The sequence below is a fragment of the Molothrus ater genome, chromosome 6 (assembly GCF_012460135.2).
Source record: "Molothrus ater isolate BHLD 08-10-18 breed brown headed cowbird chromosome 6, BPBGC_Mater_1.1, whole genome shotgun sequence".
Taxonomy (NCBI): Eukaryota; Metazoa; Chordata; class Aves; order Passeriformes; family Icteridae; genus Molothrus; species Molothrus ater.
In genome coordinates, this window is record NC_050483.2 from 5,472,067 (window position 1) to 5,760,424 (window position 288,358).

Sequence of the window (288,358 nt, forward strand, 5' to 3'; positions counted from 1 at the left end):
AATGCTGTAAATGGTGTTCATAACATAAATTATTAGAAATGTACCAGTGTTTCTACTTCTGCCAAACAACGCTGTGCATGTTTGGTTTGGTGGGTTTTTTTTTTGTTTTTTTTTTAGTTTCTCAGCCTCCCCCAGCTGGCTGAGTTTCCAAAACCCCTGTGAGTGCTGTGACGGGCGGCAGGGAATTCCCTCTCAGCCCTGCGGTGTGGCTGCCTGAACCAACAGGTCTGCTTTGTTTTCAAGGGCTGCCTTGCTGTTCCTTTCTGTCGTTGTTTGTGATGAATCTGAGGTGACCATCAGATAGCATTGTTGAGCTTGTACTGTTCAGGTCCTGTTTGTTCCCACGAAGCAGAAAGACAGCATCAAACCTTATCACCTAACTTAACATATTCCCAGCACAGCTCCCCTCCCCCAGGGGCTGCGCTGCCTTTGTGTTAAATAGCATATTGATTACAAGATTACAGCATTTTGTACCTAGAAAGTGAGCGGTCATGGGCTTTTACATTTCAATTGCCAGTTTATCTCTGTGGAAAATTGTACACGTTCACAGAGGAGCTGCTTGGGGTGGTTCAGCACGGCGTGGGGGGAATGACAGGGACAAAGAAGCAGAGCTGTGCTCTTTGGGATCCTTGTCCCTCCGTGTATGACCCTCAGTGGCTGCCGAAAAGGTGTCAGGGCTATGCCTGTGTTGTCACCCTTGCGAATCTTATTTCATATTTAACTCTTAGTTAACCCAGCAAGATCTGATATTTATTTTGGTGGTTTAAATGCCCATCTTACGCATTTCAAACACGGGGAGTGAGATTTGTGACGATACCTTAATTATTTGGTGTTCTTTTAATCAAATACACTGTTTTGTGGCATTGTACAGCATTTTATTCTCCTTTTTAACTGCTGGGCTTTTTTTGCCATCTGATCATATTGTTTTAGACTTACTCTGAATATACACCCAAGCAGTGCACAGCACTGTTGGATCTGTTCTGGTCTCCTGATTCTGGATTTGTTTTTTTTTTTTTTTTTTCCTGATTCTGGATTTTTTTTTTCTCCTCCTTTGATGTGGAAACCACGAAGGGTTTCTCAGTTCAGGATGCAGTATGTTCAGTTGTGAAGCATTGCTGCTGTCCTGTGCAGGGCAAGTGGCACTGTGTCTCCAGGGGTTGCTGACATTTCCTAGGAGGAAAAACCATGCCAGGGGTTCAGGTCAGCTTTAGCACAGCATGTTTTATCATGAACTGCATGGAGGTATTTCCCACAGGCTGATTGTCAGGGGGATCGCTCACTCCTGGGTGTGTGGTGGGTGTGTCAGCTCAGGATCACTGCAGAGCCCTTTGGAGTACCGCTCCAAACTGCAGTATCAAAATAGGAAAGGGAAATTACTGCCCAGACGGTATCCACTGCGTTAGTGACTTCAAATGAAATTTAGGAGTCCAACTGTTTGTGTAATTAGTCTGCAGAATTGATTTCTAAGATTTGATATCCTGGTATCAACACCAGGGATTGTTAAAAAACAATTGCTGGTCTTTGATGCAGCTCTGGAGTTTTATTTGCATTATAGCAGCAGTACCTCTCTAGAGAAAGGCAGAAAAGTCACTGGCTATTGACATACTAGAAAGAAAAGCTTCATTAAGGTATTTTGTGAGTGAGAGAAATTCAAAGAATGTCCCAATATCATTCAGCCCCATTACTGCTTTGCCACAGCTAGAAGTCTGGAGAATGTAGAATTAATTGAGTCTGAGCTAGGACTTTGGGCAAAGTCAAAAAGAGAATTGGGCACATTAAAATCCTGATGCTGACCTTACTTAGGAACTCAACCTGCTCAGTCCACACTGCCTCGGCATTGAAAAGCTGAGCTTCTTCATTATGCAAAATTTCTTTTAATTCTCCTCGAATTTTACATACACTGTGATTACATAAAACAAAACAATAAGTGCATCTCTGAGATAATGTTCCAAAAAAAAGCATCTATTTGTAATGTTTTGAAACATCTGAATTCATAACAACGCATCTCTCCAGACATCATCTGCTGATTTACAGAGCAATATTAGTAACAGAATATTTTTGAATATCTCAGATTACCAGTTCAAGTCAGACCAAATGTGAAGCAGGTACTTGACAATATTATATCGAGATTCAGCTGGGAAGTTAGCAAAGAAAGGGAACTTGAATTTCCTTGGCAGATGCTGTACTAAAATCTTGATTGGTTTTCATGCATATAATGCCAAAAAAAAAAAAATCCCACAACAGGCTGATTATAAAACAAAATAGCTGAAAGTTATACCATTATTGTGGTTTTACATGCATAATCCATGTCATTGGCTAACTTGTGCAAAAATCAAGGCAGAGGCAAAGGAAGTTTCACAGAATCATTAAAGCAAAGAGCTGTGTTCTGATTGCACTGAATTACCTGGATGGCAGCGTGTAAAGATTTGGGGTGTTTTTAAATAAAGTATGTTAAGCCAAATGCAATCCTTTTCCTGCTGCAAGGTGGATAAGGGTATTTTATTTTGGAAGGACTCCACAGGGTAATTATTATCCAGTTCTGTAACTGTTCTAGAATGTAGGAAACTCAGAGAAAATAATAATTAAAATTTTAAATGTGTGGATTTTGGGAGGGTTATTTTTCTTCCCTCTGAGAAAATGCAGTGGTTCAAATGCCTGTTAATTAGACTAGGGAGGTTCTATATTAGATTACCTTCTCCCCCTTTCTGATGTATTTGGAGAGTGTGTTTCAAATTATTTACAGTCTTGAATTGGTGAGATATTCCCAAATGTTTCTCTGACTTTTTTTTCCTGCTGTTGCTTCAGATTTAATATAATTAGTTCTCTCATTTTCATTAGGTCACTCAGGCTGATGTATATACCCTGAATGAAATCTTATTTTATATTTAACTATTATTTAACCTAGCAAGATCTGGTATTTATTTTGGTGTTTTAAATCCCCGTCTTGTGCATTTCAAACATGTGGGGTTAGATTTGTAATGATACCTTAATTATTTGGTGTTCTGTTTATCAAATATATTGTTTTGTAGCATGGTACAGCATTTTGTTCTACTTTTTAGCTGTTGTTGGGCTTTTTTTGCCATCTGATCATATTGTTTTAGACTTATTCTGAATATACACAGCAGTGCACAGCACTGTTCAATCTGTTCTGTTCTCCTGATTCTGGATTTGTGGTTTGTTTTTTTTTTTTTTCCAGAGGATTCCCTCTTCTTCTCTGTCCTTTGTCAGTCTGGTTCCTCTCACACCTTATGGGGAGTAGGAAATAATCCTACCATTAAGATGAGGATATACAATCTATTATTTTTCCTCCCATGATCACAGCAGTCTCCCTTAGTAACTAAATGTTTTGTCCTGTCAAGTCTTTTGCAGATCAGGTTATTAAGGAGTAGAATATTGATTATTTAGGATGAGATTTTTAAAGCTTGCCTAGAGGGTTGCGGTGTCCAATTAGAAATTAATGACTTAGAGGCAGCTTTGAAAATCCCACCTGTAGAGTTGAAGCTTTCAGATGAGTCTGAAGTTAAGGGCCATAATGAGTGCACAAATGGTGTGATATTTTCTGTGACTGGAAGAAGTGTTAAATAGCAGCTCTCTATCTTCGTGTCAAACAATTAAGGAAGTTAACAGAAGTAGACTTCTGAGGAGTCAACTGCTCCTGTTTTCCTTGGAGCAGGCTAACAGGCTGTTATTTAAAAATACTAAGGCACAGTGCAGCCCTGGTAATGACAAGTTTTGTCCAGAAAGTCACGTTATATTTGTTTGCTGAAATTGTTAATCACAAACTTTGACATAAGCCTAGGGCAAGAATAAAAGCAGGGAACTTAAATGTAGATGGAGAAAGTGAAAAAATAATTTAAAGTTATTTTTAGGATGTACAAGTAATAGTACATCAGCCATAAGAATAAAACTAAAGTACGGGTCTGTGTGCCAAAGTCTTTTTTTTTTTCATTTTTTAATGATTCCAAGGGTATGGCAGGTGAATCCATTTAGCAGGTCTAATGACTGGAAAGTGGAATGTTTTTCAAATAGCATGGATGAAACGATCTGTAGCCCATCAGCCTACAGCTGGAATGATGTCATACACGGTTATGCTTTAATTCTTCCTGCATTGCTAAAGGGGGAATGGGGTCTGTAATATCCCCTGACTGCCTTGGTGAATGCAAATCCTTGAGCTGGAAGTGGAGAGTGTTCTCTTTCTCCACATGACTAATGTTAATTTCTTTAGCAGAAAAAAATTTAATAAGTCTCTCTAATGGTAAATTACCATTTATTGTAAATGTGCCACATAAAGGAAGTAATAAGTCATTATTATTGACCTATTACTGGTCTTTCTGTTTTACCTCTAATTAAATAAAAATGTGCACTTTGAGTTAATATGCTTTTTGTTTGAATATCCTTTTTTCAGTCCAGAACTGGTAATGATACTCCAACACACTGTAGGAATCACAACTTCTTCTTAGATTTTGCTTAAGCTGGGGGTGAAGTTTTCTCTTTAGCTGCTCTCTAATTGGATCCCCCTCCACCACATTTCTCTCTTTTGGAGACTTCTACTCCCAATATTTTATTGGACTCTTCTAATCACTCGTTTGCCCCTCAAGCACAAAAGTGGGAGCTCTTCCTGTGGGGAGATGATGCCCTACTGAGATTCCAGCTTCAAACTGATAGCTTCAACTGTGTTAGTGCTGGAAAGAATGGGTTAGAATATAGCAAACTGAGAGGAGTTCTGAAGGAAAGCCAGAAATGTGCAGGGTGTGAGTGGATGTTCTGGTGTGACTGGTGGAACAGCTGAATGATTGAGGTGGGGGAGCCGTGTGTGTCATGCAGTATGAGAAAGGAGCCTCAGTTCTCTGGGTTTGGCACACCTGTGCATGTACAGAGAACTGCCAGGAGGGTAGGAGCTATCCCAGAATAGGCTCAGGGGCTGACATCAACATCTGGGAACCCAGAGGCAAAGTATTCTCAAGAAGTCATTAAAACCAGCTATGATTCTTGCTTGTGTTTGGGTTGGTTTGGCTTTTTTCCCCTCTGAGGTCAGAATTTCTTTCTGCATGTCGGGACAGGGCTAGCAGGAAGAATCACAGGAAGTGCTGTGTCATTTGATACACAGCCTGGGGGAAAGGAGCTGGAAAAACCGGGCTTGAGCCTTGTTAGGCGAGGATAGCATTGACCGTGACCTCGTACACCCTCAGCAAAGGTGTGAGAGCTGTGGTTGAAGGTGAGCAGTGTAATCACCCCATCAGTCATGTTTAGCAAGCCCAGTGTCAGACCACATCAGCCTGCCTGAGGAAGGAGGTGCCCAGCTCTGTGTGCCAGAACTTGTCTGCAAATGTTTTCAGTCCGGCATTTTAGGTGCTCTCTCTGTGTGCTCAGGTTTTTCTCTGAGCTTCAAGCGCATTACTTGTTTTGAATCCCACTGTGAAATGTTGAGCTCCTCCATGCATTGCAGGCACCAGCAATCTGAATTCCTTCCTTGGGATCAGAAGCCTAGGAGTTAAATGTCATTGCCTGTCCTTTGTAGAGCCCTGTGTCTTTTATTGGCCATCCCTAATCCCAAGGGAGTAGTCAGAGTGCAAAGGCAATGTGTTGCTCGTGTCTCCTCAGTGATCCTGGTGCAGTAATTGTCACTGGGGATACTCCAGGGTCACCCTTGTTCAACCAAACAACACTGTCATGGAAGTGGGGGCAAATCTTTGCTTTGTACCTCTGCTAACTCCAATTTCAATATGCTGGTGTGAAATAACTGCACCAAATTTATTCTAATATGATGGAAATGTACTCACTGAAAATTGATATTCAGCTAATTATAATTAATATATTAATAGATGTTGATGCTTTTTAAGTAAAAATGTAAAAGCAAGGCCAGTCTTTGTTCTTCAATGGACATGACTAACTCCACTAAACTTGACTCAGTAGTAGCTCTCTAGTTCATTGGGCTTTTTTTAAGAATAGATATTAAGTTGAGGAAGTCAAAAAACACTGCTGTTCTTGAAAGAGCATTGCTAAAGGGTGTTGCTGCCCGAGACCTGAAAATCCTCCCAGGCTGTTGTGATGCAGGCCGGGGACGTTGCTGAAGGAGTAACCAAACCTGTTGAACCACCTGTCATTAGGGATTTCTCCTGGCATGTAGGTATTCTTCTGAGCTAAGAAGTGTCATGAAGTGCAGAACTCGTTTAAATTTTGTTTCCAAACACCTCTGACCTTGACCTCCCTTCCCAGAGTTCAGCCTCTCCCTTCCACCAGTCCACTGGTACCCTTTATTCTGTGCTGCTGTTCTTAGCTCCTTTCACCCTACCTGGGCTTCATGTGAGGAACACAGCTAGCTGAGGGCAGATGGTCATGGGATAATGCAATTTACCTAATTGCCTCTGTCCAAGGCAAAAAAAAACCCCAAAAACCTTATCCATTCTGGTAGGAGTGGCATTGCCCCACAGCAGGAATTCTTAGAAGATAAGGAAAATTTCCTAGAATTCCTAAATGGCTGATCTATTTAGCTCAAACTTTTAAATCCCTGGTGACTCTATTGCTAGTCTTCAACAATGGTCCTTAATAAGGTGGAGAAAAAATAGGAAGTCTAATTTCTTTTTTAATGCTCTTTGTAGAAGAGTTCTGATGTAGAAAATCAATACTTCTATTCAAAGGAAAGCTATTGAAACAAATAATATTACTGGTTGGCAGGCTCAGCAGGCTTTTTGCTTTGATTATGTTCTTGCTGACAGTACTGCACTGGTGTTTAGAAAATCCAAAAAAACCCCCAACTTTTAAGTGCTTTTGCTATGGAACAATTTAAGCAGTTTAGTGTTTGAGATATAATTGAAATAAACTTCAAGAGCAAAGGAAAATATGTTCTTATTTGTGCTAAAAAATATTTGTATTAATGAGCAAATAGATTCTCAAGGACAGCTGCAGTCCCACATTTTGGGACCCCTTGTTTTGGTTGTTCATGTTTGGAATTTTTTTGAAGTTTGTACTTCACTGAATTCTTGAGATAAAAATATAATACTTGGAATTTTTTTAAAGTTACCTTTTAGCCCATACTTAATCAGAGGCACTTTCCTTGTTATATCTGGAACACAGATTACTCAACAGTCTTTCTTTGTCTGTGCCAGCTCATATAATTCACATTTTTATTACCCTGATCAATTGAAACATTTTATTAAAGGTCAAAAGAAAAGAAAAATTGTAAAATTAGATATGGAAATGGATTTGATTAATGATTGAAAGGAAATATGGGAGCAAATGATCCAATTTATTACCTTTTTCTATTTGATAAGCATCTTTGATTCTAGCTCTGTGTTTTACTCCAGCTGCTTTGACTATACAACTATCTGTTCCTTTTTTCCCCAGCCATGTACAAACATGGGAGGAACTCAAGCTGTGAGTGGGTAAAATGAGTGGTAACAGGGGCATATGTCACAGTATTAAACTTGGGCAACTAAACTCTGCCTGCAGGAGGTTTTTCCCCAAGACGCTGATTAAGGCCAGGAATTGGCCTTGATGATCCTGATGGGTCCCTTGTAACTGAGCATATCCTGTGAGTATAGGAGAATATAGATATATATTCTCACCTATGAGAATATCCTATTATCTGAGGGCAAAAAAGTTATCAGGTGACTTTTAGCTGAGGAGGTTGTGCACCTTCTAGATCAGCTTACCTACCAACATGTGCTTCATGTGGTGTCCTCCTGGTCCCTTACAAACAAAATGTTGGGGTTTTTTCCCCAGCAGCCAGAGTGGGTGTTCCTTTAGTTGCAGCTCATTTCCCTCCCCACAAAGGACTCCACCACATACAGTGAATGTGTGAGCCTAGAGACTTGTTTGTCACCATCATATTTTCTGAAAAATCCTCTTTGTCCAGGACTTCTCTCCTGGGAAGCTGAGAAGCTTCAGAGAAAAAGGAAAACAATAATTATCTGATTTGCTTCTCCTGTGTTTTGCTGCTTTGGAATATGGTTGGATAATGTTTATCCAACATGTGAATTGTTTTTACTTAATGACCAATCAATGCCAAGCTGTGTCAGACTCTGAGGAGAGAGTCACAGGTTTTTAATTACTATCTTGTTAAGCCTTCTGTAAGCATCCTTTCAGTATTCTTTAGTATAGTATTCTTTAATATAATACCATAAAATAATAAATTGGCCTTCTAAGAACATGGAGTCAGATTCATCATTTCCTTCCTGCCACGGGGGACCCCAAAAATACCACACTTGTCAAAACATCACTGCAGTCTGTTTTGTACATGTTGCATCGTTCCATGTGAGGGAGTGAATGGAATTGCATGGTCAGCCCTGGTTTGAGAAATCTCAGGTTTGGAATTCTGGGTTTTTACTAGCTCCATTGTAACAGATTGGAACACAAGGAGGGGTTTTTTTGTGTGCAATTATACAATACTCCAAATATGTTAACGTGCAGTGCTTGAAAGATGGATAGATTCTAAATATATCAGCAGGGAATTATTGAGGGTGTCTCAAGGGGTTATTTTAGAGACAAACAAGACAGCTATTTTGAGCAACAGTCATATAACTCCTTTACATGGACAACTCTTCAAGACATGTCTGATTCACTGATAATTAAAATTATAAATGAGTCTTGTTTGGCCTGAGTGATTAAGTTCATGCTCCAATGACCATGGCCTCTAAGTACTAAGGCATATAATTAGACCCTTCTTTGACCTTTCAGTATCATGTTGACCATATCAAGGCTCTAACAGATCCACAGCCCAGAGAGTTGTTCAGGGCCAGATGGTGTTTTCAACAAAATTAGTGCAGGAGTTTGCTTCCAAGCTCCTTGCTCCATGCCCAGCAGAAGAATAGATGATTGAGGCAGGGGCTCTGGTGGGATATGATAAACTGTGACTGAGCTTCCTGAGGGTGGGCTCCTCGTGTGCATCATCATCCTCCTCCCTGTCCAGCATGCTCCATGCCATTCTAGGTGCTTTCACTTGGAATTTCTGTAGCGTTTTCCTCTCAGTTCAGCAGCAAGATGAAGGTTTTAATCTGACTGTAGGAATAATGAATGTATTTTACCAGTAGCAAACTTTAATGTATTTAGCTAAGTAAGACAACTCTGCTTATGAGAATTTGCATGAAGTATCTATGTACTTCATACACAGAAAGCATTACCTTCCCAAACAGCAAGAAGGACAGAAGTTTTTCATTCACATGCAATTGTATAGTGTGGGACACTTTCCTATATAAAATCCAATTAGTAATTCCTTTTCCTGAATTTTTAGTTTGGCTGATCCCACTTTAAGTGTTTTAAATGTTGATGATTTTTGTAGTATAAAGGGTCACACTAAGGGAGATGACAAAAGACAGATGACAAGAAGTCTGTCAGAAACTGATGAGCATTTCACCAAGGTTGAAGAAGTCAGTCAAGATAAACATTCCCTTGAAATATCCTGATGAGCCTGAACTTTCAGAAAGTCGTAAATGTTCAGTGTATGAGCACAGCATTTCTTTCAGGTGCCCATGAATACAAATACTCATTATGTGAATTATAATAATTATGTAAATTATATAATCATTATGGAAATAAAATGAATAAATAGAATCTAGGGAAAAGTTCCTCTCAGCTCCACATTTTGACTGCGGCTGTTACTTAACCTTGCCTACTTAGTAATTCATCAGGAAATAATTAAAGAATCTCTAATATTCCATGCAGTATTTAAATCTGTGCATAGGAGGGGATGAGACACAAAAGTTCATTGATTCCATGCCAGCAAGTTGACAAGAAACTGGACCAAACTGTACCCTAGTGTACCTTTAGTACTGCTTTACAGAGAATTGCTATTGCCTGGGGTTTTTTCCCAAAGTCAGCCGTGAGGATTTCTCTGCATTTTCCCTTTAACGCACTCAGGCAGACTTTGGGAATGAAGTCCAGCAGTAACATTTTCTGGCAGTGCCTCCATTTTCCACAGGTTCATTTAAATGATTTACATCATCTTCTGCCCTGAGCCCAGACAAGGTCTGCATTCTGTACCTACTGCTGCAGGTAACAGGCCCAAGAAGTATTTGGAAGCCCAGAGGAGGAATTATTGAATTTACATTCTTCGTGCATGAGGAATGCAAAAGTCATATAAAATAATTAACTGATGTCAACAATATGAAGGAGTACAATATTTTCCTGTTATTGATTTTAGACTAGTCTTTTGGTAAACATGTTTCCTTCTGAAGTTCCTGACTTTTAACTGTGAAAGAAATTGATGTGGATTTTAGTTTGGTTTTTTTGTCTTTCTAGTTGGTTTAAATTGGGCTGCTGCATATGATGTTACACAGTGGCAAATAAAAGGTTTTCTCCGTCCTTTTTTGTTGGCTTTACATATAAGTGGGAGAAAGCCACCAACTTAATAGATTTGTAATAGCTTTGTGTGGTTATAAAACAGATGAAGATTTGTGCTCTGTGTTAAGTGTCATTCAGTTTTGTGGGGTGTAATTACATAAATACTTATTATGAGGTCTGACTTGCTCAGAATGATGTGCCTGCTCAAGGCATGGGATTGTTTCATCAGTCCTCTACCTCCTGTGCTGTGATGATTGCTCTGCCAGAAAAGCACTTGTAGGCTAAGGAGGTGCTAAAAAGGGCTAAATATACTGTAAATCCTCATTTCTGGGGCTTCAGGTTCTGGAAACTAGGATCTGATTTAGAATCCTATTTTAATTACTAAGAAAGATTGCTCCCTGTTTTTGCTTCATGACACCTTTCATTCCAGGCCAATGACAGGTTTTGTCACCCACTGCTGAAATGAATTTAATGCTTGTGTTTAAGCTGTGTTAGCAGCAAGAAAAGGAAGTTGGTAGGAGAGTGTTAAGTTCTTTATTGACCCAGAGATGGGGGAACTGAGAGGTGTTTTAAAAACTTTTATGCTGTTTTTAGTCTCATGTGAAGGGTGAGACAATACAGATGTTACAATTCACACCATCACAATCAGAAGCCAACTATTTCCTAATTACAATACACTATAAATGTTTCTTGGCCTATCAGCTTTAGTCACACTGTGCTGTAAATGCCTTATAGCCAATTATCTAAAACTACCCCTCATGGGTCCCACTACAACGCATCTTTCATAGCTCTATTTCTCCAAAATATCCAGTCTTACTTGTAATGCCATCTTTCAAGACTTGTTTGTGTTTCCATTTCTCTCTCAGCAATGCCTGTCCTACTCCATGGCATTTCTAAATCACCATCTCTTATCTCAAAGTTTACATACAGATGCACACGGTGTGGACTTTCTGTCAAGCTTTGAGATTTCTCTACAAATGCATTTCCCACAGGAGAGCAGCAGAGAGTTGACCCTTTATGTACCTGGATCTTCTTCTTTTGGGGGTCAGCCTTGCTAGGAAAGATGTGATGGGCAAAGGATGGATGGAGATTCAAAAACAAGTGTGTTCCTGAGGAGCTGGGACATTCTGGGGAGCTTCTGGAGCTGCAGGTGCAGGGAGCAGAGTGTTAAAGACATTTGGGCTGGAGTTGCTCAGTGAACACCTGGGGAGTTGTTCAGGGCTTGGGGTTTGACCCCATTCCTAAAGGATGGGTTTAATCCTCATGTGTTTCTGGTTCCCTTTCTGTCACCTCTCACGACTCCAGTCAGCTTGCCTGGCTTTCACTTTGGAAGGGACAATTCCCATTTATTCTGCTGTTGCTCAGGGAGGAGATGTGGCTCAACATGGTAGCCAGGAAGTTATCAAGCCACTCTGAGAAACAGAAGATCCGGTACAGGTTTCCTGTAAGAAACCTGAGGAGGACAACTTCAAATATCTTGTTCTCAGATTATATTTTTTTTTAACCAATGAAGAATCTGCTTTAATTACCATGTAGTTTCTGTTATACTATTTCATCCAGTTGTACTGTCATTCAGTTTTTCCAAGTATGACTATTCCCTTTCTGTTGCAAAAAGAGGATTATAAGAAGATACTGCACAAGTAGAGAGTGCACACTTGCTGTGTTAAGTCCTTGCTGTCTTTGTGGTTACTTGGGAGAAACAACCTGTCTTCCAAGGCAAGCATATCATGAGCATCTCCTTTCAATTGGTTGTATTTTAACTATTAACTATGAAATCCTGATTTAAATATGAATAGATTTTTTTTTTTTGCTGAAGTTAATTTTTCTATTTGATTTTTCTATTTTCTATTTGGTCTTTGCTTATGTATTCTCATTTTCTAAGGCAGCTGCTTAGACTTATGCAATACCAGATAATGCTGACTGAATCTCCCATGTTTGTTTGCATTATGCTTTTGTTTCACTCTGCAGCTCCAAACCATAGGTTGCAGTAAGTGTTCAATTTCCTGATGAGGCTTAAAAGAACTTTGGCTCTCCAATGCCTCAGCACACGACTCCTGTTTTACCATGATAAGAAAGTATTTGCCTTTAGGGAAAAGGAAAATGATTGAATGCATGTGTTTTACATTACTTGAACCATGATCATTTTACTGAAACAGGCCAAGACATTAACAAGGGTTTGGCCACGAGGGAATTAAGAGTCAGTCGTGTATCTTACATCCTAGTCAGATGCACTTTATTTTAGCAAAATGAATTCAGAGAAGAAAATACCACTTTAGCATTTATATTGTGGTCAGAAGTAATAAAGAATGAGATGCAGTCATACCAAATTCAGTGCTATTATTCATACAGATTTGAACTTAAATCAAGGGCGTGTAAAATGTAAATGTGAAATTCTGTTCTTTGTCATGTATTTATTGTGTTATAATTCCTGGGTGATTATTTTAGCCTCCATTTAGATTTGAGATTTTTCAGACCTTAGATCACACCTCTTCACTAGTTGTCAAAATTCTCAAATTTTGGGTTTTATCTCCGAGGTGTGCCCTGGGCTGTGTCTGTTGCTTATCAGTCTTTGAGAACCCATGTGTCACTCTGCTCCCTGAAAGGTTGGGAAGCCACTTGCTTGGCAGTTCAGGTGTTAACCTTGATATTGCAGCATGGTCCTCTATGCTGGATCGGATGGTCATCCATCCACTTCCCTTCAAACAGCAGCTGAAATGATGCCCTTTCTTACAGCATGATGCCAGGGGCAGGTTCTGCACCCTTTGCTGATATTTTGTGAAAGGATGAGAATTGTTTGCAGCACTACTTCATAACCAAGCTGCTTCCATAGGCTAAACCATGCCCGTGGAAAATTCTGAAGTCCTCCTACCGAAAAAAGAGAATGGCACAATTCACAGTTGCCTTATTGTTTAAAACAATACAAAATAGAAATGAAATGATAAATGATAAAAATGAGTCTTTAGGAGATGCGATTCAGTCTTTCTCCTGAAGCTGGTAGGGCACTAGTGGTTAATCACAGAATCATTTGGGTTGAAAAAGACCCTTAAGATGGAGTCCAACGTTTAAGCCAGCACTGCCAAGTCTGCTGTTAATTGGAAATTGTTGCCTCATTGTTTAGAGAATGGGGTCTTCAGCTGGTCAGAGTTGACCCTGAGATGTGTTAGAAAGTCTCTTTTCCCAGCCCAGTGCTCGAAGAAGGAGTCAGAACTCTTCAGTTCTTGGTCTCAAGGTTGTTTATTGTTTATTATCTATAAAATTCTTTCTCCTGGCCTGATGAGGTTCATTCAGCAGGACAGACAGAGGCACTCTGCCCGTCCTTGGAGGCAGTGTTATCTTTTTATACTAAAAACTATGTGTACAATATTTACAGTTACTTTCCAATACCTATTACCTGTGTTAGACAGTCTGTCTCTACTCTAAACCAATCTAAAAGTGCCAACATCCCAGCAGAAGATGGAGGCCAAGAAGAAGGAGAAAGGCTGGACACACCCAGATCCCTCCATTTTGCCCCCTGAACCCCCATTCTAAAAACCCCCCAAAATCTATTTGTCACCCTGTGATAAATTCACTCTCATTCTACTTAAACTTTCATGGCTTGTAATTCTTCATCTAAAGGTTGCTAATTGTTTTTTCCAAGGGCTAAATCAAAGGCACAGGGGTCTGGGGCTCTGTGCCAGGGTCTCTGAGCCCCCTGGGCAGGGGCTGGAGCCCTCCAGGGCAGCCAGAGGAATTTCCTGGGTTCTGACAGTCCTGCAGCCTCTTGGAGGCTGCCCTGGGAGTCTCCATGCAGAGTGCTGTGTTCCTGGACATCTCTTGGCTTAAGCCCTGGGCCAAGCCCTATTTCAGCATGGATGCTGCTGAGACACAGGGAGCAAATGGTTTTTAGGAGCTGAAACACTTGCAGTCTGTGTGTTTGCATTCATTACCTGTATGGAGCAGAGCCTTTGGCTGTTCACATCAGTCTGTGCTGATCTTGCATCTCTGATGGGTCTGTTGGAGGCTTTCCTGTTCATTTTGGGTGAAAGTTTTGTCTCTCTAATGAGAGACCCTATGGGACCACAGCTCTTGGGATGTTCCCTCATAAGTGCCCACAGTTCCACACGTACCTAAAAGAGAAACTGTTTAAAACTCCAGCCAGGCTTTCTGGTGGTGGATTTTGGAAATTTCCAAGGCCTGTCATTTTCCCTGTGGTGTCAGGGTTTCCTGGCAGGGACACAGGAACTTTGGGCCTCACAGAACATGCAGCATTAACCTGTGAAATTGAGATTTTCACTGCAACATAAGCTGTCACCCAGGAAAACAGTGTACAATGCATTTGTGAAATGTATGAAAAGAAGTTCAGGAATTCAGTTAATTAACCACATCAGTTTCTTAACGTGATCAATTTTAATTAAACTGAATTTTAATAGAGATCTGTGTAGTCTGTAGAGAGCAATTGCTAATTCTACAAAGCATGTGCTGCTTTTCACTTCAGATTTGCTCCCATCTAATTAATATGGATAGGGCATTAAGCCTTTTTGGACTCTGGTGGTTTTCATTTCATGACTATTAATGATTTTAATGAACTAGACTAATTCAGTAGTTTTCATCCTAGTGTTTCAGAGCTTTGTTCATCACAAATTTCAGGTTTATAATTGGTTTCCAGGTCTTAACAGTGGTCATTGATCAGCTTCAGCAGTTTCTTTTACAACCCTCTAGGAACATAAGAAAAGGTTTTAACCCTTTGCTAGCACAAGGGCACGTCAAGACTGCCTCACTATCAGAGAAAGAAGATGGGATCTGGGAGTTCACTGAACATTTTGTGTCTGAGTGCCAGTTGTGCAGAAATGTTGCCATTTGAGGTGTGAAATGAGCTGAACACATCATTATGTCACACAGTTTACAAGCTAGAGGACCTGATTCTGGCCTTGTGGCAGACATTGTACCAATACAGAACCATCTCAGGGCACATCTGTTCTAACCCGTGTGAAATATGTGCGGCTGGGAAAAGTGTGGAGACTGCCTGTTCATTCAAAACTTCACCAAAGGACCTTTTTAACTTGTTAGGTACCTTGTTTGTGCAGCTCAGAAACCCGTCAGAGGTTCACCTCTCTGACTGGCCCAAAGTGTCCTGCTCTCAGTGAATGCCTTTGGTGCGCTGTGTTATTGCTAATAACAAACCCTTCTTTCTGTAGGATTTAACTCTGCTGTTGACAGAAATAAAAATGCACATAGGTTGTTTCTGCCTTGCAAAATAAAATTTTCAGTAGGGTTTGAGCAAAATACCTTCTACTTGTCAAACAGGTTTTATTGATTCCTGCACAAAGCGTTTCTGCTGGCAGTTCTCATTCAACAAGTAAAGCCCCTGTTTTTATTCATTCTTTTGGCTACCTGCACTGCCTTTGTGGCCCCTGGGAACCTTAGGACAACCAGTTCTGAGGAAGCAAATTATATCAGGGCTCAGTTTTGAGGCAGCTGGTTGTCTTAGACTTGGGAAAGTGTTTTTGTTTTATTTTTTTTTTTAAACTGCAGTTTTGTTTTAGATGAAACACTTTACCAGCTGCACAGAATGCTTTGCTCCTGCTGCAGACACTGTGCTGAGCCATGGAAATAAGCAGCAGCCACAGTGTGCTGGTGTCATGGTGATGGTATTGATGTTTTGTGTTTTTGAACATGCTGGTCACTGCCCAAGACTGAGTGTAGAAGGCAGGAGAAAGCGGTGAGGCTGCTGCAGAGTGTGCTCAGCCATCCCCTGGCCATGTGGGTGGACTTTGCCTCAAATGAGCCAGGCAGAAATTGTGCTCTGTGAGTCTCTTGTGCATTTGCATGGCAGCAGTTTAATGTCTCTTTCTCATGGGCCATGCACATTTGGAGTCAGTGAAGATGAAGCGTTTGACACCAGCAGTTTCCTAAGGTTTATATACAATTCTAGTCTTCAGTGATGTGATTTCTAAGTGTTAATGACAGCCTGGAATAACTGGCAGTGATAAATACTGGCAATGTGAAGAAAAAAAGAAGGTGTACATCCTTTCTAGAGGTAGATCAGGCACCCCACACATGAATCTGCAGTAAAGCCTCCACCCAGCAGGCTGTGAATTAAGGCTGATAAATAAAGTGTGCTGGGGTTTTTTGCATCCTCATTTGAATTCACCAGAAGCAATAATAGCAATGTTGATGTAATACTAGAGATATGTTTTGTGTGCTTAGTGCAGAATGGAGCTGGATTTGTGCTGCTTCATCACTCTGGGGTGGTACCATTTGCCCATCATGTAGCACTGCACACTGGATAATTGTGTTCGAGTTCTGAATGGATAAGAGCAAGTTACAGGAGAGAGAGGCTTATTATATTCAGAAGATTAAACAATGATCATAACTATTCCTACTGGCCCTATAATCTCTGCAGGCATTAGCATAGGGTTCCCATCCCTTCAGAAAGTCACTTTGCTCTCTGGCAGAAGGATCTCCTTCCTGTTGCTGCCAGCTGTAATCTCTGTGCTTGTAGCTCAGATGAGAAGATTCTTATCCAACTGCACAGTGGTGTGGAAATGTCTGTTCCAGCACTGATGTGTGAGACTCTATCAGCTGCACTAAAGATCAATGGTGCTCTCCAGCTGCTAACCCTGCTCCAGTCTTTGACAGCATTTGGTTCTTAGCTGCCCTCAGACTGTGGCACTTTTTAAAAATATTACAAGAATATAATGTATGGATGTATAAGACCAAATTGTCGGATTGTTAAGCAATAATGGTGAAAAAAATGCTAATGACTTCCATTATTCTCTGAAACAATGCTCTTTTTTACTTGTTTTATTCATTCACCCAGCACTTTTAGCATTTTTAACATGTCTAAAACAGTGCTGTCACAATTAGAGCCAAGAAACTTGCAAGTACCAAGCTCTAGTGAGTAAGGTAGTGCAAGATGGTGAATGGCATTTGACATTTAATAGCTCAGTATTTTCACTGAGAAGTGAACAGAAACTCTCATTTTATTTACTTGCTCTTGGTGAGGTTTGAGCTTATCTGTAACCCAGCAATCTTCTGTTTCAAAATGCTCAGATGATTCCTTGAAGGTGAGGGCGAGTTTTGCCCACAGGCTGATGAAATTTCAAGGAAGTGGAGTTATCCTTGGGCTCCCACTGAATAGATTTGCAGACCACTGTAAAAATGCATAAGAAAATCCTTGTGGACTGAATTAACCAAGCAGAATGCTTCCAGCTCTTGGTGCCTTTGCCTGTTTCTCTCTGTCTGTCTGTCTGTCCTCCAGATGGGCTCCTGGGAGGTGAGGAGCATTCTGACTTTGTGGTGACCTGCAGCAAGGTTTGCATAACACTATCTCCGTGTGTGTGTGCCTCAGGCAGGATTTATTCATTCCATGTGCTGCAGTGCTTCTGTAAAGTCAGGAATCCTTCTAAACTGGGAGGATTAACAGCTGGAAGAAATACAGACATGTAACCATGGTTTATAATCTATTTATAATTCCCTTTCAGTGATGAGTGTAAATGTTAATGTGCTGGCATAAAACACATGGACACCGAGGCACCACTAAAGAGATATATATATAGGATATATATATATAGGTTTTATATATATATATATATAATAAAATATATATATTATAATATAGGTAAATTTTCAATCCTATGGTGTGCTCCACAAGAATTGACAGAAAGGTGAAAAGAGAGTGTAAATAAGGATATGAAATATTTTTATTAGAAAGAGTTTTAACCATTATAATTGGCTGGCTGTTGCCAAGTCAGTAGACCAAAATTATGTTAAAAAGCCAGATTGCAATTTCTTTCAATTAAGTCAAAAGTGCCTCTTTCAGCTTGCAGACTCTCCCTTTGATATAATGGGAATGCTGCTGAACACAGTAGAACAAAAGGGACAGCATGATGGGGACATATAGAAAATATTTTATAGTATTTTATAATGGTTTATATTATTTTATTATTTTTATCCTTTTTTTTTAATTCAACAAACTGCAGTCTGCTATATTTAAGAACTTGGCACTGGGATCAGAGGGGAGGGAAAATGTTAAAAATTGTACCAGAAATGGACAGAACTATGTTATATATAGATATAAAATATATAGTAAAATATTTATATATATTTATAGTACTATAAAATATGTAGTAATATAGCTTTGTGTGTATAATACATATTAGCTATATATATGTATAGCTAATACAGTTCTGAACACAGTGCTGCTGCAACAGAAAAAGCAGCTGTGATTTAGAAAATGGTCACGTTTGAAATGTCTAGATCCCAGTTTTCCTTTTTCTTTTATCATTGCAGTCAGCATAGTCACAAAAAATAGCTCTTATGATGTCATAAACTTTACTGAAGAAAGCAGTGTCTTTCTTGAATTATTTATTTTACATAAAACATTTATAAAGTGCTACTAGACAACATGGAAGAGCAGTATAGTAAAATCAATAAGCATTAAAATCAGAATGAATTTGGGCACCTCATACATTCTGTGAGATTATTCTTCAACTGTGCCTTATATGTGATTACAAAACACCTTTGTTGCAACCCTTGATCCCGTGGCCACTCTGGGGAGGCTCCCAGCACCTAATCAACGCTGCTGGGCTGTCCTTAGCCATTGCCCAGGGACTGGTTCTCCCACCTGGGAGCTGCATGCTGTGGTTTGTGCTGCCTTTGCTGTGCTCCCCTTTGGCCTCTGCCGTGCTGCTGAGCACTGGGATTCTTGCAGAAGCTGGGAGTGTGGCACAGCGTGGGCTGGCACTGTCCCCATGGCTGGGCATCCCCCAGCTGCTGCTGTAGCAGAGCTTTAGGTCCCTAAACTCCCTTGGAGCAGCAGAGGAAGGATCCAGGACATGACCCATTGAAATGAGCAGTGGTTGCTGATGTCAGGTTTGGAAAGAGGATCAAATTCTCAGTGTAAGAAATAGAGAGCAGCGAAGGAGTTGAAATAATGTGGAAACGAGGTTATGTAGTTTTTGTTCTTACAGGGTAAATCAAATTCCTCTGCAGTTATCTGAAGTAATGGCATCACCCAAACATGGGATTTCTATCAAATAACAAGTGCTCACAGATGACATCACTGTTGAAAAGCTGAGGATCTGTGTGTACAGGACAGGGGCACTGGATGTGAAATGCACAGTTTGGCAATTGAAATGAGAGAGTGTGTTACACACACAAAAACTCTGCAGTGTCCACTCTGGTGTCACTGATGCCTTGGGAATTCTGCCCTAGAGCAGGGGCTGGGCAGAGCTAAAGAATCAAGCAGGGATTGATTCAAAGCATCTCCTCCATGGATCCACCTTGGGCAGCACCAGAGCCCAGCCAGGCCTGCACCCAAGATGAACCAAAATGGCCCCAAAATGCACCAGCGCTCCCGGGCTCTCTGCCTTGGATCAGTTCTGCTCCATTTGCATCTTGCAGTTCATTGTCCCATTCCAGCTTTAGCCCCTGCAGTCCCACCCTGCTTGTTTTTCTCTCTCCAGCCCACGGGGTTTGTGCTCTTGGGCTGAGATTGGGATCATTTGTCCTTGGTGCCCAGCTGGAGCAGGAATTGTTTTGTCTCCCTGCTCTGTGCACAGAGCTCACCATCCCCTCATGTGAAGCCCAGACCCACCCACTAAAGCAGCACAGAATGGGAAAAATAGAAAAGCTGAAACCTGAGGCATCATCTCCCCCCTAAGGCATCATCACAGTTCTGTCATTTTTTAAATTGCTGAGTGGTTGTTTTGCTACGAGGTGCTGCCAAATTCCTCTTGGAGAGTGCTCCTTGTCCCTTCACAGGTCTCAGGTGCTTCTCTTCACTTCCTCTGTGCTGAGCTGCGTGCCCTGGTGATGTTTTTGTGCCCTCAGCTCTTGCTGTGTGCAGCATTCCTCCTCTGCTCTGCTCTGCTTTGGTTCAGGCTGATGTCCCTGGGGTTCCTCACTCAGCCCGGTTCCCCAGAGGCACCATTGGGAGTGCTCTCAATAGGCTTCCCAATCATCACCTGGCCCAAATCCTCACCTTGCCCAGTAATTCCCTGACAGATGGGATGTTCTCTGGTGGCATCTCTTGGCATGGGATTTGTTGGTGGGGTATAACTGTTCCCTCCCAGTGTCTCGACTATCAGCCAGCAGATGGAACTCATACCTCTTCTTCTTGGTAATCCTGTTGGCTCCAGATTGCAATCACAATTAAGCATCTGAAAATAACTTTTTTATTAGGCTCTTCAGGTCAGCTGCCAAGGGGAAAAAATGCTAGTAAAGAACTTATTTTCATTTGGAGCAAATCTTAACTATTTATTGTCTTGTCTCGTCTCAATGGAAAAGGAAATTTGAACAAATCATAGGATCACAAAAAGGGGACTGCTGCTTCACTACTTTTCCCATACAAATTTGAGCTTGGATCTCTGAGAAAATTGACTGTAAGACTAGGCAATAGACTCATTTTCATTCTGACTCTGGAGGTTTTATTTTTGTTTGGTTTTGTCTCACTAAATATTTCTATATTTTGTTCTAACTGAAGGAGCATCAACAGCAGAAACTGAGAGCACACAGGCAGAGGCTGGGTGTGAGTTTGGTTTGTGGAGTGAGAAATGAAGGTTCAGGTTTCCCTAAGGAGAGAAATGTCTTGAAATGTATTGGCCTTGCACTGCAGTTACTGGGAAATTCTGCTTGTAACTGACAAGTAAGAATTTTCACCTTCAAAAATGGTTTTTCCCTCTCTAAGACCGTTTTGATGGATTTCTCACAAATTCCCTATTAGATTTGTCCATGAAGTTTTGGATGCCCCAGATTAAACCTCGTGGTATATTTGATAATTATTTCAATTTTGCAAGTGTGTCCTTGCTTGGGCTTTGTTGGTATGATGTTTGTTTTCAAAGAGCATTCTCTGCAGGACAGTCCCTTCCAGCACCAGGCAAAAATGTGGAATTCAAGTGATGTTTTGCCGGATTTTGCAGTTTGTGAGTGTATTGAAGTCTCAACTGATAGAAATTTTTCATTGTGGAGGAGGTGTTTGCTTTTAGAATTGCAAGGGGTTTTCTCCCTTCTTGGAGAATCATGGGTATTACTGGTTTCTGTCAAGCATTCTGAGGACCCAAAACTGGTTTGGGAAGATTGTGAAGAAAAAAAAAAAAAAAAGACAAAAAAGAAATCCATCTCTCCAAAAACCAAACCAAAAAACCTAACCCAAACCCCAGATTTCATCATTTTTATAAAAATAACTCTTTTCTTTTAGAGTTTCTGTCTTGAGTTCTGATTGCTGTGATATTTCTGGACACATTAGCCTGTTGTGTGAGGGTGAAAAGTGGTATTAACTTGTAGAGCAAACTGAAGAGTTTGTTGTTATTTTAGAGTATTTGCTCTAAATAATGTCTTGCTATTTTTAGAATTTGTTCTTTCCCAGGTTCTCTGGTTTAGTTATAGCCTGCTGACTGGTTGCAAGGCAAATACTTGGAAATTTACTGAAATAACATCTAGAATAAGGAAACCAGGTTGTGGACTCTGCAGAGTTTATTGTCTGAGTTCGGTTTGAGTTTTGTTGATTTTTGTTATTTTTATTTTTAAACTAAGCATGTCTGTTCTCTGAAATGAATGCACAGTATAGGTTTATTATCTAATTAAAAGAATCATCTGGCTAAATGTTAAATATATATATAAGCAAATATATATATATATATAAGCAAATATTTATATAAGATTTGCTTTGGGGAGCAGAATAAAGGTGATGCTTTGTGCCTGAAAATACACAGAAGCTGTGGATTCTGTCTTGGAAAGTGTTTTATGCTTATTCTCAAGGTGGCAAAATCTGTTTTTGCATGTGCTGTGTGGAGCCAACCACATGATGATAGTTTAGATTTAAATTTAGTGACTCAGGGGGAATGTGGAGGTGATAACTTGGAAAGAAGTGATCACAAGTGATTCAGTTTAAATTATGTGCAAGAAGGTGCCCGAACATCAAAGTGATGTCAGAAGGGAAAAATTCAGAAATTGTATCAGTTAAGGGTGGATCAATGAAATGAACTGCTCTGAAGAGTTTAGGGAATTGAGCTCATGGAATTGAAAAGTGCTCTGGAACTTCAGTTTAAGGATATTCCAATAAAATGTGCAACCAAGTACCCAGTCACAGAGCACTGGCCAGAGTTACAACAGAGGTCATTTAGGGCCAAAATTAAGGGATGCAGCCCATAAACAATCATATTCACTGCCTACCCCAAAACAATAGTTAAGCTAACGGAGATCTGGTGGGACAAGAAATGGGCATAATTTTGCATTGAATAAATTCGGGTTGGAAGGTAGTTCTTGAGCATCTGGCACAGCTCTCAAGAAGAAGCACCAGGAGATGGAACTCTTGGGTGGAGCCCAAGGTTCTTTTCAAAACTCTTACCCGAAAAGAGGGTGCAAGCTGAGGGTGTACACCAGGTATGGACTGTATGCTGCCTCTGGTGTTTTTCTGCACAGTTCATGCATTGTATCTAAAATATGAAACATGAAGGTGTGCTGGAGCTTTTCAAGGTGTGCCCTCAAAAAGCGTTTGCTTCAAACCTGCTGTGCATTTCCAATTGTCCACAGCCAGGCTTTGAATTCTGTCCCAAAGCAGCAAGTGGGGCTTATTTTGACCTCAGCTGAAGGTGTTCCTTATTTTCCATTTCTTGCATGGCAAAGCCTAAGAGGAAGCCAAGTCTGATTACCAATATTTTACAGGAAATAAAATAAATATTTTTACAAAAAATCTTTATTTCAGCTGAAGCTGGGACCACAATGTGAAAACCAGTACCAAACTGGACAGCTCAGCCCTAGCTGGGGCTGTGTGTGTAGGGGGGACAGGGAAAGGAATTTACATGAAGTGAATAATAATTTAAAAATGTGCCCATTATGTTATGTGAAAATAAGCCAAGTCTAGAAGTGCCTAGTCCTCTCTTGGGGTATTTTTATTTTAAAACCTGCTTCATCTTAAAAAAAAAAAAAATCCATTACAATAAGCAGGAAGTCATTGATTTAAATTAAATAATTTGTTTAGTTGATGCATAGAAATGGCCAGTACCTAGAAAATCAACGTAATAGATCCAGCATGCCTTCATGTTTTATATTTGGGGAACCCAAGGGTTGTATATTTTTTAAAACATACTTGAAATCAATAGTAGCAAAGCTACTATAGAGCACATAATACATAAAAGAGAAAATATTGTCTACTGTAGTACCCAAAATATTTTAGCTAGGTATATGAGAACTTTGAAATTCGCTTTAAGGGCTGTGTGGTTAAACACTTTTTAAATGTGCTGCTTAATTTTTCCTCGCATTGTAATTCATTGTTGGCCTTTTCTGCAGTGGATTGTTGGGATTAACCAATAAATCAGCAGAAAAGACATGCCAATTTCCTCAACACTTGACAAATTACAGTATGGGCAAAGTACTGTATGTATTATTTATTTTTTAAAAATTTATTTCATGAGGAAGGCTAACATTCAGATGCCCCAAACCCATGCTTGTTTTATTTGTTAATATTGCATTTAGTTATGCTCCACTTTTTCTCAGGTAGCATTTGTAAATGTTTTGCTAATAGTCATTATCAATATTAAAGTAATACAAGTCATAGATAAATGCATATTTACTTAAAAATAGTATTATTGGGGAATAGAAGATTTGTAATTAAAAGATTTTTCTTCCTAGAACTTAATTTTAATACAAGACCCTTGAATTTGGTGTGTTTTTTTGGAAAACATAAAGCAAAATTTTCGATGTGAATACCGTAGTTCTGAATTATTTAAATACTTGCATTCTGGTTTCCACACATTTATTATTTCCTAGTGCTCTGGGATTGTAGCCCTGCAGTCAAACTAAGCAGGGTATCTGCTGTGCACAAATCCTGTATCTGTATTTACAAATAGGTATTTAGCAAGCCATTCGTAAGTAGCACTTGATATGTGTGAGAAATAGTGACAAATAATCATGTAAATTAGCCCCTTAATTGTGCATTACCTTGGATTTCTCCATTCTTAACTCTCATTGCCTGCAAAGGTTAAAACAATAAACACAATCCCTCAGGATTGTGGGCTCTTTGGTCTTTATCATAACAAACCTATTGTTTAAGGCAAGCTTTTGTGAAGTGCTCAGAAAGTGTGAGTGCAGAGAAAATATCCCTGACCTTGGCCATGTAGTACAGCTCCTGGAATTGTGTTAGCTTTTATAGTGCATGATGTATGAGCAGCCTTCCGAGGAGGCTGCAGGCTGAGAAATTCCTGCCACCCCTTCCGTGGCTGAGCTCAGGTGATGCCTTGGGAATTCTGCCCTAGAGCAGGGGCTGGGCAGAGCTAAAGAATCAAGCAGGGATTGATTCAAAGCATCTCCTCCATGGATCCACCTTGGGCAGCACCAGAGCCCAGCCAGGCCTGCACCCAAGATGAACCAAAATGGCCCCAAAATGCACCAGCGCTCCCGGGCTCTCTCCCTTGGATCAGTTCTGCTCCATTTGCATCTTGCAGTTCATTGTCCCATTCCAGCTTTAGCCCCTGCAGTCCCACCCTGCTTGTTTTTCTCTCTCCAGCCCACGGGGTTTGTGCTCTTGGGCTGAGATTGGGATCATTTGTCCTTGGTGCCCAGCTGGAGCAGGAATTGTTTTGTCTCCCTGCTCTGTGCACAGAGCTCAGCATCCCCTCATGTGAAGCTCAGACCCACACACTAAAGCAGCACAGAATGTGAAAAATAGAAAAGCTGAAACCTGAGGCATCCCAGGGAACTCCCAGAACTTTGGGTTTGTAAGCCAAAGCTTAGAATTAAACACAGGACTTGATCTGAGACCTTGGAAAAGGCTTCCAAACTCAGGTGCTAGGAGTGAGAATGTGAATTTATAGTTGAAAGCAGAAAATATAACTCTGAAAACATAAAAGCTGAAACCTGAGGCATCATAGGCACTTCAAGAAGGTGGCAATGCTGGAGCCTATTGCTACATTTGGGGACTTCTCACAGCTCCAAAGCTGCAGGCTCTGCCTTGGGAGCTCCTCTGGGGCCAGGGAAGTTCTTGCACAGCAGCTGCCTTGTAGGTGCTGTTATAGTTTTGTATTAGAATATTGACTTTCTGCAAATATTTAAGTGGATACTGTATGTACACTCTTAAAGTAACTTTGCTGTAGCTTTTTGCTGGATTAAGCCCTTTTCTGACCCAGAGATAGGGTAACTGAGAGGTGTTTTAAAAACTTTTATTCCATTTTCAGTCTCCCAATACAGATGTTGCAATTCACACCATCACGATCAGAAGCCAACTATTTCTTAATTACAATACACTATAAGTGTTTCTTGGCCTATGAGCTTTAGCCACACCGTGCTGTAAAGCCTTAAAGTTAATTATCTAAAACTACCCCTCCTGGGTCCTACTACATCTTTCATAGTTCTATTTCTCCAGAGTCTAGTCTGATTTGCTGAACCATCCTTGGAAACTTGTTTGTATTTCCATTTCTCTCTCAGCAGTGTCTTTTCTATTCCATGGCATTTCTGAATCCCCATTTCTTATCTCCAAGTTTGCATACTGATGCACCCTATGGGAGCTTTCTGTCAGGCTTTGAGCATTCTCTACAGATGCATTTCCCACATTTCCCCCTCTCTCTTGAACAGAAAAAACTTTTTTGATGGTTTTGTTTATTGTTTGTGGTGCACGGTAAAGTACACAAGGCATAATTACTAACATTGTTACCATAACAATAAATGCATATAAACTTATTTTGTCAAGTTTATTCTGCCAACTCAACTTAGACATAGTAGTGAAACAGCGTTAAACTCCCTGCTTGGTTGGGATAACAATCAATGAACACAGGATGAGGTCCCTGATATTGATGTGCCAGTTATCAGCACTCACTCTTGGTAGAAATTATGGACCAAAGCCCAAAAACTGGAGGTGATGAGAATGGACTAAAACCACAGTCAAGAAATAGGGCATGCTCTAAAAAGGTGGAATGGAGGAGGAGCCATGCTGAACAGTTCTTGGAACATGCCAACTAGTCTGGGGGAAAAGTTTAAAAATGCATCATTGTTTATGAATATGCAACAGGCTGATGCCATAGAAATGATATCTCAAGGAAATTATGTTTCCAAAAGGGAAATATTGGAAATGATATTTCCAAAATAGCAGGTGTGCTCTTGGTGGAACGCCAAGAAGCCCCCTGGCTGTAAATCTTTATTGTCCTTGTCTCCTGTTGTCCTTTAGCAAACTTTTACATTTTCCCAGGAGAGTGAACCTTGTTTTTCACAGTGCCATGGACGTTGTCCTTCCCTGAGCGGTGGGAGGGGGCTCATGTGAGCTGAGGTCTGTAGGAATGAGGGCAAGCAGAGAAAATGCCCCAGAACCACAGGCCTGACCCCTGGGCACTGGTGCCACCCTGCCATCAGGGCAGCCCCATGTCCCCATCACCCCTCACTGCCTGAGCTCATCTGGGGAGGGATGGGGCTCTGGGGACACTGTCCCCCCCTTTTGATGCTTCTTGCTGGAAATTATTTGAACTTCAAGTTTGATTTCAGTCCAAAATACCCTAATTTCTCTGTGGTGGTGTGTTAAAGCCTTAGCTTTGTTCTGGACAGGGAAAGCTCTGGGAAGGGCAGAGGCCCTGTGGGAGCCAAAATGGAGATGGAGCCATGGGGAAGTACTTAGAACAGCCAAAAACGTTTTCCCCCCTCTTTTTCTCTTTACTTATTTAAAGTCCTTTAGAGAATGTGGTTAGGTAGGTATTACTTTGAAACTCTGTGTTTATTTAGCTGTGACAGATATGCTCTGGGTTTAAAACCAAACTGCACTTCCTCCTACAGAGAGGGGTATTTTTACTTGGTGCCTAAAAAAGCTGGCTCCAAGTAAAAATACCCCCCCTAGGTGGGTAGAAGAGGAGCTAATAAAAGCTTTGTTGGCTGTGGGAAGGTGGCTGGTGTGCTTCTGAAGCTGCAAGATCTTTGTGGGCACACTCATGTGGACAGCAAACAAACCCTTGGGGGATGAATTCATCTGCCATGCAGGCATTAATTATAGCTGTGGGTAGGACAGTGTGAATTAACAGCCCTTGGGCTTTACATCCCAACTGCAAGTGATCAGCTCAGCTCTGCTGTGAGGAGCTGGAGCTGCACTTCTGTGTCAACATCAGGGCGTTGGCAACTTGGCTGGATGTGTCTGTGACACCTTTTAAAAGCCGGTCTGCACACATAGTCTGAGAAGCAGGGTAGCACCAGTCAAACTTTACATTATACCCTCTGCAGTCTGTAAGGCTTTAGTTCCTCTGCCACTCCTGCCCTGACTCGTGTGTTTGCCATTGAATTAAATTTATAAAAATTTAAATATTCAATCATTTAAAAACTTATATATCCAATTATTTTAAAATTTAGATTTTCGATTATTTAAAAATTTAGATTTTCAATTATTTAAAAATTTAGATTTTCAATTATTTAAAAATTTAGATTTTCAATTATTTAAAAATTTAGATTTTCAATTATTTAAAAATTTAGATTTTCGATTTTTTTTAAATTTAGATTTTCGATTTTTTTTTAAATTTAGATTTTCGATTTTTTTTAAATTTAGATTTTCGATTTTTTTAAAATTTAGATTTTCGATTATTTAAAAATTTAGATTTTCGATTATTTAAAAATTTAGATTTTCGATTATTTAAAAATTTTGATACTCAATTTATAAAACCATTTTCTTTGTTTAATACGACAGTGTTTCAGCTAACAGTTCCTGTTTGGTTTTCCCCAAAGTTTCAAAATCAAGCTTCAGAAAACTATTAGGGAAAAGGAAGTTTGCTTTCTCTGTGTCTGTTTCTGTAGGCACTCTACTTTCTCCATAACAGAAGTATTATTTACCTGTCTTAAGGAGATTTTAAGGGAGAGTCTGAGAAATTAGTATTTAAATATATATTGCAAAAATAAAAAAGCTTCTTTAACTTTAGTTTTGGTGGCAATTTACAGAAATTGCCAATATTCAAATATTTCTGAATACAAAAATTGTATACAATTACCAATATTGTATACAATTACAAATACAAATATACAATAAAATATTTTTGAAATCACTCTTTTGGCAACACTTCTTTCTTCTGTAAACAAAAAAAAAAAAGGCATCACCCCAAGAAAATATAGGAATATGCAATAGATATTTTCTCTTTTGCACCACTAGTAATACATGATGAGGAATGCAGTTTGTATAAACAGTCACAGATGGAGCTTCAGTCTTGCTATTAGGATCTCTCATAAAGCACTAATTACTTGGCTTAAAGGAAAGCACAAGGGGGAAAAAATGGGCTTTGTGGATCAGAAAGCTGGAATCTGATTTGAAGTTTCTGTTTCATAATTACCTGCACCTTTATTTTGCTTTGGGTCATGCCATGACCCAAAAGCCTCTGCAAATAAAAGGTTCCATTTCCAGACTTCAAAAGCTGTATCTGACTTTATCTGACTTTATCTAAACTTACAGGAGGCACTAATTTAAATAACCTGCCAATTTCAAGGCAGCATTTGAAGGTTTTTCTTAGTGTGACTATTACTGTCAGAAAAGAGATGATTTTTCTTGCCCCTTGTTTCCCAACAGGCACATGTCAGAAAGGACCTCCTGACCAAAATAAAACAGAGGGCTGTCTCCCCAAAAGTGTGCATGTTAGGACAGGACCCAGGTTTGTGCTCATGCTGGGTGAACTCAAAGATGCAGCTGCATTTATTGTGCTTTTGGAAGTCAACAGCCTTTTAAGAATTTAGAAGTAAGGTGATAAAACGTTAGTCTCCAATTGTGCAAGTTTTGTTTCTCTAATGAATTTCTCCACTGATGGTACCAGCAGTCTTTTCCGTGTCTGAAAAAGGACACACAAAGCCTGCAAGTCGTTGCTGTGATGAAATCATCTTACAGAGTGGGTCACCCTAAAACACCTCAAGCATTTTGCATTTCAGTTCTCAAGCTGGGCATGCTTAGTTGCAGGTGGCAGGAGCAAGCTTCAGATGTATTTCAAGGCTCAGCTGTGTTTTCTCTGCCTGCTGAAGTTTGGATACCAAGCCTTAGAGTTCCAAAAATTCAACATGCTTCTGGGATTTGTCCTTTTGTGCTTTCGATTCCCAATTGCGTGACTCTCTCCATTAGAATGATTTCATATGTGTGTCTGCTCATCATTTATTATTAGGCATTAATAATTGCTATGGAGGTTCATCTAGGAATAATGATGATTGGAAAAACATTAATTAAACTCAGGTCGAGAGCACTGGCTTAGCAGCATTAGATTTCCAGGCCTTTGATTTCATGTGCTTTGTTTCTATGGGTCTACATTTTTCTGCATCTGTCTCTAATCAGATTTTCCCTAATTTTTAACCCTCTGGTTTTAAAATTCCATGGTCTTGTTCAGTGTATTAAATAAAGGTTGCTTTCCATTTACAAATGGATACTGAAGAAAATTTAATAGAGTGCTTAGAATTAAGTGAATGTTGCAATTTTAGGGTATTAAATTAATACTAGAGCACTTGAAACAATATTCTGAATTGAATGGGGTTTGCTGATGAGTTAGTTTATTTTTTTATTTTACCCTTCTTCTCCTAAGGGGAAAAAAGCTTTTTGTTCCTAGACCAACATTTATCTGAAGAATAAGAGTAATGAGCCTCTGAGAGTAGAATGTGGGTGAAATAATGTGACATACCAATGACATTTTCATTTAAAAATATTTTAATGAGAACAGGAAACAAAAGAGGGAGGAAAAAGCCTGTGGGCTCGGATGCATTGTTCATTACCAGAAAGTACAAATATTTACTTTGGATTGTGGCTCTATCTAGCTAATCTATTTAATATATCTATCTACCTAATATATCTATCTACCTTTCTATCTGTTTTCCCAACACAATCTTTAAAGAGGTAATTTTTAATAATTTTTAATTTTTTTTTAATTTTTTTTAATGGGATATAACAGCACAGAACCTAAAGTGAGCCTTTGGCTTAAGTGAGGTGATCTGCTCCTATTCTTTGTTCTGCTGGAGACTCAATAGTAGCAGTTTTTAGCCATTTTGACAGTTTGTTGAAATACCGTGCCATTGAAAGACGCTGGGAAATGTCATGTGCAAATGCACATTTCAATATGCATTTGTATCACCTTTTTGTTTACAGCAGCAGAAGCTGTGTCATTAGAATGAAAATAAAAAGACAAAAAATAAGTCAGAAAGGAGCAGGCATTGGTTGATCTATACTGTTGGCTGGAGTTTCTGCACTCTGCATTTTGGTTTGGCATCAGTCAAAATGTTCTGTAAGCTTCTGCAAAGTCATCTTAGCTAACAAGAGCCTGGGAGGGTCATTCAAACCAGGGAATATTTGTTGTACATCTCAGAGCACTTACACAATTAATCATTCCCTGAAAAATGTTTTGAATTTCTGCCAGTGCTTATTTTGGTGCAGAGCCAGCGTAGAAATAATCTAAGGGTCCTGATGTGTAAAAATTGGAGTGTGTAATAGTATTTGGGAATCAGGGAAAGGTCTGGGTTTACATTCAAGTGATATCATCCCAGAGCCAGATAAGAAGGGGGGGGGGCAGGCTGGAAACAATCTCTCCTCCTTCTTTCTCTTTGCAGCTGTCACCACGAAGGCCCAAAGCCCTCTATTCCTTCACACTGGAACTGAAATCTGAAACCATTCATGTTCCTGTCTGTAAATGCAGCCAGGAATGAGATGTGCAAGTGCCTTGTGTGGGGCTGTGTTTAAACCGAAATAGCACTTGATCTTTGGCTTGCACTCTGGCTGTCCAGGTGGGTAAGGACACCTTCCTTCACTGATATCCTTCCCACTCGCAGTGCAGGGGTCCTGAGGTTCTAGCAAATATCAAAACCCCCACTGGAGTCTGTCCCTGACAGTAACAAACAATTGAAAATAAGCAAGACCTTCAGAAATCACTTGAAGCAGCACCCACAAAGGCAACTTTCAGACACCTCTCTGTGTGCTGCCTCAGCTTCCTCTGCCAGCTCAGTGTCTTGGTGCCTTCCTGACTTGTGCTGTAGAGTCCCCTCAAATGGAGCCAACAGCATCACACCCAAGTATGTTGGGGAAAAAAAAATAAAAGGGCATGGAGAATTTCAGCCCAGAATAATTTTGATTTCTGGCTTTGGGTGATTATATAAGAATAAAATTATTTCAGGAGAATTACAGAAGAATGCACAGAGTTATTACAGAAGAATAACCTCATAAAATCCTGCCTGAGCAATATATTGCTTGCTCATTTTGAAAGAAAGCCCAAATGTCATTTTATCTACAGAGAGAGACAGAAGGGAATAGAAAGATGTGCCTGGGTTTTAATATCCTTAGTCCAGAATTTAGAGTTCTGTTGGTTTTTAATATTTTTTTAACTCAGAAGTATATTTAAATGAAAATCTATTAGCTAGACCAATTTTCCTAACATAAATAATGACATGTTTTCTTCTGTGGCTGACCACACAAGTTGTGCCACAGGGAGAATTTACCTTTCTAAATCAACCAAGTATTTCTGTGCAGTGAACTAGCTGTGAAGGGCTGAAGTTCATAAAACATAATTGTTGTGGAAGAGTTAAAGGCAATTTATTTTATCTTCTTGGCAAGTAAACACCAGACTTTATTAAACATACGTGGTGCAGGGACAATGCTCCACATATGGAAGAAATGACATTTATCCTGCAGATGCAGAAGATGCATCCTGCACCCTCCTCAAGCGCTGAAGTTCACTGCTTAGCAATCAAAACTGTAAAACCAGAAACTGTAGGACAAGATGTCATGGCATTAGTCAAAAGAGAGGGGAAAAGAGAAAAAAGAGTAAAAATCGATGAGTTACTCTCTGTGTGTAGAGGGTAAGAGGAAAAAAAAACACCAAAAGCAAACTAAATTTACTCTATAGGGGTTTATATATTATGTGGTGTTAGGGAAAGGTTCACAGTACTAAAGAATTGGAATTTCTTGATCCTTAAGTCTTGGACATGTCAGGACAATCACTTTGTTCCCACCTTGACATTTAGGTTGGCTGAAATCTTCAGAATCAAATTTCAGGCTTGTGCTGTTCCAGTTCAAAGCAGCAACATGTGGTTGAGTTTGGAGTGAGTTTCTGTTTTGTGGTTGAGTTTGGGGTGAATTTCTGCTTTGCTGTTGCTTCTTTTGCATGGAGTCAATATTTTCTCCAGAGGTCATTCCAAAAAGTTCTTACAGTGGAGGGAGGGGAGCTTTGCTAGTTTGTTGCGGTTGAAAGCAGTTTCTGCATAATGGCTGATGAAATTAGGGCATTTTAGAACTTATTCTTCTAGAATCAGAATATTTTACTGACATTTCCCAGTTGCACATGTCAGTTGAGTTCTGGTTTGCAATATAGATTTGATATTGCAGTATTGATGGTGCTGCAGTGATGATCTTCTAGCAGACAAGGAATTCAAATAACCTTGGAGCTTGCAGGCCTGAGCACCAAAAGTGTCCCTGGGTTGTCCAGGAGATGAGATTGCAGCTATGCCAGGCAGCTGATGCTTTCCAGCAGAAGGCTGTAATGGTTTTATCCAAGGCTTCAAAGGGGAAAGATGAAAAAAATGAGGAGATGGAAAAAAAAAAAGCTTTGGTGCTGCAGTCTTGCTGTCATGTGAGAACTGCAGCAGTGTGCTGCTCTGGATTGAGATCAGAGAGTGACTGGAGACTGTCTGATTACAGCCTGGACACCTGGTTTAACTGCATGGGTCTAGAAACCCATTCAGATCTGTAAACCACATCAGGCTAAATTGATTGAAGTTTCTCTTAAACTGATTTAAGATAGACTGCACCATGGACTGGCACAGATTTAACTAAATCTATTTCTAAACCACTTGAGTTAACTCAGTGCTCAGACTGATATAAATCAGCCTTTGAATGCAGAAGTTACAAGGTCCATATTTTATGGTTGTTCACTTGGTTCATTTGACTCATCTAGGTACAAATGTCCACTGTACACAACTATTTCATTAACAGTGAGCAGAATGGAACAGGAATCATCATTTTCTCTTCTTTAAATTGAACTAATATTTGAAAAAGGAGATCTTGGAGATGCATATGGCAGTGCTTTCTGCTGAAAGCCTGAGAAGGCAGAAAAGACACTGGATGATAATGAAATTGTATTTGGAGCTTTTTTCCATAAAATGAAGTAGTCATTCTAGTGTGCGAAGTGCTATAATTATAAAGCAATTTGCCACCCTTAATGGGAGGACTTTTATTTCATAAAATATTAACAAAATATAATATCAGTGCAATAGGTTAGGAACAGTCTTATTTTCCTCCATAAAAAGTCAATTTGTAACCACTGCAGACTGTCTTTCTCTGAATGACTATATTAGGGTAGCTGATCCTTTTATAGAAGTATTGAAAGATAAGCATTAAAATAATCACAACAGCTATCTCATTTACCTTTCTACTTGGTAATCAAATCTTTTTCACTGTCTGCCTCCCTAATTTAGAGGCTGCTGTTGTTTCTGCAGATGATCAGCCAAGGGAAGCAGCATTTAAACAGTGCCCAAGAAAGGTAAAAACATTTGAGGCAAAACTACATTTTAGGAAGGGTTCTCAGCCAGACAACGTGGCCCCATTTCCTGGCTTGCTTAAAAAAGCATTTGTATTCAGCAATCAAGTAAGGAAAAATTAACCTTCCTTCTCCACAGTAAAGGGAGAGGGAAGAAAGTCAGGGAGCTTCTGTAATTATGGAATAATCAGGATTTCAGCTCTGATCTAGGCAGCTGCAAAGCATATCCATCATGTGAAGAAGAAAGGACTGGAGATGGCAGAATTAACCAAGCCTGAATGGATTCACTTTCGTTTCCTCTCTTTGTTACTATTTTTAATTAAGCAGAAGATTTAATTTTTTTTTCTTTCTTTTTTCTTTTTTATTTTTTCCTTTGCTGCTGTTACTTGCACCATTCCAGTGTCTACTCAAGCAGCACATGATCAACTCCTAGGGAAGTTGTTAATTGTGTTAATTTTGATGGTGCTTCAAGAAATGGAACTCTCTAAATAGTTGAGTCAAATCTCACTTGAGGAGGAAATTACTTGAGCTGAATAAGCAACAAAATTTTCTCCCAAAATAAAAGTCACTTTAATGTGTTTTAATGTGTTAGGTAGGGAAATGTCCCAGGAGAAACAGAACGGGTTGGCCAAGGAGGGTCAGAAATTAAATGTGAGCCACCTCTGCAGTATTTTATTCTGGAAATAATGACTATAAATTAGTTGTTCTCTAAAGTCAATGCCTATATATTAATAGTTTCCCTCTGTATTTAACAACCAGTCAGAAAAAAACATAGGCTATCATTGGTAGGAGCTGTAGAGTTGTGTCTATGAGAGAACATTCACCCAATTATGTTTTCAAAGTGCAGCCCCAAATCTGTTTGACAAAACCTATCTGTAAACATTACTAAGTGGAGTGCATCTCTGTTTTAGTGATGATTGTTGTGTGTGTGTTTGCATTTTAAAACTAAAGCCAAAACAAAAAAAGGGACAGCATCACAACAACCAGTACATGTATTTTCTTTCTAACTGAATTTGGAGAGTTTGTTTTCTAAATAGCACGAAAACACCTTAAGGAAATTGCACTTTTCTGATTGAGGATCCAATAGAGATAAATAAAATACTGAAACACCAATAAAGATAACTGGTATTTCAGTCATGCCAAGGCTGCCAGGTCCTGTTTCAGTGTCCCTTATGCAGCAGAGCTTCCACTGATGTCACATGGGCTCACTTGGGACATCAGCTGGGGTTCAAACCAGAGGGTGGGACCCCAGCAGGGCACTTAGCAAACGCGTTTGGCCCCTCAGAATTCAGTGTACAGTGCGATTATTCACTAAAATCACTGTGAGCTGGGTGTTGAGTCAGTCTGACAGAGCTGCTGGTTAGGAAATCTGCCTCCAGAGAAGCTGCTCGCACTGGAAACCCGTGGTGCATCTGTTGTGGGCAGGAAGGGTGGAAGCAATCTTGCAGTGGATGTTCACAGCTGGGTGTTCTGGCAGGCAGGGGTGGTGCAAACACAGAAGAAGCATTGCCTAAACTAGTTGCTTGTGGGTTGCAAATGCGGGGTGTTGCTATTTATCCCTGTCAACAGCAGGCCCTATTAACTATTTTTAATGAATCACCACTGCTTTTACTTTTGCCATCAGCCATGACCTTCACCATTTAGAAACACACGGTCTCTCATAAATGATAGTCCGTGGCATATAAACTTGAGAAGGATTCTATCAGGGCTCAAACTACAATATCTATCATTAAAACAAACTGCTCATTCCAGCTGAAGAGACACTCATATATATCATGGAACCAGCGTTCCATATTTTGAAATTTACTGCCCTGCATTGGTGTTTCTTTTTCTTGGCTTTTTTTTTTCTCCCTCTCTCTTTTTTTTTTTTTTTAAAGGAGGCCATGCAACCTTGCTCACTTAATACTTTTGATAAACTTCTGCTGACAAGGAACTTGATTAATGATGGTTAAAGGAATTGAATCAAGAGTAGGAAAGACAGGGCCAAAAAAGCAGACTGCTGGCCTGATGGAAAGGAACGTCTCTACAGAAATATATGATGGACCCTCCTTTTTGCCATGCCAAGTAATTACTTGCACAGGCCTGTTGTAATAATTCCTATTACAGCCAAAACGGAAAAGTCAGTAACTCACAGCCCTGGGACAAGGTGAAGGCAAGGCCAGAGTAGTGTGGATCAATATTTCATTTACTCACTTAGGTTAGCTTCTATCCCTGTATCAAATTCTTTTACAGAAAGCCATGAAAGAAATGAGGTTTGCTGAAAAACACCAACACGGGGCCCTCATTTCCTTGGGGGTGCTCGTAGAGAACACGGAGCAACAAAACCTCTCAGCAAAACAATATGCACTCAAGGTCACTCATTACTTGCTACTGTTGGAAAATAAAGTGCCATTAGCCTGATATGAGTAATGTACATCAATCAACTGCAGACCAGCAAAAGTATGTTTTCAGCATGGTATTGCAGAAAATGAATGAACCGTGTTAACACTTTCCGAGCACTTGACAACAGTGAAGAATTTTTCCTTTGGCATTATCATTTATTTCAGAGTTTCACCGCAGCTCATCCTCGTGAAATCCAACCACAGCACCTCAGTTATTTGCTGCACTTTACAATGATTGAATTAATTCTCAGGAAGTAAACATCCCAGTTTTGAGGGGGGGGGAACAGTTGAATACTGTCCAAAAAGGATCTGTGGGTGCCTGACAGGACCCTCAGCCTAAGAGTGGAAACCCAGATGTAACAAGAAATAATCTGTTGGGTTAGTAAAATGATTTAAATAATACTTGTGAGCCACCTCTGCAATATTTGATTCTGGAAGTAATGACTATAAATGAGTTGTTCTCTAAAGTCAATGACTATATATTACTAGTTTCCCCCTGTATTTAACAACCAGTCAGAAAAAAACATAGGCTATCATTGGTAGGAGCTGTGGAGTTGCGTCCATGAGTTATTTGCTGCACTTTACTACAATTGAATTAATTCTCAAGAAGCAAACATCCCAGTTTTGAGGGGGGAACAGTTGGATGCTGTCCAAAAAGGTCCTGTGAGTGCCTGACAGGACCCTCAGCCTAAGGGTGGAAACCCAGATATAACAAGAAATCATCTGTTGGGTTAGCAAAATGATTTAAACGCTTGCTTAGAATAACAAGATGACATCAAAGCACACATACTTGTACTTGGCTGCATCCCCAATGTTTTCCTTCCATACAGAAGTTTTGAGGGAAGGTTTTGAGGAATGGTTCATTCATGGCTTGCACAGTGCTGATCTGAAGGGCAAATGTAGTATGTGCTTCTGCAATGGCTGATGGACACTGTGGTGTATTTTTCTTTGTTTCCTCTCACAGGGCTCTGGAAAAGCAGTGTTTGGTGGGTTGTTTGTGAATGCTCATATAGTTGATGAAGTTTTAGATCTTTCCAAAGCTTCTTGATTGCCACCTTGGCGGAAAGTTATGTTTTCTGCTAGCAGAATTCAGAATTCTCTGATCTTACCTGCACCATTGGAATATTTATATAATGGTCATGAAGCAGTACCTTGCCAAAAACTTCCATGTTATCCTATTCAAAAATAAAAACATTCTGTAGGCATAAAATAAACTGTCACAGAGTAGGAAGAACTACTGTGGGAAAAGCACAGTTCTTTTTCCTACCAGAAAGAAAATTTTCTCTGCCTCTTTTTTCTTTAGCAGTATTCTCTTTGTTTTTCCTGAGCATTTTGAAATCACTTACTAAATAATAATGTTAAGTCTTTGTTCCAGAATAATACCCTGAAGACTGACTGAGGCATGCAAAAATAGTTGAAGTGTTGAGGATTGTTCACCCTTTCTGTGTTTGGTAGCGGTGAAAGTGAGTTATTTTCTCTTCTAGCCTCATCTCCTGATATCAGGCTTCCAACCATTGTGAGTGTTGAGATCCTTGTAGCACTGAGCTCATTTAACCAATATTAGTTCCATGCAACTGTAAAGTGTAAGTAAACACAGCCCAGAAATTCTGGGCCAGGAGGAAAATGACAGATGAAAGGGCACGTGCTAAGTCAGACATGACTGTGGCCTCTCATGTTCCACACTTTGAAAATTCATGTTAAATTTGCTGCTGTTCAGTAAAGGCTGGGGACATGGACTGAATTAATTTCACATCGTTAACAACCTGGATAATGCTTTTCAGTTTTCTGTATCTGTGATATTTTTTATTTTCGTTTACAAATCTCAAGTATTGGCAAGTGAGCAGCTCTGGTTTTAATTCCATGCAGGCCATGCTGGTTCCTGTCAAGAAAATCAGCTGAAACTCTGACAAATAGGAGCTTGATTATATTTTGGAGTGTTTGAGTTGATTTTTTTCCTACGGATTTCCTTATTTCAAGCTGAATTTTATAGTAACTATAGGGGGGAATGAATGCACAATACTTCACAATACTGCACAATACTTGCTGTTGCTCTTCCTGTGTGCTGTTGCTTTCTAATGATTTAATGGAAAATGATGTCCAGAGCATGAGTCCTGAGAGTGCTGCTTCTCTCATGTCTGCAAGCAGGGAAGAGGGATGAGCATTTCGAGCTGCCCATCCCACTAAACAGATCAGTTTGAGGAGAGTCTGTCTTGCTGGTCACGTAGAGAGGCTCTCCTGGATTAAAAGGGTCCACTCCATTTGATTTGTTCTGTGCTTTAGCTGTGCAGTCAACTTTGTAAAGAGAGTGCAGTTCAGTCACATAGAGTCTAATAATTCCTTAAAGAGATTCTTTGAAAGGCACAGAGCAGAATTAGAGAACCTGTCTCCTCTATTCCTTAGAATCACAATTTCCTTTTTTTTTTTTTTTAATTCCCAAATCCTTGTTCTTGTGATTAAATTACTTTTCAAAATCTCATTCACTGCAGGTAGTCAGGCTGCTCCATGCCTGTGATTGAAGACTGAGCCCCAAGTCCTAAGAATTGTTTAGGTGACCATGTATAATTTGAAGTGACTCAGTGATGTTAGCAGTTTGTTCTCATTAACCATCTTTGAAGCAGGGAGGTTGTATTACCATCATGTACTGGGAGGAAGAGGGGTGGTAAGGCAGAAATCAGTGTCAAGGCATTTTGGCCTAGTTAAACCAGCAGAAAGTGAGCACCTAAATACCTGTGGGAGGTCTAGGTGTCACTGACTGCAGGGAGAACCAGCACACAGGTATTACAAAGCTCTGAAGGTTCCCTGTGCTTCTGGTTGCAATGAAAAAATCTTTGAAGAGTGCCTCCGCCAGGGCAGGAGGGTCTTGTGATGGGATGGTGAACAGCTCTGTCTCTTGTAAGACAAGATGAAATCACTCCTTTGCCCTTACTTTTCTCTGGTATAAAGGAATCAAAGGTTATTTTTTTTTTCTGTTTGCAACTCTGACTTTTGGGTTTGCCTTTTTTTTCCTATTTTGCATGAAAATACCCTGGTGGTTCTCGGTATCTCTGAGAACTTGGAGTCATTACCTTGAGTGTGGGTGATTGTTCTGGTGTAGCTTTCATCCCAAAGAAAGCTGCATGCAGCAGGATTACTCTTTGAACCAGAGTGTTAACTGGGAGATTTGGGTCACATCCCTCACCCAAACGAGAGGCAGTCTGCTTGCACTTAGAATCAAGAACAAATGTTTGGTCTGGAGGTCAGGATTTTTGGATTCATAGTGCACTTAGTTGGATCAAGGTCTCATCTGGGGTTAAAATCAATATTGCAAATTGCAGCTTAAATGGCAAAGAATATGTTTCCATCCATGTAATATTTTAGGTACAGTAGTCTTAATGTAGAACTAGGTCAGCTCCATTAAGATGTAATTTCATTAAGGGACCATAACTGCAACTGGAATTTGGCCACTAGATGATTTTTTTTTTTTTTTTGTCTAATACAACTGTTGAGACATGCATCACTCCAGGATGCTGCTCACTTGGGTAGTTCTGCTTTAGCACAACAGCCCAGCGATCAGGCAGTGCACTCTGCCAGCAGGTTTGAAGGAAATCAGGAAAAAATATTTGTCTGCAGGGAATGCTTCTGGTTTTCAGCTGTCACAAGAATGAGCACCTGTCAAAGCAGTGCAGCAAAGCACTTGAACATTTAACTTGGAGACCTTCAGTTTAATGCACTTGTACAGGTACATATGCAAGTGGCATGTTCAGCAGCAGAGCCTTCAGGCTCTCTTTCAAACAGGATATGAGACAAAGCATCTGACTTTGAGGAGCTTTGCTTCACTTGAAACGTGGCAAATCTAAGCAGAGTTGGCCATAAAAGACTTTTAAAAACTCTTGGAATAAGGAGATGAAAGCATTGTTCAGAAGAAGGCACTTTTTCTGCATTCCTGCTGCCTAAGGAACACGTCTGTCCCCAAGCATGTGCACATAGGAGCGGCAGGCGAGGGGGGAAGGGAAAGCAATCTCAAAATCTTGAAAAAGGAGGAAGACTGTGGGATGGCTTTTATGTAATCCTCTGTGAGGATTAATTTCTTGTGCACAACAGCCACACTGAGCTCTGTAGCTGAGCGTGGTGCTGCTCACACAGTGGGTCTGTGTCTGCTGCTGCCTGCGCTGTGCCTTCAGTCCCGTGCCTCTCCTCACTGCTGAGCCACAAGGGGCTGTGCACAAACTGGAGAGTTTATTTTGTCTCTCATCCCCGAGGGCATCACCCAGCACTGCCATGCTGCACAGAGCACAATCTGCTGCTCTGCACTCGCAGCACAGAGCTGGGGAGGACAAACAGCCAGAGCTGGAGGCAGGCACAGAGCTCCAGCCCTCTCCTGGCTCTGGGGGCCTCAAAAAGCCCCAGCTGGCCAACAAGGATCTGCTCTATGTTTGTGGAGGAAGTCTGGGGAGAGAGAGGAGATCATAACTGGGCAGCAGCTGCTGTGGATGACTTGCTTCCCTGGAAACCTGGCAGCTCTCCAAGTGCAAATGTGAATAGGAGTTAAACTGCTGGGAGCATTCATTCCCCTTGCAGCCACCAGCCTGCTCCCAGCACAAGTGAGGGATCCTCTGGCCAGGCAGCTCTGGAGGGTTCCTGCTGCTGGCCAGGGGTCTGTGTACAAATCACCAACAGGACAGGACTGCTGGGAACGTGCCTTGAGCTGTTTGTTTTCCAGCATCATTCTCATTACATGGTTATGACAATGGGAAGGTGCCAGCAGCTCACATCCCAGGCAGCAGACCAAGAACTTAATGCTACAACTCACTTTATAAGTTTTTTGACCAATCACACAAAGCAAAAGCACATTGACAGTAGTTCCATCCAACCAGTATAAGCATGTGTACCTTTGGTTAAAGTAATGCTTATTTCAAACACAATACCTGCTTGTAAGCCTTAAAACAGGTATTGTGTTTGACTTGTACTTGACTATTTACAATGCACAGAGCTCCATTATTAAGCTTAATAATGCTTAGTTAATAAAGCTTATTAACTTTCCAATATCTCACTAGATATACTGTTCTGCAGCTTAGGGATTAATTCTAGACCAGTGTTAATACACAGACCATTGTTTTAGTTGTTCTTACTTTCTACATCTTACATAATTTTTCTGCTGACCAATCTCATGGCTGCTGCTCAGCTCTTTTCCCAGTTCTGCTGTCTCTGAGGCCTGCCTTTTGCAGCTTTCCCAAAACCCTTGGATTTTAAGGATTCCCACACAGGTTCCTGCTGGCAGCAGAGGCAGGGCTCTGACACACCCAGCATCGTGGGCTTTGTCCCCAGGGCCTGCTGCTGGTGGCAGCAAACAGGGACCAGGGTGCTGGGAACAGCTCTCCCATCTCCTGTGTGCCCTGGCACTGCACACAGCCTGACCCAGGCAGGAGTTGAGCACTGCTTTTAGAGCTTTTTTTGGTGGCTGTATTGATATTTGGGGATTCCTGTTTACATGGAAGGCTTTCCTGTGAATTTCCAGCCATGTGTAAGCATCCTAGGCCAGCCTTCTGCTGCCACTGGGTGGCTTGGATATCCTCCCCTCCCTCTGCCCCTGGTTTTCCACATGAGCACAATTTTCTTGGCAGCTTTTCAGGACTCCCCAGGTCATTACTGGGTCTTCTTGAAGACCCAGTCTTCATGAAATCAGTTTTATGTCCTTTGAATATTTATACACAGAATGTTTTAAATCTTCCTGTTTTAAACACGATTTAATCTGGGAATTTTTTTTAAGTACCTTTTTAAATTGTCCTGTTTACTTCTTGCTGCTTTTTGTAACATTTTTATTTTCACTTAATGTAAAACGAGACTCATATATTCCAAAATACTGCAAAGAGGAAAAAATAAAATTTCTACCTGTTGGCAAGTGAGGAGGGTTAACCTGGATATGCATCAATACCTGCTGAAGAGATGCTGGTGTTTATTTTGTCAAGATGCATAAAAAAGCAGTCTAAAAATGAAACCAGAGTGAGTCACACAGCTGCTCTGTGCTTACAAATTTTCTGCCTATGGAGGCAGCCACAACAGCAGCCCAGACAGGTTTTTGAGGGTTTTCCTGCTCTTCTGTGCCCTCTCTCTATTTTTGATTATCTACCAAAGCTTGTGAAGAGTGCCAAATCAAACAGTGCAGCATCTCCATAAGTCTGCTCTTGGAAGCCAAGGAATTCAGCAGTGCAATGCCAGATATGAAAGAAGCAATTATAGTGGGCTTCCAGGAGTTTGGGTTTCATAACTTTAATATTTGTGTAATGTATATTTTGAGGCTTCTTTCAGAACTGTGCTTCTGCTTTTTGTATGCCTGGTCCACAAAATTTTAATCTATATGATCTTGCAAAAAACATGGGGTTTTTACTCGTTCTCTCCCTTTTTTATTGCTTTTCTTTTTGTTTTTGTTTGTTTGTTTTGGGCTTGTATGTTTGCTTTTAGTGTATTTCTTTTTGGTTGGTTGGTTGGTTTGGGGTTTTTTGTATTTTTTTTTGTGGTTCTCAAGTGCCAGCACAGTTGGAATCCTATTTCTGTGCACACAGGCTCTGGTAACTGAAGCTCAGTGCTGGGTGGTGCGGGGGGAACCTCTGCAGAAGGAACCACAGGGGTGATTTTGAGTACAGAACACCAACTTTGCAAATATTTCTCATCCTTCTTAAGCATGTCCTTCTTAGTCAGGAACAACTAAGGAAATATCTGATGTGAAGCCCTACAGGTTTTCATGCTTTAGACAATGAAATAAATGGATGGGGTAATGGCATTGTTTAGGATGACAGTAAGAAAGCTTGAATTTCTCTCATTAATTGCACAATTGTGGGCACAATGTGAAGTAAAATTCATCTCACAGTGATCAGCCATGGAGAATCTGCTCTCCATCTAATGTTCAGGGGCACAAAAAGGAGCTTTGCCCAAAATGAAGCTATTTTTAGACACACATTAGTGAACACCACGCTCTCTTGGGGTCTAGAAAGCCAGAGTCCATTTGCAGTGATTTAACATCTGCCTGCTTAAATTCCAGGTGAGGGGGGCAGGGAAAATCTAACTTGAAACTCAATTACAGCATGACAAGATTAGGGAAATAAATGAGCAAAATTGATTTTGCATTTACTGATCTTCCTTGTAAAGTTTGCCCATTTAACTTTTCTAATTTTCTTATCATTCTTAATTTTATTGTTTATTCATTACTTCATTATTTCTTTTTATTGCTATTTCTTTTTTATTTACCGTTTCTTTATTTCTTTTTTATTTGTATTTATTGACTATTTATTTTTTATTTATTCTTTTTTATTTACTATTGCTTTTTATTGCTATTTATTTTTATTTAGTTTATTTACTATTTATTATTTTTATTTACTATTTGTTTTTTATTTAGTTTTATTTTTTATTTACTATTTATTTTTGATTTAGTTTTCTTTTTCATTTACTATTGCTTTTTATTACTATTTATTTTTTATTTGCTTTTTTCTATTTACTATTTATTTTTATTCACTATTCATTTTTTAATTATTTTTAATATACTATTGCTTTTTATTACTATTTATTTTTATTTACTATTTATTTTTTATTTATTATTTTTAATTTACTATTGCTTTTTATTACTATTTATTTTTATTTACTATTTATTTACTATTTATTTTTATTTACTATTTATTTTTGATTTCGTTTTTTTTCATTTACTATTGCTTTTTATTACTATTTCTTTCTATTACTATTTATTTTTTATTTTATTCTTATTCTCAATTTTTCTTATTATTTTTAATTTTTTTATTCTAATTTTATTTTTTAAAAATTCTAATTATTTTTTAACATTCTCTTATTTCTTATTATTTATTCTTGCTAAGGAAGCTCTGATTTATTGATGCCCATGTGAGGTAGACCTTCCCCACTGTGCCTGTTTGTTACATTCACACCACTGCATGCAGGAGGGGAAATCTTTTCTTTGAGTAGCTTTAATAAGACAAAACTTCTGTCAGTTGTCTGTGTTGCTTCTTGTAAAGAAACAACATTTTGTACCTTGTGCCTTGGGGTTTTGAACATTTGTACCTCGCAATACTTGACTATCATGATAAATGCAAAAATGGTTGAAGGTTTCCACTTTTATGTGAAATTTGCTGAAGTAGCTTTTGATGGCAGCGAGCTGTAAGAACCACTAATTCAAACCAAAAAAAAATCCTTTTTTTAAATGGCACAGGGATTTTTCCCCCTTGTTATTTCCCTGTGTAGGCTCAAGTCTTCCCTAGAGCAGATCAATAAAGAACTTGTTTGCATTAACAGGGCTAACATCACATTTGATGTAGGTGCCTGCCTGTATACAGAGGTCACTTGCACTGGAAATTTGTGAAAGAAATCAAATATTTCACTGGCTTTGGTTGAATCTAAGGCCAGCTTCAATATGTAAAAAATTCCTCCTTTTCCCTCCAGGGACATAGTTCTTAATTGTAGCTACAGCTCCTGTGAGATTTGTAGGAGGAATAATAATAATAATAATAATAATAATAATAATAATTATTATTATTATTATTATTATTATTATTATTATTATTATTATTATTATTATTATTATTATTATTATTATTATTATTATTATTATTATTATATCCTATATTTCATTTTATTTTTAGGCTTACTGCAGAAAGTCAGTCTATTTGTCTTGGAAGTTTTCCTTCACATCAGGACAGTCAAATTTATTTCCCAGTTGTTCATTCAGAAGCGTAGGAGAGGAGGGGAAGGAACTGTTTAGCTCCTGAGGTGCTGTCAGAGGAAAGCTCAAGAGCACAGGTCATATTTGGGATGCAGCTGCTGGATTTAGGGTAGAATGCATTTTTAACATTTCATTTTGCAAGGCTCACTTGAACATGTAAAAAATAGCATTCTGAGGAATCTTTCTAGTTCTGTGGAAACCCAGTGTATTTTTTACTCAAGTGCTTCTAACAGGTGGGAGAGGGTTTTTTTTCATTTAATAGATTTATGTTTTAGCTTGGAGTTTTGCTAAAAAATAAAATCTACCCACATGCACACATGGGCTGTGAACCAGGTGATATTTTCTAGCCTTTTCCAGACATTTTCTCTCTGTCCTGGAGAACTAGGATATACTGAAAAGAGAAGTAGAAGTAAAATAATTCTACTTTGCTTTGGAAAGCAACCTTTTGTAATGTGTAATCCTATGTTACCACTTCCTTGGGAAAAAAAAAAAAGCTTTCTTTTACCTAAAATAAACTTTCTGAAATAGCTCTCACCATTTGGGAAGCTTTCAACACATTGTGGGACAGAGTTTTTCTTTTTCTCTTCCAATAATGCTTTGCACCACGCTGTGATTTGAACTTTATTTTCACATGTTGTGGGAGCATCTGAAACCCCTTGCCAATCCACCTTTCTCTCCAAATCCTTGGAACAAAATTGGCAGAAAAGCAGGATATCCATAAAAGTGTCTGTCCTGGTGTCCAGCTGGGCTTAGACCCATGGCAGTGGATTAAAATACATTTATACAGTAATTTTGTATTTATACAATCGTTTTATACTTATACAATAATTTTATATTCATTTAAAATATATTTGTACAGTAATTAGAGTACAACAATGGTAGATAGCAAGAGAATATGGGCTGCAAATGCAGTTTTTTGATATCATTTCCATGACAGAAATGCTGGTTTTTTTACATCAGGTTTACACGAAACTGGTGAAAGTTGCAGTGGTGAAGGGACAGATCAATTGTATTTTATGGTCTAAAATATATTTTGGGTTTTTTTGATTGCAAGCTGGGTAGGAACTCATGGGCTTAGACCCATGGGAGTGTGTTAAAATACATTTATACAGTAATTAGGGTAACAAAACCAATGGTAGATAGCAAGATAAGTTGGGCTGCAAATGGAGCTTTTTGATATCATTTCTATGACAGAAATTCTGATTTTTTTTTTTTACATCAGGTTTACAAGAAACTTGTGCAAGTTCTGGTAGTGAAGGGACAGATCAATTATTTTTTATGTTGTAAAAAATATTTTGGGTTTTTTTGATTGCAAGCTGGGTAGGAACTCATGGGCTTAGACCCATGGGAGTGTGTTAAAATACATTTATACAGTGATTAGGGTATAACAGTGGTAGGTGACAAGAGAGGACAGGCTGCAAATGGAGTTTCTTGATATCATTTCTGTGACAGAAATGCTGAGTTTTTACATCAGGTTTACAAGAAGCTGGTGAAAGTTCTTTTGGTGAAAGCACAGATCAATTACATTTATGCTATAAAATATTTTGTTGGTTTTGGGGTTTTTAATTGCAAACTGGGCAGGAACTAATCTAGGGGGAAATGCTTAGGAATGGAAGGAGAATGCAGAATCCAGGCATAAGTCTAAGCTGTGTGTGGTGAGGATGTTTGATCCACAGTCTATGTGTGGAAAAAATCTGTTGGGTTTAATCTGATTTGTGATAAATGCTAATGGTTTCTCCACATTGTGCAGTTGTTTTGGCTGAAGCAGTTGAGGTCTAAATACACAAAATACTTAGCCCAGTGTTTGTGAATTTAGCAGTTCATGTGAGCAATCCAAAATAAGCTTCCTCAATGGAGATGTTATGGATTTTTTTTTTGTCCTGAAATTTGAGTTCATATTTACCCTCATTATGTTCAAAGAGGGGAAAAAAAATAAAAATAAAAGCCTGATCCTACAGCTCCAATTTCTTTGGATCAAGAACTTCATGGTTTGGTCTTGATAGAGCAACAGTTAATGTTATAGGTTCTTGCATTCACCTTGAGCAATTATATGGTTTAATGTTTATGCAGCAAATTATTAGGTTTGGCAGCGACTCAGTCGTCAAGATTAGCTTTACACCAAATTGCTTGCAGATACCAAATGACAGGTTTTGTAATGAAAGGTTGCAATTATTTCTAATTTCCTCAATAGTAGTCACAAATCACTGATGCTGATTCTGCTGTTTGTACGTGGCTTTCTAGAATAAGCTCCTGGTGTGTCTGCCTTACCAGTCTTCTGTTCTCTTTCCAAAATTGAATAAATCAGGTGGAGTTACGAGTGTGCAGGAGAAAATTTCAGGTAAATTATTACTGCATGATCAGGGTGGGTGTTTTGGGGTTGGCTCTTTGCAGCTTATTTAGAGCTTATTATCTATTTTCCCTTGCTTGTTGATGATGTTGGTTATTCCACATGCACCCCCTGTGCTGAATGTTTGCAGTGAGCTGCAGAAATGAGTAGTTAGCCATGGGACAGGGTTGCCCTGGTGTGAGCTTTCTGCCCCTGGTTCTGCAGGTAGCTGGCTCATGGCTCTGTGCATTCTGTGCTGCTCAGTGCAGCAAAAGCCCTTCCAGTCTTCCCAAGCTGCTGAAATTATTCAATCCACAGAGACTTATCACTTTGCCAAGCTCAAATAATCTCCTTATCGCAGTCAGTCTCACACAAGTAACACCATGACTTATCCTTATGCTGTCCTGGCCAATATTAATGCATTCTTTCCAAAGAAAACAGCTTCTAATTGCCTAAGCTGTGTGTGAGCTATTGAGCACTAGGTACCACTGCTATTGCAAGTATTTAATGCCTTTCTAATACCATGAGTATGGAAAAAGAAAAAAAAAAAAGCCACAGAAAAACTCCTTTGGTTTATTTTGGGTTTGAACAATTTGCAGCAGCAGCATTACCTGCAGCATTGATAACTGGGATTGTAATGCAACTTTCTGATCATTGCTTTTGTTTATGGTGCATGTCCAGCTGCATTTTGCCAGGGACACAACTGCTGCCAGAGAAAGCACCTAAAATCACACAATCTGCTCTTTTCATTCAATACTTGTTTGACCTTATCTAAAGGTTCTGGTCAAAGCTGTGTTAGCTGCTTACACCTGTGTGGGTGGATGGTGAGGCTCTTCTGGATGGTATGAACTTGTGACAAATCTTCAGTGTGATCTGCCCAGAGCAGGGCACAAAGGTGCTGGGAGGGCTGGAGCACCTCCAGAATTGGGGTTGTTCAGCCTGGAGAGGAGAAGGCTCTGGGAGGAACCTTCCAGCAGCTTTCCAGTTCCTAAAGGGGTTACAGGAGAGCTGGAGAGGGACTCGGGCAAGGGCATGGAGTGACAGGACAAGGGGGAGCAGCTGCACACTGACAGAGGGCAGGGTTAGGTTAGATTTTGGGAAGAAATTCTTCCCTGTGAGGGTGGGGATGCCCTGGCACGGGCTGCCCAGAGAAGCTGTGGCTGCCCCTGGATCCTTGGAAGTTTTCCAGGCCAGGCTGGATGGGGCTCTGAGGAACTTGCTGCAAGGTGACCCTGGCCACGGCAGGGGAGTTGGAACTGGAGGATCTTTAGGGTCCTTTCTGGGGCTGATCCTCTTTCCCCAGCAGAGCAGGGAATCAGGGGATGGGGGCCATCACACATTGTTCCTCCCTCTGCTCAGAAGAGGTTCCTTCCCTGGCTGCAGCCTGGGGTCCCTCCCATGGCAGAGAGCTCTCCACAAACTTCTGCAGTGTGAGTCCATTCTGTGGGTCCTGCAGAAATTGCTGCAGTGTGGGTCACTCTCCCATGGGCTGCATCCCTTCAGGAACAGCCCACAGAAGTCCCCCAAGAGGTCACAAACCCTGCCAGGAAATCTGCTCCAGCATGGCCAACCCAAAACACTCTGTGGTTTATCTCAAGTTCTTTCCTATTTTGGTTCCTTGCAGGGAGTAGTGATGGTGGTCACAGGGGTCTCAGGTTGAGGGAAGAGACGAGGATCTGACTCCATGTTTCAGAAGGCTTGATTTATTATTTTATGATATATATTACATTAAAACTATGCTAAAAGAATAGAAGAAAAGATTTCTTCAGAAGGCTGGCTAAGAATAGAATAGAAGGAATGATAACAAAGGCAGCTGTCTCAGACTCTCTGTCCGAGCCAGCTGGGCTGTGATTGGCCATTAATTAGAAACATCCAACATGGACCAATCACAGATGCACCTGTTGCATTCCACAGCAGCAGATAACCATTGTTTGCACTTTGTTCCTGAGGCTTCTCAGGAGGAAAAATCTTAAGGAAAGGATTTTTCATAAAAGATGTCTGCAACAGGGAGTAGCATAACTAATGACACTTGGTACAATATTGTAGAGTTGAAGCAAAATCTCATGTGGAAAGCACACTCAGGGAGCCTCCATGAACCTTTTGAATGGAATTGCCTCTTTTCTCACCTGAGAATTTTGTGATGCTTCTCCCACTGCCCCCAGAGAGGGAATGTTTGCACTGCATTTGTCTGCCCAGTACAGGTATTCTTCCAAATGAAAAGTAGAAATTAAGACTGCTGCAAGTCTTCCAAGTCTTGTTTTATGATTCTTGCAATATGTATCAATATATTAAAAAATTTCTATTTTCCTCAAAAATTTGTCGGTGAAAAACGACACCAGTGTTATCCTTGTATAAATCATAGTAATTCTCTTGGGGTCAAGCATCTTTAACTTTCAAACAATTCTCAGATGAAGAATAATAGAAAACAAGGTGACAACAGTGAATGTTCAATAAAAAATCTGACTGTCCTCACTCAGTTTGGGTTTCTTTGTGCTCAGCTTTTATATTTGCGAATATGGCCGATGTTAATATTATTTGGTTGAAATAATTTGAAAAGGCTTTGATTTTAAGCAGTGCTTTTTAGTTTATTTTTACATGTGCACTGAGTATTTTCTCAGAAATTCACAGTTTTTCTGTTGAGAGGGAAATTGTTTGTACCCTTAAGTAAAGGGGTGGTAGAGTAGAGAAGCTGAAGATAGGTGTGACCTTTCTCTGTGATGCAGTTTTTCTCTCAGATTTGGGATTCTCAGAGGGGAAGGTGAGACAGCCAATTCCTTCCCATCTGTGACCATCACTTAGAAGCAAATATAAACTTTTATCAGCTTTGGTGTCTGCAATGCAATGCTGCTAGACTGGAGTAGCATGGTCAGAAAAATCTGTCAGTACCCTGGAATTGACAGTGGTAGGCACTGATGACCAGACTACAGCCAATAATGATTATCCATTATCTATTGTTATCTATTATTATTATTATTATTATTATTATTATTATTATTATTATTATTATTATTATTATTATTATTATTAACAACAACAACAACTATTATAATAATAATTATCTCTTCTGAGATATAACAAAGCCAGCAGTATGTGCTAAACATGGTAGTGTAAGCAATCTGGCTCTTTAGCACCACAGGATGAATTTTAGGAATGCATTACAGAACCTGCCTCTTCCTGATGGAAAAATAATCCCTTATTTCTCCCTGGGAAGGGAGAAAACAGCAAAGCATTTAAGAGAATATTTTGGGGAAGCAGCAACTTTATTTCTTCAGCATATCTTATTTGCCCCAGGCTTGCAGTGGCAGTTTCACTCCAAGGCACCTTGGTGCTGTGCAGCTGATGTGAGACAAGACATTAAACATGAATAGGTATAAATATATATATAAAATAAATATAAAACAGGCAGGAAGGCTTGCAGCTGCTTGCAGGTGGGCTACATCTCCATGTAGGACCACACTGAGTCAGTATTAGCAGGCTTTTACAAGCATTTCAGACCCTTTGGTGTTTTCATTTTTCTTTTTTTCCACTGTTGCCAGCTGGTTTCTGCTCCTACCTGCATTTCCATGTACAGTGCTCTAGCAGACAGCCTCTGCTGAGGGTCAGGATTGAGTGTATTTATCATTGCACTGCAATGGGGGCAGTTTTACTCTCAGGTTTTTGCAATGTGGATAAGGTATAAAGCTGTCCAGTGCTATATTCTTTCTGTATTACTGTAATTTCATTTTTGGGCAAGTACTTTCCCACTTCTCTCTGCAGTTTCAGTCAGTTGTTTATAAAACAATTTCACTTCTAAGTAAATATCACCAGTGGGTGAGATGACATCTGTATGATTTTGAAAGTGTATACAGTAATCAACAGATATTTAATTACCCTGAATCTAATTCTCATTTTAATTACTTCTCAAATGCTATCTTAATTGTTGCCAGCTTCTTTTTGATATCTGCTTGGGTCAGGCAGAAATAGAGAGGTATCAGAAGGGAACAAAGCAGGATGCTGACTTTGTCCTTCCCATCACTTTGCTGTGTGCAGGTTTTGTTGCTGAGGATGAACACCTGTCACACAGCAGAGCTGTAAATACTGCAGAATTTTCTCTCTTAAAGCTGCATGGTTTCAATTATATTATTTTGTTTGAGATGTTCAGTGGCAAGAGGACTGTGTCCTCCTAATGAGACTTCCTTTTAACAATTTTGCTCGTCTCCAGAAACACTAATCCCAAAGACTTGTCTTAATCCAGAGATAAAACAGCTTTCTGAAAGGCAACCTGCAATTAACTTTTTTCTTTACTTTTATATTTTTGTAGAAGAATCAAACTTTCTAACATACTCTTGACAGCCTGAGTCATTTGATGGGGTCCTTCAAGGTAAAAGGGTCATGAAACATCACAGAGAAAGACTTCTTCAAAAACCCTAAACCTTAACCTTAGCTAGAACTATACTTCTTTTACTTCCCAAGAAGAAACACGTGCTTCAGAATGAAATATTTCTATCATGTTGTTATAAACTGCTGTCAAATAGGGAACAGGTGTAAATTGCTCAACAATTCTGTTCTTTTTTAAAGTCTGCACTGGGGAAGGTCCATTACAAAAATGTTGTTTGGTTGTTTCCTTTTTTTCTGTATTCTATTCTTTGATCCACATTGTTCCCAAATCTCTCCTGTATAAGAAATACTACTCAGGGCTTTTAAGTAGTAGCCATAATATCAAGAGGATTTGTAAAGGTGGCCTTAATTATGCAATTATCAGGGTCCACTAGCTGACAATTAAACACACACTAATGTGTTTGATTTCAAACACCAAACCTGGCAGCAGATCCCAATGCTTCACTGCAGCTCTGGCAGGAATTAAATCTTGATCCCATTGCTGTGAGTGGGGATTGGCTGCATTGATGTCACTGCTCAGACTCTGAGCTAATCATTATCAGCCATAGCATCTGCTGCCTTTTCAAGCAGAAGAAGAGTGACAATTACAGAAGTTCTTTTAATAAAAGGGAAATTATGTGAAGAAAATCTCTATGACAACTGTGGCAGCTCACCTGAGTGTGCTAATATACATATCAAGAACTATTGATGACTGTGTGAAATAATATTGCCCTTAAATGGAAACTAAGGAGATGAGAAGTGTACTAATCTATCATTAAAGGCAAATGAAACTTCAGAAGAATTTATGACAGCTCCCCTAGCTCAGTGTAGCCTTGTGGCACCTGTTAGGAGCATTAATCAGGAGAGGCATAGGGCAGGTGGCAACAATGATCAGGTGTGGGGCAAGGTCAATGAGAAAAATGTCTAATTCAATTAGAGAGCTGGCAGGTGACATGAGGAACCTGAGAAGGGTTTATGGGCACAGCTGGCATGGACTGGGCACCAGGCAAAGTGGGCAGGCAGCAGTGGGCTCTGGAACCCTCTAGAAGGGTGTGAGCTGTAGGAAATGTTGAAAATAAGGTGAGAGGGGAGACTCTGTGCTCATCAGCCTGTGAAGTGACACAAAATGGCAGAGTGGCTAAAACAAGGGGTTTGGGACTAAAATGGCTCACTGTTAGCTCAAGAATGATGGAGGAGTGTCTTGGGAGGGTTTTTGAGCAGGATGGGACTGCTGGGGTACAATCCTTGACCTTCATTGCTGCATCAGCCTCATCACAAGGCTGAGACAACAGAAAGATGGCAAAGCTCACATACAACCAGCAGCAGCCAAAGATTTCTCTGTTACAGAGCATTTTGAAAACTTTCTATCCAGTGGCACATTGCTAAAGCTTACAGACAGTTGTTCTAGCCAGTCACCAAAAGCACAGGTACACCTGCTGCACACAGTGCTGGCTTGTCTGCCTTCTATTAACAATACAATAACCATTATTATTACCATTACCATTATTCTATTATTATTACTCTTACCATTATTCTATTATTATTACCATTACCATTATTCTATTACTCTTACCATTATTCTATTATTCTTACCATTACCATTATTCTACTATTATTACCATTACCATTATTCTATTATTCTTACCATTACCATTATTCTATTACTCTTACCATTATTCTATTATTATTGCCATTACCATTATTCTATTATTCTTACCATTATTCTATTATTCTTACCATTATTCTATTATTACCATTACCATCATTCTATTACCATTACCATTATTCTATTATTATTAATATTACCATTGTTATATTATTATTACCATTGTTATATTATTATTATACACAATATTCCATTATTAAGCTTATAACCTTCTACTATCTTGCTGAGCACATTTTCCTGCAGTCTTAAGGTCTGTCTAAGCCAAGCCTAAAACTCAAGCTGTTGTTTCATGTCCTTGCTTGCTGTGCCATTGTAACTTTTTCTCCTTTCAGACTTTGCAGCTTGCTCTCTGCTCTTTCTGTCTCTAAGGCCTGCTTTCCCAGCTTTCTAAAAATCTTCTTATTTTCACTGTTTCCCCCAGAAAAGTATCAGCAGTGAGCTGTGTGCCACCAAGCTGAGAGCTGGTTGGCAGGAAATAAACCTGTTACATGGTCTGACAGTGCACTGTGAGAATTGGTTGGTGGTGCAGAGATTTAATGTTCCACAAAAAAATGGGTGAAAAATGGAGAAATTGGTGGTAGGGCCCAATTTTAATTCAGTGTGAGAGTGCTGGTTTTCTTTAGCAAGTTGCTACAGAAGGAATAAAAGGCAATCCTCTGCTCTGGTAAGCTGTGAGTACATAATAAGGAGCTGCTCACAGAGGAAACTTTTCCTTGCTTCATCCTTTGATTAATTTCAAATTAAAGAGAAATATATCTCAGACTGGTTTTGAAGAAATGATTTAAAGACATCAAAGTAAAGAGTTATTCATTGGAGTCACTTGGACTGTAAAACTCAGAAACCTCTCTACTTTTGGTCTAAAAAATGTTTGAAATTTGCATCTTGAGCCAGAGGGTATAAACTTGTAAGGGTGGTTTTGAGGCCCAGTTTTGTGGTGTTAATCTGGGTAATGGCCTGAAGGATTATGAAAAATAAAAAGCCACTAGAATTTAGGAAAGAAGCCAGTGAACAGAGGAAGAGGTCTGGTGTGGGTAGGAAAATTGTCTGGTAAGTGTGATGTGACAAGTGCCAAAGCCAAGACGTCTTAGACTTGAGGGGAAAAAAAAATCAGTGTCAATCAATGGTAAATAGTTCCTTTTCTTGTATTTTTAAAGAAAATGAGTTGCTTGAAAGAAATGGGACTTGTGTTTAATTTAAGTGAGATAGAGATCAAGGGTAATCTAGTTTTGGCCAAACCAGCTGGAGTTGGGTGATTGGTGGTGGGGGTGTCAAGGAAGCCACACATTTCTTAATGAGAATAGAAAGTATGAAAATATGATCTGAGTAAAGCCAAAATGAAATGAAAACTTGGAAAGTATGATATGAAAAGTTGGCAGGGAGAAAGAAGGGAAAAGAAAAACCTGAAGGAGTCTTTAAAAAGGGGGGCATGTGAAACTGTGGTTCGTGTAGTTCCCTTTTATTTTTACAGACCAGTAAAATTGCATATGGTGCCAAAAGCCAAAACCTTGAAGTTTTGTGTAGTAAGTGCAATGCATTGAGGTGAGGATTTGCCTAGGGAACTGTTTCTTTTTCAAGATTTAGTAATCAGGATGTAAGGAAGATATTTAGAATAAACAAAAACTTCTGGAGATTGATTTAAAATTGGATAGCACACACTGAATTTACCAAAAATAAATGATGCCACATCTCTCTGATTAATTACATTATTCTTGTGCATTATTATTATTTATATCTAGCTTCAATAAAGGAAGGAATAGAGGCAAGTAAGAGAAATCATGTAAAGTAGCTGAAGAATTCTGTAATGTTCTAAAAGTAGAAACTTTGATTGGAAATTTCTTTAAAGGCCACCCATGAATCACTGTTAGAATAACATTGGAGGAAAAAACAGCAGGTACAGCACAATTAAATTATGATGTCATTGTTATTAAGAGATTGACTTCATAAAGAACAAACTTGATTGAGGATAATGGAAATGGGAAGTCATTTAATGCCACAAAGCATGATGCCATGCTTTTAAAACTAGACATAAGGATTTCTTTGGCAAGATCTGGGCTGGTCAGTTGAACAAAACAAAAAGAAGGATCCCAGGACAAGGGGGGGCTCCCACTGTGATGCAGCTGCTGGAGGAAAGCAGGAGTTGGGTGCAGCTGCAGAATTATTTCCAAAAGAAGCTCTAGGAGAGCAGGTGAGCTCTTTGCCAGTTAAAGAAGTGAACACCAGGCAAAACAAAACCCCTTTCCTGCATTAGAGAAGGGGAAATAGTGGCACAAGGGCAAGTTGTGTATCACCTGGTCTTAGATGCAGATATCTGGGCTGGAAATCTCTGAGGAGATCTCTATCCGTGGAGGAGGGAGATGCCAGAAATGCTGTTTGATGATAGAAAAGGGAGAAAGATGCCAAGGTGCTATTAAAATGAAATATGATTAATTTATAAGCCAGATTGGATGATGATGTGGCTTGTGATAGCAGGCAATTAATTTTGATTTAGGAGGTTCCTTCCTGCCCTGTGCTTGGGATTCATTAGATGGGCTCTCCACCTGTCTCAGGCTGCATTTTGAGCACGATGGCATGGCACTGAGGGAACAACAACAATGGCACTTTCTACTGTGCCACAAAGCCAGGGGACACAGCAGCTGAGATTTTTAGAGATCCTATGACTGTTTTCCTGAGCTCTTCCTTACCTGGTTATGACTTTTCTGCTCTGTTGCTTCTACCTTCTACCAGGCCCTTGCAGTTTTGCTGGTGTGGGTCAGAGTGTGTGACCAGCTCCAGCCTTCCTCAGAGCCTTGAGGAGCAGGTCTGGATTCCCTCATCCTCCTCAGGGTGGATGGGCTGGCAGCCTGCAAACCTCCTGACACCTCTGGCACTGCAGGAGAGGGTGTGTGGGATGTGCAGGGCAAGGAATGAAGGGCTCTTGAACTTCAGCATCCCTTTGGGGAGCACAGCTAGGCAGATGTGGCTCCTCCTGAGCCAGGCTGAGACACAAGCCTGGCATCAAACTGGTCTCAGGATGTGTTCCTGATTCATTTCTGCAGCTTTCTGCTGGGAAGCCTTCAGTCTTCCTGCAGTCACTGGGCAAACATCAATTCACCCTGCTGCTGTGCATTAGCAAGCAGTGGCTGCATCCCTGTGCTGAAATATGTTCCAGTGCTTTTATATGGTTATGAATGAGGGTACATTTATACAAAAACTGAAAAAAAAAAAGTAGAAGTGAATATGTATTACAAAACTGACAACTAATATTTTTTACTGCATTTAGTAAATTAAAAGTGTGTATGCTGGTGGTAGGGGAATTAACACACATGCTTCAGCCTCAGGGGGGAAAAAAGACAAACCAAAAAAACCAAGCAGAAATGAGGTATGAGGAATAACCTGGGGTGTTTTGGGGTGATGTTTTAGGAGGCTGAATATTTATCATGAGAATTGGATCTCCAGTGGGATTTGTGAGTGGGGTAAGAGTTAGGAATTGCCTGTGAAGCCCCATGCAGCTGGATTGTTTGTCAGTGTACCTTTGTAAGAAATCTTTAAAACAAGGAACCCATCTACCAGAAAGTCTTTTCATGTTTCTTTGCACGGAATTGTCACGAAGCTTTGACTCTAGATAAGGGAATTATAATGAAATAAAGGAAACTTTGTTTAGATGTCAAAATGGATTTGAAGTGTGACACGTGTGGGAAGAAAGAAACCACAGAAAATTGGATATTGGCTCCTTGAAATTTACCTATGTAATGTGATGACTGTGGATTGTCTAAGAGAATCTATCCCTTTATGGCTGCTGCAATCAACTGTTTTATTGACCTTTCTGGTTTTCTGCTTTAAAGAGTATTAATATTAATGGCACATAAACAAATACTGCAAAAAGAAAAAGAAAAAGCTTAGGAGGTATTTCTTTGTAATTAAGTTGATATTCACTCTTTCTGCTTTTTATTATCATTCTTGCTCAAATTTCCTATTAAGTGTAAGAGTAGATATGGAGATATTTCAAAGCACCCATGAAATAAAACACTTTTAACATTATTAACAAAATATCTAGTTTACTTAGATGATTAGGATTTGCTTTTATACAAATAAGAACTTGTCCCATACTGTGTCTGTGAATCAATAGTGAAATATTTTGGTGTGACAACATTTAATGATATTTCTCCTAATTGCTGGCCCATAAACAGAAATATATCCTCTGTCTCTTACACACAGATTTATGTATGAAAAGGGTTAAATATGAATGAGCATATTTTAAAATACAGGTACAAATTGAATGCATTGTGCTTATCTTCTAATATAGCCAAGCATTTGCATAATCAGGATCGTATCAGCTTCACAAGCAATTAATCAGAATGGTATCAACTTCAGAGGGAATGTATGGAATCATGATGTCAGTTTTGACAGCTGCAGAACTGGCTCAATCTTTTGGGTTTGATGTGCCTTTGTGGAGAATTCCAGAGTGTGATAATGACAGTGAAAATCAGCTCCTGTAACTCCACTTGTTCTCTCAGTTATCTTGTTCAGTTCTGCATAAGCTATCAGTAATTTTTTAAGTTTTTTCTAACTCTCCAAAGCCTTTATAAAATGGTTTAGGAGTATGCAGATGTATAAAGTGGTTTAGGAGTGTGCACACATGTTTGTGCTGACAAGGCTGAGGACCTGAAGCTGGGCAGATGAGGGTCTGGGTTACCACAGCCATGGCACTGCAAAGCCAAACCTTTATTTGGTCTTTTTTTTTTTTTTTTTTACCATTTTATGCTCAAAAATTATTGCTCAAAATCAGGATCAGCATTATCTTCCTTCACAGACATTAGCCAGAAGCAAAATGTTCCTTTTCCCAGAGGGTTCACAGGGACGATGTGCCAATACTGAGCGATCACAGCGTGGGCATGGCCTGCCTGGCTGGTGACAGGCAATGTGTCACCACTTAGAGCCTGCTGCAGGCTGGCAGTGACTGAGGGAGTCATTCTCTGGCAGCTGACAGTTGTGGAAACCAAGTTCATGCTTTGCTCAGCCCTCGACAAGAGCCTGGAATTCCAGAAGCCACTGTGGTGGTTATCAGCAACTGAAATGCTGCTGTGGGTAACCTTGCACTGAAACTCAAGAATGAGTGAGCCATAAGGGCTTAGATGTTCCTTTGCTGCTACAGCTGTAATTGCCCTCCTCTCTGCAGCTGAAGGCACCCCAAATGGATTGATAAAGACCCATGGAATTCCAGCTTTAGCTCTGTTAGACTCATGGGAGCGTCTCTCCCTTTCTGATTCTTTTTCTTGAGTTTTTTTAACGTGAGCTCGCTGGCCAAAGGGAGACCCTCATGAGGCTCCATGGTGATGCAGGAGCAGACCCTGAGTGAGCTGTGGGTCAGGATAGAAGGATCTGCCTCCAGGCCTGGTCTGAGGGAGAAAAATCTTTCCCTCTGCTGTGCTTGCTTGTGAGAGGAAATAATCCTCCTTAGCAGAGGACCCACCATTATAGGACTCACCACACACACACACTCTTCCTACACTATGAGGCGACTGAAATGCTAAAGAAAAGCTTGAATTCATTTCTTTCACTCAGCCCTGGGCCTTATCTGCGTGAGGAAATGTGAAAGGGCAGCTCTAATCCCCTCTCTCCAGGTGTGCATTGCCATGGAATGAAATGATGCCATGCAAGAGCATGGCCTCTGCAGGGACACCCAGAGACCCCCACCCCACCAAAACCCCAGGGCCCTTGCAGGAATGGCTCACACCAGCAGTGTGGGAAACGTTCCAGCAGCAGCAATATTTGTGCTTAAACAGCAACATTTGTTTTTAAACAGCAATATTTGTATTTAAACAGCAGTTTACCAAGTCAGCTCTGCAAGTGAGAACTCAGAAAGGAAGAACTCAGGAAGGGCTCAGTAAAGACGTGGGTTTTGATCAAATGAATAATAATTTGAGATGGTTGTAAATAATTTGGAGCAGAATGTGCTGCCAGTGAGCGAAGCCTGCTCAGGAAGAGCTATGGTTGCACTTCGAGGGTGATTCCCCACAAGCCCTGTGTCCTGGTTTAGGGCAAATTTGGGAGAAATCCTGTCACTCCCAGGACCCCCTGTCACACAGCCCAGCTCTTTTTGCCTTCCCTGTGCCTGGCTGTGGCAGGGATTCAGCCCAGGCTGTGGGGCCCTGCCTCTGCCCTCCCTAAGAGCTAAAGTAGCTCCGTGTGCTTTAATGGTGTCAATCCTGATTTACTGTGTCACAGCTGAGCTTGTAATCTGCCTCTGAAATAATAACTTGATGCAGACTTGAGTGAAAAAAAGGTCTTGTGTAAAATCAGGGACGTGCTTTTGGTAAAGAAGAACTGTGAGATTTTTTTTTTTTTTTTTTAGTTTTTCTTTTGATTTTTTTTTTTAATTTCTGGTTAAAAAAAACGGGGGTTTCATTTGTAAGGCAGGTTTGTGACATCAGAGTAAAGTGAAAAGAAAAACCAGCACATAATACTTTGGGCATTGTGGAGCTAAATGTAAACAGTGTATTGTTTGTACCAGTGAAATGCGTGTCTTTTTCAGCATCAGGCCACTTCTGATACACTTGTGTTGGCATCATTATCCTGGGCTAGGAAGTAGTCATTTATTTATTCCCTTTTGGCATCCATGGGATTTAGAGATGAGCTATTGCCCTTCTGGATACCTAATCCAATTCTGCAGCTTTTGGTTTTTCCAGTAAAACATCAATAATTTTATATGCTTCTATTGTCTGAGGCGGTTTTGTCTTGATGAAAGACATTTTAAGTGGGCAGTGTTTCAGAACGAGACCTCTCTTATGTAGCTTGTCATTACGTGTACAATACGTAAGTAAATCTTATCTATTAAATTAATGAGAATGTGGGGAGAAGGAAATATTTTTGATCAGTGGTAACCAAACTCTGAGAACGGGGAGGAAAAAAAAGATGTGCAAAGAGCTTCAAAATACAGCACGGCATTGTTTGCAAAAAGCCTGCTGTTTCCTTTATGTCTGACTGATCCGTGCCAGAAGCCCTCTTGAATTTCTACAAGAATAGAGCTTCAGATCATCTGCATTCAGTGCCAGAGTCATGGCCCTGGAACCGATAATTGCCTCTGACAGGATTTAATTACCTTCTGCAGGACCTTTTCTCTGTTTGATTGGAGACCACCCCCCGCTCCGATCAAACCAGACAGTAATAACACGCCGTGGCGCCGGAGCCAACCCCGCCAGCGGCCGCCGCCGTGACCTTGGCGAGCCCGCGGCGAGGGGCGGCCACCGGGGCCACCGGAACGGGGCTGGGGCTGTCCCCGAAACGGGGCTGCCACCACCGGAACGGGGATGGGGATGTCACCGGAACGGGGCTGCCGCCACCGGAACGGGGATGGGGATGTCACCGGAACGGGGCTGCCACCACCGGAACGGGGCTGGGGATGTCACCGGAACGGGGCTGCCACCACCGGAACGGGGCTGGGGCTGTCCCCGAAACGGGGCTGCCACTACCGGGATGGGGATGGGGATGTCACCGGAACGGGGCTGGGGCTGCCACCACCGGAACGGGGCTGGGGCTGTCCCCGAAACGGGGCTGCCACCACCGGAACGGGGATGGGGATGTCCCCGAAACGGGGATGGGGATGTCACCGGAACGGGGCTGGGGCTGCCACCACCGGAACGGGGCTGGGGCTGCCACCACCGGAACGGGGCTGGGGCTGCCACCACCGGAACGGGGCTGGGGCTGCCACCACCGGAACGGGGCTGGGGCTGCCACCACCGGAACGGGGCTGGGGCTGTCCCCGAAACGGGGCTGCCACCACCGGAACGGGGCTGGGGCTGCCACCACCGGAACGGGGCTGGGGCTGCCACCACCGGAACGGGGCTGGGGCTGTCCCCGAAACGGGGCTGCCACCACCGGAACGGGGCTGGGGCTGCCACCACCGGAACGGGGCTGGGGCTGCCACCACCGGAACGGGGCTGGGGATGTCACCGGAACGGGGCTGGGGCTGCCACCACCGGAACGGGGCTGGGGATGTCCCCGGAACGGGGCTGCCACCACCGGAACGGGGCTGGGGATGTCACCGAAACGGGGCTGCCACCGGAACGGGGCTGGGGCTGTCACCGAAACGGGGCTGCCACCACCGGAACGGGGCTGCCACCACCGGAACGGGGCTGCCACCACCTAAACGGGGCTGTCACCTAAACGGGGCTGTCACCGAAACGGGGCTGCCACTGGAATGGGGCTGGGGCTGCCACCACGGCCCGAGGGACTGGAGCTGTCGCCGAAACGGGGATGGGGCTGCCACCGGAGCGTTGCTGTCACCGTCACCAAAACGGGGCTGCCACCACCGAAACGGGGCTGTCACCAGCAAAACGGGGATGTCGCCGCCACCGGAACGGGGCTGCGGCTGCCACCGCGGCCAGCGGGATTGTCACCGAAATGGGGCTGCTACAGCCCAGCTGGGGTTGTCCCCGCAGAGTCGGGGTTGTCACCGCTCCAGGGCTGCCACCGCAGATCAGGATTGTCATCGAGCCGGGGCTGTCCCCAGGAAGCCAGGGCTGTCAGCACCGAGCCCAGGGCAGCCATCCCCGTGTCCCCTGGTGTCCCTCGGGTGGCACGGCAGGCTCAGGGGGCCCTCCCGGGCTGCCCCTCTGTGTTTGCCGGGCTGGAACCCACCCGGGTTGTGTGAGCTTGGGGACAGCCTGGTTGTTTGCTGTGCATCGAGCTGGCCCTGTTTGGAATATTAACTTAATGCCTGCAGTCCCTATATTGTTTAGATTTAATATAGAGCCTAAATGTCCGCTTCCATATTAGTTAGATTTAATATAGAGCCTAAAAAGTGTACTCTATTCTTCAGGAAAGAAAATCTAGCAGTGGGCTCTTGGAGACCTTTGGAGTTGAAATAGCTGCAGGACTTAAAAGAGTGTGGTAGTTTTTAGTAAGTGTTTTCTCCTTCTCAGAAATTAAGCACTTTTGCCTGTCTCTCATTCAGCAGCTGAATGTCTTGAGAGCTTTGAGAGTTGAAGCTGGCCCATCAGGTGTGCAGAGCACAGTCCCTGGCCTTGGTGCAGGCAAAGGCTGGGCCCTGCTCCGGGGATAGGTCCGGCCTAACTTAGCGCTGTGTCCGCTGCTTTCTCCCTCTTCAACCCGTAAATGGCAGGCGGTGGGATGGAAGGCAGGGGTGGTTCGGTGTCATGGTAACTTGCCCGGCTCTGGCCGGGCTGTGCATGAAAGGCAGGGCCGGAGGAGCTGCGTCCCTCACACATCATCACCTCCGGCAGCAGCGGGGCGGCTGCTGCGGGGCCGCTCCTCGAGGATGCGCTGGGAGGAGCAGCATCCACCGCTCTGCCCTGCATCACAGCTCTGCCCTGCATCACAGCCCCTCGCAGTCTGGAAAGGAAAAACGGGCAAAGGGATGGCCGACAGAGCTGCAGGAGCGGTGTTAGTTGAGGAAACAAAAGCGCAGAGGTGGGGGGGAGCTTGTACAGTTCTTGTACGGTTCTGCACCCCTTTGTGCAAATGCCTTGTCTTCATTTTGCTGCTTACCCTGTTTTACCCTTTTCCTAAGTTTGCATATAGCTGATGTTCCTAGATGTTTTCATATGCTCTCAACAGGAATTGTGATGATGTGAGGCTTTCCTGATCTCCAGGCTAATATGCTTGTATAGGAAGGCACTGTTTGGTGAAAATAAGTAAATAAGTGTTTTTACAAGGCAGCACGTGTGTGGGACTGGTCTAACCAAAGGCCAGTTTAACTGAGAGTGGTTTCAGCTTTCTGTGGATGGTCTGGCAACAGAGCAGCCTCTGAGGTGAAGAGACATTAGAAAGAGAAATGTGAATGTGTGATTTTTTAAAATTTTCTTCCAAACCCCTGCTAGCATCTAGCAAAGCGTGCAGGCTGCTTGCATAGCCTGAGATGGCAGAAATGCTCCCAGCTGCAGTGCCAAAGCTCTTCCCTGTTCCCAAAGCAAAGCTCTGAGAGGATCAAACAGACAATGATCTCAGCACAGGTCCCCACAGAAACGTCCACTAACCCCAACTCTGGGAAATTTTCAATTTCCAGAATGGGCAAAAATAGTAAGAGAATAAACCAGAGAGAGAGTGTGTGTGGGTGTTGGAGGAGGGTGGATGGAATCTGAGGCAAGTTGCATTTTATTTTTTTTTTTTTCATTTGCCCAGACAGATTCCACTGTGAACATGTAATGGTTTTCACTGAGGCACTGTGTTATTTTAAGGTAAATCTGCTGACTTCAGAATGCATAATCAGTTTCATGATCGTAATAAATTCTATCACAGTCATCTCTGGTGGGAAAATGGAAGGAAACACACAAAGCAAGGCTGCCAGGACAGCTTGCTGGTTAGGATGCTAGCTTGGAAACCATGTCTTTCTGGCTTTTTAAGGAAATAATTTCAAAAGCATCTAGGTCAATTAAAAGCTCATTCTGAAAGCTTCGTAGGCACTCACAATTTAAATCTGTCTGAAAGATACTTTTGAAATCACTGCAGTTCAGATCTACAGCTGTAAAATTGGCAATTGCAGTACTTCTTGCAAAGGTGATGTGTGAATACAATATATTTGAAAGCAGCTGAAGCCAAATAGAAGCTCTCTGAGGAACTGGGGTAGACAGCCAGCCAGCCAGCCTGCACAGGCTGTGGCACTGGGAACGCTGATTCACCAGCAGCCACAGCTTAGGCAGTTCAGGCATCTCCCCCCTCCTGGCAGGTTGAACCCAGCTCTTGCATGTGCTGCCACAACTGTTTGCACAGCAGTACAGAGAGCTTGATCAAGGAACAGATCCAGCTGGTAAAAGATAAAATACACGCTGAGTGCATGGCAACACAAACGACTGCGCCAGCCAAAACACTGCTTGGCACGTGGAGCCCAAGGAGGGAGGATGGGAGCTGCTTCAGCAACCTGCTGCCAAATGCAAAATCTCAGTCCCTTCTTATTTTTTTCAGGCACCTTAAATGTTAATCTAGAAAGGTAAAAGTGATGTTCTAATGTGCAAAAAGACCATGGTCTGATGAGACAACTGCAAGATTTTTGTTAGTGATTTCTATATGAGGAAAGCTGGCTCTGTGATTTATGTATTAAAAAAACAGAGGTAAAATGAAACTGAAGTTTTTTTTAACAAGGGAATTAGCTCATAAAAAAATATTACTTAGAAGTCATGCTGTTATATTTTGATTTTTCTAAGTAATATAATAGAAAAGTTAAAAATGGACCACTGCCTGTAAAAAAAGGCAGCTATAATTTTTTATAACTTTCCTTAGAAACTTGTGTTATGTATCTTTTCCAGTATTACTTTTTAATTACCACTGCCCAATTGTGAGATAAATCATTGCTGCATTGCCCTTTTCTATTTGAGATAAAGATCCTCATACTGTAGGTTTGTCTTTCCAGGCTTCAGTGGCGGTACACTAAAAATGAATTTCATCTATTCCATGTGACACAGGTTGTTTAACAGGAAAATGTTTTTATTAGAAGAACTGGGTTAAGGGTCCATCTGGAACCAATTGAATCCTCTAATGGCCTAACCCTCTATTTCTAGAGGGAGAGAGGAGAAAAAGCAGAGAGCAAATCCAGGCTAACAGTGTAGTTGTGCAGTGTGAATTTAAGAACTTTCCCCTTTGCTCCCCCCCAGCCTCTCATTCCTGCTCTCTAGCTGTAATTTGCCACGTCTTCAGCTTTGTGCATACAGCTATTTCCGTGACTTGCTGTAAATTACACTCTTCAAATCACGGCTGTTAAAAGTCATCATGAAAAAAGGACGAGGGGGGCACTTAAATGGGGCAAGTGAGGGAAGAGTGAATTGTGCTGGGAGAAAGGAAATGGGTCTGAGGGAAGCCCAGGGCTTCCTCAAGCCCCTGTCACTTGAGGCAGGCAGCCCATGTGCCATTTAATTACAGGCTCAGCCGTGGGCTTGGGTGCTCAGCAGCCCTCTTCAGATAATCCAAGTAGCCCTGCACCTCCCAGGCCAGCATGCTTTGGATATATATGGATATATCCATCCATATAGGAAGCACTGGAAAAATGGAAGGCCTCTTAATGAAGCTGGGTTCAATGTCCAGTGAGGATCCCAGATGTATTTCTGTTATTCCAAGTGGCTTTGGCTCAGATAAAAAAGAAAAATAACAACCCAAAGGGAAAACATTTGCAATAACATTGCTTTAGAAAGGAGTTCGTATCAAAAAGGCATTGAGGCAGCAATTGTCCTGATGTTACATTGTTTATAAACCCAGAATTTAGCCTTATTTATTTTCATCTTCTGGCACAATGTTAAGCAATTTCTTTCTCAAGTGCAGAATGGCCTTTTAGACATCAAATGCCTGCTACTTGTCCAGGACAAAAAGGGCTGCAGCACATATATTAATGTATGTCCTGGGATTCTCCATGCTTCTGATTATATTACTTCTTGAGTTTCCTAGCAGAAAGTTAGGGTCATTCTGGATGTATATTACTGTACTTGTCTTGGCCAAAAACCACCTTAAATGTTTGTTAGTGATAGAGGAAAAAGTGAAATAGAAAAAAAAAATTCTCCCAAAGGAAAATAATTTTCATTTCTGAAGCTGGCCATTGAAAACATTTTATCTCCAAGTCAGGTTGCATTATTAACTTGTATCAGTTTGGACTGATAGCAAAATGTGGAAAAATAATATTATGTTTCTAATAGAAAAAAAAAAAAAACAGCTAGGAAGTCTGAAGCTGTCTGAATTTTATGTAGCTCGTGTTCCTTAGCACCACATCTCTGGCAGAAACAATATAGGGTAGAGCACAGTGAGAGGAAATGAACATAAAAAGTGTTAATTGTGTTAATATTAGTGGATGTATTCATGTGTGTGTGTTTGGGGAGGAGATAACTGTGCAGTTCACTGCTAACCTCCTCTGCCTAAATGCACTGTGCAGTTATTTGAAATAGCTTGTGAAAAAGATAAAATCCTAAGTGCAAAGAACCTAAAAAGGCATCCACATTGAGAAACTGTACCCAGTTGATTATTCAGCTGGCAAAATGGGAATTTCAAGTTGCATAGACAGCTAATTGTGGCCTGCCTGTGGAATGACAGGTCTATAATTTTTAGTTTTGTGCACATTCAAAGCCAGTCACCTTGACACTTAACAGTCCATTATCTGCTGGCCACCGACCATATGATGATATTCAAAGAGTGACAGGTCTTTTCCATTACAGAATGATAAAATGCACTTTGCTTTATTTGGATAAAGCTGTCTTCAGAGACAGCACAAACCAAGTGCTTATCTGATCCTTGCATGCAACAATGACACTGAGACACCTTTTACTCCACAGGGCTAACCTGGTTTTTGTTGGGTTTATTTTGTTGTTGTTGTTGTTGTTCTTTTGGGATAAAGATGAGTGAAATTGCTATTCCCAGCATTGTTTTGTAGGAGAACAGACAAGCTGGCATTCATATCTATGATTTCTTTCAGTATTAAATAAGACAGATTGCAGGAAGCATTGGGACACAGGTCATGCAACTACATGATTCATAATCTAAGGAGAAATGTTTGGGGTTTTATAAAGAAACTGTTTTCAGCATGAATACAGAGAGAGGTCAAAAAAACACGTCCCAGGATATTTTGCTATCAAATAACAAAAAACCCCAACAAATCAGGCCTTTGACTGCAGCTCAGCCAAGGGGCTGGATCCCATAGCCAGGGGCTCTGGGTGAGGTGAAGGTGTCTGTGCCTCTGTCCCTTGAGGCTGGGGGCTGTAAGAAAAGCACAGCTGGGAGGGAAGGCAGGGTTTGGAGGATGTTCCTCAGCTGAGGAGTGATGCAGGGAGGGTAGGGAAGTGTCAGAATTCAGAACATCCGTCTGGCTGTCCTGGATTGCCAGGACCCCTGCCAGGGGGCTCAGAGACCCTGGCACAGAGCCCAAGATGCCCCTGTGGTTTTGATTATGACCCATAGAGGCAAGTTACCAACCTTATATGAAGATCTGCAAGCCATGAAAGTTTAAGTAGAGTAATAGTTAGTTTGTCACAGGGTGAGAAATAGATTTTTTGGGTTTTTAGAATGGGAGTTCATGGGGCAAGATGGAGGGATCTGGACATGTCCAGCCTTTCTCCTTCTTCTTCTTGGCCTCCATCTTCTGCTGGGATGTTGGCACTTTCAGATTGGTTTAAGGCAGAAGCTCACTGTCTAACATAGGTGATAGGTATTTGTCGGAAGCCAGGAAATTCCTCTGGCTGCCCTGGAGGGCTCCAGCCCCTGCCCAGGGGGCTCAGAGACCTGGGCATAGAGCCCAAGATTTAGCCATTGGAAAAACAATTGGAATCAAGCCCATTTGATTTAGCCCTTGGAAAAAACAATTACCAACCTTTAGATGAAGAATTACAAGCCACAAAAGTTTAAGTAGAATAATAATCAGTTTGTCACGGGGTACGAAATAGGTTTTTTTGGGGTTTTTAGAATGGGGGTTCAGGGGGCAAGATGGAGGGATCTGGGTGTGTCCAGCCTTTCTCCTTCTTCTTCTTGGCCTCCTGCTGGGATGTTGGCACTTTCAGATTGGTTAAAGGTAGAAGCTCACTGTCTAACATAGGTGGTAGGTATTGGGAAGTTATGGTAAATAATGTACACATAGTTTTTAATATAAAAATATAACATCACCCCAAGGACAGGCAGGGTGCCTCTGTCTGACCTGCTGAATGGATCTCAGCAGGCAGAGAAATAATTTTATAGATAAGGAACAATAAACAACCTTGAGACCAAGAAATGAAGAGCTCTGACTCCTCCTTTGACTGCCAGGCTGGGAAAAGAGACTTTCTAACACGTCTCAGAGTCACTGTGAGCAGCTCAAGCCCCAAGAGGGAAGCTGTGCAGAAGCCACAGTGGGCAGGGGGAGCCTCTTCCTGCTGTCCCTCTGGGCAGGGCAAGCCGTTCCTTCAATTGGAGCATATATATTGACAATTTGAGCGTATTTATGTGAGTATATCACAGACAATGGGAGCACAGGAGCTTGCAGTTCTCCAGAACCTCACGGGAGATGGGCCAACAGCAGCCATGAGCTTTGTTTTGGCCTCAGCACCGGTTTCTGTGCCAAACCCTTCTCCCTGAATTTCGTTTATTTATTGCTAAATGTCGGTTCTTAGCTGTGAATTCCGAATGTGCCTTTTGAATAGCTGCTCTTCAAGTGTTCTTGGACTTTGAGCAGAGAGTCAGGATTGTTTTTCTTAGCCAGCAGGGCCTGCTCCAGCTCCCAGGGACATGAGTGGGGAGATGCTGACTGATTCATGATGTGCTGGAGCAGGGTCTATAGGAGTAACCCTGCAGAGATGGGCTTTTCCAAGACATAACTTTTATCAGCACTTCATTTTGTAGTGATCTTTAAAATGATAAAGATCCTGCGAATTACGAATTCACAGAGCACTTTTCTTGAGCTTTTGGAGTGAGCAACGGTGACTTTTGCCACTGGAAAAAATGATTTGGGGGTTTCCCAAATGATACACAACTGTCAATTCAATGTTAAATACTATATATATATATATATACACGTACATATATACATATACACACTTACAAATATTATATGTAGTAAATATATTTCAATATACTATAGTATATATAATAAATAATAAATGAAAATAATACATAAAATATATAATGATACAAAATATTTATATATACCATAATATATCATATTTAGTATATTAAATATATTTTATATCATGTGTATTATAATATATAAAATATTATGTATATAGTATTATATATGCTATATTATATTATGATATATAAAATACATATATTATGTATTTATATATACTATATAAATACTATATACCATATATAAATACTTAAATTGTTATAAATACTTTATATATAAGTATATAAATACTATATATATCTATATATACTGTATACTTGTATTTATATATAGTATATTATAAATATAGAATGTATTTATTTATACTATAATGTAACTATATAATATATATTTATCATATATGTTATCTTATAGATATAAAATATCTATAAGATATACTATAATATATGTTATATTTATAATTTAATATCTAGAATAAATATATTTATAAATACTGCTTTTTTAGGTCCTTGCTTTCTCAAAACTACAATATTTTTATGATTTTTTTCCCCACAAAAATATACTTTGCATGCAAACTTTGAGTCTCCTGTGTTCTCAAGTATACATAAGATATACTATAATATATATTACATTTATAGTATAATATCTATAATAAATATATTTATTATATAAAGTAGTATAATTATATTTAGTAGTATAATTATATTTTATTATATAAAGTAATATTTATATAGAATTCTATATTCTATATAAATACTACTTTTTTATGTCCTTGCTTTCTCAGGAGTGATGATAAAACTACAATATGTTTACGATTTTTTTCCCCACAAAAATATCCTTTGCATACAAACTTTGAGTCTCCTGTGTTCTCAAAGGTACAGAAGATATACTCTAATAGATATTATATTTACAATATAATATCTATAATAAATATATTTTTATATATTACTTTTTTAGGTCCTTGCTTTCTCAGAAGTGAGTGATGATAAAACTACAATATGTTTATGATTTTTTTCCCCACAAAAATATCCTTTGCATGCAAACTTTGAGTCTCCTGTGTTCTCCCATGTGCAGTGCACTGCAAATATTTCTGCACAGCTGTGGAGGAAAGGCTGATGAGCAGAGCACAGTCTGAGAGAGCAGTCAGGAGCCTTCATTTGTTCCCTACATGCTGCAATAATACTAATACACCTTTTACTCTGTAGAATGGCTTCTACTTGGGGAACTGTGCTTTCATCCAATTTTCTTGCAAATAATGAACAAGTTCCTCCAGGTTTATTGGCGCTACCCTGTGCACGCTTTTTTTTTTTTTTTTTTTTTTTTTTTTTTTTTTTTTTTGGTGTAAATTATTTATTCTGCTAATTTAACAGCAAACAGTCCTGGCTAGTGAGCTTAGTGAGGCAATTTCATATGTATTGGTTGTAGGTTAATTATTTAGGGATTGAGATATCTCTGATAATGCCAAATAAGTACAGACTTCATCAGAGAAAGCAATTGAATGTGTCCAGCTTTTCCAAATCTGAGATCATGCAACCATCGTTTGATGGTCATTAAGTTTGGTGTTTTATTGCAAAGAACACGAATGTGTTTGTTTGAGGTTGCCCACAAGTTAACCCTTGTAGCTCCTTTCCCAGGAGGTTTTTTGTTTTCCCCCAGAAGCTCCCAATCAACTTTTTGATCCCTTTGAGCTGACCAGAATGTTCCAATCCACACATTGTGTTCTTGTGGAAATGGAGGCTGTTAAGGATGTTTTTGGATATGTGTCTTGTGGGATACCTTAGTGGTTTGGAGGCTTTAGACACATGAATGCTGAGGAGGCCACAGATAAATCACGTTTAGGACCACAATAAACACCCTCTGCTGATTTTTCTCTAAGGTGGTGTGCAGGGACACAGTGCACCTGGCCTCACTGCTGTAATTGTCACTGTTTTTAGGGAGAGATTTGGATGCCAATCATTTGTAAGAAACATGAAATATCTCATGTCCTGTAGCATCACTCTCCAGTTTAATGGGTGTTTTGTAATTTCTTTAATTCAGCGAGGAAAGCATTATTCTCATGAGGACTTTTCAGCTGACATGCCATAACTGGGTGATTCATTTGAGGGAGCAGAGCCTGGGAAGACCATGTCAGAAAAGCAGGGTGAGGAGAAGGCTGTGAGCAGGGCTTGGCGTGGATAACATGTTGAGGCATGGTTGTTTCTATTCTGCCATCTCTATTTCTGCAGCAAAGTTACTGCTCTGTGCTGCGCTTGGCTCCTTAAAAAGCACTCAAGAAAGCCCCGCAGAAGGGCAAGAAACTCTCATGTTCAGGTTCTGACACCTCTTCAGTAGCAGCTGGAGGGGTTTTATTTTTTAAAATGGGGTAACCTGCTCTGTAGGCTGGTTTCTGGGGGGCAGTGGGTGTTTGGGCTTTGTTTTTCCTTCTCTTAATGCTTGATTTGGGGTGTTGTGGTTTTGTTTGTGTTTAATACACGTGTGGATTCGTTTTTCATGTGAAATTTAAAACAAGTTGCAGGTGGTGGGGAAGATTTGAGATGCTCCTTTCCTCTTCCTAAGGCAGTTCCTCCTGCAGCTGTAGGTCAGCCTCCACAGAAGTGCTTGCTCCCTTGGAGATGAGCTGAGAAGATGCCCTCAAGGATGGGTTTGTTGAGGTCTGTCCAGGGTTCCAGGTGGCTGTGGGGTGGGAATAAAGAGGTGCTTTGTGCAGGAACTGCTGTTGTGTTTGGGATGCAGAGCAGGTGGTGCACAATTCCCAAGCTGCATTACCAACTCCCAGTTTACTCCCTGTTGTACCTGGTGGCATGGGGGCAAAGCTCACAGCCCATCTGCCTGGAAAGGAGGGCACAGGGCTGGTTTGGATGTGCTCAAACTGATCAGGGAAACCTGAAATGAGGACACTTGACAGATTCAGGGGTTTCTGGGTGGAATGTAACCTTTAAAAGGCCCAAGAGAATAGCACATGGTCTTTCAATGAGTTCCCTCACTTTCACATTGTTCTTTGGTATGAAATGTTTGACAGAGATTCCACCTGCCTGTTCCACAAGTAGGTCAGCATTTGATAACTGCATTAAAATTGTAGTTTCCTAAATCCTCTCTCTCACTATAATCCTGCCTGTCCCTCTCAATTTTCCTATGTTCTAACGCGCCGTAATGGAGAAAATGTGGAGCCTTTTTTTGAATTATTTCCGAGTTGTCACCCACAATGAAGCTGTTTTGTTTTAGGTTTGGGTCACATCTCTTCCCCAAAAGCCTCTGAAGACAGACATCACAGCTATGATGCCACAGAGGAAAGGTTTTGTCATGTAGAAGGCCATGTCTTTTTGTATTGTTCTGGAAAAAACCCACCAAGTGTTTGGGCCTGTGAAAGGGACATAAAGTATATATTTGGAATATTTAAATATATTTGGTAATTTAACTCTTCAGCCTGACACTCAGCTCATTTTCAATGTAGCCCGTCACTTCTGGTGTGACATTACTGCAAACCTCCTGATTAAAGCCAGCTCTCTTATGCATACTTTACCTCTATGACCTATGAGTAGCTTGAAACCATTTGAACTCTGTCTAAATTGGATCCCCCTGGTTGTAAGTGTTACTGCATGTCAGTTCTGTGTCAGTTGGATGGAAATCTTGCTGCAGAGGATGAAAGTTCACAGCTCAGTATTAATCTACTGGGCAAGCTACATCTAATGCCTTCAGTTTTCTTGAAATATAGCTCCCAATGACCTCTGACAGGTAAAATACAATGCAGGATTTTCTAATATTCATTTTCAGTGTAGCTATTTAAAATAAGGCATGGATCATCCTTCTGTACCAAATAAATGCTGTGAGAGACAAAATTAAGAATAGTGACAAGTGGATTATTGGATGTGGAGACTTTGGTTAATAAAATATGTCTAGGTCCATTACTCCACAATTGTCTTGGAATAGGAAATGCAAATCCTGGCTGTGCTAGAGGAGGGTGTGTAGGGATGAGCTGCTGGCTGGGATTCCCTTGGTATCTCTTGGATGAGACTTTCAAACTGCTGTGTGAGCTTGGGAAAGAAAAATAAATAAATTCCTGAAGCTGCATGGCTTCTGGAGCAGGCAGCATCAATCACTGAGTGGAGCCTGTCTCCAGCTCACAACCAGGAACTTGGGATTTAGCACCAGCTACTGTTTTAGAAGAGAATCTGTGCAGATTTGTGCAGCTTGGATGACACCATTATCAACATCCTGTGCTGATACACAGTGACAACTGTGACACCTCTGCTCTTGTCGTTGGTAGGGAGAATTCCAAGTACATTACATTTGGGTTTGCTTTTGAAGGGGCCTCTTTTGGGCTCAAAATCCAAGCCTAAAAAAGGGAAAATGCACTGATAAGTGCAGGTTTGTAAGTCTGCAACTTCCTCTCGCTTCTGTTTAAACTAACAGCAAAACTCATACCTCTTTCATGGCAGCAAGTTTGACTTCTAAATATTTATTTAGAGTCTGAAAGGAAATTCTGCATTCATTGCAAATCCCAAACTGTCTCTAAAAAGAGTGGGATTTGGTGGGAAGGAGGAAATCCAACCTGAGCTCTGCTTTGCAGGGGGATGCTGCTGGTGCTGGGAGGGAGGGATGCTCCTCAGGCACTAGACAGGAATCAAATCAATATTTCTCAAAGCCCTGCTGCAGCCCCACTGAGAACTGACCAAGTGTGCTGTGCTGGGCCTGGAAGGAGCCTGGGGCTCTGCAAGGAGCCTGGGCTTCAGCCCTGTGTTTAAAGAGAAATTTCAGTCTAGTGAGAGGGTACCTACTCAACAGCATCTTTGGAGCCCTTCCAGCTCCTCTGGTTCTGGAGCTACAGTTTGTCTTTACAAACAGAGAAGTCAGATAAAATATCCCATCTGATGACTCTCATCCTGTCACTCCTCTCAGGGAAGCACAAAACAATGGTAATAAATCAGTACTGCTATGGCCAGAGGTATTTTAAGACAGTGACAGTCAGATCAGTTCTTGGACAGTTCAGGAGCATATTTTCCTCTTGCTTCTATTTTTAAACTCAGGCTTCTAAAATCCTGACAGCCTGGCTCTTTTTCCTGTGACTCACACAAAGAAATAAATTTTTGATTACAACATGTGCAAGGGCCCAGAGCCCAAAACTTTCAAGTTAGCTTCTGTCAGGGGCTCTGAGGCCTGGAATTGAAGGATAGGTATCAGATGTTGGAGGAGCTCCCTGTGGGTGCAGAGCTGGGGTCACACTCATCTCTGGGAGACCAGAGCTCACCCAGAGGCAATGCCACAGGACTTCTCTCTGAGTTCCTGCACACTTTCTGACATAAATATAGAATTACAGCACCAGGGACTCTTGCAACAATGTAACCAGAGCAAAGTATTTGAAGAAATGGAAATTCAGCGGCATCTTGCAGACTATGGCAATCTGGTGGCTGGTGGGCTTTAATCATTGATTTTTTGCTGTGTTAATTTGGCAGTATTGAACGTTCAGACCCGACAAATAGGTGGAAAAGAGCACTCTAATGAAAATCCATCAGAAAATAAGGGAATGCTTCAAAGTACCAGGAGAGTGTGCAGCTGGATTCTGGGCTGGAGGAATCAAAGCAGGGACTGACAGCAGTGAGCTCTTCCCTTGCTGTTCATTGGCTCACACTCTTCATTTTGATAGAGACCCCCAGATATGGAGGAGTAATTTGCCCTTTGTAGAACTCCCATATGTGGGAAATTTTCTTCTTAAGCTTGCACAGAGGGCTTTATGACAGGCCAAACTTGAAAGAGTAGAAGGAAGCCAAGAACAGTGAATAAAATACTATGGTTTCATGGTTTTTGCATATGAAACAGCTGGCTGGAAAATCATGTATACTTAAATTTTTTTACATCCACAGCTAATGTCTAATCTCAAAAATAGGAGCTTGATCTCAAGGCAGGGCAGCATGTGTGCTCTTTTCAATTTTATCAATTTAACTGGAAGTGAAGCCAAGGATTTCAGTGGCATGAATGTGATCCTGTATTGTCTGCTCAACATCAAGTACAGCCTCAGCCTGAAGCTTGGACAGAAGCTTAAGTATACATTTTATTCTAGATTTGCCCTCCTTAAGGCTAGCAGGTTGTTCTAAATGGGAAAAAAATCACTGTCAGATGATTAGTTTGTCTTGCTGGTGGGTAGAGCCACAAGCTGATCTGGAGAAGTTTTGTGTCTGGATTTGTTTTAAAAGCTGGAGCGTTTTGTATGCTTGGCCCTATACTGGATATGGGCTTGTGGAAAGCTGGAACTGAACCCCTACTTTTTCCTTTGTCTTCTGCATCGCCATATTGGTGTTTTTAATGTTTTCCTTTTGCCTTCTCCCTCCCCGAGGTGGGACATCTAGTTCTGTAGACACAGTTTGTCTTTACAAACAGATAAATCAGATAAAAGGTCCCATTTTGGGACATCCCAGTGGGCGGGTCACTGTGGCAAGGAGGGTGGTACAAACAGAGCCCCTGCCCAAGGCTGTGCAGGTTTGAATGCACAGCTGGAATCCACTGAAGCCCTCCCTGGGGGCACACCAGGTTTAACCACACACCTGGTTAAATTCTAACTGAGGCTTAGAGCTGATTTCATGAACTGGTTTTCTCTGAGAAAGCAATTTTCTGAGCGTGGTCCCAGTTTGGGATGGATCACAGAAGTCACAAAAGATGGAATTGTGATCAGTGGGTCTGAGGGGGCAAAGGAACACTGAAAAACTCCTCACCTGCATGGTCTGGGTTAGCTGGCAGGGAAAATGACTTTTTAACACGAAGGTTTTGAGGTCACCTCATGGGAAAAGAGATCAGAACCCACACCTAGATTAGTTTAGAAACCTGAATGTATTTCCAGCAAGTCCTCTCAGGATTCCACTTGGCATTTTTCTACTAAGCTCCTATCTATATATTCCCTAGTAGAAAGGAATCTTCAAGATAATATCTTCTAGATATTAGACATTATGAGATATCAGCTTTCTAATTAGGCTTATTGGTAATTAATCTGCATAAATCCATATGCAGAAACGTCTCATTACAATTCTTTGAAAACATGATACAGGACATGCAAGAGATGTTTGTGTCTGCTCATTTTCCATTTCATGGTTTCTGCCATCCCTGTGTCATGGTGGGGTTGAAGGTACAGTTTAGTTAAATTTTCAAATTTTAGAAGCTCCTGCTTGGTATCCGCTGCTCAATCTTGATATTGTCTTTTGTACATGAAAATGTTGATGACTGTACTGAGGGATACATATTTGAATTGAATAATAACACTGTTTCTATAATTTCTGTGTGTTTTGTTGTTTAGTTGTGTGGGTTTTTGGAGATTTTTGTGTTTGGTTATTGGGGTTTTTTTTGTTACTTTGCAGTCTTTGCTCAGCTCTGCAAGCACACTGAGATGTGTCAGGAGGAATAACATATAGCTGCAGTCCATCATCTGCATTCCCTTTGCATTAGGTGTAACACTGGCATGAAAATCAGAGCCCCTGCTCCAATTTTTCCAGCTGTCTCTGTCTCCCTGTGATCTTTTTGTACAAATTTTCTGGCAAGTCTACGAATGTGCACGCTTATATCCCTTTCTTGGGCATGCATACACTTTTTTCTATCTCAAAACATGGGTAGAACTAAATAGAATAATTCATTTTTTCCCCCAGTAATATGAGTGTGTGTTTACTGATGTAGGTAAACATCAGTAAACAAAACATACATCTAATATACAAAAATTACAATATCTTCTTTCTTTGTCCTCTTGCTCTCAGATCTCTATGTAAGTTTGGTTTGTTTTCATTCAAAATGTATGAATAAAGCAATATCAGGATATTTTCACTGCCATCATCAGGCCTTATTTATACTTTTACAGCTTCAGGAATTGTTAACTTTTAGGCAATAAATGTCATCTTACTTCTGAGGTCGTAGTTATTTTATTCCCCTCAGTAATATTATTGCTTTGAAACTGTAATATGTTTTCTATTTTGGTGTTTTCCTGTTGCCCCCAGGGACCTGAGCTCTAACTAGGATTGGCCACGGTGCTGTTCTTATTCTGCACATGGTTCTGGGTAGGCAGGAGAGAGTGCCAGGACTGAACATGATATTCCATTGGAGCAGCTCCTGCCAAGCTTTTGGGCTTGAACAGTTTGGAGGAGACGTGATGTCACTGTCTCCATCAAAGTTGTACTGTATGTTTGTTTCAAAAATAACAATTAACTTAATTTCTTGTGGGTTTCCCTAATTTTTTGTATGTGCTCTCTGGTTTCACAGCCTTTGCACTGCGTTGCTTGTGTCCCGGTGGTGTTTCTGTTTCATTATTTTTCAAGCCGAGTTTGATGACACTGATTTAGCAGTTTCTCACAGTTCACTGCTCCAGTTTCCATCAAATTATACTTGTAGTTATACTAGACACTTTCATCATCAATTTCCATATGCCTCAAAGACATGCAGGGCCTGGTTTGCCAACACTGAACTCAAATTCCAGACAATAACTGGAATACAGGATTTCTGTTCCGAGGGTGCCTGAAACAAAGAGTGTAACATCCCTCAGTTCTTAGCAAGTGTTTTCAGCCTGGATGCATTCAAAATCCACACAATAACTGGTAAGGAATATTGATTGTTTTCAAAATGCCAAATCGAGGGATAAAAATGAGCATTGACCAGTACTGATACTGTAGGACCTTCACCATTCCTTCCCAAAAAGCTGGCTTACATTAGAGCACTGCCTGTGCATTTCAGGTTTGCTCTTTCCCCTCAGAATGGGAGGATTCCTAAGCAACATGAGCTGTGTTTTCTGTACAGCAGAGTCTGATAATGATGATAATTAGCACATAGTAAAGATTTTGGCTTCAGGCTCTTAGGTTTAAGTGTTACCTTCGGATCAGCAGTGTTACCAGGACATTTCAAGTGACAAGGCTCCTGAGAAAGTCTTTTCCTTCATTTAGAGAGCTCAGATTGGAAAATATGTCCATATAGGAACACCTGAAACCTTTAAAGGCTTTCTGTTATGGTTATCCTGCAGTTTTTTGTCAGGGCACCACAGTTCTGACCCAGAGGGAATCTGGATGAACCAGAACTAGCTGCAGATTTCCTGGAGAGCACAGTTCTTCGTGTCTGTCAAAAGCATGAAGTTAATTATGCAAGGCATGAAGTGAAGCTCTATTTGTTTAGATGTAAAGAGGTTAACTCTGAGTAGCTGTTGACAATAGTCATCATCATCATCAGATTAATTTGCCAGTAAATCTGTAGCCTTCAAAAAAAATATGTATAGAAGATAACACAGGAGTAATACTCTCTCTTCTTTAATACCATGTAAAATGCTTTTCTTGCACGGAGAAATAAGATCAATTTCAGGTTTTCCATTTGCTTTCCGTGTGGAATTTTGACTGATTTGGAGAATTTCATACATAACTTTCCATGCAATAGGAGAGAATAGCAATATTCTCTCAGGAGTAGTGAGAAGAATTTTTCTCTGTCTGCAGGAATTTTGGTTTGTGGAGCCTGACATTTGAAAAATGCAAAGGAAAACCACTTGACAGAATCTTCTGTCTGAAGTCAGAGGGACAGGGGTAGAGTTAGAGTGTAGACAGGAGGGCATCTGCTATCAGTGTGACTCCTCAGACCCATGGGGACACAGTTTGTGTTACACCAGGAGCAGAAGCAGTGTGTGACCAGGGTCTGCCACAGGACAGAGAATCTCTGTGATGAACAGGCCAAGGAGTTGAATAAGTTAAAGGTCAAGGAGAGGAGAGGTTTGTGAGACACTCTTCTGTACTAGCAATGCCTGTTTTCTCACACATCATCAGATTTTGGTACAAAATTGTTTGGTACAAAATGGGCTTTCAGTGCCTGAGCTGCAGGTGAATTAAACTGAAGGTTTTCCCATGCCCTGGCTTAGACTCAATTGAATAATCGAGTCAAATAATAAACTAATGAAATGATAAAGCAATCACTTGGGGATAAAAGGCATCCACCTTCTAAACAGGCAAATTGCAATGCAATGAATAGGATGTTAAAGCACCCACAGGTGTGTATTCCCTGCCACAGCTCACTGACCAGAGTGTGAGCCCCAAAACCTTTCCTTGAAATGTGCCCTGAGCCTCCAGCACCTGGGAGTTCCTGCAGTGATGCCTGTGCAGGAGCTGCTCTCCATCAAACAACACTTGCATCATAATGTACATACAAAACTGCCTTCTCTGTTGTGAAGAAATAAATCACACATGGATCCTTCTTAATTCTGAAAAACAAAATGTTCAGGGAAAATTATTAATATTTATAACATATGCTATTATTATATATACTAAATATAAATATATATATAATATATTATATATATATTATATATATATATATTATACTATAATAATATATATAATACTATAATAATATATAATATTATATATAATATATAATATATACATTTTATATATATAAATATATATAATATATATTTATATATGATAAATATATAATATAGAAAATATATAATACATAATATTATTAATATTATATGATATATAATATTAAAAAGATTAATGTTATTATTTCTTTTCCAGGTACCATGACTATCAGTTACACTGGGAGTTCTTAGAAGGACAGACACTTCTCCTCCAGCTGGGTGTTATTTTTGCATCACTTTATTTTTACAGAGGGTAAGTAGGAAAATTCCAATCAAATATTGAATTTTATTTAACCTAAAGGGGCGCAGCAGCAGACAAGCATTATCCTGTGACAAAGTTCTGGCCCATCAAATGTAAAAAGACTGTCCAGAGGGCAGCTGGTGATATTTCCTTCAGTAATCTTACCTGATGCTCTATCAGCAGAATAATGACCTGCTCTTCTGTATCTCCAGGTTCTGACAGAAGGCTCCAATTTCAGTTCCTTTTGGCAATTGTCATTTTCCTCCTCCTTCCTTTTCTATGGAAAGGCTGGGGGTTCTTCCTGAAGTGTTTGCTGGAGTACTGAACAGTTTATAGGCCTGTTTGTGAGGGGAAAAAGTCAGCTAGAAATTCATGATGGGACAGGTTATGAAAGTCCAAAGCCATGAGGTTTGGGGGGTTTTTCAGCTTTTGGGTTTCAATTAGCTGCTAGTTCCAGCCTGCAATTTTGTTAAGAAGCCCTAAGAGCTAAAAAACCCAACTTGCAAAATTGGAATCCTGTTGCTCTCGAGTTTTTTTTTTCCCTGTTTGTTTGTTGTTTGTAAGTAATGCTCTGTTTTCCTGTTGTTTTCATGTTGTTGGCCAGCATGCACACCAAGTGCCCTGTGACTTATGGCCTGCACGTGAAAGAACAGAGCAAGGGAGAATCTATCCAAACATATTCAGCAAATTTGGAACCTCGTGGGGCTCAGTGGGGCATGAAGCCCAAACTAATGCAGTTTTCTTCTGTTCCACAGTTAGGGAAGAATTTCTGCTTTAATGGGGGGAACGAGCCTGTTAAGATGCAGTTTTTGGTGGAATTGCACTGGTCTCTGCTGACATGTGGTAAATCCAGTGACTTTTGGTGAAGATTGCTACCAGTGGCCATCCACTGGACCAAAATCCACTTTGTTAAAATGTCAGGAAAATGAAAAAAATGTTAGGAAATTAAAAGATGCATTGTCTAGTACTGCACCAGCGTGTCCCAGTCTTTGCAGGCTGAAACTGAATTGTCTGCAGTGCAAATGAGAGCCCTTGGTGCTCTGATCTTAAAATGGCTAAAAAAAAATCCAGGAAATTGAAACAAACAACCCAAACTCCTCTGGTACTGTGTCCAAAGGAAAAATAGTGTGAAACCCTGGCCTGGCTCTTTCAGGAGGTGCAGCACATGCTGTGCCAGCCTTGGTCCTGCACTGCTTTGTGCCAGCACAAGGATTCATGACACTGCTGTGGGTCTGCCTCAAAACCCCTTCTGCCCTTTTGGAAGGAGCCTTTTTAAAATCTGATTTTTTTTCTTCATTTTTTTCTGTAGTTTGCCTGTGTTTGAAAGGTTTTTTTTTTTTTTTGGTTTGGTTTGGTTTGAATTCCTCTCTGTGCAAAAGATCTCTGAAAAAATCTGATTATTTAAGGAATGACTGCTCAGAGGTGGGCTTGAAGTTATTCATATATATATGAAGTTTCTTGTAATGCTTTACAGATAATTGGGAAATTTTTTTCCTGAAGTAAAGAGCAAAAATAGGTAGGTGTCTGTTGTTGAGGGTGTCTGAAGTACCCTGTGTGTGTCTCATAAGCTGTTAGCTCTGTCCTGTGCTTGGCAGAAACTGGAGGCAGTGATACCTATGAAATGTATTAAAGATGACATTATAGATTGTGAAGAATGGGTGTGCTTTTCTGGATTCTATAGTGTTTTATAATTTTGAACGTGCATCTCCTCAATCTGTGCATTTGATGATAATCACTTTGGATTCATACACGTGTAAAAAAAAACAGCATCCAGTGCCAACTCTGAACAGAACTAAAGTTTCATGTATAACATGTGTTTCATTATCATCAAGAGGCAGTATTAAGGTAAAGAAAAGCTGTTTGTTCACTGTTTTGAATTTCACCCAGCTAGAAAAATCACTCCTGTGACACTCAAACTCTGCATTTACTTTTTGGGTTTCTGAATTTATCTCTGAAATCCTTTTGTCATGTGTTTGTTAACAAATGCATGTTCCAGCCACAATATAGATATTTTATTTTTGTGTGCTTGCATTTTGATGCTGCTCTTGTGAATTAGTGAAGAAAGGCAGCAGGATTCTACTCCTTCCCTCAGAAAAACTCTACTCCTTCCCTTTACTTAGTAAAATATTTTTTCCTTCCTGTAGCAACTCTGGGGCCAGCAGGTTTCTAAGGTGAGTACCTCATTGGAAAGCATACTGAAAACAAGCAGTTTGTAAAAGGGAAAAGTTCTGCTGGGTGCCCTTAGCAGAAAATGTTCCAGAGTTTGTTAAGTCATGTATGAACAGAAATGCTCCTGATGACTGTGTTACAGCTTGCTGCTGTTGGTGAGCAGGTGTTACTGTGAAAAAGCTGCGAGCTTAGAAGCAGGTCCCAGTCTGGGTTCATACAAGCAAAACCCAAACAGCAGGAGCTTGCTGTGTGTAAGGACTAGTGAGGCAGGGAAGTGCCAGGGAAATGGCTGATCTCCTTCTCTACCACAGACAAGGTCTGCGAGCTTCCGAATTCCAGTCCCCTACGCTGTTCTTCCCTGTTCCTCTGTGCTAGGAGCTCCTTTTGTAGTGCCAGGGGCTCCAGATGTGTAAAGACAAAACAGGACAAGTCCTGGTGCTGTGAGTGTGGAGGAGGGATGCAGCAGGTTCAGGGTCAAACCTGCTCCCTGTCACCCCCCCTTGGTGTTCCTGGGACCAGGGGAGCTCTCCTGTTCTCTTTTGCCCCTCAGCTGCTCATCTCTCTCCCTGGATAGTCCCAGCAGGAGCATTTGTGAAGCGGACTGGGTGAGGAGGCTGACCCACACCAGAGCAGAAGGTTTTTCCTGGTGCTGAGTGGATCAGTTTCCCTGGTGGGTTCCCTGTTCCCACCAGAGTGCAGGGATACGGGTGGGATGCTGGATTGCTGGTTTTCCAGCTGGGTCACAGGAAGCCAGCTAAAAATACTCGTGCAGACTCCATCCCAGGAGAAGTTTCCCTGGAAGTGTTGCTCTGATTTGGTCAGGAGGACAACTCATCTCTGGGCCTTTTTGTCTGAAGGAGGAGTTTTCCTGTGGTGGTTCGCAGAGCTCACTACTTTCAAAAGTTATAATGACAACTGTAAAAAAAAAATCACAGTGAAAGGGAAAATTTGAGGAAAAAAGTCTTATGCCATTTAGTGTTTTTCAGGTTGTTTTTTTTTTACTTTGCCATGTTTCTAAACAGGACACTCCATCACAGTGGATTTCTGCCTGGCAATACAGGAGACCCTTCTCATGGCTTTCAGCAACAAAGGAAAACCTGCCTGCTTGCCATGCATATCTGAAGGATGGCTAGAGTCAAAATTACTTATTTAAAATATATGTCACTTATACTCACTAGTAGAGGCCTGCTATTTATTTTCTGTCTGCTCAACTATTCAAAAATATTTGGGCTTGCTCCTTCTGTCTTTCTTTCCTTCTGTCTTTCTTTCCTTCTGTCTTTCTTTCCTTCTGTCTTTCTTTCCTTCTGTCTTTCCCCTCATTGTCATATATTTTTGGAAGTCTCCCCTTTCCATTTGCTGTCTTGAAGGTAAAAGAACAAACACGTCAAATCTTTGTTACTGTTGTGGCTTTTGACACAATTGCTGTGATTTTGGCGGGGGTGGGAGGGGGAAGAAAAAAGTGGGGAAAAAAAAAAAAGACAACAGCCACATCCCTGATTTTATTTTCCCATAGGAAAGCCCCAGTTACCCTAAGACAATGCTCGGCCTGAAAGGCGAACCCTGGTGTTTCTGGTCGCTGAGGTGAGCTTACCTACAAAGGAGAAGGGCACCGCATCAACACCCGCTGACGAAAGGTGCGGCGGAAGATGCGAAAACCCGTTCTGAGGATTTGGGGGTTTTTAATTGTTATTACTTATTTATTTTGTCATCTCGGTGGGCAGCGGACGAGCCGCTCGGCGATGCGGGATGCGGGGCGGGTCGGGGGTCCCGGGGGGCTCCGGCTCTGTGACCCCGGCAGGGAGAGCGCAGCTCGGGGAGCCTTGTGCGCCACTTGGGAAATGCAGCAGCGCTCGCTCGCTCTCTCTCCCTCCCTGCCCGGGGGGGCGAAGTGCGAGGCAGCGGGAGGAGCCGTGCGTGTCTCTGTGTGTGTCTGTGTGTGTGTGTGTGAGCGAGCAGCGCCGTGGCCGCCGTGTTTCCTGGTGCCTGCTCCCTGACCCCAGTGGCAGCCCCGCTCACTGCACCGCGCCCGCCCTCGCCGCCGCCCCGCCGCCGCTCCCGCAGCCGGACCCGGAGCCGGAGCCGAGCCAGGGCCGCCGCCGCCGCCGGGCGCCGCCGCGGGGTCGGGCGCAGGCTCTGCCCCGGCCGCGCCCCCGCAGCCCCATGGAGCGGCCCCGCTGCCCGCGCTGAAGGCGTCCCCGACCCGCCCGCAGCGGCAGCCGGCGGAGGGAAGGAAGGTGAGCGGCCCCGGGCCGGTGTCGGGCGCAGCGGGGCACGGCGGGGGCAGCGGCGCACAAAGCGGCGGGTTAGAGGTGCCGTGTCATGGGCGGCAGCGCGGGGGGGCCGGGCGGCAGCTCCGGCGGCGGCGCCGGTCCAGCCTCCCGCGAACAATGCTGGGGATGAGCGCGGCCGCCCGCGCCCCCGCCGTGACCGCCCGAGCCCGCCGGGTCGGGTCGGGTCGGGTCGGTGCGGCGGCAGCGGCGCTTCCCCGCAGCCCGGGCGGCGATGTCGGCGGCGCTGAGCGAGGCTGCCCTGCCCTGCTCCGCTGCCCAGGCCGTGCCCCCGCTGCCCTCCGCCGCTGCCCGGCCGGGCGCGGGGGCGGCGGCGCGGGGGCGGCCCGGGGGCGGGGGCGGCGTGCGGGGCCGGCGTGCGGGGTCGGGGTGGGGGTTGCGGCGGCGGGGCCGGGAGGGTAGGCCGGGGAGCTTTGTGCTGGCTGGGGCCAGCGGGCGGGCGCGGGGACGGGGCTGCGGGCGCGGAGGGAGCCGGGCATGGGGGCGAGGGAGAGCGGGGGGGGACACGCCGCAAAAGTAAGGAGGGAAAGGCGGGTCGGCTCGGCGTTCCCCGCCGGAGTTGCCCCTCGCCCTTTCGCCGGCAGAGAAGCCGCTCTGAAACCCTGATCCCGGAGGCCTCAGACACTTGGAGCCTTCGGAGGGGTTGGGGCCGCGGCGCGGGGCTCGGCGGGGCCGCAATAAAAAGCGGCGGGCATCACCCCCCGCTCGCCCGCGGCTGCTGAGGAGTTCATGGCATCCCTCCCCCGAGCCGAGCATCCTCCCCCCGCAGCCCTTGGGGTGCGTGGCACCGCGGGGACGGGGGCCAGGCGAACTTTGTGCGGCGCGGCACGTAGGGCGCAGACGGGGCAGCGATGCCCCCCGGTGCCGCGGGGCGGGGGCAGGGGGCGCGGGGCGGGGGCTGCGGCGGCACACGCCGGGACGGGGCCGCGCCGGAGCCATTGGCCACCCGGAGCCATCAATCACCGGGGGGCGAGCCCGGCGCCCCGCGGGGCCGCGGCCGGGGCGGCCCGGGAGCCGGAGGTGGGGAGCGGCCGGGGGCCCAGGTACCGGGGGGAACGGGGCGGGGGAGAGCCGGGGTGCGGAGCCTCCGCCGGGCCCGGGGGGGAGCGGGAGCGCGGAGTTGTGGGCAAACTGCAGCGCAGCATCTCGGGGAGCCGGGAGCGCTCCGGGAGCGCCGGGGGCTCCGGGGGCCGAGGCGCGGCCCCGGTGGGTGCAGCGTGCCGTGTCGGTGGAACAGCGCCGGGATAGCGCACGGAGCACCAGAAGGTGTTGACACGGGGTTAACCCTTCCCAGCTCCTGCCTTTCAGCGTTTTGTGCCACAGCCCGAGCCCAGCTAGAGGCGAATTTTTGAAATTCAGATGAGGAAGGCGTAAATATTTTATTTGGGGAAATGGTTTTTTCGCGTGCCTTGGTGTGCACAGGCAGGGCTCGTGTGAGTGGCTCTCTGGGCGATGTAAGGCTGCATTGAAATGGACTGAGCTGGGCAGATTTCGTGGCAGTTTTTTGACAGGGTTTACAATTAGCTGAGCTCGCCTTTGGGCCAGCCCCGTTCCGAAAAAGCGCCGGTTTATACCTGTAAGGCTGGGCAGAGCGTACAATGGCACATCTCCTGTCTTGCTACAGATACACGCTGCGAAAGGATAACAGCCTGTAGCTGGGAAAAGGCAACGTGCTGAAAAAGCATCATTTGGGGTTTTAATATTGGCGTTCTTACTTAAAACTGCCTCGAAAGGCGCAGAAGATATTACACGTTGTTTTTTCCTTGATAGATGAGAAGATAATCCAACTTTTATTTTTTCGTACTCATCTCCCGTGTGTAACCTTCAAGTAGTGCTCATAGTTGGAGAAAGAAGAATGGTAGCGATTCGAAGAAGTCTCTTTTAATGTCTTTTTTTTTAATTTTGGGCCTAAGATATGTTCGTTTTAAAGTTTTGAAGTGTTCAGCTTCTTTCTTCTCTTTTCTTCAGAGACGTTCACAGTAAAGAAGGTAATACTTAGATACTTCTGATAGTTGAGCTGTAGTACTCTATGGAGTAGAAAATGAAATTAAGAGAATTGATACAGAAGCCACCTTCAAATTATATACATATTTTTTTTTTTACCCCCAATCTGGCATTTGTTGTTGAATTTCATTTTAAAAGGATGCTTTGTTCAGCTTTGTCTCAATTTAAGTACAGATTTATTTTTAAGATTAAAGATTAGAACAATGGGAAGCAATTGCGGCTTATACACTTATAATCTGAGAGTCAACTTGAAAGTATTTAATGCAGCTTTTTAAGTGTCCTCTTGTCATTTGTTTTATGCCAGTTAGTTGTAATTTCTTTCTGTAACATGGACTGTTACAAACATTGTAAAAAATGCCTATTATCTTTATGTATAATTCATTCTTATGAACAAATTAGATTTTTCTTCCATGAGTGAACTATAATATGAAATTTAATGTTCTGACCTTTCTTATGCTGGGTTGTTGAAAGCAGTGTCATTTAGCTTTTTTGAAAGCCCAAGCATATTTTTGTTGTTGGTTTAATGCATTGTTTCATATTGTTGCTTTTAATTGCGGAAAAAAATAACATTATGTATGTAATTTTCACACTACTTCTTAACATATGAAGGCTCTAAAGTTCTTGCAGTGTAAAAGAAAAACTCTGTATTTTTTTTTTCTGGGCGCTCTGATGGCCTGTCTTGTTAATGACAGTCATTTCTGTGGCAGGAAGATGTTTTCATTTGTATTTACTTCTCAGTGCAGGGCAATTATGCTGCTCTGCTGTTGCTCACTCTTCCTAGTTTCTATCTCAAAAGAACTGCAGCGCTTGGAATGGGACCGCAGTTTGAAGCAGGTGTTGTGTTTTACTGTTATGCAAAACAACACTGAAATATAATTGTAAAGGAAATTCAGGAAACAGCTGCAAACTTGGCGTGGTAACCACTACGTTGTGTGAGCAGTTCTTGCAGCATCTTCCACCGCATCTAGCAGGGCAAAGATGTGTTCCAGCAAAGCTCACCCTTGCTGGTTTTGGCTGCTGAAACCTTGCTCTCATGAGAGAGGTCCACCAGGTCTCACAGGGGAGAACCAGGCTGTGACCACAGTTACAGTGCTCTACCATCTCTAGTGACAGTTTTGAAATTGCTGCTTTTCCTTTTCTTTTCATCTTCATCATATTTTTTTTTCCCTTTTCATTTTTTCCTTTTGCTTTTTTTTTCCCTTCCAATGCTAAGGAGGATGAAGGTTAGAATCCAGTTACTAGAATGAAGGCTGCAGAATGTCTCAACCCAACCAACATATGGAAGCCTACATAGGCCTGAGGTGGTAAAATAGTAAAATAAATGGCCTATAGCAGGCCATCTGCCATTTGCAGAGCTTTTTCATCGAGCCTCTTGCCAAACTGGAAATTAGTCTTTGTATTAAAAATATATTTTGAATACAAATCAAAGATTTCAAATGCTCAGCGTTACACATGGCAAGCACATTTCTATGTGGGAGCTAGAGAAGCCCAGGGAAATTGCACTGGAAAAATTGCTTGGTTGGATGCTCAGGGCTCTTCTCTTTCCCATCTCTTTGTCTTCCCAGTAAGCAAGGATTTACTTTTGCAAAATGCTCTCCAGATAGGGGAAGTCCACTCTTGCAGGTGGCAGCTGAAGGGAGGAATTTCAGAGAGTGGTGATTTCACCCAAGTCCTTGCAGCTGGCACAGCGTGTCCCAGCTGAGGACCTGCCTCTAAACGGGGCTTTTACAGAGCTGCTCATCTTGGAAGTACCCTTCGACCATGGGCTGACCCATTTCCACAGATGCCCTCAGAAAGGAGGGCAGCTTTTTTATGTAATAACCTGAGGTGTCCTCAGTTACCGACCGCAGAAATCCAAGCTCGGATTTTGCGCGGGAAGCTCAGCGGGGCGCGTTTGGGAGGTTCTGGCTGTTGGGTTGTGCTGATAGCACAGTACACATCCAGCTCTAGCTCAAAGTATGTGTAAGAACTCTGAAGAAGCCAAAGACAGGGATGCAGAGAGAGGGAAGAGCCTGCTTCTTTCATTTTAGGCAGAAATGTTTATGCGTGAAATCACGCTAAAGTCAGATAAATCATTGCTGTCTGCTAACAGTGAGTCCAAACCAGTTTCAATGCTATAATACGGATATTTTGTTAACGTTGCCTCGATACTCGCCTTTCTCTGGGCACTCGGACACCTCGATTCAAAGGTATTTGGGTGTGCCTTTGGCTGTGCAATTGTAACGTGTTCTTTACATCAGTTTCTTCTAAGTTTCTCAGCTGTTTGTGTACCAAAGCCACAGCAGTGGCTGGAAAACAAGTGTGCATATTTGTGGAAAGTCTTTTGTCCTTCAGGAAGCTGGGTCCGCTTGCGAGTTTTTCGTGGTTGCCATTAACAGGAAAAATGGCAGGAGATGTACAGGAGATGTAATTAAAATCAAGGATACAAAATGGGGAGTATTTAACTGGAGCTTTCAACGCAGATACTTTATTCCCCCTTCCCCCACCCCCTGAAGATAAACCCTTACTTTAAGCATTCATCCTTTGGATGTGTCTAATGATGATGGAGTTGGATGATGAGGTAATTAAAAAAACCCAACAAAACAAAGTGAATAGTAATGCGTGGAGAGGGGTGATGGGTACATCAGGAATATAGAAAAAGATCTCAGATCTGAATGGAACTCGGGAGAGCTTGGGAGCAGTAGGTCAGTGTGTGTTTACATCTCGTGGCTCACGGCAGCGTGCGCTGTCTGTCTCTCCTGGCAGAGGTCACGGAGTTGATGCGGAGCTGCTGGGAGTCGGGATCTGCCCGGAGCACAATGCCCTGCCCTGCCCCTGGCCTTGGGAAGCTGTGAGCTGCTCATGTCCATAAGGAGGAAGGATGGCTCATGGAATTCCTTCACAAGGCAAAGTTACCATAACGGTGGATGAGTACAGCTCCAACCCAACGCAGGCGTTCACGCACTACAACATCAACCAGAGCCGCTTCCAGCCTCCCCACGTGCACATGTGAGTATCCCTGACACCGGCACCGCTGCTCCGCGAGGGGCTGGAGAACTGGGAAATGGCCTTGGGAGCTGAGAGGCAGAATGGTTAGCGGGTTTTTGACCCGCTGTGTGCCAGCTGCGCTCCATCCTCTCCTGGATGGAGGTGCCACCACCTCGGGGTGACTCAAGCTTGTCACCTCACTGATGTCGCTTTCACTCGCCTGAGGGACCCGTTGCTGTAAGATTTAAGCTCCCTTCCCCCAGCGCTTACACTCAGCTGCGAAATAGGCCTAATTGGGACTAATTGTCCCCCCCGATCAGTGAATCCTTTGTCCTGGCGGTTGCGAGCGGAACGTGTGCCGCATTCCACATTCCACCCGCAACCTGCCGCACAAAGGAGCCGGGGCTGCCCCGCGGCTCCTCCGGGGAGCTGCGAACCCTTCCAGCACCTCCCTGCAAAGTCCAGCCCTGGCCCGAGCTCAGGGAACACCGTGGAGAGAGGGGAGATGGAGGTTCCTCCTTCCCTCACCTCCTTCTTGCTGGCTGCTGTGGCACCCAGGGTCGGCACCTAGGCACAAAGGGCTGCTCGCTCAGCAAAGCACCGGTTCCAAGTCTGAATTTCCTTCCCATTGTTCAGTGGGGTTTTGATCTTTATCGGTTATTTATGCGAAGGTTCTTTTTTTTTTTTTTTCCCTTAGCATTAATAGACTGAAAAGCACGTGAAACTAAAACAAAGCCGACATCCCTGGACATCCTGCGAGCCATTGTCAGGCAGGATTTTGAACCATGTCACAGTATTGAATTTGATAAGGATTTTGCATAATAAGGGGGGAAAGTTGTATGGTACTTCATTGCATTTTTGTTATGTAGAAGCCTGCCGGAAGAGTGACAATGTAGGAGTTCAGCACCTTCTAATAGGATTTCGTGTGGTTACAATGTTCCTAAAGGCAACTTTAGGAAGGATGCTGACGAGTGTCTGTGGTAATTCGCTTTTCAAGGTGGAAAACTTCCCATTAACTACATTTGATTTGTTACTACCACGATGATGATGTAACTTTGATTTTTAGAAACATTTCCGCGTCTCAATTCACTTTTCAGACCTTTTGCCAGCAAATTTCTGTTGCGTGTTTTGCACTTCAGGCTGGGCTTCTGACTGGCGTTAAGTACAAATCTTGTTTAGAGAAGGAATTCAAAGCAAACAAAAGAAAATCAGAAAGCAGTTTTAAAGAACCCCTTCCTATGGCTATTGATTTCAGCGGGAGCTGAATTTAGGACTAAGTGTGGTGTTCAACACTGTAAAAATTGCTCATGCTTTGTTTAAAAACCTCACAAACATCCAGGCACTCCTCTAAGGGATAGTGTAAAATGATATTAACTTGATGGATGTCGTGAAAGATACTTGTTTGGAAAAACCCTGTGGTTGAAATAAACACTGAAACTTCAAAGTACCGACAGAATTTTAAATATTTTTAAACTTAAATATTACAACTTTCTTAAAATCAGAAATTCTGGTTCAGCGGAGGGTGTGGCACATGAAAGGGAGATGAAAATTTGAAAAACTGGCAATGAGTCAGTCTCAGATTGCCAGAGGAGGCAGAGACAGAAATGTTCCAGTGCAGGAGCTGAGTTCAGGTGCAGGCCTGGATAGCAAATGACAGATTTTAGACAACTTGTTGAGAAAGGACAGAGGGGATCCTTCACCAGGTGGGCAGAGGCCAGCAAGGAAGGGAAGATCTGGGTGTGCTGAGGGTTTGTGTGATGTGAGAAACAGAATTATTACTGGGGGGGGAGACTGGATCATGTGGTAGCCTCAGATGGAGCCTTTATTTGGCTTCTTAATGCATTGTAATGGAAGTTTTGTGTGTTCATCTGAAAGAGGTTGTCATCAAGTGAGAAATCTTAACAGAAAATTGGTAAAAGCAGTATTAACAAAGAAACCATCATCTTTTTACCCTGTTCTGGCTCTGTTAGTGCTACATTGCCGCAGCTGCCAGGATTGATTTGATTTGGTTTTACAGTCTGCTTTTCTTTGTTGCTGTCTTTTAAAGTAATGCATCTGTGTGGTTTGTTGGTTTCTTTTTCTTCTTGGTTTTTTTTTTTTTTTTTTTTTTTTTCCTAAGAGGGAGTTTGAAGAGGCTTTATTCTCTAGCGAAAAATTTATTTTAAAAATCATGGGATGAAGAGAAATGAGTGGAGCACCGTGGGGGCTGAGTTTTGTGCCATGTATGTGAACAGCAGGGCAATCTGCTGCTGCAGGACATCAATCAGGAGCTGGGTGCAGCTTGAAGGCAGCGTTCTTTGCTAAAGGAAATAGTGGTTTTAGAAGTAATTTCTGCATGGATATGCTGTGCAAAGGTGAGAACTGGTTTCTTGGCCTACACTGAGCCATTTGCAAGGTCCTGTAACCTCTGGGCCTAACTCTGATTTTACAGAGTAGAGGAGAACCCATGGAATATCACCAGCATCAATCTGGTGAGTAAGGCACAACTTTGCCACTTCACATGTCCTGGGCTCCTTCTCCCACTTCTGTTTTGTGCCTTTCATGTAGTTCAGGCAGCTGGGATAGAGTTCTCTTATCTTTACATGTATTTTTTATACTCCTTAGTCAATTTGTTTAAGCATAGTGTCAGTTAAAAACAGAGAATTTATTACAGCTCCCTTTGCTTGGGCCAGCAGCAATAGCAGGTTTGTCTGTGTAACTTTTGAATCAGTTTGTCCAACCATTTAATTTCATTTAATTTAATTCCATTTCATTTCTCTACTAATAAATGTTTGAACAGGTATTCTAAAGGCAATTTTTGCTGCACAATTGTTTTGCATAAAGGGATGTAATCTTAAATATTATTTTGTCGTCCTGAAGCCATGCTCCCACCCCCAGGTTTCAGTTACTTAGTTACAGTCAGATTGTGACTTACATTTGGACTGTAACTTTTAGTTACTTAGACTGTTACAAAGTGCTTGTATTTGATTGCTTTGTCCAGTTAGTGTTTACTTTCTGTTAGTTTTAATTTACAGCATCACTTCAGTTCCCTGTTTTCAAGGGCAGCTGTAAAATAATAAAAAATAGCTAAAAATATAGCTATAAATAGCTATAATACAGTGATTAATATTATAACACCTGTAATATGCTTCTCTGTGCTTTGTGTTGATTATTATTATTATTTTGAAAGTTTTCATACTTTCAAATTTTTTGGCAAGCATTGTGATTTAAAGAGGGAAGTGCTTCTTGCTCCTTAGGTGTATAAGAGTATGTTTGAGGGGGTTTTTGGGTGTTTGTTTGTTTATTTTTTAAACTAAACCAGCTTTTAAGCACATTGAGACTTTTAAATATTCTGTATGAGGCTGCTAGCAGTGGTACCAACAGTACCAGGATGCAGCCTGAGGACAAATCCAAATGAAAAACTCCTTCCTTAATTTTTAACCAGACAGAAAAATCTTCCTGTTTAGGTACAACACCCCATTTAATTGCAAGGGGGGGAAAAAAAAGTCAAGAGTGAAATAAACCTGGTGTTTCTATTATGGAAAATACACCTTTGGACAGCCTGTCTGCTGAGGATGAGGGAGATTTGTGAAGATGAAATAATAAAATAGCTGTAGGCTGAGCCTTTTGGAGTAGTGGTGGCTTCTTTTTTTTTAGGATACTTTGACTGCATGTTCACACTTTGTTAGGGTTTAAATTCAATAATAGGGGAGTGAGAAAAATAGGGGTTTCTGTGCCAGAGCAGAAGTCCTCTAAATAAGTTTATTCATACCTGGAGATACATTTTTCAATCTGTAACTATATAATTTTACTGCCTTTTCTGCACTACAGCAATCCCCCATGTGAATATTCTTATTTTAAAGAGTATAAGCATAGTTTTATATTGGCAGAAATATATGGCTGGTTGAATAAAGTACAGAAATGTCTGTGTGTAAATATATATATATAAATGTATATATAGATATATATATCTATACATATATACATATATATATTTATACTTACATATTTATATATATAAAAAACAGAAACTTCAATGTAAGGTACAGTGACAGAATTTTAAATAATTTTAAACTTTAACACTACAACTTCCTTAAAATCAGAAATTAGGTTAAAATTTTGCTTTAAAATCAGAATATAATAATAAAAAAATAAAACCACTGTTTGATCCTAGAAGGAAAAACTTTCAGCTGTGATGAAACCTTACATTGTTAGAATCTTTTTAGACTACTGACCTTGACAAGAGAGGATCTTGGTTTGTTGTTTTTTTATTTTCCTTTTCTTTTCTTGGGGAAACCATCCTGCATTTAAAGGGCTTTATAAACTCCCCCTGAGATTAGTGGGAAATCATGGACTTGATTTGCAGCAGCCTGGATTTTTGTTCCTTGTAAGGTGTGTGATATTTGGCATTAGCAAAATATGAACTCATTTGACATTTACAGAAAAGTGGAGCTGGTACTTGTAATGTTTTTGGTTGAGAGAAAAAGAGATTCAGTCTGACAGCAGTCAGCTGTACCTGTGTGACTGACTGGGCAGGGCTGTTTCAGCTGCTACTGATGTGATAGGATTGGTGTGGTTTTGCTGGAAATTGTTGGTCTGGCCATTAATAACACTATATATATATATATAAAATATATATAGAATATATATATAAAATATATATATATATATATATATATATATATATATATATATATATATATAATATATATATATTTTATATATAGAAGATATATATATCTTAAATATGTGTATTTTATATATGTATGATATATATATATTTTTATATATATATATTATGTGTATATATATATATTTACAAAAACATACACAGCTTATAACCATTCAGGTTTCTTTTCACTACTGATTTTTCCAAATAAATAAATATTTATTTATTATTAAGTAAATAAATATAGAATTACATATTTATTATAAATATATCTAGTATAAAATTTATTTATTGTAAAATTTATTATTTAATATTATTTATTATAAATACATATATATTTATATTATTATATATGTATATAATATATATTATAATAAGTGTGTATTTATTATAAATATATTAAAAATAGTCTGTGAAACAATCAAGTGACATTTAAGTTGTGGGAAGAGGAGTGCTTTGAATGAGTGCACTTAAGCCAGGGATTTTTTCCTGGGGTCCTGGCTCATGCTCAGCTCACCTTGGTGCAGGTTTAGTCACTAAGAAAACTCTTACTGGTGCCTGTGGAGGTCTGTGTGAGTGAAGATCTCTGCCATCTCACTGATTTTTACACTGTTCAAAGTTACTTGTGCAAAAATCTAAGCAGCACCTAAGTTCTAAACTTAAATTTTAGGTTTAAAATGAAAACAACTTTTTAAAGAAGCTGCACTTATTTGGGATGCTGGAGTGTGGAGCGTACTTGGAGTGTTCATACAGTGGTGGTGTAAGGCTCAGTTTTGTAATTAAAATTCAAATTTAGGCCCCTTGTATTGAGTTTATACAGTGCAGTCATCATGTGCTAAGCACTCTTGAAAATTTGATTAAATTTCTGACCTTTCTTTTTGTCATTGTAAAAAGGAGTAATACCAACCTACCTTTTAAAAAAATGGCCTGACATCCCTGGAAGGCTAATGCTGTAAAAGTGCCAATATTATTATTATTATTATAATAAATGTAGGACAGGTTTAAAATAATTTATTTTTGTCACCATTGCCCTGTTATTACTGTCTTGGCACATCACCCTGCCCTAAGACAGAAGCCAGGTGTGGTTTCAGGTGGGGATTAACCCCTCCTGTGCTGGGGGACCAGGCTGCCAGAGCGGTTTGTGCCCATCCAAACCAATCCATCAGTCCCTGCAGTTACTCAGGGGGGACATCCCTGCTACAAGGAGAGGCTTCAGGGCTGCACCTGCTGCTCCTGCCTGCCCCTGCAGAGCTGGCAGAGCCTTTGGGGGCTGCTGGATGGACACTGAGACAGTGTGTCAGAACCCAGGACATCCCTCTGCCTGTCCTGGATGGCTCCAGCCCCTGCCAGGGGGCTCAGAGTCCTTGGCACAGAGCCCAAGACCCCCCCTGTGCCTTTGATTTTGACCCATGGAAAAAATTACCAACCTTATATGAGGATTTACAAGCCACGAAAGTTGAAGTAGAATGATAGTTAGTTTGTCACAGAGTGAAAAGTGGAATTTTGGGGTTTTTAGAATGGGACTCGTAGTCCCAAGATGGAGGAATTTGGGTGTGCCTTGTCCTTCTTTCTCCTTCTTCCTAGCCTCCATCTTCTGAGGGATGGTGGCACTTTTAGATTGGTTTAAAGTAGAGACAGACTGTCTAACATAAGTGATAAGTGTTAGAAAATAATTGTAAATAAAGTACTGGGAGTTTTTAGTATAAAAAGACAACTCTGCCCTGAAGGCAGTCAGAGTGCCACTGGCTGACCTGCTGGACAGACCTCAGCAGTCAGGGAAAGAATGTTATAGATAACAGCAAATAAACAACCTTGAGAACCAGAACAGAAGAATCCTGACTCCTCCTGCAGTAGCAGAGCTGAAAAAAGAGACTCTGACACATCTTGGGGTCAGCCAGGACCACAGAGACCCCTGAGAACAGTCCAGGGTACGAATGTCCTTCTAGTGGGGTGGGGTTTTTGTTCAGTGGGAGTTTTGTATTGTTTTGGTTTTGTTTTTCAGTGAGCTGCTTCCAGTGATCTCTCTCCTGGTGTAGCCTCACCAGTGGAGGGTCACAGGGGCAGCCAGGACAGGGAGCTGGCTTAGTGTCATCTTAATTTGCTGCATTTTTTTAATATCTTTAGCATTTAACATACTGGTTTATATTGTGGTGAGCCTGGCAGTGCTAGATGAATGGCTGGAGTTGATAATCCAGCCTCAACAAATCCATTCTTCCTAATTAAGAACAACCACACAAAACTTAAGCTACAGCACACCACCTAAAAACTGCAACCTTCATGGCCCACACCAAAACTGAGAATAAATGGGGAAGGCTTGGGTTTCCAAACCCCAGCAAGCAAGCTGTTTGTATCTGCTGAAATACCTGCCATGAGTTATGTGCTTATGGATCCACCAGTGGGCAGGCAGAGGAGGAAGGGGGTATTTGTTCACCTTTGGTGCAGAAATAAGACTGAGGAAGATTTTCATTGATGAAAATGTGCTGTTTAAACACCTTGTGGAGTCAGCCTGGCTGCTGTTGCCAAACCCTGAGAGGGAGGCAAGAGAAGTTTTTTGGTGTTCCTGTGTGTTGGTGTCCTTTTGTGCTGCAGAGGAGCCTTCAGGTCACAAACACTTTATCTGTAAGGCCCCACTCGGTAGCTAAGCACTAAAAAAGGAAATTTTCATTGCATGATCTGACTCTGGTGTTGGCTGTAGGGTTCATTTTGTGGTCAGTCACACTGAGACACGGCTGAGTTGCACTTCCAAGTTTATGTACAGCACACAAAAGTGTGTGTGTGTGTGTGTGTCTCCCAAAAACCTTTTGGGAGAAGTGTGACGGGATGTGGCCAGGAATGCTGTGTGCAGCAAGGGCTCCTGCCACAGTACCTTGTGCTCACCCAGGAAAATCTGCTGTGAAGCAGTTTGACAAAAGAGATGGAAATACATTGCAATCAGGATGTTGTGCTGTCTCTGGAAACTTGTGAATTTCTGCTTTTTGAAATACCAGGGCAGTAGGGATATTGTTGTGGAGTGATTCTTGCAGAACTGGAGCAGATTCTTGCTTTTATTTAGTGCTTGAAGGGTGAGGCACAATCTGTCCTGTGAAACAACTTCTAGAGGGTGGATTTCCAAACAGAGAGTTAACAACTGAGTCTGCAGGCCCCACACTGCAAATCCCACTGGAGAAATTTTGGCTCCTGGTTTTCTCCCAGTGGCAGGATGAGGCTGCTCTTCCTGGCAGCAGTGATGAGGGAGCCTGCACCTATCACACATCTGACTTTTCTTTTGCAAACCCTTGCTGGATTTTTTTTTTTTTTTGGCAAATAAGCAGAAGGAAAGCCCTGTAAACAATGTGAATGTAGATGTCTGTGTTATATGTTAAATTTTTATATGCAGCTTGCTTATGCTTGATGCAAGAAGTTTAGTGGTGCAAGAAGTTTATTTCAGAAGTGAGCAAGTGCTGGTTGTGGATGTTAATTTTTTTTTGCACTCAGTGTTGGCATAGTCATTTTAAGTTTACATTTCTGATCTTGAGCTCCTAGAGGTGGCTTAATTTTGGAGTCAGTTACCTAACATGGAAAAATTCAGAAATGGAGGGCTGGCGTGTCTCCCTGTCAAAGGAACACTTGAACAGCTTGCTTTTGAATTCTGTGACATGCCACGATGCAGCTTGAGAAAATAAATGCTTTTAGGCCCAGCAGAAGTACAGTGAGGCAGGGACATGCCTTTAAAAGATCTCAGAATGAATTCAGAGCATCTCTGGGGGCAGGGAGCTTGGGAAGCTGCTGCTGGGAAGGCAGAGCCCAGCCTGGTGCTGGGTGGGCAGTCCCCCCTGTCCTGCATGGGGAAATCATTCCCTGCATAATTCACAATTTCCTGAGTCCCTAGGAGTGGATTTTCCAGCAAGCTGTGAGTTTTGGTCCTTGGAGCAATGACTTCTTGTTTCCAGTGGTTTGACTCATACTTGGCACGTGCAGCTGCAGTTTTATGGCATTGAGGAGGTTGTTCCTGCTTGCAGAGGGCCTGAGAGTGGCTCTGAGCTCTTCCCTGTGCTGTGAGCGAGCATCAGAGCAGTGCAGAAGAGGCTGCATGCATGCACACCTCATGGCAGCTCCTTCAGAAGGCACAACTTGGTTGCTGGGGTGTGGAAATTCAAGCCTTACCCATTTCCTTTCAGTTTTGGTGTGGGCCATGAAGGTTTCAGTTTTTTAGGTGGTGTGCCGTAGCTGAAGTTTTGGTTTTGTTCTGTTTTTTTCCAATGAGCTACTTCCAGTGATCTCTCTCCTGGTGTAGCCTCACCAGTGGTGGGTCTGTATACCTGTATATCTGTGTGTTTGTTTTTAATTAGGAGGAAGCTGTGACTGAATTATGGATTTGTTTAGGCTGGATTATCAACTTCAGCCATTAATCCAGCACTGCCAGGCCCACCACAATATAAACCAATATGTTAACTAAAAAAAAAAAAAAAAGTTAAAAAATTAAATTTAAATGTTAAAATTTTTTTAACCAATATGTTAAAAAAATCCAGCAAGTTAAGATGACATAAAATAAAACAGGGAACATGTGTGCATTTAAAATACTGAAGTCAAACGAATTCTGTCCTGTGGTAAATGAGACTAGACCCCATTTAATGGTTTTTATTTTGCTGCCTTTTTCAGACAAAAAGTTAGGATAGGATAATCTTGCACCCAGTAATGTTCCTGGAACAGTACCAAGTGGTTGGAGCAGAAAACAGCAAGTTTGAGTTCCAAACAATAAAGTTTAGGTACCTGGCATTGCAGTCATTTTATTTATCTCCTGAAGAGTTGGCCATAAAGCCTGCTCAGAACCTCGATAAAGCTGGAGGTTCCCCCAGCCCTGGGAGCTTGTGTTGATCTATTGGAAGGAAGGAAAGCTCTGCAGAGAGACTTAGATCTGTTGGATGGATGGGCAGAGTCCAAGAGCATGAAGTTGAATGAGTCCAAGTGCCCAGTTCTACATTTGGCACAACAATCCCCTACAACGTCCCAGGCTGGGGACAGAGTGGCTGGACAGTGCCCAGGCAGAAAGGGACCTGGGGGTGCTGCTCCACAGCCGGCTGGACAGGAGCCAGCAGAGTGCCCAGGTGGCCAAGAAGGCCAATGGCTCCTGGCCTGGGTCAGGAATGGTGTGGCCAGCAGGAGCAGGGAGGTCACTCTGCCCCTGTACTGGCACTGGTGAGGCTGCACCTCGAGTGCTGTGTCCAGCTCTGGCCCCTCAGGCTGGGAAGGACATTGAGATGCTGGAGCACATCCAGAGGAGGCAACGAGGCTGGAGAGGGGCTGGGAACACAAACCCTGTGAGGAGCCACTGAGGGAGCTGGGGGTCTTTAGCCTGGAGAAGAGGAGGCTCAGAGGTGACCTCATTGCTCTCTCCACCTTCCTGAAGGGAGGCTGCAGACAGGTGGGGTTGGTCTCTGACAGAACCAGAGGGCACAGGCTCCAGCTACATCAGGGAAGGTATAGGTTAGATATTAGGTAAAAATTCTTCACTAAAAGAATAATAAAGTACTGGAATGCTCTTCCCAGGGAGGTGGTAGAATCACCATCTCTGGATGTGTTTAATAAAAGACTGGCCATGGCACTTGGTGCTATAGTCCAGGTGAGGTGTTAGAGCATAGGTTGGACTCCATGATCTTAGAGGTCTCTTCCAACCTCATCATTCTGTGATTCTGTGTTTGCTGCAGGATCTGCTGCTGCTGCTGGCACCCAGGGCTGGCCATGAGCATGCTGGATCTTTCAGAGTGGGGCAGAGCATGGCTGCAGAGCAGCTCATCGTCCAGAATCCACCATCCCCAAATAGTTGTCCTCTTCATAGCTGATAGATCAGGCCCTTTTTATTTCTGCTGCAAGTTCACCTGTGTTCTCCACTGACAGAGAAATGCTTGCCCTTATTTTTCTATGCCCTATTTTATAGTGGGCTTATTTTCTAAATTTAAATCATTATGTGGAGAGGAGTGACAAATAAAATCCCAACTGTCTCCTGTTTTCCCTAAAAGATTATTTAAATTACTGTGCAGTGTAGTATCTTTCAAGGCTTGCTTTTGTCGCAGGTTGTGAATTTCATATTCCCAGACCCTCTCTTCCTTGCACCCTGGCTGACATTAGGGCTACAGAGGATTCTGCTGGATGTTGACAGGGAAAAAAGCCAGCACCAGAGGCTTCCTTGCAGCAGAGTCTCCACTTGGAGCAGCGGGCATTAACTTATATCCAGCACATTAGACTTGAAAGCACACAGCCATTAAGGGGAGCTCTCCCTTCCCAGGGGGGCAGCAGATGGAGGGAGGGCAGGAGGAAGGAAGGAGGGTGTGAGATGGAGGGGCTGGCTCTGATGGAGCTGTGAGCCAGCAAACTTGCTGTTTGCCACGTTTCCCATTTCCCTGGGATAAGGGATTGAGTGTAGTGGCTGTGAGCAGGAAGGTCAGCACATTACTCCTCAATGTTTGGCTATTCCATCACTTGATGGGAAGGAAAAGGTGCCAGTCCAGTCCATCTTCCCTCCTGCTCCTCTCATACAGGGAGCACAAAGGAGAAAAAGTCATTATTTTTTAATTATTCCAGGCTTCCTCCTTTCTTCAAGCCACTTTTGGCCAGCAGTGAGCATTAGCAATGGGTTATTTGCTTTCCTGTGAATGGTGAGGTAGTAGTTTTGGGGAAAATAACGTTCAGAATTAAAATTTCATGTCAGCCAGCATATTTAATCAATAGGAGCCTTGTCCTATACTTGTGAAATGCAATGATTAGTGACATCATTATTGCTTCCAGTGGGACAGGACCTGCCACTTAAAAATACCAGATTAAGCAGCTCTCTCACTTTTAAGCAATGATTCTTTCAAGGGCTTATTTTCTCTGGCTGTTAGCAGTGTGCATATAAGATTATGGTAATTGACAGATATTAAGGAAGAGGGAAATTTCGTCTTTGTGGTGTGTTTATTTTGTAAATTTAAAGTCATCCAGGCATTCACTTTTCCTCTTGGTGCAAAGCAAGTGAATAAATTCAAACGAAATAAATTCACAATCATATATATATATGTGTATCTATCTATCTATCTATCTATCTATATAAATAACCCAGGTGTAATCTTTTAATTTCTTGAAAATTTATTTATATAATTGTTTCATTTTGATAATGTCTCTCTTGACATTAGTTTGATTTTTTTATCACTTTGTTTGTTAAACAGGGATGTTTACAAGAATTAATGTTGTTCTGCTCTCACTGCTATTCTATACCTTGAAAGTTTCCAGTTATGGGAACTCTTTGGGTTTTTGAGAGAGAGTTATGATTCATATTGTGACTTGTTAGGTGATTTGGAGGTTAATTTAATTGTTTGTATCAAGTTCTCAGGAGCGTTTTTCTCCTACAAATGCCTCATGAGACTGCACAGATCAAATGCTGTAGCAGGAATTTCAGACACCCTCAGAGAATTAAAATGCTGATGGTAATGCCAGGGGTGGGATGTGGTTTTTTCCCCCCTTTTATCATCTCCACTGTGACCTTTGGTGGTGTTCTGCTCAGCTGCTGTGCATGGCTGCTGCCTGGCTGGCAGGATCACACACACACTGCTCCTCTCTGGACCTGGCACATCAATGGCACAAAACACAGGCTTTTAATGCATGGACTTGTCATTTCTTTCTGGTAATCTGTCACCACCACTTGTGTGCCTTGGTTGGTTTAAAAATGGGTGCATGTAGAATGAAGGCTTCATTTTGGAGTGAGGACAGGAAGGAAATCCCTGGTCTCAAGGAGTTAGAGTGGTCTGAATTTGGAGGGGATTTTGTTTTGCCTTCTAGCTCATTCATTTCCCATATCATTATTACAGAGCTTATTTTCCTGAAAAGAATCCTTGCATCCGGTCTAGATTGTCAAGAGAAAAATATTAATTGAGGTTGAAAATGAGTTTTGGATCACCTGGCTTCCTTGAGAGTCTGTTCATACCATCATTTCATGCTGTCACTGCTTTCAGTGGGTGCTCCTCTCAGCAGCTTTTACAGATGTCATTCCAGGGCATGAGGAAACCTCTTGTGAATCATTCATTCAGTGGAGAGTTAAGAGGTATGAACTGAAACTCCTGGAGCCAGGAAGTTGGTAGAGGGTTTTTTTTTTATTAATTAGTTCAAATTAAATTATTAGTTCTATTAATTAGTTCAGATTAAATGGGGTCCTGTAGAAGATTTGGAATAGATATGGCAATTTTCTGTATATCTGTCTATAAAGAGACAGTGCCATTTCTTTGGGTCCAGACAATTGCAAAATAAATTACAGGAGGAATGTACTGGAGATGACCAATAAATGGAAGTAGAGAAATGTATAAATGGTCTCAAATACCCAGAAATAACCTGAGATAAGCTGTTGGCCTGAGGTGAAACTCTTATCACACCTTGGACATATAGCCATATTTATTTATTACAATTTTACTGTTTGCATATGAATTTAAAGACTTTGCTGCCCTAGCATGAAGTGCAGCAGTGTGAGATATATTTATATATATATATGCTATATTTTGCTGTCTTGGAATCTGTCTTTGGTGTCTTTGAATGTGTTTCATTATTTTCCTAACAAAAAGGCTTTTTAGATTTTGAACTTCCAGACTTATGCCTTGTAGTTGTTTGCACGAAGCACAGTCGTGCTGAGCAAGAGGGTGTTTATAGGAATTAAAGAAGAATATTTTCTTGTGTTGTCTTGGTTTTTGTGGGGTTGTTTTTGGCTTTTTTAAGGCACAAATGGCTGTCAGTGGGGTAGAATTTCTGTTTGTTTAGTGTGTTATTAGATAATGAGCTCTAAATGAAAAATCAAGCATCCTGCTAACTGTCCTCTGAGTCATCTAATCCTAAACAGCATGCTCTGCTTTCATACAGCACAGACACTGCTGACAGGTGTGCTCCAAGAATTTAGGGATCTTTTTTTTTTTTTCCCCTATTTTCCAAGCAGAAAAAGGCAGAAATTTAAGAATTTAAATGTCGATTCTCTGCTGGTATAACCAAAGTAAAATATAACATATAACATAAGAACATATAAGATATAACATAAGATATAACACAACATATATAACACCTATAATATATAAAAATATATATATATATCTAATATATATAATATATATAATTATACATATTATATAATTATATATATAATTATATATAATATATATAATAAATATAAAATATAATATAGTATAGAAATACATAATAATACTTATATAATATAACGTATATAATATCTAATATAATGGATGGCTCTGCTTGGGAGAACTATGGAAGAGAGGGTAAAATTTAGGCTGTCACAGGTGGGTGGAGCAGTGACCACACAGGGCACAGCAAAAACCTTTTCCTATTTGCCTTGCTGCAGTGGTTTTTGGTTTGTTAATTCAAGATTTCTTTAATTTTGAGATTTTTTTAAGTAATGTGTTGATGAGTGTGGTGGGTTTTAGTGTTGGTTAATTACTTAGGTACTTATTTGTATTGGGAGGTAGGATGACAGGATTAGGAGAAAGGTAAAGTAGGCTTAAAATTTTAAAAGAGGATAAAGAAAATTTTATTAGATAACCAGTAAATGGAAGTGGAGAAATGTATAAATGATCTCAAATACCCAGAAATAACCTGAGATAAGCTGTTGATAAATAAAAGAAGAAAAAGTAGTAAGAATTAAAACAAATTTTTAGAATCCTTTTCTTCTCTTTGCAGCTTTTTTTTTTTAACTGATAATCTAAAAAGAATTTATTGTTAGTTTACTGCATTTAAAATAGTCTTTTTTTTTTAGTTTACTTAGGGAGAGAAGTCTCTCATGTAAATGTTATGGAGATTTCTCTCCAAGATGAAAAAAATAGGTTTTGTGGGGTTCTTTTAGGAAAACTGTAGCCTCTGGGGGAAATTGGTTATTGTGAAGTTTTTCACAGTGTGCTGCTGCCTGTGTTTTTGAGATCCAGTGCAGGGCTGCGCTTGTGTTTTCTCAGGGGAGCCTTGTGCCTGTGGTTTGGGTGTGCCCTCTGCCACGTGTGATCCTGCTGCCAATTGACCTGGCAGCTCCACCAGCTCGGGAGGGCAGCAGTACAGGGGGGATAAAACCACCTTCATTAACCCTGAGCATCTCCTGGTCCTTGGCAGAGGTGGGCTGGTAATTACAGCAAAGGCTTGAAGCTGAGTGGAGACATTTTAGGAGGTATTGCCCCCACTGTGAGATGGCACAGGGAGGGGACAGCAGTGCACGTGTGCAATTTCAGTAACTCTGGATTCTGCATCATAAATATGCACCGGATGCAGGGGAGGGATGGAAAAAAAAAACCAGCACGTTCTCTCAGGATGCTGTTAGGGCCAAGCAGCATCTCATTAGGGACAGCTTCAAAGATCAGTTCCTCATGTCCATGAAAACAAGTGTAAATTATCTTCTGTGAGCCTGCTGTTAGCAGTTGCACTGTTACATTATGCATGTAGCCTAGACTGCACGTGGTATCAACAAACTGCACTGGGTTTCATTAGGGTTTCATTTTTATGCGAGGCTGTTTAGCTGTTTATTAACTTTGCTGTTTATTTGTTGCACTTTTGGCTAATCCAGTATTTGACTTAAAATTTAGCTGTTAGTGGTGACAGAGTGCCTGGAAAGGTCTCTGAGGGTTCCACAGTGCCTGTGTTTTCAGAGAGGAATGGCATACAGGCAATTATTCCCTCTATTGACAGCTCTCTGGTTCTTCTGCTTCCTGCACTCAGTGAGAGGGTGGCTGATCCTGACCCCTCTTGGAATGAAACTTGAGGGAGCTTTCAGTGATGAAATTCTTGGAATTTCATTCTTGGAAGGAGCTTTGAGTGATGCTGCCTATGCAGCACCTGACTAAAATGTTTATAGAAATGGTAAAGAGGGTAGAACTTCAATGCTGTGTGCTTTCACTGCCCCATCACACACATTTGAAAGGCCAGCTGGGGAAATGTTTTCAAGTGGTGAAATGCAGCTTCTGTGCATGGAAGTTTTGTGGCAATTTCCTATGGGATCAAGATTTTTGAGATTGTGTTCACTGTCCTTGCAGAAACAGCAAGATGCCACGGAATATTCTCCTAAACTAGTGCTAAAAAAAGGAAAAAATAATATTTTTGTATTTTTCTTTTCCTGTGGTACTTTTGCCTTTTTTGTAAGGCTTAATCACCGATGAAAGGAAGCATTCACTCGCACACCTAGTCAAGGCCTGGGTGTGATGCTGAACTCTGGGCCAGCAATCTGATCTGCTCAGTGATTCCTCAAAGACCTGCACCTTGGGGCTTGCCTTTGAGTTCTCTTGTAACATCCAGCATGGCTTGAGCGCTTCCAGCCACTGTTGTTGCACTCACAATGCCAAGAGGTGTGTGAGGAGAGGTTTTAGGAGATCCCTTTTGCCCTGCTTGCTTGGTGGTGCTGCTGCTAGCTGGAGCAGCCCACGTGCCTGTACTGCACAGCAAAGTTGGGAATTCAGAGAAAGCCCTGGAGTCTGGTGCCCAGTTCAGCTCCCCAGCCCTAGTCACCATCTGTGCCTGTGCTGGCACAGCAGCCTGGAGGAGGAGCTGGGCACAGCAAAAAGGGGCCTGGGAGCTGCAGGGGTTGGCCCTGTTGGTAGAAGGTGAGGTTATTGATCTGTATCCCTGCACAGATGAGGGATTCCCTGTGTTTAATGCGTGCCTGAGGGTTTGCAAAGGTGCTTCCTTCATCAGAAGGGCTATGAAATGGCTGGGTTGGGCTGTCCTGTGGTTGTGGTGCTTCAGAGGTGCTTCCTTCATCAGACAGAGCTATGAAATGGCTGGGTTGGGCTGTCCTGTGGTTGTGGTGTTTCAGAGGTGCTTCCTTCAGGAGACACAGCTGTGAAATGGCTGGGTTGGGCTGTCCTGTGGTTGTGGTGTTTCAGAGGTGCTTCCTTCATCAGACACAGCTGTGAAATGGCTGGGTTGTGTTGTCCTGTGGTTGTGGTGCTTCAGAGGTGCTTCCTTCAGGAGACACATCTGTGAAATGGCTGGGTTGGGCTGTCCTGTGGTTGTGGTGTTTCAGAGGTGCTTCCTTCAGGAGACACAGCTATGAAATGGCTGGGTTGTGTTGTCCTGTGGTTCTGGTGCTTCCAAGGTGCTCCAAAAGGTGCTCCCTTCAGGAGACACAGCTATGAAGTTGCTGTTTTGTGCTCTCCTGTGGTGTCAGCTGGTTTAGAGTTCACCCACACAGTGAAGTCCAAGGGTGGAATGAACCCACACGAGACCTCTGTTTGATTTCCCAGCAGCACATGAAGAATTTCCCAACTTTGCTCAAGGTTATCTCCTTTAATATGAGCTAATTTCTACGTCCTGAAGGGCCTGAGAGCACCTGTGGGGGGATCAGTGAGAGTCTGAGTTTCTGCAGCACTTTTGGAGCGTGCAGAGCGCTGAGCTGTGTTGCCACAGTGGTGATGGTTGGTGCAGGAGTAGCAGGGCATTTTGCACGGTGGGACAGTGTCTGCAGAGCCCAGGAGGGCTCTGTGCTTGTCTCAAACACCCATGGTCAGGTGGCTGTGGAGCCAGCCGAGGGTTGTTGGTAATATACTGTGAGAAGGGACAGGATGTGGCTGCAGACAGGGGCCATGTGGAGGTGGGCAGCACTTTTCTGGGACAAATAGCCTCGTCCTGGTGCCTGGAGATAGCACAACACAAATGCACAAATGAGATTCAGAATGGGCATGGGCTGTAGGGGGGGAACAGGACCACCAGACACCCCCAAAATCCTGCAGCCCATTGCCAGAAAGGTCTGGAAGAGCAGACTGTGCATGATTTACTAACTTGCATAGAAAGTGAAAGACTTGTCTCCAGGATGAAAAAAAAAAATCTACAGAAATCTGTAATCCAAATAAATCTCTAATTTATATAATCTATAAGATTAAACCCCCCACAAAGCCCCACAGGGGCTCTGGAGCTGGGCTGAGGCCTTGGTGGAGCTGTGGCCATGGTTGTGGGATCATCTCTGCAGGAAAATGGACATGTCCTGAATGAACCAGCCTGACCCTCTGGAACTAAAGAACCAGGTCATTTTCATGGATAAAATAGCTGATGCTGTGAGAAGAGAGAAGCAGCAGGAAAGCTGCTAATAGACAAAAGGGTGTCAACCCCAGTGAAATGACACAGCATCTATCAGTTAGATTAATAAAAATATGCCTGCCTTCCTCATGGACAAAGCAGAGCTACCGATCAAACAATGCATGACAAGGTAAGAAGTAAATATAAACAAGGTTTAGAAGCACAATAAACAGCTTTGGCTCGATTGACATTGAATCTGCAGAGTCCTTTGTCTCCTCTCCTCACATGGTCCCACTGCAGGTGGAATGAATGGGGCCTTGGGCAGGATGGGATGTCTTCCACCCTTGGAAACCCTAAATCTCCATTGAGAACTTCTACCAGGGCAGTTAATCTGAGCAGAGGCCAGATGTGCACTTGGGTGCAGCTGGTGTACTTCTGATGTTAATCATGTCAACAGATCTGCCCAGGAATGGCACAGAATGTGGTGCTAAAGCTTATGGTCTTGGTGGGCAGTAGCCTGATGGAGGCAAAAGTCTTGCTGCTTCCTAGGTTTAGGGGTTTGTTTTGTTGTGTGTTTATTGGGTTTTTTTTTTTACTCTTATAAAAGCTTTGAAAAACTTATTTTCTCTAACAAGCATCAAATTCTAGTGCGGAGTTGTCTGAATTTTAACAGAATTAAAAAATACCAGCTCCTTCCCTTTGGAAAAGTTGCTGCTGCTTCAGCTGTGTTTTCAAGCCTAAGGAGCTTAAAATGCCTACTTTAATTTTTTTTTCTTTTAGCAGAGGAGAATTTGACTGAGGAATCCAAACATCCCCATGCTGTATATTTATTTATTTCCACATGTGTCTGTGTGTGTTCGTGTACATATAACTGGTACCAGAGAGAATGTTTGCATGCACTGAGAGCTTTGCTGGGTTTTTTTTGGAAGCCTGCTTCCTATTTGCATCCTCTTGAGCTGGATTTTAAAGCCCTTAAACCCCCAGCAGGGCTTGTTATCTTGCTGAGGAGTGATCAGTTTGATCAGAAGTTCAAGACTGTGTCGGGAGGAAGCCTTCACTTAACATCATTGTTTAGGTCTGGCTCCCTGTCTGCCCCTGGCAGACAATGTTGGAGCAGATAAGATAAGAAGTGGCAGTGATAGCCATGCTGCAGGGTTACTGGAAGGGCACAAAACAGCCTGGCCAGGGGGCTTGAGAGGTCTGATCCTTGGTTATAGTGGGTGATTGAGATGTTCTTCTCATGGGGCTGGCAGTTAATGTGGCATTCGTGTCGCGTGTCCCTCAGGAAAAATGAGATGGTGGTTGCAGGAAAGCAAAGAAAAAGCAGAGCCTGTGAAACTGGGCAGAGCATCATTTGTTTTTTTTGTGTATAGCATGGTCACTTGGTGCTGTTACTGCTTCAGGGGCTACATGAGACCATGTGAGGATACAGTTTTGGCCAAGATATAAAAAGAGTGGAGTGACAGAAAAGCCTGGATGGTCAGGGCTGAGATGGTGTGTCACGGTGGTCACAGGGGTTTTTGGATTGGGGAAGAGATGAGGATCTGACTCCATGTTTCAGAAGGCTTGATTGATTATTTTATGATATATATTACATTAAAACTGTACTAAAAGAATAGAAGAAAGGATTTCATCAGAAAGCTAGCTAAGAATAGAATAAGAAAGAAGAATAACAAAAGTTTGTGCCTCAGGCTCTCTGTCTGAGCCAGCTGGGCTGTGATTGGCCATTAATTAGAAACATCTAAAATGGGCCAATCACAGACCCACCTGTTGCATTCCACAGCAGCAGATAACCATTGTTTACATTTTGTTCCTGAGGCCTCTCAGCTTCTCAGGAGGAAAAATCCTAAAGAAAGGATTTTTCATAAAAGATGTCTGCGACAATGGTGTGACCGGAAGGTTTGAAGAAGGTTGTGAAATACAGCCCCTTAGAACAATTAGGAAACTGCAGCCAGGACTCTTATTATCTCTAATATATTAAAAATATATGCTTTACTTTTTTTTTCTTCCTTCATTTGTTTTGTTTGCTTTTAACTTGCCTGCTCAGGAGGCTGTTTGCCACCCCAGCCTAACACCATCTCTAACAGGAGTCACCTGCAAGTTGAACATGCAGAGCAAGACCAAACTGTGTCTGCAGATGGAGAAAACTCTCATTAGACCAAGGAGCTCCTCATTTTTGCCTTAAGAGGAAAAAACCACCACCCCACTCAACACTTGGGAGAATGAATGGCTGTGCTGATGCAGTGTGCAGCAGAAAGGAGGCAGCTGTGCCCTGCTCCTCCTTTGCTTCACTTGTGCTCAGACCCAGCTGACTCTGATGGGCTGGATCCAGTCCTGGAGGGGCCAGGCAGCTTCCAGGACCACTCCAAGTGAGCAGCCACCCCATGGGAAGGGGCAGGAGGAGCACAGGAGAGCAGGTCTGCACGGCTGTTGTGGGAATCCTCCTCTCTGGTGATGTGCAAGTCCCGACTCTCAGTCAGTGGAGCAGCTGCTCTGTGAGTGTGTGGGGCTGGGAGGAGGTTTGACTGACCACATGCCTGCTCCTGGGAGGATGTGAGCTCTGGGTGTAGGTTCTGGCTTAGGGGGAGAAGAAGAAGAAGGAAAAGTAGCCTTGACCTGTGAATGGAATGGGTGTTAAAGGTATTTAACCCTTGATAGGCTTCCTAATGTATTATCTCCCCTGAGTGAGAGCTTGCTCAGACACTCATAAAACAGAGAATCACACTCTAAGAATGATCAGGGAAAATCCAGGGCACAACAGGTCCTCAAAGTGGTTAACACTTGGGTCTGTTTTGCTTAGCAGTGTGAAAAATGACAGCAGGGTTTGAGTTCAGCAGCACTTCCCGTGCTTGCTCCTGGCTGTGCAAGTGGCTGTGCATTGTCAGAGTGCAGCTCTGACACCTGGCACACTGCTGGCAGGCCACCAGTAAAGTCCCAGGGCTGAACTCCCTTTGTCCCACACTCCCTCCACACGTTCCCATCGGGCTGGGACTGGAATCCCATTTTTGCTTGGACTGGATCATTTTGCTGACAGAATCCCATTTTTGCTTGGACCGGAATCCCATTTTTGCCATCAGGCCGGGAACTGAAAAAGCGAGTGGCACATGGCACCTTGTTGGATTCCTGTGAGGTTAGGTTCCCTTCAGACAGCTGCTTGCCTGAGCTGAGCCCAGCAAAGCCCTGCTCCCTGAGGATGGCTTGGTGCACACCTGGCAGGTTGCCTCAAGCTGTGGTTCAAAGGCAAGTCTGTAATTCAGGCTGTTCTCTTTTGCTTAGCAAAGGTCAAGGGCAGAGCCATTGACTGGCTCATGTTTGCTGGGGTGGGGTGCACAGCCTGGCTTGTAAGGACAGGTATGGTGACACAGTGATCTAAGTGAAGTGATTTTGCTGTTTTTGCAGAAAATATGCACCTGTGCTTGTTAAAATGACTTGTATTTGCTGCTCTCTGTAAAGGGTAGGCAGCTCTCAAGCCACAGGAACAGCAAGTGTTGCTTTGGTGAGGAAGGGTCTTTGGGAAGATTGGTGATGTTTCAGACAGGAAAATGTCATTTGTGTGGGCGAGATGAGCACAGCTCTTTGGAGCTGCATGGGATTCTCTTCATCACTTGGAGGTGATTGTTATTGTAAAAAATCTGTCATGTTGTTTGACAAGGAGAGGAAGAGATGTGGTTCTTGTTGCTGTAGGTAACAACAGTGGGGAAAAGCAAGTGCTAGAGATGGGTTCTGAGGCAAGAGGAGTCACTAGTGGAAAGCCTCTGAGCATGTCACCTTTCATTTTCTACAGCAACATGCAGGCAAAGCCCTTCTTGAGGAAAGATTTAGAGCTGAGTTGATTTTCCAGGAGGTGGGGAGAGAGCATTTCAGTTCTAGAAAGACATGGTTTTGGCCTTTAGGAGTATAGTTAGTCTCAAGTCTTCACAATCTGCAGAAGATGAAGGATCTCAGGATTTTATAGGCTGGAGTAAACCAGCAGAGTAGAACTAGATGGAATAATGAAATGCAGAAGGGATTTCTGGAACAGACTGGAGTATCTTGCCAGTTTTACCCTTAAGGGCTGTATTCATTATGAAACAGTCCCTAAGCCTGCTCTTGATTGCCAAAACGTTTGGAGGGAGGAAGGAGGAGAAAGGTTGCAGGAAATTACTCATTTCAGTCACAGAACTGAGACTCTTAACTGCTAATTTTGTGTAATGTAGGTGACTGTAAGAGTATTGATGTGAACAGAGTGGTTTCACCCAGCTCACATTCCTGTCCTATTATGGTCACTGTGAACTTTGACTTTATTGACTGCAGCAGCCCAGCACAGGCAGCCCTGGTGCTGGGCATCTGGGGATTTCACTGGCACTGCCAGAGCGCAGAAATGTACAGAAAAATTACAGCCCAGTGCATCCAGATGTAAAGGAAGAAATGGTTAAGACAGCTGTTCCCAGGCTTTAAGTCCCATGCTTTTTCAAGTGTTTTTTTTTCTCTTTTTGTTTCCTTAAGCAACTTAGCGAATTAGCTTGTTTCCCTAAAAACTACCCTAATAGTCTTTTCCTTAAAAACTACCCTAATTTCCTTAAAAGCTACCCTGTATCTTTTACAGAATGTTCAGTAATGATTTTTTGCTGCAAGCTCATGGAAACATTCTTTTTCTTTTTTTTCCTTTGCACTTCCCCATAGCCTTGCAGAGCTGTGGAATTCTGTTGTAGTCTGTCCCTGGAAGGCACCTTTTCTTGCTCCTTAATGGATAAAATCAAAAGAACTAGGATTTCCTTCACATTTACTGAGAAATATGACTGTGGATGGGTGGGTGGGTGCAATTTTACACATATTCTTAGTCAAAGCAAAAGTGGTTTTGATTGTTAAACAGAAAGCAACACACCCAAATTAGTATAGCTGAGTGCCCTGATATTCCATCTATTTGTGTGTTTTGGTTTTGTCAGTGTCAGCTTCATTGCTAATTTTCAAGAAGCTGAAGCTTTTCTGCAGTTTCTATTATTGGACTACCTATTAAAAACATATAATTTTCTTCTCCTTTTAAGTACTAAGAGGAGTATGAGGCTGGAAATCAATGCTGTGTATCCATATAGGGGAACTGATTCAAGACAGTTCCTACAGAAAAAGGCTGTTCTGCAGCTGTTACTTGAAAATTCCTCTTGCTGTGGACAGTGATATTCTCTAGGAAAAGTGCTTCAGCTAAATCAGAAAACAGGCCTGTGCCTAATAAATGGATTCCCTGGGGAGCCATATAGGGAAAGCAATGGTACTCTTAATTCACACAGCTTGCCTGACTTCAGAGTAACTGCCTGTTTTCAAGCTTTGGGAAAGCAGAAGATAAATAAAAACTGCAAAAGACGCTTGTATAAAAAATAGGTCTGCAGTTTTGGGGTGGTTTTTTTTTTTAGTGGTGTTTTGTTTTGTTGGGGAAGACACTGGTTTGGGGGTCTTTTTGTTAGTTTTGTTGTTGTTTGCGGTTTTTTTACCTCATGTTATGTGGGTTCTGGGCTATCTTTAGCTCATTTATGACAAATGTGGTGGAATTAATCTCTGTGAGTGTCTGTAGCACAGACTGTGTGAGCTTAAAGGCTGCACAATTCAGTTTCTGCCTCCTCAGCACCCACCACCACAGAATGCACTTCACCCACCTTGGTTATACCCATCTAAGTGGGAAATGCTGGTTTCCATTTGTTCTGCTGCAGATAGGATGTTTTGTGATTCCTGCATGTCTAATTGCACTGGCTGAAGTAATGAAATTCCCTCTTTTGTTTTGGAGCATAATCAGTGAGATTGCATTTGCATTGCTTATAAAATGAATCACGTAAGTGAAATTGCATTGCCCACATCTCATTTTGTATCGTAAAACCTTATGTGCTGCAGCTTGTTTTCCTCCTTCCCAGGGCTTCTCCTTGTGATGTTCCCTCTCTAAATCTCAAACTGCAACTATTTGCCTTTTGTACTTGACACAGGAATTACTTTCTGCAGTGTGCTCCTACATCTGTCATGCCAGCTAAAATCCTGGTAGGGCTCAGCAAAAGAATTGGGAAGCAGCGAGTTTTCAAAGATTTCAAGGGCAACATTGAAAGCAATATTCTGTTGCATATTCAGCATTATTCATTTGGTCTGTACAATTAGCAGCAACCTCTGAGTCATAGGTGGCAATGCCTTCCTACCCTTCACAGATGGAAGCTGGATATTGAGGTTGCAGCTCGTTTGGCTTTGGAATTTTCTTGTAGGAAACACTGAAATCAAAATTATTCTGTTGTTCTTCCCCTTTTCTCCTGCCTTTGTTGCTGGCACAGAGGCAAAAGTAAATGTGTTTTTAAATTGAGTTTTCTAAAAGTATCCCTGAGGTAAATTTCTATCTTGACTATAATTCATTCTTGGATTTATTTGATTTTTGGGGATACATCTTTGGAAATGAACGGTTTAATGCAATAAGAATAATTGCTTGCTGCAGAAGCCAGTAACAGTTCTGATAAATATGAATGTCCTAGATACTCCCACTGAGGACTTTGAAGTCATTAATTTTTATTATAGAAGTATAAGCAAAACACAAATGTTCTGAGGTAACCTGTGGCACTGTGGTTGCCCACAAACACTCTGCCTATTAACTACATTATTGATAAAACCTCCTGATCCTGTATGCAGCACTGCTTCTCATAATATTGTATAAATGTGATGTGTGTCAAATAAATGCCACAGTCAAGTTAAAGTGATGGCACAACTGAAACAGTCAGTGCTGGTTTTTATCCATGGGATATTTTGTATTTTCTGTGAGAAGATGGTGGTCTGGATTTCAGCAGCCTCTGTCATGGAAAATGAATGAGAACACCAAATAATAAGAGAGATTTGAAAAAAAAAATTAAAAAGGGGGAGAAAGCAAATCAGAATGAATTGTGCATTTCCAAGGAGGATCTCCAGCTGGAGTGCCTTTGTGCAGCTTTCTGCTAGTGAAAACATGAGATTTTTTTTCCTGTCCCACAGCTTTATCCACCAAGCTTTTTCTCACTTGAGCTACTGTTTACATCTTGAATTATTGTGGAATGTGTAGTGTTTGACCTGAGGTTTCCTGGTCATAAGTTATTTAATACTGGAGAGAGAGAAAAGGTGGGGAAAGCTATCAGGTAGAATCTTTTTAGCTGGGGATGTATTTGGCCCAGAGTTTTACAAATAAAAGAACCTGCTTTCAGTGCTTGTGGTCCAGCCCAATGCAGCCCCTCCAATCCAGCCAGCAAGGAATTGCAGTTTTGTGATTGAATCCAGTTTTGCCTGGGACTGGATTTCATGTTAGCTGTAATGAAGACAATTGCACTGGAAACATAAAGGATAGAAAGATTCAAGTGCTAAATTCTCTCCAGCGGAATTTTAAACCCAAAGTTGTCTCTTACCTTTCTGTGTCTCCAGCAAAGTTCCTGTGAAAGGTTAAGAGCATATCTTAAGAGCACAAATTGTTTTTTGACAGTTAGGTGGGTTTTTTTTTTTTCTGTTTTTGTTTTGTTTCTTTTTTTCTTTGTTTCCTCCTCTGCAACAAAGAAAATTTTATAAGGATATATTTTTCTATACATCCTGGAACTGCTTCAGATCTCTCACTAGTCTAGATCTAGAGTTCAAGTTGAGCTTAAGACAACCGGTGTCAAAATTTTTTTGCAATGGAATTTCTAGGAGTACACAGATATTAGGCCAGCTGTGTGACTCCTAGGGCATGAAAGCTTACCTAATTCCAGCTTTTAATGTGGTACTGAGCTTTTTGTTACCCTGGATGCTGGGCAGTGACCTGTGTTTTGGTGCTGGTAGAAGGCAGTCCATAATCTCCTCTCTATTCCTGTTAGACACAAGGGCTTAGCTTTGCAGGGAGAGCTAAATGGTGTCTGAATATTATCATCTTCCCTGTGGCAAGCTCCTTAAACCTTAGGAGGTAGACAAATGAAAAGAAACCTTTGGCAAAGGCTGAAATGGCTCATATAGATGAGACTGAGTGCCTTTTAGGACAGCAGGGCTGTTCTGCAGGGTTTTATTTAGTAGGAACAGTGTTAAATGCTTGTGGTTTGATGAGAAGCATTTTATGGCTAGCACCTTGGAGAGGCTTGTTAAAACTCAGGTGCATCCTGACAGAGACAGGTTTTGGTGCTGGTTTGTGTATGCTGGGAACTAGTCAGAGAAAAATGTCAGATAAACTTTCTCCAAACTTCCCAGAGGAATGTCTGGTAAAGCTCAGAGAAGGAATTAAAGCAGTCCTACACCTTGTGTTTTGAACTTCTTGTTAATTGTAAAGCGTTGACAAAAAGAGTGTTATTCCTAATTACCCAACAGTGTAAAGAGTATTAATTAGAATTAAAACAGTCATACACCTAGTGTTTTGAACTCATTGTTAATTGTAAAGTGTTTACAAAAAGAATGTTATTCCTAATTAACCAACAGTGTAAAGAGTACTAATTAATCACCAATCAAGTCCACTTTTTATCATAACTGCCTATAAAAAAAATGTGCAGTTTCTAATAAGCTCAACATTTTACCTTCTAAAACCTTAGAGTCTAAATGTCACTGTATTCACCCATCCTCAGTACAACAGCCACGCTGGTTCACATGCACAAATTCATGTTGCAGGTAACACATGATGTCTGCTAGTTTACTTGACAGCAGTATGCCATGTTTCAAATAGTATGTCATGCTGCACATGAGGTCTGTGGTGTTCCAGTCTGTTTGTTCCTCCTAACATCAGTGACAGTGCCACAGGCATGCTGGTGGCATTCTGTGCCTTTAATGACTCACAAGTGGTGTTAGTTGGCATTCTGTGGCTTCAGTAATTCAAAAGAGTTTGGTGGCATTCTGTGCCTTTAGTGACTCACAAGTGGTGTTTGGTGGCATTCTGCATTCTGTGCCTTTAGGAACTCACAAGCGGTGTTTGGTGGCCTTCTGTGCCTTTAGTGATTCAGAAGTGGTGTTTGGTGGCATTCTGTGCCTTCAGTAGCTCACAAGTAATGTTTGGTGATATTCTGTGCCTTCGGCAAATCAGAAATGGTGTTTGGTGGCATTCTGTGCCTTCAGTAACTCAGAAGTGCTATTTGGTGGCATTCTGTGCCTTCAGTAACTCAGAAGTGCTATTTGGTGGCATTCTGTGCCTTTAGTGACTCACAAATGGTTTTTGGTGGCATTCTGTGCCTTTAGCGACTCACAAGTGGTTTTTGGTGGCATTCTGTGCCTTTAGTGACTCACAAGTGGTGTTTGGTGGCATTCTGTGCCTTTAGTGACTCACAAGTGCTATTTGGTGGCATTCTGTGCCTTTAGTGACTCACAAGTGCTATTTGGTGGCATTCTGTGCCTTTAGTGACTCACAAGTGGTGTTTGGTGGCATTCTGTGCCTTTAGTGACTCACAAGTGGTGTTTGGTGGCATTCTGTGCCTTTAGTGACTCACAAGAGTTTTTTGGTGGCATTCTGTGCCTTTAGGAACTCAGAAGTGGTGCTTGGTGGCATTCTGTGCCTTTAGTGACTCACAAATGGTGTTTGGTGGCATTCTGTGTCTTCAGTAACTCACAAGTGGTGTTTGATGGCATTCTGTGCCTTTAGTAACTCAAAAGTGGTGTTTGGTGGCATTCTGTGCCTTTAGTGACTCACAAGTGGTGTTTGGTGACATTCTGTGCCTTTAGTGACTCACAAGAGTTTTTTGGTGACATTCTGTGCCTTTAGTGACTCACAAGAGTTTTTTGGTGGCATTCTGTGCCTTCAGTAACTCCAAAGCGGAGTGTGCCCAGTGGAGTCTGAACTCCTTTTGTGACTCAGCTCCATGAGCCCTGTGGAAGCCGAGCCAGGAGGGAGAGCAGCAGAGAGGCCCGTGGGTAGCAGTGTGTGATGGAATTGCATCCCATCCCTTGGAGAGGGTGTTACCTGCAGGTCAGGGAGCAAAATGACTGAGCAGGCTGAGCAGAGAGGTTCTGCCTTGCACTGTGTCCTTAATTGTGCCTTAAAGAGGAACACTTGTGTTTCTGGAGCTGGAATTTCAAGTAGCCCCTATGCCTTAGACCAGATATGTGCTGGGGGGAAAAGAATCAGAACCAGCCTCCAGTGGTTCTTTGCAAACACTCTGGGATTAATCCTGTGGGTATCTAAACAATGAGTACTTGTTTCTGAAACATGAAGAAAGGTTTTAGATTTAATAGCAAATTCCAAAGAGAATGAGTTCTCAAAATTTTATGCACCTTCAGGTCCACTTGCCCAGTTTCCCTCTTACGTAAGAGTTGTTGTCTATTTGCAGAATTTATCATCTCCAAGGAAATATAATGAATTATGCAGATGAATTTTGTACATTTTATGACATTCCAGATATGATTCTTAATATAAATGGCGTCAGCAATGGAATACCTGCTGCAGTACATGCTTCTGCAGTTCTGTTTTGGCAGAACCTTGTGTCCTTGGTGCCTCTGATCAGAATTGCCCTAATTTCTGAGGAGGATAGCATGTCAAATTAGAACAATGTAATCTGTCCTGGAGATCTGGCCCTGCTTCTTTTGGGGTGCCTTTTTTTCCATTGCATTTTGGAAAAACTGTTTTACTGTTGAAAGAAGGGCTCTGTGGTTTCCATCCTAGAAGTAAATCCAGCACATTTTATGATTGCTGCAGTTGAAATGAAATGATTGGAGGGATACCACACATTAATTTAGCCTTGCTAAATAAATCAAAATGAGCAGTTTTCAAACCTCATTGTCCTTAAATTAAAATTGGATCTAAACTTGGAGCGCCAGGTTGTACTTTCTGAGTGTATTTCATGAGTTGGTGTTTGGAGAGCTTATAGTAAGGAAATAATAAAAAATCTTTCAGTGTAGAGAGCTTATTGACTTACTCTCCTAGTAGGTGCAGTTTTGCCAGCAAATGACTTCTGTCAGGATGGGACATAGTTTATAGCAGTCCCCCAACAACAGGAGCAAAAGAATAGGGGAAAAGTGTTTCTTAATGAATTTGAATTGAAACCATACCAGCATAAGAATGGTTAACTATTTTATTTAAAGGAGACTTCTGTCTGGGCCTTGGAGTGATGCTGACACTGGTATTGAAACTCTTTTTTTCAGTTCTGTTTTACTTCTCTAACCTTTGGAAAGCCACTGATAGCTAAATTTTAGAATTTGTTGACTTATAAGAATTTTTTTTCTGCAAAGGGATGATTAGTAGGATTTTCAAAAATGCTCAAGCAATTCTGTTTCTGAATTCCCATTAGTATCAAAGGCAGAGGTCAGGTACTTCGGAAAAGGCCAGCTCTCTGTTTGCCCCTCAAAGAACACCATGGCAAATCTGGATTTTAGCTCTTTCTGCTCTTATTACTGACCACAATCTGGGTTTAGCAGAGTTTGGAGTCTTTAATTAGTTAAGGTTTAAATCGGGCTGAGAAGATGTATTATTATAAATTCCTTATAAAGAAGAGTTTTCTTAAATTTGCCCAGATGATGACAGTGGGTAATATAGGTCTTTTCTGTTTAATCTCATAAATCTCACTGGAAGTAAAACAGCTCCAGAACCTGTAATAAAAAGATCCATCATTTCCCTGCAGCTATAATTGTTGGAAGCGTTGGCAGTAAGCTGCTGAGCGCTGCTTTGAATCCTCCTGTGGCTTTGGAAATGTAATTTATTTTTCCCCCCCCCCCCACATTGCACCAAGACACAGTTAATGCCATTTCTGTAATAAATATCAGACCTCTGTTTTACAGCTCTCCAGACCCCTCTGAGGCGTTGGTGGGTGACACATGGGGGTTTCCAGAAGAGGTGGGGCTTTCCAGCAGGTTTGGGGGAGTCTGTTCTTAGAGATGTGTGTGTGTGCTTGCACAAATCAAATCTGCCAGGGAGGGTGTGGAAAGGTATTTGCATCCCTTTGTTTTCAGTCAGACAAGAAACCAGATGTTGGCTTGGTGTTTGAGCACACTGGAAGACAGAATCAAGTTAACAAAAGCATTAATATGTATGATTTAAACAATTAATGGCTGACAGTGGCCAACTAAAGCAATGCTATATTTGGGCATTAATTTTGTGTATTGAGAGGAAATTAGTGTTTGGCTTTGTGTCTTCAGCATGTGTTGTATCACAGAATCAGCTATGGGCATGTCAATGTTTTCTGACGGGAGAACTTAAATGACATTTGTGTTCATGTTTTGAAGGTTTGGAAATTAAGATAATACATTTTTGTTTCAAAATGTAGACACATTTACAGTTTGGTATAGTCTTTCTAGTCTGTGGCCTTAAAAACTCAGTGGAGAATTGTGAAGTTGGCCTAATAGCGTTGAGGTTTGGTTGGTTTGTTTTTAAATAAGAACAATTACACATCTGGTGCATTCATTCCATTTCTTGGATGCTGCCGGGCATGCAGGTGCATTTCATGCTTTTTTCCTTCAGCTGAGAGACTTTCTGATAAATTTTAACAGAAATTAATTAAGCCACAAGTTTCACGTGATTGCCCTATTCCAGGACTCGGGACTGGCTCTAAGAGCAGTAACAAATATCACAACATAACAAAGCTGTGAGGTTTGCATTCAGAAACTAATACATTTGCACAGCAGTTTTCACAGAAAAACCCATTCTTTTCTCCTGAATTTTCCATGCCAGAGGGAGCATGTGTAGAGACAGAGGTATGAATTCAGAGAAACAAAAACCTGAAGATGTAGAAAATATATTGCTTTTGTTTTCCCATTTCAAAAAAATTACTTCCATTGACTTAGCTGAGGAGGGGGAACTAACAGCAATAAGAAACAAGCTTTTAAAAGTGGGTTTTTTTCAGAAAATATTTGTATTTTAATCCTAAAACAAACACACCAAGCTAATTGGCTCTTTGAAGAAGTATTTTGTTTGCAAATTTTGAAAATAGGAGTAGCAAGAAAAGTATGAAATGATATGAGAGGAAGCTAAACTGTAAACAAACACAGTGATGCCTATTCACAGGAAGCATGGGTGGGATGCTTTTTAAAAGCTAGTTACATAGATGTGTTTTAAATACCTAGTTACTAGAGAGGATGTCTCCAAGTGACTCCCAGAACAGAGTAAGTGCAACAACACACGTGGGTTTGATGTGGCACACAGAGGTGAAGCCTTGCTTAAATGGATGCATAATGAATACTTCTTTAGATGTCATAAAGAATAAAGCCACAAATGCAGTCACAGATATACCCAGTGGAGTAATTAGTGAGATGAGAAGGCAGCATGTGATGCGGCACAGCCTGGGAAGGACGTGGGCCCGTGTGTCCTGGCACTGGAGATCCTGGGGACAGGAAGATTGCCTGCCTTGCTGTTCACCTGTAGCAGAGGCAGCTTGCAGAGGGCTGGGCTGTGAGCAGCAATGATGCTGGTTTGGGTTGTGGGGCTGCAGGAGGGGTTTGCAGCATCCGGTCGTGTCTTGTCCATCGTGGGTGCTGCGTGAGTGATTTGCTCCAAGGCAGGAACTGGAAACGTTCCTGGCTCAATGGTTAAGGTTTTTATTCCATCTTCAAGGATGGATTGGTTTCTTGGGAATCCCTCTGTGAGAGGGGATTTGGAGTCTGCATATCTCAACAAGCTGTGAGAGCAGGGCAGTGAACAGTCTGTGGGGTTGGGCTCTCTAGCCACAGGCATTCCAGGCTAACCCACCCTTGTTAGATTAAATTTTTTCTAACTCAGAAATAAAATAACTAAAAAACATTTTAAAAACTTTTGTTCTATTTTCAATCTCATGTAAAAAAGTACAAATCTTATAATTTATACTATTACAATCAAAAACTATTTCTTAATTACAATGCATTGTGTTTCTTAACTTATTGATTTTAATCACACTATGCTATAAATATTCTAATCTAAAAACTAATCATCTAAAATCACCCCTCATAAGTCTTATTACAATGCATCTTTCATAGTTCTATTTCTCTAAAATACCTAGTCTTATTTACTAAACCAACCTTTAAAATTTATTTCTAGTTCTATTTCTCTCTCAATAGTATCTATCTTATTCCACATTATTTCTAAATCAACATTTCTTATCTCAAAGTTTGTACACAAAAACATGCCGCACAAACTTTCTACTAAACTTTAAAAATTCTCTGCAAATTCATTTCCCAGACACCCCAAGAGCCTTATTTTCAGCATTTGAACTCACCCATGCAGGATTATCCTTTATCATCAAAACTGACTCCTTTCAGGAAGGTGGTGCTTGTGTGTTTGCTGAGGTTTTTTTTGCAGCAGGGTCCCAGTGTGGCTGCAGCTGTGTCTGTAGGAGGGCTGCACTGCCCTGCCTGTCTCAGAGGAGCTTTCCAGCCCTGCTGATTTATAAGACATCCTTATGAGTAACTGGGGTAGGCTTGGGCTGAAATGCACAGTTAACATGTCTCCTCTGTGGCAAGACATCCTAAATCAAGTCCTTTGCCCCTGTGTTGCTGTTGCATTAGGGATGGCTGAATAAAGTGACGCAGATTTCTATGTTGTTAAAAGGTAAATGTGAAGTTTATTATACATCACATTCTTTTTATAGACAGCTCTGAGAAGGTCAGACCTGATTGGTCCTCAATTAACACTCCTCACATTATTGGCTAATTAGGAGCAGCACTCTTCTTGTACACATCTCAGAAGCAAAGAAGTGCAACAACACACGTGGATTTGATGTGGCACACAGATTTGAAGCCTGTGCTTCAATGGATGCATAATTAATACTTATTTAGATGTCATAAAAAATTAACCCACAAATTGAGTCACAGATGTACCCAGTAAGTACAGGAGTACAGGAAGTATACAGGAACAACACATTATTATTATCCTGAGCACAGGATAATAGGAACAACACCCTTCTTGTGCACATATAGTGTATTTAATAGTGGCTAATAAGAAAAACACCCTTCTTGTACACATAGAGTGTACTTAGAGTGGCTAATAAGAAAAACACTCTCCTTGTGCACATCTTGCAAGTAAACAAGTTTAAAACACCAGATGCAAAGATTAAGGATTCTTTTAATTCTTTCTCTGAGCTTTCTCAGAACTCCCCAGAACAATTCTTGGGGAATTTTATCTGACTTTTTCTCTGACCAGGCTGTCATCATCCACACCCCTGTGCATGTGCAAGGCCCAAGGTGCTCCTCTTCTGTGAGTTCCTGAATTCAGCCCCCACTGTCTTGCTGGTCAGACCCCCCTGGTATGGTGTGTGTTGCTCATTCTTGCTTGTTTCATCTCTCACTTTGAAAGCCAGGCTGGGGTTTGCTGTCTGATGGGGGAGGACAGGGTGCAGCCCCGGGATGGAGCAGTGCCTGGGCTGCTGTGTGCACAGCTGGCAGGGCAAGGGGCAGCACTCAGCCCCTGACCTGACCTGATCCACCTTGGAGAGGTGCTGTGGGTCTGGGGAAGGGACTAAGGGACTACATTATATATATATATATATATATATATATATATATATATATATATATATATATATATATATATATATATATATATATATGTATAATAATGTAATATAATACATATAATATCTAAAATTTCAGACCCTTGCTGAGTGCCACCTGAGCAAGCCAAATCAGAGCCTGCATAATGCTGTCCTTTCAGGCAGGGTGGGAGGAAATGCATATTTTGCAGGAGCCCCCATATTTTGCGAATCTGAGGGGCTCTTAGACTCTAAGTGAGAACCACTGGTGGTAAGGGCAGTTTAATAAAGTATTTATCTGATAAACAAGGTTCTTGTAGAAGTGTATGAAGGTTACATTGTCCCTTCTGATTGCTGGACCCTTGTCATAAATGCATTAAATGTGACAGATCTTACATTACTGTCGTGATCTCACACAGCAGCCATTGCTCAGCTGCCTTATGGGATTTTGCTCTGGGTCTTACATAAAAAACCAGCCAAGTGCCTGATTTTCTAAGGTGCAACATAACTTATGTTGTTTCCTCTATGCTGATTTCTGTATTCATCGTAATATATGAACATTTAAATTATTCTGAAATATCTCTTACTGCATCTTTCCATGAGCATGCTGCTCCAAGTGGAGTAATCAAATAATCTGTGAAGTGTTTCAGTCTGCCATGTCAAAAAGACTGAAAAAAACCAAATTGTTGGTGGTGATGGAGAGTGTCAGAGTTAGCTGAAGGCATTGTGTGTTCAGCAAAGGTAAAGAACAGGTTGAATTAGGTACGTGCTCTGATTCAGCAGAATGGTGGTGGACATAAATAATTTGGATTAATTAGAATTATTAGGGCCAAAAGAACGATTTTATTTTATTATTTATGATTTTATCTGCAGGAAGGCTCAGATGCAGAACTGTCCCAGAGATTTCAGCAATGCCAGTGTGCAGGCCCCAGCTGCTGGGTTGTGAGTAGATGAGAAAGAAGGGTGAAAGCAGAAAAGGAAGAAGGTAGATCAGGAGAAGTGGGTGTCACCAGAGCTGTGACAGGGCAGTGCCTTGCCTTCAGAGCCCAATCCTCTTGGAATGCAGTGGGAAAGGAGGCTCTCATATTGCTGTTTGCCATGCTGCAGCTGTGGGTGAAAAGAAAGCTTGAGCCCTTAGCACTGGCAATAACACCACTTTTATTAGGTTTCTATTGAAGGACTCTTCTGAGTATGATAAATGGATGGACTGAACACAGTCACCTGCAGTATCTCACTTGGAAATACTTAGTAGAGAAATACTGAATGAGAGAAGAAGGTAAGATGTGGAAAAAAGGTTACTTGGCAACATCAAAGTGTTTGTAAAGGAGAGAAAGAAGGGTCAGGGACTTAATGAATTTTGGTGATAGACTTTTCTGTAAGTCATGGCACGAATGGAAAAATCCTAAAGCAGGTTTCAGTGCCATACCCTAATGCAGAGCAGGGTTTGTTTGGAAGCTGCAGAGAAGAGCAAAGCCTGGCTGCTGTGTACAAACCAAATTGGGCTCCCCAGGGCAGGCAGTGCTGGTTTAGCTCCAGCAGAGATGTTCTGAGCAAGTTCTGTGCTGATGATGAAAGCTGGTGTTCGTTTTTTGTGCTGTCTGGACTAAACTTGCTGGGAAGTAGGGAAATGTTGATTTGGGGATCCCCTTATTTTGGAAGGAAAACACCATGTAGGAAAGCACTATGATTGCAGTTCTGCCCAGCTTGCCAGTGCAATTTCAATGGGTCAATTCATTTTTCTCTGGAATAATAACTGTGTTAATTTCAGACCCTTGCTGAGAAAAAAAATAATCCATTGATGGTTGGATTTGTCTCCCGGGTTTCTGCAGTGGTAACAGTTTCATGGCTCAGGTAATTGTACCTGCTGCTTTGGGTGGAACAGGAGGTACAATACCAAACCCCAGGAAGAGTCATCCACCAGATTCTCTGCTCTCCAGCCCAGCTGGCAGTAGAATCTGATTTAAAGTAAGCATCATCTTGGAGAGCCTGAATTTTGCAAATTAATTCAGTGGCCCATGTCAACAAGGTATTGTACTTTGCTGGTAAATACAGTTTGATTGGAAAGACCTAATTATGGTACCTAGGAAAAATCAATCTAACAAATATCTCCTCCCTACTGCTTCCCTCACTAATATTTTGGCTGTGAATAGTCTAACAAATAGAATAAATAATTAATATATTATATATATATAATATATATTTTATATATATAGTATATATTAATGTAATATAATATATTTAATATCTAACAAACAATTAATATAATTTAAAAATTCTAACAAAATTGAACTCTAACTCAGTAAGATCTTGTTAGTAAGTGCATTTCCAGGGCCAGTTTTCCACTGGAGACCAGGGCATATCCATATGGAGTCTGATTTCTGGAGCCACTCTAAAACTCCTCAGGGCAGGAAACTGATTTACACCCTGAAGATGCTTCTGGCCTTTTTCACCTGTGCAGGGAGCTGAAATTCAAGGCACTGGTAGAAGTTTTCACACAGTTCAGTGTACAGTACAAACTAAATGTTAATTTAGTTCACAGTTCAGGAAACAGATGCAATACTTCAAAAGTCAGTATTTTCTTAAGGTTTGTGCTTTATTTTCTGTTACTGACTATATATCTCATCATAACTGTGGGGATTTAGGACAAGAAATTCACAGTGATGTCTACTGGTGTTTGTTTTCAGTGTGGAGAGCACAACTAACAAAACCTGTTTAAAGGTTTTATTATTAGTTAGTTAGTTTTATTATTACTGTTTAATTTTACTTTTACTTTCAGGCACCGATTTTTGAATGCCTGTTGTGCCAGTTTGTCCAGATAAGTCTTAGAACAGCATTATTTTGGGATGCTTTAAAGTAGCTGGAGCTTGGTCTCACTAGCCTGATAATTTGAGATGTAAGTGGACTATTATTCTGACATAACTCCTAAATACCTCAACATTTCTAGCTGAAGCTAAGCTCTAACCATGATCAAAGTGGCACATCAATGGAATGAGCTGAAGTTTTGTGGAATTGGGATGGGATTTTCTGTGGCACTAATCCAGATGCTGTACTGTTCAAGTGTTGAGCAAATCAAATTATGGCAACTCTGCAGAGAAATAATTGCTATTCCAAAGTAGGCAATGGATTGCCTTTTGTATTTAAGTTTTTCTGTTACAAATTAGAGCTTCTAACCACTAAGTATGCAGAAAGCATTTAGATTACCTATTCTTTTCCTCTATTGTGCTCAAAAAAAAAAAAAAAAGTCGCCAAAAACCAAATGACCAGACTTCCATGATGGGTCACATGTAGTTGATAAGATCAAATTACCAAATACAGCTTGCAAATAACCAATTGAACTAAATTTCTAGCATTGTTTGCTATAGGAAAAAAAAAAAGTTTTATATGTGTGATAGCACATCAGCCCTGACTTTATAGATTCTGGGATGATGAGCTCAGGATTTTGTTTGAGTTTAGGAAGCTGCCACTAGACTTGGTTCTGCAGTTTCCAACCTCCACCAAAGCACTCCTGGATGTACCTTATTGTGTGTAAACAAATGCTCTGTGCTGGGATCTGTAGGAGAACCTGTGCCCTTGAACAAAATCAGCTGCTGAGTGTTGTATTTGCAGGGTGTCCAGTGGCAGGAAGGAATGATGAATGTGACTCCATGTTCTCAGAAGGCTAATTTATTATTTTATGATACTGTATTATATTAAAGAATGCTATACTAAACTATACTAAAGAAAAAAGAAAGGATACAGACAGAATGCTAAAGAGATAATAATGAAAACTTGTGACTCTCTCCAGAGCCCTGACACAGCTTGGCACTGATTGGCCAAAGAGTCAAAACAATTCACATGAAACCAGTGAAACAATCACCTGTGGGTGAGCAATCTCCAAACACATTCCAAAGCAGCAAAACAGAGGAGAAGCAAACAAGATAATTATTGTTTCCCTTTTTCTCTGAGGCTTCTCAGCTTCCCAGGAGAAAAATCCTGGGTGAAAGGATTTTTCAGAAAATGTGAATGTGACAGCTGAGCTCAGGTGAGAGCCTCTTCCTGGCCGACCTGGGATACTTTTATCTCCCTGTACCTGTCCATGTCTAAGGCACAGGATGTAAAACATCCCAATTCAAAGCTTCCTAAATCCATTTTCCCCTGTGTTTAAACACACTTTAGTACCACAGAGTGGCCATATTTGTGTCCATTTGATCTTCCTCTCCTCACCAGGTAAGTCTTTAGCAGCACTGGCTTGTTGGCAGCGCGCGGCATGTGTCGGTGGATGTGCGGCAGTTCTCCTGGAGGGAGCAGCGTGCTGCTATCTGCAATAATGGATGTGAGGCTTTGAACCTTGTGACTGTTGTGGGATCTTTGTGTCTGCTCTAGGGTCGACCCCATCCCATATGACACTCCAAAGCCAGCGGGCCACACGCGCTTTGTCTGCGTCTCAGACACGCACTCCAGAACAGATGGCATCCAGATGCCCTACGGGGACATCCTGCTCCACACGGGCGACTTCACCGAGCTGGGACTGCCCTCCGAGGTTAAGAAGTTTAATGACTGGTTAGGTAAGGAATTACTGCCTTTTGGTGACCCCAATTAACCCCTCCTGTCCCAGTGTCACTCACTGCCTGCTAATTGAATTAGGGCGCTCGAGAATCTCCCCCCGCGCTCGCTCCGCTTGTCCTTGTGCCATGTGCTGCTTCTAGCCTCACTTATTATTGAATATTAAGCTGGCGACACACTGCAACAACTTATTAATGATTAAAAAAAAAATAATAATAATATACTGTTAATTAAGACAAATTCAGAGACTTTGCTGCATTTCTGCATTACTTCAGGGAAAGGATTCATTGCAGCCCCCTGGGAGTGCTGAGGAGGTGGTGGCACCTCGTGCAAAGGATGCAGTTTGTCCCCTTAGTTGGTGCTGGGGGGGGGGGTTTGTGTCCACTCCAAAACCTGCTGCTCACTGTGTTTTGGGTTTGCTGTAGCTTACAGCAGAGCTGGAAGTTGCAATGTATTGGAAATTATCAAAGTCCTTTTTCCCATGTGGCAGAAACAATAATACTGTTTGGAAGAGTATTATTATAAATATATAGTAATAGTAACAACAATATTTATTTTTATATATATATATATATATAATGTCTATATTTATAATATCAGAGATATATAATAATACTCTATCTATAATGTTAATGTATAATAATATCTATGCATTATATATTATATATAATTATTATATAATATTATATAAATTATAATGCATAATATATATAATAGATAAAGTGTATAAAGTATATACAGTATCTATAATATATATATAGTATTTTATATATATAGATAAATATATATCTTATCTATTTTTATATAGTTGTATAAAAATTATATATAATATATATATAAATATATAAAGATATATATATCTATATATAGATATATATATAGATATATATATATAGATATATATATTTGGAGAATTTTTTAGGGGGAGGTTGATATTCACATGCTTGCCCCTTTGATTTGGAGTACAGGCATTTTATCTTTGATCATGGGCTGTCAGCATCTCTATGGTAGAATACTGTTTTTGGGGAGAGGAAAAAAAATAGTCTATTCCCAGAGATAAAGATAATTTTAAAGATAGATAATGAAAACCTTTACCTTTAAACAACTCATCTTTTAAAAAGTACCCCTATAAGTTAACATAGCCCATAAAGACAACTGTAAAAAAAGCTTATAAAAAATAGAAGAAATTTCATGATGACAAATTTCCCCAAGCAGCTACTATTCATAAAAAGAAACACAAAAAACTATTTTCTTACAGAGAAGTCTCCATAACATTAACAAAAAAGGCTTGTCTCTCTAAGTAAACCAAAGAAAGATTATTCTAAAAGTAATAAACTAACTAAAATTTTAGGATTTGTTTCTTTACATTGCCAGTGAGAACGAAAAGGTTATAGAAAGGTGAGAAGTTTCCTAAAAGTTTTTTTCCAATTTTTATTACTTTTTCTTTTAGTTACTATTAAGAAATTTCTCTTTATACCCTTTGAAAGTTTTAAGCTTTACCTTTCCCCATGTCCTACCTCACAACAAGAAATAAGAGAGTACATCCTAGTGAATGCACTGGTGATTAGCCAGCACTAAACTCACCACACTCATTTGTACATTAACCCAAAAAACCTCAAATTAACAAACCAAACCCACTACAAACACCTTGAATATTCTGCTGCATTTGACAGCATGTTGCTGGAACTGAGGGCAATTCAAGAGCAAGAGCAGAGAAGCAAAAGGAAGGAGGCAACTTGTGTGGGAACAACTTTGCTGTTGTTGGCAATGCCAGTGGCAGGCTGGCTGTGCACTGCCAGCTCACCCCTTGCTCTAGAAATACCCAGGGCTGAGGGTGACTTGAGCAGCTGATTTTCAAAAAACATCAGAATGGATTTTAAAATGTATTTTTAATATATAAAAGATATTTTGAAGCAAAGCTCTGTCATCAGGTTTTAGTGCACTCTCCCTTGCCTGCTGTGTGGTTGCAGCATTTCTGCATATTTTATCTTATGTGTATCTTACCTATTTTATCATATGTAGCATCTTTACATAATTTTATTGCTTTAGCTGACCCTTCAAGAGATATGTAAGGGACATTTGGTTTTACAAAAGGAATTTTTAGATAGAAGGACTTCTACATTGTCTGTCCTTCTTTGCATTTTCTTCATACTCTTCTTTTTACCTGACCTTCTCTGATTTCCAAAACCCTATTTGAATTTTTTTATTGCTGTGCATGTGGGAGTGGGGCTCTCTAGCCATACCACTGCGACTTAGCTGCATTGTTCTTATTTCTAGAGAGAAATAGAAATTTCTAGAAGGTGATACTAGATTTGATAGGCTCAAAGCTGTCCTTTTTCTGTGTGTAATTGCAGCTCCAGAGGACGAATTTCCTCTTGGAGAGCACAGATCTCCCTGAGTGCATTGCTGAGAGCAGTGTCTGGCCACCTGAGTTCCTCTTTGGCCCCTGAGTAATGTCACAAATTTCACAAATGCTCTTTAGGTAGAGCCAGAGCCTGTGGCCGGTGCTTGGCATTTGAAAACGCTCAGGGCTGCAGAAAGCCAGCCCAAATATTCTGCCAGGGCGCTTCCACCCTTCCCTGGGCACTCCTGCAGTGCTGGCATCCTCTTGGCATTGCTTGCATCTCACAGGGGGTTCATGAGGATATCCTCATAATATCATGAGGATATTATTTTAGTGAATAGGTCCCAACAGAAGAATTCTAACCCTTTGGATAGGTTGTGTTCCAGCCTCAATAATTTACCAGGGGGCTTTCTTAGCATAGTTTCTTGTAGAAGACAGTGTAGTGTTTATCTGAAAAAGCAGATTTTGCAGGCAGTTTCACTGAAACTGAAAGCTCTGGCTGTTGGAGGGCTTGCTGGCTTTGGCCTCAGGCTTTCATAGTTCAGGTACAAAGAAAATCTTTTTTTACATGCTGAGAGTCCACTTACATTTTCTCATATCTATACATACACATGCATATATATATATATATATATATATATATATATATATATATATATATATATGTATCTACACATATATAAGTATATATGTATGTGTGTGTATGTACATATATAATATATTATATGTAATATATTATATATAATATTTATATATAATATATTTATATATTATATATTATATAATAATATATAATAGAATAGAATATAAAAATACATACTATAACTATATTATGTAATATATACACTATAATATAATATACTATAATGTACTATATATTATATACTATAATATACTATATTATATAGTAGATATATCAGTAGTATATTATGGTATATATTATATACTATAATATACTACTGATAATATGATATGATATAATATAATATAATATATATTGTCATATATATATGTATATGACAATACCAGTTATTAGGTTCCTGGCACAGGGCAAGCCCAGCAAATTGCTTCACCTCTGGGAATGTTGATGAATACTTGCTTCAGTGCAAATATTCCTCACCAGGAGTCAAAAACACCAAATCCAGCTGTGTCCTTTTGCCTCTCGTTTCAGGTCCTGTCTCCAAAATGTGTTAGCTGTGTTTTACCATTTATTATGCTCTTATTTACTGTGTGTGTTGTGAAGATTTAATGACTTCAAGGATGTGAGGTGATGATGTGCTGTAGTTAAAAAATGCATACCAGGAGCAAGCAGGATTCCTTTTGCTTCCTCAGTAGGATCTTTTTTCACCTGAGTTGGTAGGAAGCTTGTTCCAGAGCTACACACTGAGAATCAAATGCATCAAATACAAGGTGGTCCTTGCAGAAAAATGTTTTCTGTCTTTCCTGGCTCTGGTTTTCTCCCCTGGCAGTTGTGTTGTGGAGCTGCAATGAAGACAAGGCATCTTTGTCATTTATGTCATGAGGCAGAGAAGCCAGATCAAAGCTGGCTTTCATTCTGCAGCTCATCTTACCCACTCTGTGGTAAAACCCAGGTCTTGCCTCCATTGGGATTATATCATGGCATAACTAAAACACAATGACTGTCCGCTGGTTTTGCTGGCAGTAAAGCCAAGGGGAAAGTTGAGAGATGATTATTCTGAGCTCCTGCCTTGCTTGTCCTTCTCTGGGCCTTACATATCCCACTTTTACAGGGCTGAGAGCACTGCTTAAAGCCCTGCTGGTTTATATCTTTGGAGTCTTGCATCCTTTTGCCACAGTTTGGGTCTTTCACCTGGGGAAAATGTTCAGCATTTTGCCTGTCCATTTCACCCACACTCACCCTTCCTCCTTGCCTCCACAGCCCAGCCATGGAGCTTGCTTTCCACCCTCCCTTTCCCATTCTCCCCAGTTCTCAGCCCTTCCAGCAACTTTGGCTAGTTAACTGCTTTTTCCCTTTGGCTGTTACATTTTCATTATTGGTTTTGCGTGGAAGTCAGCTGGGCTTATACATTGAATAACCTCTGTGGTCACTTAGTGATTGCAGACACTGGCTGAGGTAATTTATTCACTTTGTTTTGGTGTGAACATGTCCCTCGGGTCTTGTAACTGCTGTAATCACTTGACCTTAGGGACTGTTAAATGCTTTAAACACAGTTATTTTAAATTTATAATTGTTTTCATTAAAAATCTCTTCTGCTAACTTAACTAATTTTGTAGTAAACACAGCATTACTGTGCTGAGGAAGAATTGAGGTGTTATTCTGTGCCAAATGTATTTTTTACTGAATGTTTCAACTTGCCATTATTATCTCTGTTCATATTTTTCCCATCCATTCTCATTCAGTCATATATGTGAAATGAAATAGAGGAATATCTAATTATAGCTCTGTCTTCATAGTGCAATGTTTCCTTTTCTGGGTGATGGGAAGTGATTGAATAACCCATGAGAAGTGAAGAGAAAGCAAAGATAAATTCAGGCAGATAGATCTTTAATGAATTGATGTGTTTATTTTGCTGGGTTACTGTGGGCCTGATTGTGCATATGTGTGAATAATTTGAATTCAGTTCAGAATTTTTTCTCGACTAGCCCATTTTGTACTTTTTTCTTTAGTGTTTATATCTAACTGTGTTCATTTTTTGGTTCTGGTTTGTTTGGTTTTCCCCCCTGCAAGGTTTCTGTTATAAAGAATAATACTGCATGAGCTTCCAAAATCTTGCAGTGGTAGACTTGGCTAAATTCAGTAGGTGATCTTACTCCTGGTTATTGTCTGTGGGGCTGAAAGTTGAATTTAGCTAGCTTTTTCCTGAGTTGTTCTAGGATTTAGCAACTTGGCTCTTTCATGTTAATTTGAAGTCTTGCTTTTGTTCTGAATGTTTATTTCTTTAAATTTCTTTGGGATGATGAATGTAAAAACTTTGTAGATGGTTTAGTGGCCAAATACATATGGGTTTGTACTGGAGCAAATATTTCTTTACCTGTAATATGTGCTTGCCTCTAGTTTGTTGCTAGAGCTAAAAAAAAAAAAATCAACTTTATTTTTCTGTGCTGTAGTTCCTTGATCATGTTACTTGAAGTGAGAAGACTAGAATGATTATATAATTTTAATTTAGAATTTTTCTTGTTACCTCTGCGTAATGTGGATGTGGTCCTCAGCAAAGTATTGCCAATTATTTTAAAGCTCATTTTTGTGTGACTGTTAGTAATTGAAAATAGCAGCATCACCTTGGAATTGCTGGTTGTTAGGTGGAATAGATGACAAAATGTAAATGTGGTGTTGCTCTCAGAACTGTGGACAGACACTTGGTTCCAGTCCACAGTTAAATTTATGGATTAGTGCTGTGGAAATTTGAAATTATATTCAAAACTGTTGAGCCAGACACCTGCCAGAATGTGTTTGATATTGAAGATAGCATAATTCAGTTTGAAAAAAAAAATAAAAATGAACTGTTCCAGAATAATGTAATTGTAAGATCAAGCTCTTTTCTTATCACTGTTTAAAAATGCAGGGTCACATTCCACTTTTATCCTTTCTCAATCTCTCTGGTCTGGCTTAGTTATCTGGCTTCATCTCCTCTCCAGGCATGGCTCATTCAGGGTTTAGAGTGAGTGTGTTCCTTTTACTAATGTACACTGAGGACAGCTCCAGTGTGATCAAGTGTTTGTTCCTGAGGGCTTTTTGCTTCCTGAAAGTACATTTCTGATTATTTTGGCATCTGGCATCACACTATTTCATATAAAAAAACACCAACCAGTAAGTTCTAAATTTCTCCAGATTCAGAGGGGTATTAGCTTAAAGTATTCCAGGGTAATTTAGAAGAAGAAGGAAGCCTGTGAATATTTTAAAGTTAAATTATGGCAATAAAAACAAATCCCTTCCTTTTTTATAAATTGATTTATTTCTGATTTGTGTTTTTTACCATCTGGAGCATATTTTGAACTCTATATTGCTCTGCTTGTTTGAGCTAGAATGAATAATTGACTAAACATAAAATACCATTTTGATGAACAAAACTCGGGGCACTTGAAAAAAGAAATTGCATTCATTGCAAGTGAAAGAAAATGCTGAGGTGGCTTTAATCCTGTAAGTATGTGCGAGTTTGGCACAGCTGTTCTGGGAGAGAGGGAAGCAGCTCCCTGGAAAATCTGTTAATCCAATTTTGGAAACAACTCTGTCTTCCATGATGGCCCTGGTGAGAAGGTTCAGACACTGGGGTGGGATGGAGATATTTTATTTACAGGTTGAGCTGCTGCTGAGCACTTGTGGGTTTTTTAGTGATTTAGTAGTTCTATGGGTTATGTATCTCACTCTGCCTTCAGCATAAAGTTTTAGAAACTTCTTCCTAGTTTATTTAGGGTTTATCGCTATATTAATACTTAAGAATATTTCCTTTGCTTTTGCTCTACCTCAGACTGTGTTTAGTGTCATGTTTAAATTCCCATTTGTACTTAGTTTTCAATTCCCGTATGGCTTGCCTGAATTAATAATCTGCTCAGCTTTTATTGGCATATACCTTTTTATGATCTATTATTATAATTTTTATCTTTGTTCTTTTGTCTCAAAATAACACAAAAAATACAAATGGAAAAATAGTTTGAATGTTTCATTTTATTATATTTATAAAGTAGTGGGAAAACACAACCATATTGATTTTTGTTAGTAGGCTGAATAATTTTTCTTGATGTAGCAAGGTGTAGTGCAGTGTGAAAACAAAGGTAGGAGGAAAGTGCAAAATTCTCCTTTTGTGCCAGGGTTATAGCTGCTTCTTCATATTTATCCTCTGCTCTGGGTCAGATGTGAGATGCTTTGTGGCAAACAGAACCCCAGAAGTGCAGCTTAGAAGGTAAAATAGAAGCCATTGGATCAAATGAATGTTGAGGTAGTAAAATTTCCACTGACTGAAATGGAATTTATGCCTGAGAAGCAGTGTAAGATCATTCATATCTGATCAGTTGTTTCTTGTTCTGCTCTTGTTATTCCTGGCAATTCTTCATGAAGAGATTGCACAAAAAATCCATTTTTGCTATCTCCTAATGGTCTCTAGAGAAACGGAGGGTTTTAGACTGTGTTTGCTGCTAAAGTGTAAAATCCTCTTTACGAATTGCCATGGTCAGTCAAAGCAAACATAAAGGTGTTATTTGACATACATTAGAAAACTTGGCTCAGGTAAAAGGTGCTTTCAAAGAGAATAATGTTCTGCAGTGAGTGGCTCTTTATAAGTTTAATATATTCATTTGGTAATTTTCAATGAAAGGAAGGAGCCAGTGAGCACTGCAAAGTACTGCACAATTCCTGAATGGATTTTCAATCACAATAATTGCTCGGTCATTTCTTGGATCTGCTTCCCACTGGGCTGCTAATGTTGTCTTAGAAGGGGGGAGGGGATGATCAGGTTTCCTATAACAAACTATAACCAAAACAAATGTATAAAAAAAACCCCAAATAATTCTTCCTTTCCATTCCCCCTTTCCTACAAATCCACTTTGAAACAGAAAAGAGATTTATGCCTGTTGTATTGAGCAGGCATGGGACAACCAGTGCCCCTCAAATAGAAACTTTTTCATCAGATTCTTCCTCCAGCGCTGCTTCCACAGCCCCATATTGAAATGAGAATGATTTCAGTGGAGAACAGTCGAGGGATTGATTCTTTGTACACCATCAGTTAATTCCTTCACTTGCAAATTTAATGTTGCATCAAAAATACAAAGTGCAAAAGTACTTCTCCCCTACGTTTTCACCCTGTGCACGCCATATTAACAATAGCTAATTAAAATGAGCCCTTCTGTTAGCAGAGCATCACGTTGCAGGCTGGGAAGAACAATGGTTTAGGGGTGGAGGAGTTGCTTTGAGCAGAGAGGGGTTGGGGCTGGGGAGAAAGCACTGCGTATTTTAGTATAATGTGAAGTGTTCAAAGAAATTTTATTTCATCATAAAGATTAGCAGGCTGTGTAATTCAATTTAAAGCTGGTTGGCGGTGTTCTGTCTATTACAAAGCCTTTTTCTTTCTTTTTTTTTTTTTATTGCCACTATTTTTTTATGTTGTATGTGACTACAAAACCTCGTAGATGGCAGGAATGATCTTAGGGGTTTTGTACTTCCCACCTGCCTTCCTCTATTCCGTTCTGCGTGTTAGGAAATATGTGAGATTACCTTAAACTGAGCTACAAAACAGTCTATCAGTGAAACACCATCCTGGCTTTTTTGGGCTTGTATAAAATAATTATTTTTGTGGCCCAACAGCCACTGAAAGTGAAGACCTGTTAAAAATGTTGGATCGAGAGGATTGAATTGAGCTTAAAACTCAAATGTTAGCATTTATTCACACTGGTTGTGGGCATTTCTGTGCTGTAGAAAAGCAACATGCAGCAATTTATGGTAATGCAAGACTGGCAGACCTTTCTCTTACAGTAATTGCCTGTACTAGGGGGTTAATAAATGTTCCAAGAATTACTGGCTTCTTTTTTTTTTTTCTTGAAGAAAAACAGAGAGCTGCTTATTGCTGGCTATAACCAGCCTGCGTGGCTTGTTCATTAACCCACTTGTTGCAGGGGGCTGAGTGTTTGAGCTTGGGCAATTCCTGCATGGGAAGGATGTGTCTTGGCACACAGGGGCTGTGTGAAACAGAGTCCTGTGTCCCATCCACCCCTGTCAGGTCTGCTAGGAGACTTTCAAACCTTCATTGCCTGTATTTAGGGAGTAGGTTGGTTTTGGAGAGTGGGTGTTATGTTTGTGGGCACCAACCACCGGTAAGGAGAAAAAGGAGAACCGCTTTTCCCAGAGCTAAAGGAAATTTTGTATTCCTTGTCCTGCTCTGTGCTGGACATGGCAGGGAATGATGGCACCTGCTCTGTAGGGTGGCTCCAACACCCACAGGAGGCACCTTCAGCCCTGGGAGGGATGCCTTGGAAGGCCGCCCTGGAGCAGAGGCTGGACAGAGCTAAAGAATAAAGCAGGGATTTATTAATAGGCCTTCAAGGGATGCAGCTTGGGCAGTACAAGAGCCTGGCCAGGGCTGCACCCTAAATGGACTCCAAGTCATATGTTTTTACACCTTTTATAAGTTTTTGGTCCATTTGCATATTGGGGTTAAATGTCCAATTACAGCTTCAGGTTACGAAGTCCCATCCTCCCAGTTTCCTCTCCTCAATTCACGGCTGTTTTACACTTTTTGGGCCTGAAGCTGCAATGGTGTCCTTGGGCTGGAAAAGGATTGTTTTTCTAACTAGACTGTGAAGAGAACTTGCTAACACTTTATATGAAGTTCAGAGTTGCATACTAAAGCACTAGAAAATCTGGAAAATATGAAATCTAAACCTGAAGGCATCAGTGCTAATGATGCATTGGGAATTCTGCCCTTGAGCAGAGGCTGGGCAGAGCTAAAGAATCAAGCAGGGATTGATTCAAAGCATCTCCTCCATGGATCCACCTTGGGCAGCACCAGAGCCCAGCCAGGCCTGCACCCAAGATGAACCAAAATGGCCCCAAAATGCCCCAGCGCTCCCGGGCTCTCTCCCTGGGATCAGTTCTGCTCCATTTGCATCTTGCAGTTCATTGTCCCATTCCAGCTTTAGCCCCTGCAGTCCCACCCTGCTTGTTTTTCTCTCTCCAGCCCACGGGGTTTGTGCTCTTGGGCTGAGATTGGGATCATTTGTCCTTGGTGCCCAGCTGGAGCAGGAATTGTTTTGTCTCCCTGCTCTGTGCACAGAGCTCACCATCCCCTCATGTGAAGCCCAGACCCACCCACTAAAGCAGCACAGAATGGGAAAAACAGAAAAGCTGAACCCTGAGGCATCAGGAGGACTCTCAGTGCTCCTCAGCCTGTGACACCACAGGAGGGCTGGATTGTGGTGGCCCTGCCAGAGCTTTGGGAATGTTTGGGATGTTTCTCGGGACTTGTGGTGGCTCTGAGGCTCAGGTCACGTCAGTGCCTCACTTCACTGAGCTGTTCTGGTCTCTTTGCTCGTCCTGCACCCCAGCTGAGAGGTGACAGTCACCAAACCCTCTCTGGTCACTGATGGTGCCTTTGGTGGAGAAGGAGCAAAGCAGCACACCAGGGAACAGCAGTGTAAGGAGAGAGGCTGTGGAAAGCCAGCATGGGGAGAACAAAATAACATCAAACTGGGGGCGGGGTGGACACTACAAAGAAGAGGGAGACAAATGAGAGCACAGGGACATAAAGTACTGGGCCTGCTCTTTTTCACTTGCTTTTTCCAGAGCTTCATCTCTTCTCGAGTTAATAAAATTAGGATATGAGAGTTCAGGAACACTGTACTTTGAATTTCCTGTAATTTTTGGTAAGTGAACCATGAAGACCTCAGAATTATGTGCATCTTTTCTAATGAACCAGAAGCTTTCACATCACGGGGCAGGCTGGGTATCAGAGTGCAGGAGCTCCTTCTCTCTTGAATGTTGCCATTACATTTTTTTTTTGCTGTAACCAGCTGACACAAAGGGTTCTAAGTTTAAAACAGAGCTGCAAATGATAAAGAATTACCCACATGTCCTTACTTTTCCCTGAGCTGCTCTCCCCCATATGTTGCTCTGAAGGCTCCCTGCTCCCTCAGCAGCACTTGGCATTTGCCTTCACTCCTGAGAGATGAGCAGAGAGGCTGCAGGGCAGGCACAGATTTGCTGCAGCTTTGTGCAGGAGATGTCTCCTGAGCATGGCAGGGAAGGAATTTGCTCCTTCTCCTCTCCTCTGTCCCACGTTTCAGTGGTTGCTGGGAATAGAATGATGCTGAGAGTAAAGGTCCTGGACTGCTGTCCCCTCTAAAACACCATGAGGCTGCTGAGGGGCTTGGAACACAAGCCCTGTGAGGGAGCTGGGGGAGAAAAGGAGACTCAGGGGTGACCTTATCACTCTCTACAGCTCCCTGAAAGGTGGCTGTGCTCAGGTGGGGTTGGGCTCTTTCTCCAGGAACCGACAGAACCAGAGGACACAGCCTTAAGCTGTGCCAAGGAGAATTTAGGTTGGATATTAGGAAGAAGTTTTTCACAGAAAGGTGATAAAGTTCTGGAATGGCTGCTTGGGGAGGTGGTGGAGTCCCCATCCCTGGGTGTGTTTAATAAAGCCTGGATGAGGCACTGGGTGCCAGGGCTTGGTTGAGCTGTTGGGGATGGGTTGGGCTCAATGATCTCGAAGGTCTCTTCCAACCCTGTGATTCTGTGAATTCTGTGAATTTTGGGAATTCCCAAGGAGGTGGTGGAGTCCCCATCCCTGGGTGTGTTTAACAAAGCCTGGATGTGCCACTGGGTGCCAGGGCTTGGTTGAGGTGTTGGGGATGGGCTGGGCTCCATGATCTGAAGGTCTCTTCCAAGCCTGTGATTCTGTGCATTCTGTAAGCCCCACTGCACAGAAATCCACTCCCCATGTGATGTAAATGACAATCCCGTGCCGTTAGCTGGAGCGGGAAGGGCAGGAGGGGATGCCCTGCTGTGGTGGGCACCCAGGCTGCACAGGGACAGGAGGAGGAAGCAGACACCTCTGTTCTGGGCCTGGAAGGGCTCTGGCATTGCAGTGAGGTGCCAGAGTGTGTCCAGCTAGAGGGGAAGCAATACAGCTATTCATAAACAGCTGTGAAAACAATGATGCCTGCCTGCGAGGTGAGAGGGCAAAACCTGGGCAGAAAGGAGAATAAATAAGGAATAAATTGTTACCTTTGCCTTAAGAGACTGAAGTAGCTGCTCTCTGAATGCTCTGTGCTAATGACCAGCTCTGATTACCTGTAGTTGTCGTGTTATTCAGCAGAACTTCGCCTGCATATCACGGCTTAGCTTTTTACAGCAGGTTTCTCACCCCATTTTTTGGTTTTAAAGGCTAGGAAAGATGGCTAAAATGGGTAAGTCAGGAGAGATCCTACTCTGCAGAAAGCACACTAGGTGAAAAATTGCATGCTCCAACAATTAACATTTAATTACAGAGAAATATTTATTGGTGGACTAGAATTGCCAGTGTCCTTCTCTGCACTAGGGTACAGATGCTGCATCATGCAGATTTTCAAGCACCTTGTGAAAATGTGGCTTGAACATTTTCAAATTCACAACAATAAGTGCCATAAATCCCACACATTCATTTTAAAGCATTTCACTGCTAGGTTAGAGGCTTACAATTATCCTTATTGAGGAGCGAGGTGGCAGCAGCAGATCTTTCCTATAACAGGGGCAGGAAAGATCAAGAGTTTCACCTGAATTCTGTCACAAATAAAAGCATGCAAACTCTCTGTTGCAGAATGGGATTTACATTGCATGCACTGTTTTTCATATTTTTCTGTTTTGTCCTGCCTTTGGAAGGAGAATTAGGAGGTATTTCACTTTTCTGCAATGAAATTCAAAGATCTGGATTCTTAAAAAATACTTCAGTGTGAATTCGACCGGTCTGCTGTGAGATCCTGGGATGCTGCAGCACAAATTACAGCCCATAAACTGAAATTGAAATTCTGCAGAGCCAGTAGAAAAGAGGAGGTGGCAAGAAACAGTAGCCAGGGGTGAGACAGAACTGAGAAATCACTGGTGCCAATGTCCATAGTTACCACTCCAAACCTTTATCAGCCTTCAAGCTTCCTTCTCACTCTCTTTTTAGTGTTTAGTGTTTGTGCTTACACTCACAAGGAAGGAATCTGTGCCCTCCTGCTCAGGGAATTCTGGATGGCCAGGAAGAAAACCTGCACAAGGGGAATTCAGCTCCTTGCAGGAACATGATGCAGCTGTGGAGTGATTTGGTTGTCTCTCTCAGTAGCTGAGGAACCTCTCTGTGAGCTGGATTCCTCAAAAGGAATTTCCCTAGGGGGCTCAGGAGATTGCTGGCATCCAAGTTCATCTTGGAAGACTGCAATGGAATGTTTAGCTTTGTTTGGAATAATAAATTTAAACAGAGGGTTCAGCAGATAGCGCTGTAGGTTCCTGAAGACCTGCCTGGACATCTGAGCTGGCTGCAATTTCTGTTTGCATTCTCTGTGCACCTTCTCTTTGTGTTCTGTCCTCCACAGACAGCTCAGAAAGGGCCCTTGGAGGTGGTTCTGGAGCACACATATCCCTGCTGGATATTGCACTCTACAAGTGGAGTTTAGGCTCAAGCTTTTGATTTCTGCCCTTCCAAGTTAAAAAAATGAAGCAATTAGAAAAGGAAGGAAGAGCAGGAAGGAAGGAAGGAACAGCTCCAAACAAGCATCAGTCTTGCCGTGTGAAAATATGTTTAAAACTGCCTTGGAATATCAAACTTGCTTCTTATACTTCAGTGTTTACAAATAAAAGCACAAGCCTTGGTCACAGGGTAAAATCTCAAGAGCAGCTGATTGCTTTAGCACACTGGAGAATGCTACATTCTTAGAATTATTAAAAAGCATGTAGTTCATGCTTTTAAAGCCTCTGGGATATTTAAAAAAATATCTTATTGCTTCTCTGTAAGTTTATTTTCTTGTCATTATTCTTGCTATCCCTGCTTTATCTTTCCTCTTATCATTATGGATATTTATCCACATAACACTGGTACTGATAGGTGGATAATTGTGAACCCCAGTATGTTTTGTAGTTTCCCAACAATATGCTCAAAAATAATAATTTTCAAGGAAGGATTTCAGTTCCAGGTAAAAAATCAGAAGTTATGAAGGATTTAATGTATCATAAAAAGAAAACAGTTTTTAGGAGCTTCTTGTTTGTGTATTTTGCAATTTTTCTCTTTGCAAGAAATGCTCTGGATACCTTCCTGGGATACAGGAAAAAGGAGATATTTGAAGGGATTTTTTTTCAGAAATACTGACTGGGCTCTGCCAGGCCAGAAGACAGAGGAAGGTGATTTCCTCCTGCTTTGTGGTGCATTTGTAAGTCTCAGAGATTTTCTTCTGAAAATGAGAAAGCAAATGATGGGAAGTAGCTCAAAGACTTGGGAAACAGGAAAATGTTTTGGAGATCATGTGTTTCCCTGCATTTATTTGTTCATATTCAGGTGGGTGGGCAGGTACTGGGAGGATCCTGATGGAGGGGGGGCGTTGGTCAGTCCTGTGGGCAGAGAGGGAAGTTCTGCTGCTTGTTTCAAGGTCTCTGTCAGTAAGATAGAAGAACTTGGGGCAGAATCTAGATCTGGCTCCTGCGCTCATAATTCTCATTTCCTTCACTAGGTAGTGAAGAAATGATAGCAAAGCTTGTTTCTCTTTTTAAATAAACTTTTTCTGGAAAATTTCGTCCTTTTAGCTTTCCCTGGCCTTTTGCAGTGTGAAAATCCATGTACATTAAAATACCAAGACATTGTCTGTGATAATTATGATTAGCTTAATTACTTTCTGTATAATTGTTTCTCAAGATGACCTCCTTTTTGGTGGCTTTGTTCATTTATTTTAGGGGGGGAAAAAAAGACTTAATTGGAATTGTAGATGACAGAGATAAAGGGTATGTTCTGGGAAATTGGTCCAGATCTGTTTGTGTCAGGCAGTGGAAGTTGGTTCTTTATATTCTTAAAATTCGTGAAGAAAAATAATTTAAATTGATACAGTAACGTGTGTGCACAAGGTAATATCAACAACCAATATATTATTTCAAAATCTGGTGAATTTCTTCATGGAGGATTAGGTTATATAGTGTGGTGGGCTCTGAAAAGAAAATAGAATTGTGTATTGATGCCTTTAGAAATATTATTTGAGGGCAATAAAATGTTCTCTGGAATTCCCTCCTGAGTGGAGAAAATGGAGTTTGTTTGCAGTAATTGCATTTTCTAGCATTCGCTTTCGTGCTTTCCAATATGAGTTAAGCCAATTGGAACCTGTGATTTTGTTTTGCTTATTGGCAAAAGCACCATGTAAATTGATCCGTGATGCATTTATAGAGAATGCTTTGAAAGTTTTGAGAGAGAGATGCTTTTCTCTTATTGGATTTAGATGGTATTAGGGTTCATTTTTACGTTTTAGCCTAATGCAATAGTAACCAAAAATGTTTCTTTTCAATTAAGTCTAAATTAAGTCCAAGAAGGACATTTCTACTTAGCCCTACTGGCACTGTGAAGCCAGAGCTTAAGTTCCAGCCTTAGTATTTGGAGTTCAAGGTCAGAGGCATTTGAAGCCACACAAAGTGCTGAAATTGGCCTAAAATTGGTCAGCCCTGGTACATTAAGATCTCAATTGCAGGAGAAAATCAAAAGTTCTGTTGGACAAAATGGGATTTATTTCTCTGTATGCACAGTGCACACACAGACCCTGAACTGCAGGGGCTTGATGCAGGTGGCTCTGTCACTGTAAATACAGGGAAATTCTGTTTAGGGGAGCACCCTTCAGCTCTGCCAGACAAAAGGTGTTCTGGCCTGAAAATCTCTGATGGTTTTCAAGGTGAGCGCCATTTCCCTTAAAGGATCCCTTGGAAGGGCCAGGTAGGGTGGTGTCTCAGAATTGGCCAAATTTAAAGAGAAATTTCACAGCTGCCAGCTCTTTGATTTTAAGTTACGTGATTTTTATTTTTTTTCCCCTCTTGAAAGCTCTTGTCTTTTAGGTTGCATAATTAAAAGCCTGAAAAGAGAGCCTTTCCAGGGACTAGCAAGCAATCTGTGCTGCTTGCGTTTCAGATTTCATAATTTTAAAGTCAATTTGGGGGGACTTTTTACACCTAAAGTTGGCAGTGCTGTGAGCTGCAAAATCTGGAGGCTTTTTTTTTTTTTTTTCTTTTTCCCTTTTGCTTTTGAGGTTAGGCTGAAGAAAAACTTCAGGTTCTGTTTCAAAACAAAGCAATGTCACATATTAGTTGTTAAAGTTTTAGTGAAGATTTCCATGTTTCAATAACAGCAGCCCAGTGAAGTTCAAAAGAAGCTTGGAGATCAAAAAACAGGACAAGTTATGTCAGAATAACGCAAAGGAAGCCGCGGAACGCTGAAGGGAAACAAAAGCTTGTCACTTAGCTAGTGCTGCATTTCTCCTTTCAGCAGACAGGAGGGAGATATTAATCACAAACAGTTACATTAGAATAATGTTATGGTTGAGACATAAAAACATCAAAGCAAGGAATGGTGACCAAGTGCCAGAGCGCGGTTAGACCAGACCTGCGGCCCAGCAGGTTCTGCAGCGCACGTGGGGATGTTTTGGCCTTGTGTCGTGCAAAATTCACTAGGTTTTCTTGTGGAGGAGAGAGAAGGAGTGGAAACTTGGTGTTAGGCACCAGTGATGGTGCACATCAGAGTTGTGTGCAGTGCCTGCACGGGTGGAGCAGCACCCGTGCTCCCTGGGCACCGCTCGGCCGAGCTCCACATCCACCCAGTGCTTCCTTGCTTTCATGGGTTTATGGCTCAACCCCGGCATTATTGTAACGTAGTTTTTTGTGTTTAATGTTCCTTAGACTTGGTTTTCCATTGCCAGCATGGAGGAAATCCTAATGCATGAGTTTGAGAGGAGAAGGCAGCAGACTCTGAACCTGCTGTGTGGCTCGATCCGCAAGCGTGAGTATTAACGCTGGAGCTGTCAGGCCTTGTGGAAATTAATGAAGCCTGACGGCTACAGAGGGAAAGGTCACAGGCAGAGCTTGCACTCACCTAACATTTCTGTTTTGTTGTGTCTAACAGTGCTCTCAACAAAGGGGAGCTTTAATGTACAAGCGTTGGATTTATCGCAGGGATTCCAGGGTCTCAGCCTTTGCTCCTCCCTGTGCTGCCATGCGATGTTTTCTTTGCATAAAGGCAAAACACTTACATGTTCATTCATCCTCTCTTCTTGCTCTATTGCCCATGTGTGTTTTGCCTTTACTTTTTTCTTCTCCAAAACTGGAGGGGAAAAAAAAAAAGAAAAAAGAGGCATCAGAACTGATGGCGGAATATTTTTCACTGGGAAGACTTTGAGAGATCTTGTGCTTCAGTTCTTTGTACTGTTTTAGAAGCATGCTCTGGTTTTGTGCATGTTCTGTTTCTTATTTGATTTTTTTTTTTTTTTTTTTTGCTTTTAATTGTTTCATTGTGTAGGTTTCTACAGACACAGGGAGCCAAGCCTCATAGAAATTCATGGACTATGTTTTCAGCCAGTGTGTTGGTTGATACCAGTTTGAGCTGTTCTGTTGAGGACTTTTCGTGAAGGCTGACTTGTTTAAAACAGCCAAAATATTTTCATAGTCAGTTGGTCAGTCTCATCTTAGAAAAGGTGTTTTTCTTGCCCAGTTTTGGATCTCAGTACCTGAAGTGGGTTGTTGGTGGGATAGGCCCAGCTTATCCTGTGGAAGCTTAAGTCTGTATAATTGTACTTAATGCAGTCTAACTCACTTATTGCTGCTGAAGGAGAAATAGCAGCCTTTGAGAAATTCTGCCTTTGTTTTTAAAAGCTGAAAGGAGCTTCTGTGTGTTGGGACTGTGCTGTAAATGCTGGGAAGAGAGAGTGCCCATGGCCCTGTGATGCCAAGGGCTTTCCATGAGAAACCTCTCAGGAAGAAGTTGCAGAGCTGCTCACCAGAGCTGGGCTCTGCTGGCTGCCCTCAGCAGCTGTGGGGACTGAAGTCTGCAGGAGCAACACAAAATCTGCTCCTTCTGTGTTTACCCCTGGATGTATATGGGGCTGGTTGTAGGGGAAATGCTCCATGACCAGTTTTGCACTTTTGGGGCATACACAAAATACCAGAATTTGAAGTCATTCACTTGCACGCACATCTCTTTCTTCTGCAGTTTTCCCTCTTTTTAAGATTTATACTTCAAGGCTTCTCAGGCTGTTTCTCAGCATATGGCCAAAGGGTTTATGAGGCTATGAAACAGGCATGAAAAAAGCTCCATGTTTCATGGAAGTGCTGTGTGGTTTGAATAGTTAATGCATGCGTATGCATATTCAGAGCTTTGCATCAAAACCACTTGCATATCATTTTTGTGTAAATACAGGTTCCCACCACTACACAGACAGCTAGTATCACATTATTTCTCATTCCCCTACTTCCCTGTGGGGTTTGCAGGTAACAGTAGTAGAAAAATAATGTGATTTTCTATTTTTATAGGGGCTCAGCAGTTAACGTTCACTGCCAGGCACACTTCTTTTCATGTCTGGCAGCTCTGCAGAACTTGGGTTGTGTGACTAAACTGTACTCATATGAAGCATGCTATTAAAAGGGGAATGGCTGTTCAACAGATTAAGGCTTCCTAGGCTCCAAGTGCTTAAGGTGAATTTAAAGAAAGCCACTGAAACAACTCCTTAGGTAGGTTAAAAAAACCCCACAGCCCTCTGGCCCCCAAGCTTGCCCCCTTGTCCCATGTAATATAGGTATTTAAAGTCAGTCTGTTGTTCAGCTGACACTTGCAGTGATGTGAGTGGCTGCAGCCAGCAATAGAATAGAAGTTCTGCATTAGCAGCATTCAGACCCCCACTCCTTTTTTGCCACATCATTTTTCATCTTTTCCTCATTTTTCATTTTCATCTGATGCGCTCTGCTCTGTGCCCACCAAATCCTTGTGTTGGCAGGAAGGTGTCATGGCACAGGAGTAAAGATGAACCTCTGGGGGACAAAGGTACCTGGGATTATAGCTTGAGGGTTGACTTGTTAGATCAGTCACAGAAGTTTTCTGAGACTCCCAGATTAATGCATTTACTGTAAACAATTCAATTTTCCCAAGGCATTCAGAGATAACCATTGTTGCCTTTGTTTGAGCAAGAGCAGTATTGACCTTTTGGCTTCCAGAAGAGAACAACTTGTTTAATTGCAGTATTTTCTTGATCAATGATTACATTGTGCCCTTGCTTGGACTGTTGAGGGTTGTTGAAAAACATCTGAACCAAAATAATAGATATATTTTGAAGATACACATGTACACCCTGTGTGTGTGGACATACACATAGATATGAGTTTCAAATACTCCAGTATAAGTGACTCTGCTTCACAGACATAGTGCCCTGGTTGTTTTTTGGTAGCTGTAATTTTAGCCTTTTGATCTCACCTGTTAAGCATTTCAGTATTTTAAATTACTCAGTTATTATACTGGGAGTTAATAATGGGGGTTTCTGATAATGGGGGTTTCTCAGCTCAGCAAACTCACTTTTTCTAGTTTGGAAAAGGATTTTTCTAATTGTTTTCCAGAGTCACAGTATAAATTTAGAATGGATGATGTTGCTGGTGCATAAGGGAAGATTTGATAGTTAGGAAATCAGACTAATAAAGACCAAATGTGTCTAACAAAGATTTAGTGAAGGAAAATGAGGAAAAGCCTTCCAACCTCTGTGTTGTGCTGTACAGGCAGCGCTGATACAGAGACACAGAGATTAATCTGGTCAAGATAAAACTAAATTACCATGGAGTAGGAGATTTTTGAAGATGACTGTTTCTATTTCCATATTAAACACAAGGTCAACAGATTATAGACAAAGGGCAGGTCTGCCAAAAGAAAACAAAATATTTCACAAATTATATCAGAGAGAGTGGATGTCGTGCAATGCCATGGGGCCTTTCAAGAAGGAAAAACCAGAATGTGATGAATAAATAGCTGATCTGACTGCAGGTAATTTATTACTGTGATTAGTGCTATATAGTCCTTTTCCTCAAGGAAGGCAGAAGAATTGAATGAGACTTTCTCTTGGCTGGCTTTTGATGTGTCTTATTCCTAAAAAATACCAACAACTGTCTTCACACCGATTGCAAGAAACACTGTCTGGGTTCCCCCTACAGATCTCAGGTGCTTATATGACATGTATAATGCTACATTTATGTGTTTTAATAATTACTGATGTCACCATTACTTTGCCTTTGCATGTCCTGTGTGCCTCCAAAGTAAGCCCTTATTTTTAAAATGTCAAGATTAAAAAAAAAAAAAATACTGGGCAAAAATGCTCCAGGCTTAATTGGTCATAATATCAGCAAAACGTGCTGGTTTTCAAGTCTATCAAAATGATTGGAGGTGTAAAGCTTGGACATGTATCAGGTAAGATGAAGGTTTTTCTGTGTTAAAACAGGCAAATGTTGATAACTTAGCTGAAACCTGAATTTAACTCCTCCATCCCACTTCTCTGAGAATATTATCACACCTAGCTTGTTTTGGGGGATTGATGGTTGTGACAAGTGTATCAAATTTCATGCTGGTGATATCTTTTATGTTTCCTGGGAGAAGAGAAAATAGCAGTTTTATCTTGTGCCCAGGAGTCACAGAGAGCAGGAATTGTAGGTCCATGCCACACAGAGTTTTTAAATAAAAATGCATTGCAGAGCAGCACGTAGTAGAGATGGGCAAGGGGAGGAAAGTGAGAAAGGAGTGAGTCAAAAACTGTAGAGGAGCATTTACTGCATCTCCCCAGCTTTTATTCTAATGCAGCACCACCACAGAGAGCCATGAATATGTATTTTGTTCAGACCTGAGGTGTGTATGAAAAACATAGTCTGCTTGGTTTTTTCAAGGGATTTGTATCATTTTGGTTTTCCATCCAGAATTCACTAATTTTGCAGAGATGATGGCTCGTGTAATTCCTGTTTCTGTGCTGTAAATGCTGAAAAAGCAGAGGGTTCTGACTGGTTCCCCTGTAAGTCCTATTTAGGGGAAAAGTTAATCTCGTTGTACATACTTAGAGCTTTACTCTGAAGCTCACTTTTAAAAAGAACCCAAACCAAACAGTTTCAAAAGCTGAAAGACAAGTTTTAAACTAGCAAAGCCACTTCTGTTTAGGAGCACTGTACTCACAAGAAATGTGTAGCACCTGATTCTGTCTTCCCTGGGACAGATATTGTGAGTTCCAGACCTGGAAGACAAACCCAAAGATTTCTATTTCATTTTGCCGCCTTTATGAAAAAAAACCAAAAAAACCAAACCAAAACCAAAGACAAACTGCACAGAAATCCCCATAACAAACCCAACCATTTCTAAATGATTCTTAGTAATAAACACCAAAATGAAGGATAAGGTATGAGGCTAAGAAATCAGGGAAGGCAGGAGGAGTTAGCTTTGATGCAATCCTACGTGGGATTTTTGGCAAGTCACAGTGGGACAGATTTTGTAAGAGAGCCTAACTTCTGTGAAGACACCACAGTATGGGACTGCATTTTTAAGGGAGCTCAGCACCCAGTATGTTTATTTGGAAGATCTGGCACTGATTGCTGGTACCAAGTGCTTGAAAATCTGTTCTGAGCTCCAAAAATCTGGCTCTGTGAGCATGATCCATGCCTCCTTCCAAACAATGGTATTAGTTCCCCTGAATTGAGGGGAGCAAACATGTGATTCTTTACTTCTGACTCTGATGGCAAATGAATTAATCAGATTTCCTTTTTCCTAGTTTGTCTTATGTGGCTGAGTTTCATGGTTGCTTCTACTTGTGTGCTTTTTACAACAAATGAGATACTGCCATAGACATAATAACAATAATAATATAAAAATATGTTGCAAATGAATTGAAGCTTTGAGGGATAGGCTAGGTCTTGAATAAATGTGGATTCTTTGCTTCTTTTTTGCCAAGGTCAGGATTAAATGTGTGAGAAGGTATTTTTGTTCAGACTCAGATGTTTATTAGATCTTATCTGTGTTACAGTCTCATAAACCCTGAGTTCTGCAGCACTTCACTCTAACAAACTGAAAATGGAGCTGTATCTCCCTCTCTACAAGGCCTTTGAAGGATAAACTGTCCAATTAAGAAATGATACCTAAATTACTTTTACTTTTAACCCAATAACCAATCACACAATGTGGCCTTTTTTATCCAATTACACAAAACCACCCAAACCCATGGAGAAGAAGGTGAAGAAGAAGGACCAGCCTCCACCCTAAAGCCTCCATCTTGCTTTATATTATATATATATTACTATATTCTATGTCCCCCCCCCCCCCCCGTGATATCACACACTTCTACTCAAACTCCACACCCACAATCCCAGTTCTGTCATTCCATTTTGGAAGCCTTCTCCACAGCCTCAGGTGAAATGCAATGTTCTCTTGGGGGTCAGTGCCTGCCAGCACAGAAAGTCTGAAATTCTCAGCATCCAGGGTTCCAGCAAATAAATGTCACTGGAATGCAGATGAATCCAAATAAAGCCATAATTTAAAAACCACCATCCCCAGCAGTCTGGTGCTCTCAGGCCATGGCTGGCATCCTGCACTCCCTGCTCACCTGCCAGGCTCCTCACTGCAGGTCCCTGCTGGGGACTGACCTGCGTTAAAGCCCGGTGGGCACATTCGGGTGAATAACCCAGCAGGGCTGGTTCATGCCCCCTTTGGAGGGGTTTGACTGCCAGCAGCTGTGTTGCTGAGCCCTGCAGCAGGGGCTCTGTGCTGTGCCATGGCTTTGTGTGCCATTCTGTGCATTTTGTTCCACTGGGTGCAGGAGGAGCAGCATCCATCCGTGTGCTGTGCCCAGCACGGAGATGCTCCCAGGCCTCGGGTGTTCCACTCTGTCACTGCTGGCTGGCTGCTTGTTGTGGGAGGAGGAAATGTGCTAATGAAGTCCTCTTTTTTGTTATTTCAGGAAACCTACCATATGAATATAAAATAGTGATTGCTGGGAATCATGAACTGACATTTGATAAGGAATTCATGGCAGACCTTGTTAAACAAGATTACTACCGCTTTCCCTCTGTGTCCAAATTGAAACCAGAGGACTTTGACAATGTTCAGTCACTCCTGACAAATAGTATTTACTTACAAGATTCAGAGGTAACAGTTAAAGGATTCCGAATATATGGTGCCCCGTGGTAAGTCTCAATTTCAACTTTCTTTGCTGTTTATTGCTTGAACCCCAGCAGGAATCATTCCTGCTGAACCTGCATGAAGCTGCTTTGTTGCATTGCCCTGCAGAACAGAATCAGACCTAGCTGTAATCATTCTGACACAGTTGCTTTTATTTTTTTTTAATTTTTTTTTCCTTTTCTTTTTTGGGTAGATAATCTCTGTTTAGCCATGTGTGTGAAATAAGACAAAAGGAACTTGTAACTATTTCTGTTCTGCCTGTTGAATGCACCTAAACTGTGGAGTCAATACTGACTCTGTGCTTGTGGATGAACTGTGGTGGCATTTTGGGATGCATTAGGGAAACTCCATTACATTCTATACTGCTGAGCTATTTATATCTGCTGTGCTAATAGATTGGTGTGGTGGCATTTAACACCCACACAGCACAAGGGCACAAGGCAGCAGGTGCTTTAAGCCTTATTTTTGAGCAGTTCTGGGCATTGTTTTCTTTTTGCTTGTAAAGCTGTGATAACAGAATTTCAAAGCACTTTTGGTCTCATTCCACCCATGTGTCAAGCATGTCATGCAGGAAAGATTGCTGCCCAGTTTTGTACTAAGGAGATCCTGCCTTGTTTTTTCTACATGTCATTTAATTGTGATGCCTGACATCTTTCTCTGGAGCCTTGGGTAGCACTTGTTCTAAATTCTCATGCTGAGAACAGCCACAGTCCTCTCAGGCTTTACCAGAGACCTGAACTTGAGTGATGGTGATAATCACTCTGTTGCTTGGAATTCTCAATTGTCAGCAGAAGCACTGAGATGCTAATTTATGCACACCTATAAGAAGGGCTTGTTATGAGCCTATAACTTAGTTTTGATGTCAGGCTTGCTTTAAAGGTGAAAGCAGGAGAGGGGTTGAACCAGGAAATGGGACAAACCTATAAATGCATTAGAAATTTTTCCCTTCAGCTGATCTTTGTTGCTTTGGCCTGCATTCCTTGGTGGCTGGTGTGGCACCACACATGTTGATGCTTCTGATAATGCTTTCTCCTGGTCCTGTTGTATGCATCAGTGCTGGCTGGAAAGCTGTGATCTAGCTCTGTATCTCACATTCCTGACTTGAGCTACTAATCTTTTAATTTAAGTCATAGCCTTTAGCTACTAGTTTAAATCAGCCTGACATTGCTTGGCTAAAAAAAGAGTAATGCTCTAAATCCTTGCAATATCAGCAAATTGGGAAAGATGATCTTAATTCAGGTTAGGAATCATCTCCTGGAGTCATTTCAAAGCAATTTTTTTGTAATAGCAGCACAGAAGGCCTTGGGTAGTGAGGTGGGTTTGAGGTTTGCTGCAGGGTGAGGAGCTGAGGAAGATGTTCTGCTGAGGTTGGGGTTGTGTTCAGCTGCTTTTGTGTGTGTGCAGCAGACTTGGAGGGCCTCTCCAGTGATTAGGGAGTGCAGGCATATTTCCAAATTTATTTGGATCAGATTTAATGAACTCAGCTTCCTACAGCACTGCTGGAGTGACCTGGAGAACACAGGAGAGAACTGTGTGATGCACCTTAAATTTATACATACCGGCAACTCATCATGTTCCTTTTTCTTCTCTTTTCCTTCCCAAATCTGTAATGGAAATCTGTCATCCTTTTGTCCCCAGCTTCATTTAGAAGTTCTTTCAATTTGCAGGTGTGCACATGGATTTAGAATGTTTGCTCTGGAATATTAAGGGGCATCACATCAAGGCCCTGAGTTGTCTTAGCTGTAAAAAATGAATGGCATGTGTCTCCTGACCTCGCCATGGAAGACAAACCTGAATTAATCTTTCCTAGAATCCATTGATAGCTGGATTTTTCCCATTAGTGATGCCTGATAAATGAAGCTAGATTATTAGAAATGGACACTGAGCCCTAACCAAGTGAGGATTTCTCTCTCTTGATCTTCATTTGTGTTTAGCTGCCAAAAATTGTTGTTAAATCATGTCTTCAGCAGCTGTTGGTGTGGAGTTGAGGTTACCATTTTCAATTCAGCTTTTGAGATCAATCAGCCAGTCTGTGTTGAGAGCAGAAATGTGGTATTGTCCATGCATTTTCTCTCTCTCTCTCTTTTTTTTTTTATTTTAATAATGACAGTTTTTAGAAAATGTAAAAATTTACTAGGTTTTTTTTTGTGTTTTAGCCAGTCTTTCAGAGGAAGGAAGAGTCCCATCAGATATTAGTAAAATCTGCTCTAATTTTATTCTGTGCCTGGAAACTGAGACAGAATGATCAGACAAGCATTTTACCACTTCTTAAATTTTTATACCCTCTCCCCTCCAATCACGTCTTGCTCTATTCCTATAAATCTTCAGATTACCCCAAAGGAGGTGAATTTGTGGGATTTTTTGTGTATTTACAGCCTCCTCACCCCAATTAATTCTGTCACAGTAATGGGGCACTGGTCATTAACCCAGAAGATGAGCCAACCCTAACAAGAGATAAGTTGGCATGTTCAATTTGTGTGCAGTTTTGTAAGTATTTCCAGAGGGGGGAAAAAAGTTCTCATTTGCTGATAAAGCTACTGATTTTAATTTAAAAAAGAGGGATCAAACCAAGAATAACAGATGTGATCCTGGAGGTTTGAGCCTGTCAGGGGTTTCTAAGAAGTAATTGCCAGAGTACTGGGAAGGCTGGCTATAATTCATCTATCTAGAAAATGTAAATTGCCATCTCAGTGTAAATACAGAGAGGAAATATCAGTTCATATTCATTACATGCTATTACTCAGGGTACATCTAAAAGCTTTCTAAAGACCTAAGAGAATTCAAGTAGTGCCTCCTAACTTACAATTTAGCAGGATTTGTGAGTAAAAAAAATAACTTACAATACATGGGAGCATTGGTGTGTGTTTGCAATTGGAATGTGCCGTGGTGCATAACAACAGCCTCTGAGGAGCAGAAAATTTGAATTTAGCCTGATAGTTCTGAGCGCATTAAATGGCATTAGCTGGAGGGAAGTTGAAAAGAAGAGTCTCAGCTCCTAAAAGAGAAAAGTGCAGGGGTGGGACATAAATCACATTCAGAGCTCTGCTCATTTTCTGAGGTGAAGAATGTAAGTGACATTTTCACACCTTAAATAGGAGATTCTTTGATGTACCTTGAAGGAACAAAATGGCTGAAGATTTTCCATTTGGTCTATAGATAACAATCCACAAAAACATTCCCCTCCTTTCTCTTCCTTCTGACTTTGCCCTATGAACCTGGCTTGTTTGCTGGGAAAATAATTGATAGTTTATGCAGTAAAAAATTCTGTGAGATTCCAGTGAAAACGTTTCCTCCTCGGGAAATTCGAGATTGAGGTTTGCTATTAAACAGGATGGAAAATAAAACCAGTGATGGATTTATGAATTTTTAAATTTTCAGACTCCCTCTGTGAAGTAAACATGAGCATAACTCATGCTGATGTATCTGTGAAAGGGTAAGGAGACACAGTCTGTTTTTACTGCAGCTTTGGGTGCTGAATATGCATAAGTGAATTAGTCTAAGTTTTACTTATATTCAAATGTTATTTTAAAATATGTGATGTTTTTTTAAAATTATATTTGAAATGGTTCATCCATGCTGAGGGCTGAATTTACCACAGTGTGCTGTAGACATTTGGGTACAAATCTTCTCACAGTGTGTGTTTTCTAATGAAGCTTTAAAAGCACTCAAACCACCAGAGGACTGCAGTTAACTGGAGACAGAATTTGTTTAAACCACATTTTGACAGAAACAATTGTTCAGGGAGAATATTTTTTGCTGTTCTATTTCATTCTGCTGATCAGCTCTATAACTTTTGTAGGTTTTTGCCTATTTGAAAGAGAAAAGTAGTTGAAAAGAAAAAAAAATGTTCTGATGTGCTTTACTTTGTGTGCATTGAAATTTGTGATTCTTACCTTTTATGAAGAAGGAGGCAATAGGCTTATTTATGGATTTTAAATTCTGTTCTGCATAAGAATTTCACAGAAAATGCCAAAAGCTCTAAGTGTAAAATAATCTAACAAAACAATCCTTTACATCATTTTTAGCTATGAAAGTGTGTGAGCAAATTCTACTCACAGAATGAGAAGTAAAGCCGGAGGTCTGGAACTTTCAGCCTATATATTTGTTTAGATAACTACAGATAGATGTATCTTTTTGAAGGAAGAAATGTGTAGAGTAAATATATAAATATATATAAAATATATACCATATTATATATATATAACATATTTATATGTGTATAATATTTATATATATTTATATATATTAAAAAAATATATATATAAATTTATAGACTTTCAGCCAAGATATTTGTTTAGATAACTGGAGATACAGGTATGTTTTTGAAGGAAGAAAGGTGAAGTGTAAAAATATACAAATATGTAAATATAAAAATAAATATCTACAAAAATATAAATAATATATATAAATAATACACATATAAATATATATAAATAATACATATATAGACTTTTAGCCTATATATTTGTTTAGATAACTGGAGATAGATATATATGTCTTTTTGAAGGAAGAAATGTGTAGTGTAAATATATAAATATATATAAAATATATACCATATTATATATAACATATATTTATATGAGTATATATTAAAATATATAAATATATAAAATTTATAGACTTTAAGTCTATATATTTGTTTAGATAACTGGAGATATATATCTTTTTGAAGGAAGAAATGTGTAGTGTAAATATAATATATAAATATATATAAAATATATACCATATTATATATAAAGCATATATTTATATGAGTATATATAAAATATATAAATATATAAAATTTATAGACTTTCAGTCTATATATTTGTTTAGATAACTGGTAAGAGATGTATCTTTTTGAAGGAAGAAAGGTGTAGTGTAAATATATAAATATATATAAAATATATACCCTATTATATATATATATATAACATATATTTATATGAGTATGTATAAAAATATATAAATATATAAAATTTATATGCTTTCAGTCTGTATATTTGTTTAGATAACTGGTAAGAGATGTATCTTTTTGAAGGAAGAAAGGTGTAGTGTAAATATATAAATATATATAAAATATATACCCTATTATATATATAACAGATATGTGTATATATAAAAATATATGAATATATAAAATTTATAGACTTTCAGTCTATATATTTGTTTCGATAACTGGTAAGAGATGTATCTTTTTGAAGGAAGAGAGGTGTAGTGTAAATATATGTGAATATATAATATATATTATATAAAAGTACATATAAAATATATATAAACAATAATTACATAGAGACTTTCAGCCTATATGTTTGTTTAGATAACTGGAGGTGGATGTATCTTTTTGAAGGAAGAAATGTGTAGTGTAAAAGCCAATCCTGTACAAATCAATGGATGTCAATGGTTAACAGAGTCAGCTTGTTGTGGATAACTGAAAAGCAGCACCAACATAAAAGATGGCAATCAATTATTTAAATAATGCCTGCAATCAGTGCTTTGCATCCCTGTGATGAACACGAGTTCCCCCTGAGCGCGGGTGGGAGTGCAGCAGCATTGTTCAGCAATATCCTGCACCTTTGTCAGGCTGCAGCTTGTTCAGGTCTCGGGAACAGAAGCACAAAGCTGGCCTCCCAGTTGCTTTTAATGAATCCTAGTGGGTTTTTCCTATGTCCAAGAATCTGATCTGGAGGGTGATCCAGAGGTCAGGAACAAACAGCTCACTATCACTCACGTCTGCACAGCCAAGGCTTTCATTTGCTTTTTTTAGTAACTCCAGAGGAAGTGCCTTAACTCTTTTTTCAGAAGCAAAGTTTTAATTGGCATAGATAATGCAACTTGAAGAAAGCAGAGGCAGGTTCAGCCATCTCCTTCAAAAGTAATGTTTTGTGCAGTCTTTTCTTTTCAGCCCAGTGTAAAATCTGGGGTTTCATCAAATGATTTTACATCAGTTAAAAATGATTTCTCTGACTCGGTTTCTTTCTCTGCTTCATTTGCAATGATATTTTAGTACAAGCAGCTCCAAGTTAGTACTTCTGCCTTGTTCTGATCAGTGTTTTCAGACTCTCTGTTTATCCTGTCAGAGAGGTGTCAGAGGGTTTTTTTTTTTCCTTTCCAATTATAAGTTTTGTAATGCATCATGGGTTTTGCTGACAGTCTTCAAGTTCTTGAAATAGCAAGCAAATTAACAGCAGATATTGAGCGTGAGGACTGGAAAACCAATTGGCAACTCACATGATGGGATTCAGATACACTGATGGGTTGGAATGGATCTCATTTCTTTTATTTTCATGGTCTTAGCTGGCAATTAGCTCCTGTCTAAAAAAAAGGAGGGATAGAAATTGGGCTATTCAGAAATAAAGTTCTTCTTTGCTGTTTAATGGTGAGGAAACCAGGGGAGACTGGACAAGGCTGTGTGTGTGTGTTGCACCAGTTTTTCAGGAATTCTTGTGTTTATGCAGTAGAAGTCAGCAACTGAGAGAATTATTGGCAAAGACTGAAGTCTCCTGTCTGTATGTTAAACAAACACAGCACCACTGCAGCATGGCTGTGTTTAAAGGTGCAGGCTTCTGTTTCGTTTTTCTTGGCATTTCTCCTCCAGGTCTCTGAGTTTAGAATGGAAGAATGAATTCCCCCTGGTCTAGAATTGCAGAGGTTTGTTTACATTTCTTGCCTTGTCGGGAATGTGGCTGATTTTTCTTTGGTCTCCTTGATATCAGATTGACTTCCAAGTAAAAAATTGTCCTGATTACTTTTAAAAGCTTTCTTTCTTTTTTCTTCCTTTTTTTTTTTTTTTTTTTAAATAAAGAGTCGGATGTTTGGCATTTTAAATACACTCGCTCATAAGTAATTTTTAATCCTGTGGCACAAGCCCTGCCCTATTTTATTTAATTCTTTGGACAGCTCTGCATCCTGGTACTGGGGCAGATCATGGAGTCTTGATCTTTTCTTCAGGCTTGACTTCAGCAGGAATAAGAACTTTAGAGTATTCTTTACTAATGTTAACAAATAAACTGTGCCTGTTTGTGAATGGAATTCTAGCCAGTTAAGCCAGACATAAAATAATAGCTCTCCTAAATCTTTCCTGGTGTGGAAACAGGGATTTGAATTCTTCCACAGCAGTACAGACAAATGATTGTGGAAATCTGCTCTGAGTCTCTAATTCTTGCTCCATTTTCCTGGAGTTCAGGAAAAAAGCAGAGGCAGAAGGAGCCAGAATGAGCTGTGGTGTTGGGGTGCTCATCATTCATGGTGCCCTCCTCATTTGTAGGTTGAAGTATGGTTTGCTCAACAAGAAGGACATTTTGATAGACAAGCTGTGCTTAAACTTGTAGTTTTGCTTTGGTTGGTGTGTTTTTAATTGCCAGAATCAAGCAGTTTGCTTTCCTTTAGCTGAGCCCTGGAATAACACAGTGGTCACTGTGCAAGAAGCAGGCTGAAAGTATTCACAGCCAGCAAGGAGTTACCAAGAGAAGGAAACAGAATACTGCAAAACTCCCGGCATTTTTAACTCTGGAGCATCAGGCTTTGTCTTGGGAAGGGGTTTGAAACCCCTGAAAGAATGGGAGCTGGGAAAGAGGAGTTGTTAAGGCAAATCTGGAGATGGGCTGTTCTGTACAGGGCAGGACTCCTTGCAGTGTGTTGATGCTTGTTGAATAAATTCTCCTGCACTTCAGGGCTCCTGCTTTTCCATTTCCTTTCACCTGCACGTGCCCCACACCTCTTTGTGGTGGTCTGGTACAGAAGGGAAGGCAGACAAAGCTGAGAACACCATGCTGTTCAGGTTAACTGGAAAATTCCCTCTCTCTAGGACAGCCACCTTCCCAGCAGCAGAGTGGAGAAGTAAGAGAGGGGCTGCAGCTCTGACAAGCTGACACCAGGATGGATTTTGCATTGCGTGCTGCTCTTCAAGCCTCATTACTCTCATTGCTTCATTTCCCCTATGCCCTGAGCAAGAAGGATTAGGGAGCAGGTGGATGCTCTGAGTGACAGGCAGAGGAGCCTGTTGGAGGATGTGTTGGGTCTGGCTGAGCTGGAGTTTGTTCCTCACAGCACCATCCCAGAGCTGTGCTCTGCCTTGGGGGCTGCAAGGGTGCTAATAACACGCCTGTGTCTGGCTACAGCATCAGCACTGCTTTCTCCAACACCCCTCCCCTCCATCAGGAGGCTGGGCAAGGTTTTGGAAGTGCTCACAGCTGGGACACTGACCACAGGAATATTCCATACCACGTGATGTCAGCTCAGATGGAAAAGCTAAGGAAAGCTAAGGGGGATGGTGTTTGCTATTTGCAGTGTTTGCCTTCTGGAGCAAGCACTCCATGTGATGGAGCCTGGCTTCCTGGGGAGTGAAATGAGTGAAATTAGGATGGAGGAGGTGACAGGGAGGAAGGTGCTTGGGTATGGGAAACAGATGCAAGCTACAAGTGGTTTGTTTCACAGTTCATCTATTCAGGACAAACAGGAAAAACGTGGGAGAAATTTACATTGCAGGTAGAGTTGACAATAAAGCTCACGTGATGTGATGGGGATAAAATGCAATAGAAATGGAGAAGCAATTATTTTTTATTTTTTTTAAATCCATAAGCAAGTGATTAGATTTTGCAAGGGTAAGATCTCTCATGACTGTCTTTCAGATGATTTGGGTCATATTTATCTAATACTTATTAATCACAATGCTAACTTTACCCTGACATGTGTATAAAATGCTTAAAGTAATTCTCAGAAGCTATGAAATAAAGCAAAAATTGCACATGCACTTTAAATAAGAGACCACTGATTGTGAATCTGAGCATAGACATAAAGGTCAAGAGTGACAACTGCATTCATCAGATTTTCATGAGAATCTGTTCAGTAGAATAGATCTGGCACCTCATTTCAGAAGTGGTCAACACTCATGGATTCAGTAGAAAATCAATGAGACCCGTGGGTATTTATAACCACCCCTACGAGGTTTAGGTGCTGGTCTGGATTATGGATTGTGTGCCTGTAAAATGTGAGCATTGCTGACATCTCTAACACACAAAGGGAATAATGCTTCCCAGGAAGTAATCTCATGATGATTTGAAATCATCTGACACTTGTGCCATTGTGTTTATTTTGCAAGCAGTGCAAGCACTTGAGTTTTGTACCTGCAGATGTGCCAGCCTGCCTGTCCTGTGCTTCTGGAGAGCTCTCACCTCCAGGATTGCTCCTTCAGCAGCATTTGTAGATGGGTAGAGCTTGCAGGAAGGCTCTGGTCCTTGAGAAAGCCAGTTGATTTTTGTGCACATGTGAATCAGTGTGTCTCACTGACAAAAGCTGAATATTTGCAGCTGCTAACTGTATTAATCTCTTGAGTCAGGTTTGTTGTTATTTATAGTTGTGTTTCGCCTCCAATTTTACATAAAGTGAGCTTTATGTAAGAGGGAAGGCTGTCTTTCAGTCTCCTTTTCCTGGCACAGATTTTAATGCATCTTGTTTTCAAAACTGGGAATGTAATAAATTTCAAGAAAGGTGTTCTCTTTAACACTTCCCTTGGTGCTCCATCTGGGCTGCTTGGGACACTTCCATGGCCTGCACTTCAAGAAAAAGGAGAAAGACAACCTGAGTTGCTAGTCTGAAAGCTCTAAGCGTTCCCATTTTTAATATGGGATGCCCTAAAACACTGTAATCTCAAGTTATGGCTCCCTGAATTTGGTTTTTCAGTTTTTAGCAAGCTTGGCTCCTTCTTCTGTTGATGAATATAACATAAGTTTCATGTTTCTTGAGAAACCTGCAAAATGCCATTTTAGGGAGTATTGTCTTCCACTGCCTAACCTGCAGATCTTTTTTTATAAACTCCTGGGTTTCTAGGGTTCAAGAGCTGACATTGCTGCATGTATAGAGGTGGAACATTTGGGACAGCTCAGAAAATGAGAGTAAACCAAGTATGGATCACTCTGCACAGCTCTTGCAGGGCCAGATGGGGTATGGGGTATCTCTGCTGGGCTGCAGCATCTGCTCCCATATTGCAGAGCTTGTGTAACAGTTCCTCACGTGCCAGGATTGGTTTTCTGACCCACAGATGCACAGCTGAAAAGTGTAGCTGCTACCAGCTTTAATCACCTAATATCAGCCTAGAAATCCAAGTGACCTGAAAGAGTGAGATGAAGGTGTGATTTGTTTCAGAGGAACAAACAGAACAAACACCTATTTTGTCATTGTTTTGTGGATTTTGGGGAGAGAATGAAAATAAATAAATAAATAAATAAATTTATTTATTTATTTATGTACACACACACACACACACATATATATATGTGGACATATTACAATTTTATATATACAAAAATTAAATTTTTTTATATATATTTAATTATTTATTTATATTTTATTTATTAATCTATTTATAGATAAATATCTATCTATATAGATAAATATATATTTAATTAATGATATATAGAATATATAGTTATTCTATATAAATTATTAATTATATATTTAATATATATTAATTATATATTGTGCATGTTATCTATCATATTATATGTAATATATATTTATATACTTATAATATATTTAATAATTACATATCTATTACATATAATTATATATAATTATTAATATATATTATATACATATATACATATAGATATATAGATATATATAAATGTATTTTTATATCTATAGATTTAATATATATTTATTATATATGTTTAATAGTTATATATGTTATATGTGATTATATATTATTGTTATCACTATATATTATATACATAGGTATAGATGATAGATATAGATATAGATGATAGATATAGATATAGATAGATATATTTGGGAGCATACACAGCCTGATGGTTCATCTGGAAATGAGCTGTTGTAGCACACAGCAGCAAGACCTTGCTGTAAGGATGTGCTGATAATTACTAGCAGTCAATCTGCCTAGAATGTACACCTTCTCTTATTTATATTCCAGTCCTGTAACCTTCCCTATTCTCTTGTGCTTTTGTCCTATTAATCTACAAAACAGGGCTTGACTTGTGATTAGTCCTCAGAGGTTGTTTCTATTAATCAGGCTGCAAAACAAGTCTGCTTGGATGTTCTGTTGCAAGTGCTTAATGTGCTTTCCTCATCAGCCCAGAGCACAGAGCTGCTGGGCCTGTCTCAAATGGCACTGAAATCAGGGAGGTGTCTGCTGCACTTTCTTTGTGTTTACATCTTGATTGTGTGGCTGCAGGAGGGGGGAAATAGAGGGAAATAATTGCAGTCCCACAGAAAATGGCATAAATAAGTGACGTTTGTGGCTACGTGGTGCAGGACAGGTCCTGTCACAGCAGAGCCACTGCTTTGCCTGTGTTTTGGATGTGAGTTATAAGTGTGAGGATTAAAATTCAAACTTTGCTCACAGGTGGGATTAAGTTTTAAACTCTTGGTAGAATTTGAGGGACAAGTCTATCCCCATAAAATTCAGTGGGTCATTTAAGAGAAAGTGTATTTGTCTGCAAGAGGTTGAAAGCCAGAGAGATTTTTTGTGAAAGAGACATATATTTTTTCAATATATTTGTTTATACATATATAAATATATATATTATATATATATTTATATATGTTTATATATATTATATATATTTATATATATTATATATATATATAATATATATAATATATTATATATATATATATAAATTATATATATTATATAGATATGTTATATGTATATAATATATATACAAGTTTTGTTATATATATTTATATAGATATGTATATATATGTATGTGTGTATATATATGTGACAAAAGAGTAGTCTAAGAGCTGGTTTAATAGAAAAAAAAAAACCCAAAAAACAACCTCAAACTGAACTGTTTGCAACACTTGAATTATTAGAACTTACCATAAAACTTGAACAATAAACAGCATGTGTAGTGAGAAACTAATCTAGTTTCATTGTAGAAGAAATTGCTAACTATAAAAATGTAATGATTTATTCTTCTAATTAAATGCAGTGTTTCTTGCCTTTAGGAGGAAAGCACATATTTTAAAATGTTCCAAAAGAAACAAACCAGATCGCTAGTTCTTTTTTTTTTTCTATTTTGTTCTTTTGGCTTTATTAATTTTTTTTTTTTTAAGTTTTTGTGATGTTGATGATGTTCCCCTTAGCCAGGTCAATAAAGTTCCCAGAGGAGATTGTCATAGCAGGGCAGGAGAAAGGGTTCCCAAAGGAATTTTTTCACAGCAGGGCAGGAGAAAGGGTTCCTAAACCAGATTTTCACAGCAGGGCAAGAGAAGGGGCTCCTAAACCAGTTTGTAACAGCAAGGCAGGAGAAGGGGCTCCCAAACCACTTTTTTTTTCACAGCAGGGCAGGAGAAGGGGTTCCTAAATCAGGTTTTTCCACAGCAGGGCAGGAGAAGGGGTTCCCAAAGGAATTTTCTCACAGCAGGCAGGAAAAGAGTTCCCAAAGGAGATTTTCCACAGCAGGTCAGGAGAAGGGGCTCCCAACCCACTTTTTGTCACAGCAGGGCAGGAGGTTCCTAAACCAGTTTGTCACAGCAGGGCAGGAGAAGGGACACCCAAATGAGCTGTGCCTTGTAAACTCCTCCTGGCCAGTCCTGGCTGGGGGTGGAGCTGGCATTTTGGTGTGCCACCCCCTTCTCCCTCCCTGTGGCAAGCCCCAGGTGCTGCAGAGGGCTGCCCTCCCAAGGGGGACACAGGGCAAAGCCATTTTTCAGAGGTTTTAGTCACCTAAAGCAGTAAATTGGAGAGTTTGTACTGCCCAAGGTGACTCATCCCAATTCTAGCCATGGTTAAGTAAGGCTTTTTCAAAGCCACCACTGTGAAATTTTACATATACTGTTCTTATTAGGAATAAGGTGCTCTAACATGGTTTTCTGTAGTCAAATGCCTTTTGGTAATTTCATTTTCACCAGCTATTTCTACCTTTCCCCCCCCCCTCCTTACTTCTTTTTTTCCTCCCTCCTTATCATTTCCCCAGTTATCAGAGAAATCAGTCTTCCTGCATTGATTCATTTCGACCAGAGTCTGGAAGGCACAGGAATCAAATTAACTAATATTTTACTTTTGCATGTGATTAATGCTAATGCTTACAGAGAAGAAAATACTTTGCTGTGATTTAATTTTCATTCTCCAGTTGAATCCCAGAGATTTAATTTTGCAGAGGGTTGTCTCTCTGCTTATTGTCTCTTAAGGAATCATGGAAGTTCAAGATGGAGAAGACCTATTAAATCATCCTGCTTTTGCAGGATTGTCTCCAACCCTGTATTTTTGAATATTATGCCCAGTTTTAATGAATGAAGAAAAGCAGTTTCAGTTAATTCTTTTTGAGGTTACCTCAGTGCAGTGAAGATGTTACTAATGGGAGCTAATATTTTGCTTGTATGTTTCCTAGGTTTATTTTATTTTTAAAAATAAAATTTTGCCATGTTTGATGAGGAGCCTAAAGGTTTCTTGTACCCTACATGATGTTACTTTTCTAGCCTTGTGTCATTTATTTTATGTTCTCAGCCTTCATAATCCTTTCAGATTTTTCTCTTTTCCTCTTTGTTATTTCTGGTAAGGTGCCTGATATTCCAAGGTATTTGGTTCATTGCTTGTCTGGGCTGTTATTTTTTTTTCCCCCAAATTTTCACAAGGCTTAGACCCAAGCTGCAGAATTGTGTCACTGCTGTATGATGAGGGGATCCTTGGATGCTTGGAACCCTGCTGAAGGGTGGTGACTGTGTTTTCCTCTGCTTCTGCAGGAGGTCCAGCCTTGCATCAGGCTCTGATGTGGTGGTACAGCCACGTGTGTAGCCCAGATCATTTTATTCTTTTCCCCATTCATGTTGCAAGCCCATGCATAATTTGCTGTCAGCTGCTGCCCCTGGGCCTTTTATTTTAGCTTAACAGGTTTGGGTTCCTTCCTCTCACCAATTCTTTGTGCTTTTCAATTCTCTTCAGATGGATTAGCCTGCATTTTTTTTCACAAGGAATCCCCTTTTCTTACTTATCTCAGTGTTTCTAACCTCCTTTGGCATCATTGCTTCCCCCACTGTCATGTTTATAACACTTCTCGCTAGATTGAAATCTGTGAATTTAATTAATGCACTGTTTACCCCTTCTTCCAGATCATTAATAAAGATGTTAAATAAAACTGATCCTAATACCAGTCCCTGTGGCAATGTGCTAGCACCTCCCTTGTGCTGCTGCAATCCACTTATTTATAGCCCTTTAGCCACTATTCAGCCATGTGATAGTCCTCACAAGCAAGCCAATTTTAGGGCTTTTTGAAAAGGGATTGTGTCACATTTTTGCCAAAGTCTGGGTTGATACAATCTGCTCTATTATTTTAATCTACTGACTTGGCTGAATTTAATATATGTACAAAAATTAAATGTGATGAAATAGAGCTGTGGTTTTGGAGTGTTTTGAGATCTTGGCAGCTGAGTAGCTATAATTCTGCTTTCTTAGAGCAATTACACCTCCTCCACCCCCACCCACCCCAGTTACACCAGCGTTTTATTCTGGGCTCGATTTAGATTTACTAGGAGAGGATTCTCAGCATGGCTCTGTAATTCAGAGTGTGCTGAGCAGTGCCATGCTCCTCACTGCTTCTCCTGGGCTGGATTTTAAATACCAAACTACTATGGATGGAATGGTTCTGTTGATATTTCAATAGTCTAGTGGCAATTTGAATTGTCTACTGCTTGGTTGGGTTGGCTGCAGTAATAATTTTGTGGTTTTTATATACTTTATAATTATATATATATATATAAAATTATAAAGTATATACTTATATATACTTTATAATTATATATTATATATATAGTATATATTATATATTTGAATTGTCTACTGCTTGGTTGGCTGCAGTAATAATTTTGTGGTTTTTATATACTTTATAATTATATATATATAATTATATGTACTTTATAATTGTATAATATATATTATGTATCATATATAGATAGACATATAGATATATATTTTATATGTATATTTTATATACATATAAAATAGATATCTATATGTCTATCTATATCTAATATATAATATAAATTCAAAATTATATATAATTATAAATATAATTGACTAAATCGAATATAATTAAATTAATTCTAAATTAAAACATTAATTAAATAGAAATATAGTTAATTACATATAAGTATACACCTGTCTATTTGAAATTTTATTTTTATGTGTTTGCAAAAGCAATAGTAAACTCTTGTCTTAATTTTAAGTGCACACTTTCACCCTTGTGAAATTTTTGAGATTTATCTGTTTGCTTAAGTTCAATGTTGGGTTGAGTGTATTCTTGCTGTGCAACTTGGGGGTCTGTAGAATTTGTTTGATAGCACACTGAATTTGTATTTCCTTTAAATTCAAAGGTACTTAAACTGGAATAGGAAAAATTTTGTGCTTCACAACTTCATTGTGTGCATCAATACAAACTTGAATAATGAGTTATGTCATGCAGCAGTTGAATGAAACCAATCTTGTGAGATTTCACTTTCTCTTACTGTGTTTGGCTGGATTTTACAAGCTCTGTGCAAAACCCCCATTTTTACTCTATAAATTGTAGCAAGGAAATTTTTACTCTATAAATTGTAGCATGGAAAATTTGTTTATCCCCCCTTGGTTGGAATGGCACGCCCTGCAAAGCACCACTGACTCATCCTTGTGAAATTTTCTGGATTTATCTGTTAAGTTCAATGTTGGTTTGAGTGCATTCTTGCTGTGCAGCTTGGGGGTTTGTTGAATTTGTTTGATAGAGCACTGAATTTGTATTTCCTTTAAATTCAAAGGTATTTAAACTGGAATAGGAAAAATTTTGTGCTTCACAACTTCATTGTGTTCATCAGTACAAACTGGAATAATGAGTTGTGCCACTGAATGAAACCAATCTTGTGAGATTTCACTTTCTCTTACTGTGTTTGGCTGGATTTTACAAGCTCTGTGCAACCCCCCATTTTTACTCTGTAAATTGTAGCCTGGAAAAGTCATTTATCCCACCTTGGTTGGAATGGCATGCCCTGCCAACCACCACTGAATCACCAAATCTGGGCTAAGAGGTGTTAAAATCTGGCTGATTTAGGTCTGTGCTAATGCAGAGCTCTACAGGAGCACAAAAGCAGAGCAACCTGTTATAAAATAAATGACATAGGGCCAGAAAAGTAACATCATGTAGGGTACAAGAAACCTTTAGGCTCCTCATCAAATATGGCACAGTTTGGAGGGGTTTTTTTTTTTTAATGAAATAAACCTAGGAAACAATTTAGCAGAATATTAGTTCCCATTAGTAACATCTTCAGTGCACTGAGGTACAACCTCAAAAAGAATTAACTGAAACTGAAACTTAAACTTCAGTTTAATTAACTTAATTAAAACTGGGCATGATATTCAACCCTGCTGGCTGGGGCTGGGCAGCTCTGCAGCCTGAGCTAGGTCCTGTGCTCAGGAGCACTTGGAGCCAGGATTTCTCCCTTTTCCCCCAGCACTGAGATGCTGATTTCAGTGGCTTTCAACACAGTGAATTCAAAGCATTTAAACCCCACTGGAACTGGAGAGAGGAGCGTAGGTTGGAACAGGGCTTAATCTCAGTTCCACTGTCTTAGTCTGAGCTCTGCCTTATTAACCCTTAACAGTTTCCTCCAAGTCAGTCTGGGGGGAAACTCTGTTTTCTTCTCCAGAGTACACTCAGGAAGTGTGTGCTCCAAATTTTGGACTGGCCAGGTTTATACTGGGTCAATACTTTGCTGCAGTGCCTTGGTTTGGGCTTGACAGAGCTCTAGTGTCAGGTACACCAAAATGGGATTTACTGTCTTGTTGGATGATGGCTTCACAGCAGAATTAGTACTTCAGTCAGGCCTGCATTAGCAGGGATTGGTATTGGGATCAGTTTTATTTAACATCTTTATTAATGATCTGGAAGAAGGGGTAAACAGTGCATTAATTAAATTCACAGATTTCAATCTAGCGAGAAGTGTTATAAACATGACAGTGGGGGAAGCAATGATGCCAAAGGAGGTTAGAAACACTGAGATAAGTAAGAAAAGGGGATTCCTTGTGAAAAAAAATGCAGGCTAATCCATCTGAAGAGAATTGAAAAGCACAAAGAATGAGTGAGAGGAAGGAAACCCAAACCTGTTAAGCTAAAATAAAAGGCCCAGGGGCAGCAGCTGACAGCAAATGATGAAATCAATAGCAAGTGATGGCCCTTGGAGTGCAGTAAACATTGGCACAGGCTGCCCAGACATGGGGCACATGCCCCATCTCTGGAAATACTCAAAGCCAGCCTGAATGGGGCCCTGGGCAATCTGGTGAAGGTGTCCCTGCTCATGGCAGGGGGATTGGGCTGATTTTAGTGTGTTAAGCACTAAAATCTAATCTAACTGTTAAGCATTAGCATGTGCATTAATGTGGCAAGGGGTGGCTGAACTGAGTTTTTAAATTTGTTTGCAGACTGCTGTGAGTGTGACTCCAGTGAGGAGAAACATCATGTGGGTGCCACAAGAGTGGAGAATGTGGATGAGGGAGCAGGGAAGGGGAGTCCCAACTTTTTGTTTAATTTCTCTATTTTGTTTAATTTCTCTATTGACTGCCTTTTCAACAGGAATTTCAGCACACGAAAACACCTGGAAAGTGCCAAGTATTGCTGTTAACTTTTTTTTAGCCAGGTGATCCAGCAAGGTCCTGAGCAAATTCAAGCCTTTCCTCATTGGTTTCAGAGGTGATCCAGCAAGGAATCTCCTCTGAAATTCAACCTCCTTGGTTTCAGAGATAATCCAGCAGGGAATCACGTCTGAAATTCAACCTCCTTGGTTTCAGAGGTGATCCAGCAAGGAATCTCCTCTAAAATTCAACCTCCTTGGTTTCAGAGGTGATCCAGCAAGGAAACACCTCTGAAATTCAACCTCCTTGGTTTTAGAGGCAATCCAGCAAGGAATCACCTCTGAAATTCAACCTCCTTGGTTTCAGTGGTGATCCAGCAGGGAATAACCTTGGAAATTCACAGGAATTTCAAGCACATGAAAACACTTGGCAAGTGCCAAGTATTGTTGTTAACTTATTTTTAGCCAGATGGTCCAGCAAGGTCCTGAGCAAATTCAAGCCTTTCCTCGTTGGTTTCAGAGGTGATCCAGCAAAGAATCACTTCTGAAATTCAAACTCCTTGGTTTCAGAGGTGATCCAGCAAGGAATCTCCTCTAAAATTCAACGTCCTCGTTGGTTTCAGAGGTGATCCAGCAAGGAAACACCTCTGAAATTCAACCTCCTCGGTTTCAGAGGTGATCCAGCAAGGAAACACCTCTGAAATTCAACCTCCTCGGTTTTAGAGGTGATCCAGCAGGGAATAAACTTGGAAATTCAACCTCCTTGGTTTCAGAGGTGATCCAGCAAGGAATCTCCTCTAAAATTCAACCTCCTCAGTTTCAGAGGTGATCCAGCAAGGAAACACCTCTGAAATTCAACCTCCTCAGTTTCAGAGGTAATCCAGCAGGGAATAACCTTGGAAATTCAACCTCCTTGGTTTCAGAGATGATCCAGCAAGGAATCACCTCTGAAATTCACAGGAATTTCAAGCACATGAAAACACTTGGAAAGGGCCAAGTATTGTTGTTAACTTATTTTTAGCCAGATGACCCAGCAAGATCCTGAGCAAATTCAAGCCTTTCCTCTGATGGTTTCAGAGGAGCCAGAGGGAGTTTTTTTTGCCCCTGGAAGTCTTTGTGCTTGCAGGGGCTCTTGGCTGGACCATTGCACTGCAGAGCTAAGGAGGTGTCTGGTTTTTGCAGGATAAGAAGGGGCGTTCTTGAGATCCTGTTGAAGTGGAATAGATAGCTGTGTTACTTGAAGTGGGAGCTGATAACGTGTGATTTCAGGACACTTGAAGCCCTCTTCTCCAAAAGAGGAAGATTAATAAATAAAAACTGCACGGCTCTGACTTTACTTCCTGAAATTTCTGCTTTGGGTGGTAAACACATTGCTCATTAAGAATTGGGTTATTAGGAAGGATTGGAAGAATGCAGAGAGGCTGCAGAGGGGATGGGGTCAGGGAGAGCCATCTGGCACACAAATCTGCTCTCTCCTGTGCTGTCCAGCCCAGCAAAGCTGGGCTCCTGCAGAAACTCTTGCCTGGGCTAAGCCTGTGCTTGGCTCACTGCTGGAAACTTCTCCCCCCAATGCACAGATGAGTTGGACAATCCCAGCCTTCCCAAACCCCAATTCCAGCCCATTTTTTTTCCTCCACACTGCTGTTATGGTGCTGTGTATTTTTAAAATACACCCACCTTAGCACTGATTATCTGTGGGGAAGATATTGAGACTTCAAAGGAATGTAGGGTGGGCCACACGTGAGCACCTGTGGGAAGAAATGCACCTTTGTGCCTCACGAAATGATACAAATATTAATTCCCACCTCCTAATAACCACCTCCTGCTCTTTATTTCAAGGCAGACTAAAGGTAGAAGATTCCATCTCCAAGGAAAGGCACTTAGCAGCTATTTGAGCAAAGAGTCCTGCAGCCCAGGCAGTGAAAACTGACACTGCTTCTTACCTTCCATCAAAAGCCCTGTTGAAATGTAGGGCCTGTTATTGTATATTTATTCAGGCATCAATCACAATCAAGCCTCCTGCTAGTTCATCTGTAAGGGCATTGTAATCCTATTTTTATCAGTTCCTTCCTGTACAACAGACAGTTAAAATAGCACGAGTAGGGCTCACAAATATCTTAATGGCTTCGGTTCCCAGAGCTATCAGTGACCAGAGGAAGAGTTTTGCCCAAATTTCTTCCTGAGCTGATAAGGGGGATAAACAGGGCTGAGGTGCAGGGCGAGGGCAGTGGGAAGTGCAGCCTGGGATGGAGCTGCTCAAAGAGCAGGCAGCGCTGCTTAGGGGAAAAACCTCGGGGGCAGATGGAAGCAAGGGCTCCTGTGTGGGGAAGGGCTCTTTCTTTTCTGCAAGGTGGGCTGGGTCAAGTGATTTTTGTCATTTTTTTTAATTAATTCATAACTTTATTTATGTTGTAATTTAATGCATTCTTAAAATTCGCATTTATTATTTATTTTATTTATTACTAAATGTCACCCAAATTAATTAATTAATTAAATAGATCATTACATACTTAATTTATTTATTTATTTTAATTTTATTAATTTATTAATTTTATTTATTCATTATTTAATTTATTTAATCTCACATAATTCCACTCAATTATCTATTTAATCTATTCACTCGATTATTATATATTTAATTCATTATTTAATTCATCTTTATTTTGCTTAACCCATTTATTTTATTTAATTTATTATTTAATCTCACTTGACTTTATTTAATTTATTAAACCGATTATTATTTATGCACTTCATTATTTTATTTATTTATTTTTATTTCCATTAATGAATTTTTTGATTTATTTTGTAATGTATTGTAATTTTTTTTCATTTTTTTGTAACTCCTCCCCCCCCCGTTTTGCTATTTTACTCCTTAAAAATCTGCAAGGGATTATTTAGGTGGAGGAAATTGAGTGTCAATAATTGGCAGCATGTCATTTTTTTAAAATTGGGGACAGTATGCTGCTGACTCTTTAAGCAGCAGTATAAAAATGTAATACATTAATATTTTTGCTCTTCTTTTTATACATATCCTTAAATATTTGCTTATTATAAAGTGATGAATTATGCTTTTTAATATCTTTTTTTTCATGAATTCCAGCTGTCTTTTGATGCAAATTATTAGAAATAATGCATAAATTAACACAGAGACTGTTTTAAAATGCATTATCTTACCAGAATGAAACTAGCTTAGGACTATGAATGCATAAGGAAAAAGTTCATTACAGCAAATTTTATCTTATAAGACAAAATATTGCCTTTGTCTCAGCTTTTTCAACTAATCTATTGTTCCTGGTCAAGCCAGTCTTTCAAGATTTCAGAGATAAGGGACATAGTGTTTTAGACTTAGTTTTTATTCATAAATCGTAGGTGGTACTTTTCCTGTTTGGATTCCCAGGTTTTTGGGGATTTTTCCTTTTCATTTTAATCAAGCATAAGTATGTACTACTTATATGAACTAAAACAAAAAAATTCTTATTTTCTAGGAAAGCAGAAATGAATCCTGTAACAATTTTTCCAGCCAACTGTAATTCTAAGAGTTTATTCAGAGACTTCTTTCACTTAAATGGTTGACCTTTAATTTTAGGAACAAGTAAATATTGCTTATTTTTTGGGGTATTAATGATTTCATGATATTATTCTAAGTGTAGACTTTGTGCAGGTGTTACATCTTTAGGGTAAATGTTAAAAACAATCAGCTGTCCAAACCAGTAATAATGTACCTTATACAAACCAGAATTTGCTATGTGAAAACTCAAAAATCCACGTGAATTAAATCAGAAATATGAATTTGTCTGGCTACCACCCTTTGTTTTTTGAATCTTAATTTCTGCTGCAAGAGAAGCCACATGCCAGGCTACTCTTCTCCTTCCTGTAGGATCTTTTGTCTCCCTTTTGTTCCAGGGGTGGCAGCTGCTTGTGACACTTGGGTTGATGTTTAGCTACACAATGTGAGGAGGTTGCACCAAAAATGTGCTGAAGATTACAAATGTGGCCTTGCCTTACATATTTTTTTTTAATTTTAGCTGTTAATCATTCCAATTGTACATTTAAAATAATTTGTGCAAGAAAGCAACCAGTCAGTAGAGTCTGAAAAATTTTTGGAGACCTTTTGCTAGAGGTAAAAGAGGACTCAGTGTTCTTCCACCATGCAAACAGGCAACAAATAATAACGAGGCATCCCACTCCCTGCAAACAGAAATTCAGCACACACAGCAACCTGAAATTCAGTGTTGCTCTGCCCCTGGAGCTCTGTTTTGGCTAAAACCAGCAGAGATTGACACCAGGGGCAGCTTCTGGGAAGCTCCAGTGCTCCTGGTGGTGCTGGAGCTGATGGATTCTGTCCATGGGGGCAGGCACTGCAGGTCAGTCTTCCTTCCCCAGGGATTGATTTCCCACAGATTTTCTCCTTTGCCTCTTTTGTTTCTGTCATGGAAGGTGCCTGTGTTTTTCAGCCCAACTCAAGCTCCCCCAGGGGAAGGTTAGGCTGGGTATTAGGGAGAAATTCTTGACAGTGCCGTGGTCTGGTTGACAAGGTGGTGTTAGGTCAGAGCTTGGACTCAATGAACTCAAAGGTCTCTTCCAATCTAGTTAATTCTGTGATTCTGTCACAGAAGCATCATGCTGAATTGTGCACTGAAAACCTTAGATAATCAGAATTTTGTAGCAGCTGACCTTACAACATGGTCAATTAAATCTTTCTCTCTGAGGTTAGGTCAAGAAGAAATTGTGTCCATTTACAGTAATCTAGGTTTTTCTTTTGTCGCTATTCTTAACTCTCCTTTCAAGAAGAATTAATCACTTCTGGAGGTGTGGTATGTAAGTTAATTTAAAAGTTGGTCTGACTTTTCTTTCTCTTCAAGTGACAAGAAGGTGAATATCGGCGTGAGCAAAGCTGTTATTCTAGTTGGAATAAATAGTGGGGGTGGAGGGGGTTGTGACTTTCACATCACAGCTTTCACTTTGGTCCTAATAATATTGCACTTTCTTCTCACCTCACTCTGGTGGTTATATTTCAGGTGAAGTCATTTTTACTTCAGCAGAAGCTGACAAGAAAGGGCAAACTTTGCCAGGGAGCAGGAACTGCTCATTTTGCTATTCTGTCCCAGCAGCTGGGGTTTTTTTTTTTCCATCAGGGTGGTGATTCCTCCAAGGCACAGGGCCCTGAGCACAGATCCTGTTGTGCTGCCGCTGCTGCTCCTGGCCAGACCCACTGAGCTTGGGGAGCTGTGCAGGGGGGAAAGGCTGCTGGTAAAACTCAAGGTCAAGTCTGCACACTGTGGTTTCTGTGCTTGATTTTTAAAATATGGGATGGGGCGGCTGAAGGTAGGGGGATGAGTCAGTCCTGCAAATTGTGGTGTGAAAAATGTCACTTGTTAAAGCAGCTCCCCTGAACGAGTGTCAGTAATTGTGTGGTAGGGTCTCCTTCCTCTCCCTTGCTGTGTTTTCACTATTCATATCTACTCTCTTACATTTTTAATGAGGATTTTGTGTAAATAATAGGTAGCATGCCACAAATCCTTTGTGTAAAATTTTACTAACTGTAAAGAAGGTGTTGCTATGTAAGCAAAAGTGGGGTCCTGAGCTTATTTCCATTGACTCCTGTGAGCGTTTTGTCTTTCTGATTCTGCCTGTATGGATTTCCAATGCTTTAGTATCATTGTCATTAATGAAATGTGTTTTGCAATAACTCTGCAGTAAATGCCTTGCCAATACTCACCTCAATTAAATCTTGATCCACTTCAAATCCTTGGGCAGAGCTCTCATTGCTCATTTCAGTGGGAGGTGAAGTCTCAGTGTGTGTCAGGGACTGTCAGACCTGGGATGAGAAGACAGAGGAACGTTGTTCCCCCGCTCCATCCCAAGACAAACAGGGAGACTGTTTTGATAGATCTTGCAGTCAAGCAGAAGTTAAAACCTTGCACAAACCTTGCCTTGTGTGCCTGGAGCTCTCCAGCTGAAGAAAGCCATTGTGCCTGTAGAGCTTTTGGTGAACATGTGCTTCAAGGTTAAAGGGGGATTATAAACCACTGGGGAATGGCATAGTTTTTTTAAGGATAAATTTGTTTAATTAAGAAATGGCACCTAAATAATTTTTACTTTTAACTTAATAGTTAACCACTTGTGGCCCACAATGGAGAATTTTTTTTATCTAATTACACAAAACCACCCAAACCCACGAAGCAGAAAGTGAAGAAGGACCAGCCTCTACTCTAAAACCTCTGTCTTGCTTTATAAATATTACTGTAGTCTAAAACCTTAAACTCTTAAGTTTTTTACTATGTGATATTACACACTTTTATTTAAACTACACACCCATAATCCCAGTTTTATAATTCAATTTTAGAAACCTTTCCTACAGCCTCAAGTCAAATGTAATATTCTCTTAGGAGTCAGTGCCTATCAGCACAAAAAGTCAAAAATTCTCAATAACCAGAGTTCTAACGGCTATGAAGTAATATCTGATTTTGGTATCATGCTATAAAACATGACACTTATTATAAATAAATGTACATTCATCATAATGAACTATCAAATAATTACACTGTGTGAACTGCTTTTCATAATTTAGTTTCTTTAAATATGCTAGGAAGTATATCTGCTCCCATGAATACTGTGAGCAGAAGCCCGTGATAATTAAGTCATTTTCTTTTTGGGAAGAATAGAATTACCATCTAAAATATTTATAGGAAATATTTCAGTGACTGTACCAAGTTCACTTTGAAATCACCATTTCCTATAGCTTGAGTTCAACAGCAGTTAAAATATCTTTGTGTAACACTAGAAGAAGTTAAAAGTGTTATTGGTCTCTATTTTATCATGAGTTCTATTGTCAGTGATAAAATTCCCAAATGTACCAAATAGACAAGAGAAGCAGAGGAGAAAAGGCACATTTGATTATTGATTATTGAATATTGGATTTTTGAATAAAGAAAATGTCTGATTAGTAAAGTTTGGGATTGAAAATTGAGATAAAAAATGAAGTTGACCAGAAATTTTGGTGCTGAGCTACAAAATTGGCCTAGAACTCGCTAGATGCAATTTCCAGCCCTGGAAAACTTTCTGACTCAGGTCCTCTGAGTCTCATCCAAAGCTCCTTGAAGCCAATAGGATTTTCCCCCTGATCTCAGTAGGCTTTAAATCATGTGTTTGATCCTGGGGCTCTCAGACAACAGATGAGAAAAAAATGAAAATTGGGTACTTGGAATTGTGGCCGACTCAGGACTGCACTGTGAAATACAGCATGCAGGCATCTTGGTGCCAGCTTGGGCATCTAAACAGCTCAGAAAAAACATATTGGAGTCTCCAGGCCTGTAAGGATTTGAAAAAGGCTTTTTCTTTTATGCCTTCATCGCAGCTAGAGTTTGAAAAGTCGTGTGACTGCTGTGTTTTCTGTGGTTTTTCAGTACTTCAGTGTATTATTTAAAGAACTTTCTTCCATTGAGCAGGTTATCAGTTCATTATGCAGATGAAAAATAAAAGATTAGGGATGAAAGTCAGCTCTCTCCGAAATCAGTAGCATTTGCTCCTCAGTTCTGTAAAGAAAGGATGGAATTTCAAAGGTTAGTTTGGAAGACAAATTCTTTCCAATAAAGCAATAAAGTTTCATACTGGAGGGCTAAATTTAATAGAATACCCTTCTAATTCTGACTGCTTTTCAGCCCTACAGTTACTTGTTGGAGATGTAAACACAACTATTTGAAACAGTATGTGAAATGCCTCTGAGTTTCTTAAAACTATCAAAACATTCAAGAAATAATTTTAATTCAAAACGAAATTGTTTTTCAGTTTCTGCTTGTGCTTGTGCTGCAGCCCAGTGCAATCATGCTTTGGGAAGGATAAGGGAAACATCTAATCCACACACCACCTTCAGAATAAACATATTTGTAATGTGGGTTGGAGAAGAGAGCTTTTTAAGTTAAATTGTGTGGACTTGAAAGCATCAATGCTGAATATTTTATGTGAAGCTTGTCAAGGGCCCTTACTAAAATAGCTTAAAAGCAGTATCACAGTTGCCTTCTTAGAAGCATTGCACACAAGAGGCATGTTGAAGGCTTTTCAATATTGCCAGAAGTTGATATATATATTTTTTTAGGTGTCAGATTTTATGTGCTGTATATATACGTGCATGCTCGTGTGAACAAACACCTATCTCACCACATTTCTGCAGGAGCTTTATTTTATATAATGCATCATGTCCCTTAAGGTACAGTAAATCTGGGGTTGGAGCCTTGATTTTTTTTTTTTTTTTAATTTAAAAGTTGCAGTGTGAAACTATAAGCAAGAGTTCCTCATCTCCCTGTTTTCATGGAAGGAGGCTGAAAGCTGCACTTGCAATCCATCCCAGCTGCTTTACACATTGCACCCTTTGCAAAAAGGGCTTTTCTCTCTCTGCTGCCCATAAGGGAGCCAAGGAAACTGCCTTGCACCAAATATTTGACTTCTGAACAGCTGAATTTAGCTGCAGTGTTAATAGGCTTGCATGCACTGTAGCTAATGAAAACAGGTCATGTTTGGTCCTGATGCCTTGTAAGGGATAAAGTTACCTCTGTAAGGGTGTCATGGAAGTCATTGAAGCACTGCAAAACGTTAAATGCAGTGGAAAAAATGACTGAGAGCCATTGCTTGTGTTTCAAACACTTGGCTAATTCATCTGGCCAAATGCACCTTGCAATGAAGGTGGCAACTAGGCAGAGGCACAACAGTGAGCACTGTTCTCCCCTTATAAATTCTATAAATTTAAAAAATAATTTATAATTTATTATATTCCATTTATTATATCTCTTTATTATAATTTATTATATTTAATTTAATTTGTAAATGAATTTATAATTTAGAAATAAATGTATAAATTCAATTCAATTCAATTATAAATTAAATTTACTCTATAAAGTAATTTATAAATTACAATGTATAATCAACATTTCTAAAATTATAGAGAAATATTTATATTATTTATAAATATAAATATTTATTACATTTAAATACAATGACATAATATATGATATATATCATAATATATTATATATTTTATAATATATAATATATAATAATATAATATTTAAATATTATGAATAAATATTATGAATAAATATTATAATTTAAACAAGATAATATTATATTATTTATTAATATTATTTATTATTTATAATTTATTAATATTATTCATTGTTAATATTTATATCTATATTATTTCTAAATATAGACAAAATGTTTGAGTTATAATAGAAATTTTTATAACAGAATTTAAATAGAATTATAAATTTATCATTCATAATAGAAATTTCAGGCAGAAATCGATCTGCTCTCACAATTTGGTGAACAAAGTTTAGTAAGGCCTGTAGGTTTTGATGTGCAAAGTGTGTCAAACTCCTTCAACATGCCAAATCCTCGTGCTGATTTGATTGCTTGATTGCAGCCTCTTGCCTATTTATTGTAGGTAGATATGAGAAAAGAGATGGAGTGTGCTGCATATAAGGATAATAATGTTGCATGTAAGTGTAATAGAGGCACTGTGTTTCTGCATGCATGCACAGGGGTACTGGCCTTGTGTGTAGGACATGTTGAGGCTGTTTCTCTAGTTTTCTGTTTGGTTTTTAAGCAGTTTTTTGTTCATACCTCCTGAACTGAGCTTTCTGAGCAAAGTTTTTTTTTCACCACTTGTATTGGTTCAAATAGAAGTTGGAGTAAAATATAATATACACCTTAAATATACAGGTTAAAATATTACTGGAGTATTGTATGGACTGAATTCACCATCCCATCTGTCTTCCCTTTCCCTTTTGCTCTCAGGTGTGGCAAGGGAAGCTAAGCTAAGGAGAAATCCAAGCTTACATTGCTGTAAGGAAATGGCTGTGGGAGTGAGGGGGGCAGGTGTGATCTCCTGCATCCCTGGCAGAGGAAGGTTTCAGGGGGATCCCACTGTGCTCTGAAAATACACCCCCAAAATATGGTGTGCCTCATTTGTGTCATCTCAGCCCTGGGGAATTCTGGCCACATGGGGCCTCAGTTTTGTACTTTTAAAGAAAAGAGTCGTGCAGATGAACTTCTGCAGGGGAATGTAGCCAAAATACGGTGCAGGGCTTGATTTTTAGCCTACCTTCCACTAAAAAGTTTGTTTCCTAATGCTCATAAAAGACACCATGGTGACCTCTGGGCTTTATTGTGCCAAAAAATGATTTCTTGTGATGATAAAGGCAGGGGAAGGCTGAGCAGCAGCTTGTCTTGGGGAATGGAAGGCAGCAGGGCCTTCTAGAGAGGGTAGGATGCAAATTTTTAAAGGAGATGCTGCTAACAGAAATGCACCCTTCTCGTGTCTTCTGTGCTCTCAGAAGCAAAGCAACACCAAAGAGCAGGACAGCAAGAGATGAACTTATTGAAAAATAAATCATGGGTGAAATTTCCAACCCTGGCTTGGCTGAGAGCAGCATTTCATACACTGGTGTGGGGGTTGCTGCATCCCATCCCAATGCTCCCTGCTCCTTTCAGCACCACACAGGAGGAGGCACTGCAGGATTTAGCAAAGAGAAAAGCCCAGTTCACAGTTTGAAGTTGCCCACTGTATTTGGTAGGAATTTGTAAGTTATGGCAGTAAGAAATTTTCCTGTGCTCTCCCCCCTGCTGCCACTGAAGGGATGCCTATAGGTTCTGAAATCACTGGGAGCAAGAGGCATCATCTCCTACAAAAATGTTTTCTGAAGGGTTTTTTAGTTTTTTACCACTATCATCTAGGTCTCAGTCTATTAATCCACATAAAATATGTATTATGGCCACGTGACTTAATCTCCTGTATCCCAGGGTGTTTGTTGCTCTCAGGATCTGATAACCTGTGGTAAGAAAGCAAAAAAATATTTGCAAGATTCGACCCTTGGTGGTGTTTTTAAAAAGGTATTTATATGAGTATTTAAATGAGTATTTATATACATAGGTACAAATATTTGCAAGATTTGACCCTTAGTGGTGTTTTTCAATAAGTTTTTATATGAGTATTTATATACATGCATACAAATATTTGCAAGATTTGACCCTCAGTGGTGTTTTGCAATAAGTATTTAAATGAGTATTTATATACATACATACATACATACATACAAAGTTTTCTTTACTCATGCTCTGTATTTCAACCTGTGTGAAGTCACATTATTGAGCTGTTACCATCAATACCTGGGAGTGGGCCAGGAGCCAGGGGCAAAAGTGAATTTTCACATTTGCCAGGCATGGTTCATTGGAGAAAGCAGCTCTGTTGTTTTCTTGTGCCTTTGCTCATCTGTCATTGTGGCAATGCATAGTGACATTTCAAACTGCTAGCATGGAAATAAGATAAAAAGTGTTTGGGACAACTGGGAAATTTCATTTGGACAGAATGTCAGACCCTGGTCTCCAGCGAAAATACTGTAGGTTTACCATGTCCAGCTTGGAGATATCATTTGATGTGAAATTAAATCAGAGGCCAGCTAGGAACAGGAAAGCATTTGAGCCTGCTCACTTTTGGTTTGTTGTACACTTCTGGTGCTCCTGATGCCTTGCAGGAGTAAGTTACAGTGGAGGACCATTTATAGAGGTGTTTTGAAAGCATGATTCCCACAAAAATGCATTTTAATTCCTTGCCTGCAAGTTTGAAAAGTTTGTTAAATCTCCAGAGTGCTTCTTGTGGCCCTCATGGCTGCTGTGGATGGAGCTGGTGCTGGCTCACAGTGCCCTGAGTAACCTGACACTGAGATTTCAGGACAAACAGGCACCAGCGTGGCTCCTCAATGGGTGCCTTACACGTATTCATAAGCTGTGCCATTCATTTCTCTGACATGGAAAAAAGGGTAGGGCTGCTTTCATCCTCCTGCCAGCCCTTTTATCTCCAAAGAATCAAATTTCAGGAAACCTTTCTGCCTAGGTCACCATTTCAAAGGGGCCTGTGGTATTTTTCAAAGTTTAACATCTTAATTCTCGTCATTTGAATTTCTTTTCCCGCAGAGAAGGGAAAACAAAGAAGCCCCCCCAAAACAAAAGAGAAACCAATGAAAAAACCTAAAGCAAAACACAGGTTTGGAGACGTGGGGCTTAGTAAAAATGTCTTTAGTGGTACTTCACTTCCTACTATTGAGGAGAGCACATTGTTAGAGCTGGTGCAGTGTTTATACACTTTGTGGTTATGGCTGTAGTCAGGGCTATTGTTGAAGGATGTTATACAGACATTTATCATGGTATGTCAGCAAACCCATTGTAAAAATGTCCTGGTAGTTAAATGAGGCTTAGATTTAATGAGGCTGTAAGAAAGGGCCATTTTTTAATCATACTGTAAATAAGGTTCCTGTAGCAATGTCATTGGGATTAACGTGCAGGTTTTCTCTTGTTTCAAAATAAGAGCAATATCTCCAGGAGGTTGGGCAGGCATTTTAGGAATACACTCTTGCAAAGCTTTTGGAGCAGATTTGTGCTCATAGTTTGACTACACAATGTTTCTAGATTCTAGATGAAGGTGTGACATTACCAAAAAATTCAGACCTCCCTTCCTATAAGTTTTCTAAGTTTATAATATTATTATAAGTTTATATACTATTATTATTATAAGTTTATAATACTGTTATGAGTAAGTATTATGAGTTTATATACTATACTTATAATGCCTTTTAATAATACTCTTTATAAGTTTATTTAGTTTATAAGTACTATTTATATAGTTTATGATGCTATTTATAAGTTAATAGTACAGTATAGGTAATTGTACTTACACTAACAGAATACTGTGGTCATGGCTAATTAATGCACTGTCAATGACAGAAAACCCTCTTCAGTACTTTTCTAAAAGATGCTCAGCATAGTTCCAAATTTCTGTACTGCTCCATTTGCTCACAGTGAACTGACTTTAATGTTTTTAACACCACTGTCGCTGAGAAATATAAACGTGCAGCTCATAACCATTAAGATTTTACACATCAACATTTATATTTCTTGTAGCTGTGAAACAGCCATCTAAAGGTTTCAAAGATAGTTATTTTAACTACCTTTTAGCTTCCTGCATTTCTTTTCAGTCTACTGTATTTTCTGTGCAGTACAGGTGCTGTGCCTTATGTTTAAATTAAAAAGTACGAAAGTGTAAGGGAAAATATAATTTTTACCATTCAAAAGGGCATTGTCACCAGAAGATTAGGACAGGAAGAGTGTCCTCGTTGTTCTTCATCTATTTCTTTTGCAGCAGGAGTGCATTGTTCTATTCAAAGCTGTAGTTTGGTGCTAAGGCTGTGAGTTTTGCTGTCAGGGAAGCAGCCCCTGCCCTGAACAGCCAGTCCTGAGCCCAGTGCTCTCATTCTCTGGTCCCACATTTGGGCTGGTTGAAGTTCTGAACCCTGTAAAAGCAAACAACCAAAAAGTTCTTCCCATTTTTGTTGACAAGGGTGCTGTCAGAGGCCTCACCTCGGGCTCATCAGGAAAAGAGAGCAGTGCCTGTGGCAGGGGGAGGCTCAGCAGAGGAGCAGGATGTTTTGTTAACAGAGAAAAACACCTTTCTGCAGCCTCTGGAGGTGGAATTGTGCCTGTCCACTGGCAGGGGGCAATTATTGATGTCTTAATGAAGGGATGGGACTGGTTTTGGGCTAAAAACCATTTATTGCTCAGATAAACATCAGCCTCAGAGGCTGTGAGGTTTTAGAGGAGCAAGAACTCAGCCATAGCTCAGAGCAGTCACAAGTTTTTTCATTACAAGGCAATACAGAACTTTCTAACCCAATGGAAAGCTGCCACCAAGTTTGTTTTGTTTTTCTAACCTGTCACCTTTACTTCATTCTGCTGCCCTGTGGATACTTTTATCCCATGGGCTGCTATCACATGTACACACACGTGTGCTCCTATGATAACACCTGAACTCTTACACAATTACATTACTGCACTAAAAGCCTTTCACAACCTTGCCCAATGCAGTTTCTCACTTACTTAAGGCATATTCTTACTTACAACTCTAGAAACATGAGTTTATGATTTTTCTGCTTTATGTCTGTGTACTTTTATTTTTACATCAACCCAAGCTTCTTCCAAGGCTGCACATCAAGCCCTCCAGTGTCTGTGGAAGTTTCTGTATTTCCATTTCCTCCAGGGGCAGCTGTTCCCAGTGGGAAGGCAGGGCCACCCCAGACTCCTGAATCACCCCAGTCAGGGAGAACTTGGTTCTGAATCACCTCATTCCAGCTCTGGTACTGCTGCCTTCAAGAGGAAGACCCAGACAATGGAGAAAAGGAAAAGATAATTCAGGATGAGGATATTTTGAGCAGCCAAAACCACAGTAGCTTTCCTTTTCCACCAAGAAAAAAATTGACTCAGCTGGGGACTTGCATGCCCTGTTAGTGCCCAAGGTTTCCCTTTGACAACATATTTCCTTTCAGCTGCTTAAACCTTTTTGGGGCATTGCTGGGGTAGTGATTGCAAGTGCTTCATCCTACCAGAGCAGATTCCTGCAGCTCTCTATTTAGAAGGCTATTTAATGTTAGCTCTCTATTCATTTGGAAATAATGGTGATGGGGGGTGGGGGGAAATAATTAAAATGGCTTCAAAAAGTAGTTAATTATAAAGCCTACCATGGCCTGCAGTATAAAATACATTGCACTCTGAGAAATCATGTAGGGCAGCATTACTAAAATAATTAATTTAAAATTTTACATCCATCACCCACACAGCAAATGACTTGGCTGCTGCTAAAATGAGTCCAGTGCCCTTCAAAAACTGAGCATCTCTTATATCTCCCACTCCTTCCCTTTTAGATATCCTGGTTTGCTTCTTTACTCTTGGGGTGGCAATTTGTGTTAAGAACATCAATTTTGGAGAGAGGCTTTGGGCAAGAAATGAAGTGCTCTGTGTGTTGATTTTAGCATTATTTTAGCACTGTGTTTTTGGGGCCAGGGCTGAACCCTTTGAGTGCCTGATCTGGCAGAGACCTGACTGCTCCTGCCTGGCTCTGGCTTAGCTAAGCCCAGCTCTGGGGCTGGCCTGGGAGCATTTCCAGTCCTGGCAGCTCTCAGAGGGCATCAGAGCTGTGCTGGCCTCCCATCAAGGCAATCCTGGAAGCTCAGCACTCCTGCACCAGATTTAGGGCTTTTTCTGAGCCACTGTGTTTGCCTAGCAGGGGAGCCAGGCAGGCATTGAATATAGCAAAGGTTCACCTACCTCTAAGTGCAGGAAAAGAGCTGCTGCATTTTGGTATTTTAGGGGTGAGGGGTGGCTTTTTGGTTTTATTTTTGTTTGTTTGGCGTTTTTTTGGTTTGGTTTTTTGTTGTTGTTGTTGTTTTGCTTTTTTGTTTGGTTTTTTTTGGGGGGCTCGGGTTTTTTTGTTGGTTTTTGGGTGGTTTTTTTTTGTTTTTTTGGGTTTTTATATTGGGGTTTTGGGGTTTTTTTTGTTTGGTTTTTGGGGTTTTTTTATTGTTCTTATTGCTTTTTTGTTTGTTTTTATTGGTTTTTTTGTTTGTTTGGGGATTTTTTGTTTTGTTGTTTATTTGGTTTTTGAGACTTTTTTGGTTTTCGGGAGTTTTTTGTTGATTTTTCCTTTTTTTGTTGTTTGGTTGGTTGATTTTGGTTTTTTGAGGTTTTTTTGTTTGGTTTTTTCTTTTTTTCTTTTTTGTTTTTGGGAATTTTTGGAGTTCTTTTTTTAGCTTTTTGTTTGGTGTTTTTTTGTTGTCGTTTTGGTTTTTTTGGGGGTGAATTTTGTTTTGTTTTTTTTTGGTTGGTTTTTGGTATTGTTTTCTGTTTTTCTGTTGGGTTTTTGTTGCGTTTTGGTTTTTTCTTTTTTTTTCTTTTTTGATTGGTTTTTTTTGTTGTTGGTTTTTTGTTGGTTTTTTTTTGGTTTTGCTGGGTTTTTTTGATTTTTTTTGTTGGTTTTCTGTTGGGTTTTTTTGGGGGGGTTGGGTTTTTTTTGGTTTTTTTTTTGTTTTTATTGGTTTCTTTCTTTGTTTCTCTCCATTTTTTGTTGGTTTTGTTTATTCTTAGCGTACTTTTGAAGACCCCTGCGTGTGTCCCGTGCAGGCTCAGGCTCTGTGCTCACACCCAGCCCCTCGTGTGCCTGATTTGTGCCTGCTGCAGGCTCTGACACCCCGTGCTTTATCAAACACCGCCTCCTTGGCACCTATTAGGACTGATCTCAGCATTGCTAATAAACAGCAACATCAAGGCCATATTTTCTGGTTGCTGTCAGAGCCCTGCTTTCCTGGGTGAAATAAAAGTCCCATTAACATGCTCCTCCTCATGGGCTCTGACAGTTTGATGAATTGGGCCCCCTCTTTAGATGACCCCTGCACTGACACGACAAGGAGGTGAATAGAAAATGAATCGTTTGCCCACATAATGGCCTGCTGCAACTTTCAGATTTTTATCAGATCAGCCTCAAGTCCAGGGCCTGTGCTAAAACCCCCAGTGTACAGCAATATATGGCTGTGGGTTATGAACTGCAGGCTTTACAGCATGCTTAAGGAATTAAAACCAAACCAATCCTAGCCATGCTGATATATTGACTTCTTCTCTAAGAATTAATCTTTCCTTTACTCTCTCGGCCGTACAATACAGATCTAATTCATTTACATTATCAAATAAAATGACCTTTTGTTTTCAAAGGGTTTTTTATTGCCAGAAAATACAGTATGTTAACTCTGTGGTTATTCGGCCTCCCATAAAATACTAATGTAAAGCCATTATTCTAGTGCCACTCTATTTAAATGTCAGTCTGCCTTTCTGTTATAAACCACCAGTTCATAGGCTGGTAACTCATCAGTAAAAAATTTACTTCAGCTGGGAACTCGTAATATGAGCTCACAACTTTTCTTTGAATGCAGCTTTTAAAAAAAATTATGAGTATATAATATCCCAAGGGGTGAATATGTAATTGTGCCACTACAGCTTGGCTGGAGCACCTCTCCTGCAGAGATAGGCTGAGAGAGTTGGGCTTGTTCAGCCTGGAGACAAGAGAGGGCTCCAGGGTGATCTTCCAGCAGCTTTCCAGTGCCTGGAGGGGTTACAGGAGAGCTGGAGAGGGACTGGGACCAGGGCACGGAGGGACAGGACAAGGGGGAGTGGCTCCAAAAATTAAATGTTGTGTAAACGACCCAACTGTCATCAGAGTTCCTTTTTTAATCTTGAAGGCAACAAAAAGGAGTGACCCACTGCTTAAACAGATCCTTTTCAATTAAAATAATTCTCTGTTTGCCTCTGTGACGCTGAATGCTCTCTCCAGTCTTTTCAGCTGCCTTTTTTTTAATGATCCTTATGTTTTTCCCCTCTTTCATATCTCCTCTTTCACATCTCTCCCTTTGTGTTCATCTGTTGATCAAGTAGCTGCATTACCTTAATTGATTTGCTGAGTTGGCTCATACATGAGACAGCTCCTCCAGGTAACAACCTGGAAATGTTTGCTCCTGGTGCTTGAGGGCTGCAGCACTTGGAGCTCTCGTTGGTTTGGGAGTGCACTGAGCCGTTTCTGGAAGCTGTATTTCAGCTCTCCTGATACAAGCCGAGCAGCAGGGAATGAATGTTTATTTATATTATACATATATATAAATATATCCACGCCCAAGTGCACGTGTTGTATGCACCAGGTGTACATCAGGTGTGGGATTTTCTGTTTGTGTGGACTTTGCTTGCAGCTGAGTCTCCTGAGGGTTCCTGAGCTGAGAGGGAGGTGTGATGTGCATTTTGAGACCCATGATCATCCCTTTCCCCAGATGGCTTTGCAGAGGACGTTTGTTGGGAGGCAGAATTTGGCAGATGAGGTAGCAGTGGTTTTTGATGAAGACTGGACAGGAGCTTTAACTTTCCCTTCCTGCAGGCTCCAAGGCTGGATCACCTTTTTCAGCAAAGGTGGAATTTTGAGTATGCCAGGTGTTGAATTTCTGCATGAAGCAAGGTCTGTAGTAAATGAAGACAATGAACCATCCTGCATAGCTTTCACATGAGTCACACTACCTAGAACTTCCAATTAAACAGAAAACCAGTAAAGGATGGCTTAAGACCAAGCCATGGTATTTTGTACCCTACCTAAATGCCAGCTAAGCATGTATTGTGACACTGGGAACTCAGTTTTCATCTGGTTAGTGAGGATAAGAGACTTTACATCAAGAATAAGCTGGAACGGAAGGGAGCACAGACCTCAGACAAACAAGAAATGCTGGGAGTATCCTGTGACCTAATTATAACCAAGTGTTTCCATTCTTTCCTGTAAATATTTAGAAGATTACGTTACAAGTTCCTACAATTAAATATTGTGGGCTGTGCGTGTTTGGAGGATTTCATGCATGTGAGCCTTGTTTGGTTTTCCTAGCAGGCATTCTGGAAAGTTTCAGTTTCTTATTGAGGAATGCTGGCCAGCATTTTGAGCAAAACATACATGAAAATAGTGGTGGTATTTCTAGATAACAGCACCATCTGGCAATAAGCAATCTCAGTGTCTTATTTTAGGTCATTGGAATAGCTAAGAATAATTAAATTATTGGTAAAGACTAATGGTGAAAGCCATGGAGGGCAGGATTCTGTGTCTGCTGTCTGATTGACTTGATGCAAGCTTCTTAGGCATGTATTCTGGCAAATTTATTTTTGGGTTAGCCAGCCTAGTTCTGCACCTCTGTAAACAGTGCTCTGACCAGACTGTTCTGAGCCTGAATTATTGACTGCTTGTGAAGCACCCGAAAGAGTTTTTGAAAGCCTTCAAGTTCCTGTGACTGTGATGAGAGGTTTGTGCTTCTGGTGTTCCTTTGGGTTGGTTTTGGTTCATGTATTTTTTCAGGAACAGCAAAGTGGTTTGATAACTCTGGGAATTAGAATGGGAAAAGCACAGGCAGCTAAGACATCCAGACCCAAGCCTTTTTCTTTGTGATGTTATGTGCTAGGGCTCCTCAGTACAAAAAAGACCTTTCCTGTAGGCGTCATTAAGTGTTGTGTACATTAGGAGCAGCACAGGCTGCAGATATAAACATACAAAAAGGTGCTGAAACACTGCATAAAAATCTGTGTCTGGAATTTGTCTGGTCTGTGGCATTAATTAATGAACGAGCTATCACATCTGCTGACCCTCAGAGCCTTTTGGAGGAACTACAGAGACTTTATCAATGCTAAAGAATTCTGCTTTAAGGAGCATTCCAAATAATTAAATATCCAGAGGTTGTTTCTTAGGAGCAAGAACCAATTTCACTAACAGGGCAGGTTGACATAACTACTTTGGAGTGGTTTATTTGTTACACTAACTTACACCTGGGAACATTTCTTTCATAATTCACTGAAATGCAGCTTATTTGTTTTAAAGTCTGACCTGTTTCTGTTAATATTTTCCAAATGCTGCTTTTACAAGTATATAAAATATTCAACTACTGTACTGGATGTAATTAGACCAGTATTTCAGATTTTGTTCAGAAAATCTGTTCAGATGTTTCTGTTTTACATGTCAAGCACACAGACTACCCCCATGGGTTGAAGATCTGCACTATTAAGTGTGTGTTGGGGGACAGCTCTTTACTTTTCTTTTTCTTTTTTTTTTTCTTTCTTTTTTTTGCTCTACTTTAATGTGTGTTGTCATCACAGAAGCAGGACTGCTAGTAAAAGCCTCTCCCAGACTGACCTGGGGTGGAAGTTTTGTCAATTTACATTTCCTGCACAGAATGAGAGGAATGTAGGAAATTAATTTAAGATGTGGTACAATAGCATGTTATAATCACACTTACTCTGAGAAATCAAGCATCCCAGCATCATTCTCAAACATGCACAGTTGTTGAGCAAAATGGAATCAAAATTTTAGACAGCTGGTTTGTTCTTTTTTTCTTTTGTTTCCTCTTTCCCTTGGCATGTCCCTGGGAGCAGATTTGATTCATGTTGTGGTGAGCTTCAGGACCAGAGAGCTCCTTCCTCTAGACAGATATTTGAAGGTTCTGTGTGTTTGTACAAAGACCACACAATTTTGCCATAAGAACTTGAGTCATTTCAGTTCTTTTCCGTGCTGCAGCATCCTTCGATGATTCGAGGGCGCGTGTGCCCTGCGCTGGGATGCAGTGTGGGATTGAAGGACTACAAGGGCTCACTCCACAATGAGAAGGAGTTCTGCAAGTCAGTCCAGAGTGTACTCTGTGGCTCTGAGCTGCTGCCACAGTGCAGCACCACTGTGCTTCATGTCTGGATCCATTTGAGTCTGGTCCTAACTTAAGCCAGGTCTATCCTTCCAGCCAGCCCCAGCTCTACAGAGCAGATGTGTAAAGTCTGCTACTTGATTCTGTTCATAGGCCTTTGTAATTCTGTGCTTTTTAAAAGTAGAATGAAATTAGCCCTTGAGTCAAGTTTGAATTATTTTCAATTTTTTGGAGGATATTAAAATATCTCCCAGATCTCATTAGGTAAAGCCCTAAATAAAATAATTGCAATGCAGTTAGGGATTGGGAAGCCCCAGAAGGTTTGGAGGAAATTTCCTTTGATGAGCAATTTGGGTACTTAAACAAAGGTTGCCTGGATCATAAACTTGAGAAATTCACCTACTCCCTTCCTCTCCTTTCCAGTGGTGGTGTCCACTGCTCTAGCCTCATTGTGTTCTTCACTGCTGTGTCCTGCTGTCCTCAGTGTCTCTGTGACATTACTGGGCTTCCCACCTCCTGCTCCTTTGCTCTCAAGTCTCTTAAACCCTGGTGTATTTTTATTTATTTCTTAACTCAATTCTTTTTTTTCTTTTTACTAAAACACATCTTCCCCACAGATGAGTTTTCATAAAAACTGTGATGTTCTGGTATTGTTAACATGAATGGACAATCCTTGGCAAAAAGGGTCGCTAACTATTGCAGGCGTAGGGTGGGAGATGTCAGTGGCTGGTGTGGACCATCAGAGAGGAGAAATAAGTGAAAGGTACCCACAGAGGTGATAGATTTGGCTGTAGATTTGGGGACCAGAGCTCAGTTACCTGTCAATAACAGCTGGAGCAGCCTGGAGGCAGAGATGTGCAGACACTGAGAGAGGGGAGATGCAGGAGGGAATTCTTTCCATGTTCCATTTTGCAGCTGTATGGATGGCTAAAGCTGCACTTGCTGCTGTCCTGTCACTGTTTGATGTGATGATCTGGTCCAGATCAGCACATCCATGGAACAGGATGTATGGCAGCAGTAAAGGTCCTGGATTTTTCACAGCTCTCACAGATCCAGGCCTGAATCTGTGTCTGACAGGAGTTTAAACTCAGACCTGCACTGGCCAGTCAGAAATTGAGAATTGCCTGGTGCAAGGAGGATGCCAGGTCATGCTGGCTGCTGAGGGGATCCTGCAGCTTCTCATTCCCTGCTCCCCAGGGAAAAGGCACTGCAGGGCTCCTTCCCTCCAAACTCAGTGCAGGATGGGGGTCCTGTACCTCAAATGCTTTGTCATTTAGATAACCAGAGGTTAGAGACTGTGAGTTAGAAAGAGAAAACCTGCAAAGCACAACCAATCAAAACAACCAGCAGGTTGTTGAGGTTTCAGGTTTTTCTGACCTTGTGAAAATAGCTGAACTATGTTTTAGAGACTTCCTGAGTGAAGTGCAGGCTGGTAATAAGAAGGTACATGGCTAACATAATTGCAGCACCGATGATTCACTTCTGTGAGAGTTTCAGCTGTTTCAAGATGCAGGGTAAGCAAACTCCCAAGGAACCAGTGCTCCTTTCTGTTCTGTGTTATTATTCTCCCTTTCTAAATGGGACACTGAGGCACAGCAGGTGAGTGCTGGTGGGAATGGCATCCAGCTGGAGCCCCCAGGCTGTGCCTCTCACCCATGTCACAGCACTGCACATAATGAGCACATTTAGGAAACAATTTAGCCTTTACCATTTCCTGCTGGTTGTTACATTATGAAAAAGCATTTGAATCTTCACTATAAAAAGGAGCTTCACCCAAAAAAGCACTTTAGTGGCACCAAAGGCAGGTTTCAGTGGCTTTACAGAAGCTGCTGTAAAATGTGCTTCCTCAATGTGATCCCTTGTGCAGGCTGCCCTAGAGCAGAGGCTGGACAGAGCTAAAGAATCAAGCAGGGATTGATTCAAAGCATCTCCTCCATGGATCCACCTTGGGCAGCACCAGAGCCCAGCCAGGCCTGCACCCAAGATGAACCAAAATGGCCCCAAAATGCACCAGCGCTCCCGGGCTCTCTCCCTGGGATCAGTTCTGCTCCATTTGCATCTTGCAGTTCATTGTCCCATTCCAGCTTTAGCCCCTGCAGTCCCACCCTGCTTGTTTTTCTCTCTCCAGCCCACGGGGTTTGTGCTCTGGGGCTGAGATTGGGATCATTTGTCCTTGGTGCCCAGCTGGAGCAGGAATTGTTTTGTCTCCCTGCTCTGTGCACAGAGCTCACCATCCCCTCATGTGAAGCTCAGACCCACACACTAAAGCAGCACAGAATGGGAAAAACAGAAAAGCTGAAACCTGAGGTTCAAATGCATGGTGCACTTGCCCTGCTCAGTGTTTTGTCTGGATGATGCCCCAGGCTCTCCCCTCCTGCCCTTGTCCCTGTCCCTGTGTGTGCATTCCCGTGGGACAGTGTGTGCTGCTGGTCCTGGCAAACCCTGTGAGTGTGCCCTTGGGGACAGGGGGCACTGGAACTTCCTTCTCCTTCTTCTCCTCCTTCTCCTCCTTCTCCTCCTTCTCCTCCTTCTCCTCCTTCTCCTCCTTCTCCTCCTTCTCCCTGCACAAAAGTCACTGTTGGTGGCTGTTCTGTCACTTTGTTTCTGTGGTTGAAATGGCTCCCAAGGTGTTAGAAATTCTTTTTTGCCCAGCCCCATGATTGAACAAGAACTTGAGATTGCTCAGCTCTGCTTTTCAGGGTTGTTTATTTTCTCTTACCTGTTACTTTCTTTCTCTGACCATCCTTGGGATGGTGTTAACTAAGAACTAGGTGTACTTTATTTACAATAATTTTCCAATACCCATCACCTCTGTTAGACAGTCTGTCTCTACTCTAAACCAATCCAGAAGTGCCACCATCACAGCAGAAGATGGAGGACAAGAAGGGCAGGACACACCCAGATTCCTCCATCTTGCCTCTTGAATCCCCATTCTAAAAACCCCAAAATTCTACTTTTTCACCTTGTGATAAATTCACTATCATTCTACTCAAACCCTTGTGGCTTGTATCTCCTCACACAAGGTTGGTAATTGTTTCCATGGGCTAAAATCAAAGGCACAGGTGTTTGTGACTCCGTGCCAAGGTCCCTGAGCCCCTGCCAGGGTCTGGAGTCACCCAGGGCAGCCAGAGCAATGTCCTGGGTCCTGACAACTTTGCTGCCCTGCAGCCTTGGCCCAGGAGTGCAGTGGGTGCTTTGGGGATGTGTCTGTAGGGTGCTCCCACGGTTCCAGGGCTGCACATCCCTGTCCTGTCCCCCCAGTTCTGTTCTGCTGCTGGAGCTGCCTCCCTCCCTCCTGAGCCAGGGCTGTGTGCTCCCTTTGAATGCTGATAACAATAGAGAGCATCTTGTTGTTGTTATTGGTGGTGTGGAAGTGCTTCCCACTGGGATGCCTTTTAGATGCTCCCTCAGCTGTTATCCTGCGCAAGGAGACTGAATGAGATTTTTGCCTCCTGTGCACTTTACTCATTGGATTAAAGATAAAATTGAAGCTTTCCTAAAAGACTGTGTATCCTTAAAAATGAATGAATACCTGGGATTAAAGATCTATGAGATAATTCATTTTTCTAATCCTGTTTGGAAGTAACTATTGAAATAAATGGATTTGCTGGTGGAGTTCAGAGGAAAATGTGAATCTAGAAGGTCTCACTGTACATTTACCTTTGGAGTTGTTGAGCTCTGAGGATCAGGTAATTAAAGTCATGAGCCAGAGAAGGGATGAAAGTAGGTTGTAGGAGTTGCCACCCTTCAAAAGCTTTAAAGCTGTAGAAGGAGTTGACATTTCTGTGCTACCTGGGTGAACTTTGGGGACTTTGTGTCCCCTTTCCTCATGTGGGAGTGTTGGTCCTGAGGTGAATGCACCAAGGAGCAGTTGTGATCTTTTGTGCCATGAAATCATGCTCCATGGCTGTGCTTTTGTTGCAGGCTTGTTTGGGGTGTTTTTTAATGTATTAGTAAAATAATAAAGCTGTACAGTGCTTACCTGGGAGAAGGGAGACCTGGTCACCTGCTGAAGCTGCTGGAAGCAGATGGATTTGTCCAGGGATTCTCCCAGTGCACCTGGAAAAAAAAAAACCTTAATTTGTTAAGAAACAAATTAAAAATTGAAGGGAGGATGAGCCTTGTTGGGGAGTTTAGCATTCCCTCCCTCCTGCCACGATGTCCATCAGTGTCTGCACCTCTTGCAGCACGAGGTGTGAAGATAATTTGCAGCCTCCTCCTCTGAACTGCAGAAAAGGTGGCTTCCAAAAGGCCAGGTGGAGGGGGATCTGTGGGGATTCCTGCAGGAATTGGGAGCTGAGGAGAGCAGGGATGGGCCAGGTGTCTGCCCCTCATGAGGATATCCCCTGAGCTGCCAGGTGAGCTCTTGGGGAGCAGGGATGCCCGTGGGGGTTTGCTGGCACGTGGGGAAAGCTGTGAGCTGTGGTTCTGAGTAGCAGAGCCTCAGTTAGGTTCCTCTGCACATGGGCTGTGTTCTGCTCCATCAAACCTAAAATGACAAAATCATTTGTAATCTCTCATCACCAGTCCCTGTGGGTTTGCCATCCACGCCTCCCTTGTGGCATTATTCAGCATCATATTATCCCTAAAAAAACACTTGAATTTTTTTTATTAAATTCAATAACTTGCTGCTGTTGCCAGCTATACTTGAAAAATGAAGTTTTAGGAATTAGCTGAAATATTCGGCTCAGAGATCCATAGGAAAAAAGAATTAGGTCAGATCTGAAATATTGCTGCTAATGACTAAGTAGCCTTTATTACTTACTTGTGCTTGATTGCCACAAGTGGGTATGTGTGCTTTTACCCCTCTGATTCTCTCTCCCACCCCATGGGAGGTAAGGAAAAGGGCTGTGGGGTTAAACCATGACAGTGCAGCCAAAATTCATCATCTACATTTCTTCCTAGACAGGAAGTGCTTTCTCACAGTAAGTAACCAGCTTGAAAATACATTGCAGAAGGCACCTAACTCTGTGCACAATTCCTTTCTTCTAAGTTACTTAGACTTGAGAGTGACTCTGTTTGACTCTTGGGTATGCAAAAAAAGGCACTAGCAGCAGTAAAATCTCCCTCTCTGATCCACAGAGCAGGCTTTGTGTTTCCTGCAGGAATTTGGAGTTTGCTGGGGTGACCAGCCCCTCCCAGGGCTCACAGCACACCGACCCCATCCCGTGCTCACAGCCAACATCAGCTCACCTTCCCTGTGCTCCCTGAGCCTGGGCCATGCAGCTCCTTGGCTTCTTGGTGCTGTTCTGAGCACATCCTTGGCTTTCTGGCAAAGCCTGAGCCCCCTCCAAAACAGGGACCCTCAGTTTGCCTGGCCAGCCTGCAGTGCTGTCAGGAATTATGCACCGTTCCATGTTCTAAATGCCTGAAGCCTAAATCTGTAATCCAGGTGTTCTTCAGTCGTGCCTGCTCTTCTCTTTGATTTGCCCCTTTTGTATAAAAATCTTTAGTATATTAAATAAGTACTTGACCATCTTTTTTTGTGCATAATGAGGAAGGTTTCTCGAAAGTTTTCTTCCCATGTGGCGCCTGTTAGTCACAGCTAATTACAGAGGTTGGTGAATGAGGAATATATCTGAGCTCAGGTTCCCCTCCTCCTCTTTCCACAGTGCTTCAGAAGAAAAGAAAATAAAAATCCTGCAGACAAATCCAGGTTGTTTTTTTTTTTTTTCCTGTGGTCGTGGTCTCCAAAGAGCTGCAGAGAAATCACAGATGTGGTTTCACATTTCAGCTTTAACTGTGTTGTAATAACTACAGTCTTATCTGCAGGAGAAATGCAAGTGGGGAAAGAACCATTAATTGACAGTGAAAAGTTTGACCCCAGCTCTGTGTGTTTGTTTGTTTTAAGCAGCTGAATGTTTAGCCAAACCATATTTTAACTTCTGATATTTTAATCTCCATAGGTTAAAATCTAGGAATGTTAGAGGAAGGGATATTTTAACTTCTGCCTGCAGCCCTGAAGGTTACAATAATCTCCATGGGTTAAAACCCAGGAATGTTATAGGAAGGGGAACTTAAGATAGGTGTTTCAGGAAAGCAGAAATTCTTGTGGTTTAAAGCCAAGACCCAGCCTTCATTTTTAATGCAGCTGCACACAAACCTTGGTGGCACCTTGCTTTAAACACAGGAGGGTTTTGGGGTGTTTTGGTGGGTGCAGAGCAAGGCAGCTGTGAGAGGTGAAGCCTCTCCTGTGGCTGAGCACACGAGGAGCCCACGGCTCACATGAAATGTTTGGCCAACATCTCATTTTCCTATCTTTTGTCAGTGTTCATTGAGGAAGTCTGCTGGCCTGAATGAGTTGCTGTGTGTGTGTGTGTAGTATGAGCATTATGCAGCAGGACTACATGGGCTATGTCTATTATTTGTCACAAAGGCACCAGTGACCTTCCTGCCCCTATATTAGCAGTGCCTGCTGCTTTTCCATCCTGCCAGTTGTCAGGAATGCAGATCATCCACAGAGCTGGGTGCAGTCCTCATTGGTCCAATTGGTGTCTCAGCAAAACAAAATGCTTCCGTTAGAAGAAAAAATAAAAATTAGAGATGTCTTCTCAGCAGGACATTCCCACTCAAATACATATTTGAGGCTGGAAAAATGAATAATTTAGAGGGTAGAGGAGGCAGATTACATAATGAAATTACACAGGACTCGAATGATCTCTGTTTTAACAGGTATGGGTATTTTCAAGGTTTGTGGTTGTTCTTTGCCCCCAGTTTTTGTTTTCTGTTTTCAGAACTGCAGCACACAGAAGACTTCAGGAGTAGCCTGAACTTCAGAAATATGGGCTAGGACAGGAGAATCCTACCTAGAACTTTCAGAAATATGACCAGGGCTAGGACAGGAGAATCTTACCTAGAAATCAAAGTCTAAACTGTTGCCTGAGCTCTAGGAAACACACACACAGATGGAAACTCTTAAAATTAGTACACTACTAAGAAAGGTTATTGGTAACAAATCTAAATATTCCTGTATTTCATCAGAGCAACTGTGTGCTTGTTTGATAGGGAAAGGCTTAATTATGATAGACCTGTATCAAAATTAGGTGTTGAAAAAGTTCTATGATAAAAAACCATGTTAAAAAACTACTAGAAAATGTGCTTTTCATTGCTGCATGCTTGGGTTGGTGGATAAAATGTCTCACAACAACTCTGTGCTCAGCTGGAGAACACTGAGGGTGTCAATTTTCCTTCAGAAATACTAAATGGATTTTAAATTATAAGATGCCTTTGAAAAGCCACTGTAAGTCTACACATTGTGTGAATGTTTATTTCTTTTATTATTTTTATTATGTTTTTCCTGTATCTCTGGGAGGCTCAGGGGTTCAAACCCCAGTTTTGTGACAGTGCTCTGGTAATAAAAGTGCTGAAAGGAGCAAGGTTGAGTTTAGTGAGATGCCACAGTGGCACAGATGGTGCTGCCCCGTTGAGCCTCTTGTTGAACTGCTACTGCTGCCCTGTGCTGCCAGAAACTGATTTTTGCCTCCAAAAAAATGTTTGGGTTGTTTTGGTAGTTAGCATAGGGAAGGAGTTCTTGTGTTTGAACATTTCCCAAACTTTGATAAAAAGCTTGAGATTTAGACTCTGTTATTTTAGTGTTTTTCCCTTTCACTCTAGTGAGTAAATGCCCCCAGGGCTGAATGCACTCAAGGTACAGAAACAACATCAGACATTAATCTAAATTCAAATGTACATTTTATCATATGTATGTATTTAAATCAGTGTGTGTTAGAGGCATCCCCTTCAAAAAAGGCTGTCTGAAGCACAGAAATTGTTTTAATTCATAAAAATAATAGGAGAAGGGAAGAGATGTTTTTATTTTACACTGATGCAGTTTGTCTTATTTTCCCCAAAGGACACCATGGTTTAATGGATGGGGCTTTAATCTACCCAGAGGTCAGTCTTTGCTGGACAAGTGGAACCTTATTCCTGAGGGAATTGATATACTAATGACACATGGACCTCCCCTTGGTAAGTGAAACAAAAGTTCTGTGTGGTTTTATTTTTTTTTTTTTTTTTTTTGCATGAGAATTTTACTTTCGAAGTGAGCAAAGTTGATAGTGCTGGAAGATATATTGTAATTGCACCCAGAGTAAAAACTGTGCACTGAGAAACTTTCTGAAAGAAGTGGAAAATTATTATTAGGCTTAGCTGATCTGTTGAGTTTCCATAAAAAAAAAAAACCACAAAAAAACCCTTGAATTTTTTTATTAAATTCAAGCTAGGGAAGATCAAATATCTGACACCATAACCATTATAGTATGACATTTTATTTAAGAGTACTATTCATCTGACAACCAGTTTTCAATCCCTTATGACTTTTTAGAGATTGACTAAAACTTTTGAAACCTTTTCTCACTACAGTGTCGTGTCATTTTAAGGTTTGAGAGCAGCAGTCAAGAGTTTGGAACTTTGCAGTCACATCTTCTCCTTGATAATGTCCTTGTAAACTTAGAATATGTAAGAATAGTTTTAAAGGTATTAATTGGCTCATAAAAAAAATTTGTGAAGGAATAAAATTATGTTCTTAGATAATTGTTCCTAACTTGATCTAATGACAGGTGAGCACCAGCCTCTGAATGCATAATTTGTTTCTTCATTAGGCAGCTAAAGTTTCTCATTTGGTTGAGTTTTGCTTGTCTTGTCAGTGTGAATCATTGGCTGAGCTCAGTTTTTAATTTAAACGAAGCCCTGCTAGTCCCAGAAGGACCCCAGGACACTCACCCAGCAGAGAGGGAGCAGGGCTCAGCTTTGGCATATCCGAAATCCTTGGAGCCCTCACTGAACCCTTTTGGGAAGCCCCACTCTCCTGTCTCCCCTCCACTAGGCAGAATAATGAATTTTTGGCTGCCTTTGCTCCAGACACACGTGGCAGGCAGCCTGGGACTGTGGCTTCACTGTCTCAGCTGGGTTCACAGCACCTGAGACTCTCACAAATGTCACTTATCAGATCACCATGAGGAAGTGTGGCAGTGGCTTCGTTCCCCTTACTGGGAGAAGAGTGATTTTTGTCAGGGTTAGGTTTTGTCAGGGTTTTAGGGTTTTTGTCAGGGTTTTAGGAAGTTCTTGCAACCCAAGGGGGTCACACAGTCACAGGAAGTGGCCAAATCACAGTCACTTACTACATTTGTGGTAGTGAATATGTAAAATCTTCTCAGAATTGCATTTTAATCAAATAAACCAGCATTTTAAGTGTTTCCAGGCTGGCTCAGTGTTCTTTTAGAGCTTCTTGGTGACTGTGGAGTCAGGAATTAATGCATGTTTAAAAACCACTCAGTTGTGGTTTTTTTACCACAATTAAGTTAAGAGTCAGCAATCCAAGCTAAGGGAAAAGAAGAAAACTCCAGAACAAGTTTTTGACCAATGTACTCACTGCTCTTTTATATTCTGGTTAATTTTTTAATGCTGCTTAGAGAATGTTGTAAGAAGATCAGCAAATTCCCTTTAACCTTGCTGGAGCTGCCAGTGTACTGCAAACCAGGGCCTTGAACAGCACTCTCTCAATCACTTCATTTTCCCAAAGAAGCAAAGAAAAACCAACCCAAGTGTGTTTATAATGTTTCATGGGCGCTGTTTTCCATGGGTTGCTCATCCACCACTGGCTTCATACAGAAATACTGTGATGCTGCAGACACTAATGAGTGCTGTCAGTGAATAATTTTGTGTTTGAAGGAGATAATGAAGCTCAGTTTCAAAAGGTTGCTTCAGACACAGATTAGGTGTCAGTACTGTCCCTAAAATGAGGGGCTCTAGGTCTCAGCCTGCATGACAACATTGATGAAATACTGGTTTTTAAATGAGTGTTTACTTATTAATGTTAAGTGAATATTAAGGGAAGTAGAGCTGTAACTGGACTCTTTGGTCACTCTAAAATTTAGCCAAGCTCATTTTAAAGTCAGTAGAATGGTGCTACACTGGACGTGGCTCTTCATTTCCCTTTCATTTCTCCCCATTCCCTTGTCCTGCTGATGCTTTCCATGCCAGTCCAGCCAGCAGGCTCCTGCAGGGACTCATGTCAGATTTTTACATTTTTCTGTACTGTCCAGAACACCAAGTGGCAGCGTGGTCAATTAGCACTGGCTTGTTGGGAGTTGCTTTGCAATTTTTGCACAGTGACGAAGGCTCAGAAGTGACCTGATGCCTGCAGACCACATCCTCCAGAAGCTGTGGTAGTCTGTACTTGAAATCTTTGGGGTTGTGTATTTTAAATCTTTGGGATTGAGAGGTGGCTCAGCTCATCTCCCTGAGCTGTTTCGTTTCTGGAGTAACCGCGGAGCTGACTGCTGTAAGAGCCAGGGGAAAGGGAAGAAAAATCTGCAAAATCTGCAGCAGTGCCAGGAAAATTCTGCAGCAGTGCCTGGGGTTTCAAGGTGGAAGAAACCTATAGTTCAAAAAAACAAATCACATCCAGGGAAAATATTAATGCAGATGGAGGGAGGAAATCTTAAGGAAGACAAAGTGACAGTGAAAAACATTTCTTAAAAGCCATTGTGTGCTTTAATGGAGAGGTTACGACTGGAGATAATGGAATAAGCCCTGTGTGAATGATGACTTCCTGAAAGAATAGGTGAAACCTCACCTGAATAGGGGAAATTTAATGCTCTGACTGCTTTTTGCCTCCAGGTTTTCGAGACTGGGTTCCCAAGGAGCTGCAGAGAGTGGGCTGTGTGGAGCTGCTGAACACAGTGCAGAGGAGGGTCAGGCCCAAGCTGCATGTCTTTGGTGGGATTCATGAAGGTAAGCAGCAGAGCTGTTCCCTGCTTCATCTCACATTTCCAGAGGCACATTTGGATGGTGTATTGCAGTGGGTAATGGCACATTGCATTAAAGTAAGGGAGGGAGTTGAGGGAAGTGATTGCCTGCGTGGCACTTTGTAAATTTATTCCAGAATTAAAGCAGACTCTTTCAGGAATGTGTGCTACATTTAGCCACCTACATCTTTCACTGTGCTGCAAAGGTTGCTCCATGCAGGTTATTTGAAAGCAATTCAAGTTTTGACAAACTCTGTTAGAGAAACAGATGAGATTTCCCACACTTGCGAGCCAAAATGAAAATTATCCCCATTACTCCGAGCACAGGAGCTAAGAAAGATGCTGGAGGAGAAAAAGGAAATGTGCAGACAACTTGCTGCCTCTGCTCACCTCCCTCAGGGTATGAAGGGGAAGCAGAAAGGAGGGCATGTGGAGTCAGGCATCAGTCTCATGCTTTAGGGGAGGTATTCCCCCTCTGTGATTGCCAGCACAGGCAGCGTGAGCGTCGTGTCAGCTTCAGAAACAACCAGCTCAGTCTGTGGCACTGAGAGATTAAATACATTCTGGAGATACTTCAATATTTAATACCATTTTGTGGCTTTCATGTGGCTGAGAGACAAACACTAGGAGTTCTGCCTGAGAGAGAGTGGAAGACTTCATGACCCCAGAACTCAAAATTACACATTAAATGTTTTATATTCTCCCCCTGGAGGTTTCTCCAGTGTCTCTAACTAGGTTCTCCATAGGCCTAAAGATTTCAGGACTTCATAAAAGCAAAATAAAAAGAGGACAGCTCTCTCTGCCAATGGTGTTGGTTTTTCTGAAGCCCTTGTGACTTCATACAATGATTTCCATGCCTGGAATCTGTAAATAAAGAGTTTGTACTGGGAATACTGACATGACCCTCTGCACAGAGGCATCAATAACAGTCCTTTAATGCACCCATTAAAAAGATTGGGTACTTTGTACAAGTATTAGTCCTCACATATTAAAAATAAATGAACATGGCAAGACTCCCAGCTGAAATGTGTAAATTGTAAATTTGGGTGGTGAAATTTGTGGTTGTAATTGTGCTAAGGGTGTGAAAGGAGGGTGTCTGAATGTACAGAACCAAAGCACTGCATTTAAATCTCCTGGGAAAGGTGGCAGGACAGATTAAAAGTGAGCATTCAAATAAATTCTTGTAAAAACACCAGAAAAAAATTAAAATAATTTCTAGTACTTGCACAGAAGACATAAGAATGGCTTGTTTCAGTACAGGAAGAAATTGCAAAATGTTAAGAGCATTATCTCAGGGTACAATTAACTTTTATCCAGCCTCAGCTGAGATGAATATGCTTCACATTCCCTTGAACCAACAGAGGCCATATACACATTTTGGTGATGCAGGTTTTCTCCCCTGCTTGATAAGCAAAACAACCACAAACAAGGTTTTTCCCACCATGAGATGATCTAAATCAAAATTGCCAGTCTAAATAAATAAAGTGATACGGGTGGACAGGGAAGCAATTCTGAAGTGATTATTCTTTCTGATAGGCACTGTGGGTAGCTGCATTTATCTGAGCTTTCAGACAGCAGTGATCTGTACTCTATCATAATGGTTTAAAAGAAAAAACCTTTTTCCTCTGTGGGTTTGCAATGGGAAACTTTCTTCCTCCATGATACTCTGGGAGTTTTTTTTCAATTTTTTTTTTTTTTAAGTGCATTTGGGCCAAATAGATCCTGGATGTTTTCAAGCTTCTTGGTTAGCTTTTTGTGGATGTTAGCTGAAAACACACACACTTTTATAAAATTCTTTTGAAATACATATAGAAATTAAATAATGGAGCCATAGAATGGTTTGGATTGGAGAGGACTTTAAGGATCTTCTCATTCCAAGCCCTTTGCCATGTACAGGGATGCTTGCCACTATCTCAGGTTGTCTGAGCCCTGTCCAGCCTGGCTTTGAACACTTTGGGGTTGGGGCAGACACAGCTTCTCTGGGCAGCCTGAGGGTGTGAATGTGTGTGTTTTTAACCTGCTGAGGAGCTCCTGAGGTCTCAGAAGCTGATGCCTCAGGTTTCAGCTTTTCTATATTTCCCATTCTGTGCTGCTTTAGTGGGTGGGTCTGGGCTTCACATGAGGGGATGGTGAGCTCTGTGCACAGAGCAGGGAGACAAAACAATTCCTGCTCCAGCTGGGCCCCAAGGACAAATGATCCCAATCTCAGCCCAAGAGCACAAACCCCGTGGGCTGGAGAGAGAAAAACAAGCAGGGTGGGACTGCAGGGGCTAAAGCTGGAATGGGACAATGAACTGCAAGATGCAAATGGAGCAGAACTGATCCCAGGGAGAGAGCCCGGGAGCGCTGGGGCATTTTGGGGCCATTTTGGTTCATCTTGGGTGCAGGCCTGGCTGGGCTCTGGTGCTGCCCAAGGTGGATCCATGGAGGAGATGCTTTGAATAAATCAGTGTGAGCAGCAGCTGGGCAGTGCTGGGATGAGGAGCAGGGTGATAAGGGCCAGCACAAGGGGAGGTGACAGAGTTCAGGGCATTTGTTGGAGAGCAGGTGTTGAGGTTAAACCAAAGTTACTTCAAAATCTTTTGCTTCTGAATGGTCTTTTTCTTCTGACAGGCATGCCAGCTATAACTCACTAATTAAGTAATTAGAAAAAGAACATGTGTGGTTTGTGTTTCTGCCACACCCAGTTGCAATAGATGATTTCCCAGGGGTGAATAAAGGTTTCTACATAAACCAAAAGAGCCTGTTCTTATCTCAAACACAGCCCACTGGGTTTTTTACAGTCGAGCCTTTGTGGCAGAGGTACCAGCAGGGGCTGGTGTAATTTTGAAGGGGTCAGTTTGGTTTTATTGCACAGCAGGGATGCCCCAGCAGCCTTGGGGTGCTCCATGTGTCCCTGGCAGTGATGCCTTGTGCAGGCTGCCCTAGAGCAGAGGCTGGACAGAGCTAAAGAATCAAGCAGGGATTGATTCAAAGGATCTCCTCCATGGATCCACCTTGGGCAGCACCAGAGCCCAGCCAGGCCTGCACCCAAGATGAACCAAAATGGCCCCAAAATGCCCCAGCGCTCCCGGGCTCTCTCCCTTGGATCAGTTCTGCTCCATTTGCATCTCGCAGTTCATTGTCCCATTCCAGCTTTAGCCCCTGCAGTCCCACCCTGCTTGTTTTTCTCTCTCCAGCCCACGGGGTTTGTGCTCTTGGGCTGAGATTGGGATCATTTGTCCTTGGTGCCCAGCTGGAGCAGGAATTGTTTTGTCTCCCTGCTCTGTGCACAGAGCTCACCATCCCCTCATGTGAAGCTCAGAACCACACTAAAGCAGCACAGAATGTGAGAAATAGAAAAGCAGAACCCTGAGGCATCCCAGTGAGTGTGCCCCTTGTCCCCACAGGTTATGGGATCATGACAGATGGCTACACCACCTACATCAACGCCTCCACGTGCACAGTCAGCTTCCAACCCACCAACCCTCCCATCATCTTTGACCTTCCCACCCCTCAAGGATCCTGAAGCACTACTGGGGAAGGTCTATAAACTGCCATTTTCTAATTAAAAACTTACATTCATGTTTATTTCAAAATAGGGGCTGGGGGGGATTTTGGGGGAGCCGTGGGGGGTTTTTGTTTTGGGTTGGGTTTTGGGGTTTTGTTTTTGTTTGGTTTTTTTTTTTTTTTTTAATTTGTAAATTGCTGGTGCAAAGAAACAAGAAGAGAAGTTAGAGGTTGTGCTTTTTGGAAATGCAGCATTCATTTTAAATTGATAAAGCATTGTGAATTTGTACAATGAATTTTGTTTTTCAATAAATTTGCCATTGTAAATTGTTATAGTGTTCTCAAAAGGACAGCCAAGCTTTCTTTTAATAAGTGAGAAACCTTATTTTAATATTATATTATAAGCTAAAAAATAGGCAGCATTTAAATACACCCAAATTTGCACAACTTTTGTTATTGTCGGGGTTTTTTTAAGTGTCTTCTTTTTCCCTAGGTTTAAATGTTAGCTTTTTATCTCAATTTATATCAATTTTTTTAGTAGCACAAACAGTGTTTTGGGGTCCATTTGCCTCTTGACATGTGTGCATGTACTTTAACTTGTTTCTATTCATGGTAGAATGCAGCAAGGGGAGAATAGACTTCTCAGTTGTTTGTCTCTACCTGCTTTATAAAGACTGATCTTGATAGCCACAGCCTGTATGTGATATCTACCTTCTGTTGTTTATTTTTTTAAATTATTTTAGCTTTAAAAGACTGGGGGTGAAAGCTGCAAAGAGCAGGTATTTCATGCAGTAAAAAAAAAAAGAAAAAAATTGTAAATGCGGACTCCTTTTAAATATGAATTTATATATATATGTATTTTTTGTGCATTATAACTAAGCTAGGATTTAATATTGCCAGTATAGCATCTGCAAAATTATGCTGTACAGCACATCTAAATTATGAAGGATGTGACATGTTTTTCCAAGTGCTCAAGGCCTTCGAGAGCCCGAGTTAAATCTTTGTTGTAGTTCAGGCATGTATAGAGTCAAATGGATACAATCAAGCCTAAATAAAATAAGGCTTAGTTGTCCTTTATATTTAAATATTCTTCTTGTCTTTTTTATTTCCTTTTTCTTATTTTGCACTGTGTGTAAATGCAATCTCACTAGCACAAAATATTGTTGCAGATAGTTATTTCTGTTCCACCACTGTAAATGCTATTGAGCTTCGTTCTGTTTTATGTTACCTTGTTAATGGAATTTAGAAAAGCAGTTGTTTCTTTAAATTTATTGTGATATTATATCTAGCGGCCTTTATATGCAAATAAAATTGCAAGATTTTTAAATACGTGGTTCAGGGGAATTCTGTGGTTTTTTTTTGTGGCATGAACAATTTTGGGGAGTGATGATAAAGGTAAGTAAGAAGTTTTCTATTTCTCAACACATTTATATTGCAGCCCATTCATCAGATGCCAGCTGGGTCAGTGGAGCACTCAGAGTTTCCCTTCTGTTTCTGTGCCCTCCATCTCTCATTCCTTTTGAGATTTGCAGTTGTTTCTTTAAATTTATTGTGATATTATATCTAGCGGCCTTTACATGCAAATAAAATTGCAAGATTTTTAAATACGTGGTTCAGGGGAATTCTGTGGTGTTTTTGTGGCATGAACAATTTTGGGGAGTGATGATAAAGGTAAGAAGTTTTCTGTTTCTCAACACATTTCTATTGAATATGTTTATATTTAAATTCATCAGATGCCAGCTGGGTCAGTGGAGCGCTCAGAGTTTCCCTTCTGTTTCTGTGCCATCCATCTCTCATTCCTTTCAGGCAGAAGGGATTTTGTTTTTAGGTGTTGTGTGACCAAGTTTAAGCCTTGTGGGACCCTCCTCCAGGTGACAGCAGGAAGAATTGATCAGGCAATAACTTTTTTGCTGCCTCACTTGGTCATTGGCACTGAGCTGCAGGTGTCTCATGCCGCTCTGGGTTAAAAATTTAATAGTCAGTAGATGAAATACATCAGTTTTTCTGTGGATCTCCTGTCAGTTTTGTGGCTGCAGCAGGATCCAGCAGTGGCAGGGCAGGGGGGTTCTGTGCATGCCAGGGCGATGACAAACACTGCAGGAGCTGCTGGTGATGCTGCATCCAGGTGTATAGATAATAACAGAGTCTTCTTCCAAACCAGGAGCTATGGCTGCAAAGATCTGCTTTTAGACATGAGAAAATAACTTACAGTTTGCATGAATCTGCATCCTCAGGCACAGCAACACCTGGAGAGAGACAGAGCATCTCCATTTATCTTAACAGGTTGGTAACTTTGGACATTATTGTGATACAAAGATTAGAAAAATTGGACAAACACAATTGACAAACAAGTCCAAGGCTCTTACAGCAGAGTACAACTTAGAGGGCCACTGTCTGTATTTTGATGCAACATGCATGTCACAGATCTTGGCCAAAATCTTCAGATTTATAAGGCTGCTATACCAAAGTCTTTTTTGGGGAAGAAGCTGCTGTATCTCTTAAATCTAGTTCTTGTTCTGTATGTGGAATTCCTTGTCAGGTTTCCTTAGGAGATAGACAGGTACCTTCACTCCTTAGTGATACCTGCCTCACTTTGCTTGCAGTGCTGCTTATTTTATCAAATTAGTCCTTACTTTTGGGTCTAGATGCAGGGTCTGGGCTTTTTTTTTTCATCTAGCAGTGAGAACACAAGGAAATTGGTTTTGACAACCACAGCTGTCTGCTGGCAAAGAGCTTTTGAGATGGCTGTCCTTGGAAGAAAAGCAATTCTTGGAGCACATAGAAATCATGTGTGTAGCACACCTTGGATTATTCTGCGTCACTGATCTCCTGCTTGTCCTCACTGCATAAGGAGGAAGTCCCACAGCCTCAGGTGCTCTGCAGTGCCATGAATTTTCAGGTGAGCAGAGAATAACCACTTTTGCTCTCCAGCCTTCTGGAGAGCCTGGCCCCTCTTCATTAGCTACAGCAGGAGGCCCATAGCACCAGGCTGCCATGGCTCTGCCTCTTCACAGACCCTGGGTTATTGCAAAAGCAAAAATCCCAAGCCAACAGCTTTGTTCCAGGACTTCTGGCAGCAAAAGGAGTGGAAGCTCATCCAGGAGTGTGCCTTGGCTAAGGCTGGTGGTGAGGACAGACCAGAAGCAGTGCTGTGAGGGAGCAGATCTTGAGCAGCCTCTGGGATAACCTCCAAGCTGGTACCTGTAGCCATGGGTGTCCTAAAGGTGTGAGTCTTGGTTTCAGCTCTTTGCCACGTGGGTTTTTGGCTGTGTGGTGCAGCAGGTGTGTTACTAAGGGGTTCTGCACTGGGATACAAGGGCCTGGATTTGTCCCAGCAGGCTAAGGCTTCCTCCTGCCATTTAGACTCATCAAGGACAGTCACTGCTGTGTCATCAGTTGGTGCTGGTGCTAAATGCAGCTGTTCATGTACAGAGGTAAGTCCTCAGGGATACTTCCTAACCCTCTGGTTTCTCCTGGTATTTTTTTCTCTCAGGCTCTGTCAGCTTCACCTTGCTGGTGGTTCAGCACTGAGCTCCTTCTCCTCCATGCCAGGGTATTTTAAGTTTTACTCCCTCCATTTTCTTTTGTCCTTTCAGGAACTGATCTAGTTTTCCTCTTCTGAGGAAGCTCTCATTTTGGCTAGCACCAATGACAAAAAAGGCCAGGAAAATATTAGCACTTTGGCTTTTTTTTATCTTCTTGTGCTCCTTGGAGATTTTGAAATGTCTCTAGGTGTCTGTGTGTGCTGTCACAGGCAGGTAATGCTCCTTTGCTGGATGTCAGCCATTTCTGACAATCAGGGTGACTGGGACACAGCCTGGCTTGTAGAAGTTTGATTTCACAGGGTGGCAAAATTGTGTGATCAATCTGCTTCTTTTCAAGGATCTTTCACTGCTGAAAGTAGCTTGATGCATGCATGCAGAACAAACCTTGGGTAATAAGTCTTTCTTTGGGGTCTGGTCCAAGCCCAGTGAACTCACCAGGAGCCTTTCTATTGACTTCAGCTGGCTCTGGATCAGACACCTGCCATCCCTCTGGACTCTGCTCCTGCCTATTACTCATCCTTCCAGCTGGAGGAGATGGTGCTTGGTTAAGATGCAGGAATCTCTTGGTGGGAGGAGAGCCCTACCTATTGTAATTGCTGAACCCTCCCAGGTGATTGATTAAAGCAGTGCAGTCGATTAACCTTTCTTCCTGGGAGAGCAGCTCCCATCTCCTCATCTCCACGAGGCTGAGAGCAGTCAAGGCCTTCAGCAGGGGAGGGCTGAGGAGCAGGATGTTCCCCAGAGGTGACTGCTTCCCAATTCTCCCTGCATAGTGGATTTAGTGAATTCAGCAGACCTTGGGGTCAAGCATTTATTAGGCTAAGAGACTGTCAAATCAATCTGCTCTACTCCAGGCAAGTTCTACCAGGAGGATGGGTTTTGCCAAGACTCTGTCTCAGCAATAGATTGATGACTGGCTCCTAGTTGAGGCTGCCTTTCTCTTTTCCATTTTCTGTGGATCAGAGTTTTTCCCCTCACTGACACCGATATTTTCTCCTTAGACAAATTTCATTAAGGAAACTCTTGGAAACTATCTGGAATTTAGGTCACAGGGAGTGACTTAAAGTGCAAACTCTGTAGTCCTTCCATTCTGTTACATTGACCCCAGGGCCTTTCTTGAGAGCTTGCTTTTTGACTACAGGTGTTTGAATTACGTTTCTGGAATTTTCTTTTCACCCCTTCTCTCCCTTGCCCTCCCCATGTCTTTTTTTTCAACTTAATATTCTCTAGCAGTTAGAGGCAGGGAGGGATTCTGATTTTTCTCTGCCTAACATCACGGCTTCTTAATGGAAAGAGAAATGCATTGTAAAAGCAGCTGTATTTCCTTTCCTTCATACCAATCCTAACTTCCTTGCAGGTTCCTCATTTGCTGTGACCAGGCTGTTGAGCACTATCACCTAATTTACTCAGCTAATTTACCTGAGCTACCCAAATGAAATTGTGTTGTGATCAGGCTTGGCCAGGGCTGTCAGCTGCCAGAGGACACCCCTGGGGGCAGGTTCCAGCTGCCAGAGCTCTGCAGAAATGCAGGAAAAGGGAATCCAGCACAGGAGTGCAGCATGGAAGGCTAAAGTCAGGTTTGAACATTTTCACCCCCACTTCCTGCCAGCCTCATCAAGGGAAAATGCAAGAGAAGTCTGAGTGAGCTCAGTGCTCTAAATAGGTTTGCAGTGATCCATATTGATTTGTTTCTTCCCCATGCAGTTATCCCTTTCCTGCCTGCACCTCTGCAGGAGCCAGCAGTGCTGCAGTGATTCCATTAGGATGTGGCTATGTGGATACATCTCATTTTGTTTTCCCTCTTGTTTTCCTCAGGCTCAATTTGCTTTCTTGATTGATTATAGAACAGAATCAGAGGAGCCCTTCATTTCCTCTGGGCAGCATTTCCCTGTAATTCTTACCACACAGCTCAGTCACTTATTTTGTGAAGGTTTACATTCACAAAAGGGGGTGTGACAAAACCCTGAGTTTAGGATGACTGAGTGAACAGCCCACCTTCATCTCTTCCCCAAACAGTGGGTACTGCTTCTTGAGGGAGGTGGCAGTGGTACAATAGGGCTTGTCAGATTTATGGACTCAGGAGCTGAGACTGCACAAAGTCCAAGGAGTTCAGAGAAATGGCAACATATTCAAAAAATTGGGCTAGCAAGCATAGACTTAAAAGTATAAAATAAAAGGAATTGCATTAAGATGTATTTTTTTATTCCCATTACTGTTGAAGTGGCTCAGAAGTGTCAGTCTGTTGGGCCCTCAGTTACTAAAGGAACAGCACCACAAATATGAGGGCTTTTGCATGCTGGGCTCAAGCATTTTCAACATTCACTCTTGTGCAAGGACCACAGCAAAATATTTTCTTTTCTGGTGACTTACTGCAATTGCAGGAAGAATGGGAACTTTTTTTATGAGCACTACCATAGATTCTTTGAGAGGTCTGAAGCAGGTAGAAAATCTGCATTATTGTGAGGTACAAACTGCAGCTCTGTCTGTAACACCACCCTGTTATTGGATTTGTGTTAGGAGGTATCTGGAGAATTTTGAAGGCTCTGTTTGAGCATCATATTGACACCACAGGGCTGAAGCCCAGCTCTGGCTGGGAGAGGGGCAGTTCCTAAGAGGAGCTAAATTGTATTGATTAAGGTCTCCTAATCAACAGAATGACTTCTTGCACAAAGTGCTATTGAATTTTCTGCAGACTTGAAACTCCAAAATACATAGACTTATTCATAATCAACTGCATTCAGTACAGAACTTTGAAACCCAAGAGCTGTATCAGTTTAAAATGAAATTGAGGTGGTTTGTTGTTATTAGTGATTTGCATTTCTGTTACCAAATTGAGGTCAGATTTTCAGACATGTTTACATTGCCAGTAACATGTTACTCTTGAATTCCCCATCACATGTTGTATCTGGAAATCTGTTTAAAAAAATCCTGGTTTTTTTGGCATGTCTTATAGAAAAATTCTTACCTGTTGTTCTAAGATTTTTCTGGAGGTGCTGTAGGTACCAGTCAGACTTGAGCACTGTGGATAGTCAGATAATAAAATTTACTTTCCTTAGTATAATGCCCTGCAGCAAACTGTCAGCTGTGTGAATAAAAGCTGGAGCTCTCAGCTGCACTCCAGGAGCACAAAGACTTCCCTGACTTGGTGTTCCTTGTCAAACATGGTCAGAGGGTCCCTTCACTGTGAAGCCTGAGTCAAACAAGAATCAGAGAAAAGCAAAAAGCCAATAACTGTGATATTTTTACTGTTAGAGCAGCTGTGGGAGGAAAATCAAGTTGATTAGCCACAGTTACACCAGTGGCCTCTAGCCAAACTGAGGATGGAATCCTTATTTTCTGATTTTTGCTGCTGTTTAGTTCCTCACAACTTTTTATTTAGAAAGATCACACAATGAGAATGAATCAGCTTTCTCATCCTCATTTGGAGAAACAAAATAATTTGAAAGCCCACAAAAGATTTCACATTAAAACTATCATTTGAGCCAAAGATAACCAATAGGTAACAGAAAGGGCATTTGAGAGACAAACTGGATTTCCAGGCTAGAATACACAGGTTGTAGTTTTGGCAAATGTTGGACAAACAGTTCTTTATGGCTTGTTTACTGGAATCTTCCTCCTTTAGGGGCTGTGTGTGCCAAAATGCCAGGGCAGGAACAAATCCAGGACCAACCCACCCCAGATTTTTGTTTTGTTTGGAGAGGGGAGTTTTGGAGTTTTTTTGTGTGTGTGTGTGTGTGTGCATGGAGTAGTTCCCAAGGCGCTATTCCTTAGTAGGAAGTGCTCTTTGTTGAAATCTTAATCCCAGTTTACTTTTGTTCAGACCAGCCAGTTGCACTTGTACGTGTCACACAGTGCATTTTTTTCCCCCTGAAGCTGCATTTTGATAGATTTTGTTCCCAGCTTAAAGCCAAGGCTGAACAATGGGGGCAGGTACACGGCGTGGCTGCGCTGATGATTTAGAGTTTGCTGGCTTTTATTTGGAACAAGAGGAGAGCTGCTCTGGTGTCAGCAGTCATTACCTTCTGCCTGTGATGTGCTTTCCCCACACTGTGGCACATGAGAGGCTGCTTTGTGAAAACAGGCTTTTCCAAGGAACAAATTATCCAGCCCCAGTGCAGTAACCATATGCAGACAGCCCCAGCTGTAGCTCTGGCTTCCACCAGTATCATTTACAGACCTGGGTATTTGTAGAAATGCCACTTAAGCTGTGGTAGCACTACTTGTCACAGAAAGCTTGGCCTTATAATAAAAATACCTCAGTTTCTGTTGCCAGACAATTTGAAGAGAGCTTCTGCTGCAGTAAATCAGATGCTCATTATCTGATATAATTATATATAGTATATAAAAATATAATATATGTTATATATACTATATATATCTGTTTTCATATATAATATATATTATATATGTGTTTATATATAATATATATTACATAGAATATATACTATAGATATTATGTATTATTATATATTAATTTATATTCTATATTATAATTTTATATAATTATACATTATGCATTTTATGTATTATATATAATGTATAAGTTTTATATAGAATATAGAATATAGAATATAGAATATAGAATATAGAATATAGAATATAGAATATAGAATATATCATTGCACATTATATATAATATATTTTAATAATAGTAATAATAGCAATAATAGCAATAATAGCAATAATAGCAATAATAGCAATAATAGCAATAATAATAATAATAATAATAATAATAATAATAATAATAATAATAATAATAATAATAATAATAATAATAATAATAATAATAGTCTCTGCATGGTTGCAGTATGGTAGGGTGGAGTTTCAGCATTTCTGAGGATCTCATTTGGTGAAATTGGTGCTGCTGCTTGTGTGTATCAAGGGTGCAGGGCTGGATGCTGTGAAACCACACACAAAGCAGTGAGACCTGGCAGGTTGTGGGAAGATATAAAAGTTGTTGGAAGAAGTTGTTGTAGGAAGATAATAAAGTTGTTGTCCACTTCTGTTGGACAGAGCAGTCCTCAAGCCCAAGAATAGGGCAATGGGAGAAATCCTGGAAGGGTGTCTAATAGATATTTTGGCAGCTGGGAAAAAATGACAGATTTCAAGGAGTTTCCACAAGGTTTACTCCCTCTCCAAGCATATTTCAAACAGGAGCATCTTGCCTGAGGTGTGACCCTCAGCAACCTGCAGCACTGATTTTAGCAATGACTGTGAAGCACAGTGCATGTGCCTATGATCCATCTGCATCATCCTGCACGTTGACTCGTGTGTTTAGTCACTGACATAGCTGTGTGCACTTGCCTGGCCTCTAAAAAGCAGTTTGTGTGTGTTCTGTGGCTGTTTGTCACTCCCCACGTGGGCTGGCAGGGTGCTGGGACAGAGTGCCTGACCTGCCATCCAGCTCAGCTGCTGCTTTTCCCTTTGAGAAAAGGCAGAAGCTCCTCAGGGCAAATGAAGCCCCTCTGATCTTCAACCCTGTCCACGTGCATGTGAGTAAATAGGTTAAACTGTTCACAAAATGAGAACCATTTCAGGAGTGACACAAAGTGGCAGTAGCAAAACTGAAGAGCAGCCCATTGTGCTTTGCTCTGGGCTGTACCTGCCAGTGTACTGAGCACTGAGCACAGTTTTTGATTGCAATCAAGTTAATGAGCACAGGGAAATATGGCTGTTCAGAGAAGTTTGCTCTCTTTCTTCCTCCCAGGGGCACAAGTGCTCTCAGGATGGCCCTGCTGAGCTCAGTGCAGCCACTCTCTGCTTTCCTGCCCCAGTGACAGTGGCCAAAGGAGCTGAAATGTGCCCCACACACCAGAACTCTCTCTGCATACGAGGGCAGAGAGTTTCATGACATTAATTTTCATTTTCCTGCCTTCTGCTTGGTGCTCTGGCTAGCCCAGCATCCTTCCTATCACCCAGCACCTTTCCTCCTCTGGGGAACTGCACAGGTTCCCCCTGCTAGCACCCAGCATCCCACTGGATTTCCCTCCCTGAGACGGGCAGGAAAGAGAACAGTATGAAAAGAAAGAGTGCAAACAGCAGCAATATGTTCTATATTGTGCTTGCATGCACAGCTTTCCTCCAGGACACAAGCAAACGTGGAAGAAAATCAGAATTACAGCAATGATCACCTCAGCTAGGCAGTTTCCCAAGTCCTTCCTCACCCCTCACCCTCTGGAAAGTTGCTGTGATCCTGCAGTGATCAGTGGGTGTTATTTTCTCACAGTTTGTCCAATACAATTCAGCCCTGGTGGACTTGCAGCTCATCCCTGCTGTAATAGGTCACCATATGCTTCACATCTGGCCCCACAAAAGGAGCCATATTACACACATGATGACAACTGGTTTAGGGCACAGTCTCCAGAGACTGATAACTGTGGCCAGCAGTCCTGACAATTTAGCAGTTTCATTAATCAGCATTAAAATCTCATTTTACTATTACAGGCATAATGACTACAAATCCAAATGCTGACTAAAAGAAGTAATTCCATGAGTTGTGTTATTTAGCAAGCTGATATAGAGAATTTTTTTTCTAAAATGCAGGCATTTAATAAAAAGCCACAGGAAGTTCACTGCAGTGTCTCATCAAAAATTGTTGGACCAAACTGACCTGAGCAGTGATGATAGAGCAGAAGTGTATTTAATCAGAAAACAGGCAAAGGTTGTAGACTATATATATGTTTTTCAGAATTCAGACTTTTCATTTGTCACAGGAGAAAGTTCTGCTTTAAAATGGCCTGCAATATCTGAATATTTGCTGTCAGGTGAGTATTTCAGTTTACATTTGGGATCCGACTCTGGCTTTTATTGGTGAGGGGGAGGGAAAAGAAAAAGAAACCAGTTTCCAGACAGCTATATACAGGGAAGTTATGTCTCCTCTTGCCTCACACAACACATCCTGGAACCCACTGGTTTTTAAAGTTTGGAACACTTATTTTCTATATGTTTGCTATAGGGGATTGAAACTTGATGTGAATTCTTTTTTTGAAATACTTGAAGTCTTCCTAAGAGGATAAAACACAGGAGCCTGGGTTATTTTCCAGATTAAGCTTTAAGAATTTTCTACAAATTCATTTCTGTGTACAATTCCATGTTTGGGGTTCATCTCCAATGTCCTGAAAACCTTTTCCTAATGTCCCATCCTCCAAAACATGAACCAGGGAGGCTGTGCCATGTGGGCAGGCACTTTCTAACTTTCACTAGTTCATACTGTGAGACAGCTGCCTGCAGAAAGTCAGCCTGGAAAACTGAGGAAAATGTCTTTAAAAAAGAGCCAGGGGGGAAAAAAATGACTTCTTTATTACTCATCAAAATCCATCCTGTGTGTGTGCCACTGCTGTGTGGGTTGGAAAATGGGAACTGCATTCTCTCCAAGTCAAACACTTTCTTCTTGAAAATGGAAGGGTTACTTTCTATTGAATGTACTGAAAATTTACACCCCAGATTCATTGTAGCAGCAAGGTACATCCACCTCTTTAAGCTTCTTTCTGCAGGACCAGGGCTAATTTGCCATGATGGTTACTTTGCAGGTGGTTTGTTATAACAGGAAATGCTCCAGAAGTGCTCTGGAACTGCAGACCTGCCTTGCTTTGTGCGTGTCCTGTGGGCACCTCTTCCAGAACACACAATTCCTGCAGCTGGAATTTTCCCTTGCCCTGCAGAGGGGCAGGGAATTGTTTCATTCTCCCAAGGACTAAATGCATTTTTGATGAACAGCTTGTAGGTCCTATTTATTGCCAGGTGTGATGAACCCATTTGAAATTCATTTTGTTACAGCTACAAAGCAAGGAAAGGCATTTATCCCAGGCACTGCAATGAAATTGGGTTTTCTCTAAATCCCACCTTTCAGTGAGGTAAGTGAGCAGGGATGCTGGCCTGGAGCTGTCCCATGAGGTTCCCTTCAAGGCCACCTCCTGTCTTTTCTGGCTGACTTCCCTGCCAGGTTAGGCACTGGAAATCCCTTGAAAACTCTCATTTTTACCAGCTGCCAAGAACTGAGGTGCTCTTCAAGGAAAATACAGGTGATGTACTGGATTCCTCACACAAGCAGCTCTCCAAAGCTGGAATTTATTTTAAGCTTTGCTTATTTTTAGGGCAGTTGTTGCTGTTGTTGTCAGGCCCATGCTAAAGCAATTACTGTGTGTGAGGGTCACCTGGAGTTCAGTGTCACTGAGAAGCTTGGAGCAGGGCAGGGAATGGCAGGAACTGCTCAGCAGAGGGGCTGACACAGACTCCCTCCCTTAAAGAAACAGAGCAGCTCCCTCCCTGCCTCCCTGCTTTATTATTTTTTTTCCAAATGAGAAGCAAGCTGAAGCCCTTTTCTTTCCTGGCATCAAGCCATGCTGCCAAAAAACCCCTCCCCTGCTCCAAGCAGCCAAGTGTCCCCCAAAAGGCAAACCCTGGCATGTCCTGGGGGCCGCTCCAGCCCCTCTTGTGCCTGGCCCCTCAAGGGGATGGAAGCAGCCAAGGCATCCCTGGGTGTCAGAGCAATCCAGCCAGACGAGATGTGCTTTGACACACAGTCCAAAAGGGATGGGCAGGGATGTGACAAAGAGCAAATGAGAGCCAAAGCAGGGAATAAACATGGCCATCCATCCCAGGGAACTCCTCCAATGTGCTTTCCTCCCCTCCTGGATCAGCTGCTCCTTCCCTGTCACTGCTGCAGGAGAGTGAGAGGAATAGCAGATTTGTCTTTACAAACAAGCTGTGGGTTTGCTGGTAGATAAAACCAGCACTGGGGGATAAAAGAAACAATGGGAAGGATTCTACTGATTAATGAATGGAAAAAGGTATTTGCTTTTACAAATAAACTTTAGGTTTTGCTGATAAATGAAATTAGACATTGAGAGATGAAAGAAACAATGGAGAAGAAAAACCCCTAAATTCTATAAGAATTAAAAATTAAAAGGGAGGTTTATATAGTAGAAGGAAATTTTTGGTAGCAGGTGTATCAGGAAGTTTGTATCTTTCAAGTACCTCAGCTAATGGGGAAAGAGAGAAGGGAAATGTGGCCAGGAAGTTGGGATAAAAAGGGAGGCTGTGTCAGAGCCCTGTCCACGTCCTCTCCACCCCAGGAGGGCTGCCTCTGGGGGCTTGGGCTGCTCACAGTGACTCTGAGATGTGCTCAAGTCTCTTTTCCTGGCCCAGCAGTCAAAGAAGGAGTCAGAGCTCTTCTAGTTCTCATTGTCAAGGTTGTTTATTGGTTTCTTATCTATAAAATTTTCTCCTGTCCAGCCGAGGTCCTTTCAGCAGGACAGACAGAGGCATTGCCCTTCCTTGGGGTGGTGTTACCTTTTTATACTAAAAACTACGTGTACATTATTTACAATAACTTCCCAATACCCATCACCTATGTTAGACAGTGAGCTTCTACTCTAAACCAATCTGAAAGTGTCAACATCCCAGCAGAAGATGGAGGCCAAGAAGAAGAAGGAGAAAGGGCTGGACATGCCCAGATCCTCCATCTTGCCCCCTGAAGACCCATTCTAGAAACCCCAAAAAATCTATTTTTTTACCCTGTGATAAATTCACTATCATTCTACTTAAACTTTCGTGGCTTGTAATTCTTCATCTAAAGGTTGCTAATTGTTTTTTCCAAGGGCTAAATCAAATGCACAGAGGTCTGGGGCTCTGTGCCAGGGTCTCTGAGCCCCCTGGGCAGGGCCTGGAGCCCTCCAGGGCAGCCAGAGGAATGTCCTGGGTTCCAACAGCTGCCCAGCCCAGGTGAGTGCTACATTCCTGCTGGGAAAGCCACAGGCATTGCTTTTCTCCCTGCCACAGAAAAGCAGCACTTGTGTGGGTCTGTCCCAAAATGTGTTCTATTTTAACAGCTCTGAGGATGGATGTAGCTGTTGTTTGGTTGGGGGGGGGGGGGGGAGTTAAAGGAAAACAAAACTAATCAGAAAATCAGAAAATTGCCTTCTCTTTTTTTGCCTTTTCACTTTTTGGTGGGCTGAGGAGTTGCACTGTTCCATTTATAGTGGAGGGCTCCTTTACACCTGTGTATTTCTCTATGTGGGTATAAATGCACCACATCTTGTTTTCACTTTTTCACTTTTGTGTGTGTGTGTGTGCACAGCACAAATGCAAACCTGCTGGTGCTGTGTGCATTGACAGACATCCTCAGGTTCTGTGGGATGCCCACAAACACACACACACACACACAGCCACATTTTGAGGATGGTTTCACTGTACCCACGAGGGTTTTTAATGACAGAACTCGAGAAGTTGCAAGAGATTTATTTTTCAGCCTCTCTGTCACTCATGAAAACACTTGCTCACAGATAAATCTGTTTATTAACTCACAGTGGTGATTACAGGCAGACCTCTTAGACATGACAAAAATGCTGCACTTTTCATCACAAATGGATTTAATAAGTCCTGTGCAAGTGCAAATGAGCAGGGAGAGCCCTGATCCTCCACCCAGAAGAGCTAAAGGTTCTGCTGTTAACCTCCAAACTGCAGGTGTGGTGCTACTGGGTTTTATTTGGTAAGTGAGAACAAAACCAAAACAAGAGTTTTGATACCACTTTTGGTGGAAATAGAATACATTTTGTTCTTTGATTGTTATCATATTTAATAATGAGAAGTAAGTATACTTAATAATTAATATATTTAGTAATATATATAGTAAATATATTAAATAATGAGAAGTGTATCAGGTAAGCACAGCAGGATTAAAATAATTCCCTGATGAGAGAGGCCTTCAGGAAAGGGCCAGGCTTTATTGTCTGTGAGGGTGCTGTCAGCATAAAAAATTATCATGAACTTCAACTTCAAGCAATCAAACTTCATCATATTGAAGGAGCCCCATTAAATGCTCAGATTGCTCTTCATTTGATCAATTTCTGAGGGAAGGAGAGGCTGCAGAAATCAATAGGGCATGGCTGAGGAAGCCAGGGTGTCTTGGTGGTGACTGCCAGAGGGAGTGGAGCCACCTAAGGAGGGAGCTTGTGTCACCCTGCTGGGACACCAAATGCCCAGGAGCCCTGGGAGGGCTTGGAGCAGACAAGGAGTTCCAAAGACAGCTGGGCTGGGGGAAATCAGGCTCAAAACTCTTTCTTCTAGATCTGCTGTTCAGCTCCTCCCTTGGCTTTCACTGCTCCCCAGCCAGGCTGAGGGTGGCATCTGCTGTGCCATGGGGATGCTGGTGCAGCACATCCCTCACTCAGGGCAGCTGGGCTGCTCACTGCTGCCCCAACTCTGCCTTCAGAGACAGCCAGAGAGTGACCCAGCCTCCAGAGCACCTTCTGTTCCCTCTCTGTTTGTAGTTTCTCCAGTCAAAATACGCTGCTGGGTTCAGTTTGCTGCGTTTTGTGTCTCCACTCACATTTTCTTCAGAGGAGAGAAATGCAATGTTGGGCATTCAAGGGGAAAGATCCTGGATTTGTGTGCAAAGGTAAGAACAGAAATTTAACCCTCTAGATTGATCTTTGATATTCATAACATTTAGACTTGGGTAACTCTACTGCCTGGACCTGTCCTGTCGTGGTTTAACTCCAGCCAGCAGCTGAGCCCAGCAGCTGCTGTGTCCTGGGGTGACTTTTTAGTGCTCTTAATATTATCACTTTTTGTGCTGGTGAATGCTTTGCCTGTTAAATAAACAGGTTTTTTGCCCCCCTTTTCTCCAAGGAAATCTTTGCTTTCTAGAGCAAATTCTAAACCCCTTTAGATGTTTTCTCCCAAATTTGCCCTGAACCAGGACACAAACACTCCCTCCCTCCAGATGGGAATGGAGGAGAGAATGGGAAGGGTGGAGCTGAGAAAATCCTGGACAGGGAAAGCAAAAGCCATAGGTGCAAGCAAAGCAAAGCAAAGCAAAGCAAGGGCTTCATTCCCCACTGCCAGGGCAGGCAGGTGCTCAGCATCCCCAGGAGAGCAGAGCTCCATCACAGGGAGGGTTACCTGGGAAGAAAAACACCATCACCCCCTTCCCTCTTTCTTCCCCGTGCTCTTCATGGGAGCATGATGGTCTGGAACATCCCTGGGGTCAGCTGTCCTGTCTGTGTCCCCTCCCAACTCCCCAAAAAGGGCCTTGGCACTCTGCTGAGCAGCAAGGAAAGCAGCCCTGTATGACCAACTTTGTTTCCAAAACACAATCCCATCCCTGCTCCCGTGGAGGAAATTAACTCTATCCCAAACACCATCCCATGCCTAAATCAGCCCCTTTCACCCTGAGCTTCTGTTCCACTCCTGTGGAACAACAGAGAGCCCAGCAAAGTTAAAACAATTGGCACAAATTTTTGTCAGAACTGCTTTCATGTCTCATGATTTAAAAAACACCCTGTCATTTTGCAGTTATTCTGTTAATCAGTGTGCTCACACTGAAATATTTCTAAATGAAAAAAAAAAAAAGTTTGTGGTGAGGCAGATTATTTTTTTTCCCCCTCATATTTTGATCACAGAACTGTGGGAAAAAACTTAACTTGAAAAACACCCTGAAAAATAAATAAGGACAAGGCCATTTACAAAGTAAAATGCCTTTTCTTTTGAAATCTCTCTGTTCCTCCCCATTTACAAGGATGAGCCTTGCACTGAGCTTTGTGGATCCAATTGTTTCACCAAAAGGAGAATATGAGATGCTTCTTCTGAGTTCTGTCTCAGAGAACTGAATGTGTTTTAGGGTCAGAAATGCTGCAGAGGACACAGATACAGGCTTTACAAACAGATTTCATGAGTTTTCCCTTTCTGATTGCTGGTTGAATATTGGGAAACTCAACTTGATCCGGAGTGGGGATAACACACCCTACTCTTTTCAAGTGGCCTTCAGGGCACAAAGAAGCCTTGCTCCAGTCCTTGGAGGTAAAGAAAGCAGGCTTTCAGATCCTGTTAGCCTTTCCCCCCAGCAGGTCAGAGTGCAGCCTTAAACCTGCAGGGAGAGGGTGCCCAGCTTCCCCTGGCCTTTTCAAAACAAACCAGCACAGCTTCCAGCTTGCTGCTCCCACCTTTTGGTGGTGGCTTGTGACAATCCTGCATGCCTACTGATTGTTGGCACCCCCCAAGCCTATTATCCAGGGCAATAACCCTGGAGATGAGGGGATTCTGCAGATGAGGGGGTTCTGCACGTTTCACAAAGCTGATCTCCCAGCAGGGCACCCTTCCCATTGTGTGGGGAAGCCACAGGCACCACTGGCTTGGATTGAGCTTTGATATCCTCTGGTGGTGTCCATGCGCAGGGGGTGTGAGTGTGCAGCTGAAACCACCACCACCACCATCTCCTGCTGCTCCTCCTCCTCCTGGTGTCTGCCACTGGCCCCTTTGTGCTGGGGTTAACTCTCCCTCTGCCTCATGCCTGCTGCTCTCGGGTTTTGTGTTGCTGAAATGGCTCCTGAGGTGTTAGAAATTCTTTTTTTTTCCAGGCCCTGTGACCAAAGAAGAAGTTGAGATTCTTCAGTTCTGCTTTTCAAGGTTGTTTATTTTCTCTTATCTGTTCCATTCTTTCTCTGACCTGCTGAGGTCTGTCCAGCAGGTTGGTTTGTGGCACACTGACTGCCCTTGGGGTGGTGTTGGCTTTTTATACTAAAACTACCTGTACTTTACTCACAATAATTTTCCAATACCCATCACCTCTGTTAGACAGTCTGTCTCTACTCTAAACCAATCCAGAAGTGCCACCACAGCAGGTGAGGACACGAAGGAGAAAGACAGGACATGCCCAGATTCCTCCATCTTGCCTCCTGAACCCCCATTCTAAATCCCCAAAATTCTGCTTTTTCACCATGTGACAAATTCACTATCATTCTACTCAAACCCTTGTGGCTTGTAACTCCTCACACAAGGTTGGGAATTGTTTCCATGGGCTAAAATCAAAGGCACAGGTGTCTGTGACTCCGTGCCAAGGTCTCTGAGCCCCTGCCAGGGTCTGGAGTCCTCCAGGGCAGCCAGAGGAATGTCCTGGGTCCTGACAGGCTGCTTAGGAAGTGGTGTCAATAACACAGAAAAGTTTAAAAAATAGTTTACAAAAGCTTAGCTAATAATAGAGGAAAGCTGAACTGGTGCTGGGCTGGGCTCCCATGGAACCAAGGCCTCTGCTCCTCTCGGCCCAGCCAGGGCCCTGGGGGACACAAGGGGCAGGGAGGGGACAGAGCCAGGCCAGCTGAGCCCAGCTCACCCAGGGGACATCCCAGGCCACATGGCCTCGTGCTCAGCACGTAAAGCTGGGCAAGAAGGAGCAGAGGACACGTTCAGTGCCAGCATTTGTCTCCCCAAGGTGCCATTACGGGAGCTGGGCCCTGGGGATGGCTGAGCTCCTGCCTGCCCAGGGGAACTGGGCAGAGAATTCCTTGCTTTGCTTTGCTTTTCTTGCACATGTGGCTTTTGCTGTCTCTATTAAACTGTCTTTACCTCTGTCTTTACCTGCAAAATCCTTTACCAGGGTTCTCCTCACTTCCACCCTTGCCATTCTCTCCCCCATCCCTCCAGAGGACAATAAGTGAGGGGCTGTGTGGGGCTTAGTTGCCAGCTGGGGTTAAACCTTGACACCTTGGGGAAAATGTTAAATATCTGTGGCAGGAAGTACTCAAATGAAGCTGCCAGCCATTCATCACTGAGGATTTATGGATGTCTCCCCCTTCACATCTTAAACCTTGCATTCACTGAAGGCCACAAGATTCAGATATTATTGCCGTGTATCTTACACAAACAGGGACTCAGCTAACCTGGGGTCAGGGAGTGGGGGAGCATGGAGAAGCTGCCACTGTGCTCTCTTTCCATTTTTTTTTTCCTCTGGAAGTATCCTAGATGCATTTTAATAAGTAGGAGCTGTCAGTATAACACCTTGCCTTCCTTACATCCCGTGTGGGAACATTAAAATAACATTAATAACAAGTTATAATTGATTATATATTATTATAAATAATTATTAATATAATTAATTATATTATTAGCTAGTTAATATTTATATTTAATATTATATCATTCTACTTATTATAATTAATTAGTGATTAAGTAATAATTAGAATAACATTACAATAAGCATTTCATTTTTGATCCAAAGATCTTGGAGTGTTTTTTTGAGGGACTGGAGGAGCAGGACAAAGACAAGTCCTGTACTGTGGAGGAGCTTATCAGACCCCTGTCCTCAGCATTTGTCAGGCTACATCACAACTGATATTGTGAGATCTGGGCTCCCTCATGTCAGGGAGGAGAAGAAACTCTGCAGAAACTATTTTATCTCTTTTATCACCATCCAGTTCTGCCACAGGAGAATTGTACAGAATTCTGTCCCCCCTGCAATGGGAGCGGTACAATAATAGCATGTCAGCCCCAAAATCCCTGTCCTGCATTCAAGGCCCTTGGGATCAGACCTTGCCACATTTTATAGCTTCAAAATCAAGACTGGAGCTGGCAGTTTTCATCTTTGGGGTTGTCATTGCCTTCAATTAGCAGATAACTCTTACCCCTAACTGAGAAACTGAGGAGTCTTTGTGACTCACGTAGCAAAGGCGGAATAAACTGTCCTAAGGTTTGAGAGCAGCTTCAAATATCACTTCTTTCCATCCCAATTTGTCTTCAAATTGGCTCCAGAAAGGCAGCACATCAAAGATCAATAGACTTCAGGGAAAGTGTGGGAGGCAGGGAAGAAGAGTGATGGTGAGATGATTCCCATGTTACTTGGAGGCACATTAATATTTCTTTGGCCACAAAGCACAGATCACAGGTGAGCTGAGCTCCAAAACAAGGCAGGTTTTGCTGCAAGGTGCATAACACTTGTATGAGCTGGGAGCCCTGCAGGTGTCTTTAATGGGTACCAAACATTTAGTGAGAAAACAGGAAGAAAAAGTGGTAATTTAGGACCAAAGCAGTTGGCAGAGGCTCAGTATATAACACAGCAATGCACTGTGACAAATGTAGGCAATAATGTCACTCTGCAGAGTCAGAGCCAGAGACTGTAAAGACCAGGTAAGAACTAACCAAATACCAGCAAAAAAATCCCCCCAAAAAACAACAACAACAACAACAACAACAAACCAAACAAAAATCAAAACCAAAGAGGATATTGTCCTCCAGTAACTCATTTTGTTGGGAAGGGACTGGCTGTTGTGCTCAGAGCTTGAGACCAGGGCACAGTGTGGTGGCAGTGCCTCAGTTCACACTTCTGTAAGAGGCTTTATCATCAGGCAACAGCACTTAATTTTGCTCTTAATAAAAAATGTCAGGAGATTAAGACCAAGCTGAAGATTCCTACTGCCATCCTGGGATTTAGAGGTTATGCTGAAATCATTAATACAACCACTATTTGAACTCTTTTGATCACCAAGTATTAAATTCATCCCTAAGTACATAAATCCTAGGAAGCAGGAAAGCAGAGCTACCAGCATTGCTGGTCCTTTTTCATCTGCTTTTCTCATCATTGCCAGTGCTTGTAATGTCCCTCAATCACCTCCTGAACTGCATAAAGAACCCACAGTCCCTCCCCATAAAAAGCTGTCCTAAATTATCCTAGAAGATCATTTTTTTTTTTTTTTTAATTTCAGACTCTCAGAGCATCCATGAAAATCCCAGGTGGGTTTTGTTCCCTTCCTGGGGCTCCTGCTGGTGATTTGTGCTAGCCCAGAGAAGCAGGCTCGCCCTGGCCCTGCTCCTTCCAGCAAGCAGGTATTTCTCAAAGCCAAGAGCCTTGGTGCATTTGCAGCACCCCCAGCTGTGACAGCCCAGCAGAGGGTGAGACACATTTCATTCTTTTTTATGCTATTATTATTATTTTCTGCTCGGCCTTATCCCTGTGCTGTGGTGATAAAAAAGAAAGTTGTTTTGTTTTGATTTTGGTTTTTATTTTCCTTTGGGTAAAATGAGTGCCTAATATAAAAGCTGTCCTCTAAAGCCAGAAGACCTCAAGCCTTTATTTATTAAACTAAAATCTCCATTGCAAGTAGATGAGCCAGCACAGTAGTCAGTGAACCCCAACAGCAATTCTTGTTGTTGTTTTGTAAGTTCTTAACAAATATTTCTGAGTCAGACAAAGGATTATGCTAATGAGCCTGCTGAGCTGACACTGCCTTTCCACAACTTTTTAAGACAATGGCCACATTTTCTTCTAAAAGCAACTCTCTCATTAACACAGGAAGGCTCCAGAACACATTCTGCTTCTCACAGAGAAATAGTTCCTCTAATTGCATTTTCTATTTGACTTCAAGCAGCATTTGAACAAAACTGTCACTCCAAAATATGATGGCATTGTTCCACAGCCTTTCTTTTCACATCCTTTTCCACCCTTAAAATGAAGATTCGCATGGAACCTCTCTACCTGCTCTTGCAGCAAGCTGTTGTTCTGTGTGTTGGGTGTCTTTAAGTGCCCCTCAGCACAGCTCAGGTGAGATTGCAAGATCTCTTAGGAGCTGGAATGGGCTTAGCAAGGCTTTAGGCTTTCATTACTCAGCCAGAATGGGGAGTCCATCAATCCCCCCTGCATTGACACGCTGCTGAATTCATTGGCATGTTTGACAAGGACAGCCATTACCCCGTGTTCTCCTGACAGCTGGGTTGAGATCAGGAATTTATCAATTTCCCTTCACATCAGCTGCTGCAGGAACAGTTGAATAGATCAGGTTTGCAAGATTTCTCCCCATCCCCCAATACAATCTCAACATCTGGTGATAACCTGAACCCTAAGTAAAATTATGGACTTCTTGCCATCAATAAGCAAGCAGCAACGCCAGAGCTGTGCTGTAAACCATCTCCTGACTGGGCTGACAAAGCCTTCAAGGAGTCAGAAAACTAATTCATTATCAGGAAAGTTAGCACCTTTCAGTAGTGACTTTCAATGTCTCCTTCAAGTGATGCTATTGGGGGGGAGTATTTCAGGTTTGTCTGAGTCTGGGGACTGCTGTTTACACAAGTGTTGACCACTCAGACTTCACCTCTCTTAAGATCAGGACCCAGCTTGAGTTACAGTTGGATGTGAATAGTTCAGGGCCTGGAACACTGTGCTGGGAGCCTGTGCTGCTGCCTGGCCACCACTATCCCTTTTTAAGACAGCTCCTAGAGCCTTGTTCTTCATTTCCCATGGCTGCTCTCAAGAGCTTTTTCTGGCCTTTTAGGACCAGATTAGAAAGTGATGTGGTATTTTATAGAAAACAGCATGCAGGCATGCTCCTGCCCAGAGCTGGCAGAGGTTCACTGGCCTGACAGTCCTATAGGTTCCTTCCTCCACATTCTGTGCTGCTTTAGTGTGTGGGTCTGGGCTTCACATCAGGGGATGGTGAGCTCTGTGCACAGAGCAGGGAGACAAAACAATTCCTGCTCCAGCTGGGCACCAAGGACAAATGATCCCAAGCTCAGCCCAAGAGCACAAACCCCGTGGGCTGGAGAGAGAAAAACAAGCAGGGTGGGACTGCAGGGGCTAAAGCTGGAATGGGACAATGAACTGCAAGATGCAAATGGAGCAGAACTGATCCAAGGGAGAGAGCCCGGGAGCGCTGGGGCATTTTGGGGCCATTTTGGTTCATCTTGGGTGCAGGCCTGGCTGGGCTCTGGTGCTGCCCAAGGTGGATCCATGGAGGAGATGCTTTGAATCAATCCCTGCTTGATTCTTTAGCTCTGTCCAGCCTCTGCTCTAGCTCCAAGGCCTCACAAGGCATTACAAGAGGGAGATAGCTGAGCCAGTCCCCAGCTTAGTGAGAGATCTTCCTTTTGTCCCTGAAGAGCAAAATCCAAGCTGTGCCTCTGCCCCCTCTGCTCCTCTTGATGCCTTAGGATTTTAGCTTTATAGTTTTGAAATCCTCTACTGCATTAGTGCATAACTCCAAACTCCATACAGAGTGTGGTTAACTCTCTTCACACTTGGGTCAAACAGAACAATCCCTCTCAGCCTGTGATCCAAAGAAACCCTACAGCCTCAGGCTCTGAGAAGTATAAACAAAAGTGATTTGGGGGGTGGGGGGAACTGGGGAAATATGACTTCATTACCTGAATGTTTGATTGGAGGATTAACCCCTGATATGTTATTGGAGCAGACTTATAATTGTCTGAAAACCTTGTGACCATTATCCATCTTGGGTGCAGCTTCAGAGGCTTTTGACTATGCTGTTTGAAAGCCTTTAATAAATACCCACTTTCTTCTCTTAATCTTGTCTAGCCTCTCTTCTAGGCAGCCACTCCAAGGCATCACTCTCTGCTGGGCACAGAGAGGGAGAAATGCCCTTGCCAGGAGATCTCCCCCAAGCCTGACAGGAGGGCAGTGGAAATAGACTCATCCTCACAGCATAAAGTGCTCAGAAGCAAATCCTGAGACACAAAACTTCGTTAGGTCTAGAACTTAGCACCAGTCAGGCTTAAAAGTTAGTTTGTAAACAATTAGGATATGCCAGAGCTGTTAGAAAGTAGAGGCTTATCACAATTCTGTAAAAAGGAAAAAAGGAAGACATGCCAAACTTCCAAATTCCCTAGCTCAGCAAACAGGTACCAGCTACTTGGCTTTCCCAAGACCATGAGGTAATTAGGGAGATAAGCCTTGGGGCAGCCCTTTGGCCACAAAGCAAGTCTCTTTTTCCTTTAAATAAAATGACATTAATTTTTAAATCTGGAGGGCTGGCTATCAGCATCCCATGGACATGGACAGACCACCAGGTGTGTCACTGTCATATTCTCTGAAAAATCCCTTTGCCAGGATTTCTTCTCCTGGGAAGCTGAGAAGCCTCAGAGAAAATTGAAAATAATAATTATCTGATTTGCTTCTCCTGTGTTTTGCTGCTTTGGAATGTGGTTGGAGATTGCTTATCCAACAGGTGAATGTTTGATTGGTTTTATGAGAATAGTTTTTACTTAATGACCAATCAATGCCAAGCTGTGTTGGGACTCTGAGGAGTCAGACACGAGTTTTTAATTAGTATCTTGTTAAGCCTTCTGTAAGTATCCTTTCTCTATTCTCTAGTATACTTTTAGTATAGCATTATTTTCCATAATATAATATAATATAATATAATATAATATAATATAATATAATATAATATAATATAATATAATATAATATAATATAATATAATATAATATAATATAATATAATATAATATAATATATAATATAATATAATATAATATAATATAATATAATATAATATAATATAATATAATATAATATAGCCTTCTAAGAACATAGAGTCAGATTCTCAAATCCTCCTTCATCCTGGGGAAAATACCCCACAGGTGGGCTCTGGAAGGGACTGGATGCACAGGAGATGGGGCTGGCTGGCTGGTGGCTGTGTCAAGGCAGAGTCCAAGCCTGACCTCTGGCTCCTCTGAGCAAGCAAAGCGTGGCTCTCCATGCAGGTGATCACCATAAACCTTTCATCCTACAGCTGTGCTTCCATTCCCTGAGAAAACACAGCCAAGAGGAGCTGCTGCCCTTCACCCATCAGCCCTGGGTTAACTGTGGGCCCTGAGACCATGCTAGAATAACTTCTGGAGATGACTGCTCTTTTAAGGACAATGATGCAGCCAGGTTTTCATTTGCATCTTACTGGTTTTGCTGGGAAGTGGTGCACAGCACAGATTCCATCACCCAAGGCTTGCTGAAAAGGCACAGAAGAAACACAATTGTGCTGCTTATGACTCTTGAAGGGAAATAGCTGGGACCAGCTCATTTATTTCTTTGACCAGTTCATTTGCCTGTGGTCAGCAAAACCATTTTATTCAGCATTGGATACATGGCTACCACCAAACTCCTTTAGCAGGTAGTCCAAGAAAAAGTAAAGTTAAAAAGGTTTTACAACACAAAAAAAGGCAGCAGAAAGCAATCTGGTAAGCTCAGTCCCACGGATCCTTTTGCCCTTTGGTAATCAGCTGTTCTACTTTCACAGCCAAGGGCTGCTCACCTGGACAAGGTGATGCCTGCCTGCCCTGGCTCAGACCACAAAAAATGGATCCCTGGACTCTTGTTCTGCCTTTCATCCCAAATAAAATTCCCTAAGCTGGGGGAAGGACGCAAGGGGAGCAGCTCTTTTATTGCTGCTACGTCTGGCTGCAAAGCTGATAAGTGATAAACTACAAAAAACTGGAAATGTGCAATGGACAGAATGTACCCCAGTTTTTGCAGATATCACCTCCAATTTAAAGGGATATTTTTAACAGATGATTCAATCAGCAAGCAGAGAAAGTTGCAAAAATTAAGTGCAGTTTAATGGTGAAGCATTTCCATTTCTGAGGCACTACCTTGAATTATGCAGCAGTGCATCACACTAACTTTCAAGTCAAAGTGACCTTTGGTCAAAGTATATTGAAATAATCTTACTTTATAAAATATGGGTTAGGGGAAAAGCCCCCAGCACCTGGCACACATAGATTTTGCCATTTCAGAAACTTGTCTGGCCAAATGAAAAAATACAGCCTTGTAGGTGTTCATTAGCAGCAGAAGTAGCATGGGGATCCATACTTACAGTTAGTGGGATCAAAATGAAATGTTAAATTACCTAAGCAAGGACTGCCCTGGTAGATTTCTCTTAGGAAAAAAAATAAAAAAAGGATGGTGAAGTAGGCATAGGCAGTAAAATTACCTTTAAAATGTTTTAATGTAGACTTAAAATAGCTTCTCAGCTTTGTTAAAAAAAAAAAAAATGAAAAAATAAAGGAGAGAGAAGGGGAGGGGGGAAAGAGAGAGAACATAATTTCCAAACCCTTAGCTTATTTTTAATTTATAGTCCTTGGAAAAAAAATAAGTGGATAGCCCAATCATTTATGTGCCTGGGCAAAAGCAATACATCTATATAAAAGTGCAGTGATATATTTCTGTTGCTGGTTTAATGTGCTGCTCTGTGCCCTGTGTGTTCTGATTCATTGGAGAGCAGCAATCATGTCGACAGGAGCTGTTCTTCAGCTCCCATCAGCGACAACTAAAGGCCAATTCAAGGTTGTGGTGGGGTCATGAATCTAACACACTCACTGATGGAACAATTTTCCTCCTGCATGACACTGTTGGTGGGACACGGAGGGAATGCACAGCAGGTTTGTCTTGTTTCCTCATCCTTCCTCCCCATCCTTTGTTTTTGTTTTGGTTTTTAATTTTTGGCGGTGATGCGTGCTGTTAACAAGCAGCCTCTGGGGAACACGGAGTCAGCAGCATGGGAAGTAAGAGGAGAGGAGATTTCTAAGCCTTTAGGAAGCCAGCATTCTCCTGGCCTCTGTGCAGGGCAGCTCAGCTGGCTGTGAAAGCTGGGTCCACCCCCAGACAGCACGGGCTGAAGACATGAATAAAGGAGAGAGGTGCTGGGCCAAACTCCACAGTGTCTTCACCTCTGCTCCACCACCCTTTGAGTCAAATAAAGAGGCATTTTTATCCAGAATGAATAATAAAAACCTGTAACTGCACCTGAGCCGCTGTCCTCCTGTGGTATGGAAATCACAGCTGAATTTTGCCTGGCAATATTATTTTCACACATTGGAGCTCGTAGGTGTGAACTTCCACTGAACTTGGCACAAGGTTTGCCCAAGCTGAAAACAAAAAAAAAACAACTCCCATTATTATTTCTTCTGTGTATGTTGCTGAGAGAGCTGATCTTGGAGGTGGTGAGGGTTATTTCATTCTTGTGCCATTACCTGTCACCACAGGGCTGCTCTGGTCTAAAACAACCCTCCAGGCCAAGGTGAATGCTTATACTCAATGCTCTCTGTTTCCCCTGCCCGCAAAGCCAAAATCCCAGCTGAGAGCTGCAGTGGATGGGGACAGCTCCAAGCTTTTCTGTCCATCACATTGCCTCCCCTGTGTGTGACACTCGTGGGGACCTGGGGCCAGGCCAGGAGTGCACCAGGAGCTGCTCAGGTGTGAGCTGGAGCTCAGTGGGGCTAAACAAGCCCAGATGGAAGAGGGGTGGCCTCTCCTGACCCCAGGGATTGTGGTCACCAATTGTTGTGGTGTTGTGAGGGTCCCCAGGACAAGGCGAGAGATGAGAATTGACTCCAAGTTCTCAGAAGGCTGATATAATATTTATTATATCATATCATATATCATATCATATTATATATTATAGAAAATTACATACTAAAATTACAATAAAGAAAGAGAAAGGACACATCAGAAGGCTGGACAAGAATGAATAATAAAAACCTGTCACTGACCAGAGTCTGACACAGCTGGACTGGGATTGGTCATTAATTAAAAACAATTCACATGTAACCAATCCAAGATGCACCTTTGGTAAGCAGCCTCCAAACCACATTCCAAGCACTCAGATAATCATTATTTACATTTAATTTCTGAAGCTTCTCAGGAGAAAAATCCTGGCAAAGGGATTTTCCATAAAATATCACAGTGACAAGGGATGCTCCACAGGGCGTGGTGGCAGGGCCTGCTCACCAGTGCTCCCTTCCTGGGGCAAACACGGTGGGCACCACGAGCAGGGAAGGGAGAGGAGATGTCAGGGTCCAGGACATTCCTCTGGCTGCCCTGGAGGACTCAGACCCTGGCAGGGGCTCAGAGACCTTGGCACGGAGTCACAGACACCTGTGCCTTGGATTTTAGCCCATGGAAACAATTCCCAACCTTGTGTGAGGAGTTACAAGCCACAAGGGTTTGAATAGAATGATAGTGAATTTGTCCCAGGGTGGAAAAGTAGAATTTTGGGGTTTTAGAATGGGGGTTCAAGAGGCAAGATGGAAGAATCTGGGCATGTCCTGTCTTTCTCCTTCTTGTCCTCCACCTTCTGCTGTGGTGGTGGCACTGTTGGATTGCTTTAGAGTAGAGACAGACTGTCTAACAGAGGTGATGGGTTGAATTATTGTAAATAAAGTGCATGTAGTTCTTAGTATCAAAAGCCAACACCACCCCAAGGGCAGTCAGTGTGCCACAAACCAACCTGCTGGACAGACCTCAGCAGGTCAGAGAAGGAATGGAACAGATAAGAGCAAATAAACAACCTTGAAAAGCAGAGCTGAGGAATCTGAACTTCTTCAGTTGTGGGGCTGAGAAAAAGGACTCTTTAATACCTCAAAAGCCATTTCAGCAACACAAAACCCAAGAAGGAGCTGCAGCCCTGCAAGCATCCTGAGAGCAGATCTGCTCTCTTGAGGGATCTCCCCAGCTTTCTACAGGATTTCCTTCACAAATCAAGGAGTTTCCCTCCTTGTTTTGAGCAGCTTCAAAGCCATGTGAGACCCAGTCTGCCACTTCCCTTTGGTGCCCAAGAAGAATTCCATGGTAATTGACTGTTCCCATTTACAGGAGGAGGGGATCTGAGTGCTCCTGTGCTGCTGTGGCCTTGCAGACTCACCAGAGCATTGGGCAGGCTTCCCCAAGAGCATCAGCTCTCACTCACTGGCTCTCAGGCCCTGCAGCTGGACACAGCTGTGTCCAAGTATCTGACTTTTAATTTTTTTTCCTTATGGTGCTGTAGTTGCTCCTGATCAAGCTGGCTGCAGACAAGAGCCCAGCATGTGCTGAACTCAGGAGCAGAAGCTGGTGCCACCATCCTCTTCCATGTGTGCATGTGTCTGTCCCCCCACAGGTGGAGAAAATGAAGAGTATAAACCCTCCCAAACCCCAGCCTTTAGCTCCTCTTTGGGCAGAATGTTTGACCATATTGATTTCATTTGCATTAAAAATGCTTCTCTGGAAATGAAAGACTTGCATCTGTCTCATTATTTCAGATCTGAGCTGGCAAGTGAGTTAATATTAAAATGACACATGCACACAAATCACATTTCCTATGTTATAAATAACAGGAACAAAGCGAATATACCAACATTAATAATTTACCTTTTGAGCTTAGCCCTTCTTTATTTTTCTGAAACCTCTACAAGCAGATTGCCATTTGCTCCAATTTATTCATTATTCAAATTCAGCCAACAGTTTAAAAGAACATGTTTACCTAACAGATAGCTAGCATTTTGCTCCCATTTTCACTGCTTAGTATTTGTAACAAAGTGTGAGTCACAATCATGTAATTAAATCACATAATACAATTCCTTTTCCTCAGCTAAATCAAAATGTAATACTTCTGGGGAAAAAAGTACTGCCAAAGTGTCTATAAAAACCAAATTCCTACAAATAGCTTTGTCTGTGCCTGAATTTCATCTACATTCATTCTGACTAACAACTCAGCTGCTCGGATGTTTAGCAAATAATCATTAAAACAGGCAGAGCAGCTTTATTTCCTTGCTTCTCATAAAGAATGAAGGAAAAATCCATTTGCTTTCCTTGAGCCCTCTTTAGCTCCTTCTGCCACCCAGCCACTGCTTTCCCCCTGGTCCTGCAGGTGACATTAACAGCAACAAAAAAGGCCACTGACAGCAGCTGCCTTTCAGCTGCCTTTTATTCCCTTTTGAGCAGCAGCCTTTGGGGTTTTGCAGCTCCATAGGGAAAGTGAAAGCCCAGAGTAAACTAAAGAAACATCAGGAGAAGAACAATAAATCTTTCACACCTCCTCTCAATTCTCCTTTAGCTTTCATTTTTCTCACCCAAAAGAAAAACAAGGCTTTTTCCCCCCTCCCGTTTTAGTTAATTTTTGTTAATTTCAAATAAGATTCCTCATTTATTTCAGGGCTAACCAGACATGAAGGCTGCATATATAGAAGCTTAAAAACACACCTAGCAGCCCTTTTGCAGATCTGATTTTTAGCCGAGCTCCTGGCACTCAGAAGTCTCTGCTGCCATGGTAGGATGCAATGAATCCCTTTCCATGAGCACTGGAAAGGCAGCATCCCACCACAGCCTGGCCTTGGACACCTCCAGGGGTGGGACAGCCACGAGTTCTCTGTGCCAGGGCCTCAGCACCCTCACAGAAAAAGAAATCATACTAGTTATATTTGATTCAAACATGTGAGACTCTCTAATTTCTCTCATTTTCTCCGATTTCTGAGATGCTGCTGAATGAATGTAAAATTTAACACCAGATTGCACGTGTACAGCTCTGGGAAAAAAAGCAAAGCTTTAAATAAAAAAAAAAAAAGACTTGCAGGGGATCTCTTCTTATAAATCCATTCTGACTCCAAACAGCAGCACTCTCTGCATTTTTGGAGGAGACAGAATAGATTTAGAAAGTGGCTGCCTATCGATTTATTGTCTTTATGCTGGACATAGGTTTTTATTAAAGAAAGCAGATGCTCGATAATGTTAACTAGTAATGGGAATTGACTTTTCACTAATTGCACAGAACCTGGCATTAATACACTTTAATAGAAAATAGGCTTGTGCACTCCAGATCAATCCAAAAGTTTTTCCTGAGTACGCTGCAGACAAAGGGCTCCAACAACAGCACAGCTAAATAAGACATTGTATTTATTCACTTATTATTCCTCCAGTCATTGAGACAGGGAAATACCTCCAGGGAATGAGGGAAATGCTTGACCTCAGCTGCTTTTCCGCTCCCTGTTTGCTCCATAGGGCTCAGTATTTCCTGGTCTGCTGTTCTGCCCCATTTACCCAGTTTGTAAACAGAGGAGCAATTTTGTCTGCCTCAGGTACTGTGGGATGCAGGCAAAATAAATGTTTTGGATGTATGACATGAGAAATAAAATAATTTATCACTTAACAGAAATATGTTATCATTACTATAATTATTGTCATCATCATCACTATTATCATTCATATTGTTATTAATACTATTATATTTGTTTAAAATGTAAATGTTATAAACCAAATTCTCTGTATGTTTATTTTCACCATCTGGCTTCTCACTAGGGGATCACAAGGGGATTAACAGCACCGGGGCCTGAACCCTTCTGTGTTATCTGGGGTGTGTATCTCAGTGGGGCTCAGCTGCCTCCCAGGACAACCTCATGAAACCCTTTTTGTGGGGCCTGGCAGGGCAAAGCCAGTGGGCACAGCCAAAACCAGTGCATTTTCACCCAAGGGGTTGGGAACATTTACTGAAGTGAGGCTTGTTCCCATGGTGCAGTTAACAGGTACTTTGCAGTGCCTGCCAGGCACCTCCAGGAAAAAGATGAAGACAAATGAAGCAGGATCAAGCCTCAGTCCCTGTCCCTCTGAAAGCCTTGCAGGAAATGAGGCCACGTGCTCTCAAAGCAAACAGTGGTTCCAAGAGGAGCAAATTGGAGTCCCAACCCTTTTTAGGCACTATTACCAGTCCAATAAAGCAGCTAATAATAAAGGATTGCTGCTTTATTTCCTGCATTTAAATAAAAGAGATTGGCAAAACCTTGCTAATCATTTCTGACGCTGAAGCACTACAGCAGCAGACAGACTGCTGGAGAAAGGCAGGAATTGCCAGCAGGTTTGGATTTCTGAAGGGTGGGAGTCCATGACTTCATCTGAATGAAGTTTGAAGCACCCTGACCTCTATAGCCACAGCTCCCATAGCTCTCAGCTATTTTAGATCCTCTTTAGCCTTCTCTGAGGCAGCTGAAGGAAAAAGCCCCATTGCCCAGGGTGCTGGCAGTGAGAGAGGGGGTGACAATACTTTGTGCTTGTTATAAAAGTGTGGTGTGCCACAGGAAAGTCATTTTTTGTTCTGTGCTGTGTGTGGGTGGCGCAGCTGGCACAGCTGGCACAGCTGGACTGCGGCCATGGCTGATTCCCAATAGATGAGCTGGGGGACAGCACGGCTGTGCTGCTCCCCAGGAAGGGGAATCAGCTCTGGAAGAGGAACTTCTCACTTCTGAGATCTTCTGGCTCACCTCAACACTCCTGTCAGGAGGCAGCCAAAGCCTCTCAGAGGGAGAGCCCCTCCATGGGAGAGGGGATCCCCCTGTTCCCCCTTGGGCTGTCCCCATGGCTCCATCGCTGCCATGGGGGTGATGCCTTGGAGCTAGAGCAGAGGCTGGGCACAGCTAAAGAATCAAGCAGGGATTGATTCAAAGCATCTCCTCCATGGATCCACCTTGGGCAGCACCAGAGCCCAGCCAGGGCCTGCACCCAAGATGAACCAAAATGGCCCCAAAATGCCCCAGCGCTCCCGGGCTCTCTGCCTTGGATCAGTTCTGCTCCATTTGCATCTTGCAGTTCATTGTCCCATTCCAGCTTTAGCCCCTGCAGTCCCACCCTGCTTGTTTTTCTCTCTCCAGCCCACGGGGTTTGTGCTCTGGGGCTGAGATTGGGATCATTTGTCCTTGGTGCCCAGCTGGAGCAGGAATTGTTTTGTCTCCCTGCTCTGTGCACAGAGCTCACCATCCCCTCGATGTGAAGCCCAGACCCACCCACTAAAGCAGCACAGAATGGGAAACATAGAAAAGCTGAACCAGTTGGGTATAGGAGGATGCAGGAAGGAGGGAGGTCCCTCTGGCAGTGTTTCAGGCTGAGGTCCTTTGCCATTTGGAAGGACAGGGAATGTGTTCCTGCAGGCAGCTGAAGGGCCCTCAGGGTGCAGCACACGTGTGTTGGTTTGGCTCAGTTTTGGTCTGGGGACCAAAACAGGGATGAACAGCCAGAGCCACATCACCAGTGCCAATTTGTTTGGGCCCCTGGACCTGCCTGTGGCAACAGGAGGGCACCACAGCTGCTGTGGGCTGAGAGTTTTGCTCTGCAGCTCCTCCACCCTATCTGATCTCCCGCCCTGGGGAACAGCAGCCCCTGAATTCCAGCAGTTCTGAACTGCTCAGAACACTGGAATTACCTTTTTGCTTCTTTATCTTGCTGCTTGTTGTTTATCAAAGCAATGGCAGCTCAAACTAAGCTCACTGCTGAGGGAGTATGACTAGGTTGCCATCGTTACTATTTAAAAGGCGTTAAGATTCTGCTTATTCAAAACTACTAATGTATAATTAATTAATATCCTGTCCTGAAGTGAACTTGCACAACTATCAATCAGTGATAAAGCCTCTTATCTTTGTCCCCTTTCCTAAAGTGGTGGTTTATACTGGAAGAGCCCCTCTGCTTGTAGTGCCAGACACGTTGCTTGTGGATACCTGCAGAAATGCAGGGTCACTTGCCCCACAGGAATGTTTTATTTAGTCAGACAGCCCTTTGAAGTGAAAGGGTAACCATTTCTGAGCATAACCTTGGCCTTGCACTTCTAGTAATTATTCTTTAATTTCATTACCCTATTTGGAATAGATTTGTAACTGGAAAAAAAAAAATTGATGTTCCCTCATGCATACTCTGACATGCATTATTTGCTTTTTTTAGTCAAATGTAAACGTTGTCTGCAATTCCATCAAAGAAAAGAGAAAAATTAAAAAAAAAAAAAAAAGTTGAAATATCTGTAGCCATTTTGGACATGTGAGAAGCACCAGCCACCAGCGCTGGGTGGGAAAAATATTATGGAAATATAATAATAATAATAATAATAATAATAATAATAATAATAATAATAATAATAATAATAATAATAATAATAATAATAATAATTGGTGTCAGTGGAAAGAAGAGATGTGGAAGAGGAAAGGGCTCCAGCTCTGCTCCTCCAGAAGCTCTGTTGCACATGGTGGTGTCTGACTACTGAATAATTACTAAGGTCAATACAATGGAGTGCAGGTGCCCTTTCCTCATAGCCTGTGGGACAGAACACACACTCAGGCAGAAAAGTGGTTTTGCTTCTTCCTTCTTGGGCAGATTCAAACTAATCCAGATCAGTGGCAACTTAGAGCCATGCCACTTGTATCTGGTATTTCTGAGAGAGGAAATGCACCCAGTTTGGCTGGGTTAACTGCACATTCCAGCCCTACAAGCACACATGTGTGCACACAGACACATCACTGAGATCTGGCTCAGCCCTGCACCATTTGGAGCACTGTGCAGACAGAAATTAAATAAGTTACAGGTACAATGTTGGTGAGGTGGGTTCTGCCACTCTGCAGCAGAAATAGAACTTCTAGAAAAATCGAATAGCCAAGGAGGCAGGATGTGCTCAGAGGGTGGACAAGGAGAGCCATGGCTGGGCCAGAGGCGCCTGCTGGGATGGAGTGTGCACACAGAGCTGGGTGCTGCAGCCCCTCCCAGCACAGAAGGAATTGCAGACGTGTTCTGCAGCAGCTCCTGTGACAGATGTCCTCTCACAGCAGCCCTGCATCCTCATCTGCTCCAAAGCACAGCCAGCCCAATCTGTACTTCAAGAAGTCAGCAGCTCTCAGACAAAAAATTAACCCAGGGGAGTCATAAAACAGAGAAGCTAGGCTGGATAAATTTGGCCTTTCTGGGGTTTTTTGATAAAAGCCAAACCCAACCTTCAAACCCAATAGGAAGAAATAAAATCTTCTCTTGTGAAAAATCAAATTCTGGTTTTGTCTGGAGATATAACCAACTTTCATGAGTACAGTTTGTTATACTGACCACATCCAACAGAAAGCAGAAGCAAAGTCATCTCTTCTGCTTGTGCCTGTCTGGCTGCCCTGTCCCCATCTCCAAGCCTCATCCTGGGGGAAACATAAGTACTGAAGTTCAGATCCAGGCATTTGGCACTTCAGGCTTCTGTGTGTCTTTAGGGAACAATCCTGCAAAGGTTACCCAGCATTTTATTTTGGGAATCCCACAACAGAAGGCGATTTTATTTTAGGTGTACACTCTGTAGCTGCTTTTTTTCCATGGTGGCTCCTTAGGATCACAAGATCTTGGGCACAATCTCTCCTCCTGTTTCACACAAAACCAGTGAGGGTGAGAGGTGACTTTGTCCAAACAGCTCTGTCAGTCCCAGCATTTCATGCTGACATGTTTCACCTGGGCAGAACACACCTCTTTGCTTGGCTTCCTTCACTGCTCTAAGCAATTCCACTCCAAGCCCCAGGACTGTTATTTGGAGCTCACTGGTGAGACATGGAGCAGGGCAGCTGAGGTTTGGGGCTCCCTCAGTGCTGACAATTTAAGGAGCCTGCTGGAGGTTTGACATCCTGCACCACAGGTGTATTTAACAGAGAACTAGCTCTGATTTCTTTCTCTTTTTTTAGAGATTGAACTGAAACTCCCAGGAAGCAGCACAAAGATAACAAATGAAAACTAAGCCAAAAGATAATCACTCTAATTACAATGACTGCTAAAAAGAGATGGTTAAGAGAGAAGTTGCAGGAGCATTGAAGCCAGCTGTCAAGATCCAGCCCATCTGATTGAAAACTGACAAGCAAGACAGCTGAGAGTGCACTGCCATGTTATAAAACAGAAGGAGAGGAGCAGCTTAGAGGCTTGAGGGTGGGGTTTGGGGTTGTTTGTAGGTGGTTTTTTTTGTGTGCTTAAAAAACTTGCAACAGAAAATGGATGAAGTGAGAAGAAAACTCATTCTCACCTGGATTATAAGGTACTCTAATGCAGGATTAACTAGAAAAAGAAATGGTGAATTAAGAAAACTTATGTTACTGACATTTGCTAAAATCTTATTTTCTACCTTTAAGCCAAGTGGTTATGTTAAAAGGTTTCTCAGATGACTTGTGAGGCCTTAAAAGCTGTGAATGAAGTAGGATCTTTGAATTCCCAGTGATTTCTCTTTGAGAATTTAAGTTGTGATGGTGCTGGTAACCAGTTTGCCCAGGCTGCACAGCTGATGTATACATACATATACTTATATTCTTTTTAATATGTTCCTGTTTTCTACTTCATGGCTCTAATTCAGCAGCTACAACAATCAATTTAAAAGTAGGTAGAGCTATCAGTTAAAATGCAAGGAAAACTGAAAGAATAACAAGGAGAATAACAATTCAGAAGATGATAGAAGAGAATTGCTTTGACTTGAGGCTGCAGGCTGGAGCTCTGCAGGGAGCCTCTCTCAGGAGGTTGCAGTAGGTGATGCTGACATCTGTGGGTGAGATGGAGAGCTGAGCTTGGCACCAAAGTTGTTAATGCTGTCCTGACTGGAGCTCAGAAAGGCAAGTCACTCAGTGTGTGATCCAGGTTTCATCTGCTGCTGAGTACATGCACAGGGCTGCTGAAGGGAAGGAGAGAAGAATTAAAGCAATTTTCTCACCACTTGGTTATGGTGGGAGAACCAGGCCAAGTCCCTCTCCTGTCTTTTCCCTAACCCAGCCTCAGGCTAGACTGCTTCTGGCTGCTGCTCTAGGAAAATGTTTTCCCTGCTTGTGTGGAAAGTTTTCCATTTTGTCAGGAGAGCAGGGCCCTGCTGTGAGTGCCTCCTTGGCTACCCAACACTGCATTTCTGAGGCAATGTTCAGGCAGGAGAGCTAAACCAAACTTTCACAGTGGAAAGTAAAATTCAAATGTATCTATTAAAATGTGCTGTTCTTCTCTGGAAGAACTAGCAATCACCGAGGTGTTTGGGGATTGGCTGCGAGGCTCTTAGCAAGCCCAAAAAGCAAATCAATTTATCTGAAGTGCAAATCCTGTACCTGAGTCAGCTTTATTGCAGCCTCGTGGCTGTGGGTGACACTTTTCTCATCCTGTGCTCGATTTTTGAATGCTTGCATGAATTCCTCTCTGAGGAATCCCCCAGCTCTGGGGTCCCATGTCTTGCAGGTGCAGCACAGAACTCGTGGGCAGGTTTGCAGTAGGCTGATGCCCTCTGCTGGGTGTGAGAGACTAGAAACGTGGAAATTCCCTATTTCAGAGTGGGATAGTGGCACAAAACTCCTTCCAGCAGTCAACTGGACAGTTTAATGGCAAGGGTTCACACCTCCCTACAATGTTTTTTTAATACATGTTGGAGGGCAGCTGGTGGTTTGAGATCTAATTGGTGTCTATTTGATTTGAAATCTAATAACAGTGGTTCTGGTTATGGCTTCCACCTTGGTGAATATTAGATGCAACTTGTAATTAATGATCTTTGAATATATTAATTTCAATGAACTGCTCCTGTGCCATTAGTTGGCTTTAAGAGAATGTATAATTTAGAGAGAAGTGTCTGAAGGGGCCTTTATTTAAAGTTGCATTAGTGTGTTATTGGTTAGAAACCAGTATAAAGATGAACAAAGTTTTCAGAATGTTTGCTGAGGAGTTACTGGGGAAAAAGACCTGGATCATGAGGGACAAGCTACCATATGTCAGCACACCCTATATTCCACTGAGAGATCAGCTGAGAAATGCTGGAAGTGCATTTCTTGAGACACAAATACGACAAAAGAAAATTGGGAATTTTAGGGGAAAACAAATTAAAGCTGGAAATGGTGTGTTTGTGTTTTGCCATGAGACTGAGGACTCTTAAGGCCTTGATGCTGACTGCTGTAGCTGTTTCTGTCACACACCAAGGGACAGATGTCCACTTTACCTCTCTGGAGCTCTGTCACCATGGGGTTTCAGTGAGAGTTGGTGCAGTTGTCCATTCTGGCTAGTATGAGTAATGCCTATGAGAAAAGGCTAAAGGGAATATGAAAACAGATCTCAAATAGGTATAAATTTGTCACCTTGACCTTCTTCTTTTCATTTAGAAGCTTTAATTCTGACTTGTGGATTTACAAACTTACAATTTTTGTGTAGGTCTGTCCACTTCCAGATCTTTCTGATGTATTGAATGGTAAGAGACTCAAAAGTCAGAAGTTGTCTTATGTTAGTTACTGAAGTAATGAATTTAACTGATTAAATAAACCAAAACCCAGATCCATGCTGTGTCTAAGGATAAGGCTATTACATCCTCCCAAAGATAAATGTCTTTTTGTAGCATAATGCTGAAAAAGTTAGTGTAAAGCTTCTCTGAGTTAATTACCTGACTGCACTATGCTGTTGAGTATTTAACACAAATAATATCCCAAGGGATAGTTCATTGGTTTTAAATGTTCAGCTTCACAAAGGGGCACATCCTGTCTCTGGTCTGACCACAGGTTTGTGCAGCAATTCTCACAGGGTCATTTTCTAAACATGAAGTTTGCTCTCTGTGAGAAAGTAGAGTGTTAAGGACTGGCTTGGTTTCTTACACAATTCTGAAGCTTCTGCTCAATAAACCCAATCTGATTCATGGGATATGCGTTCTTCATAAAGCAGAATCTTTTATTATCATTGATTTTTGTCCCTTTACTATGTAAACTTTGCCAAGACATAACTTTTTGCAATTAATAGCAAAAGGAAAGCTTTAATACAGCCACTGAGGTACACCTGGATTTTGGATTTTGTGGAAAGTAGTTGTTTTCTTTGGCTCTATTAAAATAATGTCATGTTTAACAGGCTTAATTGTGAGTAATTCTGGCAGATAGGGAAGGACATCTGCTTCCCCACACATGCCCTCACTTTAAAGGATGACAAAATAGTTTGTGTGGTCTTTATAAGAACAGCAAAAAGAGAAATTCATGCTGTAAGCAGGTTAAATCTAGCGAAGTTTGACTTGCAACAATGTCTTTTAAGAGGAAAATGGTTGTGAGGCATGTGGAACTGTATAAAAACATGCTAATGAACTTAAGGACACACTACAGCCTAGGCATGTTAGGAAATGCAGCTAAATGGAAATGTCATAAATATGTTAGGAGGACATGGCAACAGCCAACACCAAAATACCATTTTTTTTTACCAGAAAAAAGCCCAAACCCTAAGTGTCCTCAGGGACAGTAGTCATTATTTGCATTGTTAGGAAATGAGTGTTTTATTTGGGAAAGCAATCACCTGCTAGTGCAACTGTAAAATGAGAGGTTGAATGTACTAACTTTGCACAGACTTCATGGAGGTGCAGAAATGCAGTTCTAATCATGAGATGCTCTAGGCACCTTAAGTAGTTGTTAGTTAAGTAGTGAATCCAAAATCTGGCTGTGGACCTGAAGGGGTTACACTCATCACCCACATGGAAGCCTGTTAAGTTTATTAACAGTGGGTACTGCCAACTCTGGTCTAATTAAAAAAAATAATAAAAGTATGTCAATGACACAACCCAACCACTTTTCCCCTCTCACTCTCCTGGAAGTTACCTGTTTATATTTTCACCTGACTGAAAAGATTGCTTAAGAGATGAAACAATGAGAGACATCCACTGCAACAGCTGCCAATGCTCTGACATAAAAAAAAAAAAGAGTCTGATTTATTTTTAGAACAGATTTAATAAAAATGTAGCATCTCAGTGCTTATACTCCAGCAGGACCAGCATCTGTCAGCATAACTCAAAGCATAACTTTGGATTTTGGCAGGGCAACATTCAGGACGCTTACCAGAACAGAAAAAGAGCTGCTGAGCACATTGTGAGGTTTTACAACTTTACCAAGTAAGTCTGCAAGAACTTAACAGTATTATTGAAAAAATGCAACCCAGCAAACCAAATCACCAAAGGATAGGAAATTTATACAAAACACAACAAAAATACAAAGAATAAAAATGTTACTAAGACTTAATTTACAAAATCTTTTCAATAAACCTTCTTATAGTGTAAAAGTTTAATATTACGAGGACAGATAATGTATCAACTGAAGATCCTTTCCATTCATCTGGGTTCTTTTGGTAACAGTCTAGATAATCTTGGTTTGGAAAGAGACACTCAAACTCATTTCAACTGCCTATAAACTTTAAAAATCAGTAAAAAGACAGAAAAACAGGGAGAGGGCTGTTGAAGTACTGGTTCAGTCCAATTACAGACTGGTAACAGAGCAAAATTGTTTTAATTTTGTTCTACAGAAATCAACAAAGTAAGAAGTAATACTTTAATACAGTGCCTTGACAGGTTAATTTCAATATTTTAATATGAATTCATATCCTTATGAATTCATAAGGATAACTTGACCTCAAATCCCAGTAACTGGGATGAGACCTGAACACCTAAATGCTTTTGACTCCTTTTTAAGTGAACAGGATTGGATTTACCAGATGTAGCTTCAATACTCTATAGAAAATACAGTATTCACTATTAATACTAGAAAGAGAGCTCTATTAATACTGCATGTAAATTCATTGAGAATTTTCACATAAAACAGATTAAAACCCACGAGATCCTGACTCTGAGAAGGAGAAATGAGGGATACACAGAAGATGGTACATTCTACAGAGCAATGGATGAAAGAATAGCGAGTGGCTCAGGACAGATCACATTAGAATTCAGCACCTTGTAGTTGAATACAGCTGTTCAGTGAGATCCTACCTGCATGAGTAAGGAGCCTGACTGCAGTGCAAACACAGCAGTATGGTTATGTCCATAACCACACTGAAAACGACTGTGAAAGTGGGCGCATTCATCCCGTGGGTCCTGACCAGTCCCAACAGATGACAGTCAACCAAACCCTGCATGTGCTGTGTTTACCCAGAGCATGGCCCATCCCCTCAGGATGGAGCAATGGCCAGGATGGCCCCTAGCCCACGTGCTTGTTCCTGATGATCTCCCCTCCCTCGATCTCGATCTGCTCGTAGAGCCACTTGCGGTCGCAGCGGCACTCGGTGCCGCACTTGTTGGAGCCGCACTTGGGGCAGGCGTAGAAGCAGCCCAGGCAATCCTCGTCCAGGCAGTCACACAGGTCCATCCCGCTGTACAGCAGCAGCCCCTGGCTGTCATACACCTTGCTCTTGGCTGGAATCACTTGCCTGTGCAATCAAAAACAAACAGGTATTTTTTCCGTGTTAAAATCCCCTTATTGTTTTGATGCTAAGTTGCTGAGATTGTTTTAGGCCGGAAGGAAAAAAGGAACTTCCTGGAAAGAAGTTTTTCTTTTGTCTTTTGCATGTGTTTTTTCACAGAGGTGTGTACAGCCTTCTAGTGGCTAAAAGCTTTGCATCACTTCTGTGAATGCTTCCCATGCAAAACCAGGACAGGAGGGGAGTTTGCTTTCTTCAGGTGCTCACTTTAACACTGTCAATCTCAAAGATACCTTACTGTGTTTGGTAATGTTTGTCAGCCCTAATTGTATCTCCAAAAAATTGTATCTCCATTCTGTGCCCCAAATAAGCAGGAGAAACAGAGGGAGAGGGAAGGATGTGTAGTTGGTGAGCAGCACATTTAGTGTCTGTTTCTGTCTGGTACATTTACACTTAATGTGATACAACACACTAATGTGATTATTTCTTGTATATTTTGACAAATGGAATTTTTTTTTCTATTTTTCGATTTTTTTTTAATCAGTCACATTAGAAGGTTGTAACTTGTTATCCAGTATTATCCAATTTGGATATTAACTTTGTTTTTCAAAAGGAAGGTAAGGTCCTAACTTGCATGCTTTTGTTTACCCAGTGTAACTACTTAGTTTACAGAAAGATGATGACCAATATTTTAAGTGTAGCCTACTTGATCTTACTGTATTCAAATTTATCTTATTATCAGAATTTTAGTTTATTTATGTATTAATAGCTACATCTGTGGTCTGTGTAGTATTGTGCTTCACAAACACCTTTTTGTGTTTGCCTGAAATATGAACTGTAAGCTAACGTTTTATCTTCTCTTTTATTTCTCTCAGGAATGAGAGGGTCTTGAACATCCCTAAAACCAAGAACCCAATCCATACACACACAAACATCCACATAGCTAATGTAACAGGCTGACCATCGAGGCTATTTTAGTTTCAAATGAAAGTTCATGTAAACAGAGCTAACAAATTACCTGTCTGAATTAAACACTGAGATTTTTGTTTGCCTTCTTTTTTCCCTTTTACTGGTCTCTGGAGTGAATTCAGTCTGTCGTCCTGGGTTAGCAAACTGGAGAGACTTTAAAGCCTTAGCTGTACGCCCCTAAAGGAAGAGAAAATGTCACTTCATTAGAAATACAAAGCTTAAGAAAATATCTAGTCAAGGATATTGTAATAACTTAGATGAATTCTTGACCTATGATTCTATGATTTCCCAGGAGGAACAACTTAAAATCTTTATGCTGGAGAACTATACCTGTCTCTGACCCCAGCAACACAAGCTTTGTAGTGGCAGTTTTAATCAACGCTTTCAAATCATCCTCCTCATCGCACTGACACATAATTGAAAAATACAGCAGGGGAAGGAACAGCTCCTAGGGTGCAACTCCTCTTTGCTCAGGGTGCAGATTCCCTGTGCACAGCCTGAACACTGCAGCCAGCAAGGCACCAGCCACATTCCCAGCTCAGCACCCGTTCATCAGTGTCCCTGACCAAATGCCACGGCCTTCACAGCCCAGACACCACAACAGCAGTACACTTAATGCACCTCGATGCAGGCTCATTTCATAACGAGCTGCAGCAGAAAATGCCTTCTTTTCCTTTTTAACTGAAGAGACACCTTTAGAAGCACCTTTTGCAGTGCTCAGTTTCAAGCACGGGAGTTTGTTGTTTGCAAGGCTTGAATAACAGCTTAAATATCAGCAGCAGTCTGGCATTCATATGAATTTATAAGTAGACAAAATTTTTCAAAACTTAGAGGCTGTATTATTTAATTAGAGAAGAAGATTTTAAGGTTCTCCAAACAAAGGTTTAATACAGTAAACCCCTGTGCATCTAAAAGACTACATCCTTTCTTATTTCTAGGTGAGAAAAATTCAGTTTATGTGGTAGTTCTATGAAGTGTAATAGCTTGCAGAGCTCAGAGGGGATGGGAAAACTGATCCATATACATACATCTGGATCCAGCCTTCTCCTCTGTCGCTCCTCAGGTTCCACATCCACCCTTCCATTGATGATCTGCATACACTTGGGACAAAGCTTCCAACCAGGAACAAACTGCCTTCCAAACTTGGCGCTCAGGAAAGCTGCGTCGTCCAAGTCAATCGCTCGCAAGTTTTTCTTTGACAGTTTCCTGTGGATGTTAAAGGGATCACAGCAGGATTTTTGCAAGTCTTCAAACCTCTCAATGTAAATTTTGGCGTGGTGGAAGCAGATTGTGTTGTTGTCTGACAGGGTTATCCCAGTCCTCAGCTGCAGCAGCAGGAGGTCAGATGAAGAGATATCTTGTTTGGTTTTCAAGCCAGTGTGACGGGTGTAATAGATCTTGTGGCACTCGCTGGTAGCCTGGAGCTGAACTCCAACTGAACAAGGATCCATCTTGCTTTATCAGAACAACTCATTTATTTTGCCCAAAAGAAATCTTTGAAGCCTTTAGGTTTCTGTGAAGATCACCCTAGAGAAAGCATTAAAATCAATCAGATTTGCAGTGCAAACTTTTCTCCACAAGCCTGACATACTGGATTTAAGTAATTTAAAAACAGGTAAAGAAAATATAGCCTTCCAGTCCAGATAAAACTAAAATTTATTCTGGAACTAAACCATGCATTTTATATTCCTTTCAGAGGCTTTTTTTTTGGCTAAAGTAAGTACCTATTCAAAATGTTTAGTGGCATGACTGTCTCAAAAGCAATCTGGGAGCAATGTGGATGAATTGTTCACACAGATCTGGTCATTGGTTTCCCTGGGGACCCCCACTCTTGGGACAATCCCTGCTAGCCAAGACGCAGCTGCCCCCAGAAAGGGACTGCTGATGGCTACACAATTCATCTAAGCAGTTTTCAAGGGGTGAAAAAAGCTGCAGAAGGTGGGCTGGCTGGTGTCAGTCAGCAATTCCCATCCAGCAGCACTTTCCTGTATGTTCTTCCCACATGCATCAGGTGCAGGTAAACACCCTGGATCAACCTGAGCCTTTCCAAGAGCCAGGCTGGGCTATGCACCAAGACTGGCAGTTCCAGATGTGTGCATTTCTGGGGTCACGTGGCTTTTGTGTGCAGCCCTCTGTTGAGCAGTTATTTCACAGTTAGACACTAACACCAAATTAAATTACCAAATGCCAAGTGAGCCACTACAGACTGATGTTGGAACCCTGGTTGCTGAGAATTTCAGACTTTCTGTGCTGGCAGACACTGACCCCCTGGAGAACACTGCATTTGACCTCAGGCTGTGGAGAAGGCTTCCAAAATGGAATGACAGAACTGGGATTGTGGGTGTGGAGTTTGAATAGAAGTGTGTAATATCACAGGGTTGAAAATGTAGAGTTTAAGGTTTCAGAATATAGTAATATAAATAAAGCAAGATGGAGGTTATAAGGTGGAGGCTGGTCCTTCTCCTTCACCTTCTTTTCCATGGGTTTGGGTGGTTTTGTGTAATTGGATAAAAAAGTCCACACTGTGGGCACGGGTGATTGGTTATTGGGTTAAAAGTAACAATAATTTAGGTGTCACATCCTGCTTGTTGCTAGCCAGGTGCTGGCCCTAACACACCAGAGCCTGAGCCCATCTTGCACTATTTTCCACCACAATGTAAAACCCAAACTTCTACCAAAAGAAAGGAATCACTTGCTCTCAAATCCTCCAAGAACCTTAATTACAATGGGTGTAGTTTAATTGGGATGCTTATGTTCACCTACACCCTGTTCTGCAAAGGCAAAACCCAGAAAACTGGAAAAGCAGTGTACTGGTTGTGTCTGGGAGAGAGTCAAATTTTTCACAGCAGCTGGTGTGTGAATGATTTTTTAATCTTTTTATAAGACCACCTATCAAACTTCACCATCTTAGTGAACCAGCTCTAATGACAATCTTTAATTATCAGTTGCACAAAGTTTGTGTTTCAAGCCAAGGTAACTGGAGCTGTTAATGACCAGAGTTCACTGCAGCCGAGTTAACATTTGAAGAGCAATTCAGGCAATACCAAGTAACTTTACTCAAAGAAGTTTGTTACATCCAGCCTGCTTCAAGTGCTAATGTGCATTTTAGACTGATTCCTGCTGTGGAAGATGGGGTTCGTGTGCGTGTGACTGAAACACACCATGCCAATATACAAGTGATAGTCTGAATTTTCAACGTGGATTTTAAGTCAGGACTCTTGGAAGATGTTCTTATTGAGAAACTCAATTTGTCTTCTAAGGAAAAAAACCCGAAACCAAATAATTATTACAATGTGTGGTATCTGTACTATGCTATGTGATATTCGCTATGTGATATTAAACTGCACAAAAGCACAACAAGTCTGTCACCTCGCTTTGTTCAAAGGACAGCACTGCTGATGGACCACGGGGAACTCATCCATTAATCCACAGCAATTCCTGGTGGAAGCTGCAGCGTTCCTCCTCCGCCTGGGAGGAGCACACGGCTGCTTTTGCTGTGAGTTCTCCTTGGCGGAAAGAGGAAAGCGCTGGAAACCCCAACCCCCGGGGTTTGTGTGTGCGATGTAACCCAGCGCTCCCCGCACACCCGAGCTCCCTGAGGGGCGGCAGGCGAAGGACGAGGCCGCCCCACGCCGGCCTGGCAACGTCCAGGGAAAGGAAGGGCCGGCCCTTCTGCTCTCTCCGGGCCGCCCCGCTCCCTGCCCGCCGTGCCGGTACCTGCCCGCTGTGTGTCCCGCCGTGTGGGCCCTGTCCCGCTCCGGCCGTTGGCTCCGTCCCTCCGCGCTGCCCGGCGGGTGGCGGCCATCAACGGCGCCTCGCCACAGAGCCCGGGGCGGCCGGAGCGGCGCTTCCGGCGGGCGGGCGGCCACAGCGACACCTGGCGGCGCGGAGGGGCGGCCCCGGCCTGAGGGGCCCCGTGATTCCCGGTGTTTGTTTGTTTCCCGGTGTTTATTTCCCGGTGTTTATTTCCCGGTGTTTATTTCCCGGTGTTTCCCGGGGCCGGTGCTGAGCGAACGCCCCCGGCACGGCCGGTGAGCGGAGGGCCGCGGCCCGCTGCAGGCTCCGCCGGGCTGCAGAGCGGCGGCGGCGGCGGGGCTGAGGGAGACCGGCACTGAGCGGGGCCGGGGCCGTGCCGGGGCTCGGGAGTTGCATGTGCTGTCTCGGGAATGCCCCGTGCTGTCCCGGGTGTCACCTGTGCTATCCCGGGGTTCTCTATGCTATCCTGGGAATGCCCCGTGCTATCCCGGGAGTGCCCCGTGTTATCTCGGGAACGCCCCGTGCTATCCCGGGAGTGCCCTGTGCTATCCAGGAGTGCCCTCTGCTGTCCCGGCAATGCTCTCTGCTGTCCCGGGAGTGCCTTCTGCTGTCCTGGCAATGCCCTGTGCTATTCCAGGATACCCCGTGCTATCCCGGCAATGACCTCTGTTGTCCTGGGAATGCTCTGTGCTATCCCGGGAATGCCCTGTGCTATTCCCGCAATGCCCTCTGCTGTCCTGGGAATGCTCTGTGCCCTCCTGGGAATGCACTGTGCTATCCAGGAGTGCCCTCTGCTGTCCTGGGAATGCCCTCTGCTGTCCCAGGTGTCACCTCTGCTGTCCTGGGAATGCTCTGTGCCCTCCTGGGAATGCCCTGTGCTATCCAGGAGTGCCCTCTGCTGTCCTGGGAATGCCCTCTGCTGTCCCGGGATACCCTCTGCTGTCCCAGGTGTCACCTGTGCTATCCCGGGATACCCTGTGCTTCCCCCAGGTCCCTCAGCCTCTCTTTCTCATGTCACCCCAACCCCAAAATCGGTTCTTACCAAAGCTGTTCTTTGTTCTAAATAAATAAATAAATAAATAAATAAATAAATAAATAAAACCAAACCCCCTCAAATCTGTCTCTTCATTCAGGGGAAAAGATCCAACACGCGGTTTGGGTCACCAGAACGTCTCTCAAAAGTCTGTCACTCCTTTTTGGTCACCAGAATGTCCCTCAAAACTCTGTCACTGTTTTTTGGTCACCAGAACGTCCCTCAAAAGTCTGTCATGCTTTTTTGGTCACCAGAACGTCCCTCAAAAGTTACTCTTTTTGGTTGGTTGGGTTTGGGTTTTTTGGTTGGTTGGCTTTTTAAAATAAATTCTGCTGTGTGTACAAGAGGTGCCTCGGTGGTGTGGTGATCCTGAAGGTCTCTTCCATCCTTCAGGACAATAACGGATTTATCAGGGAGGAGATAGGAAAATTTGACCTGCCTTCATTTGGTCCACGTCTAAATAGTGACAGCACAGCCTGATTATTATTGGAGTTTTTAGTTTTTAGAACAAAGTTAGTTCTAGATTTCAAAGAAAAAACAGAACACAGTTGCCCTGGTAAATGGCTTAAATTTAAAATGTTTCAAATTATGATGGTACTAGTGATATCTAAAATAAAGCCTCATATTACCTCTTAATGCCCATCCAAAGGTTTTGTTGGTTTAACTAAATAATTGCTTTCCAACAGATCTCCAGTGGGTGTTAATGGTGAGGAACCCGATTCTTAGGGCAAATACAGAAAGGCATGGTAAGAACCTAAAAAAAGAATTTTAGTGAGCCATAGGAACTGGTGTAAGCACCAGAACAGTGAATTCCATGGGGTTTCACAGCTGTGCTGACACTTAGTTCTAAAGAAATCATTTGGGACTGAGATGAGGCAGCAGTTTGGGTAATAGAAGCTCAGCTTTATTTACCCATAAATATTTGGGTGTAGTGCTAGGTGCTCTCTTGAGACCTAGCAGTAGGTTTTTATCACTCTGGTATATTTTTGCTATGTTTTTATGTATTAGGAAATTAATTACTGAAGCCAGCTGGGCACATGGAGTAGAAACATCACAAAAGACCCAAAGCAGCAAAGTGGTTTTTCTTTGTTTTTTTTTTCTTTTTTAAAGTCTATTATTTACAGTAGCCTTTGTCAGTACTAGGAAAGAGATTAGGGAGAGGGTATTTTCATCTAGAAATATGACACTGAAATTGCCTTTAGAATGCAAGACTCTAAATCAGGATACCTTTTTACCCAACCTTTTGAACAGTGTTGAAGAATTGGTAGGATTGTGGTCTGAAATAATTAAAAACCTGTGGAGAAATTATTTTATCCCTGCTTCAAGAGATACCCAGGGTTCTAAAGCATGGGAATGTGAAGCTTTAATATGTGAGAATAACATCATGTAGGTTGTGCCATTTGCTGTTTCTCCATCTGACCACTAAAGAAAACCGTTGTAAATTCCATATATTAAATCATGCAGTGAGTCAGCAGTGACAGAGAGACTGTGAAGTGCTATCATTCAAGAAAGCCTCAGTGAGGCTGCTTCTGCTGACTTGTGTGGCTTGGGATGAAATATGTGGAGTTAATGGAGGGGAATAATTCATGAGGGGAGATGTTTGAGCTACAGGTTGTGACATCAATTTGTGTTACATAAATATAGGAAGGGCAGTGAGGTGTGTTCACTTTTTCACTGTTAGTGTCAATATGTGAGGCTGACTGCGTGGGGCTGCTTCCAGGTTATTTGGGAATTAACAAATCTGCCAGCCATGCTAGACTGGTGTTGGTTGATCACATTAGCTGTCCTCTGTGTAAATGGAATGGTGCTTTAATGAGGCAGAGCTTTGGGATTTAAAGGATTCTCAATAAGGATGAAGGGGAACTGGAACTGGGTGTGGTAGAAATATTCTCATATTCTGGTGATACTGGCACACAGTTTGCGGTGATTGGGGGCTGCAGCTGAGCCTGATCCCTAATTGGCTCCACCTGTGAAAAGCAGGTGAGTAGTATTAAAGGTGAGGAGCCAGGGAGCCCCAGGGTGCTGAGCAATCACACAGGTGCAGGGCATGAGGGGTATAAAAGGCTGAAGAACAAGAGGAGTAGGTATTTGCAACCTTCTGAGGTGGTGTGGTGCTGTTCTGCAGGGGCTGAAACTCTCTGCACTTGGCTGGTGGCGCTCTGTGGGTCGTGGCTGTCTCAGCTGTGGCAGGTGGGAATTTAAATTTGTTTCTCTGCCAGTGCAGGTTGGCTCCATTTGCCATTTTCACTCATAAGGGTATCTGAAAAGTGTCAAAGCTCATGCTGCAAAGGGATGTGTATTGCAAGGTAAATTTTGATGGATTTTTGGTTGAGCAGTAGCACAAGTCCTGCTCTCTGCAGTTTGTGTCTGCTCACTAAGTCAGTGATTTGTGTGTCCCTCTATTCCCTCATGTGCAAAAACTGCATAAAGCAGTATTGACGTACATCATCACTTAAAAATTGCTGGTTTTCCATTGCCTTGATTTCCAGAGCTTAAAGCAGTGACAGATTTGTTGCTGTCTGCCAAAAGCTTTGTGGTAGACTCAGAAGAAAGCCATGAGTAACTGTATTCAATATAGTATGAACTCCAGGTAGTTCACTTCAAATTTCAAAGGTTATCAAGCAAAAATTTTTCACATGTCTGTCATTTGACCATTGTTCAGCATTATTTTAAGATCTTATACTTCATTTAAAAAACCTCCCAGAGATTCTGTTCACCTCTATGATATGCAGTTAGTCTGGTCTAGAAATCAGCAGAATAGTGGAAAGTGTCAGATTTAATTTCTTTTTCAGTCTAAGCAAGTTGGAGGATGCTGTTAAATTGGTTTTTCATTAAAATGAAACAGGCTAAGATATTCCACTAGTATTTTTTAAGCTTTAGTGTCAAATGGAAATAAAATGTCAATTTTATTTTATTTGGCATATTTGGGAAAAAACAACCTGAATGTAATTGTGGTTATACATTTTTGCTAACAGCAGGGATCCTCTTACTGTTCTTCAAGGCAAACATCTCTGTCTAGCTCGTACAAAATGTGCTGGAACACCAAGCAGGCATAGATGTTGGCTGCTTTGAGTTTCTCTATGATTTTCTTATAACGTATTGTCATCTACTCTTTCAGAAACATGAAGTCAGAGATACAGAGAGCAATTGCTGCAGGGAAAAAGGCAGAAAAAAGATGATAGTTTTGGTAGGGACCATTCAGACATAAATGGAAAAAGGGAAATGAAATAGCCTATGTGAGTTTTCCTTGTAGATAAAGTGGATGCCGGGTGCTGTATTTTATCTAAAAGTTACCAAGTAATGTCACAAACAGAGCTGTTTATTTCACACCAGATCTTTAAGTCATGGAAAACCTGGGTAACACCATAAAACGCGTTTTAAAAGATCTTAAAATTACCTTGGTGTATTTTGTAGCATGCTAATAAGTTTTATTTTGTTAGCTATGGGTAAACTGGCATGCATGTAGTGTCTTAAATTGCTCTCTGGCCTAGTTGTTCTGTTTTATTTTTTTAAATTTTCATTTGGAAATTTAATAAAGACTTCTGATTATTTAATTTCACATTTACATTTTGGCACACAACTGTTGAATATGTTTCATATTATGTGGAGTTTTTGGGGTATCTCAAAATAATAGAAATTCTGTCAGGCTGAAAAAACCTAAAATCCCCCTCAACACTTGGAGTGTTGCTGTCTCACGAAGAGAATCCTCTGCTTTCCTGGCATTGACCTTGGGATGCCTCTTTGGGAATCTTCTGCCCTTTCCAGGCTGATTTCGTGACTGTCCCTATAAATTTATAGCCTGGAACGTTCTCTGCTTGGTGAGATCTTTGTGTTGAGGAGAATTTTGGCTGCTGCTTCCAGCCTGCTCCTCTTGTCTGAGCAGCATCACCCTGCTGCTATCCTGTGTTCCCTGCTTTGGGGCTGGAGGGAATGTGCTCAGAAACTTGGATTTGGTGCAGCCACCCTGTGCCAGTTTGGGACACAAACCCAATGTTTGGGGGTTTCTTTTACCCATCTCCAAAGGTATTCAGTTTATTTGTGATTAAAAAAGCAGGGACATTACTGAAAGCAATCTCATTCAGCCTCCTTCTAGTCACTTCCAGAGCATCCAATCCTTGCACAGCCCTCAGACGGTCAATGGTTACTCACTGGTTACAGGTTAGGGTGCTTGAGGAATTTAGGGTTTGTCCTTTCCTAAGAAAAGTGTCCTCTCCATGCTTGGCTTGATGGCAAATGAAGGTTGTTAATCTGACAGCTGGTGAAGAATTGAGGAATTGAAAAGGGCAACCTCCTTTTTTTTTTTTTTTTTTTTGACTTGGTGCATGCTGAATCATTTGTCTGGGTGTTACTTCTCCCCAGTGCACCCTGATGTCCCAGGGAGCCAAGAGATCATGAATAAATGATCTGTGAGTGGGCTTTATGTCAGTGTGAGTGTGGGTTTCTGGATTACACAGCACTCCGGGAAGCCTTCCACGGCTTTTTCCTGTTAAATAGTAGGGCTTGATACATGGTTACTCAGCATTTCTTTGATGCTGTTGGCTTTCAATTAAGGCTGCCTTGATGGAGCACCAAAGCTGAGGAGAAGAAAGGAACAGATCAGCATTTAGGTCAAGAATTGTCAGTTCTGTGGCTGCCAGCAGCCAGTGCAAAGCACTCTAGTTAAGCCCTAATTTTGGGAAACCCATCCAGCAAAATAACTATTTAATAATAATAGTGGAAAACGAAAGGAATCTAAAACTAGCAGTGATTGATTATTAGCCATTTTTTGGAAACTCTTGTGTATGATGTTGTCTGTAGAGGGAGAAATTTTCCTGTGATATTTTTATTCAAGGCAAACATTTACTCTGTTGACATGGCTGTACTGGCATAGCACTGCTACTATGGGTAGCTGATGCATACCATATTAAAAAAAGGATATTTTCCAGGGCAAATCACGTCTATCTTAACAATCACCAGTTGGTTATCTCCTTGAGAAGGTCCTCAGCAATATTACTTAGAGAAGTTGAATGTCTTGCTGAAATCCTGGAGCAGGCCAGTAGCAAAGTAACAGCACCTCACAAGCCTCAGTGTGGACTTGTGATCTCCTGTGCAATGTTTTGTTGCTGCACAATTCACATGGGACACATGTTTTAGGATGTTTTACTGCAAGAGGATGTTGGCTTGCTAAGTTTTCTATTCCTGACTCATGGGTTCTACCACGTTTCCCCAGTTCCACTCATGGAGCAGCAAGTCCTGAGATGTTTGAGGCAGGGAATGTCAGAAACTGCCTCTGACATTTGATTATGAAGTTGCACATATTCTTGTCTTGATATTAAAATGGTCACTGCAGCTGGGTGTATGCACAAACCAAACAAGAAATGTTTCTGTGAGCTTGGCTTTTTTTTTTCAGTCCTCTTCTGCTGCAAGGGTTGGGCTCTGCAAGAAATTCTGTGACTGTTCTGCAGTGCTCTGCTCCGTGACTCACTGTACATCAAAATTTTCTGTCAGCTGTAGCTATGGGAATTACCATGGTTCCTTGAAATCCTTTTAGAAATAAGACAGTTATCCTGTGAAACCTTTACTGAAATAAAGTTTATTTATATCTTTTCTGGTTTTACTTTTGAGAGTGATTTTTTTTTTTTCTCAAGGCATGGGAGGCAGTTACATTGTCCATCAGTTTTATGGCCTTCTGACAAATCACTGACCTAAAACCACACTGTTTGCCCCCTGATTTCATGCCTCATTAGGTATTTGGAGAGAAAATGCTCCATTTCTCTGCAATTGATAGGCCTGTTAGCAGCTTCCAGCAGCTACTGTGAATAGTCCCGGTCTAATCCTAGCGGTTTTTGACTTGCAGAAATGAATGTAAACCCATTACATACTGCATTAGGCTGTGCTTTTTAAAAGTGTTCAGAAAATGAGATTTGGGTTGCTTTATCCTCTGTCATTGTTTTGAAAGTTAAACAGGGAAAGACTGGCAAATGATGGAAGGAAAATCAAGTGTTTATCACTCCCTGGGAAAACCCCAGTAAAACCTGTTTGGCCTGACCCACTTTGTGGGTGTACTTTGGGTACCAAAGCCAAACCAAGGCTAGTGCTTATTATGCTTGAACCAAGCAATATATGAGTCAGGCTACAATTTATCTAGTGTTGGACGGTGTATTAGGAGTTACAGCAAGTTTTCTTGATAGATTTTATTGAATCCAAGTAACATAGGAGGACTCCTCAGCTTCCAGAGGAAATGAATGTAAGTTAATATCAGCAGGTGTGCAGACAAAAGAAAGTGTAACTAATGCTAAAGAGGATCTAGAAAAAGTTTTAGTTTTGACAGTAATTGTAAGCTTCGGTTTTTCAAATTAAGAATTTTCATCTTCTGCCTTTATTGAAAGCTGAGATGCAGGAAAGGTGATACCGTGCAACACACAATTAACATTTCTTTGTGGAGGCAGTGACATTGAGACTTGTTGTTTCTCTGGGTTTTAATGCCATTCCAATGCCAGCATGGTGGCTGATGTCCTGTCTGTCCTCTGAGTGTGTCCCCAAAGTGTTGAGGGGAGGCTCCATGTGTTTGTCCAGTGCCAGGAGCAGCTGGAGCCTGCTCCAGGCTCAGCAGTGAGCTGCTTTGAGAGCCCAGGGTGCTTTATATTCTATGTCTGAGCACCCTCTAGAATTTCTTCAAACAGCTTCTTGAGGCAGCTCATTCTATCAGCTGGCTTTACTCCTTCATGTCATAACGTTCTTCCCTTTCCAGCCAGCCTCAAATGTTCTTTTTTAAGTTTTTCCCTGGCTAAGTTGAGTACCAGCTTCACCTTAATGACATGCTCTCATTTTATCTGTAATGGTTTTCCTATGTCTGTCTCTGAGGCAGTCACAGCTTAGTAGTCTGCTGGTTTGATTCAGACATAATTCCACATTTCCCCAGTAATATTTCTGATATAAGCATTCCTTGTCCTCTAAGAAGTCTTTGTTGTATGATATGTCAAAGGTTTTGTTTCTTGTGTTAGTAATGTGAATTTGCTATGATCTAGAACCACTCTTACAGTGGAAAAATAAATTATTTGTTGTTTAAATAAATTTTTGTTTGGAAAGCCCATAGATTTCCTGAGCTTTATAGTTAGCAAATTGTTGGGAGTTTTTGCTTCTCTTTCTTGCTTTGGAGCAGCTCGGTGTAATTCTCAGATAATTAAATTGCTTTTTCAGTACCAAATTTTCGTTTTCAGGGCACTGTGTTGATTCTCCGTTCATGCAGGACAATCAGTGTTGCTGTGTGACTGAGAATAGGATATACTTTTATTTCTTTTAGTCAGTAGCAAGATATTTGATCTTTTTTTTTCTTGTGGTTGAGACTTTTTAAAAATTGCTTGAGATGGTTTTGTAGTTGCTGAGCCATCCAGCCTCCTCCAAATCTGCTCCTGTTAGGAGGCCTCACAGGCTTTTGCACAGCTGATAAAATGTGCTCAGTGGTGACGGAAATCCCAGAGAAATCATTGTTTCACCATGTGGGGTTAATTTTGGTTCTGAGATTTTCTTCAAGCGATTCCCAAGTGCCAAGAACAGTTCTGTTATTGGGGGTGGTACCGTTTTATCCAGATGCTCATTCCTTGGCAGGAACAAAAAGATTCCCATTATCTGCTTATCCAGCTGGTGTCTAGACATGGGGACATGATTTCAGGTTTCCAGTTGTAAGACAATTGCTAACTGTTTGAACATACCTCCTTGTACTTTTTCAGTGTTTATTTTCAAAGGAGAAACTGCCTGTTTTTCTTACATTTTCAGTATTTTAATTGTAGTTTTAAAGTATTCAAAACTGTGTAGTGACACATCTTTCAGATATTTGAAATTCAGATAATCCTTTCAGAACGTGTTTTGTTTTTATGGTTTTATGTTTTGTTTTGTGTTTATGGTTTTGTTGACCTCCAGCTATAGGAGACAAACATTTGGGCCATTTTTTATGCTGAATTCATGTTATTTTAAAAACATAAACATAACACTGCAACAAGTTGGTTAATTATTCACTTTAATAGACTGTGACCAAAATGTTGTGTTTCTTTTGTGTAATTTCCTTTTCTTTTATGTAATCTCAGTGTTTATGGTGGCTTTTATTGCATTTTTCCCCTTTACTTTGAAGCCTATGCATATTGCTTTCATCCAGCCTCTGCAGTATGATGCTACAATGAGTGGAAAAATTCTAAAATTTTAGAGTCTCCATGATTCTTACTATTGATGATAAACATTCATTCACTAACTGTCTATGGATTTTGGAATATTAGGAAGTCCTTAGAGGAGTTCTTACTGTCTAGAAGTTCATTAGCTTTGTGTAAGTGTCTGATTGTCCTGTTTTGACAGCCAGGAGCCACAGTTCTGGTCTGCAAATTGCATGTGTCAAGTGTTGCATAAAAAAATGTTACAGCAAACCAAAAAATTGAATTCTTCTGTTAAGACATCTGTCAACAAAACAGTTCAGCAAGAGGGTGTAGGCTGAGAAAACTTCTCCCCCAAAGGGCTACTTCGTACTGTTAATGTTTTATAGCCTCTTAGAAATTCTCAGCTGGAATCATTACAGTTTTGTAATGTATTGACCTGGCTGGAGAGATGTCTTAAATCTGGATTTTTACCTGGGTCTTCTCACAATACAGAGACACCTGAAAGGTCCTGATGTGCAGGCTCATCCTAAGATGCTTTTCAATTGAGGGGCACACCAGAGAACTTTCAGAACTTTCAGTCTCAGGAGAAATGCTCTCATAAATTGGTGTTTTGTGTATCTATCAGGTTTCTCAGATTGTAAATGCTTTTTCTTTCGCTCTCTGGAGTGGCACAGCACAGTGAAGTGCACAGAAGCATCTGCTTTGTTCTGGGCTTGTTCCCATGAGCAAACTTGTACTCTGCACAGTGGAACATTCTTCTGCTGCAGGAGGGGAGAGCTCATTCTGTGCAGTGAAATATGGTCCCTGTGCGCTGTGCTCGGATCAGGGGCAGTGCTCTGGAGTCAGGTCACACTTGGATTCAATGGGCTGTGCACTGGTAGCTTTGTATTTGTTTGTCTGCTTGCTTTGTAACGATGGAGAGCGTCGGAAAATAACGGCCAAGATGTCAAAAAGCAGAATAAAGATTTTGTGCTGGGGAATGGATAATTTATGGCACCAAGCAGGATGGGCATGAATTGTTTTGACTTGTCTTTACTCTCCAGATAGTACCATGACTAACAGAAAAGAGGCAATGTGCTCTGTTACAGTCATTTGCATGGAAAAACTGTACAACCATCCAATCCTTTTCAGATCCTTGTCTCCCCAAGCACCAAGTGATGTCTGAATTATCATTTTTCAAGCAGGTTGATGCCTGTACAGTGCAACCCTGTGGGACAAGTTCTCTAGCTTTGCAAAATGTTTAGCTCTGAGAAGCCAAAGCAGATGTTAGTGCAGAAAGAATTTGTGCCAGAACTTAGTAGGATGAACAGAAGGGGAAAAGGTACCAGAGGAAAACAAAATGAGAGACTAGGGGACTGGGAATAGAATAAATGGAAGACCATAGAGGACTGACTGAGAACCTAACTTAGAGATGAGCTGGGAATGCAAGTTAGCAAGAATCAAGGACTGGGAAAGGAAGGATTGAAGGAGAAAGATTAAAAGAAGCAAAATAAATGGGAGTAATGGAGGAGTCCAAAGCTCTGAAGTTACTGCAATTTTCCCCCCTCCAGTTAATTTCACTTGATAAAATTATAATGTATGAGAAATCTGGCTTTGATCCTTCTGGCAGTCTAGGTACACTTGTTTCTCAAAATAGGAAAAATAGCTAGCCAGATAAGTTGTTTAATTGCACAGAGAGACTGAGTCTCCTTTTTGGTCCTATGCTAATTTTCACTGTATTTAGATGACACCCTTTTTGGGCCAGTCAGCTTGGGTGGAAAGCATTTCTTCAGCTAGAGAATTGTATTTGATAGGAATCGAATAAGCAGCAGTGGCCAGGGTGTAATTGAATTAATTCTGCAGTGACAGTGAGCCTAGAGCTTGGAGTATCTTATTCCTTCTCACCTGAAGTTTGTTTCTCTGTAAAGTATCACCTGTGAAGTGAGTACTGTGGTGGTGTTTGCAGGGGTCTCAGGACGAGGGAAGAGATGAGAATCTTGACTCCATGTTTCAGAAGGTTGATTTATTATTTTATGATATATGTTATATTAAAACAAAATTATATATTAAAATTACACTAAAGAATAAAATAAAGGATTTCATCAGAAGCCTTGCAAGGAAAGGAAAGGAATGATAATAACATCTTGTGACTGACCAGAGTCTGAGACAGGTGGACTGTGATTGGCCATTAATTAAAAACAACCACATGAGACCAATCACAGATGCACCTGTTGCATTCCACAGCAGCAGATAATCATTGTTTACATTTCCTTTCTGAGGCCTCTCAGCTACTCAGGAGAAAAATTTCTAATGAAAGGGTTTTTCATAAAACATGTCTGTGACAGAGTACCCTGTATTTTCTGAAAGGAAAAATTGTAGTTTTTAATGTATTTTTATTGCCCATGTATGTTTTCTCATGTTGCTTCCAAGAACAGCAATAAGGATGTCAGTTTTCTGGATAAGTTTTTTGAGTGCTGTTTGCAGAGGGCTGCAGCTTCCCAGACCAAAGCAGGCAGGACAGGGAGTGTGCCAGAATTCCTCACCTGGGAATGCCATGTGTAATGCCATCTTGTGGAGCTGGGTTACACTCACCCAGAGGAAAATGAGTAAGTTCTGTGGGTTTGCTGAGTGCTTTTCTTTTACCTCAGAGGGAGACCTGCATATTTATCAATAATAAACCACAGAGCTCTAGGGCTTTATCAAGAAGAGTAAGTGATGGCTTCAGAATAACACAAAGGTACTTACACATAAGTTGTGAGAGAGACAATTTAATATTCTTGATCACACATGTTATCTCTTTTCACACAGCACAAGGTTTTTCTTATTGACATCATAGGAAAGGAGAATTTTATGCAAGATATGAAAGAGAACCAGAAATTGCTTTTCTGGATGTGTCAGCTTTTGACTTGACAGAAAGTATAGAGGTGCCTGTCTAAAAGATGAACACAAATATGATGGGAGCTGTCACTACAGCTTGATTGGAGGCCTCTGAATACTTGATGAGAGGTGATGGCTGGGAAGGATCAGTCATAATGAGCTTGAAATGTGATGGCAAATACCTTATGGTTCGTGCTATGGAGAAGGGCTGGTCACCAGAAGGTAGCACAGATAGATTTGGACGGGCAAGCAAGGCTGATGGTTTGTGCAGCAGCATTCTAAACCTATCATCTACAAAAAGTGCAAAACATTTTTACTTTTCTGTGGTTTTTACTGTTTGATGTTAACATAATCTCTGACAAAGAAGTGTTCTTTATCTTCAGTTTTTCCTTCTGTCAAGGGTGTCACTGGAGCACAGCATCACATGGGGCATGGCATGTTCGTCAGTTTGCAGCAAAATTAGGGAGACACTCGTATGACACAGAGGCTTGAAGTACTGTTAGCTGTAGCATGTCTGAAACAGCAATGCTGAATTGTTCGTTGGCTTTTTGCTGCTTTCCTGGCAAGCCACAACTGCATCACTCACTTGAGTGAAAGCAGAGCAACCCACATTGTTTCTGTGGGTCTGAAATGCCCTCTTAGCAGAGGTGGGGTGGGTGCCTGTGGTATTTGTGAGCTCCCCAGGATGAAGGAGGAATTGAGAATCGGACTCCATGTTCTCAGAAGGCTGATTTATTATTTTATGGTATTATATTAAAGAATGCTATATTAAAACTACACGAAAAATAGAGAAAGGATACATCAGAAGGCTTAACAAGAATGATAATGAAAACTTGTGACTGACTCCTCAGAGTCCAACACAGCTGATGGTGATTGGTCATTAAGTAAAAACAATTCACATGGAACCAGTCAAACAATGACCAGTTGGATAAAGAATCTTCAGACCACATTCCAAAGCAGCAAAACACAGGAGAAGTGAATCAGATAATTATTATTTACATTTTTCTCTGAGGCTTCTTAGCCTCTCAGCAGAAGAAATCCTGGCGAAGGACTTTTCAGAAAATATGACAGTGACAGGTGCCTGGCATCTGTTTGTCAGTGCATTCCTATTTGGCCATTATTTGATGCTTGCAAACTAGGAGAATCAACTTCCCTGTGTATATTTGATTTGGTTTTTTTGAGTTGTTTTTTGGGTTTTCCCCCCCCCACACTTCATGTGCTGCAGCTATGCTCTGCTGGTTTTAGCATCTTTTTTAAAATACCTTTGAGGAATTATTATTGCCAATTGTTCAAGGAGGCTGACTTTCAGGTTTACATGTGGGGATTATCATACCTATACCCATGCTTGGTGGTATGCCAAGGAGTCTTTGTAAGAGTTGACATTCTTCAGCTGAAAAAGGATGATGCTTCTTGGTTTGTGTGACTCACCATAACTGCTAAGACTGATAGGATTTCAAATATTGAGTTTTTACCACTTCCTTCGGAAATATTCTAAAGCCGTCTGGGGGTGAAATCACCAGATAAATCAGTTTCTAGAATTCTGTGAGCTGAGAAAGAGGTTATATTAATTTCTTAATATCCTAGGCATTTTTGTGCTGTTCCAAACACTACTCTAAGATTATTTTCTGAATGCTGTATCTGTAAGTATTCATCCAGAGACTAATAATGCTTCCAGATAAGGTCTATGGGAATTAAAAGGAAAACTCCCTCCACTCCAGAATCAGATGACATGCCAGTCTTTCTGTGTCTTTGACAGGGTAAAAAAGATCAGTGGTAGATTGCTAAGGTGAGATCCCTATCTCCTGAAATAAAAGGAAATGAACTCCTTACTGCCAGGGTACATTTTACAGTCAAAGGGAACATCTGCACCATATGAATGAGACTCTTGCCATCTCAAATTAAAGCGTAGCTGGCTCCATTTCATCTCTTCTCGGTTTCCTGGAAGGGGCATAGCCCAGAGATGCTCTTAAATTACTCTGGAGTTGAATACATACTTAAAAAGATGATGGGAAGGCACCCATAAATGAATTTTGAAATTTGGTGCAAATAAGTGGTGTAGGTCACTTGAAAGAATCACTCTCAAAAATGTTAGCAAAACCAGATTTAATATAAATATGCAGAAGCAACACGGTTAACAAAGTTCAGTGCAAGGCTCACTCCATTACTTACTAGAGAGGTGAGGCTCACAAAGGGAAATCTGCTTGGAATCAGTTTAGAATAATTTATTTCTAAAGGATTCAGCAGCACTTAATCATTGCCTAATTTAATATTTGCAAAACAATCCAGTAGGATTTATATGAGCTCAAGAGTAACTTTAATGGTGGAGCTGAGAAAGCAACATTTACTCTACACTTCTGTACACACAGATGCAAAGGTGTTAAATTCCCCACTGAAGTATGTTGGTTGCTTTTGCCTCACAGGGTAAAGGGTTCAGCCTCCACAAGGTGATGTCTTGACTTTTAGTTTGTATATTTTTCCCATTCTGTGCTGCTTTAGTGTGTGGGTCTGGGCTTCACATGAGGGGATGCTGAGCTCTGTGCACAGAGCAGGGAGACAAAACAATTCCTGCTCCAGCTGGGCACCAAGGACAAATGATCCCAATCTCAGCCCCAGAGCACAAACCCCGTGGGCTGGAGAGAGAAAAACAAGCAGGGTGGGACTGCAGGGGCTAAAGCTGGAATGGGACAATGAACTGCAAGATGCAAATGGAGCAGAACTGATCCAAGGGCAGAGAGCCCGGGAGCGCTGGTGCATTTTGGGGCCATTTTGGTTCATCTTGGGTGCAGGCCTGGCTGGGCTCTGGTGCTGCCCAAGGTGGATCCATGGAGAAGATGCTTTGAATCAATCCCTGCTTGATTCTTTAGCTCTGCCCAGCCCCTGCTCTAGGGCAGCCTGCACAAGGCATCAAAGGGGGTATCAGCCCTGTTGTCTCCTTGTGTTGATGGTCCTCTGAGCGTCCCAAATTTGAGGGCTGGCACAGCCCCCAGGAAGCTCAGAGGGTGTCACGGGGCTGCTGCTCATGGTTTGCCACTCCTTTGGTTTCAGTCCCCTGCCAGTCCCTGTCTGGGCCATGTCTGAGGTGGCAATAATTGGGATTTTCCTCAGAAGTCCTGCTACATTAATATTGATTCACTCTGGCTGTGATTCTGGTAAATAATGTTTCAAGGCCTTGCTCTGTTAGACAACAGAAGTTCCTTGGGCTGTAGAACTTTCTGGGAACAGAAAGTTGATGAGCTCAAGGGAGATCAATTGCCCAGAAACCATTAATCAAGGCTGAGGCCTAACAAGGATTCCTGAGCATGTTGAGCAGCCTGAATAAAGGGGTAGGAGAGGGGATGCACCACCAAAAACCTAAATATAAAACCTCTGGTTTGCCTTAATTGCTTGCCACTCTTAATGCTCCATATGCAAATGACAATGGGTTCTTATGCTGAAAAGCCTGTTTGTGATTTAGAGTTTGTTTTATAGAAGAATTCTGCATTTAGGAAGTCTTACAAGTTAGATGGAATTTCAGAGCTGAATTCAGGCAACTCTTACTTGGACTGTGGCTTATTCTGCTACTGGGGACACATTTATGTCCTAAAGGCTAAATGAGATTTAGGAAACCTGACTTGTGGAGATTTTAATTTAGATAACTAAAGCTGAGTTCCTGCAAGTACTGCTCACAATGAAATACATGTAATTTGTTTTGGAAACTCAAGTTTCCAAAACAACAGGAAAATCTGTCTGGCCTTGGTTTCCCAATGAATTTTACCTAAGTGCAGTTACCACATAGAGAACATTCTCATTCAGGGGAAAAAAAACCATTATTGGAAATCAAAACATTGAGCTCAATAAACACTTAAAGCTGACTGAGCTGAAGAGGTGAAAGGGGAAATAGTCTTTTGTTCTACATTGAAAGTAACTTTTATGAGTGCATTACTCACATGTTTAATTATGAGTTCACAATATCAATTTAATTCTATTTTTACATGATTTTTGATCAAACAATAGTAAAATAGACTCAGTTTTGTGCTCAGTTAAAGCAACATTTAAAAATACCAGTTGACAGCATTTTACGGACTTGACTGTACCTTTTTCTGAGTGGGAGGGACTTACTCCTATAACAGAGATTTTTCCAAAGAGAACCAGAGTTGTGGGTGGTTCAGAAGGTATTTCTGCCACCTTCTTCACTGCAGAATATGAGCATTTCATAATTATGTGGTGCAATTTTGTTGTATGTCCTTCAGCTTAGAGTTTCTGAAAAGGACACGTGCTGTTGTGCAATTAGGTGCAAGGTATTTTCAAAAACATCCACTCACCATCTTAAGCAGATGACTGATGATTGCTCCTGGTGCTGACTGTCACTGCCATTTATCAATTACTGGTGACTTGAATTTCCAGCTTATATATGACATTATGAGCTCCTAAAAGTGAGACTGTGTCCCATTAATATTAGTGCAAAACTACTGGATGTATGCATATAGATAATTTTCACCTGCAGACTTGAGAAATGCCATGCATGCACTTGGGAAAAGCAGGCAGGATTTAGGTGCTTGCACTGTGAAAAGAATGAGAACAGAATTCAAAACTGACCAGATTGCTCTTCAGAAGGCTTCACGTGAAGCAGATGGGAGTTGTTAGCAATGCCATGGTCAAAAAGTGCAAGAATGCCTCTCTTTCTGCTGGTCAGGAGCCAGAAAATGTGAGAAGGAAAAGGAAAGCAGCTGGTTTATTAAAACTTAGAAATAGAAATTTAAAATAGCCCATTAAATTGTCTGCTTTGGGGGGGTTTTTTGTTGGTTTTGCTTTGGGGGGGTTTTTTGTTGGTTTTGCTTTGGGGGGGTTTTTTGGTTTTGGGGTTTTTTGTTTTGTTTGGGGGTTGTGTTTGTTTTTTGTTTTTTTGGGGGGTTTGTTTTTGGGGGTCGTTTTTGAGGGGGTTTTTTGGTCATTTTTGGGGGGGCTTTTTTGGTCATTTATGGGGGTTTATTGGTTGTTTTTATTTTTTTTTTTGGGGGGGCGGTTGTTTGTATTTTTGGGTTTCTGCTTTTGTTGTTGTTCATCAGAAGTCTTAAAGAGAGTTAGACAGCCTGAAATCCTGAGCATGAGTGAAGGCAGTGAAAGGGCAGTGAGATTTGCCTGACTGATGTATTGCAGTAATATTACCAATTTAAAAGTGTGTTTTCATGTTGTTTTGCTGGAGTGAGAAGCTGGGAGGTCCTGAAATCTGTTATCCATGCCATATCCTTGGGCAGGCCACTTTTCCTGTTTGGAAGGCAATGGGTTGTAAGTCAAAAGCAGAGTTGCTTGTTTTGTTCATATGACATCCTGAGTTCTAAAGAGGAGAACTTTTTTGTGCTATCAGTATTAGCTAGTTAGAGATGGGGGAAATAACCTGAAATAAGATGGCAGAAATTAAGGTAAGGGTGACATTAAAGGGAAATTTTCTAATTTGAGCTCTGACACTATTCCAGTCTTCAAAGTGTTTGTGAATATTTAATGGCTCAGATATCTACTGGAAGGATGCAGACTGAATTATTTAAGGACATCACAAGCCCTTGAATATTTAGCCCCTGAAGCATTGGAATTCATACTAAGGGGTTACTAATTATGATATTATGTTCATTTCCAGAATTCCTCTTGTTCTATTTTTTAAATTAATTTTATTATTAAAGCAACACAGTGCAAGCAAAATTAAATGGCTATCCTCATCTTAAAATAAAGCCATGTTAAATAGATGAAAATAAATATTCTTGGAGTGCTTCTTATGAGTCTATAATACCATTAGAGACAAATATACCTTGCATTAATTACACTTCTCGTTTTTAGGGGTGATGTCTGGGGCTTGTGTGGGGCTGCACTGAATATTTGTCCAAGCACCACAGCTTCATTATCTCTATGAATTTATTAGCTGGATATTGGAATTTGACAAGGGGATTTCCACACTCTGCTTAGAGAAATGCTCAATGAAATGGCAGCCCACGTGTTGTACTTGCTGGATAACAAATACTGACTAACCAGACAGTAATTTGGTTAAGCTTTTACATTGTCCCTGAACTAAGCATCACAGTGTGAACGGGTTTTGAGTTCCAGACATAATAATCCAAGTATATGATACATCTAGGTACTTGTAGATCAGGATCTGCTTGTCTTAAGGCTAGATTGTGTAAACATAGCCAGGGAGGTGAAGTTTGGTCTGTTCACACCCACGGTGCAGATCAGTCTCCCGTCTAAAGCAGTAGCTCACTTTAGAATTCTCATCAAGATCAAGGTATTTCTCCAAAAGGAGAAGTCATGTAGGAAAAAAAATTAATTTATTGGGTTAGGGCCATGCTGGGCAGGGCTGTCTAGGGTACTTTTTGGAGCTGGGATCAGGGTTAGTTTCAAGCTGGCTGTGTTATTTCTACATCACTGGGCTGGATGAGGAGCAGACCCCAATTTGTGTTAGCTAGCTGGTGGTGATTCCAAATTCCTGTTTGGGGCACAGACCTTATCCATAACCCATTGCCTCACTGTGACCTAAATTTTGAGAGTGTCTGATGGAAAAATCTTCTCTCTACCTCCTGAAGATTTTTCTTTGTGATCATGCTATTTTGACTGGGATTTTCCGCAGCATTCACAAAAGCATCGAGTCTTGCCAATATTGTGTAATGAAAGAAGGAGGTCATGACAGAGAGGATAATTTTTGAATGAAAATTTAAATGTAAACACAGGAAGGAAAAGTGGATTGGTTAAGTTGTTCACAGGTTTGTCTGCAAGCCATTGGCTAATGCTGGATTAAGTTACACGTCTTGAATATTGTCATTTTAAGAAGGACATAATTTAGGGCTTGGGCTGAATACTACATCTGTCTCTAGCATTATTTAATGAATACATCTGCAGCTGAATGCAATCCAAACATATTAGCCCCATAATTAGGTTTGCTTTTTCATACAGAACAATGTTTACATATAATGTCTGTTTCACACAGAATAACACAGTGCAAAAAAAGTACATCTGACCCACCTGCCGTATTTTTGCAGTGAATTCAGAGGTCTGGTGTTTAATGGCTGTGAAGCACAGAGGGTTAATTCTTTGCCTTCCCCACCTACACAGAATGCAGCGCTGACATTTGGTTTCTTGGGAGGGTGTCCTTTCTCCAGCCCTGCTGCTGTCGTCTGGTTTGCTCTATTTCCCAGACTGTAGCCTTGTGAGCTGCTGTAATGTCTATCGGCATAAGTCATGCTGACAGACCAAGGCTCTGAGAGCCCATGTTAATAACACAAATTGAAGAGAAACATGAGAAACTCAGAAAAATGTCACAGATCCCATTGCCTGAGCGGAGGAGAGCCACTCATCTCAAGGCTGCCCTCTCCAAATGAATTTTTCAGATTAGCTGTTTAGCTGTTTTTTTTCGAGTTGTTTTGGTAGTTTCAACTAAGATTCCAGTTGTACTTTTTAAATGAAAATAAATTATGTGGCTAAATATTGCTCACTGACAAAACTGCATGTCCTTGCTGTGCTGGGAGGGTGGAAGAGGAGCATAGCATGGGAACACCAGGCTGAAGTGCATTTCCCCTTGCCATTTAAATAGTCCCAGTTAAGTGCAGCTCCAAGCCAAGAGTGCTGCTGCTTCTCCTTTTGACCAGACTTCTGGACAAAAACATTCCTGTTTTCTACCATTTATAATTACTTCTGGTCAAAAACATTGCCGTTTCCCACCATTTGTAATTACCTCTGCTTCAGGCTGGATTTGTCTGAGGATTTGTGAGTGGCTGGCGAGTTCTTCTTCATCAGCTGGGTTTATACAGGGAGAGGACATATGTATTTCTTGCTCGTAGTAAAAAATGAAGTTTGAAATAAACAAAAAAAAAAGGGTAAAAATAAGCAAAAAATAGAACCCAGTTATCTGGGCTGTATTTATAAATATAGTATAAATTAGTATGTGTAGTTATTGTAGTGTGTAGTTTATAGTGTAGTTTGTAGAAAATATCTATAATATAATGTGTATATATATAATATATATATTTAATATGCATCTATATATAATATAAATTAAAAAGCAAGTGCAAGCCTGTTTGAAACTAGGAGGAATGACTTATTTAGGCTGGGAATAGCAGCTGAGCACTGACAAGAGTGTGGTTGGTGATGCTAATGCCATCGATGCTTTGTTAATGCCCTCAAGGTGAGCAGTGTGTGTTTCCTTGCCTGCCTGGAAAACCAGGCTGTGCTTTGCACGCCAAAAGGCACTGGGATTAACTGGTCATTTCCTTGGGAGGACTCTGGATGCTGCTGCTGCTGCACTCTGTGTTCCCACCCTGACATCTGGCACAGCCCCCCTAAGATCAAGGTCAGGCTGTGTGCATAAGGAATGACAGAGAACATGAATTTGCCCCCAGATGAACACTCTGCCTGCACTTTAACCACACATCTGGGCGTTCATTCATTGCAGCACAGGGAATCCTGCGTCGAGTGGCCCTCAGTCCAGCACTGTGCATTGCCTCTGTGCTGTTTGCCTTCACCAGGGGGGAAAAATTAGGGTTTTCCAGGTTTGCTTCTACCAGGCTCATGCAAGAAAAGAGATAGTTTTGCTTAAATACAAGTAAAGCAGTCCATTTTAATTTTTACTGCTTCTAACGTTAGATTTTGCAGGCTGGTGGCTGAAGTCTGGCACATTCCGAGGTCTTTTTGCAGGGCCTGACATTAAAAATGGAATTAATATGCAGTTGTGGAGAAGTTTGTTGTTGGCAGAATGGTTCTGTTCATGTTGGAAAATATTTTACCTACTGATTTCAATGAAAAGTGTTAGGCCCATGGTAGGAGTTCTTCAAAATCTACTTCTAACTCTATTAGAAACATTCCTAAAAGCTTATCCACCAATTTGTTTTTTCAAGTAGCATACTGAAACTTTCACCTTCTGACAGAGTTCCCATTTGTTTATCTTGACAGACCTAGACAACAAGCACAAAAATGACCTCTTAAATGTTTTTCTTAAATAATAAAATCAGATTTGGATGTCATACTGTACTGATATTCATGGCTTTTGTGTGCCTTCACTGAAGCTTTGCAGAAACACTGATGTAAAAGTAAGTTTAATGAAATTATTGGGCATTCAATGGAAATTGAACTTTTTAAAAGGTAAAGTCTGTCTTACAAACTATCAAATGTAGACTAAGATATCTTCAAGTCTGACCAGCTTCTTTAAGAGGTTCTGGATAGTTTTGTTTGCAAAAGGAAAATGTGTGGTGTGTTTGTGTGATGGATGAAATGAGACCTGTAGGATTTTTGGTTTTGTATGCAGTCTAATTTGTGACAGATGTGGACACAGCTCTGGACAGGTTCTAATGTCTATAATGTAAATACAATATTAGTGATTATCATTATTCTTATCCACACTCTTATATTGCAACTATGTAATATTTCATGATCACATTATTGGATCAGGCTAAACTATTTGATGTGTCTTGTTTGTGATTTGGCCATATAATGCATACATGGCTTTGGTGGCTGTGCTGGTTACATGGGAAAAAATTATGAGAGGAAGAAAAAGCCATGCAATTTAAAGCACAACAAGGTTGGCAGGTGGACTCTTAAGTTTTAAAATTGGCTGATTAAGACCCATAACAGAAGTGGAATAAAATTATTTTTATTATTTGAAAATACGCGAGGGACGATACAGTTCTATTTTGAGACAATACAGTTCTATTTTGAAAACATACTTTTTTACATAACTTTTTAGCATACTTTTCTACTACAAGCTACTTTGTTTTGCAATTTTAATTCAAAGTGCTCTCGTTTAGAATGGAATAATTGCTGATATTAATAATAGGCTTAGTTTTAACTGAAATTGACTCATGTTTGAAACTGAAATCAGTGAGACCCAATATGATTTATCCAGTACCTTGCCACTTTTAAAGCTTCACTAGACCGAAGAAAACATCCAAGCACATAAATCTTCGAAACCAAAATCACGAGAATGAATACCTTTTAGTAAAAAAACTAAATTAAAATAACTATTATCTATTACAAGACAGATTCAGAGTGACAGGCAAATCCTCCTTGAACAAACACAGCTGTAAGGGTCTCCAGAGCCAGGTAACTCCTCCTGCCCTGCCCTGCCCGGTGCTGAATGAGCTTTGCCTGGTGTTCCCGACAGGTTCCAGGTGTTCTGGAGCCCTGTGGTGCTCGCTGACCCACAGACCCCACACCCTTCCTTCCTTCCTTCTCCCAGCTCATTGCCCTGGCTGGCTGTAGCTTTCAGGAGATTTGCTGGTGCCTGCTCTGAACCTTTCATCACTTGTTCTGCTCTCTTTGGGCACGGAGAGCTGACTGCTCTTCTCTGTCTGACAGCCTTCAAGGATGTGAAATGTTGTGCTGATGTTCCCCCTAAGTGTTCCCTCCCCTAAGCAAAACAACCACATTTATTTAAATAATCTTTTTCTCCTAAGATTTTTTTTTTTTTTGGGCCTTTCTCCATTCTCACTCTCCTTGTGTGAGTTTTCTCTGGTTTTTCAGAGCTCTGAAGTTCTGTCAGAAAGAAGCACTCAGCCATGCCATGCAGAGCTGAGTGCTGGAGGTAGCTTGTGTCTTGTGGGCTCTGCTCCTTGCACCCCCACGTTCCTGCAGCTCTGGGGTGCTGCTGCATGCTGTTGGCACCACCAAGCCTGCAGTGCCAGGCTGCTCCAGAATCCACTGTTTCCATCCTGTGCCTGTGCAGGGGATTTTTCTGGTGAAGAATTCTCATTTTCCCCCTAGGATCTCATTCTGTAGGCTTCATATAACTTTCTTAGTAACATGAGGTAATTTCCCATGCTGGTTCAGTCAGTCCTCCAGCTCACTTCCAGACCCAACTTCATCCTGATATTTGCAGAGCTGGGTTGCTGCAGGGTTCTGTGAATTGCCATTCTCTGAAGGGACTCCTGTGCACAGCTCTCAAGGCACATGAGCACACCATGTTTGCACTGCTGGGGTCAGGTGCCTCTGGATCCATCCCTAAACAACTTTTGAGACTCCTGTGTTAAATAATGCTGAACATTGCTCTTTGTTGCATCCTGCACTCAGGTGAGAACAGAGAGCTGATGATTTCTTCAAGTTAGCCAGGTATGAAGCAGAGTTCATGATCCTTGTGTTGCAGTGAGGCTGAGCTAACAAGCCTTACTGAGAAAGTACAAGAATTCAGGTGGCATTCAACACTTGAACATAGATTTTTGGCTCTTTAAATATGCATGCTGTTATTATTGGCAGAGCATGATGACTAAATGGAACACAAAGCAAAGAAAAATCAGTCAGAATCTCAGCTGAGGGAGGTTTACAGTCCAGCTAACACAACCAGCAGCAAGGCTTTGATAAATAAGTGTGCTCTTAGGAGAGATGAAAAGCAGGAGATTATAAAGACTCGAAACTTGGGAATTTTTGACAGCACAGAATATCATCGATTAATCTCTGTGAAGCAGGCAGTGGAAATACAGGAATATAAGAGCAAAAATTGTGATAAAGACGGGGGGAAAGGCAGAAGAGATTGAAAGCAGCATTTTTCATAGACTTATGAAAGTGATTTTAAGGCAAATGATAGGTTAAGTAAAGAAGGCATGAAGTTTAGTCAGTAGCTCTTGATTTAGGCCTTAAAAATCTTTGTTTCAGTCTTGGCAGTTTCTGAATACCCCTAGCCTGTTACCTTCCAATGAAACCCGAACAGGACCTTCACCTAGCAGGGAACATTCCGAGCCAACCTGCTGTGCCCAGTGCCCCTCACTGGTTCCTTCCATTCTGGCTGAAGGAGCAGTAGGCTGGCCCCAGTCCCCTGACAGTGCAGTCAGTGGTGTCAGTGTCACAGCTGTCACAGTGGCATGCTGTAGCCACTGGGTAGGAGTAGAAAGCTTCGGGGTGGTCACCGCAGCCAGGGATCTTCACTGTTTCATACACAACCTCCTTGAAGGTGCAGGTCTGCTGAGCAGTTGATACTGGAGGATATTTATATACTGGATCCTGAAATTGGAAGGGAATAGCAGTTTTAAAATTTGTTGTGGGCTGGGTTTCAGAGCTTTTATAAAATGGGAAAATCCCGCTGAGATCAAAAGCATTTGGATCTGACTCATCTAATTTCATTTAGATCTTTAAATTTCCCCTTTCAAGAGGACTGAAACAGCAAATTTGTGTCATCCCATCACCAGACAATCTTTCAGGTCAATTGCTTGAGTCTAAATTATTTGAAAGAGCAGAGGAATCTATGTAGGAATGGCTGCTTTATTGTATCTGCTTGCAACCACAAATGGAGCACAGAGCAGAGATCCAGATTGTCATTCTTCTAACTGTGGTCATACACTATGAGCATAATATATGCAGCCAGTTAATTAACTGAATTTTATGATGATTATTTCACCCTTCTGTCTGTGCTGCTGTGTGTCTACTTTTGTGTTACTCAGCTATTCAGCCTGTTTTTCACAAGGCTCATCCTGTCTGTGTTTGCTACGGACTGCAGGAACAGGGTATCCACCCATCACTTGAAATATTCAACTCTGGTGCCTGAAATGAGGAGTCTCACCCTGGTGAAGCAGTATCCTGAGCACCACGTGGCATTGACTGTGATACAGAATTCACACTCTTCTCTTTCCACAGCAATGGTGATGTTGGTCAGCTGGCAGCTGTTGCAGCAAATGGCTTTCCAGCAAAGGAGCAGCACGAAGCAATTAAGTGTCTTCATCCTGTCTATAAAGCAAAAAGTAGAGCTCAGCTGGAGCAAAATGTATAGTTATTTCCAATAGTTAGAGAAGCAGGGAGAAATTGAGTCTCTGCTTTATCCCCAAGTGGCTCTGTAGCAGCAAGAGCTGAGAATCATCAGTGAGAACAGAGACATGAGATAGACCTTCCTTATATTTGTTGCTCAAGGAGTTTTGGTTTTCCTAAGCAATGGAGATGGCATGGCAGCAATCTCTGCAGAATGGTAATAATAACAGAATACCATACTACATCCAATGAAATATTTTTTATCTAAGTTTCTGGAGAGAGAACGTGTCCTGTCTGTAAGGACAGAAAAAGAAAGCAAGAGAGAGAAAGAGCAAAATATAATGTATTTTTCAGAAGCAATTAATTACTTTAAGAGTTTGCAACATGAAAAAAACAAAGATTTCTCCATCAGGATCTGATGAGAACTTACCTGTATTCTACTTGCCTTCCTAGAAGCACCGGCTGTAGTGAGAAGAAAACCCTGTGCTTTCCTTTTATACTGAATTGAGTGTAATTTATACCTTGAGGATTTGCAGTGTCTTAATGCAGCAAGCATTAGTTTGGGACTTGGTGAAAGAGGATTAATGTTCAGCCAGACAGGGAGATTAAGCCTTGCTGAGAGGAAAAAAGAAAAAGCCAAACACACTCAGGAAGGGGTGGTGAAGGTTACTGTCACAGTGTCTCTCCCCACATGTCACTGGGTTTGATTCTGTGGCATTTAGAAATAGCTGAGCCATTTCACAGTCTGAAAGAAGGTTGAGAAGCCTATTTTTTGGAAATGGAATGTTCAGTCAGGTGTTTAAACTGCTCTGTCAGCCCCCAAAGTGATGGCTTGGGGTGCAAGCTGGTCCTCTGGCAGTGGAGGACCCCTAACAGTGGGGACACTGCTGTAGTGTTTCTTAGCTCATGATTATTTTCTTGGTTTTTTTTTTTCAGAGAAATTCTCAATTTTAATTGGTTTTCTCTGAGCTAGGTCTTACCCAGTGAGCTGCATATGTGTTTATTCATTGATGCAATAAAGCTAGGAATGTGAATTTTGTCAAACCACAAAGAACTCCTCTTTGCCGTTCTTTTCTAGCCCAGTATATGCAGTCCTGGTTCCTGTCCTGATCACATTTTTAACTTATGTGAGGGATATTTGTGTTGTGGAAAGAAGCTGTTAGGATGTCAGAATGAGGCTCCAGAGTTGTGTTTTTATGTCTGTGATCTCAGATAAAATATTTTCGTGTTCCAGGGAAAATTCAAATATTTTTAGCTGGCAACCATGCAAACCCAACTTGAATGCATTCCTTGATTTTCCATGGTAATAAAAGAGTCTGTGGGTAGTGTTTGGGTATTTCCTGCATTCACAAGTTAGGGATGTGTGCCTCTTGACCAGAATAAGGACAGAGAAAGGTCTCTGAGCTTCACACACCACTTTTGGGGAGGATGACTCACAGCAGCACTGTATTTACTATTACCTGCCCAGAACAGCCAGTCTTGCTTTGTTATGACTGTTCTATTATGGTCAGTCTGACTTTTACAGAAATCCATCCCTGAAGGAAAACTAGACAAGGACATAGAGTTTAAAAGCATTTTATCACGCAAATAAGTTCTCCCTGGCCTATTAGGTTCCTGCAATCAGGGTATTTTACAAATGAGCCCTTTAAGTGTGTCACACCTTGCTGGGGTCCTGCAGGCTGCCCATCTGTTCCACTTTCCCTGCAGTACCTGCATTTGGAAATGAATTTTACATCTCACCCAAGTTAGAAAGTGAGCTGAAAATTCTCCCTGGGTGCCTCCTGTAATAAAAACTTCGTTTGAATAAGGCAGTTCACTTAAATCTATAAAGAAGTAAAAAAAAAAAAAAAAAATAGACATCTTTCTCTGAATGAATATAAACCCTGTGACTGTTTGATAATGGTCTTTTGTGGCATTTAGTGTCAGCACAGTCTGTCTTCTCAGAGGAGGTTCTCAGTTGCTGCAAATCTCTAATTCCAGAGAGGTCAGACAAAAGCTGATTACTTTTGTTAGATCCCTACTGAGGATCTGATCTTTTCTAAGTACTAATTTGTGCAAGTTAAGTAAGACAAAATAAGTTTCATTTGCAGAGGGCAGTACAGAAACTATCTGTTCTGTTTCATGTTTTGAAGAAGTCATATACTTTGATTAAAGCATGGTTTGGCAAGCAGACAGAGCAAAGTTTAGCCCCTGCCATGTTGTATCTTCACTGCCCCAGCTGCCAGCCTCCTCACTTGTGGGAGCACAATTTAGGGAAATTGTCCTATTCAAAGGAAAAGCTGACTTTTACAGCACTGTTGGAAATCCCTATTTGTCAGTGAGACCAAGAGGTGTGGCAGTGTAAGTGATGGGATTGATTGGAGAGTGTGAATGAGGGCTGGGATAAGCAGAAAGTCTTCTCCTGAGGAGTTCACGGAGTTCATGAACACAATGCAAACACTTTAATGGAAGGTTTGCCCTGATTTCAAGAGCCCTAAGGGAGCAGCTGATGGCCAAGACCTCTGCACTCTGCTGGAGGGAGTGCAGGAATTTGGGAAATGCTCTCAAGGGAGATGCTCAATGTGACCAGGGGGCTGGTTCATCAACCTCGGGGTCTGCTGGGGCAAAATACAAATACACCAGTGTCACCCTGATTTTTTAAGATTTTCTAAGCCTTCTGATGTTTACGTTCTTGTAGCAAACTTTCTCACACGCTTTCTGTAAATAACTTAGTGTTTAGCATTTTTTTATGGAGGAGGAGAAATTTGATGGACTGCTGGTTTGTCCAGTGTCATTGGAGAGGGAGCACTGTCACCCTCCAATGCACTGTCACTTTTGGAAAACTGTAAACGTTGGAGTCAGAAAATAAACTTCCCTTTTCTTCACCTTGAGAGCAGTGGTGTGCACACTCGTGTTGTTTGGTGTCCTACAGTGACATCCCAGCTCCTGTGGCAGCCACAGAGGACAGCAGGTTCCCATGGCTGTGGAATGCCTTAGTGGTTTCTTAGGGACATGAAAGGCTTCTTGTGTTGCTGCTTTTTTGGTGTCCTGTGGCTCCTTCCCTTGGACTGTTTGCTGCTGTAACCTAGCAAGCCATTGTCACCACTGCTGTCACAAGGGAGCTTTTGCTTTGCCTCTTTTCATCGCTTCAAATAAACGTGCTGTGACACGTTTTGCTCTGTTTCCCTTCTATCTGCAAATGCTTGTTTTCTTCTGCTTGTGCTTAGTTTATTTCTTTGTTTTGGGGTTTTGTGTGTGTATGTGTGGGATATTGTTGTTTTGTTTTGTTTGGGTTGTTTTCCTTGCAACAGCATCTAATACAGAACTGAAAGCTTTTATCTTCTTTATATGTCCTAAAAAATTGGGATTTCTTTCTTCAAGTGTGGTGGTACTAAGACTAATGAGTCTATTGCTACAGGCTTCAAGTGTGTGTTGCTTAAAAGAAGGTAGTTTAGATATCTAAGATAACTTCAGCATCTGTCCAAATGCTATTGGAAGACTTGATTATATGTGTGCAACACATCTACCACGAGTAATAAATCTGACTCTGTCCTGACAGAAGTTGCATTCAATCTTCTAGTGGGGAAAAAACCATGTTTGGTATAAAATACCTGTGACAATTCCTGCTGCAGCCGAGCTTTCTCTTCTAATGTAACCTTAAATACTTACATGTTTTTAAATTTAAAGGTGTCAGGGGATGTGGTTTGAAGTTTCTTATGTTCATAGTTGTGATTACATGTTTTAGCTCTTCATAGGTAGATATGTTACTGAGGATAACAGCTTCTGCATGTGAAAGCTGGTTTGCATTGCAAGTGTTAAATACTTACATGTTTTTAAACTTAAAGGTGTCAGGGGATGTGGTTTGAAGTTTCTTATGTTCATAGTTGTGATTACATGTTTTAGCTCTTCATAGGTAGATATGTTACTGAGGGTAACAGCTTCTGCATGTGCAAGCTGAATGCACTGGAAGTGTCTCAAGGCATGTCCAAGGTGCTTAAATCTGTGGCTGAATTCCCTTTCTGTGTGGTTGCACCCCATGAAGATGTGGAGCAGTGCCACCCTGCTGGGTGTGTGCCTCTGCCAGCTTTCTTTGGACACTTGACCAAGCATTCTTCCTTTTCCCTCTCGGTGCTTGTCCAAATGTTTTCCTGCACAGCTCCACATTTACCCTGAGGTTTGCTGCTGCTCCCCAGGGACTGACTGAATGGATATCCCTGAAGTACCAAGCTTACAAATTGCTTCTGTGCTGCAGCCTAAGCTCCCTCTGAGGTGTTGGAATTTCAGAGCACAGCAGCACAGTGCTGAATAAATGGACTGGGGTTCTGGTTTTCCCTTTTGTTGCTTGCTGCTGGTGGGAGATGACTTTTGCCACTGCTTTGCCTCTCCCTGTGCCTTTGGGTTTACTGTGACCCTTATTGAATTCACACTGCCTTCAGTGGTGCCTGCATTGAGGGGCTGGGCACTGTTGGTCAATATAATTTTTACTGATGCTGTTTTAAGTTGCCAGCACTAATGAAGCAGAACTGTGAAGTAGGTCGGGCCTGCTGAGCACACAGATAGTTGAAACTAATTAGTGTCAGCTAAAGACTTAATCATTAATGATGAATTTGTATATGCATTCATATGAAAGCAGAATATTTGATCCTCAGGAGACTAAAGAAAATGCCAGAATGGATTGACTGTGCTTTTAGTAGCACAGGGTTTTAGAAATCTCGGGAGATACAAGTTCCCATTCCTTGGAGCTGAGGTTATGTATCCCATATTTTCAAATACCTACACAAGCTGTTAGTCTTTCTAAGCCTTGTGGAAGTCCTGCTTGCAGCCAAACAGCAGCAGAAATGAAAGATTCTGAGAATTATTTAATAAGCACAGCAATCCAGATGTGTTGAATTTGCATGCATCCCCTGACAAGGGAAGAGATGAGAATCTTGACTCCATGTTTCAGAAGGCTGATTTATTATTTTGTTATATATTATATTAAAAGAAAATGACATATTAAAAATATACTAAAGAAAGAGAAGAAAGGATTTCATCAGAAGGCTAGCAAGGAAGGAATGGAATGAATAATAAAATCTTGTGACTGCTCACAGCCTCGACACAGCTGGCTGTCATTGGTCATCAAGTAAGAACAGTTCACATGCTGGGTAAACAATTCTCTAAATCACATTCCAAAGCAGCAAAACATGGAGAAGGTGAAGCTTCTCAGGAGAAAAGATCCTAGCGAAAGGATTTTTCATAAAATAGGTCTGTGACACAGATGCTTTGCTGTCGTTCAGTCATCTGTTGTAGCTCTTGCCTCACATGACATAAATTCATTCATGGCTGATTCTTATGCCACTTTTCTAAATATATAAAACAGCTGTATTTCTTATTCTTTATAGAGATGGCATTCTTATTATCTTGATCTCTTTTCTCTTGCAGAGCCACAGTGTGGTCCTGGCTCCTTATATAAGATCATGTGGTAACTCCAGTGGTATCTGTTAGGATTCTGCTCAAGAGTAAACCAAGGATAAAAAATATATGTTGGCTAAAAATGCTCTCTTTTTATTTCTTGGTCATTCTTTCATTTTTGCATATCTTGTTGTTTCTGAGTATTTTAATTTCCCAATGAAAAGTACTTTGTTTCCTTTTTTTGTGTATGAGTAAGTAGAAGTCTTGATTCTGTCATTGCCCTGGAGTACAGCTGTGTTATTTTAAGTTTTTCTGAGTTTTATAGTGTGTTTCAACTAGAAAGCATTGTCATGGATTAAAAAGTGTTATTATAGTGTTTTTCAACTAGAAAGCATTGTCATGGATCAGCCATATTAGAAAAATGACAAAGCAAGGGAAAGACCTGATGGAAAATATATAGTTATTCAATGCATGATCAGCTAGGGTTTCCTTTTTGTTACCTGAACAGTTCTTGGGTCTGTAAGGAGTTGTCATTATGCTGTTGAGAACATCAGAAAGATAATTAAAGAGAAAAACAAACATGTCTAAATATTCACTTGAAAAGTAAAATCCAGTTTGAGTTGATTTTTCTTAATATTATTTAATTAACGTTTGGTTTTATTTACTGATTTTACATTTAAAATATGTTTATTTACTATTTAATTATTATGTTAATGATATTTCAAGGCACAAATATAATAGAATGACTGGAGTCCAAAGGAAAAAAGCTGCCATTAGTTTGTGTAGAGGAATGTTTTGCATTTATTTTCTAGGTGGGTTGTTTCACTGACCTGCCACGTTCCTATTTTGTTAATCCTAGAAATAATAAAAAAACCCCAATATTTCAGACACTGTAATATTTCATCCCTATTTCTGTTATGTTAAGAGCTGGGCAAGCTTCTGTGATGATTTTTATGATGCCTTCTTCTTCTAAAACTGTATGTTTGGCAGGACTGAACCTCATTCATACACAAAACCCAGCAGCTGCTGATTGTTTCCAAACTGCAGCTATGATATGCAACACAAGGCTGGTGTGAATCATGCTGGCAGTCTGCACTGAGAACACAACAGAGTTGGTGCAGAATGGTTTGGCACTCTTGCAGGAAGGATGAGAAGCCCACCTTAGTTGGCTTGCTGCACAAAGTCCTGGGCTGAAGATGCCTGACCCATATTTTTTTGCAAGTGCAGTAATTTTAGGTCAAATTGTTTAAGAAAAATAGGTTGAGAAGAATACATACAGCCCTAGCCACATTTGGCTGCAATTTTAATGTTTTCTCTGACCAACTTTAGCTAAAATATTAACTGCTTTGAGGGGTTCTGAGCAATTTATTTTAAATGCTTTATTTTTTCTCAGCAGTCATATGGACCTTTTATTCAAGGGCATGGAGCCTTCTTTGAGCAGATTATAGGGTGATGGAGTTGCCCTGTGAGCTACAGGAATTGGAGTGGTATCAGATTGTAAATTGGCAAAGAAATGTTATGAAACAGCAGCAGGAATCAGGATCAGAGAATTTAAATGAGGAAACAGATCTGAAACTTAAAAGAAAATACTTTTAAGGTATCAGCCCAGCCCATAGCTTAATATGAGAACCAAGTCTAACAAATTAGGTTGTATCAGCAGAATGGTGACATAAGAAAACCAGTATTGTATTTGGCTGAATTCCCAATGAATGTGTATTAAAAAAAAAGGCAATAATTAAACCAGAGGCCTTGTCTTAAACTAGAATATGATAGAAGTCAGGAAATCACAGTATTGAGAACTTTTTGCTGTCTGAGGGCTAAATATATTTTGGGGTATGATGCACAGGCATCATATTTATTCATGCAAATATATGCTCAGAAAGTTCATTTGGAAGTGTGTGTTTTTGACACACTTGTTTCTGTGATATAGTTAAAGGGATCTGGATTTGAAGTTTTTTCCTTGCTGATCCTTGAAGGCTGAGATGAGAAATCCACCAAGCAGTTTGTGCCCTGCCATGCCATCATTTCATGACTTTCCAATCCAAACCTAGGAATGTTCTTCCTGACAGGAGGGTGAAACACCTTTCTAGTGTAAGGGATGTGAATGGTCCCATCCCAAAAATTCCTGGGAGGGTCTGCTGGAGTTCCATGCTGTGGGACAGAGAGCAGGCCCTGCACAGGCTGTGCTGTGATGGAGGTTTGGGTGCCCAGCCTGCCAGACAGACACTCCTGTGTCTGCCACGGTGCCAGCAGATGGAAATGCAGAACAGGACAGGGATTTGATGGCTGCAACCCTGAGCCAGAGCCTTGGCCAGCCTGCCATCAGAAAATATTGGTCATCATTCTCTTTAGGATGAACATTGCCTCTTACCTTGCCTAGAAATTCATTCTCTGGCCATCTTGCCTCTTATCTTGCCTAGAATTTCATTTTCTGTCCAACATGTTGGCCATCACTCTTTAGGATGACCCTTGCCTCTTACCTTGCCTAGAAATTCATTCTCTGGCCATCACCCTGGCCATCACTCTCTTTAGGATGAACCTTGCCTCTTACCTTGCCTAGAAATTCATTTTCTGGCCATCATGCTGGCCATCACTCTCTTTAGGATGAACCTTGCCTCTTATCTTGCCTGGAAATTCATTTTCTGGCCATCACTCTCTTTAGGATGAACCTTGCCTTTTATCTTGCCTGGAAATTCATGTTCTGGCCATCACTCTCTTTAGGATGAACCTTGCCTCATATCTTGCTTAGAATTTCTTTTCTTCTCCCTCTTGAGGAGCTTGGGACCTCATCATGCCAGGTATGCCTGGGGAGGCAGCTCTTCAAGAGGATGAGGGAGAGGGGTTGAACAGTGAGAAAAACCAGATGTCATTGCAGGACAAACTCCACGAGCCGGCCTGCCAAATGTGTGCTCCTAAATGTGATTAAAATTACCTTGAAATGGGATACCTGTGGGCACGGATCGCCTTTTTGAATATTGATTTGTGTTGTGTCTGTTTCAGCACAGCTGCTTGAAATGGATCAGCCTAAACACTGTCTGCTCAGCTTAGAGGAATGGAAAAGTCACTTAGCAGAGATCCATTTGTAATCTCTGAAAGAGAAACAGTGCTGCTCAGTAGCTTTATTAATTATATAAACAGCTAGATGGGAGCTGCAGATAACAGAGCAGCTTTTCTGGCTTCTTGTGGTGCCATCTCGTGGTTCCCAGGTCAAGTTCCCACGTTGCTGGAAGTTCCTGCCCAGCTGAAGCAGATTTTACAGCACTGCAGCAAGCAAAGTGAGATTTGGCACTGCAGCTTCACTTCACCCTCCTGGCTATGGGCCAGATCCCTCTCTGCTCACTCTTCCTCACCCTGGTACAGCCTTTGGGCAAAAAAAGGTGTCAGAGCTCTCCCTGCAAGAGTGGGGCTAATGCAGCACTGCTGAAATGCAATGATAATTAATAACTCCAGGATTTTTTTGCTTGTCACTGTGTATGAGAGGCATGGAGACCTGTGCTCAACAAAACAGGCATTGCTCTTTGCTAAGCCCTGGAACATTGGGTATAATTGTTCCTGCTGGTGTCTTAAACACAGAATTGCTCTGAGAGTGCATAGGGAGAGTGCATCCTTTTGCTTCTAAAGGATGCACTTTGCCTTGTTGGGAATAAAGAGAGAAAATTTACAGAAAATATCTATAGCATTCCTCTCCCTCTCATTTCCACGTGTTTGTACACAGAGGGGCTTTGCTCCTAAATCTGAGCAGCCTTTCTGGGTGCTCCCTCATCTCACTGTGCTCCCAGCCTTGACAAAGAATCTTTGCTCCAACTTGCCCTTCTTACATTCCAATGTAATATTTGCAACTATATGGTTTTTACAAGAATGCATCCATCCCTAGCCCACCTTTAGCTGCAATTTTAATGTTTTCTCTGACCAACTTAGCTAAAATATTAACTGCTTTGAGGGGTTCTGAACAATTTATTTTAAATTATTTTTTTTTCTCAGCAGTCATATGGACCTTTTATTCAAGGGCATGGAGCCTTCTTTGAGCAGATTATAGGGTGATGGAGTTGCCCTGTGAGCTACAGGAATTGGAGTGGTATCAGATTGTAAATTGGCAAAGAAATGTCATGAAACAGCAGCAGGAATCAGGATCAGAGAATTTAAATGAGGAAACAGATCTGAAACTTAAAAGAAAATACTTTTAAGGTATCAGTCCAGCACATAGCTTAATATGAGAACCAAGTAGAATAGGTTAGGTTGTATCAGCAGAAGGATGACATAAGAAAACAAGTATTGTATTTGGCTGAATTCCCAATGAATGTGTATTTAAAAAACAAAAATTGCAATAATTAAACCAGAGGCCTTGTTTACTTTACTTTTGCTACAAGTCCTCAAAAAGCAGGCAACTTTCAGTCCCATTGGAATGGCTCTCATTTCAATGCTCCTGTTTTAATTTCAATGCCTCCTGTTTTCTTGGTGCTGTCCACTGTTTGCCATTTCCCTCAGCTATGACAAATTATCTCTTTTTATTGCATCCAGCAGATTGGCAAGCACCTTCTGCCCAATGTTTGTCATATTTTTCTCTTTCTGAATTGTAACTTCTGTTTGAATGACTTTTAGGAATGACAATTAGTAACGATACTTCAGTCTCTGATAAAATTTCTGTGAAATACAGAATACTATGAATCATTGCAGCCCATGGAATCCTGCTAGGTAACTTAATAATATTGTAGACGTGTCAAAAGCTTAGGGCAGATCTCTCAGTGGCTGTGGGCAATAAGATCTTAGTGGAGCACTGAGTACAGGAAAGGTGAAGGAATCCCATCTCAGGCCTTGGTTATCATCAATAGTTCTGAAAAACAGAAGTCACTTTTGGAAAGAGCTGATGAAATTGCTGATGTTTGTTGACAGCTCTGTAGAAAACCCTTTTCTGCCTTTGGGTGAGGTCCCAGGGAGCATGCTGCCATACTCCTGTGGGCAGAACAACGCTGGGATCAAATCAGCTGCTCAGTTACCTTCTGCAGGCTGTAGGGGAAGGAGGTTTTTAATCAATTCCTGGGCTGGCAAGTGCTATTTAAAGGATTCTAAGCAGTATTTAAGCCACTGCCTTTGAGTGGCTTAAAATACAGATGTTTTCAGACTCTGGAGCTGTTCTTCAAATTCTCATATATATTCTTTGCCTTCACATAAGCCATAATGCACTGAAGGGTTACCCCATGGAGCACCAGCTGTGCTAGAGACAATCCAGCAAGAAATGCCAGCCCTCTGTATTCTTAATTTCTGTTCCTGACTGCCAATGTCATCACCTGCTCCTGGATACTGGAGATTATTATAAGACTGGAATGACCTATTTAGCTGTTCTGAATTTTGAATCATGATTTTTTTTCCCCCCCTCCCTTATCAGCTGAATTTCTTTTCCCTTTTAGCATAAAACAGAAATTGTGAAAGACTATTAGGTAGTTTTAGAAGACAGTCATCCCTATATAATCTGTGAACCCTTTATAAGAAAGCTGAAGTCAAATTTATCATGGCTACTAAAAGACTGGGGAAAGGAGGAGTCCTTGATTTTAAGCCTTCTAAATAATAATAATAATGTCTACCAGATATTCTCAAGTCCCAATCCATGGGGATGCAAACAAGCTACAGGAAGAAATTGTACATCCCCAGCAAGCAGCAGTTGAGACTCAGAATTTCAAAAGCAGACGTGAACTCTTATGTGCAAATGACACAAAATACAGGGTTTCCAGTGGGCATGTGCAGGTCAGAATTTTAATATCTATATTAAATCTAATATTAAATTGAATATTTAAAATTTAAATAATTTAACATTTAAGGCATAACTCCCAGCCCACACTGAGATCAGGTTAAATTTCTGCAGACATCTGCAAGTCTGGCCTTCATGTGATGATCAAGGATCTCTCTCTCTGCAATGCTTTATTTTAAAAAGTGCAACTCTCAGACATGCAAAGTGTAATATTTATGATGTATAGAGAGTATAGTCTGAGATGATTACAAGGTTGTAAAACTGCCCCTGTTACTCTGTTCACCCAGATCTGTTAAGTCATCTTCTTCCAGGAATTAAATCTACAAGAAATAATTGATGCTATTTCCTGAAAACGTAAAGGACTTTTTTTTGTTAATGGTGACAAAAAAGAACATTCGGCTATGTGGGTCTGGATCCCTTCCAGTCAAACAAAGGACATGAATTTTCTTAATTAGAGAGTAATTGGATTCTCCCTCTCAAGAAAATTACAGACTTTATATCATAAGGAAATAAATTATGGGAGAAAAAAAATTGCTGCAAGCTCTAGGTGAAAACATTTATTATATCCACAGCTCTGCAGTTTGCTGTGGTAGACTTCAGCAAAATGGAGTTACTGTCACTGAATCAAATCCAGGCTTTTTGCATTTTTCTTTCAGTATTTATATTTATGTGTGAGAGAAAACGTACATCTTTCCTGTGCTTCAGAAACTTCTCCCATAAGCTTGCAGTGTTTCTGTGTAAAATATCATATCTCAGCAAATTTGAAAGAATGACCTCTCAGCTAACAAAGCAATATCTCAACATTTAACTGAAAAGATCTCCCAGTTCCATAAATGAAAACCTTAATATAACTCTTTGGGGAGAGAAAACTTAATGAAAGGACTTTGTAACATAACTTAAAAGTGGTTGTAGTCAACATGCTCATGCTTCACTCTGTAACAGTGAAGAACTGGCATGTGACTGGAATAACTGTGAAATTACTGCTAGCAAGGATCTTAATCTACTAAAACTGGAGTCCTGTATTAAAATGGGAGAATACTGTACATAATGCTCATATCAAAAAATCCCCAAAAACCAACAACCCAAAACAAAGCCTAAAAGCACATGGAACAGCTGTTCCCATGAGTCTGAATTAATGTGTGTGCAAGGATTGTGAATTTGTCACCTGAGAAGGTGAGTAAAATCATAAGGAATATAAAACAGAAAAACCAACAACTAATTAAGACCTGTTGTGGTAGATGACCCCAGTAACCTTGTTCATTTTAGCTCTTATCAGCAATGAGATTGCAGCATATCTGACTCATAAGGTCTCCAGGAATGGGTTTGGTCTTGTGCCATGTGCAGTGTTGTTTAGCTGGAAAAGGTGGCACCCAGCAACACAGCAAATAAATTATGAAGTGATTAAAATTTTTGTCATTGTATAAAATTTTTTGTAGTAGGAAGCGATGCCTCAGGTTTTGCTTTTCTATGTTTCCCATTCTGTGCTGCTTTAGTGTGTGGGTCTGAGCTTCACATGAGGGGATGGTGAGCTCTGTGCACAGAGCAGGGAGACAAAACAATTCCTGCTCCAGCTGGGCACCAAGGACAAATGATCCCAATCTCAGCCCAAGAGCACAAACCCCGTGGGCTGGAGAGAGAAAAACAAGCAGGGTGGGACTGCAGGGGCTAAAGCTGGAATGGGACAATGAACTGCAAGATGCAAATGGAGCAGAACTGATCCAAGGGAGAGAGCCCGGGAGCGCTGGGGCATTTTGGGGCCATTTTGGTTCATCTTGGGTGCAGCCCTGGCTGGGCTCTGGTGCTGCCCAAGGTGGATCCATGGAGGAGATGCTTTGAATCAATCCCTGCTTGATTCTTTAGCTCTGCCCAGCCTCTGCTCTAGGGCAGCCTGCACAAGCAAATACCAGGATGGCTAAATGCTTGAATTAAGGTACAGTGTTGGCATGAAAAAACAGCTCTAAACTTGCTAATGAATAAATTTAGCCTGGGAATAAATATTGTGCCTCTGTAGGCAGCAGGATACGTTTGTTGGCAGGACTGTGTTGTGGTAGGGTGTCTGCTTGTGTCCAGGCTTTGGGTCTGCTTGTACAGGTGGCTTTCAGACAGCAAGAGTTATTGGATTATTCCCAGTTTTTACAGAGATGGGGTAACTGAAAGGTGTTTTAAAAGATTTTATTCCATTATCAGTCTTGTTGAAGGGTGAGACATAAGAGGTGTAAAACTCAACACCTTTCTATCAGAAGCCACTCTATTTCCTGGTTTACAGCACCTTGTAAATGTTTTTCAGCCTACCAGCTTTTGCCACACAATGCTGCTAATACTTCTAACACCAATCACTATTATTTTACCCCACCTGGTCCTGCTACAATGCATCTTTCACAGTTCTAATTCTCTAAAATATCTGGTCTTTTTGCAAGGCCATATTCTGGAACTTGTTGAAACTTGTTTCAGGTTCAATCTCTCTCTCAGCAATGCCACCTCTGCTCCATGGCCTCCCTAGGGCAGCCCACCTTATCTCAGAGTTTGCACACAGATGTACAAGGCTGTGTGACTCTCTGTCAGGTTCTGAGAATCCTTTACAAACCCATTTCTCACAAAGAGGAATAATTGTTGTAGCTGGGATTGTAGAATAATTGTTGTAGCTTTCACAGCAGTGCTCAGAGTCCCTTCAGCTTCCTATCTTTAATTGCAGCTGTGTAGAGGCAGAAGTGGCAGTCTCCCAATCATAGTTTTATCATTTTTTAGTTTGTTTTTACTGTGATTCTTACAAATGAAGTAATTTTCTTTGCCTTAAAACCAAGGGTTTAGTCAGATTTGTTTTTCTGATGGGATATTCACTCTGACTAAAAAACAAGTAACTTGTGAATGCCTAACACTTTGCTTTTTCCTGTGGGTAGACCAATATTTAAGGAATGTTTGCAGGGGTTTTATGCACCACAGCCTTGGGATCAGAAATGTACTCATTGCTTCAGGAATTTCAGTGAATACTCTTATTCACAGAGAGGCTGGGTGCATAAGACTATAAAAGCATGAATCTTTCAGTAGTTTCTGGGATATTATGCTTCTAATGTACTTCTGCTGGCCTTCCTGCATGCATTTATTACTTCTGATTTCCAACAGTGATATCTTGTGCTGTTCCCTTGAATTCCCCTGTGATAAGTCTGCAGACCTCCTGTCATTTACTTTTATTTTCCTTTGTCTCCAGCCTCCTCATCTTGTTCTTTCATCAATAATGCCACCTAAACTTAGTTCTATTTTGAGATTTACTTTTTTTTTTTTTTTTCCAGTTGTGTGGGATCTGTCACAGTTTTCCCCTGAAGAAATTCTGTTAGGAAATTCTGGTAGTTCTGATGGTCATCTTTAGTGATGAACATATCTGGAAATCGTGTAATACACATGTTTTTTTCCTTTCCTTCTAAAGCAAGGTATTTGGTTCATGTTGCCTCATTTTTATGAGGAAAAAATTGAGACAATGAAAAAGAAACCTTTGATATCACCAAGTCATTTTCCCTGTAAGAGATGTATTGGGTTCTCCTGTTAAAACTTGTTTTGAGCAAACAGAGGACGTGGATTTGAAGTTAGCTCACACCTGCCTTGTTACCAATGACTTGCTTCTCTTTTAATTTTTAATTACAGAGCTACAACTGCACTTGCTGCTGTCCTGCTCTGTGTACAACTCTGATACCCCGTGAAACCTCCTTTAGCTGGGAGGAAAAATGAGGAACTCATTTTCTTGAGAAGCTCTTTGTGGTAAATTGAGCAAATTTCAGTTTTACTGCAGCAGTGTTTTTCTGTAGCACCACAATGTCCTGGGTTTGTGGGCAGTGCACAACTTGTACTCTCATGATAACTCACAGTAATCCACTGGAGTTTCTTCTCTACTGAGAATTCAAAGCACTGCAAGGGCACAAAATAATTTAGCAAGCCTGCAGGCAACAGTGTTATTTTCTTGGGGTTTTTTTTTTTAATGCTTGGGTTGAAGGTTTCTCATCCTGCACATTTCCTAAGCCTTGGAGTGAGCTCAGCCACGGTAGGCACTGTTGAGGTTGGCAATTTTTGACTTTCAGCAGCAAACATTGAGTCCCAAAAGCTTGACCTTGATTTTTCTGTTTGCTTGCTCAAGCACAGAAAAAGAAAGGTAAAGGTAAAAAGAAGAAAGGGCATTTGTTTGGTGTTCATGGTGGTTCTTAGCAAGTCTTGCTGAGTTTCCAGAGCTCCCACTTGAGTTCTGCCTCAACTGAGGCTTTACTGGTATTTGCCAAGGAATCTTTAAGCATTTTCTTAAGGAGGAGCAAACAAAAAAAGCCCAAAATGCTTTGCTCTGTTGTGATTCTCCCTTTATGGCATTATTTAGGATTAGTACAAAAAATGATTTAACCTTCTCTATCTGACAAGAGTGAAAAAGCAGTTATTTTGTAGTCATAGCTGGTTATCATTGCAAAAATGGTGCTTGTGGTTTTTGGTGTGTGGTTTTTTTGTGTTTGTTTATTTGGTGTGGGTTTTTGGTGGGCGTTTGGTGTGGGTTTTTGGTGGGCGTTTGGTGTGGGTTTTTGGTGGGCGTTTGTTTTGTGGTTGGGTTTTTGGCGTTTGTTTTGTGGTTGGGTTTTGGCGTTTGTTTTGTGGCGGTTTGGTGTTTGTGGTTTTTGGTGTTTGTTTTGTGGTTGGGTTTTGGTGTTTGTTTTGTGGTTGGGTTTTGGTGTTTGTTTTGTGGTTGGGTTTTGGTGTTTGTTTTGTGGTTGGGTTTTGGTGTTTGTGGTTTTTGGCGTTTGGTTTGTGGTGGGTTTTTGGCGTTTGGTTTGTGGTGGGTTTTTGGCGTTTGGTTTGTGGTGGGTTTTTGGCGTTTGGTTTGTGGTTGGTTTTTGGCGTTTGGTTTGTGGTTGGTTTTTGGCGTTTGGTTTGTGGTTGGTTTTTGGCTTTTGGTTTGTGGTGGTCTCGGTGTTTGGTTTGTGGCGGGTTTTTGGCGTTTGGTTTGTGGCGGGTTTTTGGCGTTTGGTTTGTGGCGGGTTTTTGGCGTTTGGTTTGTGGCGGGTTTTTGGCGTTTGGTTTGTGGCGGGTTTTTGGCGTTTGGTTTGTGGCGGGTTTTTGGCGTTTGGTTTGTGGCGGGTTTTTGGCGTTTGGTTTGTGGCGGGTTTTTGGCGTTTGGTTTGTGGCGGGTTTTTGGCGTTTGGTTTGTGCTGGGTTTTGGTGTCTGTTTTGTGGTGGGTTTTGATGTCTGTTTTGTGGTGGGTTTTTGGTGTTTGTTTTGTGGTGGTCTGGTGTTTTGTGGCGGTTTTTGGTGTTTGTGGTTTTTGGTATTTGTTTTGTGGTGGTTTGGTGTTTGTGGTTTTCAGTGTTTGTTTTGTGGCAGTTTTCAGTGTTTGTTTTGTGGCGGTTTTTGATGTTTGTGGTTTTTGGTGTTTGTTTGTGGTGGGTTTTGGTGTTTGTGGTTTTGAACTTCGGTGTTGGAAGTGAGAATGTAGATTTATAGTTTAAAGTAGAGACATGTTAATTAAGGAAAGGTTAGAGTTGAAGATATAGAAAAAATAAAAATAGTTACAAAAGTAAACAAGAAGTTTTGAATGTAATTCTGTAAGTTTGTGTCATAACATAATTAAGAACTTGTGCTGTAACATGAGTCTATTAAATGCAATATTTAAAGATTAAGTCAAAAGCAGAAATATTTTTGTTAGTAGTATTTTATTAGTCAATAAATCTTTAAAAACATCTTGTAACTACAAGTCTTGTGACTTTCTAAAGTCTGTGGTGAAAATGTGAGCTGAACTCACTTTTCCTACCTATATAAAAATAATAAAAATAAATTACATCATTTAAAGCAGCTCAGAAGTCCTCTCTTGAAATAATTCAAAAACTCTTCACAAGAAGCTGTTTTCAGCCAGTTAGCTGAGAAATCACCAGAACACTGAGAATTTTTTTAGAGCCCAGGATTGGGAAGGATTAATTCCCCCAAAGAGCTTTACAGTTCCCATTACTCTGGGAGAGTCAGGTGTTCTTGTGTTTGTAAATGCTGTGCTTGCTCCTCTGCCGGCTCACCTCACTGAGCTGCAGAGATGGATCAAAGGGTTCCATTCTCCAAGGATAAAATTCTCCACCAGTTTCACAGCAGTCAGGCTGCTTTGGGCTGCAGTACCTAAGGAAAAATTTGGACAGATATGTGGTGATAAACCCAGACCTGCTGTCTATTCTGCTTTGATCAAGATAGCTTGATTTTCATTATAGTGGGCAAATGTAAAGGAAGTTGCATGAAGTTGCATGCATTCTAAATCTGTACAATCTAACCCCAAACTAAATATTTTCCTTTTTCTTCTTCATTAATGAAGTGTGTTTTTTTCTCTTCCTCAAAGTGGCCTTAGAACTTTACAATCGGTCCTAAAATGTGAGTAGAAATGCACATTGCCCATGATTTATAGCTTTGGTGTGAAGTTATCAAGCATTGACAAGGGCCATTTGAAACTTCTGCTGCAGTGCCTTAATTATTTAATGGCTGCTAAAGACCCATTTCTTTATCAGAGCTCTGATATTTGAAACATTTCATTCAGGTTTACCTGCAGGTTCAAGCATGCTTTTCTTTCATTAAAAAAAAAAGGCAGGAAATATTAATGGAGAAATAATTAATAAACTCAAAGACATTTGCCAAGGGAATGTGAGTGCACTGAATTTTGAAACATGTAAAAAGAACAGCAAAAGCTTGGCAAGGCTTTCATTGGGCTCCAAAGGAGGCTCCAGGAGCAGCAATGGTCCTGTGATGTTCTTCCCAATTCCATGGAAAAAGGAAATAATGGATGCTGAGGGATGAACCCTCTCCAATAACCAATTGGAAATTTGTTTGGAAATGCAGTTTGGGAAATTTGGAATCTGTTTGGAAATGCAGTTTGTGAGATTTGTTGTGAAATTGTTCCTTTCAGAAGCCCATCTCCCTCCTCTGTGTCATGTAGTTTCTGTCTTTTTGCCTTGTTAATTACAGGGATATTATTTAAGGCAAAATTCTGCCAGAGTCCTGATTTCTGTCCATTTTTAAAGATCTATTTTTTTTCTTTCCACAGCTACTGGTGTCACAGCAGGAGTAGGAATGCTGAT

The 288,358-nt window shown here is 41.4% G+C and overlaps 3 protein-coding genes and 1 long non-coding RNA gene across 7 annotated transcripts; 2 read left to right on the forward strand and 2 right to left on the reverse strand.

Moving 5' to 3' along the window:
• Positions 1-61,405: 61,405 nt before the first annotated feature.
• LOC118686823 (uncharacterized) lies at positions 61,406-82,571 on the forward strand. The gene is made up of 5 exons (XR_004980249.2): positions 61,406-62,003; positions 79,142-79,237; positions 80,700-80,741; positions 81,370-81,396; positions 82,417-82,571. It is a non-coding gene; the product is annotated as an uncharacterized LOC118686823 (long non-coding RNA).
• Positions 82,572-82,935: 364 nt separating this feature from the next.
• MPPED2 (metallophosphoesterase domain containing 2) lies at positions 82,936-201,076 on the forward strand. 4 transcript variants are annotated; one of them, XM_036384601.2, is made up of 7 exons: positions 82,936-82,975; positions 88,432-88,674; positions 125,983-126,164; positions 148,910-149,135; positions 194,596-194,711; positions 197,364-197,477; positions 200,881-201,076. In XM_036384601.2, the coding sequence occupies exons 2-7, from the start codon at positions 88,547-88,549 to the stop codon at positions 200,997-200,999; spliced, it is 885 nt and encodes a 294-aa protein (XP_036240494.1). In that variant the 5' UTR covers positions 82,936-82,975; positions 88,432-88,546; the 3' UTR covers positions 201,000-201,076. The 4 variants fall into 4 exon arrangements, with proteins under 4 accessions (XP_036240494.1, XP_036240491.1, XP_054371234.1 ...); XM_036384598.2 differs by lacking the exon at positions 82,936-82,975 and adding an exon at positions 83,520-83,628; XM_054515259.1 differs by lacking the exon at positions 82,936-82,975 and adding an exon at positions 84,664-84,725.
• A 38,201-nt stretch (positions 201,077-239,277) lies between these two features.
• ARL14EP (ADP ribosylation factor like GTPase 14 effector protein) lies at positions 239,278-245,546 on the reverse strand. Its single transcript, XM_036384970.1, has 4 exons — positions 245,440-245,546; positions 242,751-243,249; positions 241,772-241,899; positions 239,278-240,762 (listed from the first exon to the last, which is right to left on the reverse strand). The coding sequence occupies exons 2-4, from the start codon at positions 243,171-243,173 to the stop codon at positions 240,534-240,536; spliced, it is 780 nt and encodes a 259-aa protein (XP_036240863.1). The 5' UTR covers positions 243,174-243,249; positions 245,440-245,546; the 3' UTR covers positions 239,278-240,533.
• A 23,650-nt stretch (positions 245,547-269,196) lies between these two features.
• Positions 269,197-270,148, reverse strand: FSHB (follicle stimulating hormone subunit beta). The gene is made up of 2 exons (XM_036384568.1): positions 269,990-270,148; positions 269,197-269,433 (listed from the first exon to the last, which is right to left on the reverse strand). Exons 1-2 carry the CDS (start codon positions 270,146-270,148, stop codon positions 269,197-269,199), a joined length of 396 nt encoding a protein of 131 aa, XP_036240461.1.
• Between the last annotated feature and the right edge of the window lie 18,210 nt (positions 270,149-288,358).

What these genes read in the sequence shown, in the direction of transcription:
- MPPED2 (XM_036384601.2), top strand. Translation starts at nt 88,547, where the DNA reads ATGGCTCATGGAATTCCTTCACAAGGCAAAGTTACCATAACGGTGGAT. An exon ending in CAGCCTCCCCACGTGCACAT is followed by an intron (nt 88,675 to 125,982) that starts GTGAGTATCCCT and finishes TGTCTGCTCTAG; the next exon opens with GGTCGACCCCATCCCATATG. An exon ending in CGAATATATGGTGCCCCGTG is followed by an intron (nt 149,136 to 194,595) that starts GTAAGTCTCAAT and finishes TTTTCCCCAAAG; the next exon opens with GACACCATGGTTTAATGGAT.
- FSHB (XM_036384568.1), bottom strand. Translation starts at nt 270,148, where the DNA reads ATGAAGACACTTAATTGCTTCGTGCTGCTCCTTTGCTGGAAAGCCATT. An exon ending in CAGGATACTGCTTCACCAGG is followed by an intron (nt 269,434 to 269,989) that starts GTGAGACTCCTC and finishes TTCCAATTTCAG; the next exon opens with GATCCAGTATATAAATATCC.
- ARL14EP (XM_036384970.1), bottom strand. Translation starts at nt 243,173, where the DNA reads ATGGATCCTTGTTCAGTTGGAGTTCAGCTCCAGGCTACCAGCGAGTGC. An exon ending in GGAGAAGGCTGGATCCAGAT is followed by an intron (nt 241,900 to 242,750) that starts GTATGTATATGG and finishes CTCTTCCTTTAG; the next exon opens with GGGCGTACAGCTAAGGCTTT. An exon ending in TCAGTGTTTAATTCAGACAG is followed by an intron (nt 240,763 to 241,771) that starts GTAATTTGTTAG and finishes TTGATTGCACAG; the next exon opens with GCAAGTGATTCCAGCCAAGA.